This window comes from Castor canadensis, chromosome 1 (assembly GCF_047511655.1).
Source record: "Castor canadensis chromosome 1, mCasCan1.hap1v2, whole genome shotgun sequence".
Taxonomy (NCBI): domain Eukaryota; kingdom Metazoa; phylum Chordata; class Mammalia; order Rodentia; family Castoridae; genus Castor; species Castor canadensis.
The window spans coordinates 25,148,144-25,436,501 of record NC_133386.1 but is presented as its reverse complement, the minus strand read 5'-3'; the positions used below and the strand labels follow the sequence as shown (position 1 = coordinate 25,436,501).

Genomic DNA, 288,358 nt, shown 5'->3' with positions numbered 1-288,358 from the left:
ACTGCCAAGTTGTTCAGGCTTCCAAAGGGACTGCTAAGGCCTCAAGTGAGGCCATCTGGGCTCAGGGCCATTCAGTAGTTGTATGACCTTGGCGGAATTACTTAGCCTCTTTGTGACTGAATTTCTTATGTATCAAAGAAGATGGCAATAGCCATCTCATAGGGTTTCTTTGAGTTCTAATAACCCACAAAAGGCACTTAGGGTGATATGACAAGGGTCAGACTGAGGTGAAGCCTATGGAGACAATATCCCAGTTGTCTCTGAAGTTGCCCACGTAGGTCTGCATCAAAAGTCATACTGGAGGATAGCATGTTAATTGCATTCCTCTTGATCCCTGTGGATGATTTAAATGCTCCCTTCCAGGGAGATGCAAAGGCACAGAATGTAGGAAGGACCTCTTCTGTCCAAATATAATATCATCAAATCTGGTAGAACCAGCATCAAGGGCACTCTAGTCCCCCAGGGCCAACTTTGGGTGGAGAATCTTTGCTTAAAATTAAACTCAGTTTATTTTCTTCCTTTCTTATTTTCTCTTTTTTCCCTCTAAAATATAAGCCTCTGAGAATAGGCACTTTACATATCACATTTCTGTGTTTCAGGTCCTGGAATAGAACCTGGCACAAATTAGATGGGTGGATGTTCCCTAATATTTTATTGATGAATGTATAGGCATTTGTCTGCTGCTTAAACTAGATTATTTCTGGAATTTGTATGCAAGATGTTGTAATGAGTCAAGTCTCTTGATCAAAGTGACAGGAACTCAAAACTAAATACTTTAAGTGAAAAAGGAAATGTATTGCCTCATATAACCAAGAGATAGATCCAAGGCTTGGATCCATTCCTGTAAACAAGGTAATCAGGATTGTGTAGTGCTCTTTCCTCTGTGTTGATGCTGTAGGCTCAAGATGAAGATTTGAATGCAGGAAGTTTACTGTGGAGCACTCTTAATATCAGCATGGGTGAAAGGATGATTCTGTGTAGAGTCCCAGATGGTCATACTTGGTTGATGCCATTCATAAAAAGCAACTCAAGTGAAAGCCATTGGCTGCCAATATCCTAAGCTCCCAAGCAGTTGGAAAAATGTGTGCCCTAGTCTTGAAGGAGTACTCTAAATAGGTTGCCATGTATCCAGAATAGTAGACTTTATTCTCAGGCAGTGTCTTGCCATGTGTCCCAAAGATGGCCACAAGCCATCTAACATGATTCTTAGAACCTGCAATCTTTTCTGCTAATTTCAGTGTAAGTCTCAATGAGGGATTTGATTGGCTTGATTTGAGTCATTTATCCATCCCTAACCAGTCATAATCCAGGGGAATGTGCTGCTCTTATTGTTTCAGTCTGGATTGTATGCCTACCCCTGGAAGTAGTGGTGATTACACAAAAAGATTACTGAAAAGAGAGTTTCACTTCAGGAAGAAATTCAGTGAAGCTGACCACGCAAAACAAACAGTTGTCTACACAATCATGTTATACTGTGAGTCAAATTGCATTCCCAAGCCCCCATCTTAATCTCTTGAAGTCTTAACCTCCACTCCCTGAATGTAACCTTATTTGGAGATAGGGTCTTTACATAAAATCAGTGAGGTGCATTCTAATCCAACATGACTGATATTCTTATTCAAAGGTGAAGTTTGGGCACCACAGACATTCAGGGAAAACCACATGTGAACATAAAGATGGCGTCTACAAGCCCAGGAGAGAGACTTGAAATAGTGCTTCTTTTCACTGCTCTCAGTACAAACTCTACCAACACCTGGTTTCAGACACTGAGCCTCCAGAACTTTGTTACAGCAAGCCTTGCAAACTAATAAAACCATAGTAAGCCTTGAAAACTAATAAAAACCTGATGACCATTAGATTTTTCAAGGTCACAAGATTTCCTAAGGTCATAACACAAATGGTAAAATAGGCTATTTGTCTTGTAATTTTGAATGCCTAGTACTTGGCAGAGTGAAACATCAAATTGCTCAAGAAAAATGGCCCATTTTACTCCATACAAGTGTAACCTATTTTGGCAATTCTTTGTAGCCTTTCTCAACTGAGATTTCATGAGAAGATTAAGCTTTGAATCACTCAATGTATGCACTGAATTAACTTCTTTACTGAGTGTCTGGATGGGAACTCACAATGTATAATCTGAGGGATAATTGAAGAATCATTCCAGTAATTTTCTATAGGGCTTAGTTTTCTCACAGAACCCTTTCTGAGAAAGATCGCTAGGCTATTGTGGTACCAAATTCATCAGAGCTGTATGTATATCTGTACTTTGATTGACACCAGGTCTCACACATAGCAGTTGCCTCAGTCTGACAAGCTAATGCCATTGAGAAGATGCAATCAAAGGATGGCCACTTCCTCTGTCTTCTTATGGCACCATGGTTATGAAAATGCCACCTCAACTTTGTGAGAAATTCCTTAAGGGAAAATGGGAAATTCTCTAGCTGGGTATGATGGTGCATGTCTGTAATCCTAGCTTCTCAGAAGGTGAAGGCAGCAGAATGATGATCTGAAGGCCACAAACTGTTCCAGCTTTAGTCATTGGGATTTCTTAACATTGGCTCCTGTGGTTCTTTTTCATCATCATCTGTGCATATTCCCACTTCCTTACTTCCTGGCACTATAAGATTATCTCATATGCTTCCTGCTTCAGTCTTTGAATCAGCTGTTTTAAGAAGAAGATCTGGTTCCTGTTGTTGGAGAATGATGTTAGAAACAAAGGTCTGGGTGCTGGGCATGGTGCTGCTTCTAGGCCCTCATAGTTGACAACGCAAGTAAGGTGTATACTAACTCATATACATATGCATTTCTATCCAACCGTCTATACCTGTATTAAGCTAAACATGGCTTCATGATGAACTCTCCAAGTTTAATGCATCGCCATATGAAGCACTGTAGCCTTTTCCCAAACCTGGCTCCTACCACCGTTATCTATTTACTTACTTTATCAAGTCAGATATGCTTGTAAAACAGTAGCAGATTGTTAACTCAAGCTCTGTGGGAAACAACTTTACCAACTGAAGTACAATTTCTTTTGTCTTTAGTTTTATGTATTGATTGATTGATCAATTGATTGATGTGGTTGGGGTTGCCTCTAGTTTAGACTCCACTCATTTCCAAAGTTTGAGGTCAACATCTCCCACCTCCAGCTTCTTTCAGTGAGGTTGTTTCATACATGGTTAAGAGTTAGGTTGTTTTTGCCACATTTTGCATCCCATCCTTGGATTACCCTTATCTCCTAGATCATTTTGTTTTAATTTGAATATATTGCTTCAAACGATATCAATAAATATTACACACACTACTTACATGATCTCAATACAATAAAATTAGAGGTAAATAAAAAAGATCATCAAAATTTAATTAAACTAAAACATTAAAATAATTTACATGGAAGGAGAATAATGGAGGTGATGAATATAACTATGACATAGTGCAAGAAATTTTGTAAATGCCACAATGCATCCTCAGTACAACAGAAATATGATAATAGTAAAAAAGAAACATAAAAGAGAAATCAAGTAATACAAAAAAGAGAGAGATTACATTGTGTATCAAAGAGACTCCTAGTAATTATTAGCAGTTATAGCAGACTTTTGCCTTAATTCTTTTTTAAGACATGTAATTAACTTTCTGTTCAAATCCGTAAGAGCTACCTGAAAAGGACTATGTCATAGAGTGGGGAATTCGAGGTATTGGAATGATAGTTATTAGTGTGCTGGATAAGATTCAATAAGATAACCCAGCCATAGTGCTGACAAAAGAAAATTCTAAAGTGACAGTGTAAACGATCCCATATTACATGTGAACCTGCTAGAGTGATTCACACAAAAAGGATATCATTAAAAAACAAAACCAAAACAATTTACATAGAAAATATTAAATAATAATGGAAATTAGAATGTACATTCTATAATATATTATAGAATATATATATGTATATGCTGGCACTTGGCAGCAGGTGGGATCTGCTGCTCACAGAAGAGGTCCTGTACAACCTGGTGACTGCTTATTCTCCCGGCTCAATTTATAAATTTCTACATGCAGTACTCTTCTGGCTATGCAGGGCTGGTTCTTTCTCATTCATCTCTCTATAACCACTGTTTCGTTCTAACCTTGATAATATTTGCTTTTTAATTATATATATGTATATATATATATGTGTGTATATATATACATATATATATATGACTTCTGCCTCAGCCTCTTGAGAATTTTTTTTAAAAACAATAAAATATCACTTATTAAACTGGTGTGTATAGTATAGTACTGGGAAAGAAAAACCTTAAATGCATTTTTTGGTAGTATTGGAGGTTGCATGCAGGGCCTCATGCTTGCTAGGCAGGTGCTGTACCACTTGAGCCAGCACTTCTCATTTTGTTTATTTTGATGTAGAATCTGTCTTTATGCCCAGCCACGCTGAACTGCAATCCTCCTATTTATGCTTCCCCATATAGCTGAAATGACAGGGGTGCTCCACTGCATCCAGCCATTGGTTAAGATGGGGGTCTTGGGAACTTTTTGCCCAGCTTGGCCTGGAACCACAATCTTTCTAATCTCTACCTCCTGACAGCTAGGATTTTTGGCCTGAACCACTATGCCTGGCCTTAAATACATATATTTTAAAAAGGCATGTTTAAAAAAGTATTAATCTAAAAAAGCTAGAAAGGAAACTACCAAGGAAAGTAGAAGGAAGCAAATAATAAAAATGCAAGGAGAAATTAAGAAATAAAAAACATAGCTGGCACAGTGACTCAAGTGATAGAGTCCCTACATAACAAGTGTGAGAGCTCGAGTTCAAACCCCAATACCATCCCCCCAAAAAAAGAAGTAAAAAATATGTACCAGAGAAGACATAAAAATTAAGTATTAGTTCTTTGAAAAGGTTAACAAAATATATAAACCTCTGGGAAGAAAAAAGAATGGTGTCACAAAAAGTTAAATAAAAAGAGGACATAATACACATATGGTAGGTATTTAAAAAATCAGAACACCATGAAAAAATATATGACATAATTATGAAAACAGATGAAATGTCAATTTTTTGGAAAAACATAATGTACCAAAAGCAGTTCAAGAAAGAAATACAATGTCTAAGTAAGATGTTAAATAGGGACAGTGTACCTGTTCACGATATGAGAATAATGTAACCTCAATTGTAAGGAATGAAGAAGAAAGGAAGATGATTGGCTAACTTTACTTGGAACACAAGTACAAATGCAGCTGCACTAGTGATTTAAACACATCATTGATGTTTCCAGCAGAGGGAGCACATAGAGAAGCTCTTTCTGGCAGCTTCTTTTGAGTGGTTGTGTGTCCAGCCTGCTGGATCAGGTTCTGATTCTAGAACCACATGAGGGCTCTGAGTCTCTCCAGGTTGGAACCTGTTATAGGATGAATTATTTTCCCCATTTCCCCAAATATCTGTGAGTGTGACCTTATTTGAAAATAGAGTCTCTGCAGATGATCAAGTTAGGATGAGGTCATTAGAATGGGCCTAGAATCAATATGATTGATGTCATTATTATAAAGAAAAGTTTAGGCACAGATATAGTCACAGTGACAGCATCCTGTGAAGAGGGAGGACTGGAATTATGTAGGTACAAGCCAAAGAATGCTTCTACCCACCAGAAGCTAGATATAAGACATGGGGCAGATTCCCTCAGAGCCCTTAGAAGGAACCTATTCTCCCAAAACCTTGATTTTGAAACATGGCTCCCATAATTACGAGATAATACATTTATGTTGATTTAGTCATACCTAGGAAATGAATACAGTACTCATAACCTTAGTTCTGAGGTAAGATGAAATCCCCTCACTCGATGATATATGGAACCAAGCTTTTTAGAGGTGAGGTGTTCCTGGTTCTGCTCCCCTGTTAAGTTGGGCAGTTTCCCATGTGTCCATGTCTGGGGAGGAAATAATGGTCTAGACTGCTGTTGTGTGGAGATCATCAGGTAGAGGTCTCGGGGAAGGCATTGTACAGGAGTTAACTATCTCTCCCACAATACTACGGCTTAGTGAAGTTCCCATGGGGCTGGTGCCCAAGCATTTCTTCCCAACTGCTATAAAAATCAGAGGATCTAGAGCAATGGTTCTCAGCTGTGCAGTGTGAAGGAGGGATCACCTCTTACCACGAACACCAGGATCTCCAGAAATGGATGGGTTGCAATACATATTTTTTCGAAGTATATTCAATATTTTAATTGCTTCAGTCATGGTTTCCCACTTTTAGCTTTTTACTTTAAAGTGATTATAGATGCATAGGAAGTTGCTTTTCTATTTGTTTTTAACTTTCAAATAGGATAGCTGGTGTGTGTATTAGTTTGCTCAGGCTGCCATAACAAAGAGGCACAAAATAGGTGGCTAAAACACCAGAAATGTTTCATCCTGCAATGTTGGAGGCTGATACCCAAGAGTAAGGAATGAGTAGCCCGCTTCCTTTGGAGGGAGAAGTTGCCTCATGCCCTTTTGCCTGGCTTCTTGTGATTTGCTAAAAATCTTTGGCATTTCTTATAGTTGGTAACTTTGGACTCCTTGGACAAGCAATCCTACTCCCATGTAGTTTTCCTTAGAAATTAAATTCATAGCTGCAAGATAAAAAAAAATTGACTTTCTAAAAACTCTTGAGTTATGCTAACAGTATGCCCCCATACACACAGACACATGCTCACCCACCCCACACACCTGATGGGAACATTTATGCCTACACACATTGCAAGACTCAATCCTCTGCCGAAAGAGTTCTTACAAAGGAGACAGTTAAGACACAAGCTCGTTTTTGGAGAAAGTGGCCTTTGCTGATCCCAGCTCCTGGCATTTGGCAGCAGGTGGGATCTGCTGCTCACAGAAGAGGTCCGGTACAACCCGGTGACTGCTTACTCTCCAGGCTCATTTATAATTTTCTGCATGCAGTGCTCTTCTGACTTTGCAGGGCTGGTTCTTTCTCATTCATCTCTCTATAACCCACTGTTTTGTTTCAACCTTGATGATATTTTTTTCAATTTTTAATAAAAATTTTAATTTGTCTACCTGTTTGTTGCTAACTCTCCTCCACCAAACTCTATGACAGCACAGAATAATCTCTCTTGTTCAGTGTCTGCTACATAGGACAGCTGCACTGTTTGTTGAATGAATGAATAGGTAGATGAATGAATGAATTTGTGATTGAAGGATGGTGGTACCAAAGACAAATGGTCAGATATTTTTCAAAGTCAGATATTACACTGTTCCTGCAGACTTTATTAATGAGCTCAGTATATGTTATGATGTGTTTCCACCTAAGATGATAAAGGTGACATGTTTTATTCTGCTTTGTCTGGCTCCATATGGGTGATGACTGCTGGCAAAACTTGATGCTTGGATTTGATGGTGGGACTACAGTGACTGACATTCAGGTGTTTCATTGAATAAGGTTAGGGTAACATTTAGTCTGCTGAAAATAAGAGGTAGAATTTCCTAATGGGAAATATTTCCATTCATTGTGCTGTCGGAAAGATGATATGTAGTAGGAAGGGCAAATGAACAGAATGATCCCTAGGTCTAAATATTTCTAAATCTTTCAGCAAATACATAGGATTAAATGGATACAGTGATAAGTACAAAACCTAATCTGAGCTACTTAATGATTTTCTATTAAGATTATTTCAATTCAATTACAACAAAATTTAATTACTACTTATTGAGTGCCTAGGGGAAACAAAGTTTGGATCATGAGTTTCTTGGTTTTCTTTAATTTTTCTCAGTTAAATCCTCTGCTCCAGCTCTGACTATAATTCACTCTTACAATTTTGAGCTCTTGACCTAATCTTGTCTCCTCTATTCTTATAATAAAATTACACTCTGCTCTTAAAAAAAACCAACAACTCTGCTTAAGCTTCCTCTCCTTTTAATAAGCCTTCCCAGACTAATGCTGAGGGGTGTCTGTTGTGTATGATGTCCATAAGCTCTTTAACACACACAGGAACGTGGACTCTCAAGAGCCCCTTGAGCTCTGCCTCCACCCTTGTTCTCAAACCTGCTCCAAACTCCTCAGTGACTCAAATCAGTAGCTCTCCATCCTGACTGCATATCAGAATTCCCTAGGACCTTCTAAGAAGTGTGTGTGTGTGTGTGTGTGTGTGTGTGTGCAGGTGTGTTGCTGTGGATAGAACCCAGGGCCTTGTGAATGCTACAAACTATCACTGTATCACTGAGCTATACTTCCAGCCCTCAGAAGTTCTTATGAAAATGTTAAAGAAGAACTTTTAAGTTGGGAGCCCTTTGTCAGGGTCTCACAGTTTTTTCTTGAAATTTTCCATTGATAATTTAAACATTTGTACAAGGGCAAGACTTTCACATATCTTACAAAGTCTATATTAAATATACTGTCTCCCTTTATCTGTGGTTTCACGTTTTGTATCCATGGTTTGATCATGGTTGACCTTGTTCTGAAAATACACTATAGTGCAATAAGATAAGATAAGAGAGATAAAGAAAGGGAAAGAGAAAGAGAGATAACTTATTACAAAAAATTGTTATAATGTGCTACTTTATTATTAGTTGTTAATCTCACCATGCCTATTTTACAAATTAAACTTTATCATAGTTATGTATATAGAGCTCAGTACTATCTGTGGTTTTAGGCAGTCTCTGGGTTCTTGAGAAGTATGTCCAGTCTCTCTCTCTCTCTCTTATATATATATATACACATATGTGTGTGTTTGTGTGTCCATATATGTATATGTTCATATGAAGGGAACTGCCTTATGTAGTTACGGAGACTGGTCTGCAAAATCGAGAACAGGAAAGTTGATGGTGTGGTTCCATCTGAGTCTGAAGGCCTGAGAACCAGGGCTCAGTGATATAAGTCTGAGTTCAAAAGCCCCAAATCCAGGAGTGAAAAGCTTTTCCTCCTTAAGACAGTTTCCTTATTTGCAAAAATATAGACAGTAATGCCTCCAGGCTTGTTTTGAGGGTTAAATTGGATAAATATTTATGAAAGTGGGTGATATGTAATTAATTTAATTTTAAAAGAGCCATTTAATTGTAAAAATGTTTGACTTAAAAAAGCAAAGAGAAAACCAATTATTTTGCGTTTGAATAGGTGTTTATTTTCTAAGGAGCTTTACAGTATCTGTTTCCCAGCATAAACTGGCTTAACCTGGCCATTTGGACAAGTGTTTCTGGAGTAATTCCTAGTGCTCATTCTGCTATATACTTCAAAACAACTGAAAGAAGTGTAATCATTGTTGTCCAAAAGGAATTTAGCATACTAGTAACCTGTGAAAGCTGTCTATCAGTTTAAAAATTTGTTTAGAGGAAGAAAATAAGGAACTAATTACTTAAAGCTAACAAATTCATCATGAATTTATGGTTATAAAAACTCAAAGCCAATGAGGATATGGTAATTTATCCATCACAGACAAGGAAGAAGTGTTCAAAATGCAGTAGCTGTATGGGCCTCAAGGTCCCAGAGAGATTAATGCTGTGTGTGTGTGTGTGTGTGTGTGTGTGTGTGTGTGTGTGTGTGTGTGTGTGTGTGTGTGTTGACTGTATGTTCCTGATGGTTTTTCAGTTTGAGTCACAAGGAAAACAAACACCGACCACTTTTCTATTCTGTCTATGAGGTGAAGTACCAGGACAGCCAATCAGAGGGAGAAAAACAAGAGAAGATATGATCTTAACTGTGGTCAGGGGGGCAGACACTTGCTTTTCACCTCAGAAGCAGGGGAAGTGGTGAAGTTTCAGAGTGTTGCTTGTGAAAACTGAAGTTCTACCAAAGGTGGCAGCAATGCAGGCCTCTGGTTATAAGCAACAATATCAACATCAAGTTTATTGGACTGAAAAATAAATTCTATCCCTAATATTTTCATGGGGGAAAAAACTCTTGGGGAAAATGTTCCCCCCTTATATCTCCTACTCCCAAAGCTCTTAACATCCTTGAAGTTGTTTGGCTGGGGAGGTTACATGAATTAGATCAGTATTAGAAAATAAATGATGACAGTAGAGTTTGGTTAGAGAAACTATCGCATTGTACTTAGGTGTTACCTATCTGTAACTCTTACCTACAGATACTAACTCTGAATATACCTGAATACAGATTAGTGTTATGAACACTATTGTTGACTTAGATCATAAAGAATTGCTAGTTAGAGACAGGCATATCTGTGTTATTCAACTTTCTGTCACCATAACAAACCCTTGAGATAATCAACTTACAAACGGAAAAGATGTCTTTTGGCTCACAGTTTTGGAGGTTTCAGTTCATGTTTGGTTGACTTTGGGTCTGCAGCAAGGTATCACATCATGGTGGATGTTCACAGCAGAGAAAAACTGCTCATCTCATAGCTGGGAAGCAAGAGAGATTAAGAGGAAGGGACCAGGCTCCCAGTACCCTTTTTAAGGCATACCCCAATAACCTGAAGACCTTCTGCTAAACCGTACTTCCTAAAGGTTCTACCACCTCCCATAGTGCCAAGATGGAGACCAAGCCTTTAACACATGGACTTTTGGGGAGACACTACAGATCTGATCCAAACTATAACTGTATCTTATTTCACCTTTCTTAGTTTCCTATTGTTTTTGTTGGTTTGGGTTGGGTTTTTTTGAAACAGCATCATGCTGTCCTCAAACTCATGATCTTCTTGACTCAGCTTCACCAGTGCTGGGATTATAGGCATGTAATACCATGCCCAGTAATTTCCTAATTTATGGACCTAGGATATCTCAAGTCATCAACCATTTAGGGCTAGAGGTGTGACTCAAGTGGTAGATGCCTGCCTAGTAAACACAAAGCCCTGAGTTCAAATCTCAGTTCCACAAACAAAGAAAAGAAAAGAATCATCATCTATCTACCTAAAGGCTTCTTCACAAATTATAATGTAGCATCTTCCAGAGAGCAAAACCAGTATCAGTGGATAGAAATTATAAGAATGCAAGATTCACCTTACATAACAAGGAACTTTCTGGGCACTACAGTACAGTAAACTGCCTCACATAGGCTTAGCTCACTTCCATGGGTAGTCTGAATGACCAGGCTAGGTCTAGAGTCAGGCTAAGACTAAGTAATCACCTGCTGGGGAGTTTTGAAAGGGATTTCAGAGCTCCCTGGATTGCAAAGTTCTCTTCTCAATATTAGATTATATGACTTTGAATAAAATAAATCCAACACTCAATACTCTGGTTGCTGCCACTGTCTAATTTTAGATAATTCATCAGTATTATGAATAAATATTATCTTAAAAGTGAAAGAATAAAGAATATGGCTGATTCATAAACTATAGCCCCATCACACTAGATCGTGGGTTCCTTGGATGACTATATTGGTGCTTTTAAAAACTAAGCCTGGGAATGTAGCTCAGTGGTAGAATGCTTACCTAGCATGCATAAGGCCCCGAGTCTGATCACCAGTACCTCAAAAACAAACAAACAACAACCAAACTAACAAGCAAACTGAAATACCACTCTGTTTATGGCCTGGGATTCCTTTTACATATGTTCCTGTGGTCTCTTTTACATCTTACCAGCCAATATATTCTGTCTCATGTTTTACCTATTCATTATGTCAATTATACCTGATTACAGGGTACTTTCATGGCAGATTGATTTCCATTGCAGATCTGAGTGAAAGCACAGATATCATTTCACCATAACCTTACAGCTGGAAGTCTTGTGCTGTGTATAAACTGCAAACATTAGGATGGTCAAAAAGTGTCCATCACTGGTGTGTTGCATGAAAAATATGTTGCATAAAACACAATTCATTTCTTTTAACTCATTAGGAGCTATTTAAAATTTGATAGCAGAGTTTATTCCTTACCAAAGCAGGGAAGGCTTCAGACAAAACAGAGTTTTCCTCCCTAGTAGTTTGGTGAGATACACATTGGGGTAACAGCTGGCCTGGAAATACTCAGAGCCAGCCATTGTCCTTCCATCTGGCTGGGGATCACAGTCTGGCACTATAACCAGTGACTTTATTAGTGAAGAGGTTCTTGTTAGAGTGTTCTGAACCACATAAATGAGAAAATAATCATTTTAGACATATAACATTCTAGTCTTCCTGAACTATCAGGAAAGATGAATGATGTGGTCAGGAAAATAAATTATTTTGAATAATTCTTCAAACTATTTACTCCACTTTGTATTACCTTAGCAATGAAAAGCACTGATGGTAAAGAAAAAACAAAATAGAGAAAATATGTGAGTGAAAGAAAACTGTGGTTAAGCATTGGTATTTGTATATGTATAAATACTATACAAATGACCATATATATATTTGACTATTTAAAGGTACAACTGAGATACTTGACCTAATAACATAAGGAGCTGGTTATGAAAAAAGAAAGGGAATAGTAAAGCTTACTTTGAAAGACTTGCACTGAGGGCCTATTATATATACCACATAAAAAAGATACTACAGAATTTCTTTCACTGCTTTCCCCTCCCTTCTTTTTCCTGCCCTTCTACTCCTTCCTGTTTTAGTCTAGTTTCTTTTTTCCTTTGATTCCACAAAAATTCTCAAAGAAGTGGAGGGCCTTGTCAAGTCTACAACTTAAGAAGTAAGCCTCCTTCACATAGCTGTTGCTGCACTCAAGGAAGGACACACATCTTCACGAGTAATTAAAAAAATAAGCTTGAATGGGGCAAATGGGGCAAGTGAAGTACAGAAAAATGTTGACTGAGGGAGATTCCACACTGCCAGAAGTCAGGGAAGGTCACATGATAAAAGGGCAGTGGAAATAGAATGGAGTGGGGTTGGGGTCACCTTGTGAGGGACTGTGGGAAGCAGAATCCATAGGATCTTGAAATGTGATTGATAAAGTGAGGGAGGGTGAGGTGGAGCCTTTAATTATTTTTTACTCATTTGTCAAGTTAGGAAAACATAATGAATGAATGTACCTCTGTATCAGTCTAGCCTCTTTTACTGTTCCAAACTGTGAATTTGAACACTATTATTGATTCCTCAAAGAAAGTTCATTCTATCACTGGCAGAGTGGCTCAAGTGGTAGAGGGCTGGCCTAGTAAGCCTAGCAAATGTGAGGCCCTGAGTTCAAACCCCAGTGCTGCCAAAAAAAAAAAAAGAAGAAGAAAAGAAAGTTCATACCATAGGCTAGTGTTGAGAAGTTGGTATTTTACTTGTGATTCTCCATTTGCATGTTTAAGGATGTCGAGACTGGGGTGGGTGGAAGGTGGTTACAGGGCAAGATGTTTCACTGTGTGAGACAAGTTTCTTCTTCCAAAGCTCTTCTGCACCCCCTCCCACCCATGCAAACTCCAGCTTCCTTGCCTTCCTGGTTCCCTCCTACCTACCTTTCTCCTCTCTTACAGAAATGTATCTCGCCCCATCACCTCCTCATCTATTACTTAATACTGTCTTCAAGTACCTGTAGTACTGAAGATTTCATTTGCTCTCAGCAAATAAAAAATCTTTAGCAAAAAGAAACACCCTCTCTATAGAGTTGCAGATGAATTTTAAATACTGTTTTTATTTCTGTGATATATAAAAATGTTACCAACCTTCATCTCTAAAGCCCTATTGGGTAAAGATTTTAAATATGGCTTTGTAATCCCAGCAAATAATCGCAAGCACACGGAGATACAGAAGTCAATGCAAATGTTTCTGAAGGCACTCTGCCTGGTGATCAGCTAGTGAGATCTGAGATTCCTCCTCATTCTCATTTTGTGCATTTTCATTTGTGGATGATGTTAGTTTTAATCACACTGCTATGGAGGTCCCTTTTGCCATTCACTTGCTTAGTTCACAGAGGCTACTTCACATCTGTTGATGAAACTAGTTATCATACCTGGGTGAATCCTGAAGAAAAATACTATATTCATAAAGACAACCATAAAAGAATATTACCTTCCACTTTTCTCTCTCTTCAAAGCAAGTCTTGTTATCCCTTTTTTATTTAGTGGATTATAAATCTAAGACTTTTCTTTGACACCAGATGTGTCAAACATGTTTAGAACATCCTTTTCTGTTTTGCTTTTTGTCTTTCTATTACTAGGTAGAAATATAACTCCCAAACCACATCATTTTTAACAACACAGCTCAATATGGAACCAGAACTAATCCCCTAGAGAACACCTATTGTTCTGTGGTCTAGGACTTCTGGGGAAACCTATTTTAAACTTGATGTAACTCTAAACCCTCATTGATTCTTTGAGCACTCACCTCTCAAGCAAGTAGACTCTATTTTCTTAATTTATTATTCATTATGTTAAATATTAAGGGTGACCCAAGATATGTAAGATACATAGCTTTTCTTTGGAAACATGAGAAGCTTTCAATTAAAAGACTTTTTAATGTGAAGTTTGTTGTGATGAGATAGTTTTCTTTGAGAAGTGGGTTTTTGAGACAGGGTCTCAGACTGGCCTGGAACTCACTAATATAGCCCAGGCTGACCTTGAATCCTGATCCTCCTACTTCTGCCCGAGGAGTGCTGAGATTATAGATGTTACCCGTGATGCCTGGTGAGAGAACAAATTAAAGCAACACTCCATTCATAATAAATATTTATATCCTAAGAGAGGTGTCCCCAACAAAACTTGCATATTGCCTTTGCAAATTGAAGTTCCCAGCTTGTCTCTTCAATGATAAGTTCAGCTCCAACTTTGAATACTAAAACTGCAGTGTGTCACCTTTGTTGTCCAGAGCACTGCAAACATATTTCCATCACTGTATTTATCACACTGTGATGAGGTTATCTGTGTAAACTCGCATCCCTATAAACTCACATTTATTGAATGTTTTTGGTGATACACCATCAGCCCCTACTGAGATAGGTTATAAGAAGTAGACTCACTGCACTTTCTACATGGTTGTTATCGAGGACTTTCTTCGGCCTTTGGAGGACTCTTGAGGGGTTCTGTTTGCTTGTTTGTTTGGCCTCATATCAGGAATAGGTATGTTTTTCCTGAGCAATGTGTCTGCTTTTATTGCTAGAATCTGAAGATCATATAACTGATGTTTTTCCCTTTCAGAGGTTGCTAAGGACTGGAGATGTAGCTCAAGTGGTAGAACGCCTGCTTTGCAAGCATGAAACCCTAAGTTCAAATCCCAGTCCCACCAAAAAAAAAAAAAAAAAAAAGAATCTTCAGAGGTTGCCAAAAAGCTTAGAGCCAAACGCTTGGTGGATCCTTAGCAAAAACTTGCAAGTCTTCATTGTATTTATTTTGTGTATCAGCCTACCTGTATTGTATGATGTGTCATTGACTTCTCTTTGCCTTATCTTTCTCACTGTCTTCTTTATTTGCATGTGCTGTACTTGTTTTTGTTTGTCTCTCAAAGTCTTTTTGAAGAAAGACCTATGTGCATCTCTCTCATCAAGCTATGAGTTTCTTGAGAGTGGACTGTTTTTTTCTTTTTATCACCTTGCACTTGGATCTGAGACAGACTTCATCATATTTTTGAAAGTAAACCAAATGAATTTGACACTATACAACAGAAATGAATTATCTGATAATTTGAGCAATGCTGGTTTCCTCTTCCATGGTAATAGGAAAGGAAAAGACTGAATCCAATTGTCATCTACTAACAAGAAGCAGAAGATATTCCTTATGTTTTCCAAGGATGAATATACAAATTAAATACAAAAACTCCTTATTTTAAAATCTATTGATGATGTGATCCTGACAGTTTTGTGACTTATAAACCAAGGAAATGAAAAAATGCTTTTATTCATCTACTATAGAGCTTTGTATGTAATTGCTACTAGGTCAATATATATTGAATTAAATCTACCTCTCTAAGCCCAGAATTGGGAAACATAGTTATTTGGAATGCTTGGTAGGAAAGACCTGACACTTCTCTCAGTCTGAAACCTAAAAAAGTTTCAAAACCATTGAATTTAGGATTGTTGACTTAACCCAGAGTTACATAAAAATATCTATCTCATTGTGTAATGCTTTTCAATAACCAAATGCCCTATTTCATTAAGAACTTTCAAGTCTTGATTTGAAGTAGGTTAATGAAGTACCAAAACAATGTATTATTTGTTCTTTAAAAGCAAATAAACCAAAGTAGTGAATATTGGGTTCTTTCTACCCTCATGGGTTTTACTAGACTATGACATGCTAGCATCTTATTTGTGAGTATTGAAATTTATGGTTTGATCTAGACAGAATAAGATGTTGATGGGATGGCCTGTTTTTTTTTAACATCAGAGTTTCTGTATTTAATTTTGTCTATGATTTCTTCCTTCAAAATGTCTCACACATTCATCCTTTACACTTGTTCCACTTTTAGCCTCACATTACCAAATTCTTGTAATCTCATTCAGAAATGAAACAATAGATTTTTGGCTGACTTCCCCATCACCACTTTTTTGTATCAATATTACCCTGAGCAATCCTCTCAGACTCTTCGTCCAAATTGCACGTTCACCATCTCATTTCTTATCTAGTGACTGTAGCTGAACAAATCTACTTCAAACTGGGACAAAGCCTTTGCTTTTCATAATCTCCTCCATTCTAGCTCCCAGTTTTGTACAGCAGAGTGCGCTCTGTTGCAATCTTAGCCTCCAGCATGGGTGCCTGTTTTCGAGTGTCCCTTTAAGGTACTCCCATATTTGTATGCAACAGGAAGTAGGGTGTGGTTTGTTTTTGGATGAGACTAAAGATGTATGCCAAAAACAATTTATTCTTGACCTAGAACTAGCACTGCTTTTAGGGGAAAAAAAACTTGCTTACAGTTAAAAAGGAGAAAGTAAAATAGCACTAACAGTTAAAAGGAAGATGAATAAATAGCAACTGGCAATGAATATAGACTTTGAATGCTTCTGACAATAGTAATAACTAATTTTAACTGAGAGTTTACTATGTACTAGGCACTACACGATCATTATCTGTCTGATACCAGGCATGGTAGCAGCACTCTAGAGGCTGAGGCAGAAGGACTGTGGTGCTTGAGACCAGCCTGAGCTAAATTGTGAGACCCTGTCTCAAAACCAACCAACAACCAACAACAAAAAGTAAAAACAAAAACAAAAAACTTCCATAAACAAAAAAAACAAATAACAACAATTTCACATATCTTGGCCAGGATCACACAGCTAGTAAGCCAAGACTGAAACCCAGGAACTCTGACTCCTTACCACAAACTAGTAACTCTTGGTGGAGTCCCAAGCCAGTGTCCACCCTAAAACGCTAGAAGTACTTGTTCTAAGAAATAACAAAGCACATTCTTTGTTATTTAACTTACATGCTAAGTGGAATTCCCTCTATCTGGAAGGAAACTTTTTTTTTATGAACAAAAGCATATTCTAACTTGAGCACAAACATGCCAAAGATAACACCTTGCCACCTTTGCTTCCACACTTGACCTGCATCTTCAGTTATTGTTCAGTTATTCCATTTCACAGAGAAAAGCTGTTGGCTAGTCAGGGCAATGTTTTTCCCCAAACCAGACCATTTGCTTTAACACTACAAATTTGAGACTATTTTAGAATTAATTCAGAGTGGAGTCCAAGCTGTGATCCACTTGGGAGCCTCTTGATTAAATCCAATTTTAATGGTGAAAAAAGAGCCCAAGCCAGAAAGACTGGAGAACCAGTACCTCAGCATTTTAAAAGAGAAATGGATAGAAATGTTACCATAATACAAAAGTAGAGAAATCTGACTGAGTGCTCAAAAGAATATAAGAAATGGCTATGTTGAGAATTTCAGATGTAAAGAGACATTGCACATGGTTTGTTGCCTCTGTTGCCTAGTCCAGGGTAACCCACTCCTGCAGGCTCACAAAAGCAAATTACGCAAAACTCGTTCTGGCCTATAGTTCAATGGCTCGCTCATGTTGGTAGGCTAACATTGGCCATGAACACATAGCTACCCTACTTATTGGACTAAAGGTGAAACTGATTATTCATATAATGACAAATTCTTATTTAACATAGCAATGATGGCATAACTGAAGTTTCCAAAAATGGAAGTAGTATTATAAGTGTACAACTTTTTATGTTATTTGGAATTACTACTTACTGCATTTATATCTTATAACATTGGAGTTTATAGAACTTTAAAAATATTCTGTAGCTGACCCACTCCTGTAATCCCTACGTACTTGGGAGACAGAGATTGGGAGGATCTAAGGCTCTAAACTAGTCCAGGGAAACAGTTAGTACAACCCCATCTCAACCAATAAAAAGTTGGGCATGGTAGTGTGTGCTTGTTGTCACGACTACAGGGGAAGTGTGGAAGTGTATACAGGAGAATTGTGATCTAGACCAGCCTGAGCATAAAAGTGAGACCCTACTTAAAAAATAACTACAGTTAAAAAGGGCAGGGAGTATGGCTCAAGTGGTAGAGGTCTTGCCTAACAGTACAAGTCCCTGAGTACAAATTCCAGCACCACCAAAAAAAAAAAAGAGATTTTCTGAAAATTTTTTTAAAGAACTTGTTATCTATGAGAGGGATCCAATGTTTATGCTTTCACTTGAGTTTTTGCCATTGCATCAATTCACTTGAATGTTAGGAGGTGATCCATTCTGTTCCAAGGCACTATTTTCCAAAAAAGTATTTGTCAGGAGCTAGCTCCACAGGATGCTAACAGGCATTACATGGAAAGGAATTTTAGGTTGTATAAATTTGGGGAATTCTAAGTTGAGAACAAGTGTGTTTCTTTTCTGCTGGACTTTTTAAGGTCTTTACTATGCTAATGTATGTTGTGACTCATAAAATATACAGTGTTTTCTACATTTATTTAGCCACAGAAATATAGACACAACTTATATAACTAGTGTTCTTTAAGATATGTTTGGTAGAAATTATTGCAAGTGGAAACAAAGGAAGGGGACTCTTGAGAAAGAACTCCATTCATGTTAATCAGAATTAATTCCAGAAACAGGCAGTATCTTTAGTACTTAAAAAATGGGTATTCTTGGAGCAGACTTTCAGACCCAACAATGTACTACACTTAGTGTGCCCATTCTAAAAGTCAATAGTGCTTTGAATACAGAGGCTTACGACACTTTCAGCAAAGATCTTTTGCAATGGTTCTTGTAAATTCTTGAAACTTAACCATCTCAAATCACCAAAGATAGATTAGTTGAAGCAGTAATCTAAAAAGAAAGAACTAGAATAAGTTCTTATCTTCTATTCTTTTATTACAACAACACTTAAAGCACCTTTGACAGAATGCCTTAGAAAATCAACTTACAAGGAGGAGAAATTTGTGTCAGGTCAGTTTCGGAGAATTCAGTCTATGGTCATATGCTCACTTGGTGCCACTGCTTTTGGGCCTGTGATGAGACAGCACAAGGTGGCGGACAATTTGGCTGGGAAAATTGCTCACCTCATGGTGGCCAAAGAGCAAGGGTACAGGGAGAAACGGGAAGTGACTGGGATACTAATATCCCTTTCAAGGATACACCCTAAGTGACTAATTTCCTTCAACTAAGCCCCAACTTCTAAAGTTCCCACCAATTCCCAATAGAGCCACAGTTTGGCCACCAAGCCTTTACAATGTGAGTCTTTTGAGGACATTTAATACATAAATCATAACAGTAATAATTTAGATTACGTGCAATATAGTCACATAATTATGGTAGGCATCGTCTAAGTTGAGTTTTAATGGTCTCCATCCCCTTGTATAATCTCCCATCACCAAGCTTGGGCTAAACTTGCTCTTCCTGATTTACTTTTAAGGATCAGAGTAACACAAAAATGATGCGTTACAAGAAAAGACTGACACCTGGCTTATATTCCCTCTCCAGCACCCTTGTTTACTCACTTGAATGAAGCCAGCTGTCCCATGAGAGCTGCCCTATATGGAAGCTCAGGTGGCAAGGAACTGATGGAGGTCTGAGGCCAGATGCTCTTGAGGAGTTGAATCCTGTTCATAATCTTGGGAGTGAGTTTGGAAGTGATCTTTCTCCAGCTGACATGGCTGCAGTCTTTTGAGAGACACTGAGTCAGAGGATCTAGCTAAGCCATGCCTAGATTTTGGACTCCCTGAAACTGAGATGATACATGTTTTTTGTTTTCAGCTACTGAATTGTGGGGTCTTTTGTTAGGAAGCAATAGATAATAACTAGTGCAATATTCAAAGAGGTGTTCAGAGACAGCTGATTCTGTATTGCCTAAGGAAAGACTAAAGCACTGTGGTGGTCATGATTTGGAATGGCAGCATTAGAAATATAATGATCTAATTGAGAAGAAACACAGGAGATTTTTAAGATAAAATCCAGGTGATAAAAATCAGAATTTTCAGTGATACTTCCAAACTAGATGTCAGAAACGTAAGATGTAGAAATTGGCAATTCCATGCCCATTGCAATTGCTGAAGAAGATCTTGCTGTAATATGGCTTCTTGTTATACAAAGCTAACCTAGAAAATAGAACCATTCTCTATAGGTTTAAAGATTATGCCTGCTATGGGAAAAAGGGGCTGTCTATCAAGAACTCAGGATATATTCGGGGTTTTTTTTGGTGGTACTAGGGTTTGAACTCAGGGCCTCACACTTGTTAGGCAAGTACTCTTACCACTTGAACCACTCCACCAGCTCTTTTTTTGTGATTTTTTTTTGAAATAGGGTCTTATGAACTACTTGCTGGGGGCTTTGAACCATGATCCTCCTGATCTCTGCCTCCCGAGTAGCAAGGATTATAGGTGCAAGCCATTGGTGCCTGGCCTAGGGATGTGTTTTTAGAAAGCTCCTTTTTTCTTTTTCTTGAAGACTGATTTGGATTATTCCTTTTAGTTGCTCCTTTATGTGCTCTTCTATTCCACAAATAGGTATTAAACACTTCCTATACACAAGGCACTGTTTTAGGCACTGGAGATTCAACAGAGAAAGCATCACTCTCTTGAAACTTATATTCTCCTGGGTTGGGGAAGAACTGACAGTAAACTAAGTAAAGAAACATAAATGCAAAATACATCATATAGAAATAAAAAATTAAAAATAGAGCACAGGAATGAAGAAAAAGACAGCAGATAAAGGAGGCCAAGAGAGTACAGTGAGTTCCTTCAACTAGGCCTCAAGTTCTTAGCCAGTTTTGGATTAAACTGGCTATGTGTTGGTAGTAGTCTAGAACCCTTCATGATCTGCTTTTCAACTGTGTCTGAAACCACCAGTCTCTATGGCTTCCTCTTTTTCCTCTGTAATTTCCATACTGATTTTTGCTTTCATGTTCTCCTTTTTAAAAGGACTTCTTTGACAATTCTAGTCTCCATTGAGCCCTGTATCTTTTGGTGGATCTGAAGGAGCTGCCACTACCTCTAAAACACAAGAAAACAAACAAAACTTACATATATATATATATATATATATATATGTATATCCATATACAGTCAGTCCTCCATATCTGTGTGTTCTGCATCTGCCAATTCAACCAATCACAAATTGTATTTGTACTGAACATGTACAGACTTTTTGCTTGTCATTATTCCTTATCAAATACAGTATGTAAAACTATTTACACTGTATTGGGTATAACAAGTATTCTAGAGATATCTTAAAGTATACCGGAGGATGTATATAGGTTATATGCAAATACCACATCATTTTGTATAAGGAATTTGAGCATTCATGGATTTGGGGAATCTGTATCTTGGTCCTGGAAACAACTGCCCTTGGGTACCAAGAGACAATTTAATATACACACATATATAATTTCCTTTATTTTAATGTTAATAGTTGGTTAATTTTTATTTCTTTTGTATGTGTTTGTTTTGTTGTCTCCTTACCTCCCATTAGAATTTAAGGACTTGGCAAAGTCTGAGTTTGGTTTGTTTTGCATATGTATGGAACTTGTAAAGCAAAGCAATACTGAAAGTACATTGGTAGGAAGAAATACAAGAGTTAAAAAATATGATCCTACTCTTAACTTAAATGGGGAGATAACATGCTCTCCCTAAGTTGAGAAGACAATGGAAAGACAGCCCACAAAATTAAATACTTGATGGCATGCTATAGCAAATGTCTTTCAGATTTTTTTTTGACTTGAACTGACAATGAGAAATTGACTTTATACCATGACTCAGTGTGTTACCCAGTGAGGCCCATTTTGCTCAAAACACACTATGCCAATCACTTAAATAAGTTTTGTGAAAGACAAAGAGTTTATTCACAAGGAACCAGTTGTGGAGAGGCAGGAACCCCAATTCTCTGAGGATAGAGTTAGGGATATTTATGGGATAAAATTGTTGAATAGTCTGAGGCATGGGGAAAGGGACTGGAGGCAGGGAAGAGTGAAGTAATCTGTGGTCTGAGCATGTAGTAAACGTCATGGTTCTTCATAGGATGTATGTTCAGAAAATGGCTGTGTCAGCATGATCTAAGGGTGGAGCTTTTGGCCCTCTGAATTCAAAAGTTTACCTCTCAGATAACTGTGAGGCTCAGGTGAAAGGTTAATAGTTTCGAACCAGTTTGAGACAGACAAAAGCAGCCTCCAGTTCCTGAAAAACTACTTAATTATTGTCATAATGACCACACATCAGAGGTGTTACTGGTAGCAAAGCTAATATGGTCTACTATCTAGCTGTAAGACCTCTAAAATTGGTGATCAAAGCAAGTAACTAGTAGCAAGTAAAGCCGGACTGTCTATTCATGTTTTTTCTTGATTTCAAGTATATATATTCAGACACGTATGTGTCCATTTGCAGATTTGTGCATAAACTACTTTTTACAAATTAATTAGGTTTTTTTAACTTATATTCAACAAGACCATACCTGATTTCTGAATGCAATGCATTGCATATAGAGTAGATATTTCAAAAAATTCTGATAGAAAACTTTTTGATTGATTTCACAACCCACCAACAGAACATGACTCATAGTTTGGAAAACACTAGAACAGCAGGTAGTACGTGCAGGGATTATGTATAGTGAAGGAAAGAGTATGGAGTGGTGGAGTCCAGGGAATTCTGTCTTAGACGAGTTTTTGATCTATGTCTTGTCCTGTTGGGAGTATGGGGTCTAAGACCATGTTGATGCAGAGGTGGTCAAAGAAGACACAAGTTGAATAAATAGCAAGTTCAGGGGTCACAGAGAATGGAATTGTAACCCTTTGCTATAACATTAAGAAATAAAGTAAAAATCACAGCTAAAGAGAATTTGAGGGACAATATTTCAGAAAAGTAATAGCATAGGATATTGACAACTTCATAGTCAGAAAGCAGATTTATGGCATTTAATTAACTAATATTATTATTTGCACTAATATTTCATTTTAAAAAAAGTTCTTATAAACACAATAGTCGTTATTCTTCAAAGAAAATCTGTGAGCATAGAGAGGCTGTTTCCAGAAGTCACTGATGCACAGAGATAATATACATTGTTCAAGATACATTTATTTGAAGTGACTTTTTGGGCACATCAGGCTTTAGCACCTTTTAGCTTGTGTTTCAGTTTGGGACAAATCTTGTGTGTATTACTGTGTTGTCTCCAGAATTCCTTCTGAGTACTACACAATTTTAAGGAATGAAATAAAGAAATTCTGAGAACTGGAAGAAATGATCGTGGTAGATAATTAAATGGAGGCCTCAAGGTGAGGAAGGTGGAGTTGTAGAGGAAGATCATGAGTTAATGTGGCCCATTTTGATACTCGGTGTCTCACCTCTTGTTCTGTCTATAAGTATACTTAACACTTTGTTGCATACTATAACCCTGGCCCAAACTTAGCTGACACCAAGAACTCAGAAGATAGGCACAAAACGTCACAGGAATAAAACTAGAGCACTGAAACAATGACCCTTTATTCTAACCCAGCTCTGAAAATTGACCCATCCCTTTTCTCAAATGTGTAAGTTATTTACCTTCGAGGGTCTTGATTTGCGTTGCTGTGCTTTATTTTTGTAGAGAACTGGGTGACCAGGATGATGAAGTTTAAGGGAAATAAACCTCATGCATATTTTTTAAAGTGTTTTTCAGAGCATGTACGTTGATAGGGGAATTAAAGAATGAGAAGCCAAGTGTAGACGTACTGAGCAGAGTTTCCTGTTTTCTAGAAGCATCCCAGGGGAAAGATCTGCTTCACCATTCACCAAGGTTTGTTCTTTCAGTAGGTTCTCTCTCTCTCACCTTCAGAAATGGTGGGAAAAACAGAAAGAACAAAGCCACGACAGCTGAAGTACCAGATAGTACATGGAATGTGGGAGATGGTGTCCTTTAACTCCACCTAACTTTTGTTTCTAGCATCTTGATTTTAGTGCATTTTCTTTGTAGCAATAAAACCGGAACTATGGCCCTTGCATCAGATTTGACTAAGGCCAAAAATAAATTATCGTGGTTGAGCATGGAAGAAGTGCCCAGCCTCTCCTTCCTCCTTTTCATTTTGTTGCAGTTTGAATGGAAAGGAGGTGGCTCGCACAATTAACAAGAATGCAACTGCCTGGATGTCTGTGTGTTTTGAGCCAATTATGATCTTTTTGTGGGAAAGTGTCCAATTGTCAAGGCTCAGTTACGTAGAGGTGGGAGGCAGCTGGTGTGAATGTCTGTCTGCAGGGTATGTGCATACTAACTTTGATCAATATGGCATGACAGCAGTGTGCTTATTCGAAAAAATAATTATCTCAATCTTCTTGTACTCTATCCTAAAAGCTCTCATCTTCACGACTTAAAAAAACCAACAAAAGAAAAAAGGCCAAAATTAATGTCAACAAAATATTTTAAGTTCTTCCAGCCACTTCTAGTAGGGCGAATCACTAATGAAATTAAGCTTGGTCTGAGTGGGCCATATTAATTCATTATCTTCCTCCACAATTCCACTGTCCTGCCCTGAAAGCCTCCATTTAATTAACCATCATTATCATTTCTTCCAGTTCTCAGAATTTCTTGACTTCACTCTTTAATTCCAATTAGCTACCAGATCCAGCTGCATCTACCTCAAAATCCTCTGTCCTTTCATTTATTCTTGTGTTTGTCATGCAGTGTGCTAGGCAGAGAGGACAATGATGAGTAAGACAGTCATAGTTTCTGCCATTATAATGGGGCCCCAGACAAGAGACAAAGTGAACAGGCAATTTCCATAACAGTCGTGTATACACACTGTTATGGTGAGGAAGGTGCAGAAAGTCCATGGAGATAATAAGTCTAGCTTTGAGTTGTCAGAGAAGTCTTCCCAGAGTATGCAGGTATATTCCACTCAACAAATTTTTATTTAACACTGACACTGGATAAGGCTTTCTGCTAGACTGCAGAGTTAGAAAGACACACTGTCCCTGCTCTCCTAGTACGTACAGGATGTCAGGGGAGGGGGAATAGACATAAAAATATAGGCACAAAATACCTGTTATGTATCTAATGTAACTATCAGTAACTCTCTCAGAGATCACTTTCCTCTAACATAAACCGTACTGGAGAATTAGAGGTTCGTCATTTTCCTACTAAAAAGTTCAACCAGCTCTGGAGGATCTAGTGCTCTCTCTACTCTGTCAATGTGTGGAGGGCCTTCTTCTGGGGACTTGTCTCTCATTCTCTCTCTAGGCCTGTAGTCAAGCCAGCAGCTGTGTTAACGATTACACTAAAGGAAGAGGACACTAAAACTGTCAGTTGAAGTAGTCTTTCCTTCACGATTTATGTGAAAAGAACCTGATTTATACATTCAACAAGTTTATGTTAGTAGTTCTCTGAACTGCCCAGGACAGATAAAACCTATCTACAGAGGTTTCATTTGAGTGAGGGAAACAGGCAAAAAATAAGCAAACATAACACTGCCAATATAATTGGAGGTAGAGGAGGGAAATAATCAGGAGACATCTGACAGCTTTTCTGGTAAAGTATCTTTGTGGGATCACTCTTGAAGGAAGTGAAACAGGTATTTGGGCTGAGACCCAAGACATGGGAAGAAACTGGCCTGTGAAAAGGCCAGACAAGAGACTACTTGTAGGCTAGGTGTGGTGGCATATGGCTGTAATCCCAGCTACTCCAGAGGTGGAGGTAGAAGACCATGGGCCAAGGATGCAGGACAAAAGGTGGAGACCCTGTCTTCAAAAAACTGACGCAAAAAAGGCTGGGGGCATTGCCTAAGTGGAAGAGCCAAGCAGGTGGCCTTCAGTTCAAACCACTTGAAACTCCTTCCAGGGGTCCCCTGCCCTCATGTCTTCACCTGATCTTGCTGTCCTCATGACGTGGTCACCATCTTTCAGGACAGCTTAGTCCTACCCACAGCCTGGGCTCCCTCGTTTGGGCCTGCTTCACCATCCAGGGATGGCTGGGCCTGTGTACATGAACTAACTGTTCTCACCGCCAGGCTGTGAACGCTCCCATCCAGAGATCCTGCTGTTCACCCCACCGTCCAATACTAAACCCTATTTCTTTGGTGTTACTGATGGCAGGGCCACTATTTGGATATTAATCGGGAAATCCTTTGTTTTCTTGTCCTGTTCCAGTCACCTGCTTATGTTGCCAGAACAAAGCGTTCTCAGCTTCCATTCATGAAGGTCAGAAAGCCACCAAACGACTTCAGAACCTTCTCAGAAACAGCTGTCCACAGGCTCCTGAGCGTGGGTGGAAGGCGCCGGGGTGACGTCACTCGAAGGCGGCGGGCGCTGCGCGGGCGTGACGCCGCGGGGGCGGGGCCGACCGCCGTGAGGTCACCTGGCGGGCGTGGCCAGGCCGAAGCCTGTGACGTCAGGGGAGGGGGCGGGCCTAGAGCGTGTCAGCGCAGCCGAATCAAAACAAGCCTGAGGACCCGCCTTTTCCCTCAGGCTCAGGAGCGTCTTGCTCGCGCCCCGGGCCCGCGGCGCCCGCGCGGCTGCGAGCCTCGGGTGGCCGCGCGCCGGCTCCAGGAAGCCGGGGAGGGCGCGGCGGCCGGGATGGCGCGACGCGGGCCGCGCGGCTAGACGGGCGTCCGTGCAGTCGCGGGCGGCGCCTTCCCGCCCGGAGCCGACGCCGCGGGGAAGCCGCCTTCGCTGACGCCGGGCACCCGTTCGCTCGCTCGCTCGCTCGCTTGCTCGCGAGATGCCCAACCCCAAAAACAGCAAAGGCGGCCGTAAAAACAAGCGCGCCAACAGCAGCGGAGACGAGCAGGAAAATGGAGCCGGGGCCCTGGCCGTGGCGGGCGCGGCGGGCGCGGCGGCTGGGGGGGCCCTGGCGGCGGCGGCCGGCTGCGGGGCGGCGGTGCCGGGCGCGGCGGGCGCCGGGGGCGCGGCGGGCATCGGAGGCGCGGGGACTGGAGCCGCGAACGGCGCGGCCGCCGCGGGGGCCTTGGCCGCGGGAGACGCCAAGAACGGTGAGTCGGGGCCGGCGGGGCGAGCGCCAACTTCCTCCTCCCCGACGGGGCCGCGGGCGGCGCGTGGACAATGCGAGTCAGGAAGTGGCCGCCCGCCGCGGCGCTCCCCACGCCCGGCTGCCCGCGCGGGGCCGGGCCCTGTCCGGTCCCGTCCCGTCCCGTCCCGGGGTGCGCGGCTTGTGCGGCGGCTGGCAGGAGGAAGGAGGGCAGAGCCGCCCGAGTGAGGAGAAGGGTCCGATGGAGAAGTTAGGGACCACTCCATTCTTCCCAGTGCGCCCCACCCACCCTCTTCCCCCGCCCGGCTTGCTGCGGCGATGGCCCCGGGTGTAGAGGCCCCACGACGGCTTCGCCGAGGGCGATTGTGTGTGTGTTCTTTAATTCTCCAGCTTGCTTGAGGAAGGAAGAGAAGCTGAACTTGACTTCCGTTCCCAGCCCGGAGTTAAAAAAAAAAATCCTCTGTGTAATTCTCGGCGTTTTAGGAAGGAGCCTTACCGCTTTGCGCAGTGCCTGATGCTCCTTTTGAGGGGACACGTGGGGGATACAAGGTGTGACAGTTTTCTGTTGTCACTGCAGAAGCATGGTTTTTGCTACAGGGCGCTGGGCACTCGTGTGAACAGTTCTTTGAGTTCCTATGGTCAGGGCAGATAGGTAGGTGTGTCCCGATGAAGGCAGATTAGGATCGTTGTGTCTGGCGTTAACACGCAGCGTTGAGCTTCTCAAGCCATTCTTTAGGTTGCTCATTCACTTTTTAAACAGGACACTTGCACCTCCAAGGACCCAGCCGTGCTTCCACCAGGGACATCGTAGGCCTCCCTGGCTGAGTCTTTGTAATTTTGAGATAGGAAGATATGATTTCTCTTCAGGAGCAAATTTACCCACTTGTAAAATGTTTATTAATCCTCGTGGCCAGCCTGCATTCTCTGTGTTCTTTTGTTTTCCTGACTCTAACCTTCGTTTCCATAGTGATGTGTCAGCGAGGAAGGTGCTCAGACTCTGGGTAAGGCAGACTTCTGGTCCAGCTGTTTAGATTTGACAGCGTGGGAAGGTCAGGCCTTCAGAGCCTCCGTTTCCTCATGTGTAAAATTGAAGAAGAAAAATCCCACTGGTCCCTCAGAGGGTTATTATGAGACTCAGAGTGCCCCTTCCCTGTCCAGTCCCCGTTCTTGTTTTAAAGGCTGTGTGTAATGAGCTTAGTAGAGCTCCTCACAGATAATACATGATCAATGAATAATAGCTATTATTTATTCATTCAAAAAGTATTAGCCACACACAGAGCGGCCGTGCCAATACTGGGGATATGGTGGTGACCCCTGTGGGGCAGCCTGCTGCTCTGGAGCCTGCATTCTGGATCTGGCTTACCATGCTGGTGTTCTGGTGTGTGAAAGCTTTAAGTTGGCTGTTTACTTTTTTCTAGACTTGAAAATTTCAACCGCTTTAAAGTAGTGTGAGGAAGTTTTTTTTCTTAGGCAGGTGGCACCTTCTACTTCAAAAACGTTAAACTGATTATGCTGCCCCTTCTACTCATTTTTGTTGTGGTAAACTGAGGTAGACTTAGCCATACAGTGTAAAGCTATGCATTTCTGATTAGAAGCTTATTTGATTTTACTTTTTTTTCTTTGAGACAGGATCTCACTGTGTAGCTCAGGCTGGCCTGGAACTGTTTTGATTATCTTCCCTCAGCTTCCCAGGTGGTGGATTACAGACCTGCACCACCACACCCAGCAGTAGCTTGTTTTATTGAATGAATGGGGAAGAAGAAGAAATGGCCCAAACAGTGTCATAATCAGGGTCACAGAAGCTGCAGAATTAGAGCAGTCAGCTGAGTTTTATGATAATCAGTTTTTGGTTGTGACATGGAGTGGTGTCTCAGTGATTCATTGTAATTTGAAGGACCCTTCACTGCATTTCTGCAGCAGATAATAACTGAACATGGATGCTGAGGCCTCCTAGATGCAAAATGAATGAATAAGAAAAGTGAAAATGCTGTTAAAATTGTAAGGTACTGGTAATTTTTTTAAACACAGGGTTTTGTTATGTAGCCCAGGCTGGACTCAAACTTTTTTTGTATCTGTTAAACTTTTGAATGGTTTGTACTGACCCATCGAGTCAGTTTTAACCTGTGTAGTTGTTCACGATTTGTAGAATGATCCTGTGTCTTGTAGCTGTTGGGCAGTGGGGCCATTAGGGGCAAGGTAATATTAGCTCTTGGTTGTTCATTCTAGATAAAAATAATTATTATTCTATAAAAAAAAAAAAGATGGCTAATTAGGGAAAGCCTGAGGGGAGCTGTGGTATGGTTGTAGTTGAAGAAGTTCACCTGGTTGCCTAAGTTTAATAACAATATGAAATGTAAGGAAATTGTACCTGTAAAACTTTATTACGTAACTAGTTTTTAGATGCTGCTTTATGAAGCTTTTTGCAGGAATTGGAGTAAAAAGCAAGGCAGCGTAAGGAAGTACCATCCTCCTATGTAGTGAACACCTGTCTGTACATACTGTAACAGTTTGATTGTAGGTGAACAAAATTCTGAAATTCTGGTTCCATTGGGCCTCTGATTTTTTTTTGCTTCAGTCCTAAAGATATATGAAACCTTGATCATGGTGTGTATCTGGTTTTCAGTTGTCCTGATCCAAAGTACTTTTGTAAATCCCTGTTTTGTGTTTGAGTGTGGATCACCATACCACTCAGGCCTGACTGCCACAGAACCCCTGAGCTGACTCAACCTTCAGTCATCTAACAACTCTTTATAGCAGATGGAATTGGTCAGTTGCCTTGTATTTGGTAGACCTAGGTTCAGATTGGCTTCTCAGGTGTGCGTGCGTGTGTGTGTGTGTGTGTGTGTGTGTGTGTGTGTGAGAGAGAGAGAGAGAGAGAGAGACTGGGATTTGAACTCAGGGCTTTGCGCTTGCAGAGCAGGTGCTTTACCACTTGAGCCACACTTCCAGTGTACCTCAGACATTTTGATAAATGACTTTGGTAGTTAAATGTGTCTTAGTTTCTGCAAATGTAACTAATGTATGGGATTATAGTTCCTACCCATACATATGTAGAAGTGTATTTTATTGTATATAACATAGTAAATACAGATTATATTAGAACAGTGCCAGACTTACAGCATGAGCTTATGAAGTTAGTTATTTATTTCAGGTTCTGTGAATAACCTCTGAGACAAACAACTACTTGTAGGTGGTAGATTAGTGCGAGGGAGAAGGAAGCAGGATTGGGCAGAAGGAGAGTAGAACTCTGTTGCAGATGTACTGCAGGAGAGGCTGTGGAGCTGGGATGGCCCTTAAGAGTACCCCACCTTGTCACATTGGGGCAGGGCCTTTATTCCCTCAGTGACTAGTCATTTGGACATGGGCTGCCCACTGGAAGAGGGCTGAACTCTTAACTGCCCCAGTGTTACTGGGTTCTTTGCTTAGCCACCATCATGACACTAAAAGGCAGTGTGGGATAACTGTTTCTTACTAACAACTAAATAGGTTTTGTGGGCCAGACTGGGAGTTAGCTACCATACGACATTATTTTGATGGGAAGATGTGTTCTGAATCCCATCCATCTATTTTCAAGTAGGTGTTTTTGTATGATTATCTCTTCCTTGTGAGCAAGATTCATATTTTGTTGTATCTTGAGGCCACTAAACACTTTTTATAACATCAGGTGTGTTTTAAATGGATTGTCATTTTAGATGTTTACCTTAATTCCTACTACGTTTATAAATTACCCATGTTATCAGAAGGGAAATGAAGAGTGTTTGCCTGCTGTTTATTTTCAGATCAGGGAATGTCCAGCTTGAGGGTCTAAGGATAGTAGAGAAATGTGATCTTAGAGGACATTTTCTTGCCTTCCTAGAAGTAAGTTTTGCTAGATCTTTAAAAATACTTGTCACTCTTGGACATTTGTCGTTTTTGAGATAAGGTATGTATGTAGCACAGGCTGGCTTCAAGCTTGGATCCTCCTGCTTCTATCTCCTGAGTACTAGGATTATAGTCATGTACCACAAAACCTGGCCAGTTGTCTTTTGAAATATACCTTTGCAGTGGGGATTGGTAGAAGATACTGCCTCATCCATCAAAGATTATTCAGTGTAGTTTTTATATTATAGTGAAGAAATGCTCTGTGCTCTGCTAGTGAGTTTTATGCATAATCTTTATTCCTTCTTTGTTGTCATAGGACCTGTGCTTATGTTTTACAAACTAAGCAAACTGTCAGTGTCAGCTTTTCTATAAACCCAAGATTACATACCAGCCTTGTGAGAATTGAGAACAGGAAGTAAACAGGACAGGGTAGTGCATGCCTATAATCCCAGCACTAGTGAGACCAAGGCAGGAGGATCAAGAGTTCAAGTCTAGTGTGGGCTGCCTAGAGAGGCCCTGTCTTCAAGACCGAAAATATACCTCCCCCCAAAAAAACCAAAAAGCCCTGAGATAAAATTGGGATATCTCCTGGAGCTGAATCCTTGAATGAGTTTGCTTTAGGCTTTCAACTGTGTATAAGTTTACTTAAGGAACTTGAAGGTAACAGAGGGAGAATTTAAGAGGAAAATAAAAAATCTACTCTGATTTGTGATCACCAACTCTGGCATTCCTAAGAGATTTATTTAATTAAAAATAGTGATTTGGTTTGGGGATGTAGCTCAGAGGTAGGGTGCTTGCCTAGTGCATATGAGGACCTAGGTTTGATTCCCAGCACTGCAAAAAAAAAAAAAGTATCATTTTATCAGTAATAAAGTAAGCATTGTGGAGGTGGGTGGTAAGGGAGGGGGTGGGGGAAGGGGGGAGAAATGACCCAAACATTGTATGCATATATGAATAAAAAAAAAAAGTAAGCATTGTGGAAAATCTTAAACACATAATCCCACCACTTAAGAGATCACAAGTTAACATTTTGATTTATGTGTTTGAAGCCTTATATAATTTTTGCATATAATATTTTTGCATAAAGTGCGTACATAGTTTTCACAAAAAGAAGATTACGTATATTATAATTTGATTTTTAAACTTAATATTTTGTGGGCATTTTAAGAGCAGTAAGCATGCAGGTGTGTCATCATCTTTTTTGACAGTACTTGGATTTGAACTCAGGGTCTTGTGTTTGTGCTCTACCACTTGAGTATGCCCCCAGCACTTTTTGCTTTAGGTTGTTTTTGGGTAGGGTCTCATGCCTGTCTGGAGCTGGCCTCAGAGTTGATAGTCTTCCTTCCACCTTCCAAGTAGTTGGCATTACAGGTGTGTGACACCACGCCCCACCTGTGCATCATTATTTTTAATTATTGCATAATATGCCAACATATGTCTGCATCTTGGATAGTATCATTTTGCTATTGTTTGACCTTTAGGTTCCTATCCACACGTCTCTGGGAATTTATCCAATCACTTCCTGTCTGAATCCATTCCTGCTACTACAACAAAGTATCACAGACCGGGTAATTTGTAAGTAATAGAAATTTATTTCTCACATTTCTAGAGGCTGGGAAGATCAGTGTATGTGCAGATTCACGGTCTGGTTAGGGCCAGTTCTGTGGACGACATTTTCCTGCAGTGTCCTCACAGGACCAAAAAGGTAAAAGGTGTGAAATTACTTCAAGTGCTTCTGTAAGGTCATTAATCCCATCTATGAGGGTACCCATGTGGCTTAATCACCTTGTAAACACTGGCCACACCTCTTAATACTGTTGCATTGCGAATTAAGTTTCATGAGTTTTGGAGGCTACACAGATTCTTACCTGTGGACTTGGAATGCCAAGCTTTTTTTTTTTTTTTTTTTTTGTGGTACTGGGTTTGAACTCGGCCTTGTACGTGCTAGGCTGGCGCTCTGCCACCTGAGCCACTCCACCAACCCTCATCTGTGGACTTGGTATGTTAAGAGATATGCATATTTTTATAACTTTTAATACATGCTGACAGATTGTGCCATAGAAAAGTTTTACCACTTTGTCGTTGCTCTGCAGTCTCTCTTCTTCATGGCCCCACCAGTCCCTGGTTCTTAGTGTTTTGCAGGCATGCTGGAGTATTACTGGTACCCTAGGTGTCTTAGCCACAGGAGGGATGGCTGTGGATCCAGACTTAGAGCAGATGCTGTCATACTTAGGGGAGCCTTCCAAGGCTGGATTTTATTTCTGTTGGGGATTTCTATGCTCTTTAGTGTGTAGAACTCATAGGCATTCAACAAACTATCTAATAATGATGTGTGATCTTAGTACCTGGTGATTGAGTCAGTGAAGATACACAGACCTTCCAAAGTCTGTCTTGCTCCATTCTTCCAATCTTATGAATTGGTAAGGCCTAGAGTTTTAAAGGTTTTAGTCAACAAGCATGACCTGGATGTAATGCTGAGTGCCACAACTTACTAGCAAACCGACTTTGGGGCAAAACCTTCCTCAGCCTCTCTTTTCTAAATGCATACCTTTGGGGGTGTCTTTGAAGGATAGCCTGGTAAGTGTGAGGCCTTCAGTTCAAACTGCAGTATTAAAAAAAAAAGAAAACTACATGTAAAAGATAGAAATAAATGCAAGTAAGTTAGTACATGTTCTACACAAGAGTGCAGGAGCAGCCATGAAATCAAAAAGAGTAGGTGCATTGGGGTGGTAGAGTATTTGCTTTAAAGAAATGGATTGGATTTGAAGGTAGAGATGTGAAATGAGATGAGTGTGAGGAACTGATGATGAAAGGGTGAAGAGCACATGGCGTTCTGAAGGATAATCCAGGGCCTAATGTTATTAAGTGATACACTCTTTATACAAGAATGACTGTAGAATTTTTAAACCTGTTGAAATCACCATAAGAAGGGGACTAAGAAAGAAAGGAGAAGAATAGATGGCATGAACCAATTTGGGTTATAATGCATACATACATGGAAATGTCACAAGGAAACTCCCTGTAGAGCTATCTTAAACAAAATGCTTTTTTCAAAAATGGAGAACAGGAAGATGAAACAAACCCCATCTGGGGGTTGGTATCAGTGGGAAGAGGGGAGGGTATAAGGATGAGGTAAAGGAGGGAAATATGTACTCATGTATGAAAATGGAAATGGAGGGAGGGAGGATAAAAGAGAATGATGGAGGGGTAAACTCAACTATGATATATTGTAAGAACTTGTAAATGTCACAGTGTATCCCCAGCACAACAATGATATAATAAATCATTTCATTAGTTCCTCATTCCTTTATTTGCTCCTTCATTGTTTTGTTTATCTATGCACTTACCCATCTACTAAATGTTTATTATGTACTTTCTGTTTTCTAAGGCTGGAAGTATAATGTTCAATTATATTTGAGGGCATCAGAATCCACATATCCTCAATGGCTCATGGTGAATCTGGCAGAGAGACATGTAACACATGAAGCCACAATAATGGACTGTTATAGGACTGTTACAGTCCATTATAGTACAGATTTGTTTCCTGGAGGAAGGAACATTTGAACGAGTCTTACAGAAAGAGAAGCAGTTAGCTCCGAAGGCAAAGTAAGGATACTCCAGGCAGAAGGAGGTGGAAAGGGCCTGGAGTTCTGGTTACTGCTTTTGTTACAGCTAGTCAGGGATTGGAGGTCAAACTTGGCAGATATCCTTGATTATGATTTTTCCACTGCAGTAGACTTGTGTTACATGTTGCTTTTCTGCCCAGTATGATAGAGTGATAGTGTCACAATACCCAAGGCTGGTGTGTGGAGAAGTCTGTCTTCATTGTGGGCACCAGCATCCCAGGATTTCTGGGCCCTGGGAGCTTAGTTAATTGAGGTTATCTTCAGAGAACTAAATGCCAGGGGAGAAGTTGAGGCCATCTAAACAGAGAGGATTTTCTCTAGAGGGAGGGAGTTGTCCCTGCAGTTTGTTTTTCTCACCTTGTAAAAGCTGTTTATCTCTCTGCCTGGTTGGACTAATTTGTCATTTTATTTTTTATCATCTTCTTCCTAGTTTTAAAATAGTAAAAGCTCTAGTGGGGACGATGTCATTGTTTTGCACAAAGTGACTTTTTGTGTGTTTGAATTTTATTTCAGAAAGCTTCCATTTCTCAGTGGTTGGTAAAATAGCAACTTGTTTTATTTAATCAACAGGATGTTTTAGCTACATTGTCCTTGAGAGCTTTTTAATAAACTAACAAAAAGTGAATAGCACTTCTAATATTTAAAAATTATTTGTTCTAATTTATTGGAAGTAGAAAGGGAGGAGAAATTATTTGTACTAAATTATACTTGAGGAGAATCCTTGAAAACAGTTTTAAGAGATACAAGAAAGATATTTAGAGGAAGTTTAAAGAAAAGTGAGGAAAGAGGAAGATTTAAAGAGGAAGTGTTAAACGTTAATCATAGAATTGCTTAGACTGCATTAAATTAGAAAGTTAGTATGGTTCTCATATATAATACAGTGCATTTCACAGATTAAATTGTCAGGAAGGAAAAACTTCTGTACTTGCTTTAGGTTTAGTATTTGAGGACCTGAAAATTAAATTGACAAAAGACAGATGAGCAGGAGATAGACTTTAGTTACAGAAAAAATGTAATTCAAAGGGGTGGTTAGAACTGGGGGCTTATATACTAGTTTAACAGGGGGAAAAAAGGGGAGGGCCACATATGGAAAACAATTTTTTTGGAATAATAATTCTTTTAGGAGAATAAATAGAAGACAGGTTAGTTTTGTGATACTGTCTGTTTAGTGTGATGTGAAGACTTCTCATTTATGGTAATAAGTTAGTGTTTCCTGCTCGTTTTCAGTGAAGGGATAGTAATTTTGTTCTTTGGGGGTGACTCTGCCTTTATGCACATAAGATTTTTCAGCAACTCAAAGCCTTCAGCTCAAAATAATTTTTATGCCACAATGGCATATATTGGACTCCTTCAAAATATGTTGCCACTCAAATCATATCACCCCCAAAAGAGCAATTACAGATAGTTAGATAGCAAAAGATGGCCCACATGTCATAATTCACAGTTTCTATTTATTTCATTTTATTGGAGATTCATTAGAAATAGGATGCCTTATGGTACATGCCTATGTGAAGCTAATTAAGAGGATGCATTTCGACCAAAGTAAGCAAGCGCATCAAATTGCTCATGTAAGTTAAGGAGGAATCTGCCACTTTTTAATGTATATTTTCCTCTGGGGTGTAAGCACAAGTTTGGTTATACTTTAGATTATGTCCCTTCAAGTTAGAAAAGTATCTCAGGAGAGTCTTTCTACACTAATGTTGAAACTGAATATCACAAGCTCTGTTTTATATTTCTAAGTGAGCATTCCTGAATGTGATAATTATTTCAATGTGATACTTAGTGGAAGTGTATTATAACACAACTTATTAGTAACACACTATTTGTTATGCTTAACACAGTTCAGTGTTTAGGCAGAATTGGAAACCAGGGAATGTACAGAATCAAGTTCTGGCTATTTTTGATTGGCAGCAGGTGTGATCTGTAATCTGAGAGGCCAAGCCTAGGAGAGTTGGCAATAGGCATTAAATGAACAGATAGAGCCCATAGCAGCAATACTAGAGGTAATGGAGAGAGTCTGGCATTGAGAAATAAAAGTGGCCTTCAGTGGTAGAGGCAGAAATGTCCATATTGAACACTTGGGGCAGCTCAGGCTTCCAGACGTTTCCACTTTCTCCTGTCCTTATCCTGCAGCGCTTACGTGTGCAGTAACTTGAGCTCTGTTTTGACAGTATTCCACCATATTAGGTATTTAGTTTCAGAGTAAAGATAGCATGTTGAAATACCAAAGCAAATTTAAGATGCCTGATGATGAGTGTGTTGGAGTTGTAGAACCCACGGAAAGGAGAGGAGAGGCCACCATTCCTAGCGGCAAGAACGACAAAGATGGCATAGCGCCTTCATTCTTAATGTTTACAGACACCATGCAATCTACATTTGAGGATGAGTATGCTAAGCATCAGAGATGGCCTTTTACCCTTTTTGCAGAAAAGGTGTGTGCTCAAGTGTAGGGAAACCTGTCTGACTCTAATGCCAGTTGGATTCTAGTTGATGTTGGGTTCATCTTGATACCCCTCCACACATGTGTAAATATTGAAAAACTATATGCAGGGTTTTAGGTAGAGGACTTATAAAAATGTCAAGGAAGCAGTAGAGATGTTTAAATACTTTTTAAAAAACTGTTTTTTAAAAAATAGCTTTTAAAAAACCTTATTTGGCCAGGTGCCAGTGGCTCACCTGTACTTCTAGCTACTCAGGAGGCGAAGATCAGGAGGATTGTATTTCTAAGCCAGCCCAGGCAAATAGTTTGTGAGATCCTATCTTGAAAATACTCAACACAAAAAAGGGTTGGCTGAATGGCTCAAGTGGTCAAGTGGTAGAGTAATTGCCTAGCAAGCATGAGGCCCTGAGTTCAAACCCCCAGTTCTGCCAAAAAAACACAAAACAAAACAACAGAACAACAAAAAACACCTTATGGGTATCATCTGGATACTTAAACTGAAATTAAATTTGTAAAACAAAACACTTCACCCAGGATATTGTACACGTGTTGCTCTGGTTCCTTCTTCTATGACAGAAGAATTTTCTGGTTTTAGCATTTCAAAGATTGTGAACTTTTGAGCTGGCACTTCCTATTCTTAATGGACTAGACAGAGTTCATAGCTAGGATGTGATTATCTTCTTGAACATAAAGTCCTAAGGTGAGATCACTGCTTTAGATGTATTGCCAACCTCTCTAGAAAGGGTTTGCCTGTTTACATTAACATTGGCAGAGAATGCAATGCTCACTTCTTTTTCTTTTCCTCATCTCATCCTCCTTTGTTCTTTCTCTACCTCCCTCCCTTCCTTCCTGCCTTCCTTCCTTCACTCAAGGCCTTACACATGGCTAGGCAAATGCTGTACCACTGAGCTACATCCCAGGCCATGGAGTGCTCATTTCTTCACATTCCCTGGGTGAATTTTGGTTGCCATTTTTATCATCAGGCAGATAGATTAAAAAATCACATCTCATATTTATTTGCATTTGTAGGATTGTGAGTGAGTGACAGTCACTGGTCATTATTTTTGTTCATTCACTATAAGAGTTTGTGTTCTTACTGATTTGCACAGTCTGTATTTTCAGGATACTTTTTGGGCATGTTTTCTCTAGTTTATTATTTGTCTTTCAGCCTTGTTTAAGGTGGACCATGCTAGCTAGAAGTGTTTTGTATGATCACATAACATCGACATAGAGGTAGAATTTTAGTAAGTAGGGGAGAGTGAGGAAAGTGTGAAAGTACTTGTAGGCAAAATAGTTTGGGCATGGCATAAGGTTAGTGACTCTTGACTTCATTTGAATACCAGTGCATGATAATGTTGGTACATTCTTGAGGTACTGTGTACTTTTGTTTTGCATTTGGGAGGCTATGTTCCACAGAAACTGGTTGCAATTCCTATTGTCCTCCCTGATCCTCTGTGTCGCTGGCTGATACTGTCTAGTGGACAGCTGAGCTCCAGTACTCAACACCTAACTCTTCTTTCATATATCTAAACTCCCCTTCATCTTCCATACCAGCCAAGTAGGATTTTGAAACTTGTAGAGAATGCCCATATTGCCTTGGTTCTCAAGAGCCATGCTGCAAACTGAGGCCTCTTAAGGCTAAATTGCCCTGATCTTGCCTGTGATAACAAACTTACATGCTGAATGAGAAGAAAGTTCTCATTTTTCTTATTCTGGCACTTGAACTGAAATTGCAGGTGTATAATAAAATGGGAGTGCAGCACACAATTGAACCAAGACTTTATTCACATATTGCATCATGCTGATCCAGGCAGCCCTTGTACCTTCTTATATGTCTGATTTGGAAAAGGTTCCCAGACTCATTGCTTGATCTAAAAAGTGTGAGATTTGGGAGATGCAGGTCTGAGCTGTAGAACTGGCGCTGCCATTTTGCAAGGCCACTAAACCTTTCCAAGCCTAAGTTTTATCTGGAGAAGGTGAGGATAACATTGTTTGTGATAAACTCTTTGCTAACCATAGGACTATTTGAAAAAAAGGAAATAATTGTGCCATGATTCGGCAGTTTTAGTGTTTTTTAGAAGGGTTTTTGGTCCTCAGGTTTGTGATCTAGTGTGGTCCCTTCCCAACTAGTGATGAATGCATACTCTGGTTTGTTGGAAGAATCTAGAGCAGACCTTAGCCTTCTCTAGGGAGTTTGCAATGAATGCACATTTTCCAAAGCTCATATTCTACTTCTTGAGAGGAGTCTTGTTTTTCTGCAGGTTTGGATCTTGGAGCTCTTGTGTGTGTATTTCCCCAGAGAATGTTCAGTGTTCATTCGCCTGCAGGTCTTGGGTCAAAGCCCAGTTCCTTGAGTGAGCCCTTCCAGAGTTACTGCAAGAAGCCTTCCTGACCCCTAAGTGGGGATGGAAGGGCTGTGGCAGCTGGGCTTTGGGAGGGTTCGAGGGTTCTTTTACCTCCCAAAGTATAGTTGACTTTGGGATTGTTTTGTTGTGACCTGTGAATCATCCTTCCCTGGGCTCTACTGGCTTCATTTTAACAGCAGAGTCCACTTGATTGTAATCATTTGATTAACAGAGACTTGCTTTGGCCTGTTGTACTACATGATTTATTGTGCCTGGTTTTGTAATTATGCCTTGCACAGTTTTTTCTATATTGATTCGCTTCAGACTCTTCTACATTCTGTTCTTTACTTGCCTCTGGGGTTACATGGGGTGGGAGTTTTAAGTGTTGGTAAAAGCATTTTGAAATGGTAACAGAACTTTTCTTTCCTTACCTCCTCCCATTTAGATTTTGAATTTGAAGTTAGGTTATAGAGCTGTGAATTTACTAAATATATTGTGGATTTTATCAAACCAATTTCTATGGCTATGAGACACTTGACACTTATATAATTGTAGTCTTTGTGGAATCACCTTATTTTTGGAATTTCCAAGTTTGAAAGAGATTCAGATTTGAAATTTTTGACTGGGATAAATCTGTTTTCCTTATAACTTACTAATGTTTCATGAGGTATGTGATATCATGACTTGGAAGATTGAATTAATTTGAATTAAATACTATTTAAACTTTATTTAGAATATAATTACATATGCTTTTAAATATATGTTTAATATGACAAGTTCTCTTAAAGCAAAATAAATTTCTAGATTTTTTTGGTAATTTCCACAAAATAGTACTTTATTTTTTCCCTTTAGTTTTGAAATGAGTAATTTTGACTATTTGAGAATGGTCATAGCACAAAACTATACCTGTGTTCCACAAAAAACTTAGTGATTGGAAATGACATCACTAGTTTAAATTATCAACCAGAGTCTATAACTTGGAGTTTCTTTAATTTTCCTTAGAAAATTTTATGAACTTTCTTTAAGACAAGTTGTATCATCACAAGCTGCTTTGTGTGTGCATACATGGTGAGCTGTTGGCTAAGATATAGTCATGACTAGTCATGACTGATTCTTGGGTTGTTTTCATTTTTACTGACTGAAGTAGAAGACTTAGACATGCCCTCTTCTTTGACAAGTCTTTCCATGTTGCAACTGAGTCTTTAACTTGCTTTTGTTGGTTGCTGATACAGCATTTCACCATGGGCTGTGCAGCATGCCCCAGGCAAAGGCTTGTCTTTTCTCCTCGGATCTCAGAAGAATGACTGTGAGGGCGATCCCTGAAAAGCATTTTACCAGGTTATCTTGAAGGGAAAGCAGGGGAGCAGAAAGTGTATTATTTCAGAGATTTCAGCAGGGCAAAAAAGACACATAGAAAACACATGACCATAAGGATTTAGTTTATTTTAGGGTAAGGATAGGATAGGAAAATAAATTTAGTTACATTGTTGTGAACTTTTTTTTAAATTTAAAATGCAGTAACCTTTTTTTTTTTTGGTAGCATTGGAGTTTGAACTCAGGGCCTTAACACTTTCTGGGCAGGCACTCCTATCACTTGAGCCACTTTGCCAGTCTTTTTTGTGATGGGATTTTTTGAGATAAGGTCTTGCAAATTATTTACCCAGGATTGGCTTTGAACTCTGATCCTCTGGATCTCTTCCTTCTGTGTAGCTAGGATTTTGAGCTGCTATATCAGTTAGAATAGATTTTCCTCATTGTTTGTTTTGTTTTGTTTTTATGGAGTGTAAAGATTGGAGTTAGGAAAACCTTTATATTATAATTGGGTTTAAGTACTTACCTCTTTTAGTTTAATCCTAGTTATTAAATAAGTCTTGAATATTAGTTGGATATTGAACATTTTGAATAAGAGGCTATTCTGAATTATAGAAATATGCCCCATGATCTGGTACACAAAGGTATTGGTTACTGCCTTTGTGCTCTTTATTGTGACTTTTATTTACTTATTCTTTGCGGTGCTGGGGATCAAACCCAAGACCTGGAGCATGCTATGCAAGAGCTCTGTGCTCAGGAAGTATTTGTAGAAGCTGAATTAAGGGATTGCTGTATTTCTATTCTGTGGAACTTTGGTATTTTTGGGAAACATTCAGGAAAAATTATGGAACCATTATCTTCATTCTCATATTTAGCCTATAGCAGGCATATTTGGGGTCCATGTCCTTTTGGGTCTTGACATGGCTTATGTTAGACAAGAAAATTCCTATTTTCTACTTTATGGGAATTATTGAAGTACATTTTTTACTGATGATGGAGCCAAAATGAAAATATAAAATAGATCAAATAGAAATGTACATTTTTTTGTATTTAGTTTGAATTTGAGTCTCGGTAGGCTTGTAGGCTTCAATTGAAAGATAAAAGAATAGGTCTAGGAGAGTAGACTGAATATATTGAAAGAACATTGGAAGTCCAAGTTGTTAAATGTAGTTGAAGAGCAGGTTGGTTTTTTGTTTTGTTTTGTTTTTTGGATGTGAGTTTCCATGTTTATTTGGGTAGAGTGGTTTGCTTTAGTAAAAACCTTGTGTTTAAACTTTAATCTGAGAATAAAAATATGCTAAAATGGACATAACCGTCATGTACTACATTTGCTACCTACTTTGTTGCAGTCTCTCACACTAAATTAACATAAGGGAGGTTAAATAGAATCAGAGGCTGGCTAAGGCAGATGTGTTTTCAGTGATCTTATTTATAGCTTCTACACTAATTAAAACAGTTGACAAAATATTTTTGTAAGACTGGCTTCCTTAATGTATATGACTTAAAGTCATATTATTTTTGTTCTTAGTAGAAGAAATGTCTCAAAAACTTGAGAAACATATTATTTTTTTTTCCTTTGGCAGCACTGGGGTTTGAACTCAGGGCCTCATGCTTGGTAGGCAAGCATTGTACGACTTGACCCATTCTAGTAGCCTGAGAAACTTATTAAATCTTTCCTAGTTTTCACTTAAAAAAGACTTGCCAGTTAATCAAGAAATGATTATTAAACACTTAGTGAGCCTGAGGTGTGGTGTGGAGCACCAGTGGGCTGCAGTCCACCTCCCCTCCATTTTTCTGTGGCCTCAGAAAAGTACCAAGGCTGAAGAAGAGGCTTTGTGTATTGCCCTAGGCGGTCAGATGGAAAAGCAAGGTTGGGGTCTAGTTATAACTAACCTAAGGGTGGAGGGCTTTAGTCTGAGTTTCTGAGGTTGATATGATCATAGTCCAATTTTCAGAATACTGATTTGAAGGTAGAAATCAAACTTTTTGCTGTGTACGTTTTAAATTGTCACACTCAGTTTTTCAAAGGTTTAAGTAGATGCACAGGATACAGCTTTCAATTTCTTGTAAACCTTCTCATTTATGTGTATTTAGAAAGAATCCAAATTATAGTAACTTAACCACTATCTTAAAATAATAGAAGTTTAAAATTTTTTTAAACTCAGTTTTTACTCAGAATTTGATCCTAAGGTGGTACTGTCTTGCTTGAAAGTCTATTATTGATCATCCTATCATACAACAAAATACGTATTTATGCTTAAATTTATATTAAGAACAACTTCCAGAGTGGCAGAGTAAGGGCCTCCAGAAATCTGCTCTTCTGTAAAAGCAGTGAACACTGGTGAAATTTATCAAAGTAAACTTTTCAAAGCTCTGGAAATATAGCCAAAAGCTTGCAGTAATGCTAAAGGTGTTCAGAAAATGGCTGAATCAGTAAGGACATTGAGCATTATGGTGTTTTAACTTGTCTTATTCCCACTATCATAGCTTTCAAAACTAATGGAGGATGAAGAATAATAGGGTTGAGTTTCCCCAAAAGCCCTGACCCCAGAGAACTGTCACAGTTTGACCTGTCCGGAAGCTCTCTGGTAAAGCCTCATGTGTAGGGCATGTCTTTCTGATGAAAAGCCCTGGTCTTGGTTGTCTGTTGAAAACAATCAGCAGCAGTTGTTTAGCATTGCAGCTGTTACTGTTATTGCAACAGTAATCGCTGGACCAAACAAAAGGTGATTCAAGAAACTTAAAGAGGAAATCTTGGGAAGAACATGTCCTTAGGGGGATCATCGGCATCTTAGATATTTCTGGTGCTATAGAAAGTCATGCCCATGGTGAGGCAGTATGCTTGCCTAGGAAAGACCCTCAGAGGTGCCTTGATTGTTAACTGGCTGACCTCCAAGGTTCTGCATAAGCAGAAAGGAAAAGCTAAAGTAGTTGTAAACTACCAAAGCTTTTTGAAGGTATGTCCTGCCATACACTCGGCAAAGTGTGGCAGACTTACTCATTTAAGTCATCTAAGAAGGTCTCTGTCTAGGTCAGATTGGTACCTGACTGCTAAGATACTGAACAGAGATTTCAGTGACTTCACAGGACAGAAAAGTAGAGACTACCAAATCAGTCCAAGAAAAAGCACCAACCTTAGTAGCAACAGTAAAGAGCAACAGCAGCAAGTCTTGTGAGGAAAGAGAATCTTAGAGTTTCTATCTTACATGAAAACATCCAGTTTTCAACAACAAAGGTAGGAGGCAAACAAAGAAATAGCAAAGTATGGCTTACTTATTTATTTTTTTTCACCATTTGAATCCCCCACACTAAACTCTACACTGGGCACACAACAGTTACCTAAAGCATTACCTGAATTGTCTTGCATTGATTGACAGCTGGTTAGAATTTGGATATTTTCAGAGACTTCATGTATTTTCTTTCTTCTGCAGCGTATCAGTCAGCTTTCCATTACTGTAACAAATATCCAAGATAATCTCCTTACACAGAGAAAAGGTTTATTCTGGCCCACAGTTTTTTAGAGGTCAGTCTATGATCAGTTGTCCCTGCTGCTCTGGGGCTGTGGGGCACATCATCCCTGAACATGTGGGAGAGCAAGGCTGCCCACCTGAGGACTGGAAAGTGGAAAGGAGAGGTCCCACAGTCACTTGGAAGCACACCTGCAGCGACCTCACAGCGACATCAAAGCCTCCCATGGGCTCTCCCCACTGTTACAGTTTTCAGCACCACACTGCAGATCAAACTTTTGACACTTGGGCCTTTGAAGTCCAGATCCAAACCATAGCATGTAGTAGGTGCTTGATGTGAACCTGGTGGTTTTCTTTCCTAGAACAAGGTCCTTATTCAGTGATAACTTACAAAACATTCCCAGATATCTGTCCAAGCAAGTGCTTATTTGTGTCCTGGAAAACTTGAAGTCTCCTTTTATATTTGCAAGACATTAACTTTTACCACATTCACATCAATTGTGATGATGGTTGAAATTCAGGGTGGTCATGTATTCTTGGTGTTCCTTGATTCCTTCCAGGAGCAGAAAAGGGGAAACTGAAATGCTGATGTCATCACATTTCTGCACAGAATATTATCAGTATTTACTATTGCAGAATACTCATTTCTGTGTTATTTTCCTGTTTCCCATGATACTCTTTTGCTCCAGTGTCAGTTACAAAAAGGTCATGTAAACCTATGGTACTGGCAAAGTTTGAAATCATGAGTCACTGCAAAGGAGAGGCTAGTCACTGAATTTTCATTCAGGTACTCTTCTCTGTCTGGCTTTGAAAAATGAGTGCCAATAACTTTGGCATCTATCAAGTACAGATTTTAATGCATATTTGGCAAAACTGATTTGAAAGTATGAGAAAAGGTGGCAGACAGATTTTGTTTTGATCATTTATACTCTCCTTTTCCAAAATTAATTTAAACTGACTTTGAAAAGTGCATGCAATACTATAAGCTGAATAGTCAATGAGAATATTAACAACAGGGATATACTTTTAGGAAAAACAATGTCCTGAGCCATTATAAGTGGTAGTTCACAAATACAGCTTTCAGATTTCTAGCACACTGAGGAATCAAACAGAACTAGTGGGGTGTTCTTCGTGCCCATAAGACAGAAAACAAAAAAAAAGCAACTTAAACCATTTTCAAGGCATTGCAAAACACTAAACAATGCCCATGACAATATTCTTTCTTAAATAGAATAAATTTATTAGGCCTGCTGTCATTAAAAGCAGTCTCTCCAAAGGATGAAACAGTATCCAGGTAACCAGTTTTCAGCCAGTTGGCTTAATTGAGAAATCTAATTTATCTTGCATTGGAGTTCCACACCCAAATGCTTCCAGGGCCCGGCACATGAATAAGTATTTAAAGGGGCTGAGGTAGAGGCGTGGCTGCTTGGTGAGTGCATGCTGCACCTAAAAGACATTCCCATTCACATCCCCTAACAAAAACCTTAAGAGTGGTTTAAAACTACACACCGTGGGCTAAACTATCCCATTGGCACTCTGATCTACAGCTGTACATGGACATTGTATCATCTATGAACTGTTTCTAAAAATTGTTTCTCACTTGAGCTTTTGGAAGGTAATGAACAGTAGTGAGTTAGGTGTTGTAGTCTGACAGGTAGCTAACTAATCTGGGCTGCCATTTAATCATACGCTTTACCTCTGGACAGCCTGGGAAAGGTAAAGTCATTAGTCTTCTTTCATCTCAGTCATTGAGATTCTAGAGGTTGTGTGGGGGGCCAACTGACTTTGGTCTTTGGCCTCCAATTACTATTTTGGGGTTTATCAAGAGAGAAGGAGCAGGTACAGCATTTGGGGATGATATACTGTAACTTACATGGTAAATGGGAATCATGTATATATAAAATATGGTTAAAGTGTTTAGATTTTAGCCAGATTTTGAGTTTTTTTTTCTGACAAAGGAGGATATTAACAAATATCATCAAAATCAAACTTATTTTCTTAGCATGGAAAATCTTAAAATTGGAGTGAAGTACCAGGTATCTATAATACTACTCAGTAGTAACAGATTGGGAGGATCATGGTTCAAAGCCAGCCCCAGACAAATAGTTCGTGAGCTCCTATCTTGAAAATACTCAACAATAAAAGGGCTGGTGAAGTGGCTCAAGTGGTAGAGCGCTTGTCTAGCAGTCATGAAGTTCAAACCCTAGTACTGCTAAAAAAGATATTGGAATAAAGTGAAGAATGATAGGAAGTCTTTTAAAAATGGGATAGCTTAACAACTATCTAAATAGGTATCTGTAGCTATACATACATACCTGCTTGCACTTGCACATATATATAATTTGGAGTCTTGTTCTCAGTTTATGATGTCATGATTTGGTTCCAGAGTTGGCCCTACCTTTCCTCCAGAATGGGGCCTTGTGCATGTAGATGCCAGGGTGCTGTGTAGTTTTCAGTGATCAGTACCCTCAAGCACTAAATCTCCAAGCAAGAGAACAGGTAGTCTGCTAATTTATAGTATAGTGTGATCTTATTATATGCAAATCGAGCTATGAAAACTTAAAATGATGACATATAAATAATATAAATAAAAGCTTCATATTATGTACAAAATCTGAGTAAACACATTTCCCCTGAATCATGTATTAAATCACCTCATAATTTCAAAGCTGGCAAATCACTGAATTATAAAAACGCTTTGTTACTTAGTGGTCTTGCCTTCATTATAGACAAAAATACCTACCAACCCTTTGGCAATGTTGATAGAACATCTTTAAGGATTTTGATGACATTTGTGTTATTTTGACATTCACTGTTATAATTTAAAATTCTTATTGTAGCTTTCAAAATATCCATGTGAGCTAATACTAGTGCTGAAAAACATTGTGAAAATTAGTAACTTTGGAAGAAAAATTAGGTAGTGATGAAAGACACTCATATAGTATGCTGTTAATTTTTATGAGATAAAATTAAGGAGTCCTAGAGATAAACCTGATACAATTAAAAAGCACCCAAAAACCACAAAGAGAACACAAGGACAACAGATTTATGTGGTTTGAACATGCTTTTCCCATACCCTACAGACTGCAGGATAATTAGTCTTGAATTGTGACAGTTCTTTCTTCATGACCACATCTCATAAATGACATGCAGTTGTGATTTATGAATAGGTGCTACCCAGGCTTGGAAAACAGGGATTAGGTTGGAAAAGGCAGTATTAGGGCTTGAACTTTGGGCCTATACCTTGAGCCACTCCACTAGCCCTTTTGTGTGATGGGTTTTTTTAAGATAGAATCTCTTGAATTCGAACTTCGAACTGTGATCCTCCTGATCTCTGCCTCCTAAGTAGCTAGAATTATAGTTGTGAGCCACCAGTGCAACAAGGTTGTTATTTGTCTGACACTGAGAAGAACATTTTTATGAAGTTAGAAGAAGAAAACTTTGAAGGTCACCTTTTCTTTCCACTTCTGTAAGACTAGTCAGTAAGTGAACTATTTGATTCATGCCATACTGCTTTGTTTGTTGTGGGGAAGAGATACATTGCTTGCCTTTTTATTATTACAACCCATATAAGAAGTCATGATTAACAAAGAATAAGTTGGGAGAACAGGCAAGACCACAGGCCACTGAGGGCTGTGGAGAGAGGTGGTGTGGACTGCTTTCTCCCCTGAGAGGCAGGCACCTGTCTGGGTTTGGGGGTGGGTGTTGGGGCTGGAAGCGGCCTGAGGAGAGGCACAAGGTGAGAGAGAGGTATGATGGAAAGGTCAGGTGGGAAGGGGTTAATGTGCATTGTCAGAGTGTTAAACTCTTTTTGTGTCTAGTGTCTAGGCGGACTGTACTTGTGGAGGGAAGGGGTCAGTCACTTCCTTCATGTGGCTTCGTTCAATTTTATATCAAGTGATACAAAGTGATTGTGGTGTTTCATAGCAATTCCACATAATTAAATGCTTAGGTGCCAGGCTCTGTTTGAACTACCATAATAGTTCTTTTATTCCTGAAGGCAACCCTTTGAGGTATAGGCACTATTACTTTTAACATTACTCAGGTAAGAAAATAGGCACAGGGAGGCTAAGTGGCTGGCCCAAGACCTGAAAGCGAAATTGCAGAGCTTACTCTTACGCAAGCAGGCTGGCTCCCATGCTCTGGAGCTAGGGATAGAGCACAGTTGTCAAGAACTTCTTGCCCTGAGGGAGACTCCTTTGCCAGGGATTTGTTCAGAACCCCTGAAATTCCCATTTGGTGCCTGAATGCAGAAGGCAGGAACAAGCTGATGTTGAGTAGGAAGAAGTGAGGGTGATAGAGGACTGGCCTGATCTGGAATATCTAGTTTGGGCTCCCTGACTTAATCTACCCTGGCAGAGCAACACGGGTTCACATCTACCTCTCTTCTCCACCTTTCAGTATTTCAGTCACCCCAGCTTACCAGGTCTGATTAGGTCATTCTCTCCTTCAACAAAGTATTTATTAAACACCTAATATGATTTTCATAGTTGTAGGTTTATAAGGATGAATAAGATCAAGTCCCTACTTTGGGCTTTGCCTAGAAGATATTCCTGACCCCTGGACCCTGCCCAGCTCTACACCTGCTTTGAATGCTTACAACTGTTTTTTTTAAGAGGGGGTGAAAATACTTAATTTCACAATTAAAAACCCGAAAACTGTAGGGCCTAGTTTATGGGACTCCTTAGTGTGGATGAGTTTGTCAAGGGGTTTGAGTTTATGACTCCTGCCAGACATTTTCCTTTTAATAGGCAAGACTTGTGAAGACTTGAAGTGGGGGCAGAGTACAGGATGCCAAAGCTGGGGAGACAAGATCGATTGCCAAGTGACTTTGGCCTAGTTACCCTGTTGTCTAGACTTGAAACTTCTTGAGATTTTTTTCCTCAGAAACACATAAACCTTGTTTATTTTCACTTGAGCAGGGACAAAGAATGCTTGATGATAAACCTGTAAAAACAGGCCTAGGATGGTTAATACACATGATTTTAAACAATGTTGACTATGTGTGAAAGAACATTTCCATGTTGTTTGTTAGGTTATCACAGTTTAGACTGATGTCCCAAGGGACACTTGTGAAACAAGCCCTCACTGAGTTTGGGGTTCCCCTTTTCCTTCTCCCACTAAGGGGTTGGTTTTATCATGTCAGTCTATATTCCATTTATGCTTTTGTTGGGACTGCTATTCTTCAGAACTAGGATTTTGTAAGTTTATAGCTTTCAGGAACCAATCAAATGTTCCTGAAATGTATTACCAACTAATTTGTCATAGGTCTTATTTTTGAATGCTGCTAGTTCTGTTTCTTAGAGTTATAGAATCTTTCCTGTTTGTTTTGGAGCCACTGAGGTTTGAACTCAGGGCCTCATGCTTGCTAGGCAGGTGCTCTGCCACTTGAGCTACACCTCCAGCTTCCTATTTGTTTTGGTTAATTGTAAGAGTTGAGAAATTTGAAAAGAAGCATGATATTATTCACTGTTTACTTTCTAAGCACTTATTATGTGACATATTCAGGGTATTAGAAAAAGTAGGAAACATATTGGAGCAGTTTGTGTTTAATTGGGGAGCCAAGTGCATAGGTATACAGTTGGAGTAGAAAAGTAAACATTTTTATGGATCTTCATAGTTTATAAAGTGCTTTCACATACATTTGAGCTGAGTAGGACAAACATTTTTATCTTCACAAATAAGGAAACTGCTTAGTGTCAAACTGCTTAGTGTCAAACAACCATTCAGCAGCAGAACTGGTATATATATCCATCTCTTACTGTCCCCTGTATGGACAGGGGAGGTAGAGACTGCATGACACATGAGATCACTGTTAGAAGTCCTCATGTTGTTCCCAAGGCTCACCCTCTTACTATTCCTAATCACCCAATTCAGAGTCTCCTACCTCCCTTCCCACCTCACCCTTGGGCTAGAAGCATGTCACAATGAGGTGTCTGTTGCACATATTACTCAATATTAAATAAGCTCTTTGCTACACATTTGTTTTTGAGGACTGACCACAAGGCCACATCAAAGTGTCTGATGTATAAACAAGTAGGGCTGGCAAAGTGGAGTGGGGGCCTGTATTTGTCAGATTTTCAATGCTGTAATTAAATATCTGAGGCAGGCTACTTGTGAAGAAAAGACGTTTATTTAGCTCACAGTTTTGGAGGATTAAGGGAATGGTATAGGCATTCCTGCCTGGGCTCAGTTCTGGAGGAAGCTCTCTCAGCTATATCACATTATAATGGAGAGGAATAGCAGTAGCATGTGACCACTTTGGCTGCTAGATTATTGCCCTTACATTTCAGAGACATTCCAGTCAGAATTTTCCCCTGAAATATTGGCGATAAAAAAAGAAAGAGAGCAACTCAGGGTTCAGGCTTTCATAACAGCTCTTCACTCCATGAGACCAATATTCTTCTAAGACAGAACCCCCAGTGACCCAAGACCTCCCACTAGGCCCTACCTCTTAAAGGTTTCACACCATTCCTACTGCCACACTGGTAACCAAGCCTTCAACACATGAACCTTTCAGGTGGTACTCAACCATGTCTGCACCATAGTAGAGCCCTTCAGTGTAGAGACTTGGAGGGTAGAATGGCTGTGGTGATTTATAGACTGTGAGAGGGACAGGGGTGTGGCAGAGCCATGGTGCCTCCTATGAGTTCCATACAGGTACTTCTATTAGAGTTCTTGGCACAATTTGCCAACCTTTCCAGCTCTAAAGATCTGGTATGTAGAAAGTGTGCAATATTTATTAAATGATAAATTTGCTGCTTTTTTGAAAAGATATAAATAGAATTTTTCTTTTTTAGACTACCTTAGTCAATATATATTTTTAAAAATGTCAAGTCAGTCTCAGAATTTACATTCTGAATGTTGTGAATGCAGAGGTATACTTAGGCTGTCCTTTAATTTGAGTTTAGTAGTCCTGGGTTAATGCATCTTGGCTATTGCCATTACATTTCATAGCATTCCCATCAAGGCTTTTCCTCTGAAGGACTGCAGATAAAAGCAACTGAACTTTATTTAATTGACTAATTAACATTTTAAAGGACACAAAAGGTCACAGCCCAGGTGACTGCAGTTAATTTCCTCAGCGTTTCAAACCACTTTTGTACTTTTCTCAGTGTGCTTCAGCGTGTCTAGGTCTTTCTGTCTAGGGTTGTAGACCTTTCCCTCTCTTCCTTCTGCCCTTGTCATATGGGAGTTTTATGTGCCATTGTCTTTCATGTAACTTTATCCAGACCTTGATTTGTAAAAGGCCTGGGCCCAGTGGTGCTAGGAACACAAAGATGAGTAAGGGGCAACTTCTCCTTACAGGGACCACGATGATACACTCCAGTAGAATTCAGACCATACCCTACTGTGGGAAGTCAGGTTGCTGGGGGAGGAGAGTCCTGGTGCAGTTGATGTCTGGACGTGGGCTTTAAAGGAATGGGAGAATGGAGTGGAGGTTTATTAGGTGCCAGGGCCTGTACTAAGCTGCACATGTGTACTGGGGTTTTTTCATCTTTATAGCAACTATGTAAGGTATGTTCTGTTATTATTTCCATTTTATACAGAAGAAGCTGACACGAAAACAAGTAACTTGTCCAAGGGCCTATGGCTCCTAAATAGTACTGGTACTGGTATACAAACAGTCTGGTTGCAGAGTTAATACTGTGAATTGCTGTCCTGGACAAAATGGGACTTGGACAAAGAAGATTAAGAATTGTGGACTCCCAGGAAGAGATTGGGAAGCCACAGTGATGAGATACACAGAAGTACACAGGTTGGTTTAGGGCTATTTTGCTGAGGCCCTGGAATCACACACTGAAAGAGATAATTGTAATGTATGATAGTTATAGCTAATATTTGTACAGGCTTTAAGAGTTCCACCTGTGCTGGTACATTTGGTGGAATGTTGCATTAGTTATTCAGTGGGCAATGGAGAGATTGTGAAGGCTTTTGAGTAGGGGAATCACATTGTTTATTCCCTTTCCTGTATCTTCAAGGTGTCCTGAGGTTTTGGCATTCATTCCCCCAGTTCCTGAACATGCTTAGGTCTCAGCATTTTCTGTCCTCTGTCCCCTACCCATTTTTTTTTTTCTTTCCTTTATGGTTGCACTTCTGGTAAGAGTTTGCTTGCCAGTCTTCTTTCCACCTTGTCAGTCACCTTTCCACCTTGCCAGAACTCAACTTGAGTTCTGGTCATATTTCTGTCTTTCTACACATTGGTGGTACATAGGCACTTCTTACTCAGCAAGTCAAGCCAGGATAGCCAAGAGGTATTCTTTTCAAACCTGCTTGTCCCCTATTTTGGCCGCTCTGTGTTTCATGGGCTGGCAGTCATCTAACACTACTCCTGGAGCCTGGGCACTCATCATTCCTACCTGATTACTGCATACCCCCTCACTGCCTCCCTACCCCCAGTCCCAAGTCCCACACTACTACCAGGCGCACATTCTAAACTCCTCCCTTAGCATCTTATTAACAGCAGATGTGGTCCACAATCCTGCACACAGCACATGAAACCTTTATGATCAAACCCAGTGGTTACCAATTAACATTATTGCCCTTCCCTTTGAAGGCCTTTTGCAAACGTTATGGATGTTGGGGTTATGGTAGAAAGGTAGAACTGGAGGTGCACCTCAGTGGCACAGCATTTGCTTAGCATGTGTAAGGCCCTGGGTTCCATTCCCAGCACTGTCAAGGGAAAAAAAAATCAAGAGAAAGTAGTGAGGGTGGGAGGCTGCACATACCAAGTGCTCAGGGTTCAGTGATGCTAACTTCCTGTAATGTACTTGATAGTCACAAGGATTGTGAAAATGCCGAATGGTGCCCCTGTTATGGAGTGGAAAATTTAAATTTTACCTTCTGCCTAGAGCAGTGTAGAGAGAGATGCTGAGCTCTAGTCTTGGGAAGTATTTATTTTGGGGAATGAGAGGCAAAAGAGGAACTGGTGGTAATAAAATTTTACAAAAATGCAGGGAAGAATTTTTTTTTAATTTTTTTTGTCATTTTTCTTTTATTATTCATATGTGCATACAAGGCTTGGTTCATTTCTCCCCCCTGCCCCCACCCCCTCCCTTACCACCCACTCCGCCCCCTCCCTCTCACCCCCTCAATACCCAGCAGAAACTATTTTGCCCTTATCTCTAATTTTGTTGTAGAGAGAGTATAAGCAATAATAGGAAGGAACAAGGGGTTTTGCTGGTTGAGATAAGGATAGCTATACAGGGCATTGACTCACATTGATTTCCTGTGCGTGGGTGTTACCTTCTAGGTTAATTCTTTTTAATCTAACCTTTTCTCTAGTTCCTGGTCCCCTTTTCCTATTGGCCTCAGTTGCTTTAAGGTATCTGCTTTAGTTTCTCTGCATTAAGGGCAACAAATGCTAGCTAGTTTTTTAGGTGTCTTACCTATCCTCACCCCTCCCTTGTGTGCTCTAGCTTTTATCATGTGCTCATAGTCCAATCCCCTTGTTGTGTTTGCCCTTGATCTAATGTCCACATATGAGGGAGAACATACGATTTTTGGTCTTTTGAGCCAGGCTAACCTCACTCAGAATGATGTTCTCCAATTCCATCCATTTACCAGTGAATGATAACATTTCGTTCTTCTTCATGGCTGCATAAAATTCCATTGTGTATAGATACCACATTTTCTTGATCCATTCGTCAGTGCTGGGGCATCTTGGCTGTTTCCATAACTTGGCTATTGTGAATAGTGCCGCAATAAACATGGATGTGCAGGTGCCTCTGGAGTAACAGTCTTTTGGGTATATCCCCAAGAGTGGTATTGCTGGATCAAATGGTAGATCGATGTCCAGCTTTTTAAGTAGCCTCCAAATTTTTTTCCAGAGTGGTTGTACTAGTCTACATTCCCACCAACAGTGTAAGAGGGTTCCTTTTTCCCCGCATCCTCGCCAACACCTGTTGTTGGTGGTGTTTCTGATGATGGCTATTCTAACAGGGGTGAGGTGGAATCTTAGTGTGGTTTTAATTTGCATTTCCTTTATTGCTAGAGATGGTGAGCATTTTTTCATGTGTTTTCTGGCCATTTGAATTTCTTCTTTTGAGAAAGTTCTGTTTAGTTCACCTGCCCATTTCTTTATTGGTTCATTAGTTTTGGGAGAATTTAGTTTTTTAAGTTCCCTGTATATTCTGGTTATCAGTCCTTTGTCTGATGTATAGTTGGCAAATATTTTCTCCCACTCTGTGGGTGTTCTCTTCAGTTTAGAGACCATTTCTTTTGATGAACAGAAGCTTTTTAGTTTTATGAGGTCCCATTTATCTATGCTATCTCTTAGTTGCTGTGCTGCTGGGGTTTCATTGAGAAAGTTCTTACCTATACCTACTAACTCCAGAGTATTTCCTACTCTTTCTTGTATCAACTTAAGAGTTTGGGGTCTGATATTAAGATCCTTGATCCATTTTGAGTTAATCTTGGTATAGGGTGATATACATGGATCTAGTTTCAGTTTTTTGCAGACTGCTAACCAGTTTTCCCAGCAGTTTTTGTTGAAGAGGCTGCTATTTCTCCATCGTATATTTTTAGCTCCTTTGTCAAAGATAAGTTGCTTATAGTTGTGTGGCTTCATATCTGGATCCTCTATTCTGTTCCACTGGTCTTCATGTCTGTTTTTGTGCCAGTACCATGCTGTTTTTATTATTATTGCTTTGTAATATAGTTTGAAGTCAGGTATTGTGATACCTCCTGCATTGTTCTTTTGACTGAGTATTGCCTTGGCTATTCGTGGCCTCTTGTGTTTCCATATAAATTTAACAGTAGATTTTTCAATCTCTTTGATGAATGTCATTGGAATTTTGATGGGAATTGCATTAAACATGTAGATTACTTTTGGGAGTATAGACATTTTTACTATGTTGATTCTACCAATCCATGAGCATGGGAGATCTCTCCACTTTCTATAGTCTTCCTCAATCTCTTTCTTCAGAAGTGTATAGTTTTCCTTGTAGAGGTCTTTCACATCTTTTGTTAGGTTTACACCTAGGTATTTGATTTTTTTTGAGGCTATTGTAAATGGAATTGTTTTCATACATTCTTTTTCCGTTTGCTCATTGTTAGTGTATAGAAATGCTAATGATTTTTCTATGTTGATTTTATATCCTGCTACCTTGCTATAGCTATTGATGATGTCTAGAAGCTTCTGAGTAGAGTTTTTTGGGTCTTTAAGGTATAGGATCATGTCGTCTGCAAATAGGGATATTTTGACAGTTTCTTTACCTATTTGTATTCCTTTTATTCCTTCTTCTTGCCTAATTGCTCTGGCTAGGAATTCCAGTACTATGTTGAATAGGAGTGGAGATAGTGGGCATCCTTGTCTGGTTCCTGATTTTAGAGGGAATGGTTTTAATTTTTCTCCGTTAAGTATAATGCTGGCTGTAGGTTTGTCATATATGGCTTTTAAAATGTTGAGGAACTTTCCTTCTATTCCTAGTTTTCTTAGAGCTTTTATCATGAAATGATGTTGGATCTTATCAAAGGCTTTTTCTGCATCTATTGAGATGATCAAGTGGTTTTTGTCTTTGCTTCTGTTAATGTGGTTTATTACGTTTATTGATTTTCGTATGTTGAACCACCCCTGCATCTGCAGGGAAGAATTTAAGGGGAGTAATGTATTGGAAATTGTAGAAGTGCAAAGAACTGCAAGTGGGAAAGCCTATTGATTGGTTGTTCTTTGTGCTGTCCTTCTCATCCCTGGGGTCTGTAATCACACTCAGACCCTGCTCTATACAAATAGCAGCTGCCTGTGGCATCCCTTTTCCTTCTTCTGCATGGCTGGAACCTTCTCTTTTCTGTTACTCCACTGCCAGACTTCTAGTCTCTCAATTTGGCCCCGTATTTGGCCAATTTTGCCATCTCTGGTTTAGTTAGATCTTTGGCCATCTCATTACACACAAATAAAAATGTCACAAGTTATATTGTAAAGATTCAGCTAATGACAAGAACAGTAGCAACAACAATAGTAAACCCTATTTGCCAGGTACTGTGCTTAACTTCTAATAAACGTTTCCTGTTTAATCCTCATCAGAATCCCTATTAGGTAGCAGCTACAATTATACCTCTTTATAGTTGGCAAGTTGAGAATAACCAGTCCACATGTAAATCCTATACAGCTAGGATTCCATGAAACTTGGATTTACATATGCTTCCCCCCTCTCATTTTAAAAAATAGATTTTGTTTTTCTTAGAGCAGTTTTAGGTTTTCAAAGCAAAATTGAAAGTACAGAGAAGTCTTTTATACCCCACACATGCAGAGCCTCCTCCACTAGTGTGTTAGAATGAAGGAACATACACTGGTACACATTATCACTCAGTTTCATAGTTAACATTAGGGTTCACTGTTGGTGTACATTCTATGGATTTTGACAAGTATTAATGACATGTATCTACCATTATGGTATCATACAGAATAATTTTGCTGCCCTAAAAATTCTCTGTGCTCTACCTGTTCATCCTCCCCTCCCTTCTTCCCTGGTAACCACTGATTTTTTTTTTTTTTTACTGTCTCCATTATATCTTCTTGACATTTAAAAAAAACAAGTTCAAAGTCACATTTTATCATTGAGAAGTTACAGCAATCTAGTGGAATCATGTTTACTTCTTAAGAAATGGGTTCTTCTTTGTGCCATATTTTGCTTCGTTTCTGGGAATCTGCCTGGCTATTTGGACATATGCGTGAGGCAGCATAGGAGTATCTCAGAGCTTTAAGCGAGCTATGTTTTTTCCTTCACAAACCGGCAATAGAATTATATATAGACCAACAATTAGTTTGACTAGATATTCCTGCCATTAGCAATGAGACCACTGTAGAAGAGAATTAGAGATGAGACGGGTCTACTTTCTAGCCTGTGTCTGCTATTCAGTGCAAACCTAAAACTGCTGATAAAGGACATTGAGGGCCCTTTTGGAGATGCTACCAGAACTGGTTGGCTAAGTAGCTGCATTTCCTATGAAAGAAATCCTGGAATTATTTGTCTTTACACCTGCATATTAAGAAAACTGCATACCACATCTCAAGTACTGACACACAATTGCTTTGTGACGGATTGGACTTTTTGAAGCTCATTGCTGTGTTTTTCAACAGATTGATGACAATAAATTGCCTTGGCACAGCATCAGTCCAGAAGAAAATGGTAAATGTTTCTAAGCTCATCTAGCATCTGCTCCATTGGTGGTATACCTCTGGTATGAATGGGCTACAGCAGATACAGCTTTGCTCTGTAGTTAGTGTCCACTGGAGTCCTGAGCATTGAATCTCTCTTTTTTTGTTCCTCTCCCAGAAGCTCCCTGTGCCACGCCACTGATCTGCAGCTTTGGGAGGCCAGTGGATCTGGAGAAGGATGACTACCAGAAGGTGGTGTGCAACAATGAGCACTGCCCCTGCAGTACCTGGATGCACCTGCAGTGCTTCTACGAGTGGGAGAGCAGCATCCTGGCACAGTTCAACTGCATTGGCCGGGCCCGTAGCTGGAACGAGAAGCAGTGCCGCCAGAATATGTGGACCAAGAAGGGCTATGACTTGGCCTTCCGCTTCTGCTCCTGCCGCTGTGGGCAGGGCCACTTAAAGAAGGATACAGACTGGTACCAAGTGAAGCGGATGCAGGATGAGAAAAAGAAGAAGTCTGGATTGGAGAAGAACACAGGGAGACCACCGGGGGAGGCTGGGGAGGAGGCAAAAAAATGCAGGCCCCTGAACAAGCCCCAGAAAGGCCTGAACCATGACCTCCCCCGACGGCATTCCATGGACCGGCAGAACTCCCAAGAGAAAGCAGTCAGTGCTGCAGCCTATGGTGCCCGCTCCCCTTGTGGCTCCCCTGGCCAGTCGCCCCCCAGTGGCTACTCTATCCTCTCCCCTGCCCACTTCAGTGGTCCCCGCTCCTCTAGATACCTCGGGGAATTCTTAAAGAATGCCATCCATCTTGAGCCTCACAAAAAGGCCATGGCCGGGGGCCACGTGTTCAGAAATGCACACTTTGATTACAGTCCGGCTGGATTATCGGTTCACAGGGGAGGTCACTTTGACACCCCTGTACAGTTCCTGCGGCGGCTGGACCTTTCCGAGCTCCTTACTCATATCCCCAGGCACAAGCTGAACACCTTCCATGTGCGGATGGAAGACGATGCCCAAGTGGGCCAGGGCGAGGATCTGCGGAAGTTCATTCTTGCAGCTCTTAGTGCCAGCCACAGAAATGTTGTAAATTGTGCTCTGTGCCACCGGGCACTCCCTGTCTTTGAACAGTTCCCACTGGTGGATGGAACTCTGTTCTTAAGTCCCTCGAGACATGATGAAATCGAATATGATGTTCCCTGTCACCTTCAAGGTAGAGGTGTTCGTTCACCTTGCCTGCTTTCTATTTGTCAAAACCCCAAAGCAAACAAGGTGTAATCACTCTGTTTTGCTTTGACTTTAACATGCATTTTCATTCAGGTGCTAGGTAACCTGAGTATTTAGCTTCATACAGTGAGGTGCTGGTGGGTTTTGTACCTTGATGTCACTATACCAAGTAGAGTTGGCATGGTGGGTAATTTTGTGTTCTCATTCTCCTTCAATTTGAAGACAGGATTGCTGGTGTGTAATTTCTCATAATTGGGAGGAAATTGAAAGAAGGAATTGCATAAGTCTCCTTGCTATAAAGTAGCTGCTTTAATGTACCCAGCAAGTGTGTATTTTGTTGGATCCTTATAGATACAAATGAAGGAAATGGAACAAGAAGGGACAGTCTGTTTTCAGATTAGTTGAACAGATTTTGAAATTATAAAAGATGAGACTGTCTTGATAGGATCAAAAGGAAAATGGAGGATTATTGAAAGCTCTGAGATGACGTTTTGGTGAGGGGCAGTAGGGAAGTTTATATGGATACTATAGAGGATTTGGGCATATTTCAGTTGTAAATTGGATAGGGTTGGTTTGTACAAGTGTGGACTCCATTAATTCTGGTAAAACTGCTGAATTTCCACAAAGATGAGATACAAAATATATGACATGTTCATAACTTTAAACATAAGCTGAAAAAAATCCTGTAATAAAAGCGATACATTGCTTGTCTTCGTATCAACTCCTGCTGTCCCCATCCACAGAGACACAGTGTTAAACACTTCAAGTGTTTGACATCATAATTTTATATACCATACCTTCGTTCTTCAGTTTTAGATATTAGCTCTTGACTTAAGGTGGATGACTGCATATCCCCCCTTCTTTCAGGGTAATAGATCATAATTCTTAGTTAAATCTTTAACATTTTTGCAGTGAATATGCAGAAACATTATAGTGTTGAGTCAAGGTATATAGGTGTATTTCCTATCATACAGACAGTGTATTCGAGGACACCTTTTGTTTTCATTAGAGTGAATTTCTTCACGTGTGGATTTGCTTAGGGTTTTTTTTTTTTTAAACCTTGGCTAGTTGCTGTCATTCTCCAGCATCTTTACAAGCGACCTTTCAAAAGCATCTCCAACACTTGGCACGTTTTTTTTTTTTTTAAGTTTTTTCTTCTGAAAGTGTCTCTTGTGCAGGCTTTCATCCCACTGCTCCTATCTGTCCAGGTGCACTGAAAACCTGCTGTATAAATTGTCCTAGAAAGCTTTGTTTCTCTCCTGTGTTTTAAATCTTGTCTCCTAGATTTGTTATTTTCTTTTTTCTTGGGTTATTCTCTCAGTTTGTTAGCGGACATACCCATGAGCTTTCTGAGAAGGGGGTCGTGGGGATGCATGATTTGAGACTTTGAGAATGTCTTGATTTTATCTTCATATTTGATTACCAGCTGGTATAGTCTACATTATATTTTTCCCCTGGAAATTTGGAAGGCATTTCTTCACTGTTTCATATCTTATACTGTTGATGTTTGAGAAGTCTTCTTTTTCTTCTTCCTGCCTCCACCTTTACCCTCCCTGAAAATCTCCCTCTCCCTCCCCCTCCCCAAAGGTAGAAACCTTTGTGTGTGTGTCTGTCTGTCTGTCTGTCTCTTTGTGTGTGTGTGTGTGTGTATGTTGAGGCAAGTTTTTACAGCTGAGACTGGCTTGGAACTTGCTGTGCAGCCTAAATGTTGGGATTACACCACCATCCCCAGCTAGTTTTTCTTTTTATATCTCATGCGTTCTAAAATCTCACCATGATATGTTTCTTGTTTTCCTTCCTCCATTCATTGTACTGTGTACTGTTTTAACCCATTGACTCTGTAAACTTAGGATCTTCACTTCAGAGGAATTTTCTTTTGTAGTTTTCCTTTGATAATTTCCTCCTAATTATACTTTTAAAAAAATCATAGAACTCCTATTATTCAGATAATTGCTGGGCCGGCTCTGAGGTAGAGCACCTGCCTGGCAAGCATGAGGTCCCAAGTTCAAACCCCAGTGCTGCCAAAAAGAAAGAAAAAAGGAAAAGATGGGAGATGATAATGCCTGGCTTCCCTTGGGGGGAAAATGATTGCCACACCAAATATTGCACTTCTTAGATTGATTCCTTTTTTTTTTCCTTTTGGTGGAAGAATCCTTTTTAAAATCTATTGTTTGTGTTTATTATGCTTTCTGGAAGATTTCCTTGACTTTCTGTTCTCATACGTTTAATTTACAGGGGCTCTTTTTGATAACATCCTGTTCTTGTTTCATAGATGTAATTTCTTTTATCTTTTTGAGCAAGAAAAGGAGGCTGAATTTGAGGGAGTCATTATATTTGTTTTGAGAGTTTTACCTAATTATCTATGTCTGTTGCCCTTTGTTATAAAGCAGAGCACTCCAAAACTTAGTGGCTTTAAAATGAGTGATGTAAGGACCTCTCAGAATTCTGTGGCTTGGTGGGTGAGGATGGCCTCTCACATACATCTAGCAGATGATGGCTAGTTGGCCTTTGGAAACCTCAGCTGGAATGGCCAAGATAGTTGAAATTTGCAAAAGATACAAGAAGGTGAGAAACTGCTGTATGGTGACAGTGGGAATTGAAAGGAAGGGATATCTGCAAGAAGTTCTTTTGAAGGAAAATTACAGATTTGGGGACATGTTGACTGTAAAGGATGAAGAGTTTTCATTCGCTCACTTCATTCTAGACAGGTGAATGGTGCTGTGAAAGGAGTAGAGAAGGCTGGGACAGGGAGCTGAGCTTTGGAGAGAGAAGATGAGGGCATTGGGGTGGGGGTTGACTTATATTCAGTGCCCAGCAAGCACTGTTAGAAGTGAGCATTTGGGGTGAACAAGAGGAGCTTATTTTATAACAGTGAGGCTTAATCTTGAGAGTAGGAGAGCTCTTCAATGAGGAAAAAACAGAAAAGAAAGGGAATATGACAGAGAGTTAAAAATTAGATAGGCCCAAGTTATTTGTGCATACACACAAGTATGTAAACATCCAAAAAGAGATAATGGCTGTGTTAGGTGTGTGTTACAAAGGTATTGAGGATTAACTGTTTTAGAATCTGAAGGTCAAGGTGTCTCATCAGTACCAGAGAGTCAACCGGTGCCACATGTGATGCCTTGGTCACTGGTTAATGTTTTTATTGCTGCTTCTCAGAGAGGTCTAGGTGATCTTATTTATAGCAAGGTACTATAAATCATTGTTCCGTCAGAGTCCCAACATGTACTTTTGAAAGGTTTCCATTCCAGTAGGAAGGCCACAGGATTCCATAATTCACAGCTGATTATATGTTGCTGACATGCTTGCTGTTTTCACTGGTGGACTCTGTGATTGGTATTTCTTTTCCCTTCTCCAACTGTGCCTCTAGTCCCTGTTCTTTGACTCAGAAAATGTTTCATTTGCTTTCAGTAATTTATCAAAATTGGTCTAATTATGAAGGTCCTCTTGGACTTTGTCACTTTACAACACGTGATTATACACACAGGAATCTGCTTTTCTGTTTGAACTCCCAAACAAAACCTTGTCCTAGGATTTAGAAATTTAAATTATCTGTATTTAGGACAGTGTGTAATAGTAACTGAAAGCAAATCCAGAGACTCAGTTTGGGCTAGTCCTTCCCGAGTTTGCCCATAGGTTAAGAGTCAAGATAGATAGGAATTTGCCTCTGGACTTTGCCATTTATTTTCTTTGTGAAGCTGGGCTCAAGCTCTCTAACCTTGAGTTCCTCCTGTCTGAAGTGGGAAAAGTCATGTCTACTTTGTAGTGTTACATGAAAAGACTCACAGAGAGCCCACAGCACAGTGCAGACTTTGCTAAATGTGCAATAAAGGTTCCTCGTTGTCTTCAGCATTGGTCTTGGCACCAGTACCTGACTTCTGTGTCTGCTGTTAGCAGTCCCTGAGTAACAGCCTTTCACCTTCGGTTGATTGAGAATTGCAGTTGAGTAGATCTAGGATGGAAGCTGAAATGAAGTGTTTTCCAGTGGCACCTGGGGTTTGAACTCAGGTCTCATGCTTGCTAGGCTAGGCAGCCATGCCCCCAGACTCTTGCCTTTTTTATTTTTTCCTGTGCTGTAGTTATTTTTTTGCATAGGGTCTCAGGGTTTTTCCCAGGGTTGGCCTCAGACTGTAGTCCTCCTGCCTATAGCCTTATCTGTAGCTGGGATTATAGAAGTGATCTACGACACCTACCTTTTTTATTGAGTTGGTGGGGTGGATTTCACTGAATTTTTGCCTGGACTGGTTCGAACAGCTGGGATTACAGGTGTGAACACCATGCCCAGCTTTAACTGACTACTTAATGTGCCATGCCCTCAGGCCACTCAGAGTAGGTGTGGCGTGTGAGACCTTATTTTCTCCTGCTGTTATTTTCAGGGGCCTAGTACAGAGGTAGGTGGTATGACAATAAGCTGTTGTCATTCTTCCTGTTTCTGGCATAGAGGTCCTCAAGGTTATAATGTCTGGCTATTGGCACGTGCCATCCATCCACCCAGCACACACTTAGGAGTGCTTTCCACATTCCAGACATCGTGATGGACACTGAGTCTAAAAGGGTACGTGGCATGTTTCCTATCCTCATCGAGGCAAGGAGTCATGGAAGGAAATATGACAAGGTTCTCTCTAAGGAGCCTTTCTAGTGATGAGAAGTGATAGGAAGAGGCGATCCTTGCTGTAGAGTGGCTTTTGGATGTGAGCAGCATGTGCTGAAAATGAAGCCACTGTGGAATGGGCTCAGGTGATGGTGTTTTCAACACAGGGGAGCGGCCTGTTCCCACCTAGAGAGCAGCAGTGTTGCTGCTACGCATTGTTCAGGCAGATCCTGTACATTCTGGCTCAGTCACTTGAACTCTGACCCTTCCATATAAATTAAGATGGCATCTTTTGTTTATAAACATTGAGATATTGATAAATCATGAAGATATAAGACTGAATTTTGAGAGCCCTGTGAATAAAAACACATTGGACTTTTAACAAACAACTTAGACGTAAGATGTAATTCTGGTTCTTAAATTAGATGTTATGATAGCTGAGCAGTATGGGGACAAGGACAGTTAACAGTAGTCATTTTGACTATGGTAGAATTCTGGCTGTTAATACCAAGACAGACTTCCAATGTGTTTATGAGACTTGTGGGTGAGAGCTCGTGGTGGCCAGCATTGCTGCTTTATTCTGTGTGCTACACATAGACTTCTTGTCAGCATCCTGCATGATTACAGGGTGTTTTGAGCATGCATGGCTTTGTTAGTTGATTTGGATGGGCAGAATATGTAAGCTGGGAAGCACATTTTAGAAAAGCAAATTGAAGCAAGTGTCTTTTTAAGAAGTTTGAACTTAAGTTACCTATTCTGTTGGTAATATCAGTTCATCATTATTCCAAAAGGACAGCTTTTTGTATTTACCCATTGATGAGATGCTGCCTTGTACTTGGTAGATGAGGCATTTCCTATCCCCTTTGGAGACAAACTGATTTCCACAATGGCCACGCTCATCCATGTGTCTTCTGCTCACAGGGAGACTCATGCATCTGTATGCAGTGTGCGTGGACTGCTTGGAAGGGGTTCACAAGATCATCTGCATCAAATGTAAGTCGCGGTGGGACGGCAGCTGGCACCAGCTTGGCACCATGTATACCTATGACATCCTGGCCGCCTCTCCCTGCTGTCAGGTGGGTACCTGCTCCACTGAGGAGCAGTAGGTGAATGCAGAGGAGTTAGAGGCTGCATTGAGGTTAATTTGTGGTAGCTTGAGGGCATGGGGAAGATGCTTATGAAAATGAAGAAGAAATCCAGCTAAAAATTCCCCGAAGTCCAGCAGTAATGGCTTGTGATGGAATATTATTCAGTCATTAAAAGGGATGTAGAATAATATATCATTCTATTCAGAGTATTTTCCACCCACTAAATCAAAACAGGCATAAAATGGTCAGTGATGCTTCACTTTCAGCAGTTGGTCAGGTCGTGTGGGGGGTGGAATGCCGAGTGGGTCCTTTAGTTTTCTTTTTGCTTTCTTATATTTTCTCATATTTTGCATGATTAGCTTATTCTCAATTTTGAACAAAGGTTTTCGATTTGAAAAGAAGAAAGTGAAACTTTCTTTAAATGATAGGGTTTTCTTGTGGAATAGTGCCCGTTACCTGGGAATTGGTTACTTCTTAAGGTATGTGAGGTTTACAAGAAAGATTTGTGATCCTAAAGCACTAAGAAGAGGCCTTTTCTGATGCTGAGAGACCATCTGAAGTTTAGCTGGTATCAGGAAAAGAGGGAAGTACTGGCATATGAAAACACATTAATTATACTCATAGAAACACAGGAGATAAAGATGCCTGGAAATGTCTTACTTTATTTCCAAATGCTTGGGGCGGGGGGAGGAAAGAACCTGTTATAAAATAGAATTCCATGATACTCATTTGTAGGGAAGAAGTTGCCCATTGCTTTTCAGTGTGTAAACCTGGCTTTTATTAAAAAAACCAGTATACACTTTATTAGTTATTACAGGATTTTTGTTAACATTAGTGTTGTAGTTGGAGTTTTGTAAAGAGAATATCCTTACTATTAGTTTACTCAGATGGTTACCTCTGTCTGTTGAATTGAAAGAAGCACTATTTCAGCTCTACTTTGTTTATTCTAGTGTTTTTCAGAAGAAAAATTACTTGTGAGAGACCTAAACGGCCACCTGTAGCTGTCCTTTGGTTTTAGATAGGGTTGGCTAATTTTATGCTATTCTTTTTTTTTTGGTAGTACCGGGCTTTGAACTTGTCTTTGCATTTGCTAGGTGGGCAGTCTACCACTGAGCCAGAATGATAAAGTGGTTAAAGAGAATTCATCTCAGGTTTCAGAAAGGTAGTTCTGGTGCTGGTAGAGTATGAGTTCTGGGGCAGGCTGCTGTGGTTCAAATCTTGGCTTTTCTGTGTTCTAACTCTGTGGTCTTGGGCCTGGTCTTTATCACTGTGTGCCCCCATTTCATCATCTAAGATTCAGATAATACTGTCTACCTCACAGAAGTGTTTTGAGGACAATTGGGATTATACTTAGTACATCTTTAAAGGAATCTAAATTGAGAGTCTGTTTAATTTATAATTTCTGGTTATTCTTGTCAGTCCTAGACCTGTTGCTGAAAGACTGTAGGATTGCACTGTTAGAGAGAGGCCTGGTATGAATTAAGATAGAGTGTGCTAGAGGATTCCAGAAGACTCAGGATAGACATGGCACTTCTGCCTGTATTGCCAAGTTTATTTGAATATTTTAGAGCCATTTATTTTTACATGAAAGACAACACAGTGTGTTACATGGAGTGAATGAAAAGTATGTATGAACTTTTGAAATAAACCGAGAATCTTCTAAGAAGTTTTATGTTGGTTTTGGTGGGGAAGCCAACCACTCTTCAAATCCAGGGTGCAGGTGGTTCCTGTAGTTTAGGGAGCTTTGGTAGAGAGGTTCAGGTAGTAGGAGTATAGAATGTTCTTCCCATAGGTAGGTGAAAAGCTAGCAGCAGTTCATTTCAAGAGAGAGAATGGGAATCCAAACTGGCGATGATGAATATTTGAACATGTGTCTTTGTTTTGTAATAAAGGAGATGCTTTATTGAACTCTCCCTCAGTTTCCCATTGTTTTGGTTTGGATGACTTTGACAAGTGTTATGAAGTTCAAAGCCTTGTGACTTACAGCATCTGTTTCTCCCAGGCCCGCCTGAACTGCAAGCACTGTGGCAAGCCTGTGATTGACGTGCGGATCGGGATGCAGTACTTCTCTGAGTACAGCAACGTCCAGCAGTGTCCACACTGTGGGAACCTGGACTACCATTTTGTGAAGCCATTCTCCTCCTTCAAAGTTCTCGAAGCTTATTGATGAAAGCTTTGCTTTAGTAATAGCTATTTTATCGATATTATTACTTTATTACATATCTTTTATAGGGAAACATTGTGTGACGTTAATTTCTTTTCTAATTTAAAGCAGAATTTAATTTGTATATGTGTGCCACTAAAATGGGGGCTGCCCTTTGTGCTGTCTTGATTCCAAAATGTTAGTCTGTGGTCAGGATTGGAGCCCAGAAGGGAAATTGTGTGAGTTTGCATAGAGATTCACTCTCATCAGGAGTCTGATGCAGCTTTATGGTGTTGGGGAGGAGGGACGAATTTAGGAGAGGGAGTATATGGCTGTAAATGAAAAGCATGGTAGGAATTGGGAGGGTACTCTTAATAAAATGTTAACTGTCTCAAGACCCACCTTAGATCTTCTATGGGCCCTGGGATAATATGTGACAAGTGAATGTAAGTCTGAGCCTAGAGAGCTAGGAGTGCATTGGGCTGTCTCAGCTTAGTGTCTGTAGCACACGTTGACATGCAGTTTACTTTCACTGACAGACGATGGGACATGAGTGCTGTTCCTTTTACTGTTGTAATTAGCAGCCACTTTTCATGCTGAAAATAATTACCCAATTGTAAGACATAAGAAAGCTGTTGGTGTTGCAAGTATTTTTAGGTAAGCTGACTTTGTAACACAGACTATGTGAAATGAATTTGGAAATGGTTCACACTGAACCAAGAGGGCAAATGACAGAACTCTGTTATTTGAATTGTGTCTGAAGTTGGTCAAAACAACTCTTAAGGAGAATCCATGCATAATGTGATTTGGGCAGTGCTAATTGATGTCAGATCCTTCTCACAGGTAAATTTCACAGCCACAGAACCTAACTGGTGAGCTTCAGAGCAAGTCAGACCACACTTAATCTTATTGCCATATTTAGCCCACTTAATATGAGTTTCCAGACTAAAAAGTTGACCTGCAAAGGGAAAGGGGAAGATTGAGAGAATGAAGAAAAAAGAATAATTTTAGTATTTTTTTTTTCAGTACTGGGTTTGAACTCAGGGCCTTATACTTGCTCTACCACTTGAGCCACACCCCCAGCCCCTTTTCGCTTTTGTTACCTTTTGGATGAAGTCTCATGTTTTACTGGGGACTAGCCTGGACCTCAGTCCTCCTACCTGTGCCTCTGTGTAGCTGGGACCACAGGCTCACTCCATCATACCTGGCTTGTTGGTTCATATGAGGTCTCACTAACTTTTTGCCTGGGCTGGCCTTGAACCATGATCCTCCTGATCTGCGCCTCTCAAGTAGCTGCACCACTACCATGTCCAGCCCCTTAATGTTTCTTTTAAAAGTATGCTTCATTTTGGAAAATTAAAATGTAATGCAAACAGCATATTTGAGAAGTAAATCATTCTAAAGATCCCCATGATACCTTACTGTTGGTAAAAAACAAAATGATCAGATATAGAACTTGATTAGTCAGAGCATTGAGTACTTCATAATACAGCCTGTGTTCATTAAATCTTGGTTACTTAAATATACTGATACCCCTGTACCCTGGTTGAATTGGAATTGCAATACAATTGCTCCCATATTTGATGATTTCAGGTATGATACCTGTATATGCTAAAAAGAATACTAAAAATAATCATTATGTGGATAGGAAAATTTGGGGTTACTATGAATATTTTTATATTATTTATTTTGTTTACACGATTTACCCTTCAGTGTCATTGTTCCTTTCAGATGTGTTTAAGCAGTATTACAAGTGAGTTTTGTTCTACTCCCCGTGAGCTACTTGATGTCTGTTTGAAACAGTACAGCATTGAAGAACCAGAAGAATCAACTAATACTCTTCATCTTTCCATTTGGATGATTATCACTTGATTTGTTGCATCGGATTTGATGTTTAATGATCTGGAAATGCTTCACAGTGGTGGGGTAGGGAGGACACTCAAAATGCCTGTGAGAAGCAGAAAGTCATTATTGGTCAGACAATGTTTGACACACCTATAAGAGGTCTATTGGACATAGTCTCTGCAAATTTGTCGTTGATGCACAAAAGTATAATTGTGAATTAACTGTTTCTCTATTGATTCTCCTAAACCCTTGGGTATAAGGTTGGTAAGTTTCTCTGGTCTTTAGAGAACCATTTGGATTTTATTTCTGATTTTAAAATAAATAGTAACATATTTGTAATGCTTTTCTTTAACCCACCTACACTTTTTTTAGTGACACCTGTTCTAGTGTTCTGAAACTTAAAAGTTGACCTAGCCATTGCACTCAGTGAGTTTTTGAGTTAGAAGAACCTCTGTGGGTATAGTGTGTGCTACAGTCCATTTTTTCTCCTTAGAGTGTTTTCTACCCCTGAAAAGTAAGGTTTTGGTTTAACTGGATAAAATTTGCTTCTGGACGTTATGATGATAAAGTGAGGCTTCTATAGATACATATCTATAGTTGTATAAAAAGAGAAGTCCAAGTACCATACTCTGTATCTTTTGTCTTTAAGGCATTACATTTTTGTCAGACAGGAAAAATTTGGCTGATTTGAGAATAAAATACAGTTCAGTATGCAACACTATAAAGATAAATCTTGTTTTGGAAATCTGCTGACCTTAATGTTTTCTCCAAGCATGCCCTGAGCGCCTTGATTGGAACAGGAATATGTCAAGAGAGATTATTTTTATTGTAGTTAGGGTAGTGAAGAGCATCAGTCACCCAGTAGATGTGATTTCTGTTTTTCTGATGAATAGTGATCAATAACATGCAGCTGTCTTAAGAGTGACTAATTATTTCAAAATGATTTTTTCGTCTACTCTTAACATTTTTTAGTCAGTTATTTTTAAGTGTTCCATGCTTTCAGCAAACAAAGTTACCTGCTTAGTTTTGAGGGAAGACAATTTCTGATTGCTCATTTTCTCTTCAGGGCATCTCACCTCTTTACTTCCTTCTGGTTATATCATGAGCAGCTGAAATACTGGGTTTTTACCTTAAAAGACACACTGTGCCATGCAATGGCAAGTGGGTGAATTGTCCCATTCTAATTCTAAAGTAGTTTCCCCAAACACCCTTTAGGTTTCCTGTTTTTGTAAAAGAAGTTCATCTTCTGAATAAAAGGAATTTCGATAACTGATTGGGGAAAATTAACTTGGCAAGTAAGAATATTACTAAGTGTTTAAATGTTAAAGTTAACAGACTGATACGCACAACTTCTTAGACTACCAAAGCTAACTTGCTGAAATCTTTCCTTTAGTTCTTCAGGACCAATGCTTACTGTGCATTCTGCTCTGCTGTACCCAGGTTGCTAACCCAGTTTGCTTTTCTGTTTAGTTTTCTGGTAGCAGTTGTTGAGTAATTTTAGTTGGAGGTTGGGGAAGAGGTGAGGAGCAAGTACTCTTGTTTTGTGTTTTGGTTCCTATAGTAGAATGCTGCCTAACCCAGTTCATTTCCATGTCCTGTTGACTTACTATTCCAGGGAATTGAAAAAAATTTAACAGATGGGCACTGTTAAAAGCAGCTCAAAAATATATTGCTGTTTGTAAAGATTTCTTGTCAAGATGTCTTGAATGCACTTTTGTTGAGGGAAGACAGTGTAAATAGTTGAAGAATGTTGATAAAATTGAAACATTTGGGTATGGAATTTTGTGTGATGTTAGAGGGTTTCTGTTTGTGAAATGTGTATGTATTAAAAAATAATAAAATTTCAGAAACTAACATTGTACTCTTGCTTTTATATGTCACTATTTTTTGTTGGAATTTTGGGAAATGGGGTTATCTGATAAGATAGTAGAGAAGTAGAGATACTCTGAGGTCATAAACACTACTCCCAAAATCATTTCAAAGTCATTATTATAGCCAATCAAAACTATAAACTGTGCTGCTTACAAGTTATAAACTTGTAACAAAATAAGTATTCTAAGTAACATATTAATCTCTTAGTCCATAGACAGTCCAAAATTAATGTTCTGAGTGTAGAGAACACTACCGAATGGAGAGTGTTAAAGAAGAATAAAAATGGAAACCACAGTATTGATATTCCCCACAGTCACATGGCCAAACCTGAAGTCATTCTGATGCATCCCCCAAACGCTGTAATCATAAATGGAAGTACATACCAATGTGTTATGTCCTTGGCATGATTCTGTGAAGTTAAACCAATCAACTGTAGAAAAATAAATTTTAAATTGCTCTACTTGCTTCAAAAGGATGTTAATGTATAACGAAACAGAACAAGCACTTAATGCTTTATAAAGAGTTTGTAACTTGAGCAGCCTTCTTATACCTTCCCTTTGAGGTCTTCTGGTTTGTCAGCTGTTCTTTTATATATACAATAAACTACAGTTTTAAAATTCAATCTGGTTTTAATTTTGATAGTAGGTAGTCCTTGTCTACAAGTATTTTTTTTTTGATCCCTGGGCTTGTAACAACATTCATAATGAAAAGACTCGATTGTACACTGCTTCAGTTATAAGCAAAGTGAAACCCAAGTCATAATTAAACTTCTTGTGTCTTTATGAAATGTTATCAAGGGTATTATTCATTCTTCACATGTCTTTAGCCCCTTAATTTCATTATCAGTCAATGGATTATATCCACAAAAATACTAGAACATAGGACAGGATACGGCAGCAGAAATAGTCTCCAGTGTGCCAGCAGGTTCCTAGACTGTGTTGTTACTTATTTACTACAGATGCCTCAGGTATAAGTATTATGTTCAAAGGCTTAAAATCTAGGCATATTGTGATATCCCAAAAGAATTGTTACACAGTGATAAGTTTTATTGGAGAAAATTCTTACATGTTCTTAGTGGTTTTCACTCTGTCTTGGTTATATTGTTTTGACTTAAATTTGACAAATTCAGTAGTAATTAGATTGCTAATTTTATGAGCAGTTTAGTAAAGAGTTAAATATTGGAAGAAAAGAAAAATCTTGTCTTGAGCTTTCATTCTTTTTCTATTCTCTCAGCTCTCCACACTGGAGGCCTAATGATCGTAAAATATCTTTGAACACAGTAAAGTACTACACAAGTGTATTATTCGACATAATGTATTTTTAAGGTTTCTAGTAGAAAATTTTAACATTGTGGTATTTTTTTCTTGGTGGGGCTGGGGTTTGAACTCAAAGCTTTGTGCTTGCAAAGCAGGTACACTATGGCTTGAGCCATATCTCCAGTTCATTTTGCTCTGGTTATTTTTGGAGACGGGGGTTTCACAAATTATTTGCCAGAGTTGGACTCAAACCATGATTGTGATCTCAGCCTCCTGAGTAACTAGGATTATAGGCATGAGCCACTGGCACCTGGTTGCCCTTGTGATAATCATATAAGCTCTATTTGGCATTGCTAAACTTCATAACTGGCCAAAAAATAAAAATGAAAAAGAGCATTTTGTTTCATTGAGTTCCACAGAAAACACTGGTAATACTTACCATTTTTCTAATGGAATTGGCCACTAAATCCCTGTTTCTTGGTTATGGGCGCCATGTCAAGTGTTGTAATATGCTTGATTTAAAACTGATGCTATTTTAAAATTTAATTTTAGAATGGCTAATTGCATTCCTAATAAACCCAGTTACTGTAGAAATGGAAACATCATAGCCATAATGATAGAATTTAGAGGTGTGAGAATTTAGAGGAAGGGTTGCTTTTCATTACACACAATGTGTTTACTAAATTGCCTTGGCTGTTGTACTCAGACAAACGAAGGCCAGAGAACTTCAGTTCATGTAAGTTAATGGCTAACTAGAAATTAAATCTAGATTCTCTCTCCTAGTCCTCAATGAGATTTTGGTAAATACTGAGCCAGCTAACCATGGTTCATAAGTGGAATATCCACTAGCTGCCTTCAATTTTTTCCATGTTTTCTGTTATCATTTGTATGCAAGCTATCTTTAGCACTGCCTATTAGTTTGGACATTAGATGCTGAGATCTGTAATAGTCCATGTTACATAAGAAACTGTTTTTAACATGAGCTTTATTTAGGTTCCAGAATTTGTTTTTTCTTGCCTTCAGTTGTTGATTGATTTCACTTTCATTTTCTGTCAAAGCTAACAAATATGGTGGCCTAGGTGAATGGCAGTTCCCTTTATAAATGGAAGGAAATGTCAATTACAGGCCCATACACTTATATATGTAAATAGGAAAATGGCTATTTAACTTGTTTGAAGTGTGAGTTTGGGGATGGGTATAATATAAAGACGAAAAAGGAGATGTGTCTGGACCGTCTATTGGAGCAGTGAGTACCCAGAAGTGAGGAACCTTATGGGCACACAGCCTGCAGATGTTGGTAAATGTATTTCTTATAGATGTTAGTGGGTGACAAAATTTTTGGAGAGAGAATCTGGGTTTTTGACAAGGAAGTAGATAGACTTAAAGAGGTACAATAGCCCTTGCTGTAGCAGCACAGGTGCTAAAAAATAGTAATTGCAAGAGGCCTAACCAGCCCTTTGCTTAATGGCAACACACAATGTTTTTGTCTTATTTGTGTTGCTATAATATCTAAGATAGTAATGGTAGACAATAGGAATTTCTCACAATTTTGGAGGCTGGGAAGTCCAAGATCAAGGTGTCAATATCTGACGAGGGCCTTGCTGAATTGCATCCTCACATGGCAAAAGAGCAGAGGAAAGCGAATCCACTCCTGAAAGCCTTTTTAATAGCATTAATTCACTCAGTCCTCCCAGTAGAACCTCCCAGTGGTTTCCACCTTCCAACACTTGCAATGGGGATGAAGTTTCCAACACAGGAATTTGGGGAGATGCACCTCTGAAATCCCATTTTTAGAAAAAACAAAGGACTCCTTTAAAAAGAGAAAAATATTTGAAACATAATTGTGTCTTTTGCCTCATTTTTTTGATACATTTGTTGACATCTGTTCCCCTTGTTAAGATAAGTTATTGCTTGAGAACTGTCTAAGGTGACATTTTAACAGTCTATGCTAAAAATCCGTCATTTTGTTCACTTTGGCTTCTAACTTTGAGATATTTTTGGATTCAAACATGTCAAGCTGTCGGGTTTGATGGCATTAATCTAACCAGTTTGGGCAGAGTTTTCCCTTTTGATAACTTTTCAAGCAATTTTTATAGGTATATTCCACTTTCAATTTGTCATGATCTTGTCTGAAGCACTGGTATCCCAGACCTGTGAGGATTACCATACTTGATCACTATTTATCTGAATTCCATGCAGCCTTAGGAGGAGAAAGCACTGGTTATATGTTTTTCTCAGAGAATTGAATTTTTGCATGGCTTAGGGACTTCATCCAAGTAACTCCAAAACCATGGGTTGACAATCAGTGCTTTACATCTTGTTACTTTCATCACATTAACAACTCACTTTTTTCTGAAGCCTGATGAAACAGCGGGTGGTTGATGAGAAGGGCAGGTGAAAGCCATAGGATATTATTTCTCGGAGGCTGTGAGCCCCATGATCCTAAAAATTTGGGCAGGGAGTCCGGGGACTCCTGTGACTATTTCAGACAGCTTAAGTGGAAGTTACAAAGTTCCCAAAGGCTGCATGGGATATCTAAAAAACAAGTTTACTTTTGGCAAGAGTTGTAGTAACTGTGGTTTTCCTATTTGGCTCAGGAACACTAGTAGTAGCATTGCCTTTGGTTGATACTTCATGAGAACACAAGTGAATTATTACCTATTAAGTGCTGTTTGTTTTATACACTTAACCATTCAAAACAGGGTAGGGATATATTGGGCGTGAGGGTGGGCTTTGGTGATGGCAGAGGTGGGGGGTGCCATTTTAAAAATGTCCTCCTCTTTTTCTAGTCCTTTTCCTTTCAGCTGTTCTCATACTTTTGCCTATCATCCTTTCCTACCAGGTCTTTCCTCTTGTATCAAGTTTCTTAACCATTGGTATATACTAAAATGTGATAACACACACACACACACACACACACACACACACACACACACAGTCTGGAGGTTTTTTGTACTGCGGTTTGAACTCATGACCTCATAACCTTGTACTTGCTAGATAGGTGCTGTGCCATTTGAGCCATACCCCTGTCTCTCGATTTTTGACAAAAGCACAGAATTCAGTGAATAATAATGTAACAGTGGATCTGGAACAATGTGATACCCACTTGCAAAAAGTTAAATCTGAATCCACATACCATACTAAAAATAAGAATAAACTCCAAAGGATCATAGATACAAATGTATAATCCAGAAATTGATAAATTGGATTTTATTATTGATCTGTTTCACAGATCAGTGGGGTGTGAAGGGAAGTAAAACCGGACTTTTATGGAGCAGTGAAACAAGACAGGTGTTGAGAGTGTTGTGAGACTTAGATGAAACTTATCTAAGGATGATGGGTTAGATGCCTTCTGAAAGTCCAGTTTTTTTCCTCCACCTGTGTTTAGCTTCAAACTAAGACTAGTGCTCAAAAACCTATTTCTTCTTGGGTTGGAAAGTAATCCATTTCTTTCCCTGGTTTGCAATAAAACAATTGCCTGTCAGTTGAGTTACAGTGATTGTGTTTTTATGTCTGAGGGATGTCTGTGAAGGATGGCGTTGGTACTCTTAATACTGTAAAAGACACTTGCCAATGACAACTTCTTGAGATATGATGGAGGCTGATTATGTCACTCCGTGTGACCAGGATAGTGCCTTTTAGCACTGGTGTTTGCTTCTACTGGACTGATCTGGCTTAGGAAGTACTTTGTTTTGAGTATTTGTGTTCACCCAAAATTCATGTGTTGAAATCCTCATCTCAGGGTAATGGTGTTAAGATACAGGCCTGCTGGGAGGTGATGAAAGTGATCAAACTGATTAGTTCCCTTATAAAAAGAGGTTCAAGGGAGTTTGATTGCCCCTTTCAACCATGTGAGGACACAGCTCACATAAATGGCAGACACCATTTATGAGGAAGAGGGCCCTCACCAGAAACTGAATCTGCTGGTGCCTTGAACTTAAGACTTTCAGGTCTCCAGAACTGTGACCAGTAAGTTTTTATTGTTCATAAATTATTGTAAGATCTTTTATTATGGCAACCTGGACTAAGGAAGTCTAGGTTGTAAGCTCCACCTGACGAAATGCTGTTGCAGGGTTGCTAATAACCCTTGACTGGCATCTGAACTCTCAGTCAGTGCTAGTGTCTGAGTCAGGAAGACTGAGGGTGAACTGTGACTCTTACGCACTCAAGCGCATCACCAATCTTTGGGATTGTGCTTTCTGTTACAGCATGCAAACACAAATACCAACTTTCTAATATTCTTATAATCAGAGTTAATGAATTAATAGGCTAAAAGGATTTATAAACTCTTCAGTGAGAAATAGACATGCGGAACTAGTAAAGTGAGCAATCTAGTAATTATTCCTTTTGTTTTTCCTTTTCACATGTTACACTTGAAATGCTAAATGTGATTTAATTCAGCATTCATTGAGCACAAACTATGTAGTGGTAGGAGTTAAAAGGAGATGTGATTTTTTTTTTCAGAAGGCTGATCATCTTCAATGTCTATGAACATCTTTTAAAATTGTTTGCTGAATTCTAGTCTTAATGTGACTACATTCTATGAAAGGTGACACGACTCCTGGTAGTCTATACAGCTAAAATAGTTTTTGCTGAGAATTGCTGTGTTCATTCTGTTATTCTATACCTAACACTGAAATTTTAAATGTTAGATCCATTAAAAAACTAATTTAAATTCTAGCAAAGCATTTGACTTACAAGATTTGCATTTTTACATTAAGAATTTTATGGGACTGAGAAAATTGAGAGAAATTTCATTCCTGGCATGTCTCTCATTTACACTTTTGCCAGGTTTATTAATGCACATGTAGCACTTTGTGTGCAGGAAAGCAAGAGGTTTTTGAAGAATTGTGCTGGAATCTCAATCATTTCCCAAATGTCTTTAATCTGGTGTTCTCTGTAGGTGGGATATGGGCTGTGAAGTATATAGGAGTATTCTCTTGAAATTGTGGTTTTTAACTTTAAGCATTCATATGATGCTTACTGTAAGAAGTACTAATATTTTATTATAGCTTTCAGAGTAAAGATATTGCAGAGGAGGTGACAGGCATATACTGTTGCTAAAAATTATGATTTCTCTTAAATCTGATTCTTTTCACATTGCATATTTGGATTTGCATTAGTTGAAAGTTTTAAGAAAACGTCTTTAACAAGTCATCTAAGCTGTAAAGAGAAAGCTTATTCAAAACTGCTAAGCGTTAAAATTCAATGGTGTTGATTTTATCCTAGAAGAATAATATTTAAAATTGTGAAATTAATGTTTTGTTATTAGAATTATCTCTTTTGAGGTTAGAACAAGTACTTTGGCACTTAGTTTTCTTGGTTTACATATAATTTTAAACGACAAGATACTATGAATGTGAAGAGTTCAGAGATTATTATTAAACATCAAATGAAGGAAATCAAGAAATAGAGTTTTCAATTTGTAGAGATGTGCTCTTTTTGAAAATTCAGCCTTCCAGGTCAGACTTGTGGTTTGGTTCAAGGAAGTAAGCTTTCAACTCTTCAAAGACTGTACAATCATCCCTCTGTGTCTTAGAGGATTGGTTCTGAGATTCCCCATGTATACCAAAATCCATAGATGCTCAAGTTCCTATATAAAATGATGTACATAGTCCTTCTGTTACTTTTATCCATCTCTAGATTTCATATAATGTAAACGCTGTGCAAATAATTATTATGCTGTATTGTTTAAGGAATAATGACAAGAAAAATCTGTACACGTCCAGTACAGACAGTTTTTCCTGCATATTTTCAATATGTGGTTGAATGAATCCTTGGATATAGAACCCATAGATAAAGAGGACCAACTGTTCAGTCCTTGCAACTGTGGGGGGTGCAGGTGGGAGAAAAGCAATGCCAACATTTAGCAAGGATGATTTTATGGGGCATGAAGGCGCTCAGATGTAGGGCACAGAGAAGTTGTTATCCTGTTATACTCTGGGAAACATGAAAGGATTCCATGTGAATATCATTCTGATTATGGCTGTCTTTGAGGACAGAGGCTTTATCTTTGACATCTTATAGTCATAATAGCTACTATAGGGCTGTGTTCATTTGCTGTCAAAGAAACGTGGATATGATGGTAGTTTTGCATAACAGGGACATAGATGTGTAAGTTGTGGGAGAATTCAGACAATTTTTCTTTCCTGATCTTGTGGTTTTGATGTCTTTTGAGGATTTCTTTCAGAAAACCAATTGTCAAAATATTAACAGTAAGAAAAATGCTTAGATCATAAGGACTAACTTCTACTGTAGGTCATTGGTAAAAATCACTTAATCTTTCACTCATGGTTAGGAAAAACATGATTGTCTTAGTCTGTTCAGACTGTTACAACAAATTACATTGGATTGAGTAATGTATAAATAACAGAAATTTGTTGCTCATAGTTCCATAGGCTGAGTAATCCAAGATCAAGTTGCCAGTGGATTTGATATGTGGTCAGGGCCGGGGGTGTATGTGGCATTTTGTCACAGATGACACCTTGCTGTGTCCTCATGTGGTCAAGGTGATGAACAAGCTTCCATAGGCCTCTTTTATAAGGGCATTAACTCCATTCATAAACTCCTTCCATTTTCCAATCACCTCCCAAAGACCTCGCCTTTTAATAGCATCACCATGGAGATTAGGTTTCAAAATATAAATCTGGGGGCATTCAAACATCCAGACCACAGCAGTAGTCCTGTATGAGATTAGTTTCAGGTCTGTGTCAAGTGAAAGTAACTTCCTAAAGCTGGAGTTTTCACCATGCCTGCTGAATTTAACCTCTTATATGAGAAGCTAAGCATGCGATTAATTCAGCTTTTAATAATCTATATTAATGGCTTTTAAAAAACTATCTCATGAGTATTCATCAAACTTAATCCAAGATGATTCTTCTTTGTTAAGTGTGTCTAATGATCATAGTACCAATCAGATTATTCTAAATATAACAGTGAAGACTGAATCTTGGTTTTTACATCTGATTTATTTATTCAAGTAATATTTTGGGAAGCCTCTTGAGTCATGGGTCTTGCAGATACATGTTATTGCTAATGCCAGTAAGCCTAAGAACATGTCCCATAGTCACACAGTCTAGGTTTAGGAACAGTCATCTTTGGGAGGCTGCTATTTGCCCCTTCAGGACAACTACCCTTGTCTTTTCTTTGCCTGGAACACTCTCCCTCAGTATCTCCAGATCATGCTCTCTTCTAAGGTTTTACTCAGGTCTTCCTGACTTGAAAATCACAACCACTGCCTAACTTTCCTTTTCCCTTTCTAGTTCTATTTTTTTTCCAAGGCAACTAGGACCAACTAACATACTACATATTGTATTTATGTATTGTATTAGAGATTTCTGCTGTATCCCCAGCATCTAGAACAGTTCCTGGCGTAGAGGGGTGCTCAATAAATATTTGTTAAGTGAATGGAAACTCTTCATCTTTCCTCAGATGGAGGTAGGATACATTAAAACCAAGTAAGGAAGTCAATCAATCTTGAGAATTATGTGGCTAAGAAGATGTAAAGCAAATGGCCCCCACAGACTAAACAGGTTAGAGTGGGGAATCACAGGAACCTGTGCAACCTAATCAGACATTAGGTTATTACGGCAGTAACTTAGTCCATTTGTGCTGCTATAACAGAATACCTAACACTGGATAACCTGTAAAGAAAAGAAATGTATCAGCTCACAGTTCTGGAGTTCAGGAAATCTAAGGTCAAGGCACCAGCAAGTTTGGTATCTGGTGAGACCATTCTCATCTTCTAAGATAGTGCCTTGTAAGCTACAGCCTATGGAGGGGAGAAAGGCTGGATCCTCACAAGGCAGAAGACAGAAAGGACTAGAAGCAAAAGGTATCAGAATCACCCTTTTTAATGACATTAATCCCACCCATAGTCTGTCTAAATCACCTCTTAAAGGTCCTATCTCTTAATATTGTTACAGTGGCAAGAAAATTTAGCATGAGTTTTAGAGGGGACAAACACTCAAACCATAGCAGCCAGTATATGAATCAAATAAATATCCCTGAGAAAACTCATAGATCTTTCAGTAAATCCATCTCTGACTATGTCTCCTCAGGCATTGTTTCAGGAGGGCCTGTTCAACATCCATTCTACCCTTTCTTTACTAAAAACAGTACAAAACAAAATCATGATTTGATTCTGGGAAGCAACATGTACAGCCAAATACCACATCTGTTTTCTAATCTTCCTTGAAAATAAAAGTAGCTAATCAAATATGGAAGTCCTGAGTAGGGTTACTTCCTTAAACTGAAAGGCACTTGTTTGGCCTCCTCCCTTTTCTCTTTCCTTTTTCTTGGAATAAGATTTGGATGTCAGGAGCTCCACAAGTTATCTTGGAATGGGAGGTGACTGTAAGGAAGGAAGCCAAGTGTTAAAGATGATAGATCGGAAAGATAGACAAGAGACTGGCTTCCTGAGGACAATGGAGCCAGCATCTCAGTCTGGTATGTCTTATCTTCAAACTTGCTATAATGTGAGATAAATAAGCCCTTGTGTTAGTTATTTTCTTTCTGCAGTCTTCTCCCAAAGATCCATTCTCTTTTTTCTTCATGATTTGTGCCTTAAATGGCTTCCTTGCTCTCTGGCTTCCTGGTGGATTTGGTCAACTGAGGAACCTGACAGGAGATCAGTGTGGGAGAAGAGAATGATTATTTTCCCTACTCCTTCTCTGTTTACATTATCTTGGGTCTACTAGAGGCTGTGTTCTCCTGAATAGAGGCCTCTCCCCAAGGCTCTTGGTCTTGATGGGTTTTGAGAACACTATCCCTTCAGCCTCAGGGAGGCAATGGCCTCCTGCTGATGGTAACTGCAGGTAGCTTCACCATCCCTTGAGGGTTTCCTTAACCTTGTCCACATTTGTATAAATAGTGGCTTCTTCCACCATTGCTCTGTTAAAACTTGTGGATGTGTCATCTGCTTCATGCTGGGATCCCCAACTGATAGAGCCTTGTAGTTAGGTTCCCTGCTGTATGCAGCTAAATTTGATCCTGACTGTTACAGCCAACAGGGGACAGGTGGTTTGAAAAAAATCTCTATATTTAGACCCCAGATTCACACATAGGTCACAAAATGATCACATTGTGAGTATGATCTTTGCCTTGTTTTTCTTTGCAAACTTAATGAGTCTTTTAAAAAAATTTTCCCTTCTAACTATCCTGTTTTAGGTCTCACACTAAATTTTTCCTCTTAAACCTCAACCTTATCCAACACTCAAGGCCAATTACTGCCCTAATTTCTTGCTAAGAGGCCTCTTCTTCTGATGTTCCTTTTTACTAGTCAGTCAGTTAAAATGTACTATTGAGGTATTATTAAACCCTTGGGTTCAGTGCTAGGACATCTAGGTTCTGCTATCATGGAGCTAATTCATCTGGCAGGGAAGTCAGACAAAAGACAAATCCTACATGTATGACCTATTCTCAAGGGAGACAAGCAAGGGGGCATATTACCCAGTCTAAGGAATACAGACAAGGGAATTGGGAGATGGGATTTAAGCAAATGAGTGAAGTTGAGTTAAAACACAGGCAAATGTGGAGATGGGATCGAAACAAATTTTCCTGGCAGGAGATTCAGCATGAAAAGTTTCGATGGGGGACACTGAGCATAAGTGTTTCTGGAATTGAGGGAAATCTGATATGTTTAGAGCAGGAAAAAAAATGGGTGGGTTTAAGTCTGGAGTAGTGGATAGAAGCCAGAATTTACAGGGGTTGTGAGACTTTAAAGGATTTTATGAGAAGCCATGAGAGGTAGCCATAGACCGTGCCTCAGAGACCTGCAGTAACAAAGAATGAAATCATTCCAGGGCCCAGCAGCTGGTCTCTGAAATCCATCACTGTGTTTATTCTGAGGCTGTGCAGGCAGCTCCAGTCAAGGCTTGACCAACCAGGGTTAGTAAGGAAGGACTAGCCTTGGGAGACAAAGGACTCCTTTGAAGGCCATGTGTAGCTTAAGGACACCCCTGTGGCTTTGCCATATTTTCCTTAGATTCTTTGGCAATTCAAAGTACTTCCACCCACCTTCCTTCTTTTTCTCCTTCACTTGGGGTCAAACTTGTGTTATCTTCTGACAGCTCTCTCTGCCCCTCTCTTTATTTTCTCTTCCAGGCATTTTCTCTAATAAGGTTCTTGTCTTGGTGTCCAGAATCTGGACAATACATTTACTACCTGAAATGTGTCAGATAAGATGTCCTGTAGGGTGAGAAAAATAAAACAAAAACAAAAATGCCATAGGCAATGTGGTTGAAGGACCTCCATATGTACCTAAGACCCTGGCTGACATGCTACAGAAGGATTTTGAGCAGGAAAAACAAAGAGAGGTTTAGGTATTTAAGAAGAAATTTCAAGATGCTATGATCAATGGAGAATGTGGGAAGATGAGTTAGAAAGTAAGGGATGCTGGTGACCAGGTGAGAGACGAAGTGAGAGAGGTAGAGAGAAAGAAGTGATATTCAAGATGGAAAGTCAATAGGGCTTAGTGATTAGATTTGGTGGGGAGTTTCTATTAAGTTTCTAGTTTTTAATTTCCTTTCGTTTCCTATTAACACAGATTTATTGAGAGACTGGTACTCAATCTAGCCTAGACCTCATGGTCTGGTCTGGTACTTCAATTCCTGCCTTGCTAATACTCTCCTTTTAACACAAGTGTCCAAACTATAAATCCTAGCCCACTCACCCTGTCAGGCCTACCTAGGGCTAGGTAGCTGCTGGAGAAGAAATACCCCATACCATGCATTTGGGGCCATTTTACTTCCTGATCTCCGCCCAGTCTCAACTGGTCGCAGTCTCAAGCTCTTTTAATAGTTCCTTCCCTCTTTCTTCATGGTAAGCTGTTTTTGTTTGTTTTTAACTCCTCTCTGTTCTTTTTAAGCCTAACCTGCTAGCCCTTCCTTTCATTCACAGGAGATAACCTTGTCATAAACTTCACATTCAAATTAAAGCCAATGAATGAAAAAACCCTTCAACTTTTTGCCACCAAATTACCGAACTTCATAATATCTGGAACAGTATTCTGCTTCTCTTTGAGGAATTGTCTATTTTCCTCTGTTAAGTAAAATTTACAGATGCCATTGTTTTAGACTGAGTGCCTGCACTGGCTCCCAAATAGAACAAATCAAACCAAAATAAAGTCACTCCTGCTAAAGTCCCATGTCACCAAACTAAAACTGAATTGTTTACCTGACTTTCTGAGGAATCAAGAGAGAGAGACAACAAATTCCGAAATAGGCCAAATTTCAGGAGATAAAAGAGTCACCTGTACTTTAAACCTCACCTGAAAGTAACTGAAGTAACCTGATATCATCCAATATACTTTTTTTTTTACAGGCATTCTTCATTTTATTGTGCTTTTCAGATATTGTGTTGTTTACAAATCATAGGCTCTGGCAACCCTGCATCAAGCGAGTCTAATTGGCATCATTTTCCCAAGAGCATATGTTCACTTCCTCTGTGTCACATTTGATATTTTTAAATTAAGGTACGTGGGTTTTTAAAGGATATTATGTTATTGCACTTTTAGTAGAGCACAATATGGTACAAATATAACTTTTATATGCACTGGGAAACTAAAAAATTCATGTTACTCACTTTATTGCAACATTCACCTTATTGCAATGGTCTGAACCTGAAATACCTCTGAGGTGTGCTTATAAGACTCTGCTTCTGCTCCTGCTGAAGTTATCTTATAAACGCAGGTTGTTCTGCCCTGCCCAGCACCTCTCTATTTTTAGATGAGATGCTGCCTGATTCATGAGTCACAAGTAAAAATTAATTAGATCATTGAGCTAAATCTGTTGAAATGTTGCCTTTCGATGCCTTCTACTACATCAGAGATTCTTATGTCTGGATTCTTCCACACTTCCCTCTACTGGTTCCTCAGTGCTTGGTTTGTTCATTTATTTTATTATTTAGTTACTCAGCAAGTGAGTTAGCTGTGTGAGAGAAGAAATAGAAGACAGAAAGCATGACTCCCTGCTTACACTAGCTACTGCAAACACTTGGGGATCAGTTCTGAACAGCCACCTGGAGAGAGGTCTTCTCCTCACCCCAAAGGTGAGGGCACCTGAGAAAGTCAAATGCTTCCTCTTTGGTACAGCCTAACCTCTCTAGCCTACTCTACTGTCTATTTTCTGTAGTGCCCACACCACAATTATGACTTTCTCTTCTACCTGTGGTATGTCTTCTTAGTTGTGTCTTTTTTCCATTAAAATGGCATTCCAGTATTTAAAAGTTCCATTTGTCAATTCTAGTCATATAGCACAGTGTAGAACTTGTCCAAAACTGACTTTATTAGGGATCTAACTGGTAAAGATGATATCCTTATTAATTGTTATATAGTACTTTATTAGACTAACCCAGGACCATGTCAGTGAATATAAATCACTGGCTTAGCTGAAATAGTCCCAGACTTCTCAAAAACCTTCACTAAGTCATTATTAATTAATTTATTATAATAATTTTTATAATTTATTATAATAAATTATTAATAATTAATTGCTCATTTTAGGAGTTTTATGCTTTTTTTTCCCTAGTGGCACTGTGGTTTGAACTCAGGGCTTCATGCTTGCTAGGGGGTGTCTACTACTTGAGCCACTCCACCAGACTCGAATTTTAAACTTTAAATGATCATTTAGTTCTTTTTCTATTTTTATTTTGGTTAATGCAATGGGACTTAAACAAGTGAACTTTGATCTTTGTTTTAAAGATTACTTTAAAATTAGTTGTATGTCTAGGTATAGTGGTACACACCTGTAACCCCAGCACTCAGAGGCTGAAGCAGTGGCTAACATCAAGAAAACAAGTGCCAGGTACCCATGGCTTATGCCTGTAATCCTAGCTATGTAGGAGTCTGAAATCAGAAGGATTGAGGTTTAAGGCAGCCCTACAAAATAGTCCTTGAGATCCCATCTCCAAAATAATAAGAGCAAAATGGATTGGAGGTGTGGCTCAAGTAGTAGAGTGCCTGCTTTGCAAGCACGAAACTCTGAGTTCAAACCGTAGTTCCACCAAATAAATAAATAATGAAATCATGAAATAAAGGAGGAAAGAAGAAAGAAAAGATAGAAAGAAAGGAAGAGAAAGAAAATAAGTCCTGGCCAGAATGTGGGGGAAAAAGGGGGATCCTTATCCACTGCTGGTGTGAATGCAAATTAGTCCATCCATTAGGGAAATCAGAATGCAGGTTTCTCAAAAAATTAAAAATAGTACTCCCCTATGATCCAGACATACCACTTCTGGGTATAAGTCAGCTTACTCTAGAGATACCTGAATATCCATGTTTATTGCAGCATTGTTCACAATAGCCAAATTATCATATCAGCCTAGTTGCTCATCAGTGGATGGATGGATAAGAAAATGTGCTATATACACATATGATGGAGTTTCATTCAGCCATTATTCCTAATGAAATTTTGCTGGAAAATGCATGGAACTGGAGATCATCATGTTAAGTGAAATAAGCCAGTCCCACAAAGACAAGTATTGCATGTTTTCTCTCATTTGTGGAAGCTAGGGGAAAATAAAAAGAAAGTAAAAAAAGTAATAAAAGTTATAAAAGTAAAAGGTGGGCTACTAAGGAAGTAGAAGGAGAAGGGAAAAGGGGGAGAGAGGAAGGAGGAATAAGAGTAATAGAAGTGATAAACATGATCAAAGTGTTTTATATGCTTGTATGGCAATGTCATGATGCAATCTCTTATGAAGACTGAGTCAGTAGGATTGTGTGGTAAAGGCCAGCTGGGGTTACTTAGTGAGGCAGTCTCGAAAATATGTGTGTGTGTGTGTGTGTGTGTGTGTGTGTGTGTGTGTCTGTACAGCTTCTGAAAACCCATAGCTTTTACTAATACAAGACCTGATGTCCATGTAGTCTGTATAAAACTGCAGATTGTTTTTCTCTGAGTGCTTTAAACTCTTAATTTTAAAATTTAAAAACTTTCCCCTGGAATTTACACTCACCTTCAGTTGCTAGTCCTTTCTCTCTCTCCCCTTTCACAGTCAAATTTACAGGATTGTCTGGATTTTCTGTGATTAGCCCTTCCCTCACCACAGTCTCACTTCCATCCTTACCATGCTGGAGATAGTGCTCTAATCAAGGAAGCCAATGACCTGTAATTGCTACATACAATAAATGTGTTTCATTCCTTAGCTTGAGGAATGCTGCTCTTGAGGAAGCTGCCCACTCACTTTCTTCCCTTGGTTTCCATGACAATTTATTCTCTCTTTTTTTTTTTTTCTCTCCAACTTCTCTGGATGCTTTTCAGTCTTTTTCTACTCATCTCTTAAGTCTTCTCATACCACATACGTCCTGTCATAGAAAGGGAGAGAAATGCACAGCAGTCTGACAAGTCTCTTCAAAGACACTGGCGCCCATCAATGTTTCATCTCTTCATAATTCTCACTTTCTCAAATGTAGGCTAGCGGTGGCCAAGAGATTGATAGCCACTTGAGGCCACCTCCTAAGAAAGTTCTGCAGACAGTCTAGCTCCACTCTTTAGGATGTGAGGGACCCTAGAACTTATAAAAGTCAGTCTTGAGACTTTAGTTGAAATTGGTGTAACAGAGGAAAAAAATCTTATTTGATGTCCTGTTTGTTATATAGATGAATCTTTTTTTTAAAAAAAGACATGCTTATTAAAAATCTTGCTTTTATTCCAAACTATTCTTTGTTCTAAATTTTAAATGCATCTCTCTTCCCTGTTGGGCATATTGGATAGCTTGCTGAAACCTGTTTCCATTAATAACTCAGTTTTTGCATTCTCCTCCATGGGCATGGAGTGCGCGCTTGACTGAGTCAATCACGAAGATTTCTGAAGGACAGGGTGAGTTCAAGAAGAAATCATGGTAGGTGATCTATTCTATTTTCCTAAAGGTTGTTAGGTGGTCCAGGGTGCTGTTAGATTTGCGAATGCATGCTACAACAAAAGATTCAACAGAGACTCTCATGAGATCTTGGTGAACATGGTGAAAGTATTGTCTTGGATGCAAGGACAATAGTGACTAAATGATAGTATGCAAATTGTAGGTTAGCAGCTGATGTATAAGAGAAGAAGGTGTCAAGTGCTGTTGTGTATATATGTGCATGTGTATGCATGTGTGTGTATGTGTTTACCTGATGTGGAAGGCAGTCTCCTTAGGAGGTGATGGGGTAAGCTGTGGATCCAGACATTCCTGGGTTTAGATGAGAAGTATATAACATGCTACAGTGTTCATGGTGCAATTGCTGGCACTTAATAAGTCTCCAATAAATGTTAGTAGTGTTTATTACTGTTCTATCATTCATTGTGTTCTGTGACTATGTAGCAAGTATGCTTGTCCAACTTGCTGAAGATAAAACATACTGTCAATGACAAAATCAGATTGGGAATGACCTTGATAGGAATGACCATGAGCTAACAATTTTCAGAGATAAATGCAAAATGTGCTCAGGGGTCCTAGAAGCCAACTATGTATTATAAGATGGGGATGACGTAATCATTGACAACATGGATCAAGGTATGAAGTATAACTACAGAATCTAGAACTACGCTTGCTAATATCTAACCACTTACCACATATGGCTATGTAAGCTAAAATTTACTGGGTAAAATAAGATGTAAATTTTAGTTCCTCAAGTGCAATAATTACATTTCAAGCACTCAAGAGCCCAGTGTGGCGAATGGCTTCTGAGCAGGACTGTGCAAGTGTGTAACATTTCCATCATCTCAGCAAGTCACATTGACAGGGCTGGTCTGGAATACAGGTGGTAGTCATGTCTTTCTACACTCCACTGGTTGTACTACATCTAGGATTTGACTATCCTAACACATTTTGGAAGGACGTAGGCCAAGGACAGCATGTCAGATTAGAGGTTTTGGAGGCTGAGGGAAAACCTTGTCATATGAGGTATATTGAAGGAACTAGGTAACTAGCTAGGAAAAGAGGCATCGCCTCCTCTTGTTAAGGATGGCTATCATGTGGAAGAGGAATTAGATGCCCTTATGGCCCAAGGACCAATTAGTGGAAGTTGGAGAAAGAAGGAATCATGTTATACTGGCTAAATAGTTTAGATGGCTTCTGAGTCAGCCAGTCTGTTGGATGATCTTGGGTAGGTTTTTTGACCTCTGGAATATAATATCTTCCTATCAGCATTATCAGGGAGAATAAGAAATATAATATATGTAAAGCTGAACATGCTTAACAAGAGTTAGATATTAAAATGTCTTCATACCCTGGCTGATAGAAGAATGAGCTAAAAACTGCCTTATTCAGAGGTGTTTAAAACCTTTTCGCAGGGAGTATAGCGGCCACCAAAGCAGTGAGGAAGAGGATAAATTGGATTTCGAAGGTTCTTCCATATTAGAGTCTGTAATTATTTTATTTGATTTTGGTCCATTTCATGTTCATTTTCTCAAAGCCTATCCACAAGTCTTGAGCATTTTTTACTTTGTCAGATGACAGTGAACAGTTCCTTGCTGACTTTGAGGGAGGAGGCAGAGGGACAAGAATGGAGAGGAGAAGAGAGGTGGAAGAAAGCCAAGGCCCATCCTGACTTCTGTTCCATCTTCTCAGCTTTGTTTTCCTAAAAAAGAGACATAGATGAGCTACAAGGCCTATCCGCAGAGCAGCACAGGTACTTTGGCAAAGATGAAGGCTGGAGTGGCCTCAGAGTTTTGTGATTTTGGTTTTGGGGATGGGATAGGGTGCTATTTTCCCAGCAACAGGCCTAATGGTAAGTGTGGACTTGAAGCTGCTGATAGCAGCCTGGAGCTAACACGTTCTGTGCTCTAAATCCCCTCTTTAAATGAATCATGGGGATTAAGAAATAAGATGTGTAAGAAAAGCCTATCAGGTCAGCAGCAGAAAGACTGCATGGAAACGTATAGAGAAGTTTACAAAAAGAAGCAAGCAGGAGTAGGTAGGAAATATGATGACTGAATATGCATGGGTAAAAAGAGGAGCTAACGTAGGTACTCAATCCTGGGTAAAAAGAGGAGCTAACGTAGGTACTCAATCCTGGGTAAAAAGAGGAGCTAACGTAGGTACTCAATCCTGAAAGTTTTGCCTACCTGGACTGTATTCAAAAGCAAAGTCATGGTAAAACACTAAAAACTTTAACAGGACTATCACCTACCTCTTCCTGGTTCACATATTATTCTCAGATTAGTAGCTTAAGAAATTTTAACTTAGTTTGTGAATATTGCAATCCTCTTCAACTCTATGAATCTCTTGTCGAGGACGACACTACTTTGCCCATTTCTTTCTATTTTTTTTTTTTTGGTAGTATTGGAATTTGAACTTAGGGCCCCTCACTTTCTAGACAGGTGCACTACCACTTGAGCCAATCCCCAGCCTTTTTTTTTTTTGTTAAATTTAGGTTACTTTTCAGATAGGGCCTTATGTTTTTGCCTGGAGTCTTCTACCTATGTCTCCCATCTCCCAAGTAGCTGGGATCACAGGTGTGTGCCACCATGTCCAGTTTATTGACTGAGATGGCTAACTTTCTTCCCCAGGCTGGCCTCTAACCATGATCCTGTCAATCTGTGCCTCCTGAGCAGCTGTGATTATAGATGTAAACCACTGTACCAGGCTACCCATTTCCTATCATGTCTCCTTGCCTGGTCTCCTCTTGGAGGAGAAGTCGCACCTGTACAGCTTGTTTGTACATGCTTGGGTGTTAGCTGTGCATGGTTGCTGAAGCACTAGTGTGGGGGAGGGAACCCTCCCCTCCATACAGAGTGTTCAGATTCTGTTCCTTACTGCAAATGTGTGACCAAAGCAGTATGTGGTGGGTGTTTGACTTAATAGGCTGGTTACTTATTTATCTAAGAATGTACATATGTGCATAGTGAAGTGGTGAACCTAGAAGTATTAGGTTGATCATCATCAGAAGTGCGCTCCTAGGATTTTGTGAATACAGGGAAGGAAATGAGTACTTTGAGAGCTGTCTGGTAAGATTTTCCAAGGGCCAGACCAAGCAGATGCTCAGGACATTGCTAAAGTAGCTATTTTGAGAACAAAATACCAGATATATTATTTGTTGATTGGTGATTTGAAAAACAAACAAACAAAAAAACCAAACCATTGGAGGAGTCACTATGACTTCCTAATTTAAGCTTGGTGACAGCGCAATAGAACCTGGAGAAAAGTAGAAAATTCAAATGCTCCAAATTCCATCCTTTGAGACAGGATCCCTCTGAGTCTCTGTGTATATTTTGTCACCATGGGACACAAATGTCCATTTGCTATCTTTCTATAGGTTCTCTAGTGTTGACCATACACACTTCTACCCTGGAGCCTCACCCATTGTCTAGCAAGGGTAAGTACTAAATGACCATATTCAGTGTTGGACTCTGTATCCGCTGACATGCCCAGTTCTCTCTTAAGTGGAGTACAGCCTGGATCTCAACTGCAATTGGGTTTCATTTGCTCAGAGTAGAATAAACTTTCTGAGACCTTTTTCAGCCTGGCAGTGGTAAACAATTAGTGAAATTGGCAGGAGGGGAGGCCTACTTAATTGCCATCCAAAGGTGGTTTTCAGTCCCATTGTTGGGTATGGCTGTCCTGCCAGATTAAGTGACAAACTGGCCTGGACTAGTTGTAATGATGGCTACTTCTCCGGTGGTTCAGTAGGTGGCACTGCTGTTCTCTCTGTGTTGAAGGTGGCTCAGCGCAAAGACTGTTTGTGCAGGCAGGAATGCAAATCAGCAGCTCAGAGCAGCCTTTTTGGGCAAGTAGCAGAACAAACCCATTATCAGTTTGGTGGCAGCTGCTCTTGTCCATCCCAGCCAGGAAGTTTTAGTGGAACGGCTCTGGAATTTGACTGTGAGACTGGAGACGTCAGGAAGCTAAGCCACAGGTCTAAAAAAAGCAGGTTAGCAATCAGTTATCTGATTCCCTGCAGGCACCTACCCAGTAATGCTTCACTCGTGTAACTCTGGTCTTGAAAATCTTACTAAAACGGCCAGATGTCTAAAGCCCCATCTTGGAACCAAGTTAGCAAAAATCTACTGTCTTGAACTGGTGACAGAATTGTTTCTGTGATGTCTAGGTGCTGGCTCTTCTTGGCTAGTCATGCTGATATAATAATACCATGGCTTGTCAGACAGCTTGTACATGGCCTTTAGAAAACATGGCCCCTATAATTACCCTTCATTCCTGACAGCTGAGTCTAAGTGATGTTATACACTAAACGTTTGTTTTCCCCAAAAATTTATACGTTGAAATCCTTACTTCCAAGGTTGATGGTATTAGTAGGAGGACCTTTTGGAGGTGATTAGGTCATGAAAGTGGAGCCCTCATCAATGGGATTGGTGTCCTCATTAAAAGAGATCCCAGAGTTACAGTGAGAAGATGGTTATCTATGAGGAAAGGATCTGCTGGCATCTGATCTTGGACTTCCCAGCCTCTAGAACAATGAGCATGAAGCTTATTTACCACTCAATTTATGGTATTTTTGTTACAGCAACCTGGATGGACTAAGACAACCAACAGTGTGCCTTGTTTTTCTAATTCAAACTTAGCAAATTCTATACAAAGTGATGAGAAGCCATGAACCCATGGAATCTGTATTTCTTTTGCTAATATTTTAGTTTATGAGGTGAATATCTTCCATGTTAGGAAATCTTTGTTCATCTTCAAGAAAAAGGACAGAAGCTGTGTCTCTTTAAGTGGATACAAAGTGACTATGCAGAGAAGAGTCTGCTTATGGACTATCACATGACTTTAATAAATGCCTGGTGTGTGTGTTTTCACCACCATTCTTTCTCTGATGGGTGTTATTAATTTATCTTGGCACACTTTCTCCTAGACCAGTTGTGACTTCAGACTCTTTGGCACATAGGATAAAACTTACTGGCCTAGTTTCAGCCATGGTTGACCTTTAATATTTCTCATGACAGAGGCCAAACTCTCAGTCAGCTAAAACATGAAATAGATCCTCCATAGTTACTTCTTAATCAGGAACTCAAAGGAGCTAATGATATAGGGAATCATTTAATTTTGAAGCTCAACGGAAGATAACATTGTGAGTTCAAAAGATAAGTTGGGTAGTAATTCTGCTTTTTTTTTTTTTTTAATTTGTTTTGTAGTACTGGTGTTTGAATGCAGGACCTCATACCTGCTAGGCAAGCTCTCTACCACCTGAGCCACATCCTCAGTCCTTTTGGATTTAGGGTGATTTTAGACAGGGTCTCATGTTTTTCCCTGGACTGGCTTTGGACCAGTGATCCTCGTAGCTGGGAATACAAGCGTGCACCATCAATCCCTGCTTTATTGTTGAATAAGGTCTCCCTAACTTTTTACACAGGCTGGTCTCAAACAGCAATCCTACTATCACTGCCTCCCAAGCTAGGGGTTACAAGCAAATTCTGGTTCTTGAAAGGGTGGAATCAGTTTTTGCAGGTTAACTCTCCATGCAGCAGTAACTAGGAAAGGTTGATAAAAATGCATAGAATGTCTGATTAAAGGCAGTAAAAATTTTAAGGACCATCAAAGGAAAAAGAGAAATGAAGTGACATTTAGACTGTTTTCCCCTTCAAGGCATTTGCAAATATGCAAGCTGTGACTGAGAGGCTGAGAAGCTAAGCAAAGCTTCCTATAGTGTTAAGGGGCACCAGGAGCAAAAATTAGAATTTAAGAACTAGCCAGTGGTTTACAGCACAGGCAACAAAATTCAGGATTATAAGTGGGGTCCTCAAAAGGCTGTGCCATAGCAAACAGTTGGCTCTAAAAGAGATGAAGTCCAACTTCAACTCACCCTAATGTAGGACTGGGTAGCGTAAGGTGCTCCACCTCAACTGCCCACTGGAAGCAAGACAAACTACCAGAGCTTTAAACTCCCCAGTGAACTTTTTTTTTTTTGGTACAGAAAAATGTCCTGCATTCAAACCAGAATTATCTACTATACTTTCAGGCAAAATTGTTGAAAACCCAGGAAAAAAACCCTGGAAAGATACATACATTGCATTGGGCTTTAAGATAATTGTGATCAGTACATTGAAGAAAGTAAATGGTTATAGAAATACATAAGAGGATAGAAACTATAAAATATCAAATGGGATGTTTAAAACTGGAAATATGGTAATTGAAATTAAAAACTCAATGGATTGGCTTAACAATAGCTTAGATGTAGTTGAAGAGAGAAAGACCAAAAATTGCAAGGTGAATCAGAGGACAGAAAGGGATTAAATGTAATGCAGTGTTGTAAGGCCTTACTTTGGCAAGAAAGTGGCAAAGGTACTTTGGCAAGGAAGTGGCAAAGGTATATCTACTATTCACTAGACATTAATAAGTCACAGATGAATGCTGAAATTCCCATGGTACCACAAAAGTATAGTGAAAGATTATATGACTAAAAGTAGATGTCAGAGAAGGAAATGAGATAATAAAAGTAGTAAAAATGGGTAGTATACTGTGTATACATGTATGTAAATGGAAAAACGATATCTGATGAAATTATTCCAGGAATGGAGGATGGGTGGGACAAAGGAGAATGGTGGAGGGGGTGAGTTCAATTATGATATATTTGATATAAGAACTTTTGTAAGTGTCACAATGTACCCCACCTAGCACAATAATAAATAAATAAAACTCTATCCAATAATAAAAAACAAAAGAATAAAAGAAGATAAAGAAGTAAAAAGAAATAAAATAGATGGGACAAATATCAAGCAAAAGCTGATGACTTAGAACTTGTATATACTAGTTATTATATGTAAATGAATAAAAGCATCAATTAGAAGACAAAAACTGTCAGACTGGATAAAAACAGTCAAACAAAAATAAAACAGAACAAAGCTGACCTCTATGTTGTACACAAGTACAGTGTAATTAAAAGAATTCAGGAAAATTGTGGAAAGATATACAACATTCAAATATTAACCCGAAGAAACTCATTGCCTATATTTATAGCAGATGGAGTAAACTTTAAGGCAACAAGCATTACTAGTTATAGAAAGGTATATTTCATAATAGAATGGTATTCCAACATAAAGATACCATGAGTATAAATTTGTATATGCCTAGTAATATGGTAATACATAAAACAACTTGAGAGAATAAAATGGACAAATATAAAAATCTGCAATAGGAGGAGCTTTGAGTGATTAAACCAGTGACCAAAATAATTAAAAGTAATCAATGAAATTAAAGAAGAGTTGAATAACTTTGATTAACAAAATTAACCTGTTATAGAACATTGCACTCAAAAACTGCATGTGGGACATATCTCAAAGCTGACCATCTGCAGGACTATGAAGTTTCAGCATATTTCAAATTATTTAAATCATCCAGCATATAGTCTAGGACTATAACAAAATTAATCTGTTAATTCAAAGTTAGTAGATAAAATTTTCAAATGTTTCAATATTAGCATTTAAAAATATGTTAAAGAAGAAATCACAGTGAAAAATATTTTCAACTGAGTGATACTATAATAGATCAAAATTTACAAGTTTTATTTAAAAATCACCCTTAGGTCAAACCCCAGTCCCATCCCCCTCAAAAAAAATTGCTGAACCTAAATCGCCCTTAGGTAGGTTTAAATATGTTAGGAAAGAAGAAAGAAAAAAAAATCAGTGTAAGAATCTGGCTTAATAAATTAAAAACAGCTTAGCAAATTACACACCAAGATATTAACAGAAGTTGATATAGAAAATGTACCAAAAGAGGAAATATAACAGAAAACTAAAAACTTACAGTTGGCTCTGTGAATGATATAATATAGTTGTTAGTCTTCTGATGAGACATCAAAACATAAAAGAAGGCATAAATTACTGCCATCAGGCATGAAAAAGGGGAAAATACTACAGATCCTACAGAATTTAAAAATAATAGGGTATCATGAACAATTTGCTCCAACAAATATGGAAATTTAAGTGCACTGGACTCATCTCTTTAAAAATATAACAAACAAATGAACTCAAAAATGGAAAGTTTAGTTTAAAAAATTAAATTGCCCAGTTCAGTCCTTTCTATAATACCCCAGACCCAGAGCACATAATCAAAGAATCCTTTTAAATATTTAAGGATGGAAGAACACTTAGCTTATACAAACCTTCCCCCAAGATAGAAAAAACAAGGCATAATCCCAAATTTATAATGACAAAGGCATTATAAGAAAAGAAAATTATAGATACTCTCTCTCATGAACATAGATGCGTGAAACCTAAACAAAATATTAGCATGATTCATGATCAAGGTGACTTTATTCCAAAAATGTAAAATTATCCTGACATTTGAAAATCAGTCTCTGTAATCCCTTCCCTTCCTTTTCCTTCTCTTTCCTTTCCTTCTTTTCTTCTTGGTGATACTGGGGTTTGAACTCAGGACCTTATCCTTAGTAAGCAAGTGCTTTGCCACTTGAGTCACTCCCTGAGTCCACAAGAAGTTCTTAAATAGGTTACAAATGTACATTTGAAAAAGACCAAAGATTGGTAAATTGGACACTATTAAAATTGAGAAGTTCTGCAAGTGCAAGGCCCAAGTTCAAACACCAGTGCCACCAAAACAAAAAAATTGAGAAGTTCTATTTATCAAAATATGTTAGTAAGAGGAAAAAAAAAAAAACAAGCCACAGAGTAGAAAAATTGATCTACAATTGTATTAACTAATAAAGTACTTCTTTCCAGAAATATAAAGTATTCCCACACATGAACAAGAAAAAGGTACATGACCCAATAAGAAAAGAGGTAACAGATCTTGAAATTCATGTTACAAAAGAGGATATCCACTTGGTCAGTAACCATGCAGAAAGGTGCTCAACCTCACTTGTCATCTGAGAAAGATAAATGAAAACTATGGTGAGCTGGTGCTGGTAGCTCATGCCTGTAATCCTAGCTACAGAGGAGGCTAAACTAGGGAGGATGATGATTTGAGGCCAGCCTGGGCAAGTAGTTTATGAGACCACATCTCCAAAATAACCAGAGCTGTACAGTACCTGCTTTGCAAGCATAAAGCCCTGAGTTCAAACTCCAGTCCCACCAAAACCCCTAAAATAAAAAAAAAAAAAATCTACCGTGAGTGTCACTACACATCCCCAAATGGATAAAATTAAGACACGATGACATCATGTGTTGGAAGACATGGAGCAGCTAGAACCCTCATACCCTGGTGGTTGAAATGACGAGTACAATCTCTTTGGAAAATTGCTTGATAATATTTCCTATAGCTGTATTGACACCTGCCATATAACCTATTAGGTTTTCCCTTATGTATATACCTAGAAAATATCATAGCAACATTAATTGGAAACAATTTGAATATTAACATTGGAATAGATAAATTGTGGTATTGCTGTGGTAGTCATGCCATTGATTAGTATGTGAATGAACTCTTCTACAAGGCACAATGTGATGAATCTCATATAGTCGTATGAATGGAAGAAGCCAGACACAGAAGAATACTCATAAAAATACAAAACAGCCTCCCTTCCAACACAGCAACACACTCAGGAAGGTGGTTCCCTCGGGCAGGAGAGGGCTGGTGGGACCTTTTACTTCTTAGTCCAGACTATATGAAAGCGCTCACTTCTTAATAATTCACCTTTTTGCAATAAATGTTTTAAAGATCAACCGAGAAATTAAAGTAGGAAATGAGATTGTAAAGCATTTTGATATAAGTCAATTATCATATATATTTTTGTAGTAAAAGTAACAGTAATGTTTATTTGGAAAGAAATTTAGTATAACTGTATGAAAGTGGAGAGAAATGGGGAAAAGAGGGACAACCACCTCCTGCTCCCATGCAGGAAATGGGAGACAGAGACTCCAATTACTGTCTTTTGAACTCTTTTTTTTTTTTCAATGCCCCACTACATTTCAGCTGTTTGAGCTTTTCATCTCTGTAAAACAGACCTCTTTGGATACAGATAATAACAACCCAACTCATAATTCTTAAAAAGAGAAGCTATCTGATCCTGAAGGACTAAGTGCATAGGGGCTTACATATTGCTGTTGCTTTTTTCTTTCTTTTGTTTTGTTTTGAGATAAGATTGCACTATGTATGTCCTGCCTGGTCTTGAACTCATAATCTTCCTGCCTGCCTTTCAAGTGCTGGGATTACAGGCATGCACCACCACAATCAGCTTTCAAGTATGGTAATCAAGCTTGTTTCTCTTCCTTTCTTCACTTGCTGCTGCATGCAGGCTCTCTTTAAACTGTGGTTGGTGGAATTGCAGCAGAAAGAACCAAGAGTTAAAATGAAAACTTCTGGTCAATTTGGGCACACTGGACTGGAGGGCTTCAGTGCTTGCGAATTCCCAGATTACATCTGAATAAATGCAATGTGGTTATCTTGAAGAAAACTTCTTCATGACAGTCAAATGGACTCTTGCCTCTCTTTCAATCAGGCTGCTGGCCTCTAACTCCCTTTTCTCTAGAAATTAAACTAAATAGTGTCATCAAGTGTTCTGCTGCCATAGGTGCAGCCCTGAGGCTGGGACTGAGGGAGGAGTGGGACTCTGTAATGGACAGACCAAGGGACAGGGTGAGAGGGGTGGTGTGGGGTTGAGATAGATCCATCCAGAATGTATGTATCTTGGGCAAAGAGCTTCCTTTAGGGAAGAGATGTGGGAAGGCAAGAGACATACACACATGCTCTTTACTAAGTATTTTCAGTGTTTCAAGTTAGAAAAAGAAGTTTAAATGCTGCCAAATTGCCCTTTGAAAGAGCTCTTACAAGTGGGCAAGAAAAAGATGACTCAATTCTGTACTAATAGTTTATAAATGTGCTCATTTGCCTTAATTCTTAATATCAGAAATTATCAACATTTGAAGTTTTGTCAGTCTAATGAACAAAAGCAATAGTATCTCATTATTTTTAAAACTTTATTTTTACTAGTAAAATATGATGTATGCATGTGTTCTTATGAGTTTCATTCCTTTAACTTCTTTTTGACGCTATTGGGGTTTGAACTCAGGACTCTAGGCCTGCGAGGCAGGTACTCTACCACTTGAGCCACACCCAATATTTCATTATTTTATTCATATGTCTCATATTTTTTGGTCATTTGTATTTCTTGTATGAATTGCCCATTCACATCTCATACCGAGGCATACACGTGGGAGTGGGGCACACTGGCAGCAGGATCCCCTCGGGCAAGGAGAATAGCTTTACCATTGGAATCAATTAAGGTTGTCAGGCATGATTAAAAAGCAGACTGGCTGGTAGTCAGTTTTATAACTATTTTAATCTTCTGTAGACAATGTACCCCACCCCCAGTTCCTGGTTCCCCTGTCTCTGCACACCTCTGATCAGTTATTTGCTTTTTTTTTTTAATGTTTTACACTATTTCTGTTTGTATTCTGGACATTATTGTTTTGATGTATTTATTGCGACTATATTCTCTGTTCTTGTCTTTTAATTCATGTTTGCTTGTTCTGCTTCCCTTAACTTTTGAAGATCATCAGTTGACTTATATGGCAGGCAATTAATTTGTTATAAAAAGCTCTCACTCTCCTTCCTATGGGCATTGCTCTAAATTACTCCCCAAATGAATTAGAGAGTTTCTTGATCAGTTTGTTAATAATGGGCAAGGGAGCAGCCAGATGGTCTAGCTCTGACAGCTCAGCTAGTCAATACCAGATATTTTGGGAGATGAATCGTATCACAGCAAAAAATCTCTCTGCACAAAGAATGAGTCATTGGCATGACTGATTGGCTGGCAGGATTTGCAATCGACTAGTTTACTACCTTCAGACTCACTGATTAAAGCACAAATGGATGGAACACCATTTCTCTTTGGTTTTTAGTTCTGGGAAAGATTCTTAATATTTAGGAGTTTGGTTTCAGCTGGATGATAGTGTGGCAGAGGTAAAGGACACTGCAATTCTGGCCTCATGGATGTCACCCTGGTAAGGAACAGTGACCATGTGAGGAGCTCTTCTCTAAGTTAGAAACCAGAATGAAGTCAACCTGTTTCCTATTAGTCTTGTGCTCCTGCTCCAGCTATAGGTGTTTGTGAGGAATAGCTTGGGGAGTTTCTCAAGACGTACTCATTGCCTTCCTGGGGATGGGAGTTGTGAGTCATGGTGGCTGTCACCTTGGGCTAGTGGTATGTGCAATTATTTCAGAAACAGCTGCCACTGCACTTGTAGCCTCCCCCACCTACCTGTTTGTTCAGAAGTCAGAACATTAGCCAACAAAACCCCAACCAAATAAACCTCACCCCCTAAAAACAAAAGTGAGCTCTGTGACATTGTAAAGCAAGGAGGATTAATTGAGCAAACACAAGTCTGCTAAACGTGAGCCTATGAAAAACCAGTTAGCCACGTAACTAAAATCATATCTACAGAGTTTTAGCTTTTCAGTTCCCAGCCCTGACACACACACACACATTGTAAAGTCACACACAAGTACACACACACATACATAGGCTCGCATCAATTTATTATGCATAAATGCAGTCACATACAGTCATACACATTCACACAGCACTGCACACATACAACACACTTGCACAAAGTAACACATACTCATCCATACCCTCACACACAAGCATGCAGTCACGCATACATATATTCACACACAAATATCCACACATATACTTCATAAAACTTGCTTTCCTAACCAGGCACCCATCCTTTTTCACTTGGTGATCTGGGTATCATTTTTAATAAAAATGTTCCTGGAGGTCTCCTTCCTGTTTTTTTTAGTTGCTGAACACATAGATTGAGGGAGCAGCATAGTCTCTTCCAGCCCTTCCCTATTACCGAGCTCCCAGTGGAATAGTGGGTGTCTCCAGGCCTGAATCAGATGATGAGGTACAGAGAAGGTTGAGTACAGGTGGTCCTGAAACCCTTCCTGTAGCCTTCTTACAACTATCACCTCAGGGACCGGCACAGAAACTCACATATAGGAGGCCCTTAATATATGTTGGATAAATCCTTAGTCCTTCCTTTGTCTGATTTTTAAATTTAAATTTTTTTATTAGGTTATTTCCCTTGCCTGGCTTAGAGGTGCCCCCAGGCAATGCACAGGTGTGTTAGAATAAAACCCTACTTGGAGGGAGGAAAATTCGACTTACCTTCATACACCTGAGGTAATCAGAGACACTAAAATCCTCAGACATTATCTAGTCCAAGACTCTCATTTTATAGATAAGTGAAAAGAAGCCCAGAAATGTTAGTAATTTCTCCAAAGTCATCCAGATAGTTGGGAGCAGACCAAAGATTACAGATTCAATAGTCTTCATTCTTAGGCTAGTGCTGGCCTGGATTAGCCTTGTAATTTTATCCCAGGAATAACTCCTTGAAAAGAATGTTAAGAAAACAAGTGAGTTGAACTTGGATTTCTTTACGCAGAACATGACAGTCATGTGATTGTGAGGGATCATGCTGGGCAGAGCATTTAGTAAATCTGGCCTATGATAGTGTACTTGATGGCACTCCCACTGAGTGTCTATTTAACCCCATGACTGTAGAAGTGATGAAAAGTACCCCTATTGTACTACTTCTACAAATTTAAAATCTGACTTTCGATTTTCTTAGTCTGGGTCTCTGTATACTCTGTTTGTTGTATCTGTCTGGTAGATATAATAGAGAAATCTTACATTCACAATGGTTTTTAGTCTTACTTGACAGGTATGATATGATAGAGACAATGCTGGTGACCATGACTTCACTCAAACAGAACTGACTGTCCCATCAGTTTTGAAGAATTTACATCTGTTTTAGAACTTTGACCTTTACTAAGCCAGTGCTACGATTTATAGTATTATCTTTCTTGTCACTTCATAAACAAGAGTTTGACTTTTTTCTCTTGTTTTGTTGTTTACTTATATTTTATTTGTATTTCTCTAGAGTTGGGTTTCTAATTTTTATTTTTTTGAGCTGTGTTACATAATCATGTGTCATAGACTTCCATGCATATGCCACAGGCTATGAAATTTGAAAATACAATGTAAATACTCAAATCTGATAGCTATGAATAGCTATTACTCTCATTTGAACTATTACACCCTGCCTAAAAGAGAAACTAACATAATGTTAAATTAAAAAAAGACAGTCAGATAATTCAAAATACTATTACATAATGAATGTTAATACTGCTTAAATTAGGGTGATGGAATTGTGGGTCTCGTCTCTATTTTCTAAATGTTTTATAATGTAATTTTATTTTTACATGGAAAAGAATGCACTTGTTATTTTAAAGGAAAGCAAACAAGAAGAAGGACAATAAAGCAACAGCAATGAAAAATGTGTTTTTCGCACATTTGTAAAATTCCTCAGCCTTGGAGAGATAGTGTTGACGTATACTACTATCATAATGGCTCTCGCCTCGATCTCTAGTCTACTTTCACAAAAGGTTCATCAATTTTTTCATGCCTCTTCCTTTTCTTGTTCTTAATAGTCTTCAGGGTTTATCTTTTAAGTTTTCCTTTTAAATAATAACTACCAGATTGAAAGTCTTTTTCTCCCTCTTTCTGCCTTTCCTGCTCTTAACACATATTTTTTTTGGCTTAACTTTTATGGTGGTTTTCATGTTACTTGATATAAAATGTCACCAATTGATTCTTCTGAAATAATGAGCTTTAGACATAGACATGTTTTTGTTATGACATGAAGCAACTGTGCACTATAATACATTACTTGAAGTTTCAGTAGCATAATCACTGGTGTTAATAGAAATCTTGGGCTTGAAGAGGGACTTGAGTTTGGATTTAGCCAAGCTTGATTGTCCTGTTGAAGTGATTTATCCATTTTATCCACTGGTAAAATGAAACAGCTTCTGTGGATAATTTCTGTGCCATGGATCAATGACCTTCTAGGCTTATTTCGCTAGATAGATGTTTCTATGAAATGTCCTTACACACAAACCAATTGTTTTTTATAGTTTTTCTTTGGTAGGAAAGATAATACTAAGTAACTTCTTAAAATATTGGTTAAAGACTCACCTACAGGAACAGAAGTAAACTGGGGTCAAGTTTTACACGTGTCTTTGTGCTGTGTGGATGTGCCTACATTCTCACACACATACAACAGGAACTGGCATTCATAGAATGTCTATCAGAGGATACCATCAAGGAGACTTAACCTCAGATATTAAAGATTCAACTTAATAGGGTGAAGAAAGACTTCATTTCTGTCATGTGAAAATTTCTATTCTAATTGAGTGTCCTCATGGTTGATCTAATGGAAACTTTAATTTTCAGGTTCTGGAGTACAATTATTTACTTTGGGAGAATTTAATCCTAACAATCTACCTGCCTCTTAAATCCTCCTCCATCAATTTTGTATTTTCCTTTAGCAAATTCTTTATATTTTGAATTATTTAATTTTTTCTAAATACTGTATTTAACTTCAGGTTGCCAAGGAATGGGCTGAGGAAATTTCCCTAAAATGATATCTCCTGTCCCTTGTGAATCTTACTGAAAAGCAGCATCAGTTTTACAATGAATGCCTGTTAACTTTTATAATCTCAGAAAGGGGCTATTTACGAATGTGTAGGGGTTGGGATGTAACTCAGTGGCAGAGTGCTTGCCTAGTGTACATGAGGCCCTGGGTTTAATCCCCAGCAACACACACACACACACATGCACACCATACACATACCATACCACACAAATGTGTATCTCCAAGGGCAAGTCTAACCTTTTCCCCCATTCTTGCTAACAAATCCTTATTTCAAAGCATGTTGGGTTGAAGGAGCCCCCTCCAGATCAATATGGACTAAGAAAACAGAATAATTAAGAGACATAACAGCTGGGCTTTTCCAGGTCTTGTTAGAGAAAAGTTTTGGCGCAGTCAGGAGAACTGGACAGAGAAAAATGAGTCAATATCTTCTACATTTCCTACCTTAGTACTTCTGAGAAGACACATGGCAGAGAAACTATGGGGCCACAATCTCATGGGAGACTGGTCCTGAAATAAAAACGTGTTGTCCACCAGTGGCTGGATGGCCAGGCAGAGGACTCTGAGTTTTTTGTTTTCTCATTAACCCTGGTGTCTCAGTCTGTTTTCTGTTGTTATGGCAAAAAACCTGAGTCTGGGTATTGTAAAGATCAGAGGTGTATTTGGCTCACAGTTCTGGAGACTGCAAAGTCTAAGAGCATGGTGCCCAAGCCAATTGGCATCTGCTGAGGGCCTTTATGCTGCACTGTAACATGGCAGAATAGGGATCACAGGAAACACTTCCAGCTAGCTCAGGTCTCTCTTCCTCTTCTTATGAAGCCACTGATGCCATGAAAGGCATGGGATTCTTCTGTCATGGCCTCATCTAACCCTAATTACTTTCCAAAGGCCTGACCTCCAAATATTATTAATGGGAATTTGGGGATTGTTTCCAACACTTAAAATTTGGGGAGACACGTTCAAACCCTAGCACTTGGGCATTCTGTTGCTACCCTTGCTTTTTTTGTAGGTTTCAATGACTTTTTTTTTTGAGGTGGGTGGTACTGGGGTTTGAATTCAGAGCCTCATTCTTGCTAGGCAGGCATGCTACCACTTGAGCCACCTCACCAGCTCTGTTTTGTGTTGGGAATTTTTGAGATAGGGTCTTGCTGAACTATCTGCCGGGGCTGGCTTCCAACCATAGTCCTCCTGATCTCTGCCTCTGGAGTGACTCTTCATGCATTCTGCTCAGAGACCAAAAATTCAACTGACAATAGAATAAGACCATAATTTTGGTTAGGTATTGTTGAAACGCTGAAGTAACAAAAAAGAAAAACAAATTAAAATTAAATAAATAAAACCACTACAAGAAAATTTGGGAAGAGAAGTACTCTCTTTAATTGATGAGTCAATTATGTTATTTAATTTAGAAAGTACCAACAGTGCTAGTGTTTCTAGAAAGATCTGACATCTCTAAAAATAGTTACATGAACTCAGTAAAGAGTCGAAATTTCTTTGCTTTCAGATCTTATGAGTTACTGTTATAATTAGTAAGGCCAAATTTCTAACACAAAGGACTATAATAAAACATTCTTTGAATATTAAAATAACTCTCCCAAAGCCTATATTAAGCTTTACAAATTTCAGGCAAGTTATTTTGTCTGAAGCTCTGCTGAAGATAAACATAGCAGTGAGTAACGTGTTGCAATGAGAGCCTTTTGGATAAAAGTAATGAACTTTGGGTGTTTGAATATTTGATTTGTTGGATTTGGGCACATCTCCTGTTTCTCTTGTTAAACATTCAGACTGAGACTTTACTATGATTATCTAATCTTGCTCTATTCTTGGAAGTTCAGCTTCTGTAAATAGAGGGAAAGAAGACCCTCCTGGATTGTTATGGTGAGTATTTGGCTCTGAATTAAATGAATGTTTAATTTTCAGTAATGTTGAATTTGGCTGGATACCCCTATGGTTATAATATTTTAAGCCTTTAAAAACACATGAGTTTTCAAATAGTGACATGGCTGTTTCCTGATTTTTTTCCTCCTGACTAGCATTTTTGTTTTTATCCTCACTGTGTACTTCAAACAAATTTTATGCACTTTACCATTCTTGTAACATATGGCTGCTGCTTACAGCTCTTTGTGTGCCTTGGTAAACAGCCACATGCAACATTGAAGAATGATTTCCTGGATGAATAGTTAAGAATCTTGCTTTTATTCATTTTTCTGCATGGGTTCAGCTTCTTAATGTAGAGTTGGGTTAGACATTTTTTTCATTCCTCTCTCTGTCTCTCTCCATCTTTCTCTCCCTTCCATACCGTTTTGCTCTAGCTAGACTAATTTATGCTGTCAGTACTATTAAAGGTTCTTGTCAAGCAATGATAATGTAATACTTATGTAGAAAATCCCAGGTGTTTCTAGCTTTTTCCTTCTCTTGAGTCCTCACCTGTTTTTCAACATTTTGAGTAGAGACTTATTTGTTTTTTACTTTATCTTCTGACCTGTAGAAAATCTCTCAAAGCAGAAGATGTGTTGGTTTGTAAGCCTCATCACTCATATTGAGACCCTGTGTGGATTTCTGTTTTGGAAAAATAACAGCTTTATTTAATATTAATTGAGCTGAGGGCCAGGTGTAATTTCCTGCTACAAAGGAGAGAATTTTGAAGGAAGGAAGGAAGTTAGGTGTGGGAATGCAGACTGGGGAAGAGACAGCGAGAGGTGAATATTCTGTTGGGGAACATCAGTAGCAGAGGAGACAGGGACCATGTGTGCCTCAATCTTCAATCCCTAGCTCCCTTTCCTGCTTCCAGCCCTTTCTTCACAGGCAGAAAGTGGACTGCCTCCTGACATGGGGCAGGGTTGTGAGAAGCTGGCTGAGGAGTGTAGGAGAAGTAGCTGGGATAGGGAAGCCATCTACAACTGATTCTTTCCTTTGCTGTTTAGGACCTTTCATGGTCATCTTTGTGTCATGCTGTTTCACAGACTTGCAATCTAACACAATTGCTCTCCTGTCATTTGCTCAATCGGTTGAATTTATTGATCTCATATTGGGTTACTTATTTTTGCCCAATGTAGTGATGGTCTAAATATTCTCATTCTGAATCTACTTCTCGCGCATAGGGTGTTAGTCTACTGCAGTTCCAAGTGCAAGTAAGAGATAACTTTTTGATTAGTATCTTAATATCTTGCACAGAGAAAAATCCATAAGGGATGAGAGAAATATATGTATAATATATAAATATATATGTGTATATAAAATGTACACATGTGTGGATAAGTATACATATGTAGATTTGTACATGTCCACATGAATATACTGTATACTAATATAAGTAAACACATATACATATATATATATATATATATATAGTTAAAATGAAACCTGGACATCCACTAATTAATTATTATGGAGCTTATTGAGATGTTTGTAGAAATAAATATAAGATCACATTGTCATTATATATTACAGTATTACTATATATTGCAGCAACACCAAATGTAGTTACTGCTGGTTAAATTGAATCAAGTACCATCTTAATGGAAAAGCAATATAAATTTGCTATTGGTATCTTTTGCTACCAGTTGGGAAAATTATACTATCACTCAGTGGTAAACAGAAAAGCGCCACCTCAGTTATAAATTGAGAATGAAGAACAAAGGCTGAATGTGCTCTGTATAACGTTTAAAAAGTCTTCATCATAACTCTTGCATTTGACATCTCTTTCAGAGATAGTCTGCTATGATAAAGATGCAAAGTCAGGAGAGCAGCGGCCAAAGGCATGATGCTGCTTAGTCCACTCCTTCCAGATTGGTGTCAGCCACTTTGGGCAGCTGGGGCCTGGGAGAGGGCCCCGGGGGCAGCTCCTCTGAGGCTGTGGATGGAGGCTGTTCCCTAAGCTCACATCCAGCCTCCCCCACTGCAACTTGCTCACTTGCTGGGGGTGGTGGAGGGGGACCATTTGCCTCCACCTGGACTAAGGAGGCCTGGCCTGGGGAGTGTAGGGTATGGCTGGAAGCTTGTGTCCCAGTGGGCAGACCCTGGCCCTGGAGCTCAGCTCCTGACCCTATGGGGAGATTACTGGCTTCAGGGGAAGGTGCGGCCACATGGCTCCCTCCAGCCTCAGCCTGAGGAGCTGGGAGAGGCAGGGGACTCTCTGAAGCCTGGGAAGGGATCTGAGGGGGTTGTTGGGGTTCCTGTAGGTCAGGGTCATGCTCACCCTGAGGATAGCCCAGTTCTGGTTGTATTTCTTGGGACTGGTTGAGGGTGGACTCTGGATGGTGAATTACCATGAAGGCCGTGGCCAGGTTTCTCACAGCGTCCTCAACCCTGCTAACCTCCTCTGCATCCACCTCTTTATCCTCAGAGATGTTTGACTCTGACTCTTCATCCGAGCCATGCTGACTTTGGTTGTCCTTTTCAGGAGTTTTTGCTTCTCTGATTTTTTTGTAGAGTTCGGTTCTCTCCTCTTGTAATGCACGACAGAGCTTCTCTAGCCTCCCAATTTTCATCACGTAGCACTCATATTCTTTAGCTCTCAGTGCTTTCTGTATTGGAACACACACGACATGAAAAACAAAATTTCCAAGATGCTCTCAGGAGACAAAACCGTTTGTCCCAGTGTTTGACTCCTGGGCTCTGGGACCTGGCCTCGGAGCACTATCTGAATAGACACTTGAGGGGCAGGGGTTTTGTAATTACAAAAATGTTTTTATTGTTGTGCTGGGCAGGGGTACATTGTGGCATTTACAAAAGTTTTTATAACGTATCAAATTTACCAGAGTTTAGTTCACCCCCTCCCCCATTCTCCTTTATCCCCCTCTCCCCCAAAGGGAAGAAGGGACATGGCTTTTTTTTGCATCATGTGTTTGTTTGACTCTGGTAAGAATTTTAATTGCCACAGATTGTTCTCTGGGAAAGAAAGATGGCAGGAGCCCAGAGCCTCTTCAGTCTTTAAGTAGATGAATTTTCCGCCTTGAAGACTTGAAAGGTGTAGACAAAAGCTTATGAAGAAATGAATGAGATGGGTCGGGACATCTCCCTCAGCAGTGCCTTCTGGGTTCTTTAGTTAGACTCTGCATTCTAATCCAAGCACCCATTTGATTTATACTGATGAGCAGTAGCATATGTCTTTGGAATTGGTTGCAATTTGGGACGAATTGTTACAACAGTAATTATAACCATAGAAACTCACCACACACTAATTCATTATGCTAACTGCTTAAACTACTCACTTCTGTTCTCTAGAAATCTCACTCCTACTCATCTCATTCCTTACCCTCTACTTTGAGTTACTCCACCTTTAAGACCTTTTTCGACTGGTTAAGATGGAGAGAACTTCACCTGTAAGCCCTACCTCTCAGGGGCCGTGTATCTTTGCTTTTAGAGTTGCAAAATCTATTCGGATCCTGACATATTATCAGTATCTAAATACATATTGGAGGAATTTTTAATATGTCTGTAAAATAGTTTATACCCTAGTGCTTAGGTTGGTGTCTTCTCTCGGTATAGGTAAATCACTAATTGTACCTGTTAGCTTTTATACACTGGGGAAGTTCAAAACCAAGTAACACACTCATCCTACCTTTAAGGAACTCACAACCCAGCAGGTGCAGCTCTGGGGACAGTTTTTGAACCAATAATCATGTGACTTAGGATCACAAAGCTCTTTTTGACTCTACTGGATTCTAAATTACCTTTGCTCTTATTGTTTTCATTATAATTTAATATGTCACATTCCTTCAAAATTCAGTTTTTCAAACATAATCATTTGTACTATTACCTCATGTTGTAAGTACGGATATTTTTACTAGATGCCAGGAGCAGGGAGGAATAAGAAATAGAGAAAAACGTCACCTCTTCAATCATATCCAATAGAGCTTTGTTACAGTTCTCAAACCGGGCTTTCCACGTGGCTGTGTCCTTTTCCAGCCTCTTCATTTTCTTAGTTGTCTACAGAAATTAAGAGTGTTTTGTGTTAATCCTGAAGAGTTAATGTATCAAGGAAGCTATTAGTTCCATATGTGACATCTACAGCAGTCCTTTTGTTACCAGCTGCCGAGGCAAACAAATGTGCAATGTCAAGAATGAAAACTGCGGAAGAATCATGATTTATTTCTGAGTCCTCTGGGCCAGTGGTGAGCAAACTTATTTGCACCAGAGCCAATTCAAGGGAAAGGAAACTACTTATGTTGCATTGTTTTGTCGCTGCTTTTCCTTTCATTTAAAATTAAAATTTCTTTGCTGAGACCCGTGAGTAAACTTGCAACTTAGATCACTTAACTTTATTCAATAGAAGACTATCTCAGTGAGAATATGCTTTTAGCCATTAAAATGTTGATAACATATAAGCACATTAAAAAATACCGCACAAAAGCAGCTTCCCATTTTTTCTGTCTTTATGTTTGCAGGGTGAGGGAGAGTTCACAAAACATGATTACACACATTATTTATTTCATCTTTGAAATTCCCCCACAAAAAGGGCTGTATTTTCACATTTTTGTTATAAATGGGGAAACTGACCTTAAAAAGGTGGAGTAATATTCAGGTGAGTTAATAGAAGAACGGGACTAGAGGCATTTCATTTCATTTAGGCCGTGTCTACTGGGTGGCAAGTCGTGGGATGAGTGTGGGAGATAGAGAAGTGAAGAAAACATAACCTGTCTGTTTTGAACCTGAGTCTACTCATCACCTCTTGCCCTTTCTCACTGTAGCATCTCCTCTCTGATTGAATAAACTGAAGGACAAGACTTGTAACTAGGCATAGTTTCCCAAGATGAACCAGCCAGGCACTTGGTGCTGGGGCAAAACTGCCTGAGATTAGGGATGGAGGCCAAAGGTTGGGCCCAGACTGTCAGCCCTGGTTTAAGAGAAGCTAGATGAGCTGTGAGTAGGTTTCTATTTGATCACATATTAGCCAAATTAGCAGCTTGTAAACTTTTAAGGTAATTAATATCCCTTTAATAATTTGATTAAATGTATGAGACCACATTCAGAGAAATGTAAATGTGCACATCAGTTTTTTTGCTTACTACCAGCGAATTCTCAGGTCAACTACTAAAATCCGTAAATGAACTCCAGATTAAGACATCTTGATTTAAGATTTATTCCAATCTTCAAATATATAATATTGAAATGCAAACAATTTCTCCTATTCTAATACTTATTCTAATCTTAGAATATTGGAATTAAAAACATTAATAGAGAGATCCATCCTGAAGTGGAAAAACCAGGTTTTAGTAAGTATTAACCTTCTAAGTTTGCTCACTTAATTGTGAAATTTATTATTTCATGAAAACATTTTTTAAAGGATGATTTCTCCACTTATAAAGTGGTCACTGCTAATGACAGTTTAAAAACATAAATCTGATGCTGATTTCTCATAGAGAAAACACTGAGCTGAACAAGATTTAAACATTTATAATATTTATACCTTATATTATATAATTGGTATATTTACGCCAATTATAATATTTGTACCTTATATTTGTAGAAGACCAAAAAATGTTGTATACCCTTTTAAAATGCATTAATTTATTTGAAGCTTATAATCTTGTGATGTAGACAAGGAAAGTAATACCACAATTTATAGATAAGAAAAATAAAATTCAGAGTTGCTCTATACTACTTGTTGAGTCAGAATACACCCAGAATTTGCATTTGGGTTCCCATGTCCTCGCTTGGAGAACTGTCAATTACATATTACATATCTTCCCTTATAAATAAAAATAATTCTATTAATTAGTGTTTTCTACTTTTACATATTTGGCTTTTTTCATATTTTCCATTCCCTTACCTTCTTTCTTTTTATTATCATATTATTGTAGTCCTGGGGCTACATTTACAATTTGACTGAAAGTTGTTTTTAACTCTTGGAAGATTCGGCTGTTTTTTCTTTTTTAATGGTGGTGTACATTATATAATGTTGACTCTTGCCTTAAAAAAATTGCCATGGAGAAGAAAAAGGAATACTGTTCCTCAGAGTTAACGTGTATCCTAGCATTTTGGGGCCCTTGCTAAGATTAATTCACATATATTAAAAAGAAAAAGACCCAAATCTCATTCCAAACTAAAAACATTTCATTGCTTCGTGAAATGCACTGAAATATCTTAGCAAGAGAAAAATGAACCCAAAGGAGAATTTCCTGTCAAAATAGCAAATGTCAATATTTTGTGGATGAGAGCAATACTCACTTTATCCATTTCCTGTTTGAAAGTGGCGAATACTTCATTGCTTTTTGTCAGTGTGTTCTGGAACTCTTCAAACCTTCCTGAGTAGAGAGTAAGCTGTAAACAGAGGAAAGAGTACAACTATTTTAGACTGCTTTCAGAATGCTTCCAGAACAAAACAACATGTCACTGTTCATTATTTGAGAAGAAAAATGATTTAAAGGAATTCTCAGTACAGTGTTAGTCATATGTTCATTCATTTCATTTGCTACAAGACCAGCCTAGGTCAGTGAACATAATTAAAGTGCTTCTCTAAAAACAAAATAATAAAATATGTCATCACCATTTCATTATATTATAACTTTTACCAACATTTACCGAGCATTGAACATATGCGTGTACAAACCTGTTTAACACATGGATCTGACTTCTGAGGGACCTGCACTCCTAACTAGAAGATAATCTCAAAGACAACTTGACTATGGGCTGCTGAAGACAAAGTGCCAAGTCAGTTGGTACAGTGGGATCACATGAGTTGTATGTTTATGGAGCAGATGGTCTTGAAGGAAGGGAGAAAGTAGACAAACGAAAATATGTGATAAGGGAAGTGTGGGTGGATGTGAACAAGGGACACTGCCATCACTCAGGATGTACACCACTCTAAGCGTCATTTCTGTTTGAGACTTTTTTTTAATCTATTTGTGAATATAGTGTTGCAGCCAATAGCAGTTTAAAAAGCCCCTTGCCATCAACATCAGTTTATTACACCAATTTCCTACAATGGAAGTAATGAGTCTTGAGGAAGGGATGCCTTTTCTATTTACACAAAAAGCATTATATAAGCTAACATCCTTGAGTGTGTGACCACCATATGGGTGTTGAGAAGGAGATACTGTATCTTCACATCCTTAATTTTAAGTCTTGCATTTGGAATGGGAATAGGGTAGCACAGGGAAAAAAAAGTGTGTAAATATTTGGTTGTTAGCGACAATAATAAGATAACAAAATCTTGCCTTTGAAAATGATTTTCAGATAGGATGTTTTTGGTAGAGACTTGGTATAGATGACTAAAATTAGTAAAGCCTCTATTTTCAAATTTGGTACTCTTGAGTGTCCAGATGAGTTCTCAGATGGGCAAAAAATGTCTTGTGTGAAGAAGAAAACTTGCAGCATCCAGTAACAAACAGGAAACCATGGCTATACTTGGTAGACCTGGGTGGCTGGAAGGCTGGGCAGCTGGGGGATTTTGTGTGACTCTCTTTTCTAAAGTAGAAGCATGCAGAGTGAAAACCAGTGGACTGGAGAGCTCTAGGTCTAGAGGATGGATGTTAGAGGCAGTGTGCATGTTTATGTGACTCAAAGGACCCCTAGAGCTCTGAAAACTGCTTATAAGAATGGCTTATTCCCAAATGATTTAGAATAGTAGAAGTTTTAGTACATAAACAACAAAATGTTAACATTAATGCTTTCCATAGGAAAAAATTTTCCAAAGAGAAGACAAACCACAGCTTACCATCATTCTAAAATCACTTATTTAGCCCTATGTCAGAACTATAATTTGTACTTATGATTCCTTGGCATACAGATTACAGAAGATTGAATAAATGGCCAGGAAGTTACTCTAAGGTTTACACACACACACACACACACACACACACACACACACACGGTACCTTATTGTGTGCAATGTACTCTGTTATATTTTATTGTGTTTCACTTTTTCAAAGCACTGGCTTGGGTCCAGCGACTTGGTTTGAGGGCTCATGAATGGTCTGACCGCCTTTTAGTCTTAGACATTTTACCCTGGGGAAACTCTTATGGATCTGGCTATCTACACTGCAGAATATCCAGTGGTCTATGGTGAGAACAACTACCCCAAGTAGATTCTGGAATCTTCCTTTTAAAAAAATCTCTTCATTTGCATTCTTGGCCAAGCCTGTTCTGTTAACTTCTCTTTCTTATTTTCCCCATTCTTTTTCCAACTTATTAGTAATCCTACAGTTACATAGATAGGGATACTTAGAAACTATGATCTCCCAACCTCGTCCTCCCCAGTCCTCTCTTGCAGCCCTATAGTTGCAGGCTGCAGATAGTAAAGGACAGGGATGAGTAAGTCACAGTCCACCCACCCCCAGGTACAGCCTTGACAATTAGAAACACCTATACCCACAACTTCAGCTTCAACAGTAGCTGACAGGCATTCAGTTTTCTGGTTAGAATGTCTTCACTCAACTGTAGTCACATCTTACTTTGTACTTGAAGGACTTTTTCCACATCATTGCTTAAAGTAGAAACTCTAAGAACAAAAGCAGAATGTTCTTTTTGGTATATTAATTGGGCAGATGTTTTTGTTCCTGTCTCATGTTTTCTTGTTGCTCACTTGTGGCATGAAGGAGACAGACACACCCAGAGTGCCAAGAAGTGTATCTTGCTTCATCACCGCCTCTACTGGGCTTTTCCTAGTGAATTTTTTTGGGTTTGTTTTGTTTTACTTCAACTTTTAAAAACAATTTTAGTTGTGGTAAAATATGCATAACATCAAATTTACCATTCTAACTATGTTTAAGTATTCAGTTCAGTATTGTTAAGTATAGTCACATGGTTGTACAACCAATCTCCAGAACTTTTTCATCTCTTGCAAAACGGAAATTTCACACCCATTAATGTCAACTCCCTGTTTCCTCCTTCAAGTGGCCAGTCTTTAATATTCTGCTTTTCTTTCTATTTGACCTTCACATTGTAGGTAGCAAGACTTACGTAGATTATACGCCTCAAGTAGCCAGCTCCAGCATTGTCTCCGACACTAAAAATTTGTCCTTCCTGTTTCCTTAATGGCTACTTATCCAATTGTATTTTCCCTCTGACTATTATGCTGACATGATGCATGCTTGATTTGACGTGTGATATTCCTACCCTCACTTTGGGACTTCAGAGAAGCTTAGAAATACTGTGTTCTGTACAGTATTTCTCCTGCCAGAAGCAGAAATAGGAACAACTGCTCTATGGTTAGAAGTAGGTATAATTGCCTCAATCTTTCATTTTTAAATGGAGCAAGGGACTCACACATTCTTTTAACTAGGCACCAAATATTAACTGTAAACAGTAGAGTATAGGAAACAAAACCTATGTCCAGGAATTGTCTTAGCTAACCTGTGAGATTTGGCATGGAATCCAGCCCTATTATAAGAGTGGTTGCAGGGGGTGCTCCTCCCATCCTATATAGATAAGGAGAGGACTTCCAATTTCAAAGATGATGATTAGACATTTTTAACAATTTACTCACTGATCTTTCCCCTCGGGTGGTATTTTGTATCTGTGCTGTTGGACGTTGCTGGCTTTCCACATCTACTAGTGTCTTCATCCTTATTGATCTGATGAACACTCCATTTGTAGTGACAATTGTGTTCCATTGATCATCTCTGACAGTTACTCTATTGCTTCGGTTTGTATAATTGAAAGCCAGACATCTCTTCCCTAAGTGAGAAAGATGTTCCCATCTGGCCAGCTATTGTCTTATGACTGGAAAGTGAATTCAGTTTAGGAAAACAATGTAATACACCCTTGATATTTATCTTTCTTAGGCCTTAGAAATGGGGAGCAAGGCCTTGGCCTCCTGCCACCCCCACCCCTTTAAACACAGTGTAAAACCAAAGGAAATGTGTGAGTGTTATGTAAGGTAACTGCGAGACAGTTTGTTTTCAAGGTTGAAAAGGATTTCTTTTTCTTTGTTTTTTTGAGACAAGGTCTCTTTATGTCTCCCAGGCTGGCCTCAAATGACCCTCCTTCCTTGACTCTTGTGATCCTGCTTCAGCCTCCTAAGAAGTTGGGACTATAGATGTGAGACACTGTGCCCAGTAAAAGTTCTAAAAATAATAGTGTAGATACTTGGGAACTTGTTAAAACATTGTACATAATGATTTGGAGGCTCTACTTTCTTCTTGATTAAGTAATTATTGGAGTTTTGAGAAGTACCTTGGAGACAAAAGAGAAAGATAAAGGAGGGTCCTTGCAACCAGTGAGGCTGCCTGCATTGTGGAAAACTGTGAGAAATGGGAGCAAAGACAGGGTAAACTCAGCCTAGGGCTACAGTTCTTTAGCTCTAAATGTTCACATTCATGAAGTAGTACTCATTTTTTTCCTTTGTTTCTTCACCTTTTTGCAACTGAAGACTTCTTTTGTCTAATATTTCCTTCTGTGGATCTCCCTATGAAATTTTGCCAGCTCATAGTAGCTTCTGCATTGATTAATAGTTAACATTTTTATTAGCATTGTCAATATCACTAGATTTTGAGTTTCTGATTACTGTATACCAACATCTAGAACCATGTCTAGCATTTAGTAGATGCTTTATAGATATTGGTTGAATTCATTGTAGGCCAGGCACTGAGCTCAGTGCTGTGCATGCATAATTTGATAACAAATTGAAAATATTACATACTCACTTATTTTCCTCTTAAAAATGTATGTGACTAATTGTCCTCCATAGCTGCAGAGCAAGGGCTGATATGTCAGAAACACCTACATTTTATACAGCAATTGCTGCCCTATGTGCTGCTATTTTGTAATACGAAAAGTAATGGATCTCCCAGAAACCAGAGGACTTCAGCTAGGTGACAGCGATTCATTATAGCATCTTCATGCTCCAGACAGGGAAATTTAAGTTAAGACAGGTTTAGGTGAGTTGCACAGGTCACACAGTATCCTTGTAGAAGAGCCAGGATTCTGACCTTGGTGCTTGGACTCAGTCTAAGACTGAAGAATGATTGAGGGACAATGGAAAATCTAGGACCTCTGGTAGACGCCTTTTCAAGTTTGAAGAGGTATATTTGAGAGATTGGATCACACCTTTGGTTTTTATTTCATAGATGATTAAAAACCTAGATTCTGATGTAAACTGAATGAATCACTCTTGATCCCAGAATCCAATAGCATTAATCTATCCATCTCAAGTTTGTTATCTTCATTTAGCCCAGAAGAGCAGAGACTGCATATAATAGGTGATATGAACACTGCATAGCTTCAAGTATTTTCCTGTGTTCTTCCTACCGCAAGTGAGGCAGAGCTAGATCAGAAGCCCTAGCTTGCTTCTCTGGGCTCTCCACAGCCCTAGATCATAGGTCACACCTCTTCCCACTGCCTGCCCCTCCAAACACCTTGGTGTGATGGGCTCTGGGATTGCCTCAAGAATCATCTTGAGTTTGTAACTCTGGGCCTTGTAATTCTATGAAAATCAGAAACATTACTATTTCAGCCTCTATGTCATTAGTATTTAAAACCTAGGTTCTTATGTATTTTCAGAGAATACATCATCACTGCATTCTCTAAACACATTGTGAAAGTAGGCTTCAGGAAGGCTGGATATGAAACTTACCTATGTTTTGTCTAGTTCGTGGTATAATTGGTGATTTTAAGTTTCCTCTTTGCTTTTTTTTCTTTTACAATGAAAAGATGTTCATTGGACTTGTCATTCATACAATGAATATGTACATTAAAAAAAAAGAACAAGGACTCTACAGGTAGCACATAAACATTTAAAAATCTTAACTGTTGCTCGATGTGGAAGGCTTCTGATTTCCTCACCTTCAGTGAATTGCTCTGTGACCTTATAGTCCCTTTTGTGCTTGGGTATTTCTCCCAGCTGTGGAGCTAGAACCTATCTTTCCCATGGCAAGATGGTTCTCCTGGAACGTGACAAACCTTGTTTGCCAGGAAGGGCAGAGCCTCAAGGCAATGGGGAAGATGGCAAGACCTGACTTTCCCCCAGAGGCAGCTGTGACTTTATTGTTGAGTCTGAAAAAGGAATTTCAGTAGTCTAATCAAAACACGAATGGCACCATGACGTGAAATCAAAATGGCTCCTGACTTTGTCCACTACTTCCAGTTATTCATAGTGACAAGGTCAACCTCTGAGAGCATGGAAACTTGGGGAGTTGCCTCTGCTTTTCTCATTTACTTTGTATTAGAGATGTGAGAACAGTGTAAGAATTGATAGTTATACATGGTGCATCAGAGCAACTTACATTTTCTTCTTACTTTAATAGAGTAATGGGAGAGGAAAGAGAGGACAGATGGCTGTTAACCTGGACAACACCTTCCTATGACCAATAATTTTAATGTCATCATTTGTCTCAACAACTCTTTTGGCTGGAAGTAGTTGGTGTAGAGCATTTGTTTTTCATGGATACAACACTATATTTTTACTTTTACATAAAAATAACAAATGCAAAGACATTATTTCCAACTCTTGTCCCCCCATCTCCTGCCACAGGTAAAGCCTGCACAGAGCAGCTTTGGTCCCAGGCTCAAGGGACCAGGAAGGAATGCATGTCCCATGCATCATTCTCCCACCTGAGCCTGCAGCACAGTCTCTTGTTCCTTCAGCACTTTAGCCTGAAGCTTCCATTCTGCTGCCTGGTTCAGCAACTGTGAGAGCAGAGAATACATGGAAAGCATGTCAAATTATTGTAAATAACCGTTTGCCCGTGATTTGGGTAAAAACTTAATTACTTTCGTATTAACCCTATTAAGAATTTTTTTTGAACTTTGTAAAAAAATCTAAGAAAGCTAGAAAAAGTAGTCTAAAAAGTTTGATTTTCAATAGGAAATTAGTGGTTTGAACTAAAAATAGTGTCCAAATCAAGCATGAATCACATAAAATTCAACCTCCTACCCATTTCTGGGAGTTTCTTAGCAATCCTTTTCACCCAGTATAGGTCTCTGCTTGAGCATCGCTGTGCCCCCAGCCCCACCTGGGCACTATTGATGGCAACTGCTCCTTTATATTAACACAGTTATGCTCCTCTGGGCTTCACCACAGCTTGTGTGATGTGATAAAAATATATACTCCATCTTAGTCCCTCGTTCCTGACACAGAGCTTCCAACATGCATCTACACCTCCTCAAGGACATGTGAAGGTCAGATCCCTCTCAGAGAATATGATTTAGCATGTATAGGGTGTGGTGGGAGTCCGTGCTTATAGATGGCTTGGATATCGGTGGTCCATGGGCTATGTTTTGAGAAGCAGAGTTAGAAGGTTGACCAATTGTCTTAAATCCTGCCCTCTGGAGGTTTACAAGGTAAAAAGCCTCATTCCTCTCCCACAAAGCAGCCTGTTAAACACAGCCACACATGGTGGTCAGACACGGTCAGAACTGGGAGCTGATGGGTTAAATTGAAAAGTTGATTTTAGCACAGAAAGGACAAACAATTATGTAAAAGATGTTTTTTAACTTAAGATGAATGCATATTTTATTACTTTCAATGTAGGGCTGTGGTCTTTGGTTTGGGTGAGGGTCTTTTGGTTAGAGTTCAGAGTTGTGTTTTACAAAATTCACATCTGACAAACCTATAGCCAGCATTATACTTAACGGAGAAAAATTAAAACCATTCCCTCTAAAATCAGGAACCAGACAAGGATGCCCACTATCTCCACTCCTATTCAACATAGTACTGGAATTCCTAGCCAGAGCAATTAGGCAAGAAGAAGGAATAAAAGGAATACAAATAGGTAAAGAAACTGTCAAAATATCCCTATTTGCAGATGACATGATCCTATACCTTAAAGACCCAAAAAACTCTACTCAGAAGCTTCTAGACATCATCAATAGCTATAGCAAGGTAGCAGGATATAAAATCAACATAGAAAAATCATTAGCATTTCTATACACTAACAATGAGCAAACGGAAAAAGAATGTATGAAAACAATTCCATTTACAATAGCCTCAAAAAAAATCAAATACCTAGGTGTAAACCTAACAAAAGATGTGAAAGACCTCTATAAGGAAAACTATAAACTTCTGAAGAAAGAGATTGAGGAAGACTATAGAAAGTGGAGAGATCTCCCATGCTCATGGATTGGCAGAATCAACATAGTAAAAATGTCGATACTCCCCAAAGTAATCTACATGTTTAATGCAATTCCCATCAAAATTCCAATGACATTCATTAAAGAGATTGAAAAATCTACTGTTAAATTTATATGGAAACACAAGAGGCCACGAATAGCCAAGGCAATACTCAGTCAAAAGAACAATGCAGGAGGTATCACAATACCTGACTTCAAACTATATTACAAAGCAATAACAATAAAAACAGCATGGTACTGGCACAAAAACAGACAGGAAGACCAGTGGAACAGAATAGAGGATCCAGATATGAAGCCTCACAACTATAAGCAACTTATCTTTGACAAAGGAGCTAAAAATATATGATGGAGAAATAGCAGCCTCTTCAACAAAAACTGCTGGGAAAACTGGTTAGCAGTCTGCAAAAAACTGAAACTAGATCCATGTATATCACCCTATACCAAGATTAACTCAAAATGGATCAAGGATCTTAATATCAGACCCCAAACTCTTAAGTTGATACAAGAAAGAGTAGGAAATACTCTGGAGTTAGTAGGTATAGGTAAGAACTTTCTCAATGAAACCCCAGCAGCACAGCAACTAAGAGATAGCATAGATAAATGGGACCTCATAAAACTAAAAAGCTTCTGTTCATCAAAAGAAATGGTCTCTAAACTGAAGAGAACACCCACAGAATGGGAGAAAATATTTGCCAACTATACATCAGACAAAGGACTGATAACCAGAATATACAGGGAACTTAAAAAACTAAATTCTCCCAAAACTAATGAACCAATAAAGAAATGGGCACGTGAACTAAACAGAACTTTCTCAAAAGAAGAAATTCAAATGGCCAGAAAACACATGAAAAAATGCTCACCATCTCTAGCAATAAAGGAAATGCAAATTAAAACCACGCTAAGATTCCACCTCACCCCTGTTAGAATAGCCATCATCAGCAACACCACCACCAACAGGTGTTGGCGAGGATGCGGGGAAAAAGGAACCCTCTTACACTGTTGGTGGGAATGTAGACTAGTACAACCACTCTGGAAAAAAATTTGGAGGCTACTTAAAAAGCTGGACATCGATCTACCATTTGATCCAGCAATACCACTCTTGGGGATATACCCAAAAGACTGTTACTCCAGAGGCACCTGCACATCCATGTTTATTGCGGCACTATTCACAATAGCCAAGTTATGGAAACAGCCAAGATGCCCCACCACTGACGAATGGATTAAGAAAATGTGTTATCTATACACAATGGAATTTTATGCAGCCATGAAGAAGAACGAAATGTTATCATTCGCTGGTAAATGGATGGAATTGGAGAACATCATTCTGAGTGAGGTTAGCCTGGCTCAAAAAACCAAAAATCGTATGTTCTCCCTCATATGTGGACATTAGATCAAGGGCAAACACAACAAGGGGATTGGACTATGAGCACATGATAAAAGCGAGAGCACACAAGGGAGGGGTGAGGATAGGTAAGACACCTAAAAAACTAGCTAGCATTTGTTGCCCTTAATGCAGAGAAACTAAAGCAGATACCTTAAAGCAACTGAGGCCAATAGGAAAAGGGGAACAGGTACTAGAGAAAAGGTTAGATCAAAAAGAATTAACCTAGAAGGTAATACCCACGCACAGGAAATCAATGTGAGTCAATGCCCTGTATGGCTATCCTTATCTCAACCAGCAAAAACCCTTGTTCCTTCCTATTATTGCTTATACTCTCTCTACAACAAAATTAGAAATAAGGGCAAAATAGTTTCTGCTGGGTATTGAGGGGGGGGAGAGGGAGGGGGCGGAGTGGGTGGTAAGGGAGGGGGTGGGGGCAGGGGGGAGAAATGAACCAAGCCTTGTATGCACATATGAATAATAAAAGAAAAATGAAAAAAAAAAACAAAATTCACATCTGTAATGTGCCAGTTTCTATTGTTTTTTAAACAACAGTGCTATTAGCTAAAGATACTTGTAAAATGCACCTGACAGGTCCTAGGAGAGGCCTGGGGCACCTGCAGAGTAGAAAACTTGTGGTGTCCCTTGGGCCCTCTGAAAGGTGGAGTGGTCTTGCACAGGTCCCTGCTTTTGAGCCAGCCATGTGGAACTGTTGTGATGGGTAATTTATGACCTGGAGGGAGGCAGGTGGCTACCTATTCTGTTTGGATGGGCTTGATGTCTCACCACTCTCAAAACCAAGTGTCAGAGCTGCAAGCCAGGCAGATGGTCAGTTTTGGGGCTACCTGTCTTTGACTCGAATCTGCTGTGTGACTAAATCAGGGTAGAAAAATTGGGCAGTGTGCTAGCTTCTTACTAAGGCTGTGTCCCCAAGATCTACTCTCCAGCCTTCCTCACACGCATCTTTGCCCAGTCCTCCTTCTGTCATGTCTCCTCTACTCTCTACCAAAGTCCTGGTTTCCTGTAGGAAGTATAGTTTACTGAAGAGGGTAATGTGCCAGCATGGAGTATCTATTTCCCTTGGATTCCAAGTAATAATTGAATGTTTTATTTAACAGCTAGATTGTAGCTAGATTTAATAATTTTTTTCTTAAAAGAACATGGATTTCTGATTTGAAATTATCTAATAACCACAGGTTCTATTCTCAAAGGTCCATTTTTTTGCTGCTATGCTTGAAAACTGGAGTTATTTTAAAAGTTACTATTCTAACAAACTAATGATTCTATTCTAATTTTTGATAAATGAATAGTTTTTGATCAAATGCTAAAGGGTCAAATTTGAATAATTGGTTCATTCACTGTGTCTTAAACTTCTCTCTGTCTTTCTCTCTGTCTCTTTCCCCCAGCAACTGATACATGTTTCACTTCATGCATCTAAAACACAGCATGATGTACTTTGACAGAGAGCTTGGGCTTCCAGGACAGATACACATGGATTTGAAATATTTAAGGTCACATGACTTGTGACCTTAAACAAGTTCAATATCTTTTTTTGAGTCTCACTTGTCTGATCCATGGATTGGCCCTTCAGCTTTTGGGAAATGTGTGGGGTTAATAAGATCAGTAAATATAGCCACTCAGTTTCTTCAACCCCAAGAAATTGAGTCTTGCCTCTATCTTGCCTCATTGTTGTCTTTAGTCAACAGTATTGCCTGCTGCTTTTATACTGAAATAACTTCTGTCCAACTCCATCTCTCCTCAGCTGCCACCTCCCTAATCCAAGTCATCCTCACAGCTCCTCTGGGTCATTGTACTCACCTCCTAACTGTCTTCTTGCTTTCTTACCCCTCTGTAGCCCATTTTCCACCCAAGAACCAAATTCATCTTTGTAGATGCAAGGCAGATCTGATTACTCCTTTGCTGAAACTACCCAGTACTGTTCCCTGGTATTTAGAATAAAATCCAAACTACTTTTTTGTTTGTTTTTGGTTTTGTGAGACAGGGTCTTGCTGTATAGCTCAGGCTTGCCACAGACTCACTATGTAGCCCAAACTGATCTTGAATTTAGGATCCTACTGCCTCAGTCTCTGGAATGCTGTGACTACAGGCATGTACCACCGTGCCTGATTCCAGACTACTTTCCAAGTCCTGCAAAATGACACAGCTTGACTCTTGCTTACCTCTGCAACTTCATTCCAAACCTTTGTTCCATTTGTCAGCATGCTCTTGCTTCTCTGACCTTTCCTTATTTTTGGAGCATGCCAGGCTGGTTCCAGCATGAGGACCTGATCTCTGCTGCAGATGGGACTGCTGGAGACAACTCTTCACATGGCAGCTCCTGTGGGCTGGGGCTTGGCTCAAGTGTCCTCCTCTCCCTTTCTGATCACCCAATCTAAGGTGGCTCCCTTCCTTAGTTCCTTCCTATTTTCCTAGTAGTGCTTATTATTATCTGAAATTACCCTTCCTTGTTTGTTGGCTTGCTTACTGCCTGCCTCTTCCCAGTCAGGTTCTAGTCTGCCTGGTGGGTCACTGCCCTTCTTTGTCCAGTTTATATCTGTATTCCAGCATCTAAAATGGAGCTCAGCAGATAATGGGCACTTGAAGATAATCTGTTGAGTGACTGTTTCAAGTAAAAAGTAGGGTTGGTACAATAAATATTCACTTAAACAAATGAAGGATAGTAAGGTAAAACAGGTCCTGTTCAGTGAGTGGGTTCTAGTGGGAGGGAGGAGGGTGAACAGAGAGGGTGAAGGAGGGTGAATATGGTTGATGTACTTTGTATATTTGTATGAAAACAGAGCAACAGAACCCCTTGAAATTGTTTAAGGAGGAAAAAGAGGCTGAGGGAGAATGATGGAGGGGGTGGATCTAATCAAGGTACATTGTAAGCACATATGTAAATGTCACAATGAAACTCCCCTTACAACTAATATATGCTAATGACCATGTGAAAAACAATAGTGTAGGTACAGTGCCTTGTACTGGGCTGGCCCAATTAGTTCTCCGTAGAAGCTTGGGCTCTTTCTCCATCCGTTTAGTGCTCTTTGACCATATCAAAGCAACTTTGCTAGGGACACTGAGGCAGACCAGCCATGCACAGCGAATAAAAGGATAAGTACATATTCCTTTTCTCGATTGTGTTGCTCCTCTGCTTCCTTCATCATTTCTTGTGCCTGCTCAAGTTTTGCATCCACCAGCTTCTGCTGCAGTTCTCTGTGTTTAAATATTTTGTCCAGATGCTAAGGAAAAATAAGTGCACATAGAAAGCTTGGCTTATTATTGTTGCTTAAAAATGGAAAACAGGAAAAAATAATTCACATGAACACAATTTTTTTTTAGATTTAAAAAAGAGAGGAGGAATAAGTGCCCTGGCATTTTATTAAAGCTATAAATTGACAAAGGTTCCCACACTTTGCACCATGTAAAGGAAATGCGAAAGACAGAGGTGCCAGAGTTCAGCTATGTTAATGCCTAAAAACCCCTAAATTATTCTTTTTAATTTGGTAACTAGTTGATAGGATATTATTTTGTTTGCTAGAAATAACAGACAAAGGTCTGAACTGTGATATAGCACTGTTACCTGGTATTTTAGATCTTTCTATGAATACAAGACGTCTTTTAACCACAAAGTTAATATAATTTATCATGATGATTTCTCCTCATTCTTGCTTTTAGGGGTTGTGAGAAAGTCTTGGGGTGTCAGTGTGTGGTCTTAGGTCTGGGAGTGAAGCCCAGGCCCCTGTTGCTCTGATGGTGTTGGTTTGGATCTGAAATGTCTTCCAAAGACCCATGTGTTAAAAGCTTAGTGCCCAGCTTGGCACTAATGGAAGTGGCAGGAAATTTAAGAGGGGGAGCCTGGGAGAAATTCCAGTCTTTGGGGCAGTGAATCTGCCCCTTCTCTTTGGCTTCCTTGGTACCATGAAGTGGGCATGAAGCTTTGCTCCATCACATATCCCTCACCACAATGATGTGCCTTGTCATGGCCAAAAAAACAATGGAGCCAGTTGATTCTGGACGAAAACCTTCAAAACTGTGAGCCAAAATAAACCTTTTTTATAAGCTGATTATCTGAGGTATTTGCTACAGTCCAGAGCTGAAAAATACAGGTGGGGGTGACAAAGTCCGGATAGCTGTGAATGAATTTAACCTCTGGACTTGCTAGATGAAGGGGAACACCATTCTACCTCAGAGTGAAGAATTTCTTGGTCATTAGGATGTCCCATCAGAAAGAGGACATGTGAAATTCTGTTATTGGGCTTTACATAGAACCAGTCCCAGGAATATACAGCCAGTATACCAGGCTATTCCAATCTGAGAACTCTCTGAAAATACGCTCCTTCTCTTCTTAAATCTGAAGCCCCACTCTGGAGTGGGATTGGTCTTTGTGACAAGATAGAACGGGATCATGGTAGTTTGGCTTACTGTAAGGAGTTTCCTGATTACCTAACTGCTGGGACCATATGCTACCGACTTGGCTTTTTTCTTTGTAAAATTAGCAGGTTGCCAACATAGCCTCTTTGACTATGTTATGCTACATTTTTAAGGCAGATGTGAAATCTGGGTGTGATGATTTATCAGACTCGTGAAGGGCCATCTGGAGTCTTAAGAACATATCAAGCATTAAAATTTGGGGGTGATAAAAAAAAACCAAAACCCTGTTATCTCCTTAATGTAAACCATGAAAAATGGAAATTGTGGCTTTTGTGACTTTAAGCAGTTTGGTCTCATAGCCTCTGTCTTCCATGTATAAAATGTGCAAAATATAGTATTTTCTAATTCATGAGAAGGTGGAGACAATTAAATGACATATTGTGTGCCAAGAACAGTACTCAGAACATTGCCTGACACAAACTAAGCACCAAATGATATTGTCATTATAATTATTAGATTAGTAACACTAACATTGGCTTGTAGGATATGTAGACTACAGATGCTTAATTTAGATGACTTGGTGATTGTTTTTGGAGGAAGGGGGGTTGAACTTGGGGCTTCTTGCTTGCAAAGCATGTGCCCTACCACTTGAGCCATACCTCCAGTCCATTTTGGTCTGGTTACTTTGTAGATGGGGTCTCAAGAACTATTTGCTTAGTGCAAGCCTCAAACTGTTATTCTCCTGATCTCAGTCTCCCAAGTAGCTAGGATTACAGGTGTGAGCCACTCGTGACATGACGATTCTTAAGAAGAGAATGTGAGAAAGGACACTGAGGGGTGAAGGGGATGGAAGTGAGCTGTATCAATACATATGAAGAAGCATAATGAACTCCACCAGACACTATTTGAAAGCAGGGGGTGGGGGGAGGGAAGAGAGACGGGAAGTGGAGGAAGTGAAGTTGTCCAAGGTTCACGGCACACATGTATGGAATTATCACAATGAAATCCTCTTGTATTATTAATGTATGATAAATCAAAAATAAAATAAAATAAGAGAGTGTGAGTTAATTTTTGGCTACATAGAGAGGATTTGAAAAGGGCTGGGAAACATTGCTTTCAAGGATCACACAGCCTACCATTTCCTGCTTACTGCCTTCACAGTGATTTCACTCTTGAAGAAGTCCCATGTGACTTTCAGCCAGGCATTTCATAGCACCATCTGTCTTTATTTTAGCTAGTAAAAGAAATTCAAGCCTAACTATTAATCAGTTAAGAGGGCTTGCCATGACTTTGTTATTAACCAAGATCCCACCTTCACAACCCAGATCTGGATCTATGTACAGTTCTTCGAAGCTGTTTGATGTGGTTCTCACCTCCTCTCTGAGCTCATACTGGTCGATGATGCTTTTCAGTTTTTCTGCGAGCTCTGTGTTCTCCTGACAGAGCTTCATATTTCGCTCACTCTGCTGCTCTATCTGAGCCTGGATATCTGTCAGGGTAGTCTGGAAATGACTCGTGATCTCCTTCCTTTTCTCTTCTTCCTCACGTGCCCGCTGCAGTGTTTCTTCCTGCAGGTAAAAAGCAAAATATTTTGTTATGCTGGTGCCCCAGATTTAAAGAACTCAGGAAAGGTCACCAAAAGGAGCCTAGTGTGCAGAGTAAGTGGGAAGGTTTTTCTTTCCGTTCCCTAGAGCTAAAGTTGCCCTGTCCCAAATAAATGTATGAGCAGAGGTTTCAGCTGTGAGTGTAGTCACTCAGAGCAGGTGTGTAAGGACCTTGAATTTGATCCTGGTGATAAATAGGCTTGTTTTAAAGATGACGGGTCTCCTGTCAGGTGAATGAACTGTGGAGATTTCTGATGAACACGCAATTGCACCATCTTGATCTCTTGACTGTGGCCTAGAAAAAAAGCCACTTGTCTTTTCTGACTGATGGAACAGATCATGGGTTCCTTTGGTTTGAGACAGAGAAGAGCAAAGATCTAATGTTCCTATATAAAAACCATGGCATATTAATCCCAGAATTGTATCACCCAGTTCTATAAATATGTGACCATAACGTAAACTTTTTCTTAGTAAGTAAAAATTCTTATCAGAAAACTAAGGGAAACTAAGATAATAATAGATCAATAATTCTATTGATCTTTTCTATTCAAAAATAGAAAAGGAAGTATTTCCAAATAAGCTGGATATTTTATTTCTGGAAGAACAATCATTCCATATGTTACTCAGGGTAACTGAAATACTCAATGTAACTTTTGAATGTGAAAGTAATATTAAGTTTTAAATCTCTGTAACTCTAAAATGAAACAACTGATCCCCCTCCTCCTCTCCCATGCCCTTTGTAAACACGGGAGAAGTGTAAATTATTTTTATCTTGTCTCTGTTCTCTTTTCTCCTAAATCAAAACTCTGTATTCACCACTCACCACTAACAATCTACATTGAGAATTGCTTGCTTTAAGATTGTTCCTCTCACTCTTTTAGAATAAAAGAGTTTGATCTTGCTATATCACACCAAGATAGAGACACACGCTGACAAATGAGTCAGACATTTTAGGATTTCTTTTCAGCTCTGATTGTTAATATGAAAGCTTGCTTCATTGTTGACAAGTAAAATTACTCTGCAGTTAGTTGCCTACCAAGTTCAAGTTATGTAACAGAAGTTTTAAAAAGAAATAATTACTTAGCAGAAGTAATTGCACAAATCTTTATTATGATAGAATAATGTGATCAAAATAAAAACTGATCATGAAAATATGTGCTCTGGAAATAGTTTATCATTGGGTTTCATCTTTCCTACACAATTTTAACATATTTCCTAGCTCTTTAAAGTGGCCATCAGAATTATAATTTGTTAATGTTATAAACCTTTAGTAAGTTTCTAAGGGATATTGTGGAAGATGGCTACCCTTCTAAATCTGAAGAAAGTGACTACCTGAGAAGTTTTTCCCTGAACTTTGTTTCCTAATGCTTGTTAAATGTATTTTACTAAAAATGATGGTGGCTGTCAATTAAGAGCATTTGAACATGCACATAATAGTGATTGTCACCTCACTGCTCCTGACGTGCTTAGAAGTCAACAAGTTCTGGGTTATAGGACTGCAGACCACGATCTGACAACCATTTGTATTTATAAAGATTTCATCCATGCCTGAATAAGTGAAAGAATCATGCCACGCTACCCAGAAAGTCAGATATTTTCCTAGACACTGACTACGGAGGCAAGGTGCAAATGGTAGGATGACATTATACACATGTCAAGCAAACAGAGAGCTCGATCCTGGCCCACAAAATGGCACCTTCCATTTTACATTATATTGTTTTTCTTTCTTCTTTTCTGTGTGTCTTTCTCTGTCTGTCTCCCTGTCTGTCTCTGTCTCTCCTCTTTCTCTCTCTCTCCTTCTCTTTGAGACAGGGTCTCACTATGGAGCCCAGGCTGGTTTCAGTCTTTGATCCTTCTGCCTCACTCTCCCAAATGCTGGGATTACAGGTGTGTACCACCATGCCTGGCTATATTATTTTTCAATGCAATAAAAAAAAAATCTAGCAGAGTGTTATAAAGTTTGAGTTCATTAATAAAAAATTTGCAATCATTTGGGCAGTGTCTAAGAAAAAATGTTCCTTAAAATCAGGAACATTATTTGAAGTGAAAAATAAGGTGCAATTAAAGTTGAGGGACAAAGGCTGAAAACAGCTTTGCAAGCATTGTTGGTCATTTTGGACCTGAGGCTGTGCCTGACACATATTCTGTAGGTGTTCAGAAAGTGCTTGTTTAATGGGTGAATAAATACTAGTTTAAGGTCAGAACCTTAATGCAGTTCTTTCTGCATTAATATTCTGACAACAAATGTTACTTACTTCCTTTCCAAAATCATGTTCCCTAAGACATACCTCTTACTAGGCAGGTGTTTTTCAATATAGTTTCAGACTCAGATTTATTGCTTCAAAAAATATCATATTTTGTTGAAACCAGTGCATGTCTTAGACTTTCACTGGCCTTTTTTCTAAACTTTCCTAAATGGTAAGGTTTTATGTATTGAAGAACAATTTTAATAATGAGTAGTGAAAGTTAGAATTTATGGTACTGGAAAGATCTGGGTTTGTATTTTGTCTCTTTGTCTTCCCAAGCTCCTAGCACCTGGATTTTAGACTCAGGTGCAAAGGCTGTCTCATTAGTATGGCCAAGAAAGGTCAGACCAAGTTGAGTCTTCTGGAGATAACATCTGTAAACTCTGAACAAAAATGTAAAAAACAACTATTTAAAGACATTGTAGAGTAAAGAATACCAAATAGATTCTGAAGGAAAGTTTGCACTTGTATATAATGTAAGTTTCCCATTTTTTAATAGAACAGATTTTAGCTTGAAAGAAGCCTGCAATTGGCAGCTGAATGGAATGGGTAAAACTTTCCTAGAAACTCTAGCATCTTTCTAGTCTGGACAACTACAGTCACTGAAAGGTAAAAGATTCCAGGAAAGAGAGCATCAGAGAGGGAGAACCCTAAATTTCGTGAGTAAACTTGGTCAAAATCTCTGACTGGCCCTGATTGACACATGTGTAGGGCAGGCTCAAAGCCTAAGATAAAAAGAACTGAACTGAGATTTGAGCTGCTGTTGAGACCAAAGTTTGTAGTTTGAATCTAACCAAATTCATTAGTTAAAAAAACTGTCAACATTCTTCAGAGGAATATAATTGTTATGGTTTAGATGTGAAGTCTATACCCCAAAGGCTCATGTGTTAAATTTGTGGTCCCCAACTCATGGGTTTTTGAGAGTGATGGGATTAGAGGTGGCTAACTTCATCAGTGGATTAACCCATTGATGAGTTCATAGCTGAATGAGCTATTAGGAGGTGGGACACAGCTGGGGGAAGGAGGTCACTGTGGGTGAGTCTTAAGGTCCATTCTACTCACAATAAGGTGAGTAGCCTCCTCTGCTACATATTCCCTACCATGTGCTCTGCCTTACCATGGCCCACAAACAATGGAGCCAAAACCATGGACTGAAGCCTCTGAAACCATGAACCAAAATTAACCTTTCTTCCTCTAAGTTGATTTCTTGAAGGTATTCTGTCACCACAAAGGAAGGCTACACAATGGTAGAATTTAAATTCTCAATAACATTAGTCACAATATCCAGGATACAATTGACAATAACTTGACATATAAAAACCAAGAAAAAGTGACCCATTCTTAAAAGAAAAGACAGTCTGAAGAGGTTTGTTCTACAATAACCTCCATGTGGAAATAGCAGAAAGGAACTTTAAAACAGGTGTTATAATTATGCTCAGTGACATAAAGGAAAATGCTGTCTCAATAAATTAAAAAACAGGAAATCTCAGGTGAGAAGAATAACCTATGAAAAAAGAACCAAGTGGAAAATCTGGAATGAAAAATTATGTAATCTGAAATTTAAAAATCACTGGATGGACTTAGAGCATAATAGAGCTAACAAAGGAAAGAAGGCAGACCAATAAAAAACGGTCACTTTGAAGAGACAAGACAAAAAGGATTGCTGAGGAACATGAAGAGAGACTCAAAGACCTGTAGGACAATAGCAAAAGATCTAACACACATGGGGTTAGACTCTTAGGAGAGAGAGAGAGAGAGGGAAGGAGGGAGTTTTGAAGAAATAATGGCTGAAAATCCCCCCAAATTTGAAGGAAAACACACAAAAATTCACCAAATACTAACTGGGATATATATTTGAAGAAAATTGTTCCTGAACAAAAAGCAGTTAAGATTCTGAAAGCCAAAATCAATAGAAAAATAGAAAAAAATCAATTGAAAGTAGCCAGAGAAGAATGACCTATCACATGAAGAAGAACAACAACTGAAGTTAGTGTTGATTTTCATCAGAAATTCTGGAGGCTAAAATATAGTAGAAGATTTATGAGAGGCTTAAAGGAGAAATCCCAGAAACGAATCCTGCCAATGTGAGTTCTGTAGCCAACAAATACAGTCTTCAATAGTAAAGGTAAAAAGATAAAAGCAAAATTATAAAGATAAAAGATAACTGAAAGAATAGATTGCCAGCAGAACTGTACTGTAAAAAGTACTTTAGTACTCGATGGAATTCTTCAAGCAGAAGCGAAATAAAGCCAAACAGAAAGGTAAGCTTTACAATGAACTAAAAAGCATGAGGAACGTTAAGTAACTCCACAAAAGAAAGAGATAGTTCTTGTCTTTAATTTTTAAAGGAATATATACATGATGGTTAAAATAAAAAGTGTAACACTCTCTCATAACTTTACAAATGTATCTAATTGTATACATGTGACAATCATAGCTTAAAGGTAGGGAAAGGAAGTGGACCTATTTATTTAGTTGCAATGTTTCTACATATTATTTGAGGTGATACAGTATTAACTTCTGGTAGACTACGAAAATTTAAGAATGTAGATTGTAATTACAGAGCAACCACTGTAGATAATGCAAAGATGTAATTTAAAAATCCAAAAGATGAAATGTAATTTAAAGAATCTTCCAGTAATCAAAAAGGCAGGAAAAGAACAGAGGCACAGAAAACAGAGGTAACAAATAGTAAATAAGTAACAAAATGGTATCTATCATAATGTCTGCCACTTTACCCAGTCATATCAATAATTGCATTAAATGTCAATGGACTGGCACTTCAATTCAAGGCAGATATTGTATGGATGAAAAGAAGTAGGGTACAATGATTTACTGTCATAAGAGATATACTCTGATTTATAGACTCAGGCTGAAAATAAGTAGATGAAAAGATATACACCTGGCCAAAAAAGAAAAAAGAAAAAGAAAACTGGAGTGGCTGTGTTAATATCAGATAATGTAACTAGCATGATAAGGAGTATTACCAAAGGACATTTGTTTTTTTTTTTCCTTTTTTTTATTATTCATATGTGCATACAAGGCTTGGTTCATTTCCCCCCCCTGCCCCCACCCCCTCCCTTACCACCCAGTCCGCCCCTTCCCTCTCCCCCCGCCCAATACCCAGCAGAAACTTTTTTGCCCCCAAAGGACATTTGTAATGCTAAAATGGCCAAATCATCCAGGAGACAAAACAACCACAAATATGTGTACACCAAGTATCAAAGCTTCAAAATACATGAAACAAAAATTGATATAGATGAAAGAGGTAGGCAGTTTCACAATTATACTAGGAGATTTTTAACAGCTATTCCTCAGAAATTAGACAAAATTCAGTGAAGACATAAAGGATCTAAGCTAACTATTACTAAGGGATGTTCTATGTGAACAGCATGTTCTCAAGTGCACATAGGATGGTCATCAAGACAGAGCATATATAATGGGCTACAAAAATTAAACAATGCTTCTAAAGAACCCTGGGTCAAAGAAAAACAGAAAATTAGAAAACATTTTGTATTTGAATCCAGATTTTGATACTTAAAATAGAAATGGTTAGTAAGAGCACCTGCCTAACAAGCATTAGGCCCTGAGTTCAAACCCCAGTGCTGCTGAAAAAATAAGTAAATAAATACAAGGCCTGGACTTGGATGACTGCTTTGTTTTTGTTTTGCCTCTTGTAGGGCTGTTTGTGAAGATAAAAGAACTGACATATGCAAAGCATTTAGCACAACACCTCCATAACAGTGACGCATAATTTCCTTGTCCAGCACTGTAAGCTATAATCCTGGGTTTGTGGTACACTTCCAGGGTGGGCTACCAATCCCATCATCCTGCCTTTGAATCTGCCAAAGGGTCCGTGCAGGGCATTCTTCATCAAGTCTCTTTGTTGACACATTTTCCCACCCTGTCTGGTTTCATTTGCATCTCCTCACTTTATGGCGCTAGTGACAGTGAGGAGACTTAGTAACACAGAATACTGCCCTGTAATGCCCATCTTGTTGAGGATGGCACATCTACCTGCAGGCCCTAACTAGCCCGGGTTTCTGGTGGTGCTTACTGCAATCATTGAAAAAAAGGCCAGAAGTCCATCTTCTCAAACTTGTAATGTGAGAGACTTTGTCACACTGACCTCCCATTTCCCAAATATGAAAGGCAATTTGGAATATAAGGAACCACCGTCCTTGCCTATTTTTCTTTCTAACTCATTGTGTAAACTAGCAGTGATTTTAAAGTCTCTGTTTCTTCAAGTATCTCCTATTGAACACATGCAGTAATAACTGCCTCGCAGGACCACTGGGGTCTAATTAATTACTGTTTGTCCAGAGCTTTGGGATCCTCCACTGGAAAGCAGAGTGTGGACGCAGACAGTATTATCTTGGAGGGCACTGCATCCTGCTGTATTGAATGGAGCTAGTGTCTGCATGTAATCAAATTAACCACACTGCTGGGGGCTGACGCTGTAATTCATGAAACCCATGCAGACTGAATGAAGTGATCAGTCTATTTTTTTTTTAGATTGAACAATTAAGTCTGAAGAGCTTCAATGTTTTTTCAAGTAGCTTCTTTTTCAGCTGACTATTGACATTGTGGCTCTCAATCTCCCTTTATCATGTCAATTTGCTTTATGTCTATCTTTGTTGTTTTTGGTGGTGCTGGGGGTTGAACTCAGGGCCTTGCTAGGCAAACACTCTATTCCTTGAGCCACGCCCATAACCCTTTATGCTTTTTACCTATTTTTCAGATAGCGTCTTGTGTTTTCTGTCTGGGCCAGTCTGGACTTCCATTATTCTACTTAACACCTCCTATGTAGCTAGGATTATGGATGTTTTCTTTGTTGAGATGAGGTCTTGCTAATTTTTTGCCCAGTCCTACCTCAAAACGAGATCCTCTTGATATATACCCCCCATATAGCTATTTTTACAAATGTCTTAAAAAGCAAACTAAGGACTAACTAAAAAAAGAAAACAACAACAGCAACAAAAATAACCTCAACCTAGTAAGAAAGGCAGGGGATGGCACTCATTTTAGAAGGACCAGCACTGTATCAGATACCGTGTAAGCACCTCACATAGGGGTCCCACTTAATTTTTCCCCAACCACACAGGGAAACTAATCTAAATCCCCTTTTTATGGATGAGGAAACAAGCCAGAGAGGTAAAATCTTATCAAAGATCAAAAGTAAGCAAGTGACAGAGCCAGTACTTAAACTCAACACCTTCTGATTCTAAGACTTATGCTCTTCACACAGGTAGCAAACAGAAAGTGTGTCATTCTGACTGGGGTGACACATACCTTCAGTGTCTTGTTGTGTCTCTGCAGCTCCCGGCACAGACTCTCCAGCTTGCTTCGGGCAAGGATAGCTCTGCTATGTTCACTTTGTAACTGGTCCTTTTCTTTCTGGATTTGTACCTGTTTCTTTTGTAGGAGTTTTAACTTCTTTTGCTCAGTGCGATGTTCATCCAACTAGACACGGGGTGCAAGTGGAAAGAGATTCGCGGGAGTTTCTTTGGAGTTGATAGAAAAGAAGCAAAACCTACAGATACGGCGGTTTGGAAACTTTTTTTTTGCTATTATCTGTCTCTCTATAAGCACAGAAGCTTCACAAACATCACCTTTGCCATACTTGGAGATGTGATTTTTATGTCATAATATCTATGGGGTTGACATTTCTATTATGGTTACTATCAGTCCCTTCTTTCTTTGATTTTTTTTTGGTGGTCCAGAAATATTTTTCTTGAGCCTATGTAATGATGTCAGTCAATACAGAAGGACAAGATTGAGGATGTGGACACTGACTTGCAATCAGGCCATGGTCAACAGTTTTTCTGCTTGGGTTACATTTTGTTCTCCTAATTCTTTCTCAAAACAAGCTTCTAGTGCTATTTTGAACAACAGGAAAGAGAAAAATAGCTTCCTGGTAAACAGATGAAGTCTTCTTTATAATTTGGGCTTTGGGAGTGGATATTTTGGGTGTGAGAAAGGAACAAAAGAGAAAGTATTCCTCAAGCACCTAAGCATTGATGGTTTTTCACCAAAGCATCAGAAATAATCGCCACATAACTCAACAGTATACCCTGCTCCCCACCTACCCCTCCCCCACTCCTGTGCCCACAGTGACAACGTCTCAGCACTTGTTTCTGGCAAGCCCAGATGGCATGTGAAATGAAATCAGTTCATCCCTGTATTTTCCATCTTGGGATGCTAAAATTCCAGGGAAGGGTTGCCAGATAAAATACAGGCCACCTTGTTAAATTTAAATTTCATATAAATAAGGTTTTTTTTTTAGTATAAGTATATTCCAAGTATTGGATGAGCTACACTTTTACCAAAAAATTACTTGTTGTTTACCTGAAATGTAACTTAATGCTGCAATGTATTTTTATTTACTAAATCTGGTAACATGATTATGGAGTCCTAGTCCAAGGCGGGGGAGGGAGCATGGGGACCAACCTCCAGAAGCCCACAGACAGAGACTGGAGATTCTAGGAGTGCCAGGGTCAGACTGGACATGAGTGTGGCCACATTTGTGCAGCAGCCTTTTATCTAGAGAGATTGACTAGAGAGATTTGCTCTGTTGGATTCATTTCCTTTAGTGCCTGAGAGGAACTTAAGTCGGGAAGACGCTAGTCTAATAGCGCCAATGGCTAACGGAAAAGAAAAGCCCTGGGAAATCCCTAGGGTGCCTTCATGCTCCTGGTACCTCACAGAGCAAAGGATGCACACATCACATAAGCCCTGACTCATGTCTTCATTTCCCTGTTTTCAAAAACATTCTGAGCTACATGGCTAGGACCAGCACACTTTCTTCAGTTTACATTTGCTTTGTTCCTTTCCTCCTTCCTGCCACAGTGACCATTATAGACCCTTGCCAGATCAAGCCACGGATACATGAATTTGATATTCTGTTTTCACTTGTACTTATTAGTGGGAATGGACTTTGGAAAAGAACAAGAGTCATATTACAATAATTTTGATTGAAATTGATCTTCTTTTTGGAATGTCAATGATCCTTTAGTACATTTCCTTATGCTAAACTCCTGTTTACATGATAGAGGTGGTTCTTTCATTTTGCACCATAGTTATTAAACAGTGCAAAAAGTTCCATGATCGTATTGGGATTTTAAATAACATTCTTCCTTGAAACTTATATATTGTTATTGTTACTGCCATTATGGTTTAGACCTTACCTTCTGAAGATTAAACTGCACGCCAAGACTGTTCACCATCAACACTACTGGGATATTTGGCCACATAGTTTTTGGATTGTACAAAGTCCCATGCATGCTAGAGAGAAGCCTAGCAAAACTGCCCGTCTGAGGAACACTGCTCTGTGTGACTTTATCTGAGTGTCAAAGCCAAGTGCTGACTTGTGACTTAACAATGTGCTTAGGTCCGGTGGTTCATCCCTGTGATCCTAACTACTTGGGAAGCTGAAATTGGGAGAATCACTATTCAAGGCCAGCCCAAACAAAAACTTTGCAACACCCCATCTCAATTAATAGCTGCGGGGCACGCCTGTCATCCTGGTACATGGAGGCTGAGACTGGAGGATTGAGGTCCCAGGCCATCCCAGGCAAAAAAATTTGTGGGACCCCATCTCAAGAGAAAGAAGTTGGGTGTGGGGGCATGTGCCTGTCATCTCAGTGATAGAAGTTTAGAACTGGAAGATCGAGGTTCATGCTGGCCTGGCAAAAAGCAAGACCCTGTCTCCAAAATAACCAGAGCAAAAAGGCTACCAGTGTGGCCCAAATGGTAGAGAACCTGCCTTGCAAGCATAAAGCCTGTTCTTCTGTACAATTATAGCAGGCATAGGACTTTAGCTTCAGTCTTTCATGTTTTCTCTCTCTTTTACTAAGTTAAAAGAAAGTAAAGTTAATGCTAAATACTAAATTAGAATTGTATTAATGATACTGTTGTAACTACATTAAAATTGAGGAAATTTTCAGAAAATGTTTTTCTTAGTCCATTCTTAATCTAGTTTGATGTGTCTTGATTTATGAATGAACTTATGCAAATCTATTAATAAATATAATGATGGAAAATATTACAAGATTTAGACTGTAAGGATGAGTGGCCCAGAGTGGCAGTTTGATTCACAGCTTTGAAGGCAGTGATTTATTCTGTATGAACAATTACATTTCAGACATTTTCTGTATTAATATGCAAGTCAATGAGCAAGGAAATAGGATTTCATCTCCAAGTAAAAATTTGAAATTCTTCATGATGAAATGTAATGGGTTTTGGGGATCGATTTTGTAGAAAGATCTTTGGGGTCTTCAATCTTACTTACCTTATAGTAAGTAAGGTATGAATTGAGTTAGTCTGTGTTACATAACTTCCATTGGGATGACTGCTTGGCTAGGAGGATCAGTAGGGAAGTTCCTGGGACCAAGGTGGATAACTGTAGCTCATGGAGAAATCTTGGTCAGACTGGAGAAATGATTCTTCTCCAGTGTGAAGCTATAGTATTGCAGCCCTGAAAATGGTGTCCTGTGCTAGTTTAGAACACTGCCCAGCAAAATAGTTTCTGCCGGGTATTGAGGGGGTTGGGGAGAGAGGGAGGGGGTGGAGTGGGTGGTAAGGGAGGGGGTGGGGGCAGGGGGAAGAAATGACCCAAGCCTTGTATGCACATATGAATAATAAAACAATAAAAAAAAAAAAAAGAACACTGCCCAGTCTAGGCAAGAATGGCCTTGGTATGAGTAGGTAAATTGAAAGGGCAATGGACAAACAACATGGAAAGTACTAGAAAGAACAAGGATGAATAAGTGAGAGTAGGAATGAGTAGATGAGAGTGGGGAATAGGGACCAAAGTTTTGGGGAAAAGTATTATTTTGAACACACAACTAATTTCGTTATTAAAATTTGTTAATAACCAATGCTAAACAAGATAGTTGCCTTGTGAATTTTTACCGCTATTTTGGCAAATAACATGGCTATAAAGCTTAAAAACCAAAAAGCATTCATTCTGCTTGATTTAGTAATCTTATTTCTGGAACCTTTTTTTAAATCATAAAAAAAAGAAGGGACAAATCTAATGTCTGATGATATGTTTACTACAATGATATTTGGTAAGTAAAAGTGGGAGAAATTTAAATGTCTCCCAAATTAGTGAATCAGAACATATAGCCATTTAATGAAATATGACACAACTTTTCTTTTTTATGACAGGGTCTCGCTATGTATGTAGCTCAGACTGGCTTGGAACTTGAGATTCTCTTGTCTCAGGATCCTGATTGCTGGGATTATAGACATGTACCACAACTCCTGGCCAAATATGACACAAAGCTTACAAAATATACTATAAAAACTTTAGATTACCTGAGAAAATGACTATTATATGGGTTGAGAAGACCAGATACCAACTCATACGTGCCTTATGGTAGTTATGACAAAAGATAGCTCTTCATACGTAGCAGACTTTTGAAGGGATTGTGCATAAAACAGTGTATGTTTTAGATGATGGGATCAGAGCTTTTTTGTTTTGTGTATTCAGCACTCTTATGTCATCATAATGTGGTTTGTGATTAAAAAATAATTAAAAAGTATTGTTGGCAAAGTTAAGCAATCAGCCAGTCGTTAGGGTTTCAAATTGTTCTGGGTCTATTGCATGACAACTCAGCATAACAGGATGTATCAAGGTAGAAGGAAGGAAAGAACAAATAAAGATTATAGGACTAAAGTCAGAGTGAAAAACAAAGAATATGAGTCATTCACTACTCTCTATCCATCAACAACCCTGGGGAATCCGTGGGTCTGAAGCTTACTCAGTTTTGGAGGCCCTCTTAAAAATAATTAAGAAAAGACAATTAGAACTGGGGCCTCTCAGGGGCCCCTGGAAGTGAGAGGCCCTGTGAGAGTTGGAGCTTCTTTAGCTGTGAAATAAATCTAAGTAGGGAAGGAAGACATTTCAACCAACTGCAGGAGGTTTTTAAGTGTAGGTAGTCTTAAGTTTCATTCTCCCGCCATTCCGTCTCCAGAAGAAATAAGGAAGATTTTTTAATGGAATGGAGTAGAAATATAAGAAGTCCATTGCCTTGTTTGTCTGGAGGATGTCACATCTTGGCTGTGGCTCTCATCATGTGTGTGTGTGTGTGTGTGTGTGTGTGTGTGTGTGTGTGTGTGTGTGTGTGTGTGTGTGTGCGCGCGCGCGCGCGCACGCGCAGACCTCAGATATCTGTATGTTGTCACTGTTTTGGCTCCTCTGCCACAGCAGGTGTAATAAGGGTTTGTTGATAGGGGTACTGCCCTCTCTAGGCCCTCTCTTTTTCTTGCATTGGCCACTTCTAAAAGCACCCAGGAGAAGACAACCCCCTTCCAAAACTGTTGGAGAGTTTTGGCCTTTGTAGGAAAAGTGGAAGAATGGAGACCAAAGAGGAGAAACACAGAAATGGGACACACAGGTCAGGCAAGAATGAGGGGTGGCATTAATTTCACTCTCTGCTTTCCTACCATTGTACCCCTTGAAAAACCTGGATAGGTGAACTTAATTAAAACATAAGATTTTCTTATCTTTATATAAAGTATATATCTGCTTTATTGGAAAATTAAAAAGAACTTCAAAATATCCAGTTTCCAATTATGTACGTACTTTCTCTCATTCCCCAAATTATGCACATAAGTGAAAATAGATTACAGTTCTTTCATTCTTCATTTTGCTATTATTTCTCAGTTTTTTCCCCTTAAATGTATTCTTCTTTTATGAATTCCAGCTTTGACTTATTTGAGGTAACCAGCTATGGTTTCCGATGATATAGGTGAAAAACTAAGTCTGTTTTTCTCAGCTCTAACCAGAGACTGTATCTTTCTGCTAAAAAGAGCTAATCAAAGATCTTACCAATTCAGCATACTTCTTTAATAAAAAATCAAGTTTTTCTTCAGGCGTTTGCAGTTTGTTCAGATTTTGCATCAGCAAGTTGGCTTCTTTGCCTTAAAAAAGGAGACGTTTGAAAACATAAGTGTTGAACTTATAGTCAGCGATATGGCTGGTATCTCAGATGACTTGCAAGTTACTACCAACTTTGGCCAAGCCACTAACCTATCAGAGCCTCAGTTATAATTTTCTTTTCTTTCAAAAAAGGATACCATCCACTATTCACAATAGCCAAGTTATGGAAACAGCCAAGATGCCCCACCGCTGACGAATGGATTAAGAAAATGTGGTATCTATACACAATGGAATTTTATGCAGCCATGAAGAAGAACGAAATGTTATCATTCGCTGGTAAATGGATGGAATTGGAGAACATCATTCTGAGTGAGGTTAGCCTGGCTCAAAAGACCAAAAATCGTATGTTCTCCCTCATATGTGGACATTAGATCAAGGGCAAACACAACAAGGGGATTGGACTTTGAGCACATGATAAAAGCGAGAGCACACAAGGGAGGGGTGAGGATAGGTAAGACACCTAAAAAACTAGCTAGCATTTGTTGCCCTTAACGCAGAGAAACTAAAGCAGATACCTTAAAAGCAACTGAGGCCAATAGGAAAAGGGGACCAGGAACTAGAGAAAAGGTGAGATCAAAAAGAATTAACCTAGAAGGTGACACCCACGCACAGGAAATCAATGTGAGTCAATGCCCTGTATAGCTATCCTTATCTCAACCAGCAAAACCCCTTGTTCCTTCCTATTATTGCTTATACTCTCTCTACAACAAAATTAGAAATAAGGGCAAAATAGTTTCTGCTGGGTATTGAGGGGATGGGGGTGAGAGGGAGGGGGTGAAGTGGGTGGTAAGGGAGGGGGTGGGGGCAGGGGGGAGAAATGACCCAAGCCTTGTATGCACATATGAGTAATAAAACAATTAAAAAAAAAAGGTGCCATCTACTTTACAGAGTAAGGATTAGCTGAGAAGTTTGTGACGATGTGTGGTACAAGTTCAGGTTCATGGTAGACTTTTAATAAATGTCATCTGTAACAGTAATCCCCAAATTTTCATCTCCATTCTTATTATTTTCTCTCTCTTCTGTGTTATCTAAACACTGACTTCATGAAAGAATAAACTACCCCATGTTCCCACTTTACTTAATAAAAAGGAAGCAAAATAGTTCTTCAAAGTTCCTGACTAACATGGAATAGTTGATATCAAAACATGAAGTTGCCAGAATTCCACCCTGGAATTCTAAGGCAGAGAAACTTGGCAGTGTGGTGAGCCTATTTTCCCTTTTGTGTTCTTTTAGTACCCCCTTTACTCTGTATTCAGGAATCAGTCCTCTTCTCTCTCTGCATACACCCATTCTACACAGAGGATTCCTACCAAACAGGGAATAAAACCACTATAAAAGGAAAACAGCTAAGTCATGGAAGACTTTTCCTTCTCAGGCCTTCCTTCAAGCCTTCAGGGCAGTTTCATCTTTTAATCCCAGTTGGACTTCAAGCTCCTTGTTAAAACTCATCGGTGCATGGTTGTTTAACAGGATTTTTCTTTCTGTCTCCATCGTTGTTCCTTTTGTCTTCTTTAGCTATTGCCTTTCTGAGGTGTCTGGAGATCTAGTTTTCAAGATTTCAAGTAACCATTCAGTGTTGGGAGGAAGGTGTGGGATGCTGAATTCTACATTTATGGTAATGACATCTTTTCAAGTAATCCATTTAAGATGGAGGGTTCTTCTCAAACTCACCTATGTGTCACAACCACTCTGTCTAATCACAGTATGGAGGTCAAAACATTACATCATGTAAATCTGCTGGTGAATGTTAACAACTTTGACAACTTTTCCTTCAAGAACAGACATTTCCCCTTGACTAGAACATGTGCTGTCAGACATGCCATGGAGTTAGGATTGCCAGATAAAAGACAGGAATGGGACATACTTATACTAAAAAATCTATTAATTATTCACCTGAAATTCAAATTTTACTGGGCAACTTATATTTTTATTTACTAAATTTGGTAACCCTACATTGAATCAAAGAATTTTTGGTTTAGGAAGAACTTCAAGAAGCATCTAGACTAACTGGTTGAATATTCTAGATAAACTATCTAAGACCCAGAAAGACCGAAGTTATATAATTAGTGCTGGTATCACCAAGGCTTCAATCCAAGGTGACTCTTCTTGTTCTAAATCTCATACTTCCGTGTGGAAATTTGATGCTAGCGGAACCTAGAAAAATTTATTCTCTCTTTGCTCAGGGAGTAAGTTCAAATTAAAGACATGGCCTCAGATAGGGGAGAAGATGGGCTGAGGGTCCTTTCAATTCTCCTTTGCAGCTAAAGATCATTGCTGCCCCACCCCTGCTGGGAGGGTGCTTCTGAGATGACCAGCATTGGTCAGACCATCCTTTCATCCTTGACTGGGCACAGTGACCACATGAAGGCTATGGTCCTGAGTTAGTGTCACCTATTAAAGGCAAGAGACTGTACTGTTGATCAACTTAGGTCCAGAGCCAGCAGAGTGTTTAACCCATGGCAAGTACTCAGTAAATACTAATAATGATAGAATAAAATGAAGCCAACCAGGTAAACTGGTATCATGTTCATTGAATGAATGCTATCCTGATTGCCTAGAGAACACAGTCCTTTTTCTCACCTGAGATGTTTAGTGAATCTGGGATACCTTATTGTGAGTACCCCCATGTAAAACCAATATATGTCTAGTTTGGGGGAGGTAGAAATAAGGGAGTGAGTCCAGCAAATCTTGTCTTCTCAAATTAAGTATTTCTCTTTAGGTTCTGTTCTCTGTGCCTGTAAGAGAGGTTTTGTTTAATCTTCATACACACTGAGGTCTTTTTCTGCTCTAATAGTCTGTTATTTTACAAAGAAGGTTACCATTCAAGTACGTCAATTTACTTTCAAAAATTATCTCTCCCTTCAACAACAACAGCAACAAGACTCCAAGACATTGGAGACAGTCATGTGCAGAACTCACTGTGACATTAGAGACCTTAGGTTTGTTGGACTCAAATGCTGTGTGGGATAATCATGGAGGAGAGGAATAGACAGACCTGCTCATTTTCTAAGAGAAGCTGTGATTACATTTCCATAAAAGCTGGATCATTTGCTAACATTCTTAGGTACAAGAGGAAAAACTGACTTAATACAGGGACATTGTATCAGGAGAGAATCACCTGAAAAGAAGCTTCCTTTCTTTCCCATTCAAGCTAGGGAAGGCATGTGGTGGACATAAGGCTACCACACTGCCAAATGCTCAGTTTGGTAGGAAGTCTTCATGAAAGTCAAACCACCTGTGTGGCAAGAACAACAATGTCACGTGCGGCTCTGGTCATGGCACAGTTGTACTGGAATAGGAAAGAATTATTTTATATCAAAGAAATCTTTCTTCCCTTCCTTCCTTTCTTCTCTTCTCCCTCCCTCCCTCCTTCCCTCCTTTCTTCCTTCCCTCCCTCTCTTTCTTCTCTCCTTCCCTCCCTCTCTCTTCCCTCCTTCTCTCCTTCCCTCCTTCTCTCCTTCCTTCCTTCCTTCCCTTCTTCCCTCCTTCCCTCCCTCCCCTCTTTCTTTCTCTCTTTCTCTCTCTCTCTCTTTCTTTCTTCATTTTCTCTCTCTCTCTTTTTTCCCATCCAGGAAGGAAATTAAAAATCTTAAATTCTGACAACTGGACTAGCTATAGTAATAGCATAGTAATGATAGCTTATACTAAATCTGGTGATAACTTATACAGATTTGATATGTTCAAAATTATGCCTTTTCTTCCAAAATTACTTGTTATATCTTTGGGGCTAGAATTTGATATTGAATACACACTTGTGTGTCTCTCTATCCCTTTTTGGTTTCCATGTGCTATGGTCAAAACTTAAAACAGGAAAAGATTATAAATGCACTCTTTCAAATGTTAGTCCTAGAGTCATTTTTCAATGTTAATTTTTGTTGTTTTGCTAATATAATTTTAAAATAATGAATGTTAGGCAAATAACTCCTGATATCTATAGATATCTTTTCAGGGAAATAGCTCCATGTAGGTAGAGGTCATGAAACATAGTCATTAAATTCACACTGGATTAAGACTATGACACCTAAATTCTAGAACTGACTCTTCTGTCAATTATTTGAGCAACTTTTTTTTGCATGCTTTTATATTCTGTCACCTCAGTTTCTCTGTCTATAAAATTAATGGGCTGACTAAATAGATTCTGAGTTCAGCCTGTAAGGTTTGATGATTCTAGAGCTGAAATTGTTTTAACCACTTATAACCTGATTTAAATAATAACAAAACCAAAAGTATATTTATAAATCCTCTCTCCCCCCTCACTGTGACTTCTCATAGCCAAGGGTTTTATTTGTTTACTTCACTTGCCACCATCAGTTTGAAAATACTACTCTGCCTGTGTTTTCTAGTTATGTGTTCTCCATTTGACTGATGTTTTGTGTCTTTGGTATTTTAGTGACTTTGTTATATTTGTATTTGGAACTTCGGCCTCTCCCTTAATTGGGGAGGGGATCTTGACTTCTCTTTAGGTCAAATGATAATGTGTTTAAACTATTAGCAATAATAAAAAAAGAAAAAATATCACAAAGAGTAATATTGAACATTCATTCCCTGCTTTGGTCAAAAGTAAGCATTAATCATTTTGCTGAAGACATATTTCCTTTCCCTTTCCATCTGTCTTTTTAATCCTCCTCTCCACTCAGATTTTTGGCTTCCGTATGAATCTATTCATGTATCTTTTAAATCTCTGCTGAATTCTCTTTCCCTTGAATTCTTCTTCTAGAACATCTAGTATTTGTATCAAAGGCACAAGTATGACCTTCTCATGGTATGTGGAAATCAACCTAAAATGGATGAATCAGACAATCTGGGAAAGTGACCATTCTGAGAAAGACTTAGTAAATGGGTGTCTGAGACCTTACAGAAATACCAATGTCGTCATTAAGGACCTCTCAGAAGGTAATACTGAAACTCACCTGCAACTTGTGTGGGTGAATAAACTATCCCACCCAAAATATATTTCTCTGGCATATTTTGAATTGATTATTCAGAGAAATTGCAGGCCTCTAAGACATAAGGATGGCTGTGAAAAGCTTTCCTTTTGAAAAAGAAAGTTCCATCTATCTACTTTAATAAAGTAAATAGCAGATGCAGACAGAGCCTTATCTTAACTGATACCCCTTATGCCTAAGAGGGGTCTTTCACCAGGAAGACAAGATTGGGGTCTGTTCTGTGACCCACACAGATCACCACAGGTTACTGTGACCTGGGAGACCTCATCTTTACAACAAGACAACCCTTACTTGCCTTGCTTCTCTGCAACTTTCCTTAGCCTATGCTAACTCCCATCCCTCAGAAGCCCAAGCTCTTCATTTCTGGAAAGATTTTGGGGGAGACAATTTATTGTATATGCATTAATAAATTATTCTAAGACAGTTAAAAAAAAGAAGAAGTCCAAGCTCCTATCCCTTTAAGCTCTGGATGAGGGTCAGCCGTCTTGCTCCTCTTTGAGTTTCATCTCTCCATGTCTTAAGCACGTTATCTGTTTATTGTCAGTTCATTTCATAGAAATAAATATTGAAAATTACTTCATAGAAAATAATATTGAAATTCAGAGAGAAAAGAATAATTTTAAAACTTCCTCACACTAGGGCAAAATCCATAGTCAATATTCCTCAATCAATATGCTGATGCTTTCTATATATCTTTGGTCCTGCAGTGTTAGTGACATCAGTTCAATCCCCTTGCTTTGTTTATGACTAATCTCATAATCACATCAAGTCACTGAATAGCCTTGTTTGGTAGACTCTTAAATTCCCTGGACCTTATTTTCCCTGTTGATAAAATTACCAGGCTTGAGTAGATGGATTCTGAGCTGACTGGTATATGTACCAGCTTTGTTTTTCTCTCAGGCTTATGCTTCAAACTCATGATTTCCTATTTAATCAGTTGCAACTGAAATATGAAAAGGTATATTATATTTTATCATTGTCTTGTGTTTATTACTATGTGGTGCCTGTGCAGCCACATAAGATTGTCAAAAAGAAAACCCTGATGAATAAGTTAGTTTTGAGCAGCCTGGAGGGTGGGGGTGAGGAGACAAGAGGGATACTCTGTAGATGCTAACAGGAGGTATCACTGTGCTGCATAGTGGGAAGTCTTTTTATTCCTTCCAGTTCAGATTTCAGGGGGAAGGAGTCTCTCCCAGCACAAGAGGCTTAAACAATGTTCCCCAATTTCTCCAGTGTATGTGGTGTGTTGATTGTGGGAAAATATACCATCCTGTATAGGAAAAACAAGCTCTGAATACCTAGGTTTTAGAGACCCTTCCCAAATATTCAAGTGTTCTTTGAAAAAAGAAAAGAATTATTGCTGGTCCAGTAAGTTTAGGAAATGATACTCATGCCTATCATTGCTTGAGATTTTCACTGTGTATATATAAATGATCAGAGAATTCTGGCAGTAAAGAAACTATTCACCTTTGTCTGATCCTCAAATATAACAATGTATATCCTTTGGATGAGGGGGTCAGAACAAATGTAGCACTTCAAAAATATCCATGAAGTAAGTAATACCTGACAAATATAACAAAGATGTATCTTTGATTAAGTATGGAAGCAAAGTTTAAGTATATATCTTCAGCTAAAATAAGCTGAATGACTTATTAAAATTCTATGAAAAGTCAAAGTAGATTCTAGAAGAAGGTCACAGCTAGAATTTGTATTTGTCCTCCAAAAGGAAAGAGGAAGCACTCTGAATCCACAGCACCATCGCTTCCGCAATCTGCTCTCCATCAAAATTGTCACCATGCCTTGGCCGCACTTTAGATACACCAGTTCTGAATCTCTGCTGCTTTTGAAAACGGTTTGTGTTAACAGTAGTGCAGTGCCATTTAATTCATATGTAGTCAAAAAGTTTCTTAAAGCCACTTACAGACAACCGAAATAATTTCAAACAGGAAGTTACATATGTAGGTTTGCCTAAAAATGTTCTACTCACAATGTAGGTGAACTAGTACTGTGTTTAGTGCTATTTTGTGCTAATGACATAGCGTTGGGTGGCACAGAAAGGTCATCAGTCCCCAAATGAGTGACTAGAGTGGCCTGATTCACAACCACATTCCATGATAGTGGTAGTACTAAAAATGTCAATTTTTTTCTTACTCTAAAAAGATTCTGATTATTTGGTAACTGTAAGCTTAATATAGATTATGAACTAACTCATGGAAGATTGAGAAGAAGCCATGACTGGTTATCTTGCATTTCTTTCCCCTTATCAACATACCCAACAGAGATTCCTATGTAAAAGTTTTAGGATGATCAAGCAAAATATATAAGAACTATTCTGGTTGGAGACAGTTAAAATTGTTCACCTCTGGAATAAGACTTTATATGCTGCCTTATGGAGACTCTAACATGACTAATGCGAAGGGACCCATCTAAGATGTTTTGATTAGAGAAGGAAAAATTTCTCTGCAACACTGAGCAATTTGTCATGTTTCCCAAGTTCCCAAAACACTAGACTAAGTTAAACTTTGTACTTTGGAACTTGAAAATATTTTAAAGGCACTGCATGGGTTATTTTAATCTTTTATTGTGTGGGTCAAGTATGTACTAGATGGTATCATTTGGCTTTCTTTTTTGTTTTGGTGGGACAGGGGTTTGAACTCAGGACTTCATGCTTGCTAGGTAGGTGCTCCACCACTTGAGTTATGCCTCCAATCCTTTTTGCTCTGGTTATTTTGGAGATAAGGTCTTGCTTTTTGCCAAGGCTAGTCTAGACCTTTATTCTCCTATTTTAAGATTAAGGAATCCTAAAATATTAGGATAAAGAAATCCTTCCCTGATATTTTATTCTTCCCACCATAGCTGGGATGACTGGGGAACAACCAGCACACCCAGCATTTTTCTTTTTCTTTTTTTTTTTTCTGTTAAGATGGAGTCTCATGAAATTTTTTGCCTAGGCTGCCTTGGAACCTCAATCCTCTCTATCTCAGCCTTCTGCATAGCTTGGGATGATAGGCATCTGCCATCTGCACCCACCTATTGATGAGATGGGGGTCTCATGAACTATTTGCTAGGGCTGGCTTTGAGCTGTGACCCTCCCAATCTCACCCTCTCAAGTAGCTAGTATTGATTACAGGTTTGAACTACTGGCCCCCAACTTCATTTAGGCCTTTCTGAAAGCATTGCAGCAAGAGTTTTATGCATGATAGTGGTATCCTGTTCCGGTGTAGGCATACTTGTAGGCTTATAGATGGTAATCTGTTATTGGAATTTGAAGCCAGTTCTGACCCAAGACATTTCACTCTCCTACACTGTCTTCTAGAAATGAATAAAATGTGGTTGGTTCCTATCCTTGATAAGTTATCCATCTATCATGGAAGGTAGTTATACAATTACTGTAGAAAAATTTAATGGAGAAGGAAAGAAGGTGATGCTAATTCTACCTGGTCATTCTGAGGAAAGTTTCTCATAGGAGGTGGTATTTGTGGTGAGTGTTGCATCAGTGAAATTCACCAGGGAAGACAAGGAGAGGGACTTTCCTATGTGCAGTAACATGTTTTTGGTCATAGCTGTAAAATTAAAATTCTCATTCTTCTTTCACGGCTATTGTTGGTGTTACCAATTTCCCCAAGCTCTTCAAAAAAAATTTCCTCTATTTCTGCATTTATCATATATAACAATTCATTTGTATGTCTGTGTTTCTCTCTGTACCTAGAGCTCCTTGACCAAACAGCCACTGACTTCTTTGTTTTTGTGCACCTAACACAGTGCCTCATAACAGCTGAGCATTAACAGATATTCATTGAGCCAATGAAATAATGAAAGTACAATTATTTTCTGCAATTGTTGACAAATACAATTGGCATGTTTCCAATGAGTTGTGCATAATCAAAACTATTTTATGTAGTAATGGAATATACTATTAAATGATCTCATTGACAATCATTTTATAGAGAAACATATCTCTATTTTTTACATTTTGATTATATTTAGACCCCACTAGCACTGTTATAAACAATTTTCTCATTCATTCATTCTTGTAACAAATATTTATTGAGCCTACAATCTGTCATACCCTGATATTTGAAATAGGAATCCAGTGACACCCAAGTACACATACACCTGCTCTTGAGATAAAGGATCTAGGAGGAAAGACATACATTAACCAAATAATCTCAGAATTAAATGGATCATTTCAAATGCTGGTTAACGCTAAGAAGGAAAGAAACATGGTACAATGAAGACCTCAGTTAAGATTTTTATGTAGGGTTGGGCTAATAAAATATCATTTTAGTTATGAGCGAGGTGATGAATAGGAGAGTTAGGTGCCTAAAGGGCTGAATTGGGTGGCAGCGGGGAATGGACACAGATTTCTAAGTAAAGAAAAATGGGATGTGCACAGGTCTTTGTGAGGCAGTTTAGACTTAGGGAGAGTTTGGGACTTTTAAGAACTATACAACCTGATTTAGAACATCCTGCTCCCCCTTTCTGATGTTCTCTCTGAGCCCAGAGAGCTCCATTTCAATTGCAAATCCTTTGTTAAACTAGAGTGGAAATTTTCTCCCTGAAGGACTTGTGGTACCTGAAACTTAGCATAGATGTATGCATGAGTCCACCCAGATCCTCCCCCTGGTCTGAAGGCCATTGGAGCCCTCCTCCCCCCCTTCAAGTTAAAGATGCAGATTTTCTCCCCACCTTCAAGTTAAGGATGACATAAAAATGACCTAAAATAAAATTCTGTCTTCTTCTTTTTTTATTTTAATCCCTACATGCAGTGCTTCCATTCCACCTGGCAGAGACCCAATCTGTAACCCCTTTCTCCCTTTCCTATAATAAACCTCTATTATTACCCTCACCACACCCACCTGTCCTGCCTATATGCTTCTACATTGGACAAAAAGAATTTGGGAATCTTCTGATCAGAGACTGCACCAGCCTATAGAACTTGGGGATGGAGCATGGCAAGTCTAAAGAACTGAAAGCAAAGATCAAAATGATTATAGTGGTGGTGAAACAGGGGTGAGTGTTCAGGAAGGGGATGCTGTAAGGTAGAGTGGATGAGGTCAAGCTGGGACTAGGTGGGAATAAACCAATAAGACCTTAAAAAAATTAAGAATTTTGATTTTCTCTGTAAGAGTGTTGACAATTTCCATTGGGAGAAAGATTAATGGGTAGCATGTTGAAAAATTCTTTTGACCTCTATTAAAGGGAAAGGGTTGTCATTGTCAAATACAGCAAGAGGAAATTTAAGGAAGCCCTGAAAGAAGCTATTTAATAATCCAAATATTAGATGTAGCTTTCAAAAAAGGTTGAAGGAAGTGTCTCTTTTTAAGAATAATTAAAAGAAAAGCAATGTATTAAAATACTAATTACTTGCCTAATCCTTTTAGGATTTTCTTTTGCTCTTTATTGCTGACAGGCTCTTTGACTGTGGATGGCTCTCCAGAAGCAATGGATTCTTTTTCAGCCTCTTCAGTGATTTCTTCACAGTCTCCATCCTCATTGTCAGGTGCTTCTGCAGTTTCAGGCTGCTCCTTGACCTTGGCAGTGTCCTCTCTCTCTGCTGTGCTGGCAGCAGATCCATATGTACTTATGATGTCTTCCAGCTGTCGATTCAACTCTTCAGAGATATCATGAGCTCCCTTTTCAGGGTGCACGCTTGCCTCTTGCTCTGATGTTCGGAGTGAGGTTGAGGAATCCTCACCATGTTGTTTCCCCAGGACATTTTGATTGGCTGATGGTGAACTGTCCCCTGGGACTGTTGATTGTTCTGCTGAGAGCTGTTCAGAGTGACTGGTTTCCATTATGGAAGTGGTGTCTAGTGGTAAGCACAGTTACGTTTTCATATAGTTAATCCAGTTATGTATTAACAGTAAGGATATCTCTCAAATAGGTACAGCTAATTATGGTTTGGGACATAGAATGAATTTACTTTCACAAACCCTGGCATTGCAATTAGTAATGAAGGAACAGTGGGGACATTCTTCAAATCCAGCCATATTACTAACATATCTTTGGCTTGATCAGTTTTCAGTAGTATCCCTTATTAATGACTTTAACTGAGTAATTTTGCTCTTGTTTTTTGTATTTGTCATTTTGCTGAGATAAGCCAACTTATATTACCACTTTCTTATGTAAATCTGTGTAGATTCATAATCATTGGCAGTATATGGATATATACATTTTCTTTCAAAGTCAAAATATTTAATGTAAGAGCTGCTGTAGTTACTAAAATCGCTCATTATGTTCCTAAACTCTATTTTGATCCATGTCAAGATTCGATTAGTATGCTTTGATATGACCCATTATTGTGGTAACACAGGAGATATTTCTTGCTTCGCTAGTGTATTCTTTTACCCAGTGGGGCAACATGCAATTATCAATCAGCAAAACACTATTCCTGAGGTCCAAACTAGCACCATTTCTGAAATAAGACAAGGGATTGAGGGAAGGCAAATAAACCAACTAATATAGAAACATGGTGATGATTATATAGTATTGATTCCTCATATCTCTGTAATATCATTTTCTTCCACTCTAAAAGGTAACTTTCTTTAGACGAAAACAGATGACAATTTTCTCTTCTAAATTATAAAACTCTGGGGAAAAGTAATTTTTTTAAAAATAGCAATGTGTAATAAATAGGAAGAAGACCAGCTAGAAAAATAATTCAGATATAATATGGACTCTTGAGAAAGATGGGGTGACGGGATGAGTTGAGTCAAAGAGTCCATGGTTGTGCTCGCTTTGGCAGCACATATACTAAAATTGGAACGATACAGAGAAGATTAGCATGGCCCCTGCGCAAGGATGACACGCAAATTCGTGAAGCGTTCCGTATTTTAAATGACCCAAGCCTTGTATGCACATATGAATAATAAAAAAAAAATAATAATTCCATTTAACAAAAAAAAAAAAAAAGTCCATGGTTTCTGGCTATTGCCATTTCTAGGGACAATTAATTTTGCTTAAGCCTTTAAGTTATGGTGCATTTTATTTGTAAATAATATTTAATAATGCTGCTAATTAGCAGCATAAAAATATGTCAAGATACTCATAATTCACAAGTTTTGCTGTTGTGTTGGCATGAAAGTGAAAACAAAAACTGTTCTCCAAACTTGGCACAGCTTCCTTCTTCCAGTGTCAGGGCAGCCGGTGTCAAATGGTTAGAAGCCAACAAGAGTAGAAAATCTAGTGTATAAACACTCCCACCCATGGTGGCCCACTCTTACTTTCTTCAAAGAAAGTAAGTTCACTAATTTTAATTCACCAACTTGATGATCAAATAAAGCAGCAACCAGTTTCATTGTCCTCACTGCAGTTTCTTGATCCTGACCTCAACTCACTAGGCACACGTATCTATATATAACTTAGGCCTCCCCTAAACTCAGAGAAAGACACATGTCACCTGCTGTCCAGCCAGAAGTTATTTTAAGCTCTTCTAAAATGAGATGTGGTATTTATCACTTCATCTTTGAAAGTCAAGTTAATAATTTTTAAATCTAATTAAAAATAGTAAGCATTTATTGGTTTAAGTTCGTATGTGGGTATGTGTTGAGGACATTATCTTTGAATGAAAACAAAAAAATCTAAAGTAAACCAAACTTCAAAGCAATTACTTAAAAACTGTTTGACCTTAGTTTTGCTGTGGTTAAGCTACATGCAAATGTTTTGCTTGCATTTGACTTAGTCATTCTCAGATGTCATAGTCATTGGTGTTTTTATACTTAGTTCCATGGCTATTCTTTAAACTCCTGTCCCACACTTATTTTAATTTAATTTTTTTTGGCAGTGCTGGGATTGAACACAGTGCCTCATGCATGCTAAGAAAGCACTCTACCATGGAGCTACATCCTCTCCCCCCACATTTATTTTAAAGCAGAACAACTAAATCATTGAAACCACAGGACAGGAAAACTCAGTTCCTAAAAAAAAAAAAAGCCTCAACACAAATTAACAAGAGGGAAAAAGCAGAAAAGAACTTTGTTACTTTTAAATGGCCCCTTTTATGGTCACTTATTGTATAGCAAAGAAACTATTTCTAAATTTTATCCTGTATAAATTTTATTGACCTTTCCCCCTCCTCTTTGAGAATTTTCCTTTTGTACTGGAGTCCCAGCAAACTGTCACACACACCATCCCTTCTGAGCAACACAAGGCAACTATAAAACAACAATGAAAAGTTCTTCACCAGTTCACTGGCCATCCACAAACCACTACTCATAGGGCTGGGGAAGTATTTGTCACACTTACCAGAAGGCAAGGAGCTAAGCTGGAAGAGAAAGGAGAGGAAAGAGGCAGCAGAAAGCCAGGGAGAGCTGCCACAGCAGAAGCAGGCAGAGGGCTGTGTCTCTACAGGGGAGAGAGAAACCACACACACACACACACACACACACACACACACACACACACACACACACACACACACACACACACACTGATGGAGGCAGCAGGAGGGGGCAGGGAAGGAACATTGAGTGACACAGCAAGAGAGAAATCCACCCAGGCTTTCAGTAGCTATCGCCAAAGGGAATCTCTTAGAAAATAAAAGCAGCTGGTAGATTTTTATCAGACTCCCCGTGTTTTAAAATTTAATTTTAAAGAATTGAAACCCTGTGTAAATAGCCCCCTGGCAAGTGCAGCTTTTCACTGATGGCATTCTTTTGAACAGACATCAGTTTTCCTTTTTTCTCGGTTTATCTCCAGGGTGGTTTATGATTCATCTTTTTTTTCTTTCTCTTCTTGGGCTAGCCTGATTAGTCTCGGGTTTCTTATGGAATCATGGCAGAAGAAAAAACAATGGCCTAACAGAAACATGGTGGCAGAGCCACTTATTGCTGATGTCACTTCTTGGTGTGTTTGCAAAGTTTGAAATAAAAGCATAGATGGCCATCTGGGAATGGGGTTTCTTGTAGTCTTCATGTGTGTGGATTCCTGCGGGAAGAGGTCCACTGTACCTTCCTTTGTCAGCTCCTTGCCAACCAGGCACCCTTTCCAAGACTCCTCCCCACTACCATAAAATGCCTTTCTCTTGACTTACATCCATTCCCTTTTTCTGGCTATTTCTAGAGAATGCGTTCCCACACTTTCCAGAGCATATTTCTCCCATTCCTGTTTCTGCTCTGGGGACAGTCTGGCACAGTGGCACTCCTTTATGGCTGGCAGAATAATACCGCCCCGAAATGTCCATGTCCTAATCTCTGCAACCTACAAATACGTTACCTTACAGGGCAAAAAGGACTTTGCAGATGTGATTAAATTAAGGATCTTGAAATGGGGAGATTTTCTGGAATTATCTGGGTGGACCCATTAGAACCACAGAGTTCTTAACAAATCAGAGAGAAAGAGATTGAGAGACAGTTGGTGTGTATAAAGGAGATTCAGTGATCTAAGCATCGTCAGTGTGGTATGGTCCTAAGAGTCAAGTATAGTACAAGAAGCCTCTAGAAACTGAAAATGCAAGGAAACTGCCCACCCAGCCCCCCACACCCAGCCTCCGGAGGACTTGTTAACCAGTGAAATTCATTTTGCATTTTTGACTTCCAGACTGTAAAATAATACATTGTGCTGTCTCATAGTCACTAAATTTATAGTAAATTGCCATAGCAGCAAAAAAACAAAACAAAACCAAAAAACCCTAAAGCATACCACCCCCAGATGTTTCCATACTCCTCTTTCTGAGTTCAGGGGAGACATAAGTTACATATCAATGAATAAACCCAATAAGTAGAGGTCAGAATAAAAAAATTGTAGTGATGAAAATAACAAAGCTGCTTACTGCATCATCATTTGATCATAAAGATGGTAAATTAAGATTGAAAAGAAAAAAGTACTTCCTTCTAAGTTAATGAGTATTGGTGAGCACATATTCAGTGGCATCACATCCTGGATTGTAGCCACTGACCCAACTCAGACAATAAACCAGTACTTCTCAAAATTAAGTAATATACAGATTCTTTTAACAAAGTAGCTTAAATAATGTTGAAGTTAATTTAAAGCAAAAGAAATCTGCCAATGACTGAACTAAATGATTATTATTTGTTCCAATATGTACTAATATGAAAATAGATATACATTTTAATACTTATGTTACACACACACACACACACACACACACACACACACACACACACACACACACATATACACCCCCCCCCCATAACACTGAGTCAGTTAGAAGGACCCAGTGGTCCTTAGGGTATTGGTTAGAAGTTAGGAGCTGTTAAATACTATTAAAGATGTTAATTTCCTAGGTCTTTATTATAAGCACACTTTGATATTTTAAATTTACAAAAAAGTTGTCAAGTGTGGGGCAGTCCCACTGACAGCTAACAGACCCTTTCCTTTACACCTGGCTGCCTTGAGCAGGGAGCTGTCAGCTGAGCAGCTCCTTCTTTGGCCCCCAGCTGGACAGTACTCTTAGGGACATTCCACAGTCATTCTAAGGAAAATCCGCTTCAGTTGCAAGGGCCACAGCAATGCCAGCTGCCACCACTGAAGCCATGACTCCTGATTCCAAAGGGCTTGCTCCAGTGTGATTACTACAGGCAACTTACACTAGTTTTAGAGACATTCCTCTGGTTGACCCTGCCCATTCTGTACCTAGTCACACTCAGAACAGGAAGGGGAGCACCTCCCCATTGACTCAGCAAATGCCTGTGATTGGTCCCTATGCAAAGCTTATACCTGGTTCTTATGTGAAGATTGTGATTGGTGGAAACGGAAGCTATGCATATACAAGGCTGTGATTGGTAGAATTATAATCTAAGCACAAGTATATGCATGTCCCTCTACTGGCTATATAAGCACACTGATTGACATTCTTTTCAATTAGTCTGAGAGGCTTCTGTCCTGTGCACGCCCCCTGGCATTTCAACACCAGGCCCAAAGAGATCTAAGTGGTCTCTTTGCTATTTGCAGTCTTTAGCACAGGTAGAGCAGGCTGGGCTGGCTGTACTTGGACTTCCCAGACTCCAGAAATGTCAGAAATACACCTCCATTGTTTATAAGCCAGCCAGTGTTTGGTATTTTGTTATAACAGCCTGAACAGACTGGGAACAAAATGATAGTTACATGGTAGCTACCCAAAAGATCCAGAATAGGCTAATACATTTTTAATTATAATTGAAATAAATATAGACACACAAAATTGTGGCACCTGAGAATCCATTTGTGGCCATACACAGGCCCCAAATCTGGGATAGGCTGATAAAGAAGACAAATTAATAGAGCTCAGTGTTCTATTGTGAAGTCGACCTTAAGAGGACACAAATTACTGCTCTAAGCCTTTAAGCTATTGTAAGGAATAAATTTACTTTTTGAAAATAACATCTTAAATTTTATGCAAACACTACAGGAAAATAGATTAACAAGTCAAATGATGCTAAAAAGCTTCTTAGAAGAAATAATAACGCTTTGTCCCCCACCCCCTTCTCTAACCTTGCAAAACTCTGCAGAGGCAGTGATATTAAACTGTTCTAGATACTTGCACTGGGACTTACTTTCTCCTTTGTAAATAAAGTGCTTATAGAGTTATCCATTGATATCCTTGCAGGACTGGCTCCAGGACACTCCTCCATTCCAAAATCCATGGATATTCCAGGCCCTTATATGAAGTGGTATAGTTGGCTGCATATTTTAAATTACCTTAAGGTTATTTATAAGATTGAAAACAAAGTAAGTATTATGCAAATGGTTGTTATAATATATTGTTTAGGAAATAAGGACAAGAAAAAAAGCTCTCTGCATGTTCAATACAGATGTTCTTCTTTTATTGAGGAGCTCGGGATCAAACCCAGGGCCTTGTGTACAGCAGGCAAGTGTTCTACCCTTGAGCTACACCCCAGCTCTTGAATGCATTAAAATTTTTTTTTTTGATCTGCAATAGGTCGAATCTATGGATTTGGAACTAGTAGATATGGAGGGGCAACAATATTGCTGTCAACTAATCAATTTTTTACATTGCTTATTGTCTTCCCATAATAATAGATAAAGCCAGGTGCCAGTGGCTCACACTTGTAATCCTAGCTACTAGTAAGGCTGAGATTTGAGATTCAGAGGATACTGGAGGAGTGGCTCAAGTGATAGAGCACCTGCTTTGCAAGCATACAGACCTGAGTTCAAACTCCACGCCACCAAAAAATAAAGATTTTTATTATTTATACTCTCTTTTCCTCAATTTATTTTCCCAGCAAAGTTGTACCTCAATTTTAAACTTTCAGCCTAAGTTTTGATTATTGAAATAATGATAATAGCTCCATTTTGGGGCAACTTTCTGTTTTTCCTGGAGTTAATAATTTTTCTTTTCATTTGCTCTTATCTTCTCAAATTGCACAAGAGCCTTATAAAATAGCTCTATATATACTTTTCCTCCAAAGTCAAGTCTGTCAGTTAACTTATGCATTGTAGTGTTTCCTTGGAGATTTCATTCCCATATCCAGATAGCCTTAGAACCTTGACCTCTTCCTCCAGCCTGGTCTGGTGACTTTCTAGGCCTGCTGCACAGCTGGGGGCCTGGCACATTCCCTGCTGTCATTCTGGAAATTCCCTTTACCTCTCTCCTATTTCCTGGTTTACTTCCTCATTTGAAGCAACTTGTCCTTTAGTGGCTTCCTAGGAAAGCATTTGTGGTAGAATTTTTGTGTTTAAAATGCCTTTATATTTGATTGATAGTTTGGTTGTAAACTTTCAGGTTGAAAAACCTATGGCATGTTCTCCTGTCTTTTAGCTGTCTTTTAAGAGTGCACGGTCAATCTTATTCTTGATCCTCTGCATATGAGCTATTTCTTTCTTCCTCTCTGGAAGAAAGAGTTTTCTCTCTACCCTGATGTTCTGAAGTTTCACAATGATGAAATTTGTTGTGAATCTTTTTTTTCCATTTGTTATGTTGGACATGTGATGGGATTTAAAATCTGGATGCTGATCTTTTTAATCTACTCCTTTTTCTTCTTTTTTCTTTATTACTGTCATCCTCTGGGGCTCATATCCCAAGTACATCAATTCTGGTTAAGCTTCCCTAAAGAACAATCCCCAGGTACCCTGAAAGGGACTTACTTGGTAAAATGGGATTGGGGACCCTCCATTCCTAATGTTTATTATCCTGAAACAAACAACCCAACAGCCACCAAACTGTTCTCCCTTGTGTAGTCTCTTGCCATACTACCCCTTTCAATAGCATCTCTATTTGCCAAGTGTTAATCTTGAATTCCTCAGTTTTTTCAGTCTACTAAGCAAATCCGCTTGCCTCCTGCTGGCTGTTAGCTTTTCCCCATTATAGTACTTCCTTCCTATGGAGCACATTGCTCCTGTTGAATCATTTACTACTATATCTTTGATTCTGGTTCTTAGCTATTGTGGCTTGGAGGGGTCTATGGATTCGATTCTTCTGATTTCCAAGATGTTAGAGTTTTATTTTTCTGCCCCTTACTCTTCTTACTGTTTGCTGGTAAATTTTAGTGGAGAAAGACGTTGGAAATATCTTTACTCTGTCATTGTGGAGTCAGGAAGATCTGTTTAATCATTTTAGTGGTCCAGTAATGAAGTGAACCATCTTTCAAAAATACAAAGCATCAATAATGGAATTTTCTAATAAAGCCTGGTTGTTCCTTGTTTCAGATGAAATTTCTGCCTGGAGCAGAGAGGAGGGGTGGAGAATTAAACTAAATGACTCACTTAAGATCTTTCAAATATGAGTTTATAAGTTCTGTGCTTTTTTTATCATGGGATGAAAAGAAGCAGTAATCATATATAATTAAAATTGTAAGACTTAAAATAAGGCAGCTTCCATGTGAATTTCAGCTCTGTCCTTTATTGGGCTATATTATAATTTCTTTGGTTTTAACTTCAAGCCCAATGAAAAAGCAACACCTATTTCCAATGGTTGTTATAAGACTAACAGAGTAAATATGACCTCATATGAACACATTATCTGTGTCAACTAACTTCAATAATGATGAGTTTCAGCCTTTGAGACAACAAAAATTAAAAATAAGCAAATAGAATTTTATCAAACTTCACACAGCAAAGGAAATAATCAACAGAATTAAGAGACAAACTGCAGAATAGGAGAAAATATTTTTCAAATATTCATCCCCCAAGAGACTGATATCTAAAATATATAAAGAACTCAAAAAGCCGAATACCAAAAACCAAATAATCCAATTAAAAATGGGTTAAAAAACTAAATAGACACTTCTCAAAAGGAGATATGCAAATGGCCAAGAAGTACCTGAAGAAATGCTCACTCACTTGCCATCAGCGACATATATATCAAAACCACAATTATATATCCTCTCCCCCCAGTTAGAATGACTGTCATCAAAAAGACACAAAATAACAAATGCTGGTAAAGATAGGGAGGAAAGGGGATTCTTATACACTGTTCTTAGGACTATAAATTGGTACAAACATCATGGAAATTCCTAAAACAAACAACCAACCCTAAAACTAGAACTACCATATGATCCAGCAATTCCACTGCTGGGAATATGTCCAAAGGAGATGAAATCATTATACCAAAATGATACTTGGACTCCCATGTTTAAAGCAGAAGTATTCACAATAGCTAAAGTATGGAATCAACCTAGGTGCCCTTCAATGTATGAAAAAAGTGGTATATATACAATGGAATACTGACTAGCCATATAAAAGGAAATCCTATCATTTGCAGCATGACAGATGGAAATAGAAGTCATCGTATTACGTGAAATAAGCCAGACACAGAAAGACAAATTTCTACCACATGTTCTCACTCATTTGTTGAAACCGATATGTTGATTTTGTAGAAGAAATGAACAGTGGTCACAGTTAGAAAGCCAGGCACAATAGCTACGGCCTATAATCCCAGCCCTCAGAAGTGGAGGCAGGAGAGTCACAAGTTTGAGGCCAGCCTATGCTACATAGTGAATTCCAGTGCACTATGAGAACTTGTTTCAAAAAACAAAAACAAACAAACAAAAACTCAGAATGAAGGAATTACTTTCTCTGGCTAACCCTTCAGTATAGTTTTAGGGTAATCAGAGGTTAAAACAATCTATGATATATTTCAAAATAATTAGAAAGGAAGAGTGTGAAATTCCCAACACATAAAAATGATTAATGTTTGAAGAGAGGAAATACTTATTATCTTAATTTGATTATTATACATTGTATACATGTATAAAGTTACCATTGCATACCCCATAAAGTGGTATAAATATTATGAAGAATAAAAAGTTAAACTAAGCCTGTGAGTGGGAATTAATATTTTCCACACTAATAGTTTCTTTAGACTGTTGCTATCTATAATTAAGTTGGTGTGTCTACTGTGCCATATCTTGGTCATGTTATTTGCATATATACTTGACTTGGGTTATATTTGACTTAGGGTAGGGGTTCAAATCTTGGAATACTCCATTTCTGTTTGGCAGATATTATGTCTGTTTCATAAAATGAGGAAAATATGTTTGTAACCAAGCAGATATTATTTTTTATTTATCTAAATACAAAACCACACATCAAATTATAATATTCATTTCCTATGTTGTCAACTCTTTAATTTGTATGCATTGTGTGCAGTCAATCTCTAGATGTGAAAAATATGATTTACATTCTGTGAAAAGAATTTGGTGTTATTACTTTTAGGCTGGAATTAGGCAAACAATATTTCCAGAAAAAGATAAAGTGGACTAGCTTTCAGCAATAAAATAAATAGTTTGAAATTTGCATAAATATTGAGTATTACACTTGTATGTATTTAGAAAGAGCTCTACATTTTAGGTATCCTTATTAAATTATAGTTAAATTTTTTTCATGGTAACAATTTGATCACAGACATCTTATGAATAAGGCAGGTAACTTTTAGGCTATGTTCCTTTATATTCTCTGTTTAATGTGAATTAAGATTTTTCTGCATGCATTCTACAGAGGAGGGTTGGAACATGTCAATACGGTTTTCCAGGAGAAGCAGAATGAAGTCTGTCATGGCACAGTAATGTTGGACCTCCCCATCTTTGAAGACACTCTCCTTACTCCACTGCTGTGTGAGTTATCAATTTGAGATTACAGGGCTGAATGTGGGCTTATTACTTAGAGCATGTCCGCTGAGGACAAAGTTGGGTTATGATGGATGCTATCTATGGTAGCCATGGAATTGCCCTGGAACAGGCTCTACTGCCTTCATTCCTGTATGCCAGAGGGCTGGAGGGCTACATGAGTAAAGTATGGAGACATCTCTCCTTTTGGTCCTCTTTAAAAACCTCTGTCATCAGTGGCCCAGGAATGTTCTGGGCTCTCCTTTGAGCAGGGATCTGCTTGTTGATGTAGATGGCTAAGAAAAGCCTGCTGGCATTCCAACCCTCTTAACATAACCCTGTGGCCTTGTCAGAGCCACTCTGATCCATCTTTAAGTAGATGACATTTGATGAAAAAGAAATAAGCCATCCCTAATAAGACAGCACTATATGTGATAGTTAAATAAAGAAATGGAGTCTCCAAAAATGATAGACTCATGGTGTTTTACCATTTAAACACAGTCAAGTCACTTCTTTCAAAGGCTAGCTACGGGAACCCCTTTCAAATAGCACTTTTGAGGGTTTCTAACTAATGACTATAGGTTTACATTTCTCTTTGTTTAGTATCATAAGTTCTTTTGACTCTCTTGCCCAGGGGCTGTATTTCTCTTCCCTACCCAAGTGTCATGAGGCCTGTCCTCCTCTGCTGGTCACAAGCAGTTTTCAGGAGTCTAAGGTTGGACTTCTATTGAAAGGAAAGACTGTCATTTTGGTGTGATAAAGGACAGGGGTGTAGTGATCACTTAGTTTAGAGCTGATGCTCTTCTTCCTTGTTGCAATGCAGTGTTACCAAACAGCATGCATTTGTTTTAAAATTCTAAGTGTTTGGTTTTTACTGTATATTAATTTGGCGTGGTTTTGACAGGATTAGAACAAGATAAATGCTGAAAATGGCAAGGAAGCCAGCAGGATGGGGACCAAGTGAGCAAATAAGTGCCTCTATCCTGACACTTTACCCCCTTATCCTCCTTATTGTGTCTTTTCTTTACCTTTCCTCCATTGTGAGAAGGTGGCTAGGCTAACATTGATAGGCTTTGTTGTAGTGGAAAATAATCATCAGCTGAATTTGTCCACCTGCCTCAATAGCCTTTCCTGCTTCTGATACCTCTTACATGACCGGCTCATCTGTAGATTAGATTAATTTTACCATGTGCCTCCTTATTTCCAGTTCAAGAACTAGAAGGAAGTACCATATCTACCACACTTAAGACATTTTATGGCCCTGGTTCTGTATGAATTTGGAATTGTTCAAATTATAACCTGAAATTTTTTTGGATCTGGCTGACATGCCTTATTCTATTTAAAAAAAATAGATCTGGGCCCCCTGGATTTGTGCAACACAAGTGGTACTAGAGTCAATCTGAAACCTTGATACCAAGAACTGTTGACAGATAGAATCATGGTATTTGTGGGAAGATAAACTCCTAGTCACTTTCCTTATGGATACTCAAGAGGTTGCAAAATTATTAAACTATTAGTAATAATTATAATCAGTAATTAGTATAAGAATGATAACTTGCTCCTGGGGACATGAGTGCCTGTGTAAACCTCTGCAACCTCTACCATTTCTCTGAGCCCCAAATCTACCTTTCTATGAGGTTCCAATAAACCTCCATGTGCCCCCCTTTAGGGAGGCCAGGAAATCTTCTATAGATTGCCCGGAAATTTGAGCAGACCTCTGCAGCATGATCACTAGGTCCCTCTGGGTTAGAAGAGTGCACCTTAGAGGTAACGGTATGGGCTACTCTGAGGACTCCCCAAGGGAAGTGCTGTACCCAGAGTCTCACACTGAAGTCTCTTCTCTGACATTAGTGTCCCCCGTTGCCTGGTCTTTACTTTCTCAGTAACTGGATATAGGCAAAAAGGAACTAATCTCTCTCCCCGAGTATATGCTTAAACATTTAAATATATAAAATTATCAGTAAAAAGGACTGGTCCCCTTCATCAAAATGAAACAAAGCAAAGCAAAACAAAGCCAAAACCCAATCAATTCTTGGCAAGCTACTACTGCAAGTTTTTACAATTCTAAACAAAACTCAGGGATCTTAAAAATGAGTCTTAAGACTCAGGGCCTCACGCTTGCTAGGCAAACACTTTAGACTTGAGCCATTCCACCAGCCCAAAATGAATATCTTTTGGGAGGAGGCAACAATAAGCAAACAGGAAGAGAAAACCATACACACTATGGAAGTTTAATTGGGTAAAACATGATACTTGTGTTTGAATACTTTGCTTGAATGAATTTATGTGTATTTAATTTAAAAAAGAAGATGACAGCTGTAGTTGTTTGTTTTTATAATAAAATATGTGAATCTGAGTACTTTATAAAGAAAAGAGGTTTATTTAGCTCACAACACTGGTTCAACAGCATGGCGTCTGCTTGGCTCTGGCGAGGATCCAATGGTGATGGTATCACAGCAGCTGGGCTACACGCAGACAGAAGAAATGACATGGAATGACAGGAAATGAGGGATCCAGAAGAAGTGCTGGGTTCTCTTACAACAACCCGTGCCGGTGGGGCTTTTTAGAGACTGAGGAAGAACTGTTCGAGAAAAACCTTCATGACCTTAGCACCTTGCAGGAGGCCCCACACTGGGGACCAAGCTTTCCAGCACATGAGACTTTGGTGGATACACCATGACCCAGCCACAGCAATAGTATACACGTGTGAATACAGAGCTAAGTCATATATGAACTAAGCTGCTTTAAACGAATACTTCTTATATCAGGGTTCAAGCTCAAAAGAGAAATTTACCTTCATGCTAATAAGAAAACAAACCAAGAGATAAACAACTTGGGCCCAAGTGAAGGTCTGAGAGGGAAAAGTGGCTGCTTTAAATTTGTCCTAAAAGCAAACGGCCCAGTTCTAGAAAGACAGGTGCTGAGCAATGACGACAGAAAAAAAATCTGGTGACTTTTCTATAGTGCTTATTCGAAAATTGCATGATTTTGTGTTAAAATCTGATTAAATTTTGAAAGGTAACCACATCTACATTGTATAATAAAACTGTGAGATTTAATGTGATTCTACATGTTTCAAGCTAAGGATAAGTGACATAAATTTAGATTTCTGCATAAAAAGTGACATGAAATATGTAATTACTTTATGCAAATATACATAATATTTCTATTGAACTGCTTTCTTTTGATACATTCTGCTTATTTTCAGATATTCTCAAACTTTTGGAAGTTTGAGTTCATAAAATATTAAAGTGGGAGATATTTGTATTTATTCAAAGTCATCAGAGAAATTGCAGTGCCATCATCTAAAAATAAATTAGCAGCACCTCTGTTTCAGACAAGTGAAACATTAGATAATGTATTCATAATATATGAATTTTGGATCTTAGGTCAACAGAAAGACATTTAGTCTAAATCGCAAGATCTTGTATTTACATGTTGTTTGCATACAAAGTATTTCTTTAATCTTCCCGTGGGAAATTAGACATTTCAAACTGATCTGGCATTGGATGGAAGTAGTAATAACTGGGTGAGTCACTTAGATTTATAAAATACAAATTAAAAATTCCATGATCTATCAGGTTGTTAAAGGAACAAGGAAATGTTGCAGGGTATATACAAGGAAATGTATTGGCTCAGGAAAGGGAGTAAGATACATTAAAACTTTTTTTAACATTAGAACAAAAATTTAAAAGAACCAAAATTTAATTAAATGTGTGAAACAGAAGTTATTGGAAATTAAAGGGGTATGGGAATAATCAATTTTCCCAGCATTAATTTACATCAGTGATTTTATATTTTAAATTGTGCAGCAAGTCATTGTGAACCACAAATTCCATCCTCTCAAAGTACACTGGCTAAACCCTTGGACTCTCTTCCAAGAGCCGACTATTATACAAGAAAGGACTGACAGCCCGACGCCTCCACTTATGAGAATGGAAAACTGGCAGCTGTGACCTCAGAGGTCAATGAGCTCAGACTCAAACCCAGTTGAAAGAAATGAAACAAACTGTGCTTCAAATAAGCACTCGCTTATTCCAGAGAACAAATGCTGAAAAATGCATATCCTTTGTGTGATCTCTTCTAAAAACGAGAGTGACTACATAGAACATGTGGGCTTCTTTCTGTATTTCATCATTTGTGTAGATATTGCTGTTGGAGTATTGGAACTCTTAGTCAAATAAAGAAAATTCTTGCATGAATAAGAGAAAATGTGCTATAATTGGAGAACTCCTCAAATTGAGGAAGAACATTGTAATTTTAGAACAGCAGTAGAAACATCAATATGAACTCTAAAGGAAATTTTTTGTAGTTATAACACTGAAATAACTTAGGAGCAATTGTTTCCCCATCATGTACTTTTATCATTCATTCTGGTCATCTCTATTTTTTTTTTCAGTAAAAGAAACTAGGAATCCTTGGAGAAACATGGCAGTCTATGCTTGGCTGAGATACAAGATAGCTTAAATATCTTTGAGCCAGAAAGCAAGAAAACTTTCAAAGATAAGTCAGATCAAGAAGGAAAAGACCCTACCTAAAAGGAGCTATCACCAAAGTTGTGATATTAAAATTTATAATAAATCCTCCAGTCAGTTGAAATGCATTCAGTCTATTAAAAGGTCATGATTTCCTAATGATGAACAACAACAAAAAAATAGCATGAAGTATTTGAAAAGAAAGTGAAGGAACTAAGAATTGATTATAGATTAGCTTTGTTATTTATTTGATATTTTGGCTCATTTAATGTACCAATAAGGAATACAGAAATTAGCTAGTGATTAATAATAGAAGGTTTTCCCTACAATCAGGTGGAACTGTCAGTAGACTCTGTAACTCGTGACTACAAGTCAGACAAAAATCATGAGAAGTATCTAGAATTCAACTGTATCAGGTTTTAAATAATGCAAAGAATGGGAAAAAGCTGGGTGCTGGTGACTCATGCCTGTAATCCTAGCTACTTGAGAGGCTAGGAGGATGGTGGTTCAAAGCCAGCCCAGGAACAAAAGCAAGACCCTATCTCAAAAATACCCAACATAAAAAGGACTAGCAAAGTGACTCAAGTGGTAGAGTGCCTGCCTAACATGTATCAGGTGCTGAGTGCAAACCCCAATACCCCCCACCACACCCCCCCAAAAAAAAAGAATGGGAAAGAGTGTATCATAAAAAATGTCTTTCAAGTTAAATAGAAAAGCTGTGCACAGTGGCTCATGCTTGTAATTCCAGCTATTCGGGAGGTGGAGATTGGGAGGGTTGTGGTTAAAAAGATGGGTGTGATGGTGTACATCTGTCATCCCACCTAAGTAGGAAGCATGAATAGGAGGATTGTGGTTCAGGTCAGCCTAGATATAAAAGTGAGACCCTACTACCAAAATCACCACAGCAAAAAGATCTGGGGGCATGGTTCAAGTAGTATAGTACCTACCTAGCAAGTGCAAGGTCCTGAGTTCAAGCCCCAGTACTGATAAAAAAATAAAGATGATGAATTGAAAAGGCAAACACCACTGGAATGCAAAAGGAGGTCACTTCACCTGAAACATCAGTAAGAGTTCAAGAAGTGGTGAGCAAGGTTGTCAACTCAACATGCTTGGGCAAATTGAAATCAAGTCATAAAATGCATCAGGACTGGACAAACCTTAGACAAAATACATATGAAAGAGAAAATGTAAACAAAATAAAACATGGCAGAATGGCTATACAAGAAACTAAGACTCTTCTGAAGAAACAAGAGAATCCAGTAATGAATGAACAATGAAGGGAGCATGGCCTTTGCTGAAGCCAAGTCCAGTTAGTGTCATCTACCCAGTCTCTCCACTGGTCCTCAAGTATCTGTGGATTGATCATGCAACAAAAATCTCAATTATGAAAAACAAGTGGAAAGGCATCTATATACTTTTTGATGTTATAAATCTATGTCTTTAGAGTCAAAAAAATCATGCCAGGAATGGCGGCTCACATCTATAATCTCAGCTACTCATGAGGTGGAGATTGTGAGAATAATTTCAAGGCCAGTAGCAAGAAGACCCTATCTCAACCAACAAGCTGGGTGTGGTGGCATGCACCTGTGATCCCAGCTATGTGGGATGTCTTAGGTAGGAAGATAGTGGTGTGGGCAAAAGAGAGAGCCTGTATGAAAAATAAGTGCAGCAAAAAAAGGACTGGGAAGCCTGGCTCAAATGGTATAACACTTGCCTAGCAAGTGTGAGGCTCTGAGTTCAAACCCTAGTACCAAACCAAACAAAACAAAACAAAAAAACCCAAACCCAATTCTTATCATAAAATTCCAAACGCATGAAATAGCTCACCCTGAATAAGAGCTGTAGATTTCTGTAGGAAGATGGAAGAATTAGGTGTTCTGTATAGGTAAGTTCAAGGAAGTGGGCTGGGTGATAACTTCTACCAGAATTGCAGATCATAACATAATAATCGTTAAGTAGAGTTTTGGATAAATTATCAGTCTTGGGAAAGGATCCAGATCTTCCATCTGTCTCTGATAGCAAATAATCCAGATTAATTAAGAAGGTTATGTTTAAAATAGGGCTCGTATTTCTGCCCTGTCTGGCCTGGACTGTGATCTTCCTATTTATACTTCCCTGGTAGCTGAATGACGGAAGCATGCCACCATGCCTTTATTGGTTGAGACAAGGGTCTTGTGAACATTTTCCTCTGGGCAGGCCATGACTCTGCCTCCTGAGTATTTATGATTGCAGGCGTGAGATACCACGGCTAGCCCATATTGTTTTTGTTTTGATCAGTAGTTCTTTAATTTTTGCTCTGATCTTTATTATTTGCTTCTGACTACTAATTCGGGTTTGACTTGCTCTTGATTAAGAACTTGAGGTGTGTCATTAAGTTATTTACTTGAGATCTCTCTGATTTTTTTTTATTGTAGGCACTTGTAAAGTTTATATCTATAAACTTTCCTCTTAGTACTACCTTTGCTGTGCTCCAAAGGTTCTGATAAGTTGTGTTTTCATTTTCACTTGATTCTAGGAATTTTTTATTTTCTCCTTATTTTTTTGATGGCCCACAATCATTTAGCTGTGTATTGTTTAGTATCCATGTGTTTGAATATTTTCTGTAGTTTCTTTTGCTATTGATTTCTAGTTTTACTCCATTGTAGTCTGATAAAGTACAGGAGCTTATTTTAATTTTCTTATATTTTTTATGTCCCAAGATATGACTTATTTTGGAGAAAGTTCAATGAGTTGTTGAGAAGAATCTGTATTTTATGGCTGTTCAGTAGAATATTCTGTAGATATTTGTTAAGTTCATTTGATCTATAGTGTTGTTTAATCCTGAAATTTCTTTATTGCTTTTTTATCTGAATGATCTACCTGTTAGCAAGAGTGGGGTACTAAAGTAATCCACTATTATTGTGCTGGGGTCTATCTGTGCTTTTATGCCCAGTAGTGTTTGTTTTATTAAGTTGGATGCATCAACATTCAGTACAATTTTTATCTCCTCTTGAAGGATTATTCCCTTTATCAATACGAAACAATCTTCTTTGGTTCTTCTGATTAATTGTGGCTTGAAGTCTGCTTTTTCAGATGTGAGTATAGCAACTTCTGTTTGATTCCAGGCTCCATTTGCTTAGAATACAATTTTCCATCCTTTCACTTTAAGCCTACATTTGTCATTGCCAATAAAGTGCATGTCTTGTAGGTAAGAAATGGTTGGGTCTTGTTTTTTAATCCAGCCTATCAATTTGTTCAGTTTGGTTGGAGAATTGAAAACATTAACATTCAGAGTTATTATTGAAAATTATGTAGTCATTTCTGCCATTTTACTGGCTTTGTAGTGATTGATTCTTCTTTATTCTTCATTTACTTATCTACACATCTAATGAGATTTATTCTTTCCCATATTTTCGTGGTTGCATTTATCTTCCTCTTCTGTGTTGATGACTTCTTTAAGTATCTTCTGCAGTACTAGCTTAGTGGTCATGAATTGCTTTAGTTTTTGGTTATCACGGAAAGTTTTTATTTTACCTTCATCTATGAAGGATAGCTTTGCTGAGTACAATAATTTAGGTTGGCAGTTATTTTCTTTCAGGGCTTAAAATACATCATTCCATGCTTTCCCTGCTTTTAGCTTTTGTGGAGAAATTTGCTGTTATTTTAATGGGTTTCTCTATATGTAACTTAGCATTTCTCTCTTGCAGCTTTCAATATTATTTCCTTGTTCTGTTCATTTAATGTTTTAACTATAATATGCCTTTCCTGATCTTGTCCATTGGATGACTGTTTGTCAAGATTGGAGACATTTCTGCTATTATTTTATTGAATATGTTCTCTGTGCTTTTAATTTGTACCTCCTTTTCTGCTATGCCCATGATCCATAAAGTTTGGTCTTTTAATGGTGTCCCAGAGCTCTTGCATGTTCCATTCATACTTTCTATTTTTTTTCTTTATCTCTATTGGAATATTCTATTTGCTTTGCCTTGCCTTCAAGCCCTGATATTCTGTTTTTAACTTGACCTAGTATACTGTTTAAGCCTTCAACTGAATTTTTATTTGTCTTACTGAGCTTGTAAGTCCATGTCATTTTTTTTCAGGATTTCTATATCTTTATTAAATTCCTCTTTCATGTCCTGCATTGTCTTCTTTATTTCATTCAGTGGTTTATTTGTATTGTCTTGGAATTAATTCAGGCATTTATTCATCATATCTTTACTTTCATTGATTGTTATAATCATTCTTTTTAATTCTTTGAGATTTCATCATCTTCACTATCATTGGTGTCTGTTACTGTTGACTTTTGAAGGCGTCATGTTGCCTTGTTTTTCATATTCCTTGTGTTTCTGAATTGTGACTAAAGAAATCATTGGAAGTTTTAATCACCTGTAGTATTTTGGTTGAAGTGTTCTCATTGTTCAGGCAGTAGTGGCAAGATTGTGTCACAGTTTCTTTCTACTGGAGCAAAGCAGGGTAGCTCCATAACCAAACTTTTGCCCATGTGCCTAGGGCATCAGGGCTCATCCCCAGCATCATTGTAACAGAGGAAAACTAGCTGTAGTCTCTTGTACTTTTTGGTGTATGGGTTGGTGCTATATGTGGGTTGGTGGCAGGGCTGGTCAAGGGTCAGTTGTCTGCTTCTATGCTGCTTTCACCTTAGAAGCTTCCCTTTGTTTATTGGAAGCTGCTGCTGCTGCAAGGAGTTGTATAGTATGTAGGCCAGACAGGTTCCAACTTGCTGCATAGGTTCCATTTGTGACTCCAGGGACAGTAATTGTCCAAGCCTAAGGGTATTCCTCAAATGTGTTGTTAGTGTGTGGGGGCAAGCTTAGCATGGAATTTGGTACTTGTGATGGAGAACTGAGAGGGTCTCCTGCATACTTCTTGCAGGCCTCAGTGCTTTCAGATCCTGCCCGGCAGTTTATCACCCCGTGAGAAGGAGGATGTTGGAGGAAATCCCATGATTCCCTGCTCCTGTTTCAGAACTTTCAGCCCCACCTGGAGGCAAACACCCATAGTTAGCAGAGAGATCCTCAAGGCTAATAAGCACTCTGCCAGTCACAGGCTTGGTGCTATTTCCACAGTGGTCGTCAGGCAATGGAACCTGGTCTTGTTGGGGAGGGCACCTACCACCATGCCCACTGATACCTGAGTTCGCAGCTGCTTAAACTTCTCTACAGGTCACTGTAAGACCCTCTCCCCTCCACAGCAGTCTCTTAGGCTGTCTCCTTCCTAGACAGTGGCCAGGTATCAAGATTCCCTGGTTTGTGATAGTTCCTTATTTTCAAGTTCCCCAAGTAGCCCAGTAGGCCCTCTTTCAAGATATTGCCTTGCTATAGCTCCCTAAGATATGGGGAATGAAAAACTTTTTCTTGTCCAATGCTTGTGCCCTGTCACACTAGGGGAATCATTGTTCCACCCAATTCCCTGTACTGTATTTAAGGCTTGTGAGAGGTGTGAGACACACAGCTAGATTTGTCAGTCTGTTACCTTGTGTTGAAGGCTTTGCCTTCCCCTCCCCCTAGGGTACCAGGGATGTAGCTGCAGACTGTTTCCTAATTTACCCTGTCATCTTTTTGCTTCTCTGTGCTTTTTATCTGCCCTGTCTTTCTTTCATGGTTCCCATTGCTTTTCCTCTCTTCTGAATATGGTGTCTTCCTTGTTACCCTGACTCTTCTTATTCATGGAGTCACATAGAGAAAGCTTCTTCTCTGGCATTTTGCCTTGCCTCCATTATCTATGCTTTTGTTAAGTCTAGTGCCACATCTTCATGCAAGACATTGACAAAAATACCCACTGAGACAAGGTTGCCAATAGTAGACTACTGGAGCTCAAGAATGTGTTATAAATTGGTGAATTGGATTGAGGTAAAAGGAGTAGATTATAATTGTCTGTAGTACCATACTCAGGTGAGCTTGTGCTCTACCAGTTATCCTCATAAGATGGTGTAATATTCTTTTCCAAGAGATAGCTTTTTTGCCTTTCTTTTGGTTTCCAGAGTAACCTTAATATTCCCATTTTTGCCTTTCATTAATTCTTTTACCGTACAGTATTCAATATCATCAATAACACATGACATTTTTGTATATCCTATCAGCTGTCTAATGCTTGAACCACCCCAATACATAAGAGTTTTAAAACAATGACTATTTATGATAATTTTGTTAGTAGTCAGTTCTCCTTTTGGAGTTATCTGGATTCATGGAATTATCTAGTTGCATGTAATTGATGGATCATTTAGGTGATTACTCATCTAAGACAAATGGAATGGCGAGTTTCTCTTCCATACGGCTTTATTTTTAAGGTGGTTAGTTTAGGCTTCCTCACATTGTAGTAGCTGAACTTCAGTGAGAGAAAGCCCTACGTGCATGCACACATCAAAGGTCTGCTTGAATCATTTGCTGATACACCATTGGTCAAAACCAGTCACATGGCAAGAGCAGGGCAAAATGGAAGATTAAAAGCATCTACTGTTTTGATTCCATGAATGAAGAGTCAGTTAACACATAAGAGACTATATTAAAAAAGGAAGAGGATCAGGACAGCAGAAAAGCATGGAAAAACGGAGGCAATAGATAACAGCAGCAAGTAGTCCCAAACCCATCCCCAACTTCGTCGGATTGAAGAGGGAAAGCTAGGTTGGCCTGGTAACAGACTGGCAATTCTAGCTTCAGGATAAACCCACACATCTTGCCAGTCTTAAATCCAGTGCAGGAATTTGTGAGACAGTGACTGCTCTGATGTAGAAGGCTAGCCTCAGTGAAGAAAGATATTCTGTCACTTCCCTTATCTCATATAGGGCTTTAGCAAGGTGCCATCTTGAGGGAAGACTTATTGTTGAAACTGAAATACTCTTGGAGCTTGAAAACAGGAACAATCATGGATCAGGGGGTTTTAGATCTTGAATAATGAATAAGTCTAAGAAAGGAAAAAGAGGATATATATTCTATTTTCTATTTGAGAGGTAGGAGTAAGTCAGCACATGACCTAGCATTATCCAATCACAATCACACTCCCAATTGGAGTTTGAATCTGGGGACTTATGCAATTATGCAAAGATTATTTCCTGCAGTAGTGGCAAGTGTCCAGAGGGGTAGGGAGTTTCCTGTAACCCAGTCATAGGATGAGGTTTCTGTAGAATAAGATTAATCAGTGTATTTCTGAACCAAGATTCTGATGCTTAAATTTCCTTGATTCCTTAACATTTCCCAAACCTGGTTCTCTAGATTTCTTGGGTTCAATAGGCTAACTATGAATTCCCTTTCTTTTTAAGTCTGCCCAGTCAGGTTCTATTTGCAACAAGAACTTTGAATAATACAACATAAAAATTACATACCACAGGGCTCTGTGGATGCACATTAAATATTAATTTATTTTCTAATTGCATTATAAGCAATTAGGTCCTTTAGAGGCCTATTTCTCTTTACTAACAAAAGAGTTCTTTGTATAATATGGTGCACAAAGAAAGCAGTCAGTATTGCTTCTTGTCCAAACTACACAATTAGTAAAGTAGAAATCATCACTAATTCGTCACAGTTTTCTAAGTCTTTACAAAAATATAAAAATGCCCTGGCAAGCAAATTGAAAACAATTGTTGATACAGTTCTGGTTAGGTTATTTGGTTAGCATCAACTGTAATGTGTAGGTGGTAGGAAGAATTAAATATGTCTATTTTTACCTAATTAGCAATTTGTGAATTCCTTCATGAACTTTTTCTTGGGGCCATTAATTTCTAAGAATGACTTTAATAAAGGAGATGCTTCTATGTACAAAGGAGAGAACACTTTACATTGTAATTCATGTTTTTCCTTTAGGGATGCCTTTAAAAATGTGTTCTTTGAGCTGGAGGTGTAGCTCAACTGGTAGAGTGACAGTTATTGCACTAAATGGTCTTAGAAGACACTAGTCCAGAAGATCCTACGTTTTTGTATAACTTGAATAAAGAGCTGGACAGGGACACAAATAGCAAAACTGTGTTGAAAGAAAAGATAAGGAAGAGTAAGAGGAGCACAACAAGAGAAAAAGCATTGTGTTCCTGTCAGGTGGCACACAAGTATTAATCTCTTTGATTAAAGACTGTTTTATAAGTTATAAAGCAGGACAAATCTGGGCAGTCCTCAGGAAGGGGTAGGGTGCCTTGCAGCTTTAATTAATACAGCCTTATCACATAGCATGGGGTATTCTGAACATGTGATTATGCTAATTTCCAGACCTTTAATTGTATGTATGAGATGCAACTAATATTCATAAGGTCTTAGGTAGAGGACTTTGCCTAAGAGGTCAAATTGGGGGCAGACCTCCCTTTCATCAGGCAAACCCAGCTCAGAGGTACCCTTTGGACATGATCTTGCGAAGACATTTATGACTGCCAGGGTATTTACAACTTAAAGAGGATTTATTGCTATAGAGGTGGTGCAGGGTGGTGCTGGAGCAATAGTGGAAAAAAAAAAAGTTTAGCATGGGGTATCTGTTTGCTTAAGAGAAGGGAGTTCCATGCTGAGTTATTTTCCCTGTTCCATGCCTGTTTGCAAGTGGGAAGCCCTGAGTTCAAACCCCAGTCCCACGGGGAAAAAAAAATCACTTAGAACAGTGTCTGGCACATGACTGCTATTGCTGGTGGAGTGGCTCCAGCAGTAGAGCACCTGCCTAGGAAGTGTGAGGCCATGAGTTCAAACTTCAGTACTGGAAAACAACTCATTTAAAAAGATGTGTTCTTTGCATTCCTTGAAGATCTTAACAATTAGAAGTCATTTATCCACAGAGTGATCCAGGAAATCCTCTTTGTTGAGGTGCTAGGGATCAAACCTAGGACCTTGTGCTAGCTAGGCAAGTGTTCTTCCTCTTGAGTTACACCCTACTCCTTTGGCTTTCATTGGTTTTTGAGACATGGTCTGCCCACTACCTTTGCCCTGGGGCTGACTTTGAATTCTGAAACCTCTTGCCTCCATCTCCCAAGTAGGGATTACAGGCATGCCTGGCTTGTCCAGGAAACCTTCTTTATGGAGACAACATTTGAGCTGAAATTTTATTGTGCCAAATTGGTCATATGAAGCAGCAAGGCAGGGTTGTCCAGGCAGCGGACATGCAGTTGCATCTCTGACACTCCAATCATTGACTGAAAGCCTTCTGCTTTTCCTACCCTACCCAGGGATGGAAAACAATTTCCATAGAGGAAAAATGCCCTTCATTAGAGAAGCACTACATTGCATGGGGCAGTTTTTCATTTTAAATGGAATACTTACCCTCTTGGTCTGAAGCATTTGCATTGGAGTTGGTTAAGTCATGCCCAGAGCTATCCAGAGAGAAATTATTAGATTGTTGACTCTGCTATGCTCACTAAAGTTGGTACTTCCAGGAACAGAACATATCTGTCCTAAATACAAATTCCTACTTCCATGATGCAATTCATCAAGAGTAAATTTCTGGCAGTTTAAGCAATGCCATTTGATCCCTCTTGCCAGAGAAGCTTCTTAATTAACCTCAGAGAACCCAGCTATCAGAGGAAGCATTTTAATCACTTAAAGGACATGTACATGTCTTTGGATAAATTTTAATACTATCCCACCAAAGACTAAAATGTTCCTCTGTCTTAATATCACACAATTGTTAAATCCTATTATGTTTAAGTATTGATGTATAATATTTGATGAAATAATGATAAAGACATCAATCAATCTAGACCCAAGGCAAACACACAAGATGTGTCTGGCCAACCCTTCAAACTCTCTGCATACATTGTCATCTTGTGTCCCTAGGAATGCTGGTTGACAGTGTGGCATTTTGAATCTTGATCAGAATATCTCATTTGAAATCTTTATCAGTAGAAGCCTAGAAAAAGAGTCAAGTGATTCTGCTTACCAAAATAGACTTTATCTCTGAGCCATACTATTATTTTGCATAAAGTCTCCTGATTGGATAACTTAGATATACAAATGTAAATCCGGAATCTGTGGGTAGAGCTGCATGCACACCTTGTTGCTGAGTATTCCATTTGGTGATATAAGTTGTAAGACTGCTGCCAGCCCAGGCTTTGCTTCATGATTTTTTTCCCTTTGAATGTGTGCATGTGATAGGATTATGAATTTTGAGTCAACTGCTCAAAAACTTCTTGCATGACCTTGTGAAGCTACATATGTTCTGCCCTCAGTACTTTGTTGTTCTAGTTTTGTTTTCACATGAGATGCAGTGAACTGAAATCTTTAGCTCATATGAAGGAAAAATAATCAAGAGAACAAGATTGGGTTTTTTTTACAGCTTTTCCTTGGACTGGGCTGTTTGAATACTGTCTTCGCTTGGGTTGCAGGAACAAGTTACCACAGACTGTATGGATTAAACAACAAGCATTTATTTATCACTGTTTTGGGGCTGAAAGTCCAAGATCAGGAGGTCAGTATTGCTGGGCTCATAGTGAAAGCCCTCACCTTGACTTATAGATGGCAATCTTCTTGTTGATGCTCACATGGCAGAGATCGTGGGCTCTCGTCTTTCTCTTCTTATAAAGGCACTGAGCTCATCATGACTGCTCCACTTTCATGGCCTAACTAAGTCTCAAAGACTTCACTTCTTGATATTGTACCATCAGGGGATAGGGCTTCAACATATGAATTTTGGAAGTATGCAAACATGTAATCCACAACATGTATGAGTTAGGCCTAAGTAATCCAAGTCAGTTGAGGTGCGTGGGCTTGTAGTCCCAGCTGTTTGGGAGGCTGAGTTAACAAGATTGCTATGTACATATACAAGTAGGTAGATAGGTAGGTATGTAGATAGATAGATAGGTAGATACTCAGACAGACAGATAGATAGATAGATACTCAGACAGATAGATGGATAATGCATAATTGAAGATGACTGACACTACCCTGTTATGTTTGGGTGTCATTGTTCTGATGGAGTCATGATGCAACATCACATTCCTGTGGGTGAGAAGTAACTTTCTGTGTAGTATACATTTCTACATGATTAAGGGAGCCAATCTTAGAATCTTAGGCTTCATAAAAAGCAAAAATCAATATATGCTCCTCCTTTCCTCCAACTCATCTTAGATAATTATATTCAGAGAACTCCTAGCGGTTGCAATAATCTGATCCTTTCTGTGTTCATGCTGGGAAGGTAAATTTTGGGTAACAACAGAGATGTAGTATTATAGTATAAATCACCTGTGTGGCAGACAGACTTTCTATACATTCTTTTTGAAAAATGGGACTTCAGAATTTATAATAACTTGTACAGGCAAAATACTAAGTAGTTATTTTTCCAAGCTTGTTACTGATATTAAAAGACAATGAATTCTGAGAAAATTTCATGATCTTTACATTCTCTGGATGAAGTCTACTTGTTATCCAGACCTCTCATTAAGAATATCACTCATATGAATGGTGTAATAAAGGAAAATTGTGTGAGCACAAATTTCATTTAAAAAAAGAATATTTATAGCACCCTAGACATATTTGAAATTCTGATTATCTTTAAGTAGAATATTTAATGAAAATTGTGAAAGGCAAGAATGGATATTCAGGCAAATGAGGTTTAAAATTCTTTGTGAGAATAAAATAAATGATAGAAGAAAAAGAATTTATACTGAGAAGAATAAAATGTATGTGGGTCAGTTATTTAAAAATCCCAATTACTTTCTTGTAATTTTAGAAATAAACCAAATTATAATCGATGCTATTTTGGACATAGAGAATTTAGAGAAAATTTGGATTCTGAGACCCAGTTGTAAGTCAAAAAGAAACAACTTATAAATGATATAAATTTAAATAGGAAGAAATTTATCAAATAAACTATGCAATATAAAAATAACAGTAAAAATTTCATTAAGTTTAAATAATAAATGAAATATGATAGGTAAAAATATAACAAATAGAAAATGTATTTGGTAAGGAGATATAGAGAAGAATGCAAAATTCTTGTTAGGAAATTTCCACTGCTGGCTATTGTTTGCAGAAGGCTGGTTTCCTGACCTCAAAGCCCATTCAAAAATAATAAGAACAGGGTTTTTAGGAAAAGGAAATAAGGTTTATTACCCATCAGATGAAGAGGAGGACTGGGAGAATCAACCTCTCAAAGCTCTGTCATCCCACTTCTGAGAGAAAATGTCTGCTTTTTAAAGGGAAGTTTGCGTATGTGATGAAATGCATATCCCACAATGGATGCCAGCCCTGGTTTTCCAGGTGTCTGGTCCCGTATCTCTGAAGCTGTATATCGTAGCTGACAGGTTTACTTCTCTGGTGGTCAGAGGAAGATAAGGGGTAGAAGACTGCCTGGTTTAATTGAAGAGCAACCTTGGGTTCTTCAGCATGTAGAAAAAAAGAGGAAAAAATGTCAATTTGATTAACAAGCAGAGTAAACTGTCCAGTAAGCAAGGTAGCTACACCACAGTTTTTTCCTTTTTATAGTCCCAGTTACATTTTCCCCACTGTCCATTTATTCCTTTTATTTCTATGGTAAAGAGGCATAAAAATTATTTTTTTCCTGCCTTTAGTTAATTTGTAAACCCAAGTCAGTGCTCCTCAGCAAAAGCAACTTTTAAGCACCTGTTACACTATTGCAGAGTAGTTTGTATCAGATCAACTCCCCTTCGCTGAAAAGTGGCAAAGATTCTTTGCTTGACCAAAACTTAGTTAGGCTTTTGAACTATCTTCGTGGCTCACTTGTGCACTTCCTTGTAAAAGGAAGTTTTAGCAAAGAACTCTTTTAAGTCAGTTTGGAAGAAAACTCCCACCCTTGATATCTCATCACCCTGGATATCTGACCATATTTTTCATCACCACCCCCTCTCAGGTGATGTTTGATCACCCTGGGCTATCTTCAGCAAGGATCTTATTTTCCCAATTCATGTTTTCTCTTAGTAATTTTCTCTCCACTTATCCCTACCCTGCTTCTTTAGCCAGAAATTCCTACTCACCCATGCTACATTTGGAGTTAAGCCCAATGTCCCCCATCACAAGATCTTGTACAGTAGTCTCTGTACCTATCACAATGGTCCTGAATGGTCTGCCATATAGTGTTATAAAAAAAATCACTGAATATATTTGTTTTCTTTAACAGAAAATCAACAACAATCCTAGTCAAACATGTTTTTTAAAGAACAGCTTTTGGAGGCTTCAGAGAACAAGCCTTTTAAAGTTAGTGGGACAAACACTGGAGACAGGAGAAATGCAGTGATGGAACCCTGACATTTTTAACTGGTTGTCCTTTCATTCCATTCCCTTGGATGCAGTTGGTAGAAGTACAAGGAAGAGCAGCAGGAAAAGGCTTAGAACTTTTTGAAACACATAAAGAGGGGTAGATGGACACTGAAGTTCTATACTGTGGTACAGCTAGGACTTGAGAGAAGGGAGTTGCAAAGTGGACCAAACTGCAACCCTTTCTCCCTCCGGGCTTTGGGTGAGTTCTTATTCTGTGAGAATGTACACAATAAGGCAGAAAGTAGAAGATAAGAGACTAGTGTACTAAAAAAAACTTCCAACAGTTTCACAGATTAAAAACTGGATTCTGACATTTCCAAGAACATCTTGGATTTTAGTCATCTCAGTTTCTGATTAGATCAAAATGATAGGTAGCTTCTCTGTCTTTCAGGAAAAGAAAATCCTCTCTAAGGAAGATATCATTTAGAGTCTTTATAATTCACCATTCAATGACTGGCATTGAATGAAAAACAACCAGAAAACAGTAAAAGATGACCAAACAATGCAGAAATAATAATTTCTATATTGGAGTTACCAGAAGCGTTTAAATAATAGTTATTAATAGGCTGAAGAAATTAGATTTAAAATATATGGAATTGTCAGAGACTGGAACCTATAAAACTAGTCCTTTGGAAATTATAGTTGATAAATACAAATAATCAAAATTAAGATCTCATCAGATGAGTTTAACAGCCCAATAGAGAGTGGAGGAGATTTACTGAACTGCTAGCAAGAACAAGAGATGTATAATAAATGGTGAAAAGTTCTTGAATACATATAATTAGAGCCCCAAAAAGAAAAGAAAGAGAGAATGGTGGTGAATTGAAAATTTAAAGATAATGGCTGAGAAGCATCCAAAACTGACGTAAAGCAAAGATTCAAGAATCTCTATAAAAACCTAACCACACCTAGCCACATCCTAGTAACATTGTTTAAAATCAAAGACAGTCTTAAAAGAATGCAGAGGACAAAATTCATTATTTCTAAGTAGCAACAAAGTGATGAAAGCTAGATGACAATGGAATGATACTTTTAGTATGATATAAGAAAATTCCTGACAACTTAGAATTCTATAAGCAGTTGAAAATATCTTTCAAAAATTAAGGAAACATGAAGATATTTTTTCAGGCAAATAAAATGAGTGTATGTATTGCCAATAAAACCACATTAAAATTGATGTAGCTATACTCACAAATACTAATTTTTATAAATGTATAAGCTGATTAATTCACAAATAGTACTTAACTTTTTTGGACACTGTGAAGGAAAGTTTGGTTCAGGTTTTATTAGGATGTCTTTCTTCCATTGTGAAAGGAGCAGCATGAAAACAAACTCTTATAAATGAGTATTTTACATTAGTTAACGAGTGGTAAGTATTTGCAGAATTTAACTAGTAATTATAACAGGAAATAGTGGGACAAGTGTGTAGGAATGCTTAACAATATGCAGCATAATAAAATGGGTAAAAAGTCAGAAGATTATCATTTGAAAATGCATTTCTTCGACATTATAAATATTTTACTTATGGTCATAATATACAGCTGAAGTATCTTACAATTTATATTAGTTATTGAATACAAGTTCTAAGTCTTTTGTCTTAAACTAAAATTATTAAAATATGTGGTACTAAATTATTAAATCTTTTAAACAAAATTACTGACTAGTTACTAACTACTTTTTCCTCCCCCTTAGATGAAAAGTCATGTAAGCAACATCTTTTAGCTAGTGATTTAGTTTATATGTTCTTTAAAAAATTGTATAACATATATGCTAATTCACAAATTTGGAAATATAAAATTAGATCATGATAGCTCCTCCTTTTTTTCTCCATGACACATCTGATCCAACACAAGGTCTTATTAGTTCTTTCTCAATACATGTGCAGAATTCAGCCACGTATTATCTTCATTGCTATCACCCTGATCCAATCACTAGCATTATTTAAATAATCTGTTAACTTGTCTACTTTTTTTGCCCTTTCCCCCTTTCATCTATTTTCAACAGAGCAGTCAGCATAATCTTGATAAAATGTGGGTCTGGTCCCATCATTCTTGTGCTTAAAACCTTCTAGTTGCTTCCTACTCAAGTAGAAACCAAAGCCCATGCAGTGACCTAGACGGCTCTCCTCCACTGCCCCCAGGCCTTGCTCAGCTCATTACCTTGGTGACTCTGTGCAGTCATATTCCCCTTCTTGCATTTCCACTAACTCTTCAGCAAGCTTATGCATTTCCTCTTTGCTCTTTCTTGACTGTTCTTTTCCAATATATTTGTCGGGCAAGTTCCCCCCTTCCTTCAGTTCTTCATAATCAAGTTAGAATTTTAGTAGCAATTGCTTCCCTGGGTGTCCTCTAGCCCAGCTTTGTAATCCAGCTGTTTGGTTTTTACCCTTTAGAAAAACAACAAACAAACAAAAAACATACTGTTGTTTTATGTGCTTGCTTTGCTTATTCTATATCTCCACTTTTAGTTGGGATGCTCCACAGGGGCAGGAAGTTTTGTCAGAATGTAGTCCCCTGTGGACTCTTCTATAAATTTGCAATTGAATAGGGACCATCCCAGGACAAAGACTTCTGAGGCAATCACTTTCTTAAGTCCATTTCCCTAAGTTCTTTTTAATTCATTTATCTTTACTCTTCTGGACTTTCTCTCATTTTCAACTGCTAAACCATGATTTCTGTGAGAGACCAGGAAGAATTTTGTCTTTTCATTAAGAAACTGTTTCTATGAGTTTCCTTTCTTAAAGACACAGGAAATCATGTTTTCAGTGCTGACATTTCTGGTCAGCACTTACAAGATGAAGTAAGATTGTGGATCAGTGTGTGTGGTTAGGGCTTCTTTATCTGAAAGGAACCTAGAAGATTTGTTGTTTGACCCCAAGAAAATGTGTTTGCTTACCTTTTTATTTACTTATGTAATGCTACCATAGACATGATCTTGGGATGAAGAGGAAAGTTACCCAGAATCATGAGGCAGAGTTTGTCTCTCAGCATGTCTCTAAATCTCCATTTTCCTTTGGAGGCTTACTTACCAACTTCCGTTGCTTACTCATAATTTCTGTTTCCTCTTCAGTTTGCAAGGGCCATAGTCTACCTCAGGGCTTCCTTTTGAGTCAGATCCCATCCCCCATTTCTGACTGCTTCAGCCTTTCTCAAAATTGAACCATCTTTGGTTTGCAATAGGGGAGAGTTTGCAGATTGGTCTGGCTAGTGCCTTACACAATGTCCATCTGATGTGATCAGGGTTTGCAAAAGGTCCTGCAAACCAAAACATGCCCCCAGAAGCTTTGAGTAGGACCAGTAGGTGGGTGTCACCCCTTTCCATAGTCACCTCTCTACAAATGAATTCCTGTTTATTTATATTACTGTTTATTTAACTCTTAGAACTCCACTTTTGGCTTTAGAAAGTACTTTAGGACACTGATGCTGATTGATGATTCCAACCTTTGATTTCCCTATGCTATATACCAAATAGCAAACATGCTTAAGCTTGGCTTTGTTCTTGGAAAACCCTGCCAACGTTTCTAGTAGGTTCCTTCAGCTTCCTTCTAAGCCCAAAGGACAAACAGTAGCCAATATTTTGAGAAGTGTATTCAATGCATATTTATTTTTTCTAGTTTAGGATCACATTTTACAAAATGCCTTGCTTTATGTATTCTTGTTTCTGGAAAGAAAAGTTCTATTAAAATTGTTTTTATTTGAATATGGAATAATTTTTTAAAGATTAGGATTTACTAAATTTAATTCAAACATGCCAATATTTTCCAAAGTCAGGTTGTTCTTGATCAGATGGCATAGAAAAAAATTTCAGAATATTTATATTTCTATGGTTCAGCTGAACCATTGATGGTGTTGGGACACAGAAAGCAATACCCTAAATGTACAGAGCTTTGGCTCACTGAGTACAATGAACTACAGGGCATTGGAAGACCTCAGGAGCATCCTCAGAACTGAGTTCTCTCTGACCTTTCTTTGCCTTCTTGTCTCTCACTTCTCACTTTCCCCTGGAGCAAGTTATAGAAACTACAATTCTTCTTTCCCAAGAAGGTCATAGAAACTAGAGTCCCTTTTCCTAGTCATAAAGTCAAAAAATACTACTTTAGCTTTCCCTTGCCTTTCTGTATAAAAGCTGGCCACAAAGAAATTCTCTGACCAATCTTGTATGATAACTCATTCCAAGGGTCCTGTCTCACCCCCAGCAGGAAGGAATGCCACACAGACAGACCTTGCTGGGTTTCCCCACTTCAGTATATTGCAATAGTGCATACTTTTTGTCCAATTATACTTATATAGAGCTATTTCTTCATTAAATCTGAGCACAAAAATGATGACTTTTCTTTGGTCATAGATTCTAATCTCATGTGGCATAAAACTTTGATTAATGAATCTGTTCTTCTTTTCTCTTGAGAGTCCATCATTTGTTATGGGATGTTGGGCGTGGCCCTCCAACACTAGGGTCCAGTCTTCTGCTGTAATATAGAAACAAAATGGAAACACACATGGTAAAGAGTAAGGCCCCACAGATTGGTATCTGACTTAGTCACATGCCATTTTGATTCTGAACATCATCTGTAACTGGAAGATAAAATTAGTTCCTTTTTTCTATGCTTTTATGACAGTGCGTTTGATTCCTAATGCTCTGAAAAATGCTAATCTGAGTTTTTCACAGTGCAAACTAAAATATATTTCCTTTAAGAAAACAACAGGCTGAGCCCAACTGTAGAAATTATATTTACTTTGAAAATCAAATTTGTTGCTAGCCTCTGCTTCTGTGGTTAGAGATCAAAACAATTACTAACTGCAGGAGTTACTTCCTCATTCTTCAGGGGTGTTTATTTTATGCATGTTTCTAACCACAGTTTCCCTCAAATGCAAACGCACACAGTTAAATAATTAGACAGTTAATTGTCAAGTATGTTATGTAGTTATAAAACATATATTGTCTTCTTAAAACAAAAGCAAAACTAAATAAAAACCCCCAAACTCTAAGTTGCATGGTTCTCCCAGTCACTGGTATCTCTGTTTTATGAGGAGAATGAAGGCAAACTCCCTTGGGTCACTAAGAACTAGGACAGAGCTGTTTTGGATGAGGCTGACATGGTGGCACCAACACAGCCCCATAGCTGGCTAAAGTGGAGAGGGTCAGCCTTTGTCCATGTCTTTTAATTGGAGGGTATTTCCCAGTGTTCACAATGCTTTTACCCACACCTTGGTGGCTCCTATTCATCATTGCTTTTATCCTTCCTTCTTCCATGGAGTGGCTGTGTTCACCAACACTGATCTCTAAGTCCCATGTGTTGTCTTGTCTGTGCCTTTTGTTTTTTCTGGAGTGGGACTGGGGTTTGAACTCAGGGCTTTGTGCTTGGAAAACAGGTGCTCTACCATTTAAGTCACACCTCCAGTCCATTTTGCTCTGGTTGTTTTGGAGTTGGGGGTCTTAAGAACTATTTGACTAAACTGGCCTCGAACCATGATCCTCCCAATCTCAACCTTCCAAGTAACTAGGAATACCGGTGTGAGCCACCAGCACTGGGCTTGTCTGTGCCTTTATCTTCCCTAGTCATGCAGGTTCCATGAGGGCAAGGTAGATGAGTATATACAATCCTAGCAAAATGCAGGTGATTGACAACCATTTGTTGACAAATGGGAGAATTAGCAGCAAGTAGACATGTATTTTTTATCTTTTTTTAAAAATTCACTTTATTAGAAATTGGTACTGTATACACATATATTGATCTTGAATTCAATAGTCTAACAATGAGAGACTAAGGGCAATCTGTCCACCACTGTTGGATATATTTGACTGATTTGGCAGTTTAAACAGGTGTTCATTTCTGTATCACACTTTGGCCATGCTCCTGCTGACTCCTCAAGCTGTAAGTTTTTAGTTCCTCAAATGCATCAAACTCTTTCTTGCCTGTGGCTCTTCCCAATTCATTTTCCTCAGCTTGGAATAGACTCCCTCTTGCTATTGTTTTGAAGGTCAATGTAAATGTCATTTCCTTACAGCTGAGCAATCTGATCACCTGATACAAATGATCTCTCCTGGGTTCCTCCTACCTGCTTTTGAAGTCCACATAGAAATTATGACATTTTTTTTCCTCTGCATTTGGCTGTTAATTTTCACAGGGTTGGAAATTTAGAGTTGAATATTTAGCAGGTGCTAAATATACATTTATTAACAAAATAAATAAAGGACTGTCCCTCAAAGAGCTATGTGTGTGTCAAAAGGTTGAAGTACTTTTTTCAGATGGCAGTATGGACAAAATACAAATCAAGCAATGAATAAATTAGAACAAAATATATAGTGTTAGAATCAAGTGACAAAATACTATTCCATTTCAGATTACCTTATTACTTAACTGGAAATTCTGTTTCTTCATCCATTTTTAGGAAAAAAGCTTAGGTTCATGGTTTATGAACCTCCACAATATTCTCTATCTCCATAATGCTTTAGTATCATAAATATTTGTACATAATTTTGCTTCAACTTTAACAAAACCATATGTAGTTTAGGATGTTAACTTAAAGTATATTATTACATCTTCATTTTCAAATAAAAATTTGAAGCCCTTTCATATTATTAAAACATTTTTCAGACATTAGACAAAGCTGTTAATATAAAGATCAAAGGAATGGTCAGAATTTTAAGGGAAGAAAGTTGATTGCCATAGAAACCTAACATTGTATTATTAATGTAATTTAATATATAAATATGATTTAACATGAATGTAGTTATATGAATATATATGTATATGTATATGTATATGTATATGTATATGTATATGTATGTGTGTGTATGCTTACTTTCTTGATAGACAATACCAAAAAGTAAACATAATGGAGTCTTTAGGTTTCTTTAGATACTATGAAACAAACACGTGTAGTCAATTAATAAAAAAGAATGTGTTCTAGGCAGGAGTTAGGTTCCAGAAAGAATTCCTTGCATGGATCTAAACAAGATCTACGTGGAGGAGCAATTAGCACAGTGAATAATACTTTTAAATATTGTTTTGTAAGATACAAAAGAGAAGCCCATGGATGGCTATTCCTTATGCAAAAGCCTTTGATAGATTCTAACAAGATAATAAACTATGTCTGCTTTTTTTTTTCTCCTTTAGATTCAGGGGCTCACTATGTAGCATAGGCTGGTCTTGAAATCACAATCCTCCTACTCAGCCTCCTGAATGCTGGGATTATGTGTGTGTACTACCACATCTGGCTTTGTATGTTGCATTTTGATGAAGTGATCAAAGAGAAAAGCAAAGTTTATTAATAAAAGAGATAAGTAGAGGTCAACATATTCTTTTCAAATGTCACTTATAAATAGATTTCTGAAATAAAGCAGAAAAATGTTATTTCTTTTGAAAACCTCCTACCCAAGTTTCCACCCTGAGTTCCTGGGTTAAGTAGAATATTATTCTAAATCTTTTTTTTTTTTTTTTTTGCCTCTTTTTTTTTTTTTTTTCATTTTTCTTTTATTATTCATATGTGCATACAAGGCTTGGTTTATTTCTCCCCCCTGCCCCCACCCCCTCCCTTACCACCCACTCCACCCCCTCCCGCTCCCCCCCTCAATACCCAGCAGAAACTATTTTGCCCTTATCTCTAATTTTGTTGTAGAGAGAGTATAAGCAATAATAGGAAGGAACAAGGGGTTTTGCTGGTTGAGGTAAGGATAGCTATACAGGGCATTGACTCACATTGATTTCCTGTGCGTGGGTGTTACCTTCTAGGTTAATTCTTTTTGATCTAACCTTTTCTCTAGTTCCTGGTCCCCTTTTCCTACCCAAGTTTCCACCCTGAGTTCCTGGGTTAAGTAGAATATTATTCTAAATCTTGATCTGGTTATAGTTACATTCTGAGAACTACTGGCAAAATATACCATTACTCCACTGATAAAGTGGAGTTGTTTCTTATTATCCACTTTGATGTGAAATATATCTCAAAGTATTTTAGTGTAGTTTATCCTAATTCTTCTGACCATAATTTGTGAGTTCAGCAGTTTTCTAACTGTATTTAAAGATTTTTATACAAATTTCAAGAATGAAAGATAATTCTTGTCACTCGTAATAAAGTTTTCATAAAGACAGTTATTATTTAGTTTTCTATCATGCATTCAGCATTTTGGTAATAGCAATTTGTGTACATTGCATTTCCTGATTGGTTCAGATATTTTCCAGCCAGTCAATCTGAGTCAAGGAGGAATATTGAGGGTTGTCTTCCCAACTGAACTAGATGCTTCGTGGAATGTGGGGCCTAGAGTTAAGACTTATCTTGCTACCAAGAAGAGTGAAAGATGATAGGCTGGCTACATAGTGTACAACTTAATAGGGAGATGGCTTGAGGACAGATTTTGAACTCTGAATCTACATATTTGGAGAAATATCCTTTTTGTTAAGGTCAATGTAGGTTCATTTCCTTCTGTATGCAACCAAAAACACCTGACTAAAACATTTTCCTCTTCTTGTGCTCTCTTGATGCCATAGTAAAGTTATTCTATGGCAAGTAATTTGCCAAATCTGTACTCATTATTGATTTCAGTACCTATATCCAAGACCCTTCAAAAATCAAATATTTAGAGAGAGGTAAGCTGGCAGGTTGCTGACAGGCACCACTTTCCTGAATTTCCATGATTCTAAAAAGAAACCTCAGTTTCATAGCTATAAGAATAGGTAGGCAAGTTAGTATGCTAAAAAGAGGGTGCCAGTATAAGGATAGATGATAGCCAGATTTACCAAATTCTAATTAAACCTCTAAAAGCAAAAATCCACTGCAGGCATGTGGGCACAGATCTGGACCTGCTCCATCTTGTGCCTCTGCCTGAGCCCGAGTTGTTTTTTTCTGTCTGGACATGAATTGTTTGTCACAAGAGCCATTCATGAGGACCATCCTTATACAAAACAATAGTACAGAGGGTTAAGAATAGGTCAACAAGTCTGGCCTGAGTCACTAGACAATAGCCAACCACTGATTTATATTCACACTGAGACCAGATAGACCAGCCAGCAAACCCATCAGGTGAATGAGTCAGTCAGTTTCAGTCCTGAGGGATACTGCACTGGCAAACTCAGTGCATGGGAGCAAATTTGTCTGTTCTCTGAGAAATCTTTTTTGGCTAAGCAAGCTGAATCAAATTCCCCAAGGAAACTTTTGGCTAAATGGACTGACTGAAGGCTCATAGAATGACCCAGTGAAACCAGGCTGAAACCACTCAGCCCAGTGTCTCTATCCAAAGGAGGGGTGGGAAACAAACAGGCTAGCTGAAAAGAGCTCAGTCTCTGGGTCTCTATCCCAAAACAAGAAGGGTGCTGAGGTGCACTGGCCAGCTAACTAGAGCCTTTTACTTAACAGTGTATACACATACATGAGTGGCAGGACTATTTGCTCCTCACTCCCCAAAAACATTAAACTGGAGCCATTCCACCAGCCTTTCTTGTTTATAAGTCATTCAACTGGTGTTTATTCTACCTCGTTCTTATATTACTCTCAACCTTTCTATCTTTTTGCAATCACTGACAACAGCACCCTCCTCTATAACAGCTAAAATATATCTTTACACATTAGGGTTTTGCTTACCTGTAACCTTTACACTTCACTCCTTTTCTCCCCATCTTCTGTCTTCTTTACCTCTTCTCTCACCTCCATTATTTTTACTACCTAAGTTTTAATTCCTATGCAAACAAGTTTTATTTTTCTAACGCCTTCCAGCACCATATAAGATGCAGTTCCCTTCATATGTAATGTGATCAGGCATATAGGTAATACCACCAATGGTATTCTACTTCATGTCAAGATCTGGTTTGGTATTGAACTGGTGAATTTGTTATTGCTAAGTTATAACCCCAGGCCATGGTCAGAAATGGCATAACAACCTAGCCACTAACCAGTCCTGCCAGAACAGAGAAAGTAATTTAAGAGAAATACTTGAGGCAAATAAAACCCCCAACTACCTAATTGAGTACAGTGAAAAAAAAAATCTCAAGATAGAAGCATAAGAAATATGAAAAAGCAGAGCAATATGACATCTTGAAAGGTCAACAATCACATAACACAGGATTTGATGGATAATGAAGGGGATAAAATCTCAATTCCTGAACTCAAAAAAATGATATGAATGATTAATGAGAAGAATGAAGACATGCAAAAACAAGTAAATGAAATAAAAAATAATATTAATAAACAGCTGAGTGAATTCAATGAGAATGCAAAGAAACAACTAAGTGAATTAGAAAAGGATGCAAGCAAATAGTTGAATAAACTCAAGGAAGATAGAAATAAATAGCTAAATTAAATAAGGAAGACAATGCAAGATATGAAAGAGGAATTCAATAAAGATATAAAAAGCTTCAGAGGGGAAATAAATTGAAGCTCTAGAAATAAAAAGCTCCTAAGTCGAATAAAAAATTCAGGTGAAAGCCTCTCCAGCAGACTGAATCATGTGGAAGACAGAATTTCAGGGTTTGAGTAAAAAGTAGATATAATACAAAAAACACATGAATATATGAAATTAAAAATACAAATGGAGTATGAAAACTCTGTGACTCCATTAGAAGATCAAATCTATGAATCATGGGCATTGAAGAAGAGAAGAGGTATAAACTAAAAGCATAGGAAACATATTCAATAAATAATTGGTGAAAATTTCCCAAATCATGAGAGAGATACCTATCTTTCTGGTGGGGTTCTAGGACTACAAACAGACATAACCAAAATAGAACTTCTCTGTGGCATGTTATAGTTATGACATTAAGTACAGAGGACAAGGAAAGAATTTTGAAAACTACAAGGGATAAACATCAAGTCACCTATAATGGCAAACCTATCAGAATAACAGCAGACTTCTCAACAAAAATTTTAAAAGCATGGAGGGCATGGAATGAGATATTTCAAGCAGTGAAAGAAAATAATTTCTAACTAGATTTCCCAGCTACCCAGAGAAGCTATCATCCATAATTAAAGGAGAAAAAAAAAAAAAAACCTTCCATGACAAATAGAAACATAAGCAATTTATGACCACTGAACGAACACTCCAGAAGATACTCAAAGAAATCCAACACACAGAAGATGAGGATAAATACAGCCATTAAAGTATGAGAATAGAAAGCTAGCTTGGGCATATAGTTCGAGAGAAAGGAAAAAAATGAGAATAAGTCTCACCAAATGAGTAAATAAGTTAATGAAGAGCAGGAAAGAAACACTTAAGAGAATAAAAATTTAAAAAGCAACAAAACAGCAGGAATTATCATATACCCTTCAGTATTAACACTGCATGTTAATGTTCTCAATTTCCCAGTCAAAAGACATTGATTAGTGAGTTGAATTAAAAAGTAAGTCTTAATGATTTGTTGTCTATAAGAAACTCATCTCATCAGGCACTGGTGGCTCATGCCTGTAATCCTAGCTGCTTCGGAGGTTGTGATTGGGAGGATCATGGGTTTGAGGCAGTCTGGGAAATAGTTTGCAGGACCCCTTGGACTGGAGGTGTGATTTAAGTGGTAGAGCACCTGCTTTGCAAGTGTGAAGCCCTGAGTACAAACTCCAGTTCTGCCAAAAAAAAAAAAAAAGAAGAAGAAAGAAAGAAAGACATCTCACAGTCAAAAACAAATGTTGGCTAAAGATGAAAGATGGAAAAAGATTCTCCAAGCAAATGGACTCCCCAAGAAGGCAGGAGTAGCTATATTTATATCTGATAAAGTAGGTTTCTAGCCTAAATCACTCAGAAGGTTTAGACAAATTAGACAAAGAATGTCACTAATAAAAGGAACAGTACATCAGGAGGAAATAATAATTAACACATGTGCATAATAGACACGTTTTAGGGTACAAAGCAAGTTTTGACAAATATAAGATAGTTGAAATAACTCCCTGCATCCTATCAGACCATGATGAATAAAACAAGAACTCAACAACAAAAGAAAATACAGGAAATATGCAAACACATGGAGACTGAACAATACATTGTTGAGCCAGTGGGTCATTGAAGAAATAAGGGAAGAAATAAAAAAGTTCTTATAATCTAATGAAAATAAAAACACAATCTACCAGAACCTGTGGGATATAGCAAAGGCAGCTCTAAGAGGGAAGTTTATAGGTATGAATGCCTATGTTAAAAAAATCCAGAGCTCTCAAATAATTGACCTAATGCTGTACCTCAAACTCCTAGAAAAACAAGAACAAGCTAAATCTAAAATTAGCAGAAGGAAATAAATAATAAAAATTGGGCCAAAATCAATGAAAGAGACAAAAAAATATTGATCAATGAAACAAAAAGTTGGCTCTTTGAAAAAATAAATAAGATGGATAAATGCTTAGCCAACTTGACCAGAAAAAGGAGGAAAGGATCCAAAATTGACAACTCAGCAATAAAGAGAAAGGTTTGACAAATGGAACTATATCCGTCTAAAAAAAAAAACCTTCTGCAAAACAAAGGAAACAGCCACTAGAGTTAAGAAACAGCCTACAGAGTGGGAGATAATCTTTGCCAGCTATGCATCTGACAAGGGATTATTAACCAGAATTTACAGGGAGCTCAAAAAACCTAAACTCCCAAAGAATCAGCAATGAACTGAACAGACAATTCTCAAAGGTAGAAGTACAAATCGCCAATAAATTCAAGAAGAAATGTTCAACATCTTTGGTCATAAAGAAAAGCAAATCAAACCACATTAAGATTTCACCACACCCTAGTTGGAATGGATATTATCAAGATCACAAACAATAACAAATGTTATCTTATCATTCGCAAGTCAATGGATGGAACTGGAGAACATCATTCTGAGCGAGGTTAGCCAGGCTCAGAAGACCAAAAATCGTATGTTCTCCCTCATATGCAGACTTTAGATCTAGGGCAAATACAGCAATGTGGCTGGACTTGGGTCACATGGTAAGGGGAGAGCACATACAGGAGGAATGGGGATAGGTAAGAAACCCAAAACATGAAAGTATTTGATGTCCCCACTGCAGAGGAGCTAATACAGAAATCTTAAAGTGACAGAGGTCAATATAAGAAGGGGATCAGGAACTAGTGAAAAGGTCAGGTAGAGATGAATCAACTTGGGTTGTAACACATTTGTACATGGAAGCAATACTAGGAATCTCTCTGAATAGCTATCCTTATCTCAACTAGCAAAAACGCTTTGTCTTTCTTATTATTACTTATGTTTTCTCTTCAACAAAATTAGAGATAAGGGGAGAACAGATTCTGCCTGGAAGGGAGGGAGGGTAGGGGGGAGAAATGGCCCAAACAATGTATGCACATGTGAATAAATGAATAAAAAAAAATAAAAACAAAACAAATGTTGGTGAGGATGTGGGAACTCTTTTACACTATTAGCTGGAATATAAATTACTGCAACCACTATGGAAACAGTATGGAGGGTCCCCAAAAAGCTAGATGTAGAGCTACTATTGACACAGCATTACCACTTCTGGACATATAGTGGATGGACTGTGAGTCAGGTTGCAGTAGAGAAACTTGCATGCCCATGTTTATTGCAGCACTATGGAAATAACCCAGATGCCCTATAGCTGATGAATGATTAAAGAAAAAAATACATATATATTTTGTATATATGGTTTTTTTTGGCGATACTAGGGTTTGAACTCAGAGCTTTAAGCTTGCTAGACAGGTGCTCTACTGCTTGAGCTACACCTCTAGCCTCATCTATTTATATTTTTAAGTTGTAGTTTTTGCTGTCAGGTTATTGAAAGTTTCTTTTGAAAACTTACCTATAACAATGACTTAAGATCAACATGTTGCTTCTTCTTTTTTTTTTTGCAGTATTGGAGTTTGAACTCAGGGCCTTTTCATCGTTAGATAGGCACTCTACCACTTGAGCTACACACCCCCAGTCCTTTTTTGTGTTGGGTGTTTTGGAGATAGGTCCTCATGAACTCTTTGCCCAGGGCTGGTTTTAGAATGTGACCTTCCTGATTTCTGCTCCTGAATAGCCAGCATTACAGGCTTGAGCCACCGGTGCCTGGCAGCGAACATGTTGCTCCTTGAATAATGGAGAAGATCAAATGCCAATTAGGATTTTTTTTAATTGCTACTACCTTCTTGAAAATTAAACTCCACTTTCGGATTTGATGTTCCTTTCGATTGAGGCTAAATCATCTAGGAAAAGAGATAGGTTTAGGTAGTTTGATTCTGTACTCAAACAATGCCACTAGGGTCTATTTCTAGGCTCTCCTGGTGGCAGATTCAAACCTATAGTATTTTACTAGTGTTCTACTTTCACTTTCTGGTCCAGATTGGGTCAATTATTAATCCAGTCTCCTTCAAGTAATCACTGTGGCTGGAGTGGGAATGTGAAGGCTGGTGTTGAAATGAGCTCCTTGGCTTAGGCTTTACCTCAAAACAAAGTGGATTCAATTTTTCCTGAGCACGTAGAGTAGGGATGGAGTTGTCCACCCAGAGTAAAATTAGTGTACTATTACTGTCACAACAGGGAGTATATGTTCTGGGCAAAAAAGAATAGATACCCACTCTAAGGTGAAACACAGGTGTTCCAGCACAGAACTGGCCAGAGTTTGAGGTCAGTGATCTGGCAGGCCTCGCCATGGAACCTTTGTTCTCATCTAGGACTTCAGGAATGAAGGGCACAAGTGTTACTTGAGATATTTGATGTTGTTGTACAATTGTTATGGACTAAATTGTGTCCACTCCTTCTCCCCAATTCCTGTGTTGAAGCCATAATCCCCAGTATGACTGAATTTGGAGACAGGAATTTTAACTAGGGTGAGACAAAGCCATGAGAGTAAAGTGGGTTTATAAGGAGAGAGAGAGAGAGAGAGAGAGAAAGAGAGAGAGAGAGAGAGAGAGAGAGAGAGAGAGAGAGAGAGAGAGAGAGAGAGAAGACTCTACTTGTGAAGACACAGGGAGATGGAAGTTGACTACAAGTCAAAAGCTGACTAGACATTGAATCTACCAGCACCTTGGTTTTGGGCTTCCCAACTTCCAGAACTGTGAGAAATAAATGTCTCTAGTTTTAGCCACTCTATCTGTAGGGTATTTTATTACAGTAGCCTGATCAGAATAATATAATTACATTGAAGAAATAAATAATTCAAAGAACATGTTTTAATAGCCCAAATATTTTTGTGGAGTACAAGGAGTTATTCTGAGAAAGGTCATCGGGTACTTCCATGGAGTGAACTTTCAAATGTAAAGTTTCCTTCACTGCTTAATGTATTTTTTTTCCACACTTCTAACAATAGTATTGTGCAACCTGATCTCTGTACTGTGAACACCTACAGAGCATATTGATTTGGAAACAAAAGTACCAAATATGAATATTGAAAATGTTGTCATCTAAAACATATTTTATGAGGAAGGTATCACACATTTTAGTCATTTTGCCAGCAGTCTCTATCTCAAGCAATTCTCTAGTGAGGTGAGAGATTTTTCAGTATCAAGTTTTTGTTGAGAAACAAATGATTCACAGCCAATATTTCCTGGTTTTTAACCTTTCCATCTTTAATTTTTAGACCCCCAGGTAACAAAGACAAAGTGACTCATGCGGTTAAATTAACTGATTCTGCATGAGCTCAAAGGAGAGAGTTCTATTTTAGAAAAATAACTTAATTCTAAATCTGGGTCTGAAGAAATGTTGTACATAGTTTTTAGGTGGCAAACTTCTAAGAATACGAGGCATTCCCCATGGTTTTGATTGTGTTCGTCCTGAAAGTTTCAATTTAATCATGGAAAGGTCTGACTCTTTTGAAAACAGCAAGAAAATCAATTATCAGGGTTTCAATTTTCTCTGGGCAATTTTCACCATTTCAGCATGCCCAGGAGAGAAACGGCCTATAATTTTGTTATGCTGAAGAATTGGCAAGCCAGCTAATGGTTTTAGTAAAAGTAAAGAAATCCCTTTGGTGCATCTGCAGGAAGTTATGTCTGAATCATTTGGAGCCATTGTAGAGAAGCCTTTGTTCCTGAAGAGATCTGTGGGGATTTTCTGGGGAAGAAACAGTGTCTGAATATTCTTAAACCTTGGACAGATTCATCAAACTCGCTGTTTCATTTAAACCTTTGCCAAAAGTGACTCATGTTCCATCAAACAGACTTCTCCCCAGGCATCTTCATCTTCAAAAATCAACACCAAAAATCATTTTATGTTTCTTTCCCTGCTGTGATGATGAAATCTGTCTCAAAAGAAAAATATTTGTATTGATTTTATAATTGCAGAGACTGTAGCATGTAGGTAAAGTTGTTACTGAGAAAGATATTCTCAAAATCTTCTTTTGGAGATTTTTTTTTTGAGAAGGAGGGGGAAAGTATCAGGAAACACTGGATGTTGAATGATGGGCTGGAATTCAAATGAATCAAGATAAAAAGCAAAAATATATCAAAGTGAACTTATTGAACATTGGTGACTATGGAAAGAAACTGAATCTAACTGTAGAGGAAAATGATTAAATTTTGTATCCATAAATTTTTTTTCCTTTTTTTTTTTAAATGGGGATTGAGCCCAGGGCCTTATGCACTAAGCATGTGCTCTACCACCGAGCTATTCCCTTATCCCCAGAAATACTATAATGAAAGATTCTGGTAGCGTGCCTCCCAACAGAAGTAGGTAGGTAATAGTCTCTAAAGGGTATGGCTAAACCTGTGCTGAATTTAGCACTGGTCTGACCAGTAAACTTTTTGTGGGGAATAACACTGTGCAGAGGATCTATGCAAGGAAGTACAACACTGTGCAAGGAAGTATAAATACTCTTCTGGCTCTTTGATTCCCACCTCATCGTGCCCAGGCAGTTCGAAAATCCTGCTGCCTGTCTCTTGCCATTTGAATTCAAATTCTTGTTGGCCAAAGAACTGATCATTTTGGTATATAATCTTTTTTCAGTTGATTCCTCAAGGTCTCCACATATCACTTGGTGTATGTTACATAAATAGCAATACTTCTAAATAATCTATCTTATACACCAATAAAAGGCATTTATACATGCTTTCTCATGCTTCAAGGCCACAATAATTCCTCAATGTAGGAGGCTGTGATGCCCAGATACCAAGCTTGGGTGGCTGGAATTCAAATCCTGAGTTGTGTCATCAGAAGAAGAAAAAGGGCATGCGTTTAGATTCACATAAACTTTAGTGTGGATTCTGGCTTATGTATCTCCAATCTATCCCAGATGCTCCTTAGATTCTTGCAGTGGCACTATTTTCAATTGCAGCTTGAAACCCTTCCCTGGGAGCTTGTATGATTCACTCCATCATTGTCCAAAGGAGAATCCAAGAACCTGGTTTTCTTTTCCCTGTATTATGCAAATATATTAATTCGTAACTGAATTGTGCATAACACAAAACGTAAAATTATTTTCTATAACTAAATTTAATTTCTATCACAAATGCTGATTTTTACCTATCAATAAAATTTTAAATTTTTCCAATTTAGAATTAACTTGGTCATATTAGAATTTTTAAAACATTATTTCAGAGTAAACACAATTAGTTTAGACTTCTTGCCCTGAATATCAATTTCTCCAAAGAAATTTCTAACTTTAAAACGGCTTTATGGATTATGTGACCCAAGGTTGTACACACTTCTTCTTTTCCTGAGAAGGGAAGTAGCAAGTTATAAAGTGTTATAACAATGGCAAAGGATTTGCAAAGGATTAAGTAAAACTATCTTACAGGATGTAAACCAGCTTGCCAGAAATGTGTATTTTCAGTTAAGTGCCAAAATTGTAGAGCATTAGCTCCAAGGAGGACCCTGAAACTGAGCTGCCAGAAGCTGCCATAAATTTGGCAGTGGTTGCTATATCCTGGAGGCAAGGTCTGTCTTTACCACTGGATCAAAAGACAGACAGCGATAAGCTATGGGTTTGGAGGAATTTCTTTGAAATTAAGCCTATTATAAAATTGGAATTTTTGTTTCCAATCTTTATACTAATCAAAACAGTACATTGAACATTAGGTATTTACTGCATGCTTTCTGTAAGACTACTGAAAGATGGACCATTTTGGAAATATCTAGTGTTTTCCCAAAGTGCATGCTGTAATTCCAATTTATTCTTGGTGCCATTGTGCCGTTGTGAGATGTACACAAGAATTTGCCTAACAATGAAGAAGCAGACATTTGAATTGGCAGAGCACATACTTGGACTGAGAAAATCCCTGGAGAAACAATCATGGTCAGCCTAATATGTCTATTCTACATGTCACATTCTGAGTCCCGAGTCAGTGACTGGCCATATTTGTCAACAGGCTTGATCCTTTAGAACTCTAGTCAGATAAAAGTTTTGAATATTCTGTCTCCAAATTAACCCCTGGAATTATAAATGCAGAACAGATGTAAACTAGACCTTGTAAGTAAACTTAATCCACTAGGGAACACCAGCTTGACAAAATTTTTATTACAGATTTTTTAGGTTTAATTGATATACAGTGAGATTCACATAATGAAAACCTATAATTTGATGTTCCTGTGATACTATCACCACAACCAAGACAACGAAAATCTACATTACTTTCAAAAGGTTGCTCATTGTTCCTTGGTAATAGTTTCTTTCTTCTCCCTGTTCCTCCCACTCCCAGGGTCCCCAGGCAACCACTGATCTGCTTCCTATCATGATAGATTAGTTGATATTTTCTACAATTTTATATAAATGGAATATAGTGGGTATTACTTTATTTCCTAACTTCTTTCACTTAGCATAGTTATTTTGAAATTTATTCCTGTTGTTGTGTAGGTGTCAATAGTTCATTCATTTTTAGGTAGGGTGTGGTGGCTCATGCCTGCAACCCCAGCTCCTCAGGAGGCACAGATCAGGAGGATTGTGGCCAACCTGGGCAAAAAGTTCACAAGATACTAGCTCACCAAATAAACCAGGCAGTGATGGTACACACCTGTGGTCCAGTTACGCAGTACACATAGGTAGGAGGATCAGGGTCCAAGGCCAGCCCCAGAAAAAATACAAGACCCTATCTGAAAAATAACCAAGGCAAAAAAGGATGGGGGCATGGTTCAAATGGTAGAGAACTTGCCTAGCAAGTGCAAGGTCCAGAGTTCAAATCGTCAAGAAAATAGTTCAGTTTTTATTATTGGTATGTATTCCATTAAATAGCTATGTCACAAATTATTTATCCACTCAGCTATTCATGAACATTCGATTTTTTTTCAGATTTTTGCTATTGCAAATAACACACTATGCATATTCATATATGAGTATCTCTAGAGTTATATGCTTTGCTTTCCTTTGAGTAAACAACTAGGAGTAGGATAGCTATATATTACTGCATGTATATATTTAGTTTTTAAAGAAACTGTGAACTTGTTTTCCAAAATGATTATGCTAGTTTACATTTCTACCAGTAGTGTATGAGAGCTTTAATTCCTCCACATTTTCACCATAACTTGTGTGGCCTATATTTAAACTTTAGCTACTTTAATGGACTTGTGATAATATCTCACTATGATTTTAATACAATTGTTCCTAATTACCAGTGTTATTAAACATCCTTTATGCTTATTTGCTATCTGTTTATCACCTTTGGTGGTAATGGAATTTGAACTCAGGGCTTCATGCTTCCTAGGCAGGTGCTGAACCACTGAGCCACACCTCCAGCCCTAGTGAAGACTTCCATCAAGTCTTAAGCCCATTTAAAAATTGTTGTTGTTATGGGAATTCTTGAACAAAGGTTGTTGTGAGTGAGCTATGTCAGAAACATAGGTGGATATACTTGTGTCTATCTACAATGCCAGAATTTATTGAATACCAATAAATTCACAACCAATGTAACTTTCATTGGCTTTAATTCATCAAGTACCACTGATTTCACTTGGTAGCCATGGCCATTGACAATCACAGGTTCTTTTATTCTAATTTTAATTACTAATATTAACTCTTAGTTGGCACACTACACTTCACAGAAATATATAACGAATGGCTAAGAGAGGAGTAAAGCAGCTGTAAGGATCAAAGGGACTGTACTGAAGGCAAGAGCAGAGAGCTGAAACATATGTGGAGAGTCACTGCAGGTGTTTAGATATGATATTAGGAACCCAGTCACAGAGCTGTTCTGGCTCAGGGCTGGTTTGAGGCTCAGGGCTTGTTCCAGGTACAGGCTTACTGGGTCCAGATGAATGGCAAATTGAGTGGGCAGTATTGAGCAAGGGGATTGTGCTGAGCTGAAGCCCTGGGGCCAGAGTGAAGTGTTTATCACCTGTCAATTCCATGATGCTTGCCCTAGATGGTCTATGGATGGTTGATGGGTACCACTGTGCCCCAATGTTAGGTGCTCCTGCTTTATATGATTCAGGTGAGGGGATTGTATTATTTGTTGGTCTGATGTGTTGAATAAGCTCATGGACCTGGTTTTTCTGATATGGCTTTGATATACCCATGTGTTCCTGATTTAATTTGATAAGTTCATAGGTGATAATATTTTATTTGCATAAGTTATTTATCAGTCTATCCCATGATTTGTAGTGGGCACATGTAGAGTCATTCTGGTTGAACATTTGCACTAAAAAATGAAGCAAATTGCTGTTTTATGAAGTGGAATCACTCAGGGCAAGGCACAGCCTGAAAGTTACTGCTCTGTATAATGTGTAGTAACTTAGGTCAGGGCACAGTCTGGTCTCCACACAAGTCTTTGTCAGATGTATAATTTATATCCCCAATCTTTGACTTCTCATTTTCTTAACAGCATCTTTCAACAAGCAGGATTTTAAAAATATTTTTTTTAAATTGGGCACTGGTGATTATGGTGTATTCCTAGCATGCAGAAGGTGGAGGCAGGAGGATAATAAGTTTGAGGCTAGCCTGGGCTACATAGTGAAACTCTGTCTCAACAAGTGAACAGATAAAAAACAAAAGTAACATGAAATGAAATTAGGGCTGGAGCAATAGTTCAATAGTAAAGCTTATGCAAGGCCCAGGTTTCAATCTCCAGCACAAGGAGTAAAAGAAAGTGTTCAGTTTGGGGGTTATATCAAAGAAGACTTTATCTAATCAAAAATCACAGAACATTTTCCTCATATTTATTTTCTTCTAGAAACTGCATAGTCATAAGATGTACATTTAGCTCTATTACCCATTTGAATTAATTTTTTGTATGTGATGAAAGGTATGGATCAGAGTTCCATTACAAAACTATGGTTTTGTAATTTGAAGTAATTCAATTACTTCAGCATAGTTTGTTGAAAGCATTATCTTTTTTTCCCTTTGCATCTATGTTAAAAAGAAATTTTCCATATATTTGTAGGTCATTTCTGGACCCTCTGTTCTGTTCATTAATGTATTTGTCCATTAATCAATTTATGTATTTTTATGCTGAACACTTATTTTCTTGATTACTGTAGTGTTATAATTAATCTTGAAATATGGTTTGTGACAGTCCTTTAACTTTACACTTTTTTCAAATTTATTTTGGCTTTTCTAGTTTCTAGGTACTTCATATGAACTTTAAAATCAATTTGCTAATTTCTATAAATATGCCTGCTGAGATTTGGACTGGAATGGCACTGAATCTATAGGTTAGTTTGAGAAGGATTGACATTTCTACAACATTGAGTCTTCCAACCCAACAACATGGTATCATCTCTACATGTATTTAGGTCTTTTTTTTTTTTTCTTTTTTTTTTTTTCATTTTTCTTTTATTATTCATATGTGCATACAAGGCTTGGTTTATTTCTCCCCCCTGCCCCCACCCCCTCCCTTACCACCCACTCCACCCCCTCCCGCTCCCCCCCTCAATACCCAGCAGAAACTATTTTGCCCTTATCTCTAATTTTGTTGTAGAGAGAGTATAAGAAATAATAGGAAGGAACAAGGGGTTTTGCTGGTTGAGATAAGGATAGCTATACAGGGCATTGACTCACATTGATTTCCTGTGCGTGGGTGTTACCTTCTAGGTTAATTCTTTTTAATCTAACCTTTTCTCTAGTTCCTGGTCTCCTTTTCCTATTGGCCTCAGTTGCTTTAAGGTATCTGCTTTAGTTTCTCTGCATTAAGGGCAACAAATGCTAGCTAGTTTTTTAGGTGTCTTACCTATCCTCACCCCTCCCTTGTGTGCTCTCGCTTTTATCATGTGCTCATAGTCCAATCCCCTTGTTGTGTTTGCCCTTGATCTAATGTCCACATATGAGGGAGAACATACGATTTTTGGTCTTTTGAGCCAGGCTAACCTCACTCAGAATGATGTTCTCCAATTCCATCCATTTACCAGCGAATGATAACATTTCGTATTTAGGTCTTTTATACTATCTCTCAGCAATGTTTTGTAGCTTTCATGGTACAAGTCTTTCACATGTTTTGTTAGCTGTATCCTTATTTCATATTATTGGTGCCATTGTAAATTTTGTAAAATTTCTGATTGTTGCTAGTATATAGAACCTCATTTGATTTTCATGTATTGATTTTTGTATCCTGATCCTTGTTAAACTCACTTATTTGTTCCAGTAGCATTCTTTCTTTTTCAATTTTCTGTAATATTTTATATATAATTTATATTCTTTCCTTCATAGATGTTTGGCAAATTTTACCAGTAAAAACATGGGCACAGGGAAGCTTTCTAACTCCAGAGTCAATATTTTGATCAGAATAAAGCTATTCAGGTTTTTTATTTCTTCTGTCTTTGTCTCTGTCCCTCATTCTTCTAACTGGTTTGGCTAAAGACTTCCCAATTTTATTGCTCTTCTCAAGAAAGCAACTTTTGATTTTATTGATTTCCCTATGAGTGTTGTGTTTCTATTTCATTGCTTGCTGATCTAATCTTTATTATTTCCCTTCTCTGTTACTTGGATTTCATTTTTTTTCTCCTGTTTTTCTCTTGTGTTGCAGTGCTAGGTATTTAACCTAAGGTCTCACATGTGCTAAGCAAGTACTCTTATCACTGAGCAAAACCCCCAGTCTATGGGTTTTACTTTGTAAATCTTCAGACCATCTCATAATTTCAGGAATACTTTCTTTTTATTTACTCTATTTAAAATTATTTTCAGTTTCTTTTGTAGTCTGTTATTTGACTCATGGTTTATTTGCAAGTATATAAGTTAGTTTCCAAATATTTGAAGATGCTGTAGACAGTTCCCAATCATCAATTTCTACTAATTTAATTAAGGTCAGAGATTATTCCTTGCATGAATTCAATTTTTCTAAACTTATTGAGATTTTTTTTGTGGCACAAAATATGGTTTACCTTGGTAACTGTTCCATATATACTTGAAAAGAGGGTGCATTCTATTATTGTTAGGTTAAGCTTATACATTTCAAAATAAGTCAGGTTGGTTGATTATATTATTAAGTCTACATTAATAAGACTTTACAGATTTGCTATCTGCTTATTCTATCAACTACTGTGTGAGAAATATTCAAATATCCAATCATAAGTATGGATTTGTTTATTTTTCCTATAGTTGTATAAGTTTTGTGATTCATGTATTTTGTTATTAGGCACATAGATTTACTTAGGCCCTATTGATCTGTTGATTCCCTTATCATTATGAAATAAACACAAAGTTCTCATAATATTCTTTGCTTTAAATCTTTTGTGTGTGATATTAATATAGCCACTCCAAATTTCTTTTAATTGTAGTTTATCATGGTATATCTTTCTCTATTCTTTTACATACAAATACCATGAGAAAGAAAGAAAGAAAGAGAGAGAGAGAGAGAGAGAGAGTGAGAGAGAGAACATTTCTTTCTTTCTTCCTTTGTTTGCTTTGGGTCAGGTTCTTATATCCCAGGCTGGCCTCAAACTCACTATTTTCTTGCCTCAGTGTCCTGAGTGCTGAGATTATAATCCATACACCTGAACATTTATTATATAAAATACACACATAGTTGGGTCTTGTCTTTTTTTATCTATTTGACAATCTCTGTCTTTTCATTGCGCTTTTTGACAATTTATTATTGCTACAGTTAAGTATAAGTCTATCATCTTACCATTTATTTTCTGTTTATCCCATTCTCTTCTTTTTTCCATCCTTGCTTATGATTTTGGTTGAAAAATTTCCTTAAACATTTCTTTAAGAGAAAGTCTGTTGGTGATTTTTTTTTTTGATTCTTCAGCTTTGTAATACCTGAAAAAGTCTTTGTTTCATTTTAGTTCTTCAATGATATTTTTATTGGGTATAAAATTTTAGGTGATAGGTTTATTTTCCTCATAGGTTTGTTTTCCTCATTAAAGGTGTTTTTTACTATATTCTTGTATATATATAACAAAATCTGTGAGGTTTTTCTCTACTTTTACTATTTGCTGTCACTGGTCTAGAAAGATTTGATTAAGATGTGACTTGGTCTGGTTTTTCTACTTCTTTTGGTTGGGTTTATTGGGCTTAGATATGTGAACTTATACTTTTCAATTCACTTTGGAAAGTCATTGACTATTACTTCTTTAACTTTTTCCTGCCATCCTCTCGTCTTTCATAGACTTTTATTGCAGGGGTATGAAGTTGTCCACCTCTCTGTTTTATTTGGCATAGTTTCTACTGCTGCGTTTCAAACATACCAATTTTTTTTGAGATTTCTAATGTACTATTTAATATACTATTGTGTTTAAAAGCATAAAATTTACCATTTTAACCATTTTTAAGAGTACAGTGGAGTGCTGCTAAGAATATTCACATTGCTTTGAAACATCTAATCTACTCTTAATTCTATTCAGTTTGTTTTTCATTTTATCACTAAAGTTTTCATCATCACAAGATTAATTTAGTCTTTTCCATATCATCCATGTCTTTACTTAACTTTTGAGTATATGGAATCCTTATAAGTGTTTAATGTCCTCTGTTTTTAATTAACTGACTTCCCTATTCATTAAGGGTCGTATTTTGTTTCTTTGTATGCCTGGCAATCTTTGATTGGGTGATGGGCATTATAATTTTTTTTTGTTTTGTGCAGAATATTTTAATATTCTTAAAAATATTGCTGGGTATTTTGGGGATGTATTTAGGTTACTTGGGATCAGTTTGATCATTTCATGTCTTATTTTTCTGATTTTTTTTTGGCAGATCTAAGGCAATATTTAGTCTAGGGCCAATTATTCCCCTCTACTGAGGCAAGACACTTTCCTAAATGCTTTATGCATTATGAGATTTTGAATTCTGGCTAGTGGATATAATCAAAACCCATTGTATTCTCATTTTAGCACATCTATTTTTAGACTTTTTAGCAACACATGTACTTTATTTAATTTATTTATTTATTTTTAATTTTATTATTCATATGTGCATACAAGGCTTGGGTCATTTCTCCCCCCTGCCCCTACCCCCTCCCTTACCACCCACTCCACCCCCTCCCTCTCCCCCCACCCCCTCAATACCCAGCAGAAACTATTTTGCCCTTATTTCTAATTTTAACACATGTACTTTATATAGTAAAACTCAAACAGTAAAATATATTTTCATCCTTGAATTTCTTAACATGTTGTCACAGGATTTTCACTTTTTTGTTAAACTTTTAAAAATATATCATTTAAAATAGCTAAATAACTTTCGTTTCTTTGTTTTAAACCTTAGTTTACTGAACCATCTCTTTTTGTATTGGAGTTTGAACTTAGGGCCTCACACTTGCCAGGCAGGAGCTCTACCATTTCAATTACTCTGCCAGTCAGCCCTTTTTTAGTGTTGGATATTCTTGAGATGGGGTCTTACTAACAATTTGCCCAGGGCTAGCTTCAAACCATGATCTTCCTGATTTCTGACTCCAGAGTAGCTAGGATCATAGGCATGAACCACTGGCGCCTGGCTAGAACTCTTTTAAATAGTAAACAAAAGTTTTTAATTACATAAAATGCTGCAATAAATGTTATAATGCATAAACATTTTTCTGTGCTTTGGACTGTTCTTAGAATAGATCCATAGATAGAAAACATAAAGGATATGAACATTTACACAATCATAGTGACATCTTTAAATTAGTGATGTGTTAAATGCTTAGGGATCATCCAACCTGTTTACTATTTCCCCAGTTAGAAGTGTGACTTATGACCACCAGGGTATATAAAGTACTTAGTCTTTTTATGAGGCAAATGAAAACATTAAAAAGTAACTCCTAAATTATCAAGTCTGCCTCATTGGGTGGACAACAGTGACATTCTCAGCATTTATACTGCCTCATGAAGCAGGTGGTTAACATTCAAGAGTGAATCATCTGAACCCATCTGGAATCTTTCTACTTACAAAACTGCTTTGGCATATAGTTTCTTCCTACCAATTTCCACGTTTGAATTGGCTAAAGCACTTGACAAAATAATTTCTCCCATCACTACTTCTTCCTTCCATGTTGAAAAAATACGGCAGAACCATTCTCACAATAGTTTAGCCACTACCCCCAGTTCAACATTCTACTCTTTTATTTATTCAAAATGGAAAACTCCTGCTGAATAAAGATCATCTTCTTATACTACTTTGTTTTCTCTTCAACTTTTTCAACATCACGAATAGCTGGCTTGCTTTGGGGTCCTGTTCAATAAGTGAAAACATTTTTTATTACTTAATGTGAGTTTTCACTGAGGAGAAGCTTGAACAAGTCATAGTTATTGGACAGTAACAAGAGACCAGGCACCAGCTAAATGACTCTCATAGTTCCATCTTCAAACATCCACAAATTTAAAACAACAAGCTACTTATATGTGAAGGACTTTCAGAGGTTATATGTGAATGTGTAACCACAAACATTATGTCCACATGTCCCAAGGATCTAGCACATTAATGAGCAGGACAGTTATAATTATCCCTTTTGTGTACAAGAAGAAGATAAAGCCAGTAAGTAGGTAATCGTCTTCTTGTTTTGGGTTGTGAAGAGTAGGAGATGGTAAAGTGGACACACATGAAGCAGGCTCACAGTGAGCTGCATGCCTCCTCAGCCCTCTGTCCCCTGGGCTGCTCCTTTACTCTTCACCTGAGACAGATCGCTCTCACATACATATGCCACTTCATGGCATATGAAGTGGGCTTATTACTTACAAATAGGCGGCAGGGGAAGAAAGAAGCCTAGGACTAAGTATGAGCTGGTCCCCCAGGCTCACGAAAGCTGCCCAGAGTGGACAGAATTTCGCCTGCACATGCCCTACTGAGCACATGCGGAGGAACCCAGGAAAGCTGCCCACAGAGGGTTTTATACCCCAGGGAGATGTGAATTGTAGACCAAAGCCCTGAAGAGCATCCTGTTTTAAGATGGGGTAAGAGTGGAGCCTGCACTGGTTCATCCAGTTCCTCTTTGCCTCAGGATGTAGCATTCCCAGTACCCTGGAGAGCTACAAGTAAGAAAGTGGTAGAGGGGCACTGTTTTCTCACTCCCTCCCTTGTCAGAAGAGCTTTCTGTCTTGTTCTTGTTATTACTGAACCTAACTGGACTTAACTGGGGGTGACTGGAGATTCAGAAAAGACACAGGATAGACAGACAGACAGAAAGTGGGGTCAGGTATGTTGGTTGCTCGGGTGGAGATGCCCAACCCTCACTGCTTTTTTTCTCTATCTTTATTCTTTAAGGCCTTACTCTTTGCAGTTCTTTAAAACCTTGCTTCTAAAGTCTTCTTTAAAACCTTGCTTAAAACCTCTTTCCTTAGACTCTCACTGTCCAATGTTTGCTCTTAGCTTATCTTTCGCTTAATTGCTCTGGAAGTCTTTTGCCCCCAGGCTTGTACTGTCCCATCTCTCTTTACCTCTCTCAAAGCCTCAGTGCTCAGACTTTCAAACAGCCATGCCTAAAAACTGCATATGCATAACTCTTGAAGTCTTGGTCCTCTATCTTGTACTGTAAAGTTCTTTCTTTGGTCTTTCTTTAGCCTAGCTTTTCTAAGGCCTGTGTATAAAGTTCTTTCTTTAGCTTAGCTTTCTAAAGCCTATGTTAAAGTTCTTTAGCTTTCTTTTTCTAAGGCCTATGTTAAAGATCTTTCTATCAACTCCTCTTTAGCCATTCTTTTCCCTTCAGCAATTTCCCTTTAGCCATTCTTTTCCCTTCAGCAATTTCCCTTTAGCAATTCTTTTCCCTTCAGTAATTCTTTTCCCTTCCAAAAGCTTCCGACACCAAAAAGCCAAAAGCCAAAGCCCAAAGTGAAAAACCCAAGCCAAAGCCCAAAGTAAAAGTCGAAGGAAAAAAGGAAAAGCCTCCAGCCCTCCTTCAGGGGCCTTTTATAAACAGCGGCAGACAGGGTGGAACAGAGGCTTGGGGAGGGGTGTGACACTGTAACAGGAGAAACCTGCGTTCCTGCTTCTCTGAAGAAGATAGGCTGGGGCTGTGCCTATCTCAGCCTACAGGTAAAAGCAATTAGGCCACATCTCGCCTTGCTTGTGTCCAGTTCTCATAGGCTTTTCATAATCCACTCTCCACAAGTGGGACAACTGGGTGGTCCAAGGCCCATAGGAGAAATACCCTGCAGGGCAAAAAAAAGGTGGCAGTGGTACAGGCAGTGTAGCCTCAAATGAATTGTATTGTCTATCCCAGATCACACTCATCTCTTCCTATTTGTTAATTCATTCAGTCATTCTCATTCAATATTTATGAATCACTCACTACATATTAATCTTGGCTTCCTTTTGGGCTTCCTCATGGGAGCATACTGTTGAGCTGAATATAAAGGCTGCTTATGTCATATGTGTCTGATGAGACTGTGAGCTGCTCAGAGAGGCAAGACCCATCTTATCTTCTAGTGTGTCCTCTTCAATACTTAACACAGTGCTAGAAAAATTAAAGGAGTCATTAAGTATTTACTGAGTTTTTCTTGAAAGGCCATGTCATATTTTCACAGTTTGTTGGTTCTTAAAAAGTGCTGTGTTACAGGATGTGTTTCATGGAGGGTGGGCTCTGACATAGAGGTTAGAATGCTGGGGACTGATTGTGGAAGCAATGCCTATGGAAGGCAGGGAAGGAAAATGGTTGGACAGGAAAACATGGACTGTAATATAGCCTTGACAAAGTCTCCAGGTCACCCCATCACAGCTGTAAAGTATGGAGTTGGAGTGCAGGAACTAGGCCTTTATCCAGGCAGGCTGCCTGGGTAAGCGTGTGCTCTTGAGCAAGGTGATGGGAAATTCTGAAATCGTGTGTTCTCTGAAGGCCTTTGGCTGGCAACATTCCCAGAACTGAGGGAATAAGTTCTTCAGTACTGACGGGGGGAGCCACGGAGCACATCCAGCATTGGTACTCATCACGGGGTTGGTGCAGGAGGATACCAGGATCCTTATCTGAGGAGGAAAAACATGACTTGTAATACTGACATGTCATACACCTAATAATGTTTACTAAAAACATCATTTTAAAGTCACCTCAAGCATATATTTCAGTGAAAATTTAAACAAAATAATGGCAGAGCTGTAATTTGTGTTAAGATGTATTAGTCAAGATGATTTTGTTTCATGTTATTGAACCCAATTCAATTAGTTTGAGAACAGGAAATGTGATTGTCTCATGTAACCAAATTTTAAGAAAGGCCAAGTTGCAACTCAGCAGTGTGGTCAAATGGGATTCAGATAGCATTGGTCACTTTTTGTCTTTGCCTCTCTTTTCATGTTGTCTCAATTCTCCCAGAATGACTTCTTCCACACAGCTGGAAATTTGGCTAAGAGAAGCTGCCAGACCCATAGATTCCATCACTAGAGTTGTTTTTAAACAAGATCTCTTTGTCATCAAGTTAAAACCTCCCAGAAACAGATTTTTCATAGGATCAGATGATATCTATGACCAATCTACTGCAGCTGAGTGTCTCTGGGCACCCCTGACTTATCACTGTGGCCAGAGGAGGGTCATGGAAAATGATGAGAATCTTTACACATGAACATTCATGAATGACTGAAGTAGAGAAGGGGCATTTTGTGGAAAGATGGGCCAAGCAATGAGTGGACAGGAAAAAAATGTTCACTGCCATGTGTTAGATTTTTCTTGTCTCCACTGGTTGTATCTTGCTGGACTAATTTTATATTATTTTTGACTAATGCATAAGGACCGATGTATTTTATCAAGGAAATAGAGCATACAGCTATCAGTAATTTGCTCATAAATACTCAGCTCTGTTCATTTTGCACTGAGATTAATCACCTGCCACTGTGTACTGATTTTCTTGGTTCAGAGAAATTCTTTGTTAATCACATTAACAAGGACATTTTTGAAGGGCTAGAAATGTAGACATAATGACTCATTTTAAGAGGATATTTATTTAGATTAACAAATGTCACTTTGTAGAAATGTTTCAACCTTTATCAAATAAGCCCACTTTAAGTGATTTATGATATAATTTTGTTAGCTATAAATCTTTCTTATACAAAGAAGATTTGAAAATATAAAAATTTAAAAAATAGTCTCTTCCAGTTCCAGGTTAAAAAACAATAAGTTTTAAAATAAAAATTTCAGAAAGTGTCTGCCTTGCTGTTGATTCTCCTGGTGGCGGCATTGCTGACTCTACATCCATTCCACCTCCAGGTGATTAAGTCTAGTGTGGATAACTCCATCCCATGGTTAACCAACCCAAATTGTTGGCTGATTCAGAAATAGATCTGTGACATGACCCATATGGAAAGAGATGCTTCTGCAAAAATTTTTCTTTTCCCTACATATCATGTGAGTCCTGCTAATGTAACTTGTTACCAGACCAATGTAGAGTACACATTGAGGATAACCTAGTAGAGAGATGAAAAAAGTGTTAGGTCCCTATCAATATTATTGAGTCAGTGAATTAATTACCCCCAGAGACTGCCCTTCCACTGACATTATAATGACAGATAATATATTTCCTAATGGTTTAAGCAGAGTGAGGGTTTCTATAACTTGAAGCTAAAATTTTCTAATACACAGATCTAACTGCAAAGTAGAAGAGAAGAACTTATTACCAAATAACGGTACTGCAAAATCAATACACATAGTAGAGGTATTTATGATGTCTAGTGGTGCCACAAGGTAGAGAGTGAGATGAGGAAGTTTTTCAGATGGCACTTTAGATGGGTACTGAAGGACACTTCAACAAGGGGGTGAAATGGGGAGCGCCTTCCAGGCAGAAGGACCAAAATACAATAAAAACATATTGTAAAATGAAAAAGGTGCCAGTTACCCATGTTAGAGCAAATAAAGAAAAGTCTAGCAATACCTGACCGGAACCATGGGTCTGGTCTGATGGAGACTGAATCAGGAGGCTAGAGTGCTGTCAAGTATAGATGTCTCTTTTCTCTGTTTTTATTTGGGAGGTCATATAGTCCCCCTTTTATTGTTTGTTTAAGTCATGGTTCCTCTGTTCTTCAGTTTGAGTCTAAGGCCCCTAAAGGACATCCCCTTACCTCTAGATAATTTCGGCTTAAGCACTACAGCTTATGATTATAGTTTCTCTGTCTCTTCATTGGCATTTTCCTTGCCAGCCACATGATAGCTTTCATTCCCAACCCCACAGTCACTTGCCCATGGTCCAATCTGTTGAATCCTTGGCTAATGTGGCATAAACATGGCTTTGCAGAGTCACCATTTCAGCTGGCCTGAGCAATAGGATGAAATCTATATTTTAGAATTTCTCTTTCTTAAGTATTCAACATAAGATAAAAATGGGAGAAAGCAAGACTAGATAGGGAGCTATTGCAGGTTAGAAGAGAATAATTTTCTGGATTGAGACAACACGGGTAGGATGGGGAGAGAAGAATGATAAAACAAAGGTGAAATTAATCAATTCATTCATTTGTTCAACAAATAAATGAATAGAATAAATGAATTTAACAATAAATATTTATTGAAAACCTGCCATGTGCCAGTATTCTTCTAGGTATGTGTACAGTGAACAAAGACAAAAATTCCCATTCTCGTGGGGCTTATATTTTAAAGCAACGACAGTCAATAAATAATTTCACTAAGAAAATACGTTTTAAGTGGGAGAGGTTAAGTGCTATTCAGTTTCTATGCTATTTCTCAAATTACTCTCATGCTTACCATTTTATTTTGTTCATGGATTCTGTGGATAACAAAATCAGAGGAGAAGCAAGGAGGGTGTCTTTTTCTGACATTTGGGGTCTCAACTGGGAAGACTTGATGGAGGAGGGTGCACAGTAGCACATACCAGAAGCCACTGTAGACATCCCCACTCACCCATCTATAAGTGGATACTGCCTGTCAACAGTGGGTGCTGTTGGGAGCACCTACACATGGCCTATGTATGGCTTTCTCACAGCATGGCAGCCTCCAAGTAGCTGAACTTTTACTGCAGTTCAGGACTCCAAAGGCATGCATCCTATGAGAACCAGGAGGAAGTTGTGTGCTTTTTTTCTAACTAAGCTTCAGAAATTTCATGGCAGGTGAGTCAGTTAGTGAACCCCAGGTCCAGGGAAGCGACTTAATACTATCTTTTGATAATATGAGTGTCAAAGAATTTGTGAACACTTAAAAAACAAAACAGCATGGTGCGCTGGAGATATATTGAGCAAGGCTGAGGACATAGGGAATTCCACTGGGAAAAGGTGGAGGTGGTGACAATTTTAGTGTTGTCATTGAGGGTGCAAAACCTGATCAAGACCCAGAGAAGGAGCGCACATATTATGCAAAGCACCCATTAAATGTGCTAACAGTTAGCTTGGTAGGGGCTGGTGGTGAAAGAGGAAGGAATTGAGATTTGAGGATCTCTGGCTTTGGTGTTGGATGAATGAATGGTAATTCTAATCCCTAGGCATGGGAACATGCGGGCAGGGAAGAGTGGATTGAATGCAGTCTTGGATATATTTTGTTTAACAGTGCATCAGAGATTTCCTCTGTGTGTGTTCATTCAGTGGTTTGCAGAGCTGGGGTGGGGGATGGTTGGAGGTCAGGGCAGCAGATCTAGGCTGTGAGAATAGCCTCAAGTGTCTGGATGGTATCAGAATCCTTTGAGCAATGGGTATGATTGGCTGATGAGATAAGGTAGGAATCTGGGGAGCACCAAGATTTAAGATGGTTCAGAGGGCTTAGTTGGACATTGGAATTAACTGACTTGAAAGATAGGAGGAGAAATAGAAGACAGGAATGACTTTGGGATCAGACAAAGGTAGAGAAAGGCCTAGAAACTTACCAGTACTTTCTGACTGATGTACAAAAATCTACCATTCAGAACTTCTTTTAGTTTCTTTAAAGTTTCTTTCTAAAAAATGTCAAAGTCCCCAGTGGGGCAGAAAACTGAGCTACTGGCACCTGAGTGAATGGAATGCAGGAGGAGAGCACTTCAAAAAGGGAAGGGGATGAAAGAAAAAAGGAGCAGTCAGTGTGAAATCTACTTTTTATTAGACCATAGTAGGAAAGAGTGTGTATGGGTGTCCTTGATTTAGCTATATTTTGAAGGTTACAATAGGTCATATAAATATTTTCTGTTTCAATAAAAACAAATGGGTAGAGCAGTTCTTTAAGCAAGTGACTAGTATTGGGAGCTGCTCAGGGGAGGAGAAAGTGCAAAAATGAATTTACAGGCCTTTAGTGCCACCTAGTGATCAATTAGAGAAACGAACCAATATATCATTGTAATATTTTAACACTGTTACTTAGCTTCATTACATTTATGTTCCAGGCAAGAATTATTTCCTGGGCAGTTATGTGTTGTGATGCACAGTTCATTTCATATAAAGTTTTTTCTATGAGTTTGTCATCTAGCTAAATAATTGATTCCCTAGGCTGGAGGGATGTAGTGATGGGAAGTTGGGGAAAGGGATATAGGTAAATGGACATAGACATGTAACTCTTAATGGTGTGAAAACTCCCAAGCTCCAGTTTATGGCATTGAATGTCTGCTGGCTTCCTCTACATTAACATTGTACATGGAATTTTCTCTTTGAGAAATTAAATAATAATATCAGTGAAGATAATGATAATGATTGTGGCCCAGGAAGAGTTGTTTGAAAGAAAGAGAGCTCACCTATTTATTGAGTCCAGGTACATATAAGGCTTGAAATATGAAATTAAACTCTAAGAAAATAGGACAGAACTTGAAGAGTGATCAAAATTACTTTCAATACATGTAATTTAAACCACAATACCAGCAAAGAATGTTATATAGCCACATGAATCTTTGCAAGAGTCATGCACTAGAATTATCTCATGGGTGGCAAGATGTTGATATTTGTTTGAAAGTTGGTAATCTCAGCAGCCAACAATTGTGGTCATTATGGCAAGGAAAGGGAATATTTACAGAGATGATTCCAACTCTTGGAGCATTCACCCAGCTGAGTCAAGTGGATAGCCCCTCACCAGGCTCACAGTTAGCTTGAAAAAAGAGTGGTAGAAAATGATGTAACAGGTTTTGAAGGTGGCTTATAATATTCAACCTCTCCAGAGGAAGAAAAATGATAGGAATGGGCTTATGTTTCTTTCATGAGAATTTGAATACAAGATGTATTAATTAAACATTTTCACTTTACTGATGGAGAAACTTGAGCCAACAGTGATTAAGTTACACAGGTATTTGATTGCAGAGTTAAGACTTGAACCCATGTTTTTTTATTCCAGATTTTCTTTTCTTTTCAGTAAAACTATTAATGGAAGAATTCTTCATTTTCTATAAAAGACTGAGCAGAGGGGCCAGTTATTCAATGATCATCTTTTCATGTGAGCACTTAGCCACAAACATTTTCATTTAATAGATTATAGAATTGACAATGCTAAGGCATTGGATTAATTTCTGGAAGAAACTATTTACTACCCAGTAATATAGAATTCAGTTTAAAAAAAAAAACCCAAATCACAATTTAAATCACTGCTGTTTTTTCATTTGACTTAATGTTCTAATGCGGTTAAGATGCTAAGAAAGGGTTAGGCAACCTACCATGTACAATTCATGTACTTTCAGGTCATACTTTGGAAGCATTTTTAGCCTGAATTTGAAGAAGTATACACTCATGTCTTGTGAATCCCAAAAGGTTTGGTGTATAATTGTATGGCCATATGTATGTTATATTGTTTTAGTATATTTTATGATTTTTGAACATATAACATAGAGGGTTTTTTCCCTGACGTAGTATTATTACATTCATCATTTCAGATCAGCAGTGTTATGTATTAGGAAAGACTATCTCAGAGTTCCAAAACCACTCTGTGTCTGCCTCCTACTAGCTACACTGGCCTTGAGTAATTTACCTCTTTTCTAAATGTCAGTTTTCTTATTTAAAATTGGAATAATAACATATTCCTTGCAGGAATATGGTGAACATTAATAAGATTAATGCCTGACACATAGTAGGAGCTCAGCTATGTCAGCCACAAGAAATTTAGTTGTCAACAAAGAGATTTATTAAGAAATGTTTGACTGAAGGGTCAATTAACTCTGATTTAGTCCCATGAAGTCTAAACAGTGTTTCTCACCATTTTAAAATCCATGTCCTATCACTCCAGAAGATTTTGACTTTAACCTCAGTCTAAATTTTGCTTCTTACCCAGCATTCAGAATGGGCTATCAGGATTCTTTTTTGCACTGTTAACCACTCTGCTGTCTATTTGCACATCTTCTATGTGTACGACACTAACCTTGCTTTGCTACAGCTTCTTAGGAGACAGAATCACTCCTTGGCTTTGTCCAGCAACCCCAAATATAATCAAGTTACCACCATACTGTAGAGGAAGAAGGGGAAAGATTTCAGGGCTGAGCACAATGGTGACACCATGGGAAAATTCCAAGAATCCTGTGAACCGCATTGCTCACCCCATGTTGTGCTGTGGCTTCAGTACTTACTCAGATTAGTTCAGACTAATGAGACCAACAACATATAACGAAAGTAATCATGTCCTTCATCTGCCTTAGATTACTCCTCAGGCCCTGGTTCAGCCAAGGAGAGTTCTCAAAAAGTATTGCTAATTGTCTCCTGGTGCTGCTTCTGACACTTAGTTCTCATCTTGGGGATAAAAGAATCTAAAAAAGCAACCATTATTTGTTCATAGAAGGTATGGAAAGAAGTTACTTTGGCAGCCTCTCTTTCCTAAGGTCCATGGATTCAGTTCCTCAACACAGTAGACTCATGTTTTTCTTAGTGTATTTTTTATTATTTATAACTAGCAAAATATGATAGAAATTCACCTTTACAGCTCTTAGCCTTTTTAAAATTCATTACTTACCATCACTTATGAGTTTAATTCCTTCCTGTGAGGGGAAAATTTCTTTATTTCAGGTGTCATAATATTTTTCAAAAATATAGGTGGGTCTTATGTACTATAAGGCAGACTAAAACTATTAATCAACAGTACAGAGTTTGATAGAAAATGTTCTTGCATTTCCTTTTCCAGTCTAAATTATAAATATGGGCACTAGGAAAAATAGTCTCATTTCTTTCTTTACTATATAAAAAATTGGTCAAGTAACTTAAGCCAGTCCTTTCCAATTAAAATTCTGATGTGGCTATTTTTCCTTGTATTCTGAGGGGGGGGGGAGGGTTGAAGAAAAACAGAACCCATGATTATAAGGGTTCATTGGCAATGTCATTTCTTTATCATTACCTATCAAGATCCCACCTCTACCTGCCCAGGAGCTCTGATTTTGATAATAGTGGTACAATACCAAAATGATAAACACCATCTCTGAAGCAATGCTACATATAACACCTTTTTTATGCTAGCAAAAACAATGCCATGAGAGAGGGAAAAATTGCCAATGGCTTCTATCCTAAATTCCTTGAGTTCTAAATTTATTTATTTTTTGGAGACAATGTTATCTGCCAGGTTTATGTTAAAGTAAATTTCACTGACACAATTAGACAGCTTCTTAGACATTCCTTCTCATTAAAGATCCTGTGGCCCTTCTCACAAGATTAGAGCCAGTGGCTTGGTTGCATTCCAATGTGGATAATTGCACTCTGCATTCCTGGGTATTTCCCGCCACTTTTCCAACCTCATACCATCAAATGCAGTGCTCTTCACACCTATTAGGGATCAAAAGTTCTGTTGTGGGGGTGCAGATGTTTGCCACCCCCACAACATGGTCGACAGACGAAAGCATTGGCCCAAACCACTGCTCATCACCATTCCCAAAAGAAAATTCCTTAGTCAATGCATATTTTCAAATATCAGGCAAATCTCAATTAGGCACACTTAAATCATAGGTTAAGTAAAAGACTCATATTTTAAAAGGGTGTTAATTCTAGAATCTTCACTGATGAAAAATGTGCAAATATCTGTTATATGCTCAAGGAAAAACAACAAAGTTTTCAGCAATGACAAAAACAAAAAAACAAAAAAACCCAAAAAACAATAAAGCAAAAATCAGTTTTCCTTTGACCTTCTAAATAAATTCCACAAGGGGGCGAAAACACCTAACAGTCGGAGACTGCAAAGTTTGTATTTCAAAGCAGGCCACCCATAATAGATTAGTGGATTAATATTTTGCTCTAAAGGATCTGGCCTTTAATGTTGACATCAATTTATAGCCATCCCAGGCATTTACAGTAGTAAAAGTCACAGACACTGTAAACTTCACAATAGATGTCAGCCTTCTGGAACTAGTGTTCTAGTCTAGTACCCCATAAACAGTGGTGATTAGGTAACTGTTCTTCAAAGACTATCCACAGCTCTAAAATCTTTATCAGCTCCAGCAAAGATGCTACCTCAGAACTCTACCAGGCATATGGCAGAGGGGCATGTCTTTATTAATGTGCTTATTTTTCTCAATGTATCTACGAAATTGTGCTGTTGCTTTTCATTGATCTCTTCTTGAAAAACCAAGCATGGAGTGTCTATTTGTAGGCAAAGCTTAAAGAACAGAGGCTCTCTTGTACCATATTAGAACTTTTTGACAAACAGCCAAGGTACAGAGGTCAAATTTCCCCATATGCTATAAGCAACTTAGTAGGAAGCAAGACCACAGAAGGTTTTGCAAATGTCTGCCAGCAGCCGGGTGATCTAGGTCACCATACAGGTTTCATTAATCAGGTTGTTTAAACAAGGACTTATTTTTCTCTGCCTAAGAGATCTGCAGCTATCACGTAGAATCTGCTCAATTGTTGATTAAGAAAGAGTTTTAATGAAATAAAGATCATTTAAGTGAAAGGGGGAGATGTATTTGTACTAAATACAAATTGTCCTTTAAGCCAGCTCCTGTTTGAGTCTTCTGTTCTGGCAGGGATGGGCCCAACAGCTAATAATAGTCCCTTGGTCTCTACATATCTACATATGTGTTCCGGCATTGGAGCAGCAGGAAGAATTTAGTGACAGAGCAGGTGTTGTGGCTTATTCCCTGGCAGAATAAATGGTGAAGGGTAGTAGCAAGACAGTTCTTTGCTTTTTTCATTATGCAAAAAAGAACAACAACAACAATAAAATACCTTCAATAGCTTCCCCTTTTTTTTTCCTGGCACAAGTGAAAAAGAACTAAAATTGTTGTATTAATATGTATGTAAACATATTTTTTCACTTGAGCCTCTGGGGAAGAAAAGAAGAAAAAGGAAAAGGGAAAGAAAAACTTAGTGTGAAAATGCTTAACTAGAAAGGTTTATTGCTGATGGCAGGTTTTGAACTTCAGCTTTAATTATTAATGGGGAAATGTGGTTATCAATGTATTCTCAAAGAAATTATTTTCTTAGCACATAATTTTTAGTTAAGTGTCAATTATAGAGGTATAAAAAGCCCAGTGGAGTGTTGCATCTTAATTTGACACATCCTGCCTTGGAAACAGAATTAAGGATGTATGTGATCTGAGTTACGCTTCAATCAGCCTTTATACCAGCGTCTAATGTAACACTTTTGACATACCTGCCTTTCCTGATATATTATGAATATGGGATTGAAGATAAGAATCCAAGAGTTGAAATGAAATTCTTTTAAAGCCTTATTTGTAAGATTTTCCTTGACTTACAGTTCTTTACCCCCCACCCCCAGGTTAAGTACAAAAGTCTTGGTTTTTTCTTGAATGTAGGTGTGTTGCTGTTATAAACATAAGATAAGCCATGAAAACATGAAAGGGAAACTAAAATAAAATTCCTCTCCTTCCACCTGGGGTAATTTGATATTTTAACAATATTCCTTTTTCCTTTGCTTGATTATAGAAGGCAAAACTCAACACCCATTTAAACTGTAGTTCTGGTCCCCAGGACAACTCAGCTCATCTAGGTAATATTACATTGATCTTAACCTGATTTGCTTTGCATGTAACAGAAAAAGCCCTGAATTCTGGAAAACAGGGCATGCCTGAGAGGGAACATCTTGTGAAGGTTGTAATTTGACTTTTGAATCAACCTCACTGAGTAAATTTTAAATATAACAGGAGAACAAAATAGGAAGCCCCAAGGTGGAATTCCACCCCCTCTTCTTCTCAGAACTAAACCAGTCAGAAGCTGTTTCAGAGATTAAGCTAGAAAATGTGTGCCTATCCTTAGTACTTTTACTGAGAAATAAAATTTGTCACTAGAGATAAAGGTAGATTTCTATTTATTGTCACCCCCATCAATCATTCAACATATTATCCCAAGGTACCTCCTTTTAAGTGGTTGAATCAGGTATAACCAGAAACTTGATTCCCCCTCCCACGCAGCAAAATAGATATTTATAATGTGCAGTATTGCAAGCCTTTTCTAACTCTGCAGTCCACTTGAATCTGATAGCAATTAAAAAAGAAATCAGCACTTTGACAACTTTGCAGCTTTTGATTAAATCACACCAACAGGCATGTTAACAATGGTAACAATGAAGTATTATGCCAAGCATGTTAAACCCTGCTCTTTGCTTAAGCTCATCATGACCTGTTTTGGTGTCCTGTAACTTATCCTTTGGAATGCTACTCTCATCAATAGTGTTCAACCTAAAGACAGAGACAGAGAGAGGGAGGGAGAGAAGCCACCAAAGAGAACAACCACCCCCAAATGACTTCTAGAAAACAAGTATTTCTTAACTTTTTATTGACATTGGCAAATTAAAATAGAATAAATTAACAAGTATTTTTTCAAAAAAATGTTTTGTACAAAAATACTGTCAAAATTTCCTAAAAAGCTTTCAACACAGTAGTATCTTTTCATGTACTGAATATAACTATTAGCACAGTGTCAAAAATGTTGAAGACAGAAACAAAATAAAAATCTGTGAAATGTTTGCCACTGACGACATTCCACACCCTAATTATTGTCTGTACATATGGGGGCGGGGGGACAGCCAACTTGAAAGTGAACAGTATGACTTTTCCTGATCCAGAACCGTTTGGCCCACATAGGTTTAATCTTCCAGTTTAGCATATTTTAAAAACTAGTCTGTACTCAAATGCATAGTTAAAAAATGAAGCGAGATGGCAGAGTTTGTGCAGTAATATCTGCCCTTCAAAGTTCATGCAGCCAACTAATGCAATTTTTCCTTTCACTCGTAAATCTGAATGCGGCTCAGTCATTTGAAACAATCTACAAAATCCACAAGATTAAGCAGTTTGCCAAGATTAATATCTAACAGTTGAGCACTGGAGAAAGTGAGGAAATAAGGAGTAAAAACAAACAACAGAAAAAGACCAAGTTAGCTAGATATTTCAACTACATAAGGGAGGTGAATGTCAAGGCTACAAAAACGAAACAAAAACAGAAGAAAAAAAAAGTGGCAGCAATTTTTTTTTTAAAACCAATTTGTACAAGTTTATAGTTTACTTTGTTTCCAAGTTCTCAAACCTTTCAGGATCTGAAAAGTGAGATACTGTGTCTAAGGGAATGTTTTTTTCTTTTTCTTTTTTTTTTTTTCTCGTTTTAAATTCACACCGAAGTTGGGGGTTTGATTTCTTTCGCTGGGGTTTCGATGCAGTCAACAGCTTACTCTGCTGGGCTGCTGTTTGCACACGAAGTCCGTCATAAAATCAAACTCGTTTTGCCCCAGCCAGAGTTCAGGCAGCTCCTTGATGCGGTCCAAACCCATTTCTATCACTAAGGACATAAGCACTTCCTCGTCGATGAAATCAGTGTCTATGACATTGGGCGGCAGCATAGCAGCGGGGACGTGGGCCACCGAGGCGGGCATGTTGCTGCCGCCACCGCCACCGCTGCCGCCCGCGCTGCTGCCGCTGCCTGCGCCCGCGCCGGAGGAGCCGCCGGAGCCGCCCGGGGTGCTGCTGCCCCCCGAGCCGCCGGGGGTGCTGCTGCCGCCGCTGTGCTTGGGGTTGCAATCTCGGAAGTGCTGGTTTGTCCCGTTCATCTGGTGGCCTGCAGCAGGGTGCAAATCCGGCATGTAGTGGTTGTGGGGGTAGGGGTGATGGTTGAAATACTGGTTGTTGAGCTTCTGCAGCTGCATGCTGGCCGGCAGGGAGCCTCCCTGGCTGGCCACCGGGGGGCCCATGAACTGGGAGTTGTTAAACCTGGCCGCGGGGGCCAGCGCGCTCGGGGGGTGCCCTCCGTTCACAGTCCCCGGCCCCATGGCGTGCCTGATGCCGCTCGTGGCATTCATGTTGCCCGCGCCGTAGTGTATGTGTTCGCCCATCAGAGCGTTGAAGGCGTGTTGGGGCTGCTGCTGCTGGTGGTGATGGGGGCTCGGGAACTGCCCCATGCCCATGCGGTGGGCAGGGTGGTGGTGCAGCCCGTTGGTGCCGTCGGGAAAGCGCCCGTGGTTCATGGCCATCATATGGTCTGCCATTTCCAGTCCTGAAAATGAAAAGGGCAGACCGTCAGACCCGCGCCACATGTGCCACCCACCATAGCGCACCCCCACTTTTTTTTTTTTCTTTTTTGCCTGTGCTTCTCAATTTCCCCCGGACGCACGTCAGCTGCAAAACCACCACCCCAGGATCGCCCTAGCAGCCCGTGCACCCGAGCTCGCCACCTCGGTGGACCTGCCACCCACAACAGAGCCGGGCGCTGCGCAAACAGCCCCTTCCCCTGCAATCCGGGTGGGGGGGTAACCCGAGCCCACACCCCCCTGTGCTCCCCGAAGTAGCCTAATAAAGGAAGTGCCCCGAAGCTCGACCGCGAACTTCAGGCATTACACCAGCCCTCCTCATTCCTGTTGTTATTCCCCAGCTCCGCCTCACGCTCTTCCTCCGGGCCAACCCGGCCCTCGGGAGGACTGCGCTGGCAGGAACCCTGGCCAGCTTCGCCCGCCGCGCTTACCTTCCGTCTTTGCGATTTCTGCGCCGAAGACCGAGGGCGGGATCGTCGGGTCCAGGACCGGCTCAGCAGCACATAGAGGGGGGCCTTCCTGGTGTGCAGGGCGCTCGCTGCCGCGATGTCGGCGCCGAGTTCTCGCAGCGGCCGCTGGGGCAGATTCCGAGCCGTTCCCTTTTATTTCCCCTCCGCTGCCCTCACAGCTCGGCAGGACCGCCCGGCAGCTGCCAACAATGAGCTGTGTTTCTTAGGGCTTTGGCCACAGTTAATATAAGGGATTTCAGGAAGGGCGGAGCGAGAGCCTCCCGGGAAGACAGCGTCAACAAGCGGATTCCGGACTCCCGGACCGGGTCGGGGAGCCGCATCCCCGCGGCCGGCGGCACGTGCGCAGAGGCGGCGAGCCCAGGAGCCGCCCCGCTGTCTCCCCCGACTCTGGGTTTCCTCCTGGTCCAGAAACCCAAGGGCCTGGTCTGCCACCCCTCCGTGGCAGGGAGATGATCCTCCCTGGCTCGCAGCAGAAGGCAGCGCCTACCAGAGAGGAGTGAGGAGAGCTGCCCCGTAGCCCTCTGGCCAGATCTCCCCGCCCCCAGCTCTCTGGGCCGGCTCACCTAGCGATGTAGCCTGCCCTCTACAGGAAAAGGGGCTTCACTCAATGCCCCCACCCTACAGAGGGCCTTTCTGCTATCGGTGTTCGTAAAAGCCTCCCCAAGCTGCGAAAAATGGTTATGCTTCCCCGAGTTGGGATTTTTAAGCCCTGGACAAATAATGCCTTCTCCCCTGAGCGCGCTTTTCTGAGCCGTGCCTTTGTGTTTTTATAGGACGGCAGGTAGGCCAAATCTAGACATATCCTGCGTGTAAATGTATTTTCCACCCACTCCTTTCAAGGACAGGAGCCAGGGGCTGGGAGCGGCAGCTCCTGCAGGTGGACGGAGCGGGCGCGCAGGCCCGGTCGCCTCCACTCCGGTGCTCGGGAATCCGGTCCGTGCTTTCGGGCTTGCTCTGCGCTCCCGGGGTACGTGTGCTTCTGCTAAGTTTGCGTTTGCAGCTCTTGGTAGCTTTGGCATCCGAGCTGAGGCGTCTTTGCTCTGTAAACAAACTCAGCGATCCTCGTCCCCAGATCCACCTTTTTGCACATACACAGTTACTTGCTTCTACTGTTGCCCTTGATCCGGGAGGTGGGGGTGTGTGCAAACTTGCACAGTCTCCCTCCGGGCTCTGCCTGACGGTTTGGGGTTGATTTAGAAGCAAAAGGGTTTGTAATTAAGAAATTCAAGGGCTGAGTAAGGCTGCTGTTGCTGGAAAAGGAAAACAAATAGATAACATGGTAATCGCTTTGTAAATAAAGTCGTTCTGAAGGTGGGCACGTAGTGGCACGTCCCGTATGGCACGGTGCACACACCACTGGGACTCTTCCTTTTTAGTAAAATTGTTCAGCGGAGCAATAAGCGATAATAATAACCTTCCTTGCAGAACGCGGCACAACCAGCCCAGTCGCCCATTTGGCTCATTGACTTGCAAATAAAACCCCTAACACCGGTCTAGGCCACACTACCCAGTCGGAACTCTCTTGCGTTCTCACATGGGCAAGCCGAGTTGTTTCCCCAACACCATGATGAGGCTGCTCTGAGCTTTTATATCGCTCTTTATGTGGTAAAATCGAGTTTAGCGCTCCGAATAAGGACTTCTGTGCAGAGTTGTTTCTTCATAACTCGATAGCCATTGAAGACTTCCTGCTGCGAAGAGCAGACCCTCCTCCCCTTCTTTTTTTCTCCTTTTCAGTTCACAAGACTTTTTTAAGGCCCTATTTCTTGAGGGCTGGAAATTCTGATACACTTCTCCATTCAGTAATTTGCAAGAGACCTTATCCTGATTATTTTCGTCTGTTACTCCTGTCTTCCTCTATTTAAACAACAACAACAAAAAAAACATTTCTATCTTCCTCTCCTTTCCCAAGCTCTTCAGCATTTGTAACCGGGTATGCAAATAATTTTGAAACCTCAAAAATAATTTAGTTTGTGGAGACTGGAGCACAGGATACATTGTATTGTTAATTGCAACAATTCCTTGTTCTCCTGTCCACCCTCCACCTTTACCTGTAGGTCAGGAACATGCACTTCTTTAGAGAGTCAGAAGCTTAGAAGAGACCCGAAGGGTCACTTCCTTACCAAAAAATAAATTCTACAACATTGGTCCAACCCCCCCCATTCAAAAATTGCTGGATATGTTGTTTACTTCCCTTTCTTATTCTGCAGTGTCTTGCAACACAAGGAACAGCTTTTGAATGTCTAATCTAAATTCCTCTTGCAACCGTTAAAGAAAGGTACAGCACCATCCAGCTCCAGTGCTTCATACTATTGGGAAATCCCTGGAAAGGTCACCTGCCCATCCCCCACCCCTTAAAGGGGAAAAAAAAAAGTACTTCGGGGACTAGCCAGTTGGAACCTGGCATGCTTTGTTCATTTATTCTCATACATCCAGTGAATTTTCCCCAAGTGCCAGGCACTTTCTTACTGCCTGGAGATACAAACAAGATAGGAGCTCATGGTCAAAAGGAGGAGTGAGATAAAAAGGCCTTGGATGTACTGTGATAAACAGCATCGTGCAAGGGCTTCCTATAGCATATGGGAAGGACACCAAACCCTGTCTGGGGAGAACATTGGAAGGATTCCCAGTGGACATGATGACTAAGTTGAGGTCTGAGGATGAAAAAAAGTTTGGCCACACTGGGACAGGAGGTGGAAACGCCTAACCCCTCAGGAGTTAAGGCAAAGATGAGAGAAACAGATCAGAGAGGTACACTGAGGCTCTGTGGTCCCCAAGTGAGAAATTCAAATTGGGTCCTGAAGACACAGAAGCAGGTGAAAGTTTGTGGACTCATGAGAGGGAATTGTGGAGCCTGGGGAGAAAGTAAGACTTAAAGCAGGGAGTCTAGTTAGGGGGTAGTTACAGAAATCCAGGGGTACAAAAGCCCGGTATAACCAGGGAGTTATCCTGTGAGACTTGGGAAGAGAGTACTCTATCTCTGACCCTTCCTGTGCCAGATGGTTGTGTTAGTTCCCTAGGACTGACATAGTAGAGCACCATGCTTAAATGACAAATAGTTATTGTCTCATGGTTGTGGAGGCCAGAAGTAGAAGATCAAGGTATTGGCAGGGTTGGTTCTGATGGCTGTGAGTGCAGGTCTATCCCATACTCTATCCTGTATCATTTGGCAGTTTTCTGGCAGTGTTTGATATCTTTGATTCTGAATGCATCACTGTGATCTTTGCCTTCATCTTCACATGTTATGTGTGTCTCTGTGTCCAAATTTCCCCTTCATACAAGGACTCCAGTTGTCTTGGATTAGGGCCTATCCCTAATGACCTCATTTTAACCTCATTAACTCTAAAAAACTATATTCAAATCAGATCACTGATTCTGAAGTACTGTAGGTTACCTACACCATGTCATTTTAAGGAGACAAAATTCAACCTGTAATAGTGTTAAAGAAACAGGTTTGCAAGATTCTTGCTGCTGAGGAAGAACCTGTGTGGAACTCTATTCCCAGGTGCCCTGCTGGTCTGTGTTCTCATTTCTTCACGTCCTTCTCAAATCCCATCTCAGAGAGGTCTTTCTTGGTGTCTTACCCATACAGCAATGCCCCTCTTTGTTACCTCTTGGGGCTTTTCTTCTCTCCTTGTTCCCATCCAACATGTTACACGGTAAGTTACACCTTCCCTGCTAGAATGGCCACTGGAGAGCAGAGACCCAGCCTGATTGTTCATGTAGAATCTGAAACAAGTCCTGGCATAGAGTAGACTTTCACTGACAATGAATGAATGAGTGAAATATAGCATAGCTACCAAGGGAACCCCAGTGAAGAGCAGGGAAGATATTCTGGTTATTACTCTTAAGGCTAGAGGTAGAAAAATCCAATGGGAAAGGAGAACAGGTGCTGGCCATTGTGTACATGTGTCTGTCATTTATTTACTTGGGCATAATCTTCATCTGTTTGGGAAGATGATCACCCCGGGATTGTTGGCTGCTCATTGATGAAGTGCGGTTCCCATTGGTATAAGCTTGTGACTGATATAGATATTTTAGAGGTGAGCCTTTAGCTTTAACTAGAACTTGAGCCAAGTGAGAAAAGGTCAACTGAAGACCCCAGGTTCAAAGATGTATTGAAAAAGCTCATACTTGTATGGCAGGGTTTGTTCTGAGGGCTGGGAGGGAAAATCTCTTCCACGTCTCTCTTATATTTCAGAGGTTTGCTTGTAACTCATACTTGTGTGGAGGGCGGGGGGTTGTGATCTAATGCCTTGTTTTGTACACTACGTAAATTATCTCACTTAATTCTCAACAAATTGGGCTGCTTTCATCACTTTAGTAAGGAGTACTTGGAGTTTCAGAATGTTTTTAAGGAAAAAAAAAGCCTGAATAACAATGATAACAAACACTTGGCCACCTCAGAGGGAGTACAATAGGGGAGGGGGAGGTAGATGCTGAATGCACAGTTAACAGGCCGGATCCCGGTGAGCAACCTGGCACTGCCTGCAGGTTGAATAAACAGTGTCTTACACGTACGCGTAGGACATACATGCATGGCCCTTTTAAACGTGTGGATTTGGTTCTAATAAATAAAATATAAAACAAATGAAATCATTACTAAACTCATAAGAGACTTATACATTTTCTCATTCAGTAGGATTAAGCCATGATCCTGTGGGGGCCTGTGCAAGATCTATATTAAAATGGAGTCTTTAAACTGATGAAGTCAATATAATTTCAGGTGAAAAGTTGGTCAAAATAAAAATTCTGGGACATCACTCCTGCAGCTCCTGATTCAGCGGGTTGGGAGTGGGGCCTAAGGTATATTTTTATAAGAAATCTATTTTATAAAAAATACAGTCTTTTTTTAAACTTTTGTTTATTTGTTTTTGCGGTGCTGGCGATCAAACCTCGGGTTATGCCGTGCTGCACTACATCCCCAGAACTTGGGTATTTTTAAAGGGCTTCTCAGTTGGTCATGATGATTACTTCGGCTGGAAAGCCACCAACCTTGTCCACAGGTGGATGGCAGCCAGGGTCATTGTTGCAGGGGCTGTGGGTGTAGCATGAACCTTGTTCATGCTTGTAATGTCCTGTTTACCTGGATTGATACCTGGTCCCACCCCTTCCCGCCAGTAACTGTAACTTTGCCCATCCCGAAGGCCCAACTCAGATGCCTTCTCTTCTTTGAAGCCTTCCCTGATCTCCCAGATGGAAGAGATACGGGCTTCCTTGTGCTTCCAGAGCATTTTGTTCAGCTCTTCCTCTATGACCTATTCTGGCTTAGGTTATGGGTATTTGTGCTTTCCTGTAGCCTTTTCTGTAATGGTGGTGGTTCCTTGGTGAGTCCCAGCAGGGTGCACAATGTCTTGTACAGAATAAGGTCAACTTTGTATTAATCTGCTAGCACTGTCATAATGAAATCAGACTGGGTGACTTCAACAAAGGAATTTATTTCCTCACAGTTTAGGAGGCTGCAAGTCCAAGATCAATCTGTCAGCAGGTGTTTGTTCTGAGGTCTCTCTCCTTGGTTTGCAGTTGTTCACGTCCTTCCGTGTCTTCACATGGTCTTTCCTCTGTGTCCGAAATGCCTGGCGTTCTTCCTATGTGTGCATGTCTCCTTTTTTTTTTTTATAAAGACACCGGTCAGATTAGATTAGGGCACACTCTGTGGCCTCCTTTTAATGCAATCACCTCTTTAAAGACCTTATCTCCAAATACAGTTGCAATCTGTGGTACTGGGGCTTAGCACTTCAGCATAGGAATTTGAAGGGGGTGGGGAACGACACAATTCAGCCTATGTCACACTTCATGTGGAAATTCTTTTTAGCGAATTGACATTTTATTAATTTACATCTTTAAAAGTAAACTAGGGAGCATTCACATTGGTTTTGAAGTTGGATGAAGAAAAATCCAGTGACTTTAAATAATTAGAGAAAAACAAGTTTATATTCAATAATAAAATCTGCAGAGTCTTCACAAGAACAATAACAAATCACATGGTACTGGATGGGAAATTATTGAGTAGATGTATCAAATTCAGCCAAAAAAAAAATTGTGGATCATCCTGAGCTATTGGTTGGTTGAATCCAAGACAGCACTGGAATGCTGTTATTAAAAAGAAAAAAAAAATTAGAAAGTGTATTAAGAATAAGAATATCACATGATAGAATGGGAAGGAATCCTTTTGCTATACTTGGCTCTTCTTTGAGATCATGGTTAGTTTGTAATGTTACATTTTAATAAAGAATTACAGAAACCAAGGGTTTATTTTTTAAAAAGGAAATATATTTTAAAGGGATGGGAAGTGGGACTTGTAATAGCTGTTTAATCTGGAGGAGAAAAGTCTGTCAGGTGACTTAATACATGTGTTCTGCTGTGCACACAGAGAAACGAATATGGTGGATCCCTTCCAGATGTTTTCTTTTTTCCACTGAGACAAAGAAGAAAAGGAAAGCATTTTTCAACAGAGTTTTCGATCAGTGGCCTCCAAATTGTGTTCTGCATGTCTGGAGTATTCTCAGCTTCACTTTTATGTGCTTTCTGTATTAAGGGTTTCTGTCTTATTTTGCTTCAAAACATTGTTCTGATGTTAAACAGTTATGAAAACAAATGCTTTGGATAATGCATAAAAATCATAGAATTCTACTTCTGGGTAGGACTTGAAAAATAATCATTTATCCAAACTCAAATTCTCTAGATGAGAAATCTGAGGTCCTGAGAGGTTAAGTGACTTGCTCATAAAGGACTTCCTAAACATTAGGATTCAAAAATGCCAGTGCAGATTATTAGAGGAGACTGTCTTTATGAAGACTTCAGTGAAGTAGGATAGAGATGTCTTGAATGGTTAGCATTGGCATTTGCCAGCTGGAGTACTGTTTTAGAGGTGAGGGCATTATAGATAGCAGAAGAATCTATAGCAATTTCTACTTTTAAAAAAGTGAGAAAGATAATCACTTAAAATCATTTTTCCAGCTCAAATGGAAGTTGGAAAGTCTCTGAGAGTGTGCTGAGCAAGCCCAGAGAGGAGGCTGTAGGCACCTGATGAACGGGCATTTAACCTAGTTATTTTCAGCTAAATAACCCTGTTGGAGGGGTGGTTTTACAGCTTTGAGTCGCTTTTAATTTGTTGTTACGTATGGATTTTTTTAAAGATAGAAGACTAATGGTCCTGAATAAAATAAATCAGTGAGTAATAAGACCATGGTAATTATTTTGCAAATGACTTATGACAATGTTCACCTCATTCAGAAGCTCGTTCACATAATGAAAATTCTTATGTTGCATAAATACATAATTCTAGGGCTCAAATTCAGTCTGAAAACGGTGATGACTATACTTAATATGGTCTTTACTTTATTAGAAATAATGATTAAACTGTCATATACAGTACTTGTGGGGGTACGTTTCCAGAATTACAGCCTGAAACTATTCCTGTGGTCTCGTTATTTACAAATAAAACAAATACACCAGTTTTTAAAGAGTATTTTATTTCATATTTGACTTTTAAGTACAAAACTGAAGAACTAAATTCTTCAGTAAATGAAGATATTTTGTCAGTTTCTGATATTATAATATGTAGTTATATCTCAATATATAGTTAAATATATATTTAGTTGAAGATCTAATGAGAATATATTGCATTTTTGAATTTGTCAGCAAGTTATGTTTTTCCTGATACACTTAATTGAAAAGAAATTATACAGTATCTGTCCACTACATAAAAAAAATCTGTTTATATATTTTTGAAATACTATTAAAATTAGGTTAAAATAATCTTTACAAAACAAATTTCAATAGCACATGTATCTAAAATATAATTTTTTTGGTGGGACCAGGTTTTGGACTCAAGCTTCATGTTTGCAAAACAGGTGCTCTACTGCTTGAGCCACAGCTCCAGTCCATTTTTCTCTGGTTATTTTGGAGATGCAGTCTCACAAACTATTTCCCCAGGCTGGCCTCAAGCCTTGATCCTCCCGATCTCAGTCTCCCAGTAGCTAGGATTACAGGCATGAGTCATGTGCACTCAGTGTAAACGATAATATATTGCGTGAGCTCTTCTCTTTGTATATGCCATACAAAAAATTTTTAAATAGCCTCAAAATGCCTAAGTGGTTCATGAGAGAATGATGAAGACTCCCAAGACCAAAATGCTGGTTTAAGCCAGGGTTTTCTCTCTCCCTCTCCATATATACATTATATATAATATATATATACACATATGTATATATCATATATATAATACATACACTATATATAATGCATATATACACATATATGTATTAAAGATATGTTATATATCTCCTTTTCAAAAGAAAAAATTCTCAAATGTTTACCTAAGTTATTTTATCATATTTCTTATGTATATAAAAAGAGAAAACATGACATTCTTATATTTATATCTCTAATGCAACTATGATATTAGAACACATTTATATGTTAAGTAACCGACCAATAAAATTTGAAATTAACATTGACCTGCAGATCTTGTGAAAATAAATCATCCTTTATTGTATGAATCAAAACAACTATGCATACATTTTCTCTACTGAGTTTTGCATGCTGATCCTATAGTATGCTTTGCAGTGAAATTCTTTATTTAATCTATTAAATTTGCATACAGTGGATCATGGCTTCATTTGGTCTTCCCATGGCATATACATAGTACATATATATTTGAGCTACCTTTGTTCTTCCCATCTAGTGTTCAATATTTAAAGTGCACTTGGTACCATCACAATTATAATAATAAGTCCAATTATTGAAAGATGACTGACCATTTGAGTGATACATCATATGCTTCTAATAATTTAAAATTATCAGCAAAATGAAAACATAAAATTAAAGAATTATTGAAGAGAAAATGGGAACTCCCAAGAACACTTTAAGGACTGTGAAGTGTCCATAAACTCCAAGGAAATAAACATTAGCTTTGGTGATATCCAGTATAAATACTTTGGATCATATAATTATTACAATATATAATTTGAATCAATGGCTAAGATAGGAAAGGAATAGAAAGACTAAATTGGAAGGTTTAACATTAACCAAATTTTCCTTATAAAAATACAAGTTTTTTCCATCTCAAATAAATACATGGCCCCAAAGTTACATATGAATTTAATCTTATTTTAGTTATTGCTTCACTAATTTCATCTTCTGTTCATTCAAATACCATCTCTGCAGAAATTCTTATATGATCTCTGTAATAGATAAGAATGACTTGTATTGTTATTACAGATTATAAATTAATTGTATTTTCTGCGAATAGTGCTCTTCCTCAGTCTTTTGTCAATCTGATGAATGTGACAGACAGTTCAGCTCTGGATGGATGGACCAACTGAGGTAAGGAGCAGGCCTTGGTTTGTGGTGGCATCACCAGAGGAAAGGCACAGGGACAGTAACTGATCTTCTGCCTCCCTCCCTTCCTGTTATTTCTGAATTAAAATTGCAATGGATCTGTTGAAAGAATCTGAAATTCTGAATTGGTACGACTGTACTTACTGACATCTTGTATACTTTGTGTTTGCTTGAAGCTTCATAGTGATTTTACTCTAGACAGCTCAGATTTCCATTATTGTCTCTGATATATATACAGTCATGGGTCATTTAACCACGGGGACGTGTTGCTACAAATGCATTGTTTAGGAAATTTCACCCTTGTGCAAACATCCTAGACTGTACTTACATAAACAAAGACAGCTAAGATGTCACTAAGCCATATGATCTTTTGGGACCACTGTTGTGTATGTGTTCCATTATTAACTGAGACATCACTCTATGGCGTGTGACTGTAATACCTTGTGATTTTTCTTCATAGCCTTTCTCACATGTATGTTTAATGTTTATTGTGACCTCTCGATTACTGCCCCCATGATGTCAGGAACCAACTTTTATCTTATCCTGAATGTCATAGCATTGTATCAAAAAAGCAAAAAAAAAAAGTACTTGACTCAGAATAGGTGATTCTGAAACCCCAAATTCCAGTTTCTTTAACCCTTGCTGTTTATATATTTTTTACACCTCCTTTCTAAGAAAATAATATTTTTCAATCTTCTGGCTTGACATTTTGTGAATTTACAAGATTTTCTTCATAAGTGCCAATCCATGCTAAATAATTCAGGAAGATTATTACACTACTGATCATCATTTATATTTTTTTCAATTTCCTTTCCTTCACCATCTTCTCAAGGTTCTAAGTCCTGCTCATTTATTTAAGTTTTTCTCTGTGATACTGTTCCTGTATTTTTTAGTGACTTTGCAACTTCTTCCTAAGGCATCATCAGGAGGAAGAGAAGTCTGAGGAAGGACCAGTTCTTGGCCTGGAGGTAAGCGCCGTACCCATTCTTTGCACATTTAAGACGATACATAGCAGACCCCACAGAAGGGAGCCATGTATAGTTCTCTCTAATCCCAGTGTATTCATGGGTTCCCAGATTATCTGATATCAGAGTGGATTATAAGGATGTTTCTATATGAACTTCAGGGCATCATAATAACAATAAGTAGGTTTTTATTTTTTGGCCTTTTGGCCTGGTTTTTTTTTTTGCTTACTGTCTTAAAAAGACAGTAAAGCAATGCAGACATAAAGAAAAAGGTCCAGACTTCATGAGGCTGGGTGAACTCTGCTATCTGAGATCTTAGGTGATTAGATAAAAGGTGCAAGATCCGAACCCACACAGTCTAACTCATTCCGTTTGCTCTAACAAGAGAATGTTTTCCCTACATGTTAATTTCCCTCCCCACAGAATGCTACCACCACGATCTCCTCCAGGCTGGGGATTGTAACTTATTTTCACTTGATCTTTGCCAAAAGGCCAATAAGTAATACATAACTTATTTTAGAGCTCTAATGCCTAGCACAATATGAATTCATCTCATGGTCTGTATGGCTTTCAAACTTGACAGCGGTAAATTAATACAGGAGAGCCAGATTTTGATAAATAAATGATTCTGAGGAAATAAATGTAGGGTCAATAACAAATTAGAAATCATTTATATCTTTAAATATGGACTTAAATTTAAGCAGAGGGTAAAAAATATGGCATATATTCATTTGGTTAGCAATAAAGAGGATTCATTGGCTTAACAGAACTCTTTAAAAGCCTTACTTATTTTTGTTGGAGTCTGCTACTATCTGTTACTGTTTGATTATGAACATTGGTGGCTCTCTGCTGGACTTCTTCTTTACCAACAACAGTGTACGACTGACTCATCATGGCCGCAGTTCCATCTCTTTGATATGGTGGCTGCTCTTAAAACTGAAAGGGCCTAGGCACCTAGCATTAGAAAGCTTTCCATTGTCTTTCAAGTTTCAAATACCATCAAAACTCTTTGAGGAGTTTATTTCACAGATGGTAAACAAAGTGAGACTTTAACATAATGGAAAAGATTTCACAAGCACATGCCAAAAAATGTGTGTGGTTCTGATTCTACCTGCACTGTGAATGCTGGTGATGGAGTTTTGTTATTGTTGTTTTGCTTTTTGTTTTTGGAGACAGGGGTCTCACTGTGTAGCCCAGGTTGGCATTGAACTCATGATCTTCCTGCTTAGTTTCCCTAGTGCTAAGATTACAGACATGTTGCCACCACACCCAGTTTATGATGAAATTTTGAAGTAGATTCACAAGAATTGTGGAATCACAATGAATTACTGATGGGAGGGCCCATAAATACCATCCAGTCCAACCCACTTCATTTAGCGATTATAGAAATTCAGGCTAAGGAAGGCAAACTGACTTGCCCCTGGTCACAGAGGGAGGAGATCAAGAGCAAAGCCTGAGAGAGTTGCAGAAGAGTATATGATCTGTCTGTGGAGTTCATGCTCTGCTGTTTATGTCCTGCTGATGAGCCTGAAGGGATCAACTGTGCACCAGCTGCCACCAGAAAAAACCTACATGGAGCCAAAAACTTCACTAACAGTCATACCAAATACTGCTGTGTTGTGAGGCTGGTTAGGAAAATGGTCAGTGTTGTTCTTAGCTTTCTGGATTCTTCAGAAACTCAATTCTTTATCAGAACTTGACCTGGGCCTTATGTGTGGGTCAAGCTGGTGGCTGGTAGTGTACAAAGGCCCCTGCTCAGTCAAAGGCACAGACCCTATTCACGGCCAAGTTATTGATGTGTTGCTTTCAGATTATTTCATGAAAACCATTTATGATAGGCAGATGCCTTGGCTTGAATGATACTGGCTGGGGGTGGCTAGATGAGACAAAAGTGATGGCATAGAGGGTAGGAAACCAGGGTCCATAGCTAGAGGTCTGGACCCTCTGGAGGCACCATGACAGATCAGATTTAGGTGAAGACTACTCAGTGGACAAATATAATCTGAAAAAGACAAGCACTGGGTAGAGATTATGAACCAGGCCTTTCCCCTTAGCCTTACTGTGTCCCTGTATCAGTGCCAGAGAGACCACTTGACCACCTTTCTTTCCAAACTACCCTATTTATTACAAAATTTTTTTAATTTTTGGAATGTAGAGGTGAGGTCATTAATAAGGAATCACTGGAATTTTGAAGTGTCAATAGACACAGGATTCACTCTAAGAAAGTGAGTGCAACTGAGAAGGACTCCACACCAAGATTAGCTATCTAGAGAAAGAACTCAGATTGTTTAGACAAGGGGGGCTGAGTGAACAGGGAACACTCTATCTAATCAAGGTGACCAGACTCAGAGTCTCAGGGAGGGACTTTCATGACAATAGAGCAATGCAACCACTTTCTGAAAAGTCACAAAGCAACAACTAGTGATTAGAATCTTAACTTTGAAAGGTGAAGTCCAATGAGCTGTCTGAAGAAAGAGGTGTTGACCTAAGGCAGATGGTTCACAGAGAGTCTGGATTAAGTGGAATCCCAACAGCAAGAATTTGAAGGTGTTTATGTGCCATGGTCAAAAAAGAGGAAAGTTTGGATCTTCTGAGAATACTCATTGTGTGGGATCATTGCCCAGTGGGTTCACCATGGTCTCTATCCAGGTCTCCCATGGTCACTCACGTCTTTGCTCTGAGTCCATGTCAATCAAGGAAATTTCTGATAAATAATTCAACTTGTAGGAATAGGATAGGGTGACAAATACAAGGGGACACTCTACTTGGTTATCATGAATATTTTAGACACTGAAAAAGCATGTCCTTTCTTCATTAAAAATTAATATATCTAGGGATGAATATATATTTTGCTTTAATTTTGGCTAAGACATGGGAGACTATAAAAAATCTACTATGCATTAAAAAATTGAGTTGTTGTGCCTGAAAGCTAAGAATCATATTCTATAACATGGTGGCCCCACTGAAATATTGTCACTAGAGGACCAGTGGGTCTCTCTGTAGGGCAGGGTGAGATAGCTCATTCTTTATGAATTATATACTTCCCATGCACTGATACCAGTACACTTCAATCCAGGTAAACTAATTTCATCAGAAATAGCTGTCACATTAGCTACTGTGCCATTGAAAGATCTCAGATAAGTGCCGCAGGGTAGAAGGATAAGTTTTCAAGTGCCTTTCAGGACTTGGAAGCCACAAGGCTATTCAGGGTTATTTAAATGTTAAGCAGTGGGCTTGGGAGTATGACTCAAGTGGTAATGCACTTGCCTAGCAAGCCCAAGGTCCTGAGTTCAAATTCCAGTACTGCCAAAAAAAATGCTAAGTACTTTTGCTTTTGAATTAAATTATTTCAGCTGATTTTTAAAGAATGGGAACCCCTGGTTGATCAGGAATTCAAGTTGACAATTATATGTTGTTTTATTTAATAAGAGCAAGAAATTTAATTACTAATTCAATTGTCTAGGGATATTTTTCCCCTCAAAACAGAATTGTGGGGAGGGATAAGAGGTTTTTGGCTGTCATCAACAACCACACTTAATTGATCTACTTAGTATCTAATGACTTACATATAGAAAACCAGTTTGCCCTTGGGGGAAGGTAAAAGAAAGAAACAGGGAGAAAGACTGACTACACATGCTGAATATCTGTTAGGTGTCATCTAGTAGGCCCTTTACTTTCAAATACATTGTCTTATTGAATCTCAGCATAAACTCTACTGAGAAGGTAAACTCTACTGAGGCCCAGAGAGGTTAGGTGATTTGAATGAAGTCACTCAGCTACCAAATGGCAGAGTTGGGGTTTTAGATAAAATCTGCCTGACTTCAAAGTTGAAAGGTTTTCTATTATTGTTTATTACCTTTAAAAGACAGTAGGGTGGAACATGACTCTAGATCAAAATTAAGTTTGGCAAGACAAGGATTTTTTTATTGTTTTTCCAAATCCAGAAAAACCTCTCTTAAGGCTTTCATTACTCTTCTGTCCATTTTAAGAAAGAGGCATTATTTTAGATGAAAGGAGGAAAATACTTCTTACCCTTCTTCCTACTCTACTCCACCTTCCAACTTGGAATAAAATAAACTTTTCAAAAGGTATGATAAGACTGAAGAACGTTGACACAGAATGAAATAGCAAAAGATAAACCACAAAAGAGGAAGAACAATGGAAAATGCCCTCAGTAAATCCTTGGGAATGCAAAATTTCTCAGTGCTTCCTGGTAGCCAGGACAAGGTAAGAAACATGTCTCATTACATAGCTTTCATTATCCAATTAGGAAAGGATTAGTAGTTTGTTAGGAAAGAAACCTGGTTTTTTGGTTACTCTTAGCTCTGGGAGAAATTTATCTTGTGAGTTATTCTAAATGGGACATTAGGGACATAGTGAAAGAATACTAGAAAACAATTTTATGCAAAAAAAAAAAGCTAAGATAATGTTTCTGTACATTACAAATGTCCCTTTAACAGCCACCTTTGGCAGAGGGCAAATTTTCATTGTTTGTTCAGTTTGTTGCAATAATATTTGGTATGTTTTCAAAGAAAGTTCTTCTTTCCATAATATCACTCAAACTATCACTACCATGAATATTGTTAGTATAAATCTTTTTCTGTTCTATTATGCCATATTTTGGATGGAAAATTCTTTTGAAGAAGTTCCATACTAGCTCCTGTGCCTTGTACAAAATACACACACACACACACACACACACACACATACAACAGAGCACATATGGGTGTTTTTCCTCCTTAGGGATGAACTTTTCATAATGTTTTGGTCTTAAAAACTTTGTTATCAATATCTATTTTGGAAACTGCAACCATGCAAGTCATCAAGTGTTATCCATTCAGTAATATCTCTTATGTCTGCTCTACCCCATGTACTTGTTTCACTCCTTGATAAAACTCCTATTTTTATTTACAGATAGAACTATTCACAAATGTTTTCTTTCTCTCTGCTTTGATCCTTATTGTAGTGTACAAAATCAAAACTTCCCACAAAGGGCTTAGTTTTGGACTTGAATAATCTCTTTCTTTCTTCCCATCCTTGTTAGAGTCATAAGACTATGTGCAGTTTTTTTCTGCTCAATTTTTCCTGCAAGAAACAGCTCTTCAGTTGTGTGTCTACACATACTTTCTTTGAGGACAGTGTCCGCACCCATAGATTTTTTTTTTTGTACATCTAGCATTTAATAGACATTTTTTTTTAACTTGGCATGTAGAGTAAACTTTAACAAAGTTTCCAGGAACACAAAAAGCAACTGATGCAGACATGTTATAGAGGAGTGAAATTTTGTTCCATTATAGAAAAAAAAAAACTTATACGGAAAAATACAAAAAGAGATTTCAAAAGGGAGACAAAAAATGCCCAGGTTCCCTAAATTTGACCCTTAAATTGTTTTCCAGTGAATTTTTCAGAAGGACTTTTCAAGGACTCCAGAGGGAGTTGAATGTTGGGGAGCGATATATCTCTCTCTCTCCAGCAGCATTGCTTACAAGGCCATGTACCTTGAACTTGCATTTGACTGCATTTACTCTGTGGGTTGCTTCTAACTACTTGGGCTGCAGGCAGCTGCCTTGACAAATGCCAGGAAGATGAACCCAACACCAAGTTACCACATCTGGGTGGTCTTCAGTGTGAGAAAGATTCAGCTGTTAGCAGGATGTGAAGAAGCAGTTTGGGTAAAACATATTACCTTAAAATAGGCACTTTGCTTAAGGTTCTAAGGGGAGTCTTCCCTCTAAATTCTTCTTCGTTTCCCCACCTTCTTGCTAACTACTTTTCTTTAAAGCTGTTGTTTTCTCTTTCTAGGTTTCTACTCAATAGAGCTCACACTTTTAGAGGAAGAGATGACTCATGGTAGAGGTAGATTCCCTGGCAGAACAGAATTCCTTTTGTATCACCCCCTTAAAATGCCCTAGCTTCTGGGATTCTCCTTTTTCTGGCCAACAGCTCTCCATCTCCCCATCTCCCATGGCAGCCCTGTGTGAGCCTGAAGCTCAGAGAATTCTGGCAAAAGGCTGTTTGCAATAGGGAGTCTTCTAAAAGCCCAGCTGCTGGGAGGTGGGAGACCTAGCTGTGAGGACTCTGCAGCTTGGTAGTGGTTCTTGCCTGGCTTGAAGAATTGTCTTCTACCAGTCTCCAAGGGGGCACTAGGAGAAGGAAACATTTTTCAAGATGCATGTGCATATCAAATAGGACTTCCAGGAGGTTTCCTCTAAGCCAATTTTGCATTTCAAAGGGGGTTTATTTATCCCTTTTAGTTAAGTCATCACATTTAAGGCAAAGAGGCTTTTTTTTTTTTTCCTGGTGTGGAACTCTTTAGAAAGGACTTTCTATACATTCCCCAGTGTTGAGCTGACGATGAAGTTCCCACATCAGTTACTATGCTAATTCAAAAGGTGCTTTGTTGCTCTAAGGAGAAAAACAAACATTTCAGAAAGAGTAATTTTCACAGAATATTGTAGACCTGGTGTGAGTGGCTGAAATGAAGATTTTTCTTCCCTTAGCAGATTCATCTTGGCAATCATAGGAACAATTACTATCACCAGTGACACTAACTGGGTTTGTTTGATAGTCGTCTCCTAGATAGCTTCCTGCCTCCAGTTTCCGGCTTCTCCAATCCATCCCACACACTACAGCCAAAGTGATCATTCTAAAGTAGAAATCCTATCATGTTATTCCCTATTCACTAGCTTAAAATTCTTCAAAAATCCACAAAAGCCAATACTTTTTAGCATGGCAGAGAAATTCATCACGCCCTGGCCCCTACCCTTGTATCCAGCTTTACTGCCGTTCAACCTTTGTAAGGTTGTAGCTTTCTAAGACTAGGCTTTCCAAGACTAGTGGAAGTCTAACACATACAGGCACCAGTGATTAAGGACTAAGCTAAAGGCTAAATGCTTTAGTGTGTGCTTTGATCTTCTTGATAATTCCAAAAACTGGATGCTGTTGTGATCCTCATTTTACAGATAGGGAATTAGAGGCTTAGAGAGGTTAGATAACTTGAAGGAAGTCACTAGTTTCCAAGTGGTGGAGCTTAGAGTCCCTCCCAGGTGGTCGCTATCACAGTTTATGTGTTTGACCATAAACTGTGCTACACTGCTTCTGCTAAATGCTCCTTGTTTCTGGACCTCCCATTTATTTTCTTCTTGACTTACACCTTTAAATATATTTCCTGGAAAGTCCCACCCCATTTGTTCAACCCACTTGTACTTTCTGTGCCCCATTGTCTCAACTCAATTGTTAACTTCTCTGGATACCTTCCCAGGCTCCCCAAAGCAGAGTTAGGAAGTCATATAGCCCAATTAGTGTGTGAAATCAAGTCCTTATTAGATTCTGCTGGCCTCCTTTGCATCTCTACTTCCCTGACTATGTTGTGGGCTTTTTTGGGCAAGGTCATATATGTTTATATCACTGATACCTACTTCAGAGCCTACTACATAACTAGTTGGTGCTCAACCAATTCTTGTCAAGTGGACTGAATGCAAGAATGAATGAATAGGAGTTGTAGGAACATAAGGTGTACAAGGTTTGCTTTTCTTAATAGATTCTTGTCTATTCTCTGGTGCAAAAGTTCTCTGTATAAGGTCTCTACATCCCTCAGGGCCCTTGAAGATTATAATGGACTCCTTGAGCTGTTTTCAATATTTCAAAAAGGCTAACAGAAACCAGTACATTTTCCTGAAATAAGTCCCTATGGGCTAAATAAAATGTCAAGTTTCTTTGCTTTTGGCTGAAATCATATCAACTTGGTATGGTAACAGAGATTTCTTCTAACGATCCAAAATTCTGAATGGCAGGAAGACCTATGTGTGATTCAGAAAATGATAAGGAAATAAACTCTTGGTTCCTTAAATACTGCTTGTTTGGTGGAAGAAATTTCTCCAAGATTGGAATCATAGGGGAAAAACTCATAATAAAAGTGACCATTCATAGCAAAACTATGGGGAAATTTCTGTCTTAATTAATGGATTTTCCCACATTTGTGCCAAGAAGGATCACTTTTATTAGCCCTAAACTTAATTTCACAATCCCCTTTTCAAAAACCAGAAATGACCTTATTGAGCGAATATAACTTTTCTGTTGAATATTTTTTAAATCTCTCCATTAACAGTTGAATATAAGGATGATCAGTTTCTTTATCTGCCATCCATTGATCATCAGGTTAATGTTGCTTATTGAATTGAATTTTGTTCTTTTCACTGTTACTTTCTCCCCTCCAAAAAAGAAAGAAAAATAACAGATAAGAGAGCGAAGGAGGCAAATGAGTTTCCCCTCTCCTTCCTATGGCTTCTGGCCAGGATATTTTGATTATGAAAACTGCCAGCAGGCTAGTTTATTGAAATAAGTTCTGAATCCCCAATTTGTCAGATTTCTCACAGACTTGCTGTGGAATACACCATTATTATAAATGATTTCATCCCTGTCAGGGAAGGCAAAAGGTCCTTCATTAGCAGTTCTGGTTCTGTCACAAACTTTTCCGTGGGTTCATTTGGCCTCATGATTTATTATAACATTTATAATGTATAAACATTGCCATAACCTTTTAGGGAGTAAACTTATCAAACTTTTTGTGATACTTTCTTAGTCCTTTGTGCTGTTTGGTTGACACATCTTTGGATAGTAAATATTCTTCCTTTTCTTGCTTACCATCATTCATGAGTGAGACTACACTTTTTTTCATTACTGGACCCAACAATGCCATAGTCATTAAGCTTCATAGATGATAATAATCAGCTCTGGTGTCTATAGTACTGAGTTCCATTCCATCTGAAGTACAGCCATTATCTACTTCTGCTAGCTTATCCTCCAGAAAGGCTGGAGGTGTTCAAAAGCCAGATGGGATACTTTAGGTGCCCTGATGAGAAATCTTTGAAGGAGCCTCATGCTGACATTATAAACTCCAGATTCCTTGATGAAATATTCAATACCCTTGACAATTTGTCTTCAAGGCCAACTTTTCATTTTCAACCACCTCCAAAGCCACAGAAATTCTCTTTGCTTCAACTACATTGGATGCTGGTTTTTTTACAATAGGGAATAATTGCTCATGTCTAGAATGGTTTTGTATCTTCAGTTCCCATTCATACTCCATAGTCCTGGGAATGTTCGTTCATTCTTATGTCATAACAAATGTTTTGGTTTCTGTTACAATTAGCTCTTTCTACTCCTGTTTCTTTCATTCCCATGAGTTCTTTGGGACAGAGAAGGTTTACTTATATTTGTATTCCCAGGGCCAGTGGCTTCCAATCAATAGGAAAACCATAAAATTTACCAATCTGGGATACGAGAGGACACTAGGAATTATTATGTTAGGGTCACAGTTATAAACTAGGATTTTTCTAGTCAATACAGGATGTACTGTCATCCTACTAATCACCATGGATACAGCTCAAACTTCCCTTCAAGACACTCTAAGCCTTTCAAGGTTCCTGCTTCCACCCACTTTCCAGTTTTATCTTTACCCAACCTCTTTCCCTGGCACCCACTTGATATGGATGCTTCATATAGTTTTAACAAATTTCTTGAAATTCCAAGAGGTCTCTGGCATCCCTCTCCGATATTCATCTGGAAATTTTCTCTTCACTATTCAGGATTCTCTTATACATAGATCTTTAGAGGAGCTTTCTTTTCTTCTCCCCAGGTTTGATTAGGAGCTCCTGGTGGAATGTCTGTTCACATGAAGCAATGCACTACTCTGTATTGTACCAACTTACTAACTTCCCCACCTTAAATAGCTGGGGAAGATTGGAGGTTCAATAGGCAATGACTGCCTCTTGTTAATTTCTGATTTCCAATCACCCTGTGCTACTTTAGTAAATGTCATGAGAATTAAGCATAACTTTGAAGTTGCCATGGTTTTTAGGTGGCAAATTCATTCAATTTTTTATAAACTACTGTTCATTTAACATATAATTCTGGAGTTGGAATTGTGTTTACACTAATACATGTTAAGTTACTATTCACTGAAATGACTACTTCTGATACTAAATATCAAATTATTATTTAATTGAGATGTAATTGCATGTTTAGGTCTTTTGTACCATTTTTATAGTTCTGGGATCTATAATCATTTCTGGCTTTGAAACAATTACAAGGGAATGTCCAGCATTAAGTTTTTGAGAGGTATCAATTCCATATATTGATGTAGTTTGGGAATTTGGGAAAAATTCTGTGATTACATTACCCAGTAAGAAAATAAAATGAAATTTCTCCTTACCTCATGATTATCCTCAATATCTCCTTGGCTTAATTTCAGCCAGGCTTCATCATACCTGAGCATTGAACAAGAGTGCTTAAAGTGGGGTAGAATGAGGAGTGACCCATTTCCCAACAGAGGGCCTGAAATATTCAATTTTTTAAACTTCATGGAAGTTAAGTGAGAATTAGATCCATATAGCCTTTTTTCTCTGGGAAGATACCTACATTATTTCCTCCTTTTGTCTCACTGTGGTCAGGAAATGACAACCCTTGGCCTAGAGAAGCATAAGAACAGGTCAGATGTGCTAGCAGTCCTGGGAGAAGGGTGTTGGGAGCAGTTGATGGGTTTTTCCCTATAGCTTCCTCCTGGCTGATGTTTTCTCCTGTCCTATGAGAACACTCCTGTTGGATGAGTGAGAAGACTTGACTGAAATTGTTCACAATCTCTAAGCACCTAGCAATGTGAATGTCATACTCTGATGTGCTCACAAATGTTGAACAAAAAAGGAATACAACACAATTTGGCAATCTGTGTAATGAATTCCATCTGGTTGAAGTTTTTAAACTTCATAAACATTGGCCAAAGGATGAGAAGAGCAGGACAGAGAAGAAAAACCCATGTCTGATAATGTACTCAAAGAGAATGAAGGTAAGTTTCCAGAACTTTAGTTTGTAATTGCTTTTATGCAGTACCTTAGAGTCTTCAGGATGTTGCTTGTGTCCCTGCTTCACACATTGCCTTGTTTTTTAGTTTATGTGGTAAATAGCTGGGAAATGCTCCTTGTACCCAGGCCAGAGTCAGAGGCACTGAGTAAAGTAGTGAAAGAGAAGCCCCCCGGCAGGAGCCCAGTTTCGGTTTATCCAAACCACCTGGTTGGTGATGTGCTCCATCATGGCCTGGCCTCAGGGAGAGAACAGTCTGTCCCAGGAGCTGTGCTAAAACCTGTGTAACTTTTTATTAGTCTTCTTGTCACCCTAGGTAAAGACTACTTTGAGACAAAGAAACTAAAACTGAGAGGCACCCAGCTAGTAAGAGGACTAATGGCAGACCCGGGATCTCTCATCTCGGAAGCCATTTCTCAGGCACTACTCATTTCTCAGTTGACTTGCATCTGTACTTCCCTGCCCATGGTAGAAAGTACACAAAGTCACCAACTTATGATGGTTTAAGTTATGGTTTTTTTTACTTCATGATGGTAGAAACCATTCAGTAGAATCCATCCTTTGAATTTCTGCCTTTTCCAAGGCTAGTGAAGTGTGGGAATACAGTCACAAGATGTTGGACAGTGGTAGGAGCCAGCATTCCCAGTCAGCCATGGGATCATGAAGAGAAACAAGCGATACTATACAGTGTCCTATGTAACTGAGTAGTATGCTTGGTAGGTTAGGTATTTAATGCATGTTCAATTACAATATTATCTACTTCTGATGGGTTTATTGGGGGCATAACCCCACCATAACTCAAATAGCTTTTCCTTCTCCCTGTTCTTGAACTTGGAACCTGCCCCTTATAGAATATCTCAAATAAGAACTCAAGAGACTGAAGATTTTTCTGAACATTTTGGATGAGTGATGTGGCACCAAGCAGAAGGCTTTGAGAATTATGGTAACCCATGGACCTATTGTATTCTCAGGCTCCCTAGGACTCCTTTCAGCTACAGTTGGCTTGATGCAGGTGTTCTGTTATACCCACCTAACTGCACAGCTTACTGTCCTAAGTAGAATAAAAAACATGGCTCCCCACAAGTCAACTGAACCAACATGTGACATATAAACAAACGTGAATCATGGTGGGGGCTGGTTGCCGTAAGATTTAGTATAGAAACAAGTTTCTGTTATCATGTTTCAGGTTTTGAAGATAGAAAAGAGGTAATGTAGAGTTTTGGCAGGAAAAACATTTTTTGACTAATTTTTTTTTTTGGAGGATTTGGCCATTTTTTTATTGTTTTATTATTCATATGTGCATACGATGCTTGGGTCATTTCTCCCCCCTGCCCCCACCCCCTCCCTTACCACCCACTCTGCCCCCTCTCTGTCCCCCCCACCCCCTCAATACCTGGCAGAAACAATTTTGCCCTTATCTCTAATTTTGTTGAAGAGAGAGTATAAGCAATAATAGGAAGGAACAAGGGTTTTTGCTGGTTGAGATAAGGATAGCTATACAGGGCATTGACTCACATTGATTTCTGTGCATGTGTGTTACCTTCTAGGTTAATTCTTTTTGATCTACCCTTTTCTCTAGTTCCTGGTCCCCTTTTCCTATTGGCCTCAGTTGCTTTTAAGGTATCTGCTTTAGTTTCTTTGAGTTAAGGGCAACAAATGCTAGCTAGATTTTTAGGTGTCTTACCTATCCTCACACCTCCCTTGTGTGCTCTCGCTTTTATCATGTGCTCAAAGTCCAATCCCCTTGTTGTGTTTGCCCTTGATCTAATGTTTTGACTAATTTTTAAATTCACAGTTTATGACCAAATTCATTTCCCCACCCCTAACCTACTCCATTTGCTTTTATAAGAACTTTGGATATCCTGAATTATTTTTGGAAATTTGAGGGATACTCTGTGGTTACTACAGTGGTTAATGGGTTCCTGAGAAATGACTCAAAGTGTAGCTCAAGAGAAGAACAAGTTTTTCTGGGATGTCAAACAACCTTCTTAAACAATGTGTACCATAATACCTCCTTGGTGTTTTAAAAAATCTGTACATCTAGCTACAGTATTTGGATAACAAACAGCAGTAAAACTTCATGTTGGGGATTTTTTTGAACAGATGCTATAAATATGGTGCTTTTAGGTTCCAAGTCATAGGTTTAAATGCAGCCAAGATAAGTTACCATCATGGATATTTATCTCTGCAAAATGAACCATCGTTTTAACTCATAATGTAAGATATCATGTGGCCGCCACCTCTGACGCTTTGTTGACGGTCTTAGCAGAAGGACTACTCCTAGGGAGCTGGGGCAAAATGAACACATAATAATAATAATAATAATCTTAAAATAATGAAAGTGTTCAAACTTTATTGGATCAAATAATTTTAAACCAAACACATTATGCAGTGGTTTCTTCTTTGCTTTTATAATTCCATGTGTTGATAAGAAGTGTTCTACTCAGATAACAATACCAATAATTGTATGATTTTTATAATCTACAATTTTAAGAATGCTGTAATTTAATATTTCTATATATAAGGAAGAATTGTGATTGCTTTATTGAATTTTTATAGTGTTGATACTTACTTTTCCCACTAAGAATTTACAAAATGTTAAGGGTTTCCTCCCTAATTGGTTTTTGTTTTCTCATGACTTTGTCTTCAGAAATAGTTTTCCAAGATAGAAAGCAGCATTTCTAAGAGGAGATTGAATTTTCTTTCAACATTTGCCGTAATCATTCACTCATAAAGCATTCACCTAGTGCCTACCGTGAGCGTAGTGCTTGCCGAATGGGGTGCAGTAGGAGGATACAAAACAGCTTAACACATGACCCTCACCTTCAAAGAGCTCACAGCCTAGGTGGGAGTGTAGCATAGATGTGCAGTAAATGTTGACTGGTGAGTCACAGTGCCTGAGATGTCACAAGGCTGTGTGTGACTGTGTTTCAAGGGAATGATGCTGATAGTAAACAAACACTCAGAGTTCCTAAGAAGGAGAAAATGGTATGACCAGGAGAGATTAGGCAAGTCCCATGAGAGGCCAACCTATATCCAGCCTTAAAGTAGGAAGTCCTTAGAAAGTTGAGGGAAGGACATGTTCTACGTTCCAGACGAGACCTGGAGAGGCACACCTCTCCAAGAGAGGCAGGTTTGTCTCCAAAGGCACAGTGGTGGGAATGAGCAAAGAGAAATGTCAGGGAACAGGCTTCGTCCCACCTTACAGGTGACAAAGAGCTTTGTAGTTTCTCCAGAACTCAACATCAATTGTGAAAACCATCCTTGAAACAACATAGCAAAGAATCATACAATGCAGCACTGGGACCTGGGAAAGCATGGGTGGACCTTGGGGCTGGAGTTGTCATTGAGTCTTCTAGGAGAAGTAAGGGTCCCTCCAAACACTGTGTAAGCAATTTCCCCTCTTCCTTTCTACTGCTTTCCTTTACATATAAAAGGGAGGGGAGAACCAGATAACCAGGAAAACACAAAGATTTAGTTTTTGATTTTACATTTTACTTTCACATATGTGGTCTAATTTTTTGTCTGTACATAAAGCTGTTTCCAAATTTGAAGTTTTCAGTGAAGGCCGTCAGAGTTTTGTTGCAACACACACAAGTTTTCTATAGTTTTTTTTTTTTTTTCTCTTTTTTCTTTCCTGGAAAACTTTTCTTAGTCATTGAAACTTATTCCCTCCCACCAGTCTTTCTCTTTCTAGGTTTGAAAGTGCTAAAGTCTCTTCCTCAACCTTTTCTCAACCAAATGGCTTTTGGTTTTAGTTGTTTCTCTAAGGGCTGTTTCTGAAACATGTAACCAATAAAAAATTAATTTTTTCTTAAAATCCACCCCCCATTCTTCATATTTCACTTTAAAACTCAAGCCTAAAGTTTGCACAAACTTTTGTATTATGGGATACCCTGTAGCCGTACTGAGCTTTGAGGAAAGGCCACTTATTTTTCTCTTTCTAAATCAAGTATGCTTTTAAAGCTAAAATGTGAACATGAATAACAGTGTGGGCTATGACCTCCAGATCGTTTTCTTTATGACATCACAGGGTGAATCCTGCAATTGTGTGGTTTGTTTTTCTTCCCATGTGGATTACACTGCAGAACCTCAATCTGTTTATGTCCACCCATTTCTCTGACTTATCAAGATCATTTGCACTTCTATCCAGTTTTCCAAAGTGGAATGTACCACACCCAGTTTGATGTCATTACTGAACTTAATAACCATCTTCTCTCCCATCATCTTTGTTGCTACTAAAAATAGCACTAGGGTAAGATCAACCTCTTTGGAATCCCATGAGGTATGCATCTCTGGGTTGATACTGGACCATTAATAATTACTTTCTGGGAAAGGCTTTCTAATCACTTATGAATCCACCTGATGAGAGGATGATTTCAGGGTGCAATTCTTTAATTGCTCAATCATAAGCAATAATCAAAACTATTTAGTATCTTTGCCTTCTACTTGGTTTTTTATCAAAATTGGCATGCTTCTGAACAGATAGCATTCAATTATTGTGATTTCTTTTATAAAGAAAGCTATGTTAGTTTCTCTCTCCCCCCAGAATGCTATTATATGTGTGTGTATTTGTGTCTGTGTATGTTTATAAGATTGCTATATATTTCTGGATTGAGTCTGATTTTAGGAATTTTCCCATTTCTCTTTCTGAAATACAAGTGTGTATTTCTCTCGTTCAGTCCACACACATCTCACCTTAAGTTTATAGAGATAATTGCTAGTGATTCTGTGATGACTTCATTGAAATGCCATACCCTGGTGTTTGCCAGTAACTGTTTATTCATTCCACCATCAGAGCTTACAGGTCACACATTAGCATATGCATTTGTGTATAATGATGATTTCCAATTTATTGAGTGGAGTCATCATCTGAATCACTATAAAAACACAAGGATAAAAGCAGTTTCTACCTCATGTTTGTCACTTAACTGGGAGAGACATGACAATTAAGAAAGAAAAACATGGAGGAAGGAAAGGTCAATCATACTGCTGAGACTTTGCTGGCAGCAAGCTGAATTTTTCTTTGGCACAACCTTTGGACCACAGCCATTTTCATTTTGAGGAGATCCATTGTAGGAAAAGCCTTCCTGAGAATGTGGAATGTGGGAGTTTTGAAAAGAGAGAGACAGAGAGAGGGAGATAGAGAGAGAGAGAGAGAGAATAGATTCATACAAAAATAAACAGATTGTTCTCATCTCTCTTCTGTGACAGGGATTTTCAGTGGCTTCAGAAGGAATTCTGTGTATGAAGAGTATGTAGGGGAAGAGAGATTGTTTAAAGAGTCAGCCCTGTTTTACCTGGCTGCCAAACAAAAGAACCTTCTCGCCACATGAAATTAGTTGCATAGCTCTCCACACCTCGGTTATGACAAGGGCTATTGCCGGAGACTGGTGTTTCTGGGGCTTGGAATCTACAAGTTGTTTTCTACAAGCCATCCATATTTGTTGGGTGTTGTGAGTCAAATGGTTATTGTGGTTAATCTGCACAGAGATGGGAGGAGCAGGCTGGCTGGATTTTTGCTACACCATCTGCATACTGTTAAGGACATGCTTACCAATGAGACCATGCCTGGTCCTGTGATCTCACTTCACCCATTCCTCATTTGGTCATCTCTATCTTAGTGGCCACAGATGAAGCCTAACATGATGTTATCTTTTCTTATAGCTTGGGCTGGTATTCTCACCCCAGAGATGGCTCTTGGGTGAGTCAAGAGAAGAGTGGTCATTACCTCCAGGACACTGTGGTAGCAGTCTCAATGTGCCTGCTGGAGGCGGTGGAATGAGGAGTTTCCTTTACTTTTTTCCACTGGCTCACGGGACTAGTTTATTGGATTTCCTAACAACCAACCTTGTCCCTGAGGACATGAGGTTCCAGCTGCTTAATCTGCAGTGGAACATGAGGGGAGTAGAGGCAGGAAGGCATGGTGTGATGAAGGTTGAGTTAGGTACCATGATGCCTGGGAAGGCAGACCTTGGCATTAGTGGGCCATCCATAGTGGGTGGTTGTGGGCTGTGGAAAGGGAGGCTGGGAGATAACCAAACTTTTCCCATCACTGCCTTCTTCTTGTCCCTTCCCTTCACCACCCACATGTCTATACTAAGCCTATAATAATGACAATATTAAGTGTCAAAGCATTCTGCTTTGCACTAAACATCTCTGAATGAGGCTACTGTTTATTGTATTCTTTGCTGGGTGAAAGGTTAAAAAAAAATGCATGCTTTTTTTTTTTAAGTCCAGATCATTCAGGTTTTTATATAGAACAGAGCAAAACACAATGAAGAGCATTGTACATTAATGGTCCCAGGTTCTTAAAGATGAGAGACCGTAGCTCTGTGTTCTTGCCATAAATTAAAACTAGACCTTCCCAAACCTTGACTGAGAGCTTCTTGGGTTTTTTTGTGGTATTGAAGCCTTCTGGACATTGGTATGTGCTGAGGTTTGAGCCTCATCTGGTATAAAACTAACTACCAAAGCTTGGTTGCTGAATTACAAATCCTACTTACCTAACAAGCACACAATAGCAACTTCTCGAATGGAGTAATATATTCCACAGTAGGTGCCAGGGAGGGCCAAGGGGGAATGTGTTATCCTGTGGCAGATCAACCTACCTCTTTGATACTGGCTGGAAACAGAAGTTGAAACTTGCCACTGATTGCATAAGTGATTCCTTCCATACAATTTATCCAATTACAAATTTTTAAGTGCAGTGATCATTAACTTCTGGGTGAAGAACTGGAGGTTTTACTGGAATAGAATCCTGCCAATGTTTAGTCCTAAGATATTCTCACACTGCTTCCAGAAAGTAGGTTAGGTGCTACTTTGTTTTTTTAATGTGCAGTGCAGGTAAGAGGAATTATTGTCACATACTCTATGCTGAAATGAAATTTCTTGCATTTTGCCATGAGACTGTTTGTGAAGGTGTACTAATGTGCTGACTTTACATGTAAGAATACACAAACTAGGTGCACTTGAACTGGTGTGGTGAGAGCCCCATGCTAGCCCTTGCAAGGCTGGTCTTGGCACAAGTCGCAGTTGTAGAATGCAAAGCTGGAAGGGATGATCTCTAGATTACTCAGTCACTTTCTACCCTGCATATGGGTGCTGGGGAGCTCTGCTTGCAAATTTCTGTCTGATTTTGGCCTTAGCACTGAGCAGGCCCATTTTTCTCTGGCAAAGCTGTAGTTTGTTATTCATGAGTCTAAATATCTATGTTTTAACACCTCACTTGCCTGTTGATGTCAAGCCTATGGAGTTCCAAATGAGTATAATCTCAGAATAATGAATGACATTTCTTCAAAAGTGCCATTAAACCCAATTTAAGAATTGTTCTTGAGAGGCTTTTAAAAATGAGTAATTGATTTAGTATACCAGGAAGAATGCAGTCTTTGAAGACACCATCATGGCACTTCCTACTTGTTATCCCTGGTAAGTTTATAAAACCTTCCTGAGCCTCAGTTTACTTCTGTATAAAAGGGGGATTACTACATTTATTTCTCCTCTTGGGTTGTTCAGAGCAATAAACAAGGTAATATGTATGTATGTTCTTGCCTGTTCTTGCTGCAATAACAAAATGCCTGAGATTGGGTAATTAATAAAGAACAGAAATTTGGTTTCTCATACTTCTGGAGACTGAAATACAAGATCAAGGTGCTGGCAGTTTTAGTGAATGGTGAGGACTGCTTTCTGCTTCCAAAGGTGGTACTTTAAATGCTGTGGATTGAATGAAGGATAAAAAAAAGGCCCAGCTGGTACCTTCCAAATGCTTTTATAAAAGCATTAATCTAGGGCTGTGGAGTGGCTCAAGCAGTAGAGCACCTGCCTAGCAAGCATGAGGCCCTGAGTTCAAACCTCAGTACCACTACCACCACCACCAAAAAAAAAAACAGAACATTAGTCTATCGATGAGGCAGAGCCCTCATGACTTAATCTTCTCCCAAAGCCACACCTCTTAATACTGTTGAATTGTGGGTTAAGTTTCAACTTGAATTCTGGAGGGACCCAAACATTCAAACCATAGCAGTGTATAAAGAGACCAACAGAGTGCCAAGCTCATAATAGTCAAACATCAAGCTGTGACCAAGAGGCCTCTACTACCTTGGGAGCCAGTTGTTAAATTTTCAGGATGCTCTCATGTGTGTTGGGGTGACTTTGGTACTTTGACTCAGTCATGGTGGAAGTACAAATCAGACTTTTTTTCCCCTCTGGAGAGTTGGCTGTTAAACATTTAAGAGCACATCATTTATAACAAGTATTACTTCTCTTCACCAAGCCCCAAATTATATTATGAACCCACTATATGCTTTAACTAAGCCATATAGGATTTAAAGTGATTCTATAAAAGTATATGTAGTAAACTTCATTCACTTTCTGTGTGGTAGCACAGGGAAGCTGTCAGGGCCCAGTGAGACAGTTGTCACCTTCCTATGGGATGGATAGTGCTGTGCTTTTTGAGGGGTTATGCTTGCTTTTTACAATTTTTTTTTCCTTCCCTTATTAGCCCTGTTAGCTGGTAAGCCTGTCTTTACTAGTTCCTCTATACTTGTTATCTGCTATTTTTCGTCATTTGTTAGCCAAAAAATGAGCTGTTAAAATCATGTATAAAGTAAAAGTAACTGGCTTCCTATTAAAAGTGGGTCAAAAATATGAGTGGACATTTCTCCATGGAATATGCAAATGACCATGAAGCCCATGAAGAAATGGTTGGCATCATTAGTCATCTGGGAAATGCAATTATGCCCATCAGGATGGCTTCCATCAAGAAGTCCAATAAGACAAGGGCTACCAAGGATGTGGAGAAATTGGGACCCTTGTCTCTGTTGGTAGGGATATAAAATGGTGCCACTACTTTGGAAAATAGTTTGACAGTTTGTCAAATGATTGCCATATCATCTGACTAATGCATATGCTAGCTCTTCCACTCCTTGCTCTATATCCAAGAGCAATAAAAGCATATGTCTACAAAGAAATATATACAAGAATGTCATAGCAGCATTATTCACAATAGCCAAAGAGCAGAAACAACCTTCCATCAACAGAAAAGCAGATGGTAAAAATGTAGCCTATGCATACAATGGAGTATTATCCAGTCAATACCAAGGAATGAAGAACTGATGTATGCTACAGCACAGAGACACTAAGCACATTACGATAAGTGAAACAAATCACCCACATAAGACCATGAATTCTCTGATTCCATACACCTTGAGGTCCAGAACAAGGAGTTCTTCAGAGACAGAAAGTAGACTGGTGAGTGCTTAGGGCTGGGATGTGCATGGGGTTAGGATACCGAAAAGTTATGAGATTTCTTTCCAAGGTGATGAAACTATTCTAAAATTGACTATTAGGTGCACAAATTCATGACTGCATTAAAAACCATTGACTTGTATACTTTAGTGGATGAATTGTATTCTATATGAAATTGATCTCAAAGTTGTCAAAATTTTAAAAACATTACATTATCATAAAGTACAGATTAATTCACAGATAATAAGCCTGATATATAAGTGTATATGAATATATTTATAAGGAACCAATATTTTAAAAAGGTAAACTGATTTTGAGAGACAACCAGAAGGGCTGTTCTGAAAGGAAGTGACATCTACTTTTCTTTTTCTCTTCTTGCTATATTCTGGAGAGTTACTGTCATAGATAAATAATGTCCATCTGAATGAACTGTCTATAAGAATTTTCATTGTCCTGGTTAGGAATTCCAAAACTATATTGAATAGGAATGGAGAAAGTGGACAGCCCTGTCTCATTCCTGACTTTTAAGAGAAGTAGTTTCAGTTCTCCATTTAGTATAATGTTGGCTCTAGGTTTGTCATATATAGCCTTTGTTATATTGAGGAACATTCTTTCTATTCCTAGTTCCTTCAGAGCTTTTATCATGAAAGGGTGTTGGATTTTGTCAGAGGCTTTTTTTGTGTCTATTGAGAGGATTATGTGGTTTTTGTCCTTGCTTCTGTTTATACACTGTATTATGTTTATGGATTTTCGTATGTTGAACCATCCTTGCATCCCTGGAATGAAACCAACTTGGTCATGGTGTATGATCTTTTTGATGTGTTGTTGAATTCTGTTTGCCTGTATTTTGTTGAGAATCTTTGCATCTATATTCATTAAAGATAATGGTCTATAATTCTCTTTACTGGTTACATCTTTATTGGGTTTCAGAATGAATGTAATGCTGGCTTCATAGAATGAATTTGGTAGTATTCCTTCCCTTTCTATTTCCTGGAAAAGTTTGAGGAGTACTGGTTTTATTTCTTTAAAGGTTTGGTAAAATTTGGCAGTGAACTTATCAGTCCTGGCTCTTCTTTCTAGGGAGACTCTTTATTACTGCTTCAATGTCATTGCATGTAAGGATTATTTAGGTGGGTAATATCTTCTTGGTTCACTTTTGGTTGGATATATGTGTCTAGGAATTTATCTATTTCATCTAGATTTTCCAGTTTACTTGAATAGAAGTTTTCAAAGTATGCTGTAATAATTCTCTGGATTTCATTGGTATTTGTGGTTATATACTCTTTTTCATTTCTGATTTTATTAATTTGGGTCTTCTCCCTCCTCCATTTTGTCATGTTGGCTAAGAGTTTATCAATCTTGTTAATCTTTTCAAAGAACCAACTTTTTGTCTCATTGATTCTTTGTATAGTTTGTGTTTGGTTTCAAGCTCATTGATCTTGGCCTTGATCTTTGTTATTTCTCTCCATCTGCTGATTTTGGGTTTGGTTCGTTCTTGTTTTTCTAGGAGCTTAAGGTGCATCTTTAGATTGTTTATTTGAGAGGTCTCTGTTTTTTTAATGTTGGCTTTTACATCTATAAACTTTCCCCTTAGTATGGCCTTTGCTGTGTCCCACACGTTCTGATAGGTTTTATTTTCATTTTCTTTGGATTCTAGGAACTTTTTGATTTATTTCCCTATTACTTTGCTTACCCATTGGTTTTTCAGCAGTGTGTTGTTCAATCTCCTTGTGTTTGAATATTTTCTGGGGTTTCTTTTGTTGTTGAGGTCTAGTTTTATTCTGTTGTGATCTGATGTGATGCAGGAGGTTATTTCAATTTTTTTGAATTTATTGAAACTTGCTTTCTGTCCTAAAATATGATCTAATTTGGAGAAAGTTCCATGAGTTGCAGAAAAGGATGTATATTGCCTACTTGTTGGATGAAATACTCTGTAGATATCAACCATGTCTATTTGGTCTAATATGTGGAGAAGCTCTGAAGTTTCTTTGTTGATCTTTTGTCTGATGATCTACTTATTGGTGACCATGGGGTGTTCAGGTCTTCCACTATCACTGTGTTAGAGCCTACCTGTGCTTTTATGTCCATTACAGTTTTTTTTTTTTTTTTGAGTATATGGGTGCCCCTGTGTTTGGTGCATGTATGTTAAGGATTGATATTTCCTCTTAATGAATTGTTCCTTTCATTAATATGAGGTGACCTTTGTTGTCTCTTTTGATTGATTTTAGTCTGAAGTCTACTTTGTCAGATATGAGGATAGCTACTCCTGCCTATTTATGGGGTCCATTTGTTTGGAAAACTTTTTTCTACCTTTTGACTCTAAGCCTGTGTTTATTTTTTCAGTGAGCTGACTCTCTTGTAAGATACAACATATGATTGGATCTTGTTTTTTAAACCAATTTGCTATTCTTTGTTTTTTGACTGGGGCATTGAGGCTATTTACATTCAGTGCTAATATTGAGAGGTGCCTGCTGTTCCCATAAATTTTTGTTCCCCTGTTGTTTAGTTTTACCTAAGGGATTAAAATAGTGAAGGAAGAAGTCAAACCATCCTTATTTGTAGATGACATGGTCCTATATGTAAGAGACCCCCAAAACTCTAACAAAAAACCAGTAGAAATCATAAACTCTTTTGGCAAAGTAGCAGGATACAAAATTAACATACAGATATCAGTAGTTTATCTATATACCAACAACACACAGGCTGAGAAAGAAAGCAGAGAAACAATCCCATTTGCAGTAGCCTCAAAAACAATAAAGTACCTTGGAATAAATTTAATGAAGGAAGCCAAAGACTTTTTAATGAAAACTATGAACCATGAACCACTGAAGAGAGAAATCAAAGAAGACATCAGAAGATGGAAAGAACTTCCATGCTTGTGGATTGGTGGAATCAATGTTGTGAAAATGGCCACACTACCAAAAGCAATCTACATGTTCAATGCAATCCCTATCAAAATTCCAATGACATTCTGCACAGAAATAGAAAAAGCAATTGTGAAATACATATGGAAACACGAAAAACCTTGAATAGCCAAAGCATTTCTGAGCAAAAAGTTCAATATTGGAGGCATCACAATACCTGACTTCAAATTATACTACAGAGCTGTAGCAATAAAAACAGTGTGGTATTGGCACAAAAACAGACAGGAAGACCAATGGATCAGAATACAAGATACAGATGTAAACCCATGCATCTATAGCCAAATGATCTTCCACAAAGGAGCCCAAAGCACACAATGGAGAGAAGATGGCCTCTTCAACAAATGCTTCTGGAAAACTGGATATCCACATGCAGAAGACTGAAACTAGGTCCCTGTCTTTCACCCTGTACCAATATCAACTCAAAGTGGATCAAAGACCTTAATATAAGGCCCAAAACTTTGAAATGACTCCAAGAAGCAGTAGGAAATACATTGAAACAGATAAGTATAAGGAATGACTTCCTAAATAGAACTCACAGAATTGGAGAAAATCTTTGCCAGCTACTCATCTGATAAGGAACTAATATCCAGAATCTACAGGGAACTGAAAAACTCAACCCCCAAAGAATCAACACCCCAGTGAAGAAATGGGCACGTGAATTAAAATAGTGAATTCTCAAAGAAAGAGGTACAAATGGCCAGTAAATACATGAAGAAGTGTTCAACTTCCCTGGTTATAAAAGAGATGCAAGTCAAAATAACACTTAGAGTTTATCTCACCCCAGTTAGAATGGCCATAATCAAGGGTAATAACAACAACAAATGCTGGTGAGGATGTGGTGAAACAGGAACACTTTTACACTGCTAGTGGGAATGCAAATTAGTACAACCACTATGGAAAGCAATATGGATATTCCTCAAAAAGCTAGAGATAAAACTGCCATATGATCCAGTGATACTGCTCCTGGGCATCTACCCAAAGGAATGTAAGACAGGATACAGTAGAGACACCTGTACACCAATGTTCATCTCAGCACTATTCATAACAGTCAAGCTCTGGAAGCAACACAGACACCCCACAACTGATGAATTGATCATGAAATTGTGGTATATATACATAATGGAGTATTACTCAGCCACAAGAAGTAATGACATGGGGTTTGAAAGTAAATGGATGAAATTGTAGAACATCATGTTAACTGAAGTTAGTCAGACTCAGATATAGAACATGTTGTAACAGTGGAACTACTCTATGGAACTCGAGAAAGAGGGAATGAAAAAAAGAATGATAGAACATCAGTAATATCGCATACCGTAAGATATGGAGGTAGAGGATATAAGGATGTGTACTGAAAGCTGTTGAAAAATGGGGGGTAGGAGGTAAAGGGGTAAGAGAGAGTCTTTGAAGGGATTGAACAGACCAAAGTAAAGCACACCCACAGTGGGCATACACTGAGACACCCCTTTGAGCTTCAACTTAAATATTAATAATTAAAATCAGGACTGTAAAATAGGCATAGTGTGTGCGGCGGGGGGCGGGGGGAGGAGTGGCAGGTACTAGTGGGAGTGGGAATGGTGAAGGAAGGAGATTTAGGTGCTGGTATGTGGTTGATGGACTTCATAAACCTATATGAAACAGAATTAAAAAGTCTCTTGCAGTTGCTTTAAGTGGGGTGGGAGGGAGTTGGGGGATAGAGATGATGGGAGCAATGTAAATAATGCACAAAATAAGTCTAATCAGAATTGTCACTACAGATTTCTCCTGTATAATGAATATATCCTAAAAAATTTAAAATAAAAAAAGAATTTTCATCCTCCTTTTAGATGATCAATACGAGGGGTACTGAGTCAGAATCTCTCTCTCTCTCTTTCTCCTTCTGTGTATATTTATAGGTTTAGCAATTTTAGATGATAAGGATGACTGTTTCATTTCACAAAAGGTACTTTAATCTCTGGCCTCTGCAGAGAAGTGGGAGTGTGGGAGGGGGGGCTGAGATGGTTATATTGATATTTGAAACCATCACTGGTAGAATGAAAGATGAATGTGTAAAGGTAGCCTAAAAATAGCAAATTATTCAATGGCTATGTTAATGTATTTATTTGATCTTTGAAAAAAAGATTTGAAGATATTTTGTTGCAGAGTGGAGAGCTGAAGATGCTTATGTCAACACTGGCCCATGACCTTCCCATTTGATATAATGCCTTTTCCCTATGCCAACACCTAGCAAAATGTTCTGCTTTTCAGACTTTGCAGAATTGCTGTGAAAATACTACCTTGTGCCCTCTTTTAGAAAGAACCTACATATTTGAAGAGGAAAATACTTATGTGCCTTGAACTGTTTTATTAAGCACCAAAATGCTTGCCTGAAAAAAACCCAAAACATTTGTTAAGGGCAAGGTGATCTCTTGCAGAATGCTTGCACACCACTTGCAAGATTAAAAAAAAACAAAAAACAAAAAAAAACCACAATGTGTTTTCTTTTTATATGGTAAAATTTGATTTTTAGCTTCTATTAATGCTATTTTTATGTCAGCATTTGGTTTTCTTTCTCATATTTTATTGCTAGTCATTCTTAGTTTATTCATGTTTACCACAGTGCTGAAGGATTAGATTTTAGGAAAAAAAAACAAACAAGGAAAAGTGCTTCTGAAGTTCCGTGCCACATCAATTGCCTGAACATAGTGAATAAGTACACACCCAAGATTATAGTGACTCAGCTCTAGTCTTCTGGTGAGGACCACAGGCTGCAGGAAACGAATCAGCCAATTGCCTCCCCTCAGCGCCTCCCCTCCACGCACCTGCCAAATGTGCAGTCTTCAGCTTGAGTGTGAGATGTCATTTTCTCAACAGGTACTGGGTCAATATAAATTACTTTGTCATTGTTGGAGAGCATTTCTTTCTGACATCCATCAGCAGATGCTAGAGCTCTGGAAGCCTGAGGATTGATTACCTCCTGACTTCAGTAGCCACAGCTACCTGTCTGAGCTTCTCATCTGGGGAAAAGGAAAGAACAAATTGGGGGGAAGATCTTACTGCTCCTGGTGGCCAGGCCCATGGATAAATTGCCTACTGGAGAAAAGGGAAGAAAGAGAGTGTACAATGATTTGCATACCTAAGACCTAACAGGGTCAGGGCAATGCAATGACTTACCTGTTGAATCTATCGGGCACTTGCTTTTATTTCATTGGCTTTCAACATACCACCAATTTGAAATCTTGATAATCTTCTGATCTTGGACGAAGAGAAAAAATTAGTAAGTAGCATCAAAAATGATATTTATGAGACTTTATAATATGCATTTCCTCCTTTCCTTCCTTCCTTTCTCCCTCCCTCTCTCCTTCCTTCCTTTCATTTTGTTTTTTTTTTTAAAGATAGGGTCTCCCTGTGTAGCACAGATTAGTCTCGAACTAACAATCTTCCTCTGTCAGTCTCCTGAGTGCTGGGCATTATAAATGTGTACGACATTATTCTCTCTCTCTCTCTCTCTCTCTCTATATATATATATATATATAATATATATATATATATTATATATATATATAAACTTTTTTTTGGCAGTACTGGGGTTTGAACTCAGGGCTTCATGCTTGCCTAGTAATCACTCTACCACTTGAGCCATGCCTCCAGTCCTTTTTGCTTTAGTATTTTTCAGATAGAGTCTTGCATTTGCATTTTTGCACTAGACCAGCCTTGGACTATTATCTTCTTATCTATGTGTCTTGAGAGCAGAGACCACAGGTCTCACAGGTGCTCACCATCACTGCCTGGCTTGTTTGTTGGGATAGGGTTTCTCTAACTTTTTGCCTAGAGTGACCTCAAACTGTGATCCTCCTGATCTCTGTCTCCCAAGTACCTGGGATTGCAGGCTTGAACAACCATGCCTGGCTGATAGTTATATTCTTATTTCCAATCATAATATTGAGGAAAAGTAGCTACCATAGGTAGGAAGATAGACTGGATCTCATAGCATCTCATATCAGAAGAAAATTCAATTTATCTTTCACACCATTTACAGTTTGTAGTCTACCTACAACTCCACTGCAGAATATTAATGTAGCTTTTGTTTTTATGGAAGGCCCTTATGTTCATCTTTCCTATGTTCAAATGATTACTTACTAACTTTCCACCTTCCCATGTGAAATTTTGCCTGTCCATTCCCAATGCTTCTAATTATTTTCCTAGATGTTATCAGTTGCTTCTTCTTCTTCCTTTTTTTTTTAAACCATCTTTCTTTAAAAATATGGTCATTTTAACCGAATGTTAAATATTGATCTCTGGGAAGCCTGGGGATTGAGTACATCCTGACTTCAGAAACCACAGTCACATATCTCAGCTATGCGTTTGGTGAGACAAGGTGGGATAAGTGTGTGCCATTGATTTTTGTGATTGCATTGGGCTATATACTCTTCCATTTGTAGTGAAATTTAAGTCTTTCTTTCTTTCTTCTTTCCTCTTTCTCTCTCTCCTTCCTTCTTTCTTTTTTAAAACTCTTTTGAGCATTATGCATATGTCTTCATTAACATGTCTCCTGTGAGCCTAAATCTTTCTGCTATAAGGTTGCACTAATTCAGAACTCACCCAAGTGGATTAGTGATTTAAGTTGCTACTTGCAATATGCATTATATTCCACTTGTCTGCTCAGAGCTTCATCTGCCACTGTTTTGCCCAATTACTGAGTTTGAATTTTGTGTTTTTCACATCCATCTGTGTAGACTGTGGGAACAGAAATAGTTTTGTAATAGTCAGCAAATTTCAGCACCTCATTATTTCGTCCATTTTCAAGGGTGTCAATAAATATCCTGGAGAACATTGCTTTTATATTGATTGCTGATACCCCACTATTAACTCCTTTCTATATTGAGAGTTGGTCATTTATTCTCTTTCCTTGTCTAGCTCTTAAACCACTGTTAATCCATGAGTGACAACCAGTAGTTGGCAAATTTCCTTAATAGTTTCTTGTGTAGGACTTCATCAAAAGCCTATTGAGAATGTAAATAAATTACATCCACTGATGTTCCTTTAACCATTTCATTGCCTCAAAAAAATTCTGGATTAAAAATACTGAAGTTTTGACAAAATTCTACATTCTTTCATGATAAAAGCTCTGAAGAAATTAGGAATAGGAGGCACATTCCTCAACATTGTAAAGGCTATATATGACAAACCTATATCCAGTATCAGACTTAATGGGGAAAAACTGGAACCATTTCCTCTAAAATCAAGAACAAGGCAAGGGCGTCTATTCTCCCCATTCTTATTCAACATAATGCTGGAATTCCTAGCCACAGCAGTAAGACAGGAGAAAGAAATACAAAGGATTCAAATAGGGAAGGAAGAAGTCAAATTGTCCCTGTTTGCAGATGATATGATCCTGCATCTGAAAGACCCCATAAACTCAACCAAAAAACTCTTAGATCTCATAAACACTTTCAGCAAAGTAGCAGGATACAAAATCAACACAATAATCAGTAGCATTTCTAGATACAAACAATGAACAGTCTGAGACCCTTCACAATAGCTTCAAAAAAATTAAAGTACCTAAGAATAAATTTAATGATGGAGGTGAATGACCTATACAATGAAAACTCCAGATCACTAAAGAAAGAAATCAACAAAGACATGAGAAGATGGAAGGACAGCCCAGCTCACAGATCACAGAATCACTATGGTGAAAATGTCTATACTACCAAAAGCAATCTATATGTTCAATGCAATCCTTATCAAAATTTCAACAACATTCTTCACTGGGATAGAGAAGTCAATCTTAAAGTTCATATGGAAGCACAGAAGACCTCAAATAGCCAAAGCAATTCTGAGCTAAAAGAGCTACACTGGAGATATCACAATTCCTGACTTCAAACTATAGTATAGAGCCACAGTAATAAAAACAGTGTGGTACTGGCACAAAAACAGACATAAAGACCAATGAAATTGAATGGAAGATCCTGACACAAACCCATGCAACTATAGCCATCTGATTTTTGACAAGAGTGCCCAAAATATGCACTGGAGAAAAGGTAGCCTCTTCAACAAATGGTATTGGGAAAACTAGATTTCTACCTGCAGAAGACTGAAATTAGATCCCAGTCTCTCACCTTATACTAGCATCAATTAAAAGTGGATTAAAGATCTTAGTGTGAGATCTGAAATGGTGAAATTAATCCACAAAAAGATAGGGAGCACACTGGGCCACATAGGCATGGGTAAGAACTTTGAATGGAACTCCAATAGCTCAGCAATTAAAAGAAAGTATTGAAAAACGGGACTGACATTAAAACCTTCTGCACCACAAAGGAAACAGTCACCAGACTGAATTGGAGAAAATCTTTACCAGCTGTTCATCTGATAAGGGATTAATAACCATAATATACAAGGAGCTCAAAAAACGAACCTCTCAAAGGTTAAATTTTGGGGCAAATGTACTGAACAGACAATTCTCAAAAGAAGAAGTACAAATGGCCAATAAACATATGAAGAAATGCTCAGCATCCTTGGTCATAAAGGAAATGCAAATCACAAGTACATTGAAATTTCACTTCACCCCACTCAGAATGCCTATCATCAATGACACAAACAATAACAAATGCTGGTGAGGATGTGGGGGGAAAGGAGCACTTCTACACTGTTGGTGGGAATGTGTGTTAGTGTAACTACTATGGAAAGCAATATGGAGGTTCCTCTAAAAACTAAAAATAGAACTACTGTATGATTCACTAATCATACAGGTGAATACAGAGTGTAATCATACACTCTTAGGCATATATCCAAAACAATGTACTCCAGGATATGACAGAGCCACTGTACATCCATGTTTATTGCAGCACTATTTACAATAACTAAGTTTGGAAGCAGTCATATTCCCCACAACTGATAAACGGATTAAGAAAATGTGGTATGTATACACAATGGAGTTTTATTCAGCCATAAAGAAGAATGAAATTATGTTGTTTGCAGGTAAATGGATGGAACTGGAGAAATTCATGTTAAGCAACATGAGCCAAGCTCAAAAAATGGAAGGTCACATGTTTTCTCTCATATGTGGGATCTAGACGTATAAGTTAAATATATATATATATATATATATATATATATATATATGTATATAAACACATGATCATATATATATGTTATATATATATGACAGGGCAAAAGTGTGTTAAAATGTGTTAGTGAGTCTGTCTGAGGGGCAATGGGAGGTAGGAGAAAGAAAATGTTAGAGAATGAAAAATATTGAAACACCTATCCATATATGAATATAATATAATGCACTGTACAGTAAACTGTTGAATATTAGGGGAACATGGTGACAGAGAAAGAGCAAATAATGGAGGGAAAGGGGTTAATTTGATAAACACATGATATATACAGACCTGAAGTACCAAGATGAAACCCCCTTGGACAATCAATGTACACTTAATTTTTAAAAATGAAGGGCTGGAAGGAAAAATAAATCTTTTCTGGGGGTGGGTAGTGGTGGGAGGGGAGTGGGCACGAGGAAAGGGGGAACGAGGGTGTAGATGGTGGATGTGGTTTGTATCCATATATGAAAGTGGAAGAATGAAACCTATTTAAATTGTTCTAAGAAGGGGGTAGGGGAGAAGAAGGAGGATAATGGAGGGGGTAAATCTAAGATATATTATAAGCACATATGTAGGTATCACAATGTATCCCCCTGTACAACTATTATATGCTAATAAAATCATAAAAAAGAGAAAAATAGTTAACAAGTGAAATATTGCAATATTGAGAGAAACTAAGTCTATGTAAATGGAACCCAGGAACTGAAGCAACTGCCATGGGAAAATACTTAAAGTATTTGCAAGAGAGTTTCCTCCTTCTTGTGCAATGTAACCCTGTCCTCTACTTCTCTCAAAAACTCAGAAGAATTTGCAAAAAAAAAAACCAAATAAACAAAGGCTGCTGAGCATTGGTGGCTTACAACTGTAATCTTAGCTACTTGGGAGGCTGAGATTGGGAGGATTTTGGTTCAAGGACAGCCCAAGCAATGGTTTGTGAGACTTCATGTCCAAAATAACCAGAGTGAAATGGACTGGAGGCATAATTCAAGCGGTGGAGCACCTGCTTTGCAAGCATGAAGCCCTGAATCCAAACCCAGTCCCACAAAAGCATGCAAGCAAACAAACAAAACCAAAAAGCAAAGGCACATAAAAAAAATCATAAATTCAAAATGCTCTCTTTTATTTTGAATATGCTTTACTATCTACTGCTGCTTCTTCCCCCTAAAAATTAGGTTTCAGTGTCAATCCTAGCCTTCCACTGAATCTCTAGTAAAGGCATATTCTCTGCCATCTATTAATGATGCAGCAGTAATAAATGATGAAAATTTGGAACTACTTTACAAGGTAAATGACTTCCACTGGCTGGATATTCCTCATTGGCCCCTTGCCTTGCTGACTTCCACTCATTTACCAGCATGTCCAATTTCAAGAAGGCACATCTTCTCTTTGGTAGCTAACACCCAGTGTTACGGTTTCATGGGCATGATACCTTGTTATAGCTTTTTTTTCTTTTTTGGTAAGGATATTTATTTGAGCTATATTCACTCTACTCCAATAACTCCTTACCTGAAATAGAAAGAAAATGATTTTAAAAAAGGAAAAATGAAAGTACACAATAAGTAACATATCAAAAGTTCTCCTTTGTCACAGCTCCATGTTTGGCTCTGATGGTGTTGGTGAGAGGTGACTGCTCTTCACTTTTATGAGAGCATCTACTCTGTTGGTCCCGTGTAGGGAGTATGAAGACATCCAATGAGGAGGCACTATAGCTTGGATATGGTTTGTCTCCTAAAGGCCCAAGAGTTGGAGGCTTGGTCCTCAGTGTGGTTTTGTTGAGGTGGAACTTTTAAGAAGGGGGGCATAGTGGGAAGAGGTTAGGTCATCAGGGGTACTGGTCTCAGAAGAAACTAAGCTAGTTCTTTGGGGACCCTGGTGAGTTTCTTCAAGAGTGAGTAGTTCTAAAAGCACAAGTCTGATCCTTGACTCTAGATTCCTGTTTTGCCATGTGATCTCTTTCTTTGGCTCCTGCTGTGATACCATTCTCCATGAAGTGATGTAGATGTAGCTAGGGTGTCCTCACCAGAGCTGGCACCATGCTGTTTGAACTTTCAACCTTTAACATTGTAAGGCAAATAAACTGCTTTTCATGATAAAGTTTTTTGTTTTCTTTGTACTGGAGATTGAACTCAGGGCTTCACTCTTGCTAGGCAGGTGCTCTACTCCTTGAGCCACACTCACAGAACCTTTTTTGCTTTAGCTGTATTTCAGTTAGGGTCTGATGTGCTCATCTGCCTGGCCTCAGACTCCTGGCTTCCTACCTATTTGTCCTGTGTGCCAGAAGGCTCTGGCATGTACCACTATGTTGCTCAGTTTGTTTGGTGAGATGGAGTCTCAATAACTTTTTGGCTTGGCTGGCCTTGAACCACAATCCTTTTATCTCACCCTCATGAGATTACAGTTATGAGTCACTGTGCTCAGCCACTCAGGGTTTTTTTTTTTTAAGTTAATTAATTAATAATTTTTAATTATATTATTGTTGTACAGAGGGCACATTGTGACATTTACAAAAATTCTTACAATATATCATTAGTTGAATTCAGCCTGTCCATCATTTTCCCTTATCCCTCCTCCCTCCATTCCTGGAATACTTTCAACAGGCCTCATTTTTCCATTTTCATACATTTCTTTTTTTGTTTTTTAATAGTAGTGAAAAAGTAATGCAGGCTACATATTGACATTTACATTTACATAACTTTTGAGTTTCACAGCAACCTTTGAGGTATTTGAGTATTCTTGTTATTTAATAATAAATAACAAGAGAGAGAGTAAACCTGCATGTGTGAGGCCCATAAGCAATGGAGCACACTAATGACCCTGAACTAGAAACTGAGCTTTCAGGTTTTCCCCCACAGCCCCTGTTTTCTTCCATGATGGTATTGTGTGGCTCTTCTGTTCCTTTGAGCTAAACAATTTCTAAAAATTGCTTGTTTCTGCTCATATGCTATTTATTTCAAAGTCTTTTCAGTAGGCAAGTGGTTATGAATGTGGAGGGAACATATCCTTGCCCTCTTGTATCTTATACCTGCCAAATCTTACCCTTTTGAAGTGAAGGACATTTTCATTTTGGATTAATATTAAGACTACATAAGAAAGCATTTTGCTCTCTGAGGCAAGCTTTTCTTCAGTGTTTCAACAAACCATTTATACTTTTATCATTTTTTTCCCTACAAAGAAGTCTCCCTCATTTAAACTGTCACAGCTTGGGAGCCCTGCCTGGAATACATAATAACTGCTTGTAACACTTAAAATGAAAACAAATTTACCAAGAATGGTGGAATGACAACAAAGAGCAAGAAAAATATAAGTACATGGAAAATAGTTTCTCCTACGCATATATTTTCAGCACTAAGTATTTTTATTGAAATTGCTGCTTCCTCTTCTCCCGCATACCTCCTCTTCATCTGGATTTTTTCTTGGCAGGGGGTGGGTGTTAAAATCTAAAGATCTAAAGAGAGAGAAGTGAATCTTTAGAATGGTTATGTGATTTCTTGTGTTTCAGAAGGGAGCACTTGATGAAGTAATACTGAATCTGAACAGAATCCTGATTTGAAAGGTGCGTAGATAGAACCAGATTTCTTTCTCAGCCTTGGTACTATTCACTGTTGGGGTGGGATACATTTGGTAGAGTGGGGGACTGTGATTTTCATACTGTCCTTGGCTTCTTTGCACTAGATGCTGGTGGTATCCTCCTCCCCCATGTGACAACAAAAAATATCCTCAGACATTTCCCCAAATTTCCAGGGTTGCAACCACAGACTTAGAGGTAGTGTTTTGGGGGATGTAATTCTGGGCTGTTGAAGGGGCTTTGACAAATCTCCATCTTCCTCTCATGGGCAATCTCTCCCAACCCGGGGCTCTACTGGTCTGTATGCCTGGAAATAAATTTTCTTCCTCGGAGGTGGCCTGCCTGCCTAGTGAGCCTGTGTTTATGTTTTCCACCCAGTGATTCTGAAACGTCCATTTACTCTCTGTGAGCAGAAGTAGTGGAGTTCACCAAAACACTTGAGAGCTTCCCTGTTGGTTGGGAAGAGCTCATGACATTTGCTGAAAATGACATGCTTCTCTCTGGTCTTGGCCTATATTTTATTCCACTCTTCCATGGGGCACAAGAGCTGGAATAAGAAGAAAACCTGAGTGGGAAGCAGCAGACCTCATTAACCTTGCACCAGCCAGTCTCTGCTCTGGGCTTTTGATTGCTTATCCACACTGTGAAATAGTTGGACTAGATAGCACATCTTGTGGTCCTTTCGGCTCTAGAAGACTGTTACCACAATGTTCTTATTTTTTTTGGCTTCGTTAACCTGTCAGTTTAGAACCTCTACTGCCTGCAGTGGTACCAGTTTATACCCTGTCTTTGCACAAATGTTGTTTTGGCAGAGGGGGGCATCAATGTGTTTGCTTTCTTTCATTTATACTACCTGCCCTCTTCCTGAGGCTAACTTTATCAACCCACAAATGAGAATTTGGAAAACTTAGGCACATATCTTGAAAAAGACCATTTATTTGATATAATGATTGTATCAAGAGGTTTTGAGCTCACTCACACCTTCAAGGAATACCTGTGCATTGAGATTAAGCAGCAAAGTATGCAAATGAAGCCATATTTCAAGAGGGATGGGTTATTTGAAGTAACTTGCTGGGAAAACCTTTGGAAAGATGAAGAGTACTTTGAAAAAAATAAATCAAATAACCATTACTGGATGTATCTGGGTACAGCATTTCAAAAATGATAAAAATCTGATTCATTGCAACAAATTCATACTGCTGCTGATCCTCTTTGAAATGCTGCTGGTGTTGACAGGGTCTGCACTTGGCCTTAAGCTTGCTCAGCAGGTGCTCATCACTTGAGCCATGTCCCCAGCTCTTGCTGTTTATTCTTAAGTCCAAGTCTGACTTCCCAGACATTCATTTTGCTGCAGGGGACAGTTGTGGTCCAGGTGACAAAGGCCTCTTTGCCTTTGGTTACTGGTCATGTGACCTTAGGCAAGTCAATTTCCCCTCTCTGAACTTGAGTTTCCTTATTTCTAAAATGAAGGAGTGAATTTTATTTCCAAGTATTCTGATAGCTCTCAAATTCGATGAGTTAAGTCAGGAACATTGGGAGGAACAAGACTTTGGAACACAAAATTTTCAAAGCAGGACTGGGAGCTGGATCCCAGCAGGCTCCCCCCCAAACCTTCCCAATCACCACCATGGACAAACTCTGGGTTTTTCTTCCCAGCAGGAAGGAAGAGAAGCAGTGCATAGGCTGAAGCCCCCTCCTTACCAAAGGTGCACAGCACAGCCAGCTTCCCGCCCCCTAGCATAGTGCTTGTGGATAAAAGGCAACACTTCTAAGAAAATGGGTGGGGCCCTGCTAAGGAAACTGCATAGACAGACCCAGGGGAGAGGAAGGGAGACCCTGTGGAGGAGTTGGTTGTTTTGGTCCCCGAGGGAGTGTAACCAGTGTTATATGCTATATGCACAAGTAGACATTACTGAGAAACACTTCCTGAGTGGGGAGAGGAGCAAGTGAGGTGGCCAAGAGGGTGACTGAAGAGCTCTCACTCCTCATGACAAAACGTGGCACCACTCAGAAAGCCAAATGCTTGCTATCTGCCTTATCATAAATTCCTTACAGAAAGAAAACAGCCACAAAGTTTGCCAACAAATGCTCAGTTCAGGAAATGGCCAAAGGATTCATTTCAAGGGTCTTTCTTGGAGTGCACTGAGTCCCTGCATCACCATCATATCGCAAATTAACTTGTTAGAAAAGTTCAATGAGTATCACTATGTGTCCGGTCCTGTAACTAGATGTTTGGGCTGTGTCAGTAAAAAACCCACCATAGATCCCTGCCTCAGGGGATGAAGATACCAATAAAGACAATATGCAAATTAAATGGAATGTAAAAAGGTAACGGAGTTTGGAATGAAAAGGAAAGCCAGCATTTACTTCATATTTCTCTTTTACTTATCCTGGAGTTTCAGCATTCAGAATACCATAAAATATTTTTCCTTATTGAAAGTTCTTCTTCTTTAGGTTTTTTCATTGTTGGTATGACTAGTCTAGTGCTTGAAACAAATTTCATACTGTATGTTAACTTTATGGATGTGTAATTTTTAAAATGCCTTGTATCTGTTCAGTAGCACATTTTATAAATATTCCTTCCAGTACTTTGGTGAGGTGGGCAGAGGGTATACTCTTAACCCCGTTTTACAGCTCAAGAATCCAAGGTTTAGAATCTTTGAAAAGCTGAGTGTCTTGACTTTTTCTCAATACCCTTTTGTAGACTTACACAGGAATTATTTTTGGCCTTTTATCTGAGAGAAAAAAGTTTTAGAAATTTCAAATAATTGTCTTCAACTATTTGGAATGAATCTGGCTCTTGAATGGTGCCTTCTGTAGATTCATACCTGAGGGGCAGGCATTTTCTGTTCTGGGAAAATGATGGTTAAAAAGAAATTAACTTACATGTGCACTTGACTGTCACCCATGTGGTTCCTCATCCAGGTCATTCTCACAGACCACAAGATTTCCTTGGAAAGCTGGCAACCTCCCCCTTCATAATGATTGGCAAGGCCTTTTTTTTTTTACATCATAAAATTGGTGAAGTGCAAAATCTTTGTTCGTTCCTTTCTAGATTCTGATGAAACCAATGGGTGTTAGCATGCTCTGCTCCATTCTCTAGTGGCCTACTTTCTGGGATTCAACATCAGCTGCCTTTTCTGGAAATGGGTGGCATTTTTGGATGTGATCTTGGCAAGTCTTTAAAGGACAAAAGGAACAAGTGCACACATGTGTATACACACACACACACACACACACACACACACACACACACACACACACATGTGATTCCTAAGGCCTGGGGGAATTTCCTTATATATAGTCTGAGTCAAATAGTCACTCCTTACCCTCATTTTCACATTCCAAGTTTTCAGTTATCCATGGTCAATTCCCATCCAAAAAAGCAGGACTACAATAAGATAATTTAAGAGAGAGAGAGAGAGAGAGAGGGAGAGAGAGAGAGAGACTACATTCATATAATTTTGTTACAGTATAATTGTTACATTTTATTATTGCCACTAATCTCTTATTGTGCCTAATTTATACATTAAACTGTATTATAGATATGAATAGGACATAATATCTGTAGGGTTTGGCACAATGCAGTTTCAGGCATCCACTGAACATCATGGAACATCATGGATAAGAGGAGACTTCTACATACAATTCGACAAGCTATAAGGATGAATTTGTATCTCAGAATTCTTTTGTTTCTCCATTCCCCGGACCCCTATCTCACCAGGCACATTTCTCCTACGATAGGGAGCTGTGCCAAGGCTATGTCCCCAAGTTGCTTCTTTCTGTGTAAGCTCTGAGGAGTCTTTTCATCAGCTGCTCCAGGTTCAGCACCCACAGCCTAATTTCAGCAGTAGTACAACCAGAGACTGTTAAGGAAGATAAATTTTCTTCTGTGTCATTGCAAGAATATGATCATGGAGCACATTCTAACATCACATGTAAATGCCTTTCATCTGGAAGTCTGCTCTTATGGTTAACATGAAAATGGGGATTTTTTTTTTTTCTTTTTACTGTCTTCCCTGTGCCCTTCCATAGCTAATGCTGAGCCACTACAGGTTAAAATTAGGCAGTGTTTCCTTGGAGGGAAGACGGACTTTAAATGTGCGGGGTCCTTGGTCTGGAACCTGATGTGACATTTTATCAATGGTGTGACTTTCTCTTAGTGACTTACTTCCTTCAAACTTGGTTTCTTTTTCTGTAAAATGGAAGGAAAAGTGCCTCTTGCATGTACTTTTAAGGACTTAGAAGGGGTAATGGAGGAAGTGGCTGGAGTTTGGGTAGGCTATGCCTACTCAGAAAGGGTTGATTTCCATCTTTTTCTTCCCTCACCCCTTTACTGTGGCAATAAAGTTTTCTTGGGAGTGAAGTTTTTATGTGACAGGTTTATTTCTCCATTAGAACTTCACACAGGCCCGACACAGTTAGTGCTGCGTTTGGGAGGTGGGGCGCCCCGTGTGTGTTGTATATTGTACTAAGAAACATATCCTCTTTCCCAAGATGCAGTCATTGAAACCTGGGGCTGAAAATGACAGCGACTTGCCTTTCAGGCAGCTCTGTGGTGACTGCTTACTCTTTAAAATCCATTGGTTCAGGAATTAGGAGGTCAGGTGTGCTTTCCTAATTTGAAAATGTGCTGGAGAAATAACTGGCACTCTTCTGGCTTAGTCACTCATGAATCTCTTATTCAGGTTGAGAAGCTGGTTGCCAGAACTTTCTTCGCCATCACCATCACAGGCGTGAGTTTCTGACAAATGACCCATCCTCTAGTAAACTACTCTTCTTTTAATTTGAAGCCTAGGAAAAGCACAATGATTTCAGCCTTGAAGAGACAAGGCTGTGGTGTGGGAGACCAGGGGTCACTTTGATCAGGTAGAATAGTTCTGTCAAAATCTTTTCTGTTTGCTCTGAATTAGGTGAAAAGGACAGTACTTGATATCTTTAGTTGAGTGCTTCTCTGAGTGACAAGCAGACATTAATCTTCTTCTTCTTGTTATCTGAACAGCCAACACTTGCTACAGAACAGGGCTCCAGCCTTAGAGAACGTTCTAGAACACATCTAACACTCTGCACACTGCCTCTCTGCTGAAATAAAGAATGACTGCTCAGAAATAAAGCAGAGGTGAGGAAAGCCTATTAATTAAGAAAAAGAAGATGGAAGTCAGATTCAACATGCTGTACTATCAAAAACATAGTAAGCTCCATTAACTTTGTGTGAATAACTAGATGAAAACACTCTCAGGTCTTAAATCACAAGCAAAGTGGAAATTGCCCAAAGAAGTAAATAATTTCTTGATAGAGCTTTTCATAAATAATCACAGTCTGTCTCTGCTGGATATTTTTGTCCAAATTACCAACAACATAGTTTTGATTTTACCAATACAACATGTGATTGTATTTTTCTGATATTAAGAAACTATTTAACAATATCCTTGCAGAATTATTCTGAAATTCTATTTGTATCCAGATGTGCTGAGAAAACCCAGTAAACTAAACAAAACAGAAACAATACTGTAGACACTTTGGAGGGCATGTGCCCCTGCAATGATAGCAGTGAAGAACTTGTGTTGAAGTTTGGCTTTTTCTTTTTTGTGTGTGATACTGGGATGGGAACTCAGTGCCTCGTGTTTGCCGGGCAGGCACTCTACCACGTGACTCTTGCCTCTAGTCCTGAAGTTTAGCTTTCTTATGCGTGGTGAAATAGAAGGGGAAAGCTGGTCTGCTCTGATAGGATCGCACGAGGCAAAGGTGGAAGGACTCCCTACAGCTGTGCATCACTCAGGGTTAAGTACTTGCTGATAGCATGATGGGCCACTGTGGATTCGCATGTGGATCATTTTTTCAACTAGCAGAAAAGATAAAAACAACAACAAAAAAAGAAAACCATATGCAAAGACGTAAACTTTAATTTTCTTCCGGGTTCCAGTTTATTGATTTCTTCTTTTTGTGTTTTTGACAGTACTGGGGATTGAACTTAGGTCTTTGTGCAGTGCTCTACACTTGAGCCACACCTCCAGTCCTTTTTGCTTTTAGGTTATTTTTCAGATAAAGTCCTATGATTTTTACCCAGGGTGTGCCTTGGACTGTGATCTTCCTGCCCATGCTTCCCAAGTGGCTGCAATTACAGATGTGCACCACCACACCTAAGACTTGGTTTGTAGAGATGGGGTCTCAGCAGCTAACTTTTTGCCTAGGCTGGCTTCAAACTGAGATCTTCCTGATCTCTGCCTTCCAAGTATCTGGGATTACAGATATGAGCTACCATGCCAGCCATTGATTCATTATTCCAGTGGGGTAGTTGCCTTTTGTTTCAAAAGCAGGTCTGAAATGCTCAAAAGGCCCAGGGAGTCAAGGCCAGTCTTCCCGGCAGTTCAAGGTTTCCTCCTTCCCACCCAACCGGGCTCAGCTTAGTTCCTTGTCACACCCAGGCTTGCCTCTCTGTGCCATCTCTGCTCCTGCTGCTTTCTCTGCCTGAGATTCTCCTCCCCAAATCCAAGACCCAGAGTGGTGGCGTTTCTTTGGGGGGACCCTCTGCCACCCTTGAAGATCAGAGTTCTTCTGTTGCCTTTTGCTTTCATTTGTCCTTTGGCACTTTTCATGCTGAGGCTTGTGTTTTAGCTACCTGTCAGCCTCCCTCACCAGGTTCAAACTCCTCAAGGGCCAGGACTTGTCTCATTCATCTTTGTAAGAGAGCACTGTAGGCCCTGGTGACTTTTCCAGTACAGGGGAAGCAAGGTGAAATGCTGGCAGAGATACCCTTTCCTCTGTAGATTCTGGGGACCAAAGTTTGTAAACAGGAAGGACTCGTTTAATGTTTAATCCCTTTGCTACTCTTGAGTTTTTGCTGGAGTATCAGATTGTGTCCTCATTTTAGCTCCCAAAAAGTGTTTATACTTCTGCCTAGTAAAAGTTTATGCTGTGGAAGCTAAGCCATATTGTGACTTTCATTTCAGATCCTATCCATCAGATTATATTTCCACATTGGCTTTTCCCTTACAGCCAACACGAATTCTATGTGTTCAGACTCAGTGCTGAGTCTTAAGAAGGGCTCTCTTTGTGAAGTAGACCCTGGGCTGGCATCTGCCAGAGGATTCCAGATTTGTCACCGCTCAAGCCCAGGCTTTTGGGTGGTGCCTACTGGGGGTGGTTGCTCCTGCCAGCCAAGGACCCTGCAGGAGAACTTGCCAGGAGAAGTGTTTGCTCTTCCTTGGAGTTTTAAGAATGGTTTTTGTGTAGTTCAGTGTGGATGGGTAATTTTCCACAGTCAGAGTATCGTTGCCAGGTGGGCAGTTTCCCTTAGATAGGTAGAATGGCTTCCGATAAGAATCAGGAGCAGATAAATTGCTACTCATTATGGATGTTTGGGTAGCAGTCATAGAAGAAGAGAGGTGGCCAAGGGTTCAGAAGAAGAACTCAAGGGAGTCAAAGTAACCAGAAACATGAGCGAAATAGATTCCAACTAATAAGATACCTACGCGCCTCCTGGTATCTACGGCTACTACCTATTCTACTGACCTAATCCATGGTAGAATGGACTGTGGTTTTGTTGAAAACACGTCTGTTCAATTACTGTGATGAGGGTGATCTTGCTGGTATTTTTCCTAGCAAAGCAGTAAGTCTTTTAAAAAAGATAAAATACACATGTGTGTACATACATGCAATAATTATTAGCTCTTTTCTCAAGTGTGAGAGACTTTGTGCTTTACATTGAATATCTTGTTCCATCTTTAGAACAATCTTAAGATATAGACCTTATTATTCCCACTTTCTAAACAACCAAAATGAGCCTAAATATGTTACATGTTTTGTCTTACTTGTATACCAGTATTTTAACTGACGGCATCTCCAAACTGTCATTTTCTAAAAAATGAAAGAAAAAAAGTTTCTCAACAATTTTTATTTCCTCTTTTGACCAAAGGAAAGATGTTTAAAAGGTTACTAGAGAAAAATTGTATCCATTGGGAGGACTATGCAGAGATGTGGGAATGTGGACAAGTATTTTCTCTAAGAATGAGCTGATATTTTGGGATGTGATTAATACACACACTGGAATGGCTCATTGGTCAACAGTGATTTATCCAATGTCCATTCCCATATAAATTTTGTTCCTGACTATTAGCTGACTTGTTTATAAATTCTTGATCCAAGCTTAGTAGGTAAACTTCTCTGTCCTGTGAGTATGGCACTGAGGCACAAAATGGGAAATTTTTGTATACCAATATTTTGCCAAGGAAACTCATAGCACAGAAGAGGGGTGGCCCCAGATTGCCTGTTCCTGAGTCTTCTGAGAGGGGTCAGTCTCTCTGGTTATATGGTCTGGTGCTTTGGGGAGTTCACAAGTCCTGAGCCGGGCTGGAACTCCATTAACAGGCATCCTTGTGTCATCTGAACAAGGTCTGGTTAACTCTGTTTTGAATCCTCTTCTGCCTTGAACATCATCTTTCTATAAGAAAGATGAAGAAGTCCATCCTATCTTTGTGGGTTGGGAAGTGGGCCCAGTGGGCAGGGAGGATCTCCTAAACCTGTTCATGTTGCCAGAAGCCAGGACTCTTGCTTGGCACCAGCTGACTCCTTTTCCCTATCTTCTGTTGCTGCCAGGCCCTGGGCTGGAAGGACTTATATCTGCACTGAAGCGGAAAGCAGTAGATGGTCAGGACCAAAGGTTGTGGGTGAGGCTGCTCTCTTCCTAGCTCCCTATTGGATGTGGGAGGAGGAAGAGCAAGACCAGTACACTGCAGAAGCAAGGAGTGTGTGTACTTAAGGAGTGCAGTGGTGGTAGTGTGGGAGGTGTGCTCTGAGGATGGAAAAGCTTCTCTCAGCTGGGTGAGATGCGTAAGTATCAAGAATAAAGAATCCATGATTAGTTGAAACACCTTGTAAAAATATCTGCTCATAAAAAAGTAGGTCTCTGAAATGTAAACGCACTGAAACATCTGCAAGTCTGGAAGGTGAACTTCCTGAATTTATCATCCTCAAAAATATGCACTAGAGTAAAAAGGAAATTCAGGAGTAGTTTGTTGCAAAGCCTGGAGAAAGTGAGCAGGTCTGACCTCCTGGTAAATTAGATATGGTGATTTCGCAAGAGGAATTGAGGGAAGCATCAGGGGCACAGAACACCTGCAATAATGTGATCAAGGGCAACAAACAATATAGATTTTAAAGTGATAGATTATGACAAGCCAAATTAGTGGGTGCAAGTAGACTTACAGGTCTAGGAATTGAGTCCAGCCAAGCAGATGTTAAATGTTCAGAATACAGGAAAGCACTTAGGGAGAGTTCTCAAAACATTTTACTTGCAAAATTAGTTCAGATTGATTTGGATATGAACATGCTGGAAATCAGACAACAAACATGAGCTGTGTGGGTACAAGGTGCCCAGTGGAAAGGGAGCTAGGAGGAGAAGGACAAAGATCTCCACCACAAATGACTTTTATATATCTTTATTTGATGATAATGAGTCAATTAGTTTTTCCTAAACTGTGAAGGCATAAAATAAAACAGAGATGATGATAGGCAACAGAAACAAATAAGCACATTAGATTAAGATTAAAAGGAATATCTGTATGTTTTCCATGCTTCAGAGAATTCTGGAATGCACTGACACAGTCCTAACCATCTGCTTGTTCCACAAGGCTGTGATCCCTGCTTCCTGCAGGCCAGGTGATGTTCTCTGGCTGAGCACAGGTTGAGTATACAGTCACTGTCCCTGGGTGTCACTTGGCACTGTGGGAGGGTGTTTTGGCCTAATAGTTCTTATTGCTATTGTTGCAATGTTTGTTTCACCTCAAAATTCTTAGGTTGATATCCTCATCTTCAAGGTCATGGTATTAGGAGGTGGGCCTTTGGGAGGTGATAAGGTCATGGTGCTTGAGTCCTCATGAATGGGATTAGTGCCCTTCACTAGTGTTCCTAGTCTCCCTAAGGAGACCCCTGCCCCTTCTGCCATGTGAGATTGGAGTGAGAAGACAGTTGTCTAAGAGGAAGTGTGTGCAACACCAGATACCAAATTGCCTTGATTTTAGACTCTCCAGCTTCTAGAACTATGAGAAATAAATTTCTGTTGTTTATAGGTTACCTAATTTATGGTATGTTGTCATAGCAGCCTGAACAGATTATGGCACTTAACTTCTTTCTGGATGGTCCTCAGGATTTATTGCCAGTCTTTTCTTTTACCCTGTCCCGCAAATGTCAGGGTCTCTAAGGGGACTGCCTCACCTCTACTTCAATCTGTCACTGATGCTAGCGATTTACTTTGCTCATAACTGATAAGCTCTAGAATTGGAATGGTGTACAATTAGGGGTGGGAAGGGAAAGCATTGGAGAATTTCAAAGGATGGTATATATAGTTGGAAGAGCTTTGCAGGCAATTTCAACAGCCCTCGTCCTCTCTCTTTTGAGAACCTATAGATGCTGATGGTTTAGTCCTGGTCAATGCCTTTGCTGAACTTTAGATATGCTGACCAGTGTTCTATAGGGACTTTGGGTTTGGCTATTTCACTAGAGCCTCACTCAAATGTCCCAAACCAAACTTACTAGTTCCTGCTGCCTTCACCCCAGCCAGAACCTTGGCTATATGCTTTACTCCTCCCTTTCTCTTCATAGCTCTCTCTGTCCATAACTCATAAGTCACTTTTCATCTTATGACAAAATACCTGAGAAAACAAATTAAGGGAGAAGAGATTTATTTTAGTTCATGGTTTCAGAGATTTGAGTCCATTGCTTCTGGGCCTGTGCATGGTGAGGCAGACCATTACGGCAGGGAGCACGTGGTGGGGCAAGGTAGCTCATCTCATGGAGGATAGGGCACAGAGAGCGATGAAGAGGCCAGGACAAGATATACCCCTCAAAGGCATACACCCAGATAAGACCCCCCTTCCATGAACTCTACAACTCTCAATGATCCACTCCATTGATTATGGTTCAGCCTCGTGATCTAATCACTTCCCAAGAGCCCCATTAGGAATATTGCATTGGAGACTGACCCTTCAACATGTGAACCTTTTTGCGACTACCATTGCAACAGGCGCTTGACTTATCTTCAGGCTTCCAGAACGTAGCTGTTCATACTACCATTAGAATAATTATTCTAAAGTAAATATCTGCCATGTTACTCATTGGCAGCGGGTAGATAGAGAGGCTAGTACGTGATGCTCCTTGTCACCAGGCCTCATCTCTTACCTCTTACTCCATCTTCTGCTTCATCTTCATGCTTCAGTCATATTGTACTTCTTCCCAGATGTCCAATGCTGTCTGGCCCTCATCTGCCTACTTAGCCCCACTCCCTGCTTGACTAACTCTTCCTATGCATTATTCCTGTGTTTTTGCATTCCTGATGTCTACCTGCAAGCTTTTCCCGACTTCTTTCTAGCTACATTGAGTCAGATGCCTCATCTTTATTTGCTTCAAGATTCACTTGGGTATAGGAGTTATCTTACACCGTCAGCTGGAGTATAACGGCTCTTGGAGGGACATGACAATTGTTATATATCATTTTACACTCAGCACCTGAAAAATAGCAGATGTTCAGTTAATGTTTACGAGATAAATGGGGAGTGCATAATGAATCTAAGAAGCGGAGGTTAGCTCACGTATCTGACTGATGTGGGGAGTCTTCTAATCCAGGATTATTTCCAGTAAATCATGTATCTATGGTCAGAGAGAACCTGTAGATACACATACATTGGAGTTGAACCTTTATAGCATGAGATACTGTTTTACAGGCTTTTCTATTTTCTTATTTTGCTGCAGATTGGTAGCACTCAATGACAGCAAGGGAATAAGAGCAAATGTGGTGGAGACAGAGAGAACTGGACTGAAAATTGAGGGTCCACTGCCAACTCTGTATGCTTCTCTTTAACACTTAGCTCCTCTCAGGCTCTGTCTTCCTCTCTAATATATATGGGCAGATTACATGATGTTTAGAGTTCTGTTTAACTCTGTAAATCTATTATACTGCACATGTCAACAGTGCCCTTTAAGCTACTTCCTTCTTAAAAGGCTCAGTGAACAACTAGTGAAATGTACCAGGAAGTTACACTGTGTTCTGAAACTTGACACAAGGTATCTTGGATAGCATGCAACTGATGGGCACCCCTGGCTGGTCTCAGATCCAATGTTTCTCCAATTTCTGGGCTTTTATCAGTAGTGGGGATTTCTACTGCCTTTTAGTTTCCATTTAAATATACTCAGTTAATAGTGTAGAAGACCTGACACTAGATGGAATCAGTTTAAGTGTAGAGGGTGGCCTGGGTGTCTCCCAGAGCTAGCCTATCTTGAGGGTCTGTAGTAGTTACTTTATTGCTATAGCTGTCTCTGGGAAATTCCCTAACCCACATCTTCCAGTGAGAGAAGTACCCCAGACTGGTCTAGCACAGTAGCATGTTGAGTTCCATAGAGGAATCTTCTGCTCTCTCTGCCACCACCTACCTCTTATTGGGTTAGAGGTGACATCTGTCACAAGCACAGTCAAACTATAGGCTGGTTAAAAACTGTGGTTTGACCTCATGCAGAACACAGAAGCTGTCATGAGGTTCTTGAACTGGGAAATACTGAGAATGGGACAATTAATCCTATTTATTCCAGTGATGGCAGAAACAGAAAAACTTGAGAGAAGCCTTGAGGGGTAGTTACAATCATGAAACCTCAAATTCTGAGAAGGCAGAAACTGAGTTTTTAAACTCAGAGATTACATTTATCCTCAGCAGTCCCTGAGATATGAGATGGTCAATATGGGTAAAGAATGCACAGGTTAGGAAGAAAAAGAGAGAGTAGAGATGCAGAGATGGATCACAAGCATCATGCATGTTCTTGCTTCTTTATCTGGAGAGCTGTCTCTGGACTTGCACTATTTTTTAGTCCAAATTCAGGTTCAGAAAGGTCTGGTTGTACCACAGTGCCTATTCTTTCTGCAAAGTTCTTTATCCAGGGTTATTATTACAACAATTCCTTTTCCATTTCTTGTGGTAACTGGAAGAGCCTAAAAGACACCATAGGGCAGGGCTCCTTCCTCGTGACTCATTGGCTCTGGCCATTAGCAGGGCATGCAGGCGTCAGAGTATCTGGGTCACTCTTCCCCACATTTGGGTAACATTTTCATTTGCAAAGTACAAGTCCTTAGATAGTCAACAATAAAATCTCCTCACATTGATACTTAAGGAAATATTTAAATTAAGAGTTTCATAATTTAGGGCTTATGATCATCAAGAACACCCTGGGGCTGGCAAAGTGGCTCAAGTGGTAGAGTATCTGCCTAGCAAGAATAAGGCCTTAAGTTCAAATCCCAGTACCACCAAAAAAGAAAAAAAAAAAAAAAAAGAACACCCTGGATGGTTTTCAGGGGGAGACTGGAAAGCCTTCAAAACTATGTAGTGAGGACTGGAGGCATGGCTTAAGCAATAGAACTGTCTCATAGGTGCAAAGCCCTGAGATCAAACCCTGTACTGTCAACTCCACCCCATCAAAAAAAAAAAACAAAACAAGAAAACCCCCCCAAACCAAAACCAAAACCAAAACCAAAACAAAAAGACAAAAACTATGTAGTGAAAGTGTAGGTGTGTGTGTACAACTTGTTCATTCTTCTGGGGAAAGGATTTCTAACTTTAACCACATTCTCCAAGTGATCTAAAACCACCCTTCAACTAAATATTACACAATGGGACCAGATGCACCTGGCTGCCTAGACTCTGAGAAGTGTTGGACAATGGGGCATGCAGTCAGCTGTGGCCATCCAGCTGGTTCTAACAGGTCGGTCCTGATGAGGCCGCCATAGTGGAGAAAACAAATTGTCACAATTCCTTATGGGAATTAGACATTTAATTTGACAGGTGATTAGTCAGGTGTATGTGAATAATTATCACACAAGGAACAACACCATCAAACTAAAACCCAGCCCAACTTATGAACGAAAAAATGTTCTGTTTTCAAAATAATGATGTGCAGCCTGCTTTTTGAAAAGGGAAGAAGTACACCTCTGCAGCATGGTGTTCTTATTCTACCAACCGGGAGAAATAGAAGTAGAGAATTCTCTGGCCTTCATCCAATCATTCAACCTCTCTTGACTGCGTTCATGATCTGCAGTTGCTTCAGGCCACAATGTATTTGGCTGAACTCAATGTTTGTATAGAAGGACTAAAGTCCTGCTATTTGCAGATCGTGCAGATATCAGAAGTCATGATGATGATGACAGGTGATGATGATGTTTTAGTTAGGAGTTCTCTGAATTTTTGATGGTAGTTGCACATCATTTTTAATCTAAGGATCTCAGATATACTGTAGTAGTGGGGCTTTCAGGGGCTATCACATCTCTGAGAAAATGTTCCTTGTGTCATTTACATCCACCTGCCTTGGTTGTGCGTAGATTCAGGCCAGTGGCCAGCATTTTGCTTAGGTGCGAGGCTGTTGCATAGCAACTCTCTGTGCAAACATACTGAGAAGTGATTTTGACCCTTGTCCTGATCTTCTCTAGAGGCAATCTTCACTTATGGCACTATGTTAGCACAGGGCCTGGCCTGTGAGAGGAACTGGTTAGGTACTCTGTGAATGTTTGGCTTCTTGTTAATGAATCCATGAATGGCTCCTTCATGTAAAAAGCAACCTATTCCTTTTTCCTTCTTTATTTTTCCCTTCCTAACTATCTTCCTTCCTACTTTTTTCTGTTAGAGGAGGACAGAAAAGATCAAGGAATTTGGACAATTCCTTAGTACAATACTAGTAGTTGCTGTTAAGTCAATAGAAGACATTATCTTTAGTACAACTGTGAATAGTTCCCGATTGCAGTTCTTGATTTTTATCCCTTTTCTATAAGAATCTCCTATTGAGTAAACTTCTCCACCCCTGACTTTATACATGAGGATGAGACCCTTAAGTGAGTCAATTGTGAATTCCAGGACCTTGAGAGTGGGTGCCAAGTGTAGGTTTAAATTGAATTTAGAATGATAGTAGCTGTTGTTTCTACAAGCTCATTCTAGGGAGAGAAGTGCAGAGGTCTATTGTGTAGCTTTGCACTGTGTCTCTTTGGCTAAACTGGAACTCCATTTCTCATGATCCCTTTTGCTGTGTGGTTCAAGGTTATGTTTGGGCACGAGAGATCTGGAAAGTGAAAGCAAAGTGCAGCTATATTTTATCCTCTGGAGATGGGCATGAATTTCCAGACCCAATGGCAGATCACACGTATTAATTCTGACTGGCTAGCTCACCTTGTGTACCCAGAAGACAGCAGCTCTTCCTTTGAATTCTCTGAGTCAGTCATTAGCCACATGGAGATATAATTTCATGGCAAAATGCTTTGGCTTCACTATGCAGGTCACCTGATCATTGAGGCCAAAGATGGTGGAAGACATCACCAGTTTTTCCGCCTAGGTTCCAGTTTATTCTTTTCAGTTCTACCTTGTCCCTTCTCTCTTCTACTTCATATCCCACTCTCCTTCCTGACTGCTGGCTCAGGCCCACAGCAATTTCTTGCCTGAAACAAGTTATGGAAACCATAGTCTTGCATAGACTTTCTAGTTCCTGTAACTGTATGAGGTCTACCCCCATAATAAATACCTTTTGATATCACCATGGGAGTTCTGCTTTTCTTGTTGAGCCTTGGTTGATATACCTAGTCATGTCCTGATTGAATACTAGCTTCCATTTCTAAACAGTGGCCCTGGCGTTCAGGTGCTGTTTATACTGTCTTGGGAACCACTAACTCTAGTGGGAGAAGGTGTGAAGGTTCTTTTCTGTAATTGATCTAGTATGTTTGTTGAACATGAAAACTTGAACTTGTTTTATATAAGTCAAATATACTATCCACAGGAGGGAAACAGCTAAGATTTTTCAGGGAAAATAGATAATTCTTTGTCATCAAAGAGCCTTATTGGGAAGGGTAAGTATATATAAACAGGCATGGATATTAAAAGACTGATTACACAGCCAAGGACATAAGAAAGGTGAAGGAAAAATGAGGAAAGGATAAGTAAAGGTAAATATAAGTTATTTGTTTGTTGAATGAAAGTATGAGAGGTATTTTGACATTTTCAATAAAGTCAATATAGCAGCATCAAATAAGAATATAAAATTATTTTAATCTCCACTTTCATAACAGCCCAATAAAACTACATTCACTTTCAAATGTTATTTTCCTTATCTAGATACATTTGTTATGTAGTTGGAATCACAGTGCATCAGCTTTTTGTCCTTGTTTTTCCTTTTAACCTGGATCTTAAGGGTGGTTCTGACTACTTTTAAGGAGATGTTAAATCTCTGTTCAAAATTATGTTATGTTTTCTACTAAGTTCTGCTTACAGTGTTGCATTCTGAGCAGTTTTGGGAATGCATCTGATAAACGACTATGGCAGTACAGTGCGTAGCCAAGGTGAACTTTAAGAAGTCAGAGCTGTTGCCAAGGGAACCAGGGGAGAAGCATTTAAGGCATAAACTTTGCTATCACATTTAAATTTCTTGCCGCAGTCCTTGCTTACTGGACTTGAAAATTTGAACAATTCCAGTCAAGACAGAAATATCCGAGAGGCCATGGCCATGGGCTGGCAGGCAGAAGGTGTTGCCAGAAACAACAGCAGAAAAGAGAGGGAAGCCACTTATGTCTTCTGACCAAGAAGAGCCCTGAGTTCTGAGGTCTGTGGATTTGAGTGAGAATTGGTTTGCTGTTGGGAAAGTTCCTATGTAGCAACTAAGATCCCTATCTAACGTTTGCAAGTGTTTTGGAAAGGCTGGCTGGGTACAACTTGTCATATACATGCATGTTTTAAGCACAAGAACACAATTAAAATGAAACCTTACATTGAACTCCAGTGCATTCAATTGATAAAAATGGAGTGGCTTTGGCTGAGTTGTGGATGAGGTGACAGAATTTTATGTGCTTGGCTTCACCTCCCCCATATCCTCATCTCTACTTCATTAGCACTGCAGTCCCCAAGGCCCATGTGGTTATGAGAAAATAGCTTGAAACGTGTTGGTTTAGAATCCCTTAGTTCACATGTAGGTCTTTTGAATAAATTTGAATCTTTGTGAGTCAGATATTTTGCATTTCTTTTAGTTTTCATTAATCTCTTGGTAATGATAATGATACTATATCCATGGCTTGTACAATGTGTCAGGCTCTATTCTATCAACTACACATAGCAACTCATTTGATCTTTCCAACAATTCTTTGCATAACATGCTGCCTTAATTCATTGGTCCCAAAACATGTTTCTCTCTCATATTTTAGTTTTTGTGAAAATCAAATGTGTCTTACTTTGGATGATGGTACTCTAAAATTTCTTTGTGGAACATAAAATAATGACTTTTTTTTCTTTTTACAGTGGAGGACAGCTTAGAGTCCATGAAATGCAATAATAATATCCCTATTTTATAAATGAAGAATAGTAGTGAAGAGAGGTTTAGTAACCTGCCCAATATCGCAAATCTTGGTACCCCATCTTAGGACTCTATGTTCTTAGCCATCTAGTGGGCTTAGGCATTTGGCCTGTGCTTCCCCTGTCCCTCTCTGCACTGACTCTGAGGGTGTACCCTTAGCCTCAGAGGCCACCTGGGGTTGTGACACTGGATTTCATCTGTTGGATGGAGGGTCTCCTCCAGACAGATACCCCTAGTGGGATTAATACATCAAGCACTTTGCATTTAGGTATTCACACTGTTGGAATTTGCTTACTATATTGATTTTCCAAATTAAATCCAATTCCAAAACTGCCCTTTGAAGATGAAGTCCTGAACAAGATTTGGTAAGGAGAAAACCTAGAAGGATGAGGACTGGCTAGGACCGATTCTGACTGACTTTGCACCAAGGACATCAGCCATAGTAGAACCTTTTACATTGTAGAAATTGGCAAATACTATGAATCAGGGCTTTTCTGCTTTTTTTTTTCCTTTTCCAAGTTTAATTTCAGATTAAAGAGCATATGACTAAATAGATGCTAAATTATTGATCCCAGCAGAGACCTCTCATTAGTTAAAACACAGTAATGGGAGGAGATCAGGCAGAGAGAACATGAGAAACTGAGCAGGAGCTGAGTTTTCAAAATAGACCCAATGTCAAATAACTCCATTATTATTAGAGTTAGATCTTGTGTGTGTGTGTGTGTGTGTGTGTGTGTGTGTGTATTTTAAGCCAGTTTCTGTTACCACCTTATAGTCTACATAGGTAGAACAGTGACACATATACATGTTACCCCAATGTGTGGGGCTGTGCAGAAGTATCAATTACCCAAGAAGAGAGCCCTGCCCATTTTTAATTTTGCCCTAATTACTGAGAGAAGAGGTTAGTAAGCTGTTTGCCAAGGGCAGAGCGTGGTCAATGGGGCTTCCAAGCTCATCCAAGAAGTGTAACCCAGGACCAGTAGTGATTAGATCCTAGAAGGCAGTGACACACATGTAGGAAGTGATTAATGTGTGTTAGTGAATTGAGTGACTTTGTAAGGGTTCTTGTGCAGTCACATATCTTCCATTTGAATTACTTAGTTATTTTTCTCTTTTCCTCCTTGTGATTCTGAGTAAAACCCACATAACAAAAAGGGCTTGTGGGCTTATCATGAAGAGGAGGAAGGAAGTAAACTGCTGCATAGACTGACTCACTCTCCTCTGTGTGGAGAGCGAAAACTCTAGGGAATGAAATAGATTGTGGCAGAGTTAAAAAGAAACCCAAAATTGGTCAAGGGGTGTTTGGCAAAGAAGGAAGTCCACAGGAGCAGCTGGAGTTTGAGGGGAAGACCTTGGGGCCAAGAGAGGGAAAAGAGCATGGTTCCCCATGCAGGAGCTCTCTGGTCATTTTGTAGCCACAGAAGAACATTGGTGGGGAGTAGAGGAGGGAGAAGAAGACAAGGAAGAATGACCCTAAAGGCTGATTGGGTTTGGGGGGTAGGGATCATGATTGCTTTACAAGTTGCAAAGGGCCTGCCCATTAGTCATTTCTAAATTGGGCTATTTTAGGTAAAAATACCTTTGTGGTTCTCTTCTTTTTAGAGATACGAAGAATTCAGCTAAAGAAAGGTGTCTTCTTGTATTTTAGGGTGGAGATTCTAGCAGTCAGGCTCTCGGTTTACTACAAGGAGGGTATGGACCTCATCACAGTTTAATGTGAAAGCTAGACAGCACCTTCTAGAATGGTCTTCTGTAATATCTGCTTCCACATACGGAAAAGGGATGTTCACAATTTATTAACAAATTTGGCCCTCATTAATAATTCTTTGAACTTGCAGAGCAATTCTAGCTGATTGAAAATGATTATCAACCTCTCCAGATGATTAAAAAGCATGTTTAGATTTTCATTTATATGATCATTTTGATTGAATGGTGTGTGTGTGTGTGTGTGTGTGTGTGTGTGTGTGTGTATACAAGGACTGTGTATTAACAAGCCATCTCTTAAAGTTATAATAAATACTGAGGAAAAAGTTTTGCATATTGCTCATATAAGAAAACAAGAATTCTAAGACAGATAAGCAAAAGAACAAAATTGGGACCCCCCCCAAATAAATTATGAAAGACAGAATGTGACAGAGATAAAGTTGCATGAGACTTAAGTGCCAAACACATAGAAAAAGACTTATGACGTTCCAAGCATAGCATCAGGGGATTGAAAATTCTGGTCAGCATCAACAAACAAGCAGTGTAATTAATCTGGAACAGAAAGAATACCACAGATGTTTAAAATTATTTTTTCTACTGAGTCAGTCTCCTGCATATTTGCAAATTGAAGGTTGCAGATTAATACCCCTTGAGATTCATGCCCAGTGGGCCCAGCTCCAGGATTGTGTTTGCACTCACTGACATCCTTTTGGATTCGAACTGTTTTCCCTAATCAGAGTATAAGAAAAATTAAAGTCTCAACCTGTTTTGTCTCACATTGATTCTCCCAAGTGTATTTTGTAAAGGACTCACTAGATTGGAATAACGACCAAAAATTCCCACCACAAACCGCAGTGTCTCACAAAAGTGGTGCAGGCTGCTGTCCTTACTAATATCACTTAGTTTGGTGCAGCCTCATTCATAACACAATAATGGCAGCTTGCTTCCACCTGGTTCATTTGAATTCTGGTTTTGCTGCTCATCCCCATCTGGATTAGCTCAACAAACTTTAAATGCTAGAGAAAAGATTATGCAAACGTGGAAGTTCTAACACACTGCAGACTTTTTATTTCACAACCTCGAGGAGTAGGCAGATGTTTTCATGGAGAGGTAAACTAAGTCACTAAGCTGTTCTGTTGGTGGCTTAAGGTCTCATAGGCGGTCACAGGCCAGAGAAACACTAGGATCTTGGCCAGAGTTTTAAATTATATAGGTTTGTTAGAGCAATGTCCTGGTTCACGTTGGCTTTGGTTTTTTCTTTCCTTTTCCTCCCCCATCTGTTTTTTATTTTTTAAACCTGCAGTACTTGAAATTCTTCTGGGTGACAAAATGTGGAGTGGTCCACATGGCTGTGTAGAGGAAGGTCCTATCTCATACCTGGAAGACTGTCCTAACAAGAGTGCTGGCTGATGGAACTCCAGGTGAACTTTGGTCATGGATAATGCCAGTGCTTGAGTGTTCCAGGTTGTGTAAAGAGCAGCAGAAACGTGAAGGTCCATGCCAGATCTTTCTCAACGTGGAAAGTTCATCCCTTACCTCTGGCTTGAAGCACCAAGTCTCCTGATACTTTGTACATACATCTGCCACCCCACAAACACCGAAATCAGTTATAATTTGCTAAGCTACGACTTCCCAGATAAGGCCTTCCACTCCTTTATTATCATTTTGACCAGAGCAAAATCCTCAGTCCTTTCTGTGAAATAGGCTAGCAGAATACAATGTGATGAGAATAGTTAGAAAATGTACTAAAAAGAAAGTGCCCTCACCTCTGAAAATTATATATTCACAATGTAAATGTAATTTATAACTTAGAAATGCATTTTGTCACATTTGCTTATAAGATGTAAAAGGTATCCTGACACACATAGTTGTACACACAAAACAGTTCTCAAAGAGATCCTGAGAAATTGTCTGTCCACTTAGTTTCCAGAATAGAAATAGAAACCAGCTATAAAAATAATTTCTCAGAGTGTCTGGCCTACCAAAAGTTCATCTAGTTGTTAAGTGTAAACTAACCCTTCCCCTGCCTGTATATCCCCTTATAATAATTCTCACCTCCTTTTACTCTTCTCCAAGTCACTAGGTTAAAAGAATATTAGTAATTATCTCTAGCAAATCCCTAGGTTATGTTTATATAACAAAAAGAAAATGTTTTAGGAAGGAATTAACTATTGCATGAGGTGTAGGCATTAATTTCTTCATGTAAGAACCAGTTCTTTACAGAATGTTTCATTGAAATGTTTATTTCAAACCAGTAGGCTCAGCCTAGCTCAAGGGAGTTTCCCACATAAAAGCCCCCTGATTGGATAAAAAGTGGCCTCACCCAGGGTGTCCTAAAACTGTCTTATCTTTTAACACATTTTCTGACTCCTTTTAGACAAAAGAAGGAAACCAAAACAAAATTGGGGTTAACAATATGGTTAGGAAGATAGGGCATCAGTACTGAATAAGGGACAGAAGTCCCTGTGAAAATGAAAGACATACACAGGAGAAAATCATTAATTTTTATGCTCAGAAGTGGAAGGACCAATTTTCCTTATTCTGCAGATGGAGGAACTGAGAACCACACACAGCAAAGCAACTTACCACATTTTCTAAAATCTCTTGGTCAAAGAGCTGACTGAAACATTTCGAGACAGATTTTTCTTGCTATTCCAGAAAAAAAAATCCAATATTCTCTCTATTTCAAAATTTGATCATTCATATTTCCTGGAAGTCTTTTCCTGCATTTTTTTAGCTATCTCATGCAGGCTTGTTCAGAATGGGTATACTTTTTGGCAGATTGCCTGAGATAGGCAAATATTCCAAGAGAGGACATGCTAAAGGGGACCATATCTCCAGATAGAGATAAAACACTATGGCTGCCAACGTAGGCATTTGTGCTTAGCCTTTGCCCAGGATGTATAACAAAAGCCTCTTTAGCACTCAAGCATCAGAATTCTAACCAGGACCACCATTTCTGAATTCACACTTATTCTGAGGGGCAGAGCTGTTTTGACCCCACTTTGTTTTATAGTCATCTCAACTGGCCTCTTGCTCTTTGCTCTTTTTTGGAATCTTAATTTTCTACTCATTTAAAGTTTGCTGTTTTTCAACTTTCTGCCCCATGCCCACGCTTACCCTAATCCCCTAATCTTATTTAAATATTGTATTTATTTTCCTTCTTTATTTTTCTCCCTGTAGTTTTTCGAATGCTTTCGAAGCTTACCCTTTTTATCAAACATGAATTGTGCTTATTTGGAAATTTAAAAATTAACATCATCTAGTTTCTGTAAGACATATTTCTTTAACTTTTTTTTTTTTTTATACTCACTAAACTTCTTGAAAGGGGTCTATACTTAGTGTCTTCACATCTCATTAATTCCTCAACCCATTACAGTCTGGTTTCCACCTGCACCACTCAATTAGAAATACTCTCTTGCCAGCCAGCATCCTCCCAAATTGGCCGGCTCAATGGTCCCACTTTCTCTTGTCATCCTAGTTGACATTTATGCAACATTGGACACGGTTGACCAGCTCCTCCTTATTGAAACTCTTTCCTTTCTCAGCCTCTTTTATTTCACCCGCTCCTGCCTCTCTACTTCTTGGGCTTCCTTTGCTGGTTCCTCCTGCCCTTTGATGTTGTTTTTCTGAGGATCTATTTATGGGCTGCTCACATTGCATGCTGTAGGCCTGCTCTAATTTCTTCAATCACCCCCTACTGGCTCATGACTTCTCAACTGAACCTGAGTTCTTATTCCCTGCAGCCTCTAGGGCATCTTCACTCATTTGTGTTTTTTGAACAGGCTGTATTATTATTATTAACAGTATTCATGAATATCATTTTTAGTTTTTCTATGCATTTTTGCACTCTACTTTCTTGGTTTGCTGTGTCCTTCCTTTACCTTCCTGGCTTGGAGTATGCCTGCTAATTACTCAAGAGCAGTTCTTTGCTTACACATTCTCTGTCATCCTTTGGAAGAGTTTGTTGATATTTCTTTTTCACTTTTGAAGTATTTTCATAGAGATAATGAATGTTATTAATGGAATTCGTAGGTGCCAGTGGCTGATCTAAGTCCTTCATGTGGATTATCTCCTTCAGCCTGCACAGTCTCCTCTGGCTCTTATCGTTTTCTGATTTTGGATGAAGAACCCAAGACTCCACGTAATAACTTGCTCAAGATCCTATAACAAAGTTTCAAACCAGGCAGTCTGAGTCCATGCTGTGAGTCATAATCATATTATACTGCCATCCCCAGTAAGTCACTTTTACTAAAAATTAGTAACTTTTACTAACTGTTTACTTTGTGTGTGGGTTTTCTCCATGTTGTATCACTCTGCTCCCAAAAACCTGTCAGGAAATCATGTAATTATAATACCTATTTTATGAATGAGAAAACTGAGGCCTGAATAGGTTAAGTAACTTGCTCAAAACTGCACAGCCCACAAGGCAGCAAAGTTGGAATGCACTTTGTGTTATTTACCTCTATTATAGAGATTCCCAAATTGCTCTATAATTAACTACTTAAGTGCTTTCATCTTTTGCTCTTCTGTCGGCAACTTGAAGGCCCAGATGATGTCATTTTCATTTCTTCAGTCCCTTTTATCTGCTCACAAAATGCAAGTTCAATAAATGTGGAGGGTTGAGAGACTGATAAACATTTTGGCTATTGTTGTCTTCAGGACATTTTTCTAGGGCAACTGATGTGCACCCACTTCGTTCTACATTTTCCATAGCGAATCATTTTTGTGTGTAGCATTATGAAGCCCAATATGAAAATGCTGTCTCTGCAAATTTTCTTTTTTTCATAAAAATAGTTGTAGTTCCCAAAGGTAAAATAATTGCTGCCCTGACAGTCTGTTTCTGTTTCCTTCTTCCTTTAGCAGTTTCTAGCTGTTGTGTCCAGATGGAAGGTCTACTCGAAATGAATACCGTATTTCATAGAATATAAGCCTATGGTTAATGGAGGTGGCACCATGGTCTAAGAGGGCATATTCGGTTGAGTGGGACTGTGTCTGTCCATCCCAAGCACTTGATAGTTCTATCCCCTTTTCTCCCTTCTTCTCTTCCTCTCTTCTTCCCTTCCTTCTTTCTTTCCTTCGTGCCTTCCTTCCCTAACAGGTAGGTTTTCCTTGTGTGCTGATATTGTCATATAAAATCTAATATGTACTGTACTTCTAAAAATACAATCTCCCTCTCCACTGTATCTTGAACAGGTTGTTTTTTTAGTTTTTAAATAATAAAATGCAATGTTTCACATCAGTGAAGTATGATATATGGTCATTTTACTTATTTTTTCTTAATAAAAGAATTATATTTCAGAAAATATCCATAATACAAAATTATATCAAGTAATATTAAAAAATCCTCTTTGTCATGTATCCTAGTTCTACTTCTCTACCTTACAACCCTTCTATGCATAATCAACACAAATGTGCACATATACACACAGATTGTGTTTTAAAATTTCATGAATTAAAATCACATCATACCTGTTTTCTTCCGTACATTTCTCTTATCACAGTATGTTTTTTTCTTGTATGTATTAGTAAATATACTTCATCTTTTTAATGGCTACATGGTATTCCAACTGGAGGCCTATATACCTTATAAACCAATTCCATTTAGAACACATGTAAATTAGTAGCAGCATCAGTAAATGTACACTTACCTTGGTGCACACATGCAAGATTTCTGTAGCTGAGATCCTAGAGGTCAAGGTCATGGTTTGGTAGCATACATTAACATTCTGATGGGCTCTCCTTGTGGTTTCTTTCCAACGTTGGCCACCATCAATCCTCACCTTTCAAATTTGTATCCTTATGTGGAAACCAACTTTACAATCACAATAAATGTAGGTCATCCCTTTTCTCCTTCTACTTTATTTGATTCAATCTTTTCAGATTTTCTTTGTTGTTACTAATTTTTTAAACCCATTCTTCTATTTCCTATGAGTCATTTCTTAATGATTGCATTAGTTTCATGTCTACATTATTCCAAATAATTTAGACTTAAGAGTATTAGTTTTTACTTTTGTGTCATGTCATTCTTCTTTAAATTCTTTTTTGTGATTTTTTTTGCAGTACTGGTGTTTGAACTGAGCCACTCCACTAACTCCCCCTTTTTTTGTGATGGATTTTTTTAATATAGGGTGCACTATATTTGCACTATTTGCTGGGGCTGGCTTTGAACCTCCTGATCTCTGCATCTGAGTAATTAGGATTACAGGTGTGAGCCACCAGTGCCTGGCTTGTAATTTTTATTTTTTCCTATACAGAGGGATACGTGTATAACAATGTATTTATTGTACGCATAACAATATTTTTATTTTCTCCTTATTCTAGACGAGCATTTTTTCTGATTGTGGATTTCTAGGTTCAAGATCATTTTTTCTTAGCTTTCTGAAAGTGTTTCTCTATTATTTTCTAGTACTCAGTCTTGTGTATAAAATACAACTATTTTTGATCCTTAGGGTAACTATTTTTTTTTTCCTCCTTGGGAGATTTTTGGATTTTCTCTTTATCATTGGAATTCCAATAATCTCATTAAGATTTACTTGTGCTTTTTGCTT

The 288,358-nt window shown here is 38.8% G+C and overlaps 3 protein-coding genes, 1 long non-coding RNA gene and 2 other non-coding genes across 6 annotated transcripts; 3 read left to right on the top strand and 3 right to left on the bottom strand.

Moving 5' to 3' along the window:
* Window positions 1–26,737: 26,737 nt before the first annotated feature.
* On the top strand, window positions 26,738–70,055 carry Heca (hdc homolog, cell cycle regulator). Its single transcript, XM_020174481.2, has 4 exons — window positions 26,738–27,153; window positions 57,477–58,517; window positions 64,047–64,201; window positions 66,216–70,055. Exons 1-4 carry the CDS (start codon window positions 26,883–26,885, stop codon window positions 66,378–66,380), a joined length of 1,632 nt encoding a protein of 543 aa, XP_020030070.2. The 5' UTR covers window positions 26,738–26,882; the 3' UTR covers window positions 66,381–70,055.
* Window positions 49,530–49,602, bottom strand: Trnaa-agc (transfer RNA alanine (anticodon AGC)). Its single transcript has one exon. It is a non-coding gene; the product is annotated as a tRNA-Ala (tRNA).
* A 32,944-nt stretch (window positions 70,056–102,999) lies between the features above and the next one.
* Txlnb (taxilin beta) lies at window positions 103,000–151,556 on the bottom strand. The gene is made up of 10 exons (XM_020174478.2): window positions 151,404–151,556; window positions 148,528–148,968; window positions 138,100–138,191; window positions 132,555–132,725; window positions 124,786–124,980; window positions 122,161–122,280; window positions 116,143–116,217; window positions 109,819–109,911; window positions 107,482–107,577; window positions 103,000–106,172 (listed from the first exon to the last, which is right to left on the bottom strand). Exons 2-10 carry the CDS (start codon window positions 148,952–148,954, stop codon window positions 105,417–105,419), a joined length of 2,025 nt encoding a protein of 674 aa, XP_020030067.2. The 5' UTR covers window positions 148,955–148,968; window positions 151,404–151,556; the 3' UTR covers window positions 103,000–105,416.
* On the top strand, window positions 149,889–149,995 carry LOC141415893 (U6 spliceosomal RNA). Its single transcript, XR_012440850.1, has one exon. It is a non-coding gene; the product is annotated as a U6 spliceosomal RNA (small nuclear RNA).
* A 3,115-nt stretch (window positions 151,557–154,671) lies between the features above and the next one.
* LOC141420679 (uncharacterized) lies at window positions 154,672–229,105 on the top strand. The gene is made up of 3 exons (XR_012445205.1): window positions 154,672–154,826; window positions 228,024–228,097; window positions 229,029–229,105. It is a non-coding gene; the product is annotated as an uncharacterized lncRNA (long non-coding RNA).
* On the bottom strand, window positions 216,543–219,217 carry Cited2 (Cbp/p300 interacting transactivator with Glu/Asp rich carboxy-terminal domain 2). The gene is made up of 2 exons (XM_020174480.2): window positions 218,732–219,217; window positions 216,543–218,266 (listed from the first exon to the last, which is right to left on the bottom strand). The coding sequence occupies exon 2, from the start codon at window positions 218,256–218,258 to the stop codon at window positions 217,437–217,439; it is 822 nt and encodes a 273-aa protein (XP_020030069.1). The 5' UTR covers window positions 218,259–218,266; window positions 218,732–219,217; the 3' UTR covers window positions 216,543–217,436.
* Window positions 229,106–288,358: the final 59,253 nt, after the last annotated feature.

Excerpts from the sequence above, each read along its gene's own strand:
- Heca (XM_020174481.2), top strand. The coding sequence starts at position 26,883 with ATGCCCAACCCCAAAAACAGCAAAGGCGGCCGTAAAAACAAGCGCGCC. Across the intron at positions 58,518-64,046 it reads TGTTCCCTGTCACCTTCAAG|GGAGACTCATGCATCTGTAT; the intron begins GTAGAGGTGTTC and ends TTCTGCTCACAG. Across the intron at positions 64,202-66,215 it reads CCGCCTCTCCCTGCTGTCAG|GCCCGCCTGAACTGCAAGCA; the intron begins GTGGGTACCTGC and ends TGTTTCTCCCAG.
- Cited2 (XM_020174480.2), bottom strand. The coding sequence starts at position 218,258 with ATGGCAGACCATATGATGGCCATGAACCACGGGCGCTTTCCCGACGGC.
- Txlnb (XM_020174478.2), bottom strand. The coding sequence starts at position 148,954 with ATGGAAACCAGTCACTCTGAACAGCTCTCAGCAGAACAATCAACAGTC. Across the intron at positions 138,192-148,527 it reads GAAAATCCTAAAAGGATTAG|GCAAAGAAGCCAACTTGCTG; the intron begins GCAAGTAATTAG and ends TCCTTTTTTAAG. Across the intron at positions 106,173-107,481 it reads TATTGGATATGATTGAAGAG|AAAGCACTGAGAGCTAAAGA; the intron begins GTGACGTTTTTC and ends GTTCCAATACAG.